Source organism: Hibiscus syriacus, unplaced genomic scaffold (assembly GCF_006381635.1).
Source record: "Hibiscus syriacus cultivar Baekdansim isolate YM2019G1 unplaced genomic scaffold, ASM638163v2 tig00000778_pilon, whole genome shotgun sequence".
NCBI classification, from domain to species: Eukaryota; Viridiplantae; Streptophyta; class Magnoliopsida; order Malvales; family Malvaceae; genus Hibiscus; species Hibiscus syriacus.
The window spans coordinates 323,753-578,902 of NW_024061825.1; the positions used below are offsets into that span (position 1 = coordinate 323,753).

Consider the following 255,150-nt stretch of genomic DNA (forward strand, 5'->3'; position numbering starts at 1 on the left):
TACTTATCTCACTTGTTATAAAAATATTATATTTATAATAAAAATAATAGAAAACAATTAAAAAAAGGAAATAATATTAGATTTATAATAAAAATAATATAAATTTTACTTATGTTACGACTAAAACTTAACAAATAAAGTTATGTATTATTTTTTAAAATTTAATAAAAATATTAAATTTATAATTAAAAATAAAAATTTTAATAAAAAATTATTTCTTTATCAAATAGTTCTCATTATAAACTTTTCTTACAAGATCAAATATAAAATGTTGATAATAAATTCTATCACGTATTATATGAACATATTTGTGTCAAATTATCGATTTATTATATCTAAATGATGGTTTAATTTAAAATATTGAACGATTGAGGATGAAAATTAAAACTAAATGATAAAATTAACAAATAAGAAGACATATTTTTATAAGTATATATCAATTATTATATATATATTTGATTTTGATTAGACTCAAAATCAATTCAACCTTAATTGACATGATCTAAAGGTTGACCTAAATCGAAAATCAACTGATCCGATATTGACCCGACTCAAAATCTAACCGATCCGATATTGTTTAGACCCGAATTTGACTTGATCAAAAAATCAACCGATCCGATATTGATCTGAACCGGAAAACAATCGATCCAATAATCACCCGACCCGAAAATTGACTCGACCGGATACTCGATCCGATTCACCGTACACTCAAACTAGATCCAAACTAGATCCGAACAAAATAAATCGAATTTAATCTAGACCTAAAATGATCCGACCTGAAATGATCCTACCGGAATGACCCGTTTTCTACCTCTACGGATACTTGAGGACATCGTCACCGAGCACAAGGAGAAACGGAAAGAATCAGATCATGAAAATGGGGAAGAAGTGGTTGATATTCTTTTAGATCTTCACGAGAACGGCGAACTCGAGTTTCCTCTATTTGTTGACAGCATCAAAGCAATCATCTTGGTTAGTTCTCTGGTTTTTCATTTGTTGCACAGTGCTTAACATCTATGAAAAGCTTGTACTATAACTCCATTGTTCACGTTCAGGACAGGACATGTTCAGTGCTGGGAGTGAAACATCGTCTGTAACGGGTCGAATGGACGATGGCTGAACTGCTGAAGAACCCCAGAATCATGGAGAAGGCAAAGAACGAGGTAAGATGGGTCTTTGATGGCAGAGGAAATGTGCATGAGGCAGGCATTCATGAACTGAAGTTCCTAAAAGCTGTTATCAAAGAATCGTTGAGGCTACATCCTACTGTGCCTCTGGTACCAAGAGAATGCCGAGAGGGCTGTCGGCTCGATGGTTGAGATATACCCGTCAAGTCTAAGGTCCTTGTTAATGCAGGAGCAATGGGAAAAGACCCCAAGCATTGGAATGATGCTGATATGTTTTATCCAGATAGGTTTCGTGAAAAGTCAATTGATTTCAAGGGAACGGATTTCAGATACATCCCATTCGGTGCAGAAAGGAGAATATGTCCAGGTATTTCATTTGCTCTTAGCAACATCGAGCTGCCAATCGCACAATTGTTGTTTCACTTTGATTGGAAGCTTCCCAATGGAATGAAACCCGAAGATTTGGACGAAAACATGATCGTTTGCAGTACCCATTGCTTATCGTCCTCGTAGAATAAGTTAACTTGATCAAATGTCAATGAATCATTGAGCTATATTGCTTGTAACTTGATCAAGGATCTTCAAGGTTTTGGAATAAAAACAGAGTTGCCGGCATTGCACGATTACCAGAATAAATCCAGAAGATTAACTTAGTCGATTCATACTGTTATAATGACATCAAGCATGTAGTAGATGATATTCAAACAGGATATATAAATATCCCCAACATCTTTACAATCACAATAGAGATAAAAGATGAAAAGAACCCAACAAACGTAACATAAAGAAGGAAGCTTGAAGAGAAACGTGATCAACAATCACAATTAAGAGTTACTTGGAACAAAGGAACCCTATCACAGCACTACCTCAAGTTGAGAGTTGGCTTCTTTTTCTTGTTCTGTTTCGCCAAAAGCAGAGAAAACTGAGCAAATCCAAACTTCATCCTCTTTCCCGAGAACTGCTTGTGACCGTTTCTTTTCTCGGTCTTATGAGAGTCGGTGATCAAATCGGTGTTTTGTTTGCCAAGCATTTGACCTAAAGACACCTTTCTTTTCATGGTACCTTTCTCTGCCAACATCTCATTCTCAAAGTCTTCAGGCAGAAGCAGCTTTCGGCTAAGTATTTGCCCTATTGATAGGGTTGGCTTCAAAACTGGGGTTGAATAGTTGCTAACCAGATTCAATCCATTCAAATCAAATAAACGAGAATCTTTTTGATTGTGAGATGGGTATGAATTCTTGAACTTGGTAGAGTTGTGTACAGAACGCCGTTTCTGACCCTCGGATCTCCACTTCCGGAGAGCCTCTTCAACTGCCAGCTTGCCCTTGTTTGCAGCCTCTACTCTGTTCAATGCTTCTTCCAAGGCCTTCTTACTAGTTTTGATTTCCTCAGTGGCCTCCTCTACTTTCTTCAAGATTTCCATTTTCGAAACATTTGCTTCATCAACTTGGAGCATAGCATCTACTGCTTTCTTTTAGAAAGTCCCTCGACATTTTGAGCCTTGGACATTAAGGCATTGTACTCTTCGAATGACATAGTAACCCCTTCTGCCTTCTGCATAGGAACACCCATCGAACTCTCCATGCGCGAAAGAGTTTTGATCTCTGCAAGAGCCACAACTTCTGCAGCTCTAGCAGCTTCCTTCATTTTCTTGGCAGCAAGTAGCCTCATCTCGGTCGTTTTGATTATTGTTTAGTCTGTTCAATCTCAGATACAGCTCTCGAAACCTCTGATCTTGCTGCTTGTCCTAATTTCTTGAATTGCTCAGCCTCGGAACTCAGTCTTTGGAGTTCCCTTGATATATCCAAAGGATTATCATCACAGCTTTTGATTTCAGCATCTTTCACTACTTGAAGTTTAAATCTCGTTTGACTTAGCTCTTCTTCAAGGGATGATATCTTTGAAGAATTCTGACTTAGCCTCTCTCTAGTCTTCTCAAGAGAAATTCTTTCCTTCTCTAATTTCTTGTTCAGTGAGTCCACCGAACCTCGAATGTCTGCAAGATCATCAGTTGTCCTGGAAAGGTTCAGTTTGGCCTGCTTCAACTCCATTAAGATTAAACCGGGAGCGGACTGTGGATGTAGGCTCAAACTTCCTCCCAAGTTTGGATGGCCAACTTGATGATTTTCTTTCTCGGCTTCTTCCATTCCATCCGTTATCTTCTCAAGGTTCTCATTTACTTCGGAAGCTTCTTTCTGCAGCTTTAATTTTAGTTCTTCAACGGTTAGTTTCGTTGTTTCGAGTTCTTTTAACACATCCAACGTTTCTCTTTCCTTAACAATGAGATCTTTTTCCAATTGCGCAGCTTGCTCCTCCAATTTCGCAATGTCAACCACTTCTAAGTCGTGCTGTGAAACATTAAGATCTTATCAGAAGACGATCGGTCACAAAAATTGCACAGACAAACGAATAATTTCAAAACACTCAACGACCATAAATCAGAACATCATAGCAAGACCACAAAGACAGACTGAAACGAGAGACTTCCTAGATGATTCGTACGGCGAAAGCTTATCATACAGTAAGAAGACACTACCCGAAGAAGCTTCAAAGCTAAAATAATATGAAAGCCACAAAGCTTGCCATATGTTAAATGTTTCAAAATCATCTTTACAAATGCCTGGATCGTGATAACCGATAAACAACACATGAAGCCTTGTAAACAATGATACATAGCACATTTCTAGTACAACATACATGATTCTCCCTCTAGAAGTATCAGCTTATAATTCACACTGGTTTACCTTCAAGCAAACACGCATACATACATATGTATACATAAGCAAATATATATACATGCATACATATACATACATGTATATAACTAAAAGTAAGAACTTCGTGAACCCACGTTGATTTTTCCCTTAAAAGCAAGAAAAAAACATATGAAACCCAGTAACATTTCCTTAAAAGGAACAAAATAATAATCACCAATATATATTAAGGGTAGAAATTAAACCCCAGTTTCAGAGACGAGCTTATGCTGAGAGGGTTTCCAGAAACCGATTCCACCGAATCGAGAAGCAGCCTCCTTCACGGACTCAAACGGCGCCGAAGTATCGATCTCAGCTCTAACACCGCCGCTCAAACCACCGTTTTGGTGACCGAATCACCAAAACCACAGCTCTCCACTTCCATTCCAGAAAACAAACGAAACCCAGAATCCTAAACAGAACAACAAACAAAACCTAAACTTAAATTCGCGAGGAGGCTAATAATGTCTGGTCGGGGATGCCACTGTCTGAAAAAACTCGTGAGTGAAAGACGGTCAAAGCGACATTTAAAAGGAGGAACGGCAAAATTTTTGAGTTTGTTCTCTTATGGACAGAAATACCCTTGTCTTTGGAGAAATTTTCTATACGTTCAGTGGAGTTGGGAGTAAAGGGTGCTTACCTCGACTCGCTGTTAAAAAATTACTACTCAATTTGACCGTTGCTCGTTAAATTTATTAAAAAAATTACCTTATTTTTAACTAAAAATAAAATTTATTAATACAATATGAGGATATTAGGGTTGGATTTTTTATATATTAAAATAATATTATTAATTAATAATATTTTTTATTTTTTATTTTTTTATTAATAAATTAATAATTATTATTTAGATTTTTTTTGAATGAAATAATTTTGAAGTAATTAGTAAAAATATATTTTAAAAAATTAACGAGCTGCTCGCGAATTTATCGAGTCGAGTTAGACTTTGCTCGACTCAGCTCGTTAAATTCTCGAGTCGAGTTCGAGTTTGATTTTGAGTTGAGCCAACTTAAATCGAGCGTTTACCAAATTTTGATCGAATCGAGTTCAAACTGTTCACTAACTGTTAAATTCGTTAATCACACTTAGTTTTTTTTTTTAATAATACAAGTCTCATTAAAAACCCCTAATCACACCTAGTTGGGAGGTAAATAAAAGGGAGATTTTGGTTTTAGGTGGGTACCCTTTACGGGGAATGGGAAAATATTTGAGGGATGAAAAGAAATTTAAAGCGCGTGGCGGCAAAAGGCGGAACACAGCGAGTGCTTCAACGGCAATAAATCTTAACGGACTTAAAAAGGACAAAAAGCCTTATTTTGAGCGTTGGACGAGGTTGAGATTTGTCTATTATTTTTCTTTTGGTAAAAAGGCATCATAGGTCTATACTTTTAAAAAAATCAATATGACCCTCATATTATTTTTCTCTCTCAATATAACCCTTCAACTCATAAAAATAAATCCAATATGGCTCTTTAACCAATGTTTTTCGGCATTGACCGTTATAGTGTTGATGTGATAGTTTATGGTGTCAATGTGACAGTCCATAGTGTTGATGTGACAGTCTAGTGTGACAGATTAACGTGGTAGAAGACATGGTAGATAGACTAAATTGGTAACTCGAACATTGAAGATGAACTGCCGCGTCAACATTGTGGATCTCCACGTCAGCACCTTGAACTGGCACGCCAGTACTATAACAGTCACCGACCAAAAACATTGGTCAAAGAACCACACTGTGTTTGTTTTCTGAGTTGAAAGGTCATAGTGAGAGAGAAAAATAATACGAGGACCACATTGGTTTTTTTTCAAAAATACAGGGACCTCTGATGTCATTTTGCCTTATCTTTTTAATTGCCTTTAAATTCTTATAAATGTATATAAGGGCTAATTCCGTTTAACATTTCGAATTATTATTTGATTGTAAGTTGATCCCTATACTGGCAACATTAGCTAGGAACAGTCGTATCCTCTTGAAGAATAGGAAGGAGCTCGACACGAGGTTCCAAAAATTCAAGCTTACCAATGTTGTTATCACCGCACTGTTTTGTTCTCCATGGATGTGTCGAACCTTTATCGTCCAATCAAGATCCCATAGGTCTGAAAGAGCTGCAACCAAGGTGCTGTCCGCTAATGCTCTCGACGACTTGTTGAAGATCTTAGAAGCCTCAAGGTTATCGGTCTCCAACTCAACGTGCCAAACACCTAAATTCCAAGCATGAGTCAAAGTATCATGGATAGCCCACAGTTCCGCAACCAGGACTGAGCATCCCAAGCTCCGAGTGAATCCGAAAATCCAATTCCCCTCCGAACAACGTTACAGTCCACCAGTGGAGGCCATGCTATCGTTCGGACAGACTGCTCCATCCAAGTTTGCTTTAATCCAGCCATTTTGGGGTCGTGTCCACTGCAACTGGTAGCCTATGAGACCTGACTCGGAACAACGACACTCACTTTTGCATTTACAAATTCATTAGCTAATCTTACACAAAGTAAAACAAAGTCATCTCTTTGTGCGAACTCAGGATCAAACAGCAAGCTGCGCCTATTTTTCCATAATTGCCAGCAAATTGTCAAGAATAGAACAACCCACTCAACATTTTCATATGAAATCCTGTCGGCAATATACGAGTTAAGGTTCTTCAATATCCAGGTCTCAAACGGACAACAAAGAAATTCAAATAATTTGTCAGCTCGAATCACCCTTTTCCAAACAATTTCTGCCATTCTACAACAACGCAAAACATGAATGTTATGATATATGAAGCTCGTTCAATCAACCGAAAATGTTGCCAAGAGGGGTGAATTGACTTTTTGAAGTTTAGGGAGTATTGAGTAAAAAGATAGGAAATTTTGCACAATAATTTATAGTGATTCAACTCTCTCAGTGAAATCTACATCCACTGCATAAACTCCTCACTTAGGATTTTCAAACAAATCCACTAATTTTTTTTTTCCAGGATAAAGATAGAACCTTTACAAACTCCCTAGTTTTTTACTTGGCCAAACTAAAACCAAAACCCTTTTACAAAGAATAAGAAATGTGTAAACAAGAATACTCTCTAGATTGGTGTATACAAAGATTTAGCTCACAAGAACAAAACCTAAGGATATACAATTAAGCTCAAAACATAAATATTTACAAGAGAAAGAAAAATAAAGATTGAAAAACCTTTCTCTTGTGTATGAATGCTTGGATAGGTGTTGGTCTCCTTCTTCAAGTGTCTTGAACTTGTTTTTATATGTTGGAATGAATTACTAGCTGTTTCTATCCGTTTGGGAATGTTTTGAACCGTTGGAAGACTTTCTGCATACAAAGTTTTGAAACTCTTCGAAAGAGCCGTTGGAAAAATATGATCGTTGGAGTCAAAGTATCGAAACTTTTTGGACCACTGTCATGGAAAGTTTCGAAACTCTTGTAGAAGTTTCGAAACTTCTGGTCAAAGCTTGTTTAAAAAGATAGTTTTTGACATTTCAAGAAATACAAGATTTTGAAAAACATTTTAAAATATTTGAAAGACATTTTTAATATAATTTGAACTTAAAAGACTCATTTTAAAGTTTTGATGAAGTTTAGAAACATTGAACATATATCTTTCAAATTTAGTTAGACTTTGAATTATTTTTGAAAACTTTGAATAAATTCAATTTAGTCCAACAAACATTTTGCCCATATCAAAATATAAGTTCTACAATGATCAATATCTTCCGACCCTCGATTACAAATATGTTTTAAATACATTCTACATCATATTTGAGCCGAAATTTAACTGGCAAGCTAATGGCTAAAACTAACGAAAGAACATGATTCATATGATACATATATTTTAAGAACTTAACAAGAACATTTTAGAGTATAATGATTTGTTTAAAATCTTGGTCATAGTTTGAGGACCGTCATATGGAATTAACCCGTATATAAATAACCAAAAGCATGTGCTGCTGGTTAACAAAATTTTCTTCCTTTAATTATACATTTATTATTTAATATATTTAAGGAGCGTTTCTTTTCTTCTTTTAAATAATTAACCCGTAGGTTGCCTTTTAGTCTGGCATTCAAGGAGTTGTTAAGTGCTCTTCTCTATTTGGTTGAAGCTTCTATATAGCTGGTCTCTGTGTGATCAAAATTTTTATTGTAGCATCAACATTCTATGTTTTCACTTCTTGGTGCCTGAATAAATATGTATGGACAGTTTGCTGTTTTGTTTATTGACACTCGGGAATTGATTCTGCTTCTCTTATCATATTTGATGCCTTATTGCTGAACTATAATATTTCTTTTACCTAATACAATAGTAATTTTGAAACTCTATCATCTTTGTTTGCAGTCGTGTCAGGTTGATCTGGTAAAGGATGGTGGTCATGTTTATTTCATTAGGTTTCTTAATAGTGTGGAAGCATACCCTGAGCAGCGTGCAATGGCTGCATTTGTTCTGGCTGTCATTGTGGATGGTCATAGACGTGGCCAGGAAGCTTGTATTGAAGTAGGGTTAATCCAGGTGTGCTTGAAGCATCTTCATGCTTTCACGCTAAATGAGGCACAAACTGAACCCTTATTGCTTCAATGGCTTTGCCTTTGTCTTGGAAAGCTGTGGGAGGACTTTGCTGAGGCTCAGGTGATAGGTCCTTTAACTGCCATTGTCCGGGACGGAAGGGTATCCACCAGCAGTCCTCTTACTACTGCTGGAATCATGCATGGGTCTCCATTGTCTGATGATTCATCTCATCATTCTGATTCTGGAATATTGAATGATTGTGTTAGTAATGGGGAAGTTCATACTTTAAGGCCAAAATCTTTGGACAATGCAATGTATTCACAGTGTGTACTGGCTATATGTTCTTTAGCTAAGGACCCATCTCCACGTGTAGCAAGTCTAGGGCGGCGGGTACTTTCCATTATTGGAATTGAACAAGTAACAAAATCTATGAAGCCTGCTGGTAACAGTGCCTGCCCTGGTGATTACACCACTTCCTCATCAACTCCTAGTGCTTCTGGATTGGCTCGTTCTTCTTCATGGTTGGACATCAGTGGAGGTAACTCTTTTATTCTCTGTTAGTTCCTCAACACATATCCTGATTATTCTCACATTTTCTTATCCCTGGTATTTGCTTGCTGTGATGCTTTCTTTTATACTATTTAGACGTTAAAACTACAAGATTTAATCTGGAGATGATATTGACAGGTCATCTACCTTTAACATTTAGAACACCTCCTGTTAGCCCTACTACCTGGCAGGAATTCGTAGAGTTTGCTCTTTAGGCTTCAGGCCTCACCTGATGAATTCTCCGGACTCAGGGATTGGCTGACCCGCTTCTAGGTTCTGTTTCTGGATCAGAGCGCAGTTTACTTCCTCAATCAACTATATATAATTTTAGTTGCGGCCACTTCTCCAAGCCTCTGCTTACTGCATCAGATGACAGTGAAGAACTATTGGCCAAAAGAGAGGAGCAGGAAAGAATTGCACTGGTGCATATTACTAAATGCCAGCACTCTTGTATGCCTTTTGACTCTCTTTTTTGGTTCTTTTTATCCTATACTTGTGCCAATTTTTACTATGGAACTAATAGGTTTTCTCATTTTTCCGACAGCCGTTAGCAAACTTAACAATAATAGTCAAATTGCTAGCAGGGATACAAGATTCGAAACAGGTACAAGAACGTCCTTGCTGCAACCTTTCTCTCCTATTGTGATTGCAGCAGATGAGAACGAACGGATAAGGCATGTTATTTATGCTTTTACAGATTCCTAAAGCAAGTTGATTTCAATCTTACATGATTTGAGTTAAGCGAGTGGAACGGTTTTTACACAGTTTAGACCTGTGGGCACGAGTTATAGTTACGTGCATTGATAATTTGCTTGTCTATGCCTGTTATCTAAATTCGAGAGCCTCTTGCTCAAGTACTTCTACATTGTAAGAACAATTTGTTTTTATCCCATGAGAATCAGAGCAAGTTTTATCTTCCATTCTGAAGCAAAGTCGATGGGTTAAGATTTTGGCATTTATCCTTGTATTAAGTAGATATGATACTTTGTCTCGTTTTGGAAGAATCATTTTATATAATTCTTTACTGCTTGAAAGGGTTATATATTTTAAATTGCTTTCTACATGTAGCTTTCGTTTTATTACTAAAAAAGGGACTGCTTCTGAAACGAGTTGAGTGAGTTTGTAGCTCCTTGTTATATGTTGTTTTTGTTGACACTTCCACATTTTATTTCTGTAAATCATGCTCCCATATTAATTGTACGGCTTTTCTTTTCAGGGTATGGGATTATGAGGAGGCCACCCTCCTCAATGGTTTCTGTCGAAACGATTTTTTCCTAAAAGGGTGAAAAAATATGAAATTTTGAAAACCACATTCATTCTTAATTATCTCTTTTAAATTTAAAAACAAATGTGATTTAAAAGACCCCTTGTTTCGAAAAATTTTGGATTTTCTTTACGATCAAAAAATACGGTTCAAAGAGTCGCCACCAATATTTGATTAGGGTGTGATTGGGCACCCAAAAATGTTTTGTCATTTTCAATAAAAATTAATTTTAATTAAAACAACAAATTGAGGTCTGCGTTACCAAAAAATGAGTTCGGGAGTCGGTTACGTGTGGGGAAGGATTAGCACCCCACAACGCCCTAAATCAGTACCTAGTCGATTAATTAACGTCTTTGCAATGAACTTTATAAATTCAAACTTAATTTGATTTTTGAACTCATAAAACGAAAATGTAAATTTAAAACATTCAAAAACACTCAAACAAATTAAATTAAAATTACCAAGTCGTTTTAGAAAGATAAAGAATGTTCGATTATTTACAAATATCGAGACCAGATCTTAAAGATATAACAACCTTTTCTCGATATATTTAAATAAACGAACATTTCTTTTTCTCTCATTCCCAAATTTTAGGTGACGAATCAATTTTTTGGTTTCACTTTCGGGATACACTTTTATTTTAAAATCATTAAAAGTGTACCTCAAATCAGTTATGACTGCCCACTTAAAACAATTTTAAATTAAAAATATATTACCCTTAATCCAATTATGAATATGTTGAGTTATGCAAGTGAGGCTATCATGCATATTATGCAAAATAATGTCATGTAAAAATTAATTAAATAATATCCTTTATTCAAATGAACACCTAAGTCTAAAATAAAGTATGGTGATATGGTATATACATGCATACAACGACATTGGCATACATTAGAATAAAACAATATATACAATAAAACATACTATTAGTAATTCGATTTCATATTCAAAATTACCATGAAGGATCAGAATAAAAATAAAATTAAACTAAGCATGCAAAGTAGGAATTAACCATTAAATTTAAAAAACATGCTAAGTGCCTAAATTGTCAAACAACCAAAATTACAAATTATATTTCAAAAATAAAACATAAAAACATTTCAGGACTAAAATGAAAAGCGCTCATAAATATGAAGACCAAATTAAGAAGGCGCAAAAGATTCGTTCAAGGACCAAAATGAAAGTTCCATAAATTACACAACCAATATAAAAACAGTGCAAAAATGGCCCTAACATGATTCTGGGCTAAGATATAAAACGCTTAAAATTAAGATACGAAATCAAAAACCCAATAAAATTCAATTTAAGGACCAAAAAGAAGCAGGCCGAAAACAGAATGACCTATCACGCAATTAACCCACTATCCTAGAACACAGAAGGTTCCATCCTGATGAAACACCGCCGTTTTGGACCTGGCTAAACGACGCCGTTTGGATGTTCTGATATATGGGATTTTAGGGTAACACTTCTAACTCTAAATCATTCTCATCCTCTCCTCCAAAGACCTCAATCTCTTTCTCACAAAACTCTATCTGACCCTCAACGCGAACCAAACAACCGTGGCCACCATGGTCGTTACTGCCTGGGATTCCGATGAAGAGCCAAACAGGTACGAACACCATCACTCAAATAACCTTGAACCCCGATACCCACTACCGACGAAGAGACCAACCACCGTATACAGACCTAAACTCCTCTCATTCGAAAGACTCGGCTACACTGTAACCTAACAACCAAATAAGCTATGACTAGCGTCACATCCGAACGAGCCCCAAAATAAGAAACAGGTAAAAACAAAATTAACTTATTTCTTTATCACTCTATTCATTTGGGAAAGAAGATGAACGTATGATTTTGCTTAGTATTTTAGAAAAAAAAACAGAGAAATGAACCTGCTTGTATACTGCTGGAATTCGTTGCTGTTATTGGATCGCTATCTTTCACTCTTTTGTTGATTTGTGATGTTTTTGTATTGAGAAAGAGTTAAAAATGGAACTACTATCTAATGTTTTTTTTATTCCAGAAGAGAGAAAGCTCTTTGTTTTACACTCTTTTTTTTTCTTTCAGTCGCAGGAGTGGAACCCCTGTTTACAATGCTTTTTTTTTTCTTGCTAATGGTTGATCTCCTTTGTTGAAAATTCCTCCTTGTGTTTTCCGTTTTTGCTCTCCCCATGACCACTCGGTTAATTCTCTTCTGCCCCTTCTTTGTCTCCTTTTTTCTGTTATCTGATCGTGTCCTCCCCCACGTTTTTTTTCTGGTTTTTAACTCCCCAGAACTGCTTTCATTTGAAAATGATATAGGCCCCAGACAAATTAAACATATACAGCTGCCCCCTCTTTGCTCATTGTCGTGTAACGAGAATAGGGGCAAAGATCAAAAGATGATCGAATTTGTCTGGTCATGAGAACTTAAAAAAAAAATAAACCACTCACTGTTACGTCAGGATAAATAAGACTTGAAAAATCTTCAAATGACGAGCCTGCTCCCTATTCCTTCAGGAAGTATAAGACTCGAACAATCTTCATAAAACGTGTCTGCTCTCTATTCATTCAGAGAGTATAATACTTGAACAATCTTAAAAAAAAAACAGGTCCGCTCTCTATTCCTTCAGAGAGTATAGAACTCAGAAAATCTTCAATAAACAGGTCCGCTCCCTATTCTTTCAGAGAGTATAGGACTCAATCTTTAACAAACGTGTCCACTCCCTATTCCTTCAGAGAGTATAGAACTCGAGCAATCTTCATAAAACGAGTCCGCTCTCTATTCCTTCAGAGAGTATAGAACTCGAACAATCTTCAACAAACGTGTCCGCTCTCTATTTCTTCAGAGAGTATAGAACTCGAACAATCTTCATGAAACGGGTCCGCTCTCTATTCCTTCAGAGAGTATAGAACTAGAACAATCTTTAACGAACTTGTCCGCTCCCTATTCCTTCAGAGAGTATAGGACTCAATCTTCAACAAACGAGTTTGCTTCACTACTCTTCCGTGAAGGCTTATAGATGATTGGCTTCACTACTCTTCCGTGAAGGCTTAAGTTTGAATTGTTTCAAAGGTCCAACCTGAAAATCAAACATTACCAATCATTAATGTATGTTTGAAAATATTATACTCAAAAATTTAGAATTTGATAAAATTTCTGAAAATCCATCTCCATCGCGAAAACTTGTCTGGAAACCATTGGATACGTGAATCTGCTTTGGCTCAGTTTTCGTATAAACATCATTCTTTTCAAAATCTCAAAACCAGTTATATTCATCTTGATGCTTCAATATCTTCAATCTTCAACTATCCCTGTAAAACCTGTAAATATTTAAGTCATCATGCAATTATGAATATCATGATCCTATTCATGCCTAAAATGTATGCAATTATGCAATTTAATGTATTTTCTTCTTCGAAAGAACTCTATCTCCTTTTGATCTCAATGGAACTCGGCTTCATCTTGGGCACAGAACGTTTGACCAGTTCACCCCAGCTAACAATCTCAATTCCATATTTCTCAGCTTAACAGGGCCTTGACTTCTTTCTTTCCTGAAAACCCACCAGTACCCATAACCAACTTCTTAATTAATGACAATCTCTTTAGGTCTTCTTCTCATGGCTGAGATCTTCTATGAATTTCAAGATTTCATTTTCCCGTAACCACACAAGCTTACATGTTAAAACCATCATCAGCTTCAGAATACCTACATTTTCCAAAACCTTTTGCACAATAATACAAAATGATCTCATGTACTTCAAGTTAAGTTATATGTTTTAACTTTTCAAAATAAGATGCTTGCAAAAGGAAAATTAACAAGGAAAGACATCTCTTTATTTATATAAATACAGAGAATTTTAGGCAACTAAATGGCAAACTTTTAACTGGAAACAGTAAAAGAACAAAAGAGTAGGTGTCTTCAAATATCAATAATGCAAATGCTTTTGAACTGGCACACCGTTAGAATGTCTCGAGTGTAGCTTCTGTCAAAAAGATCTCCAAAATTGTGATCCTTAAGAGTATGAAGCTACTTCTAAACTTCCAAATCGCTATCATTGGATGCCCTAAACCAATATTGAATCTCATGTGCATTCAATTTCTCTTGGTTATTTCAATCAAGACTCATTAATCTTTGGTCTCAATCTTGATTACCAACTGTCATTGTTACTATCCATATCAGGAGCTCTTTCCACTTCCAAAATTGATTCAGAACCTTCCACCATGCACGAATTCTGAATTTCAAACTCAACTCAAGTCGCCCTTTGCGGGTTTTCAACTTGAGACCTCATTTGGTTCCAAGACGCCCTTTTTGGGTTTTCATCTTGAACTCTCCTTTTATTTCTCTTTTTTTCATTTTTCTCTTTTTGTTTTTCTTTCATTTTTTCTTCATTTTTCTTTTATCTCATTTCTTCATTTCTTCTTTTTCTTCTTCTCATATTTATTATTATTTTTTCATTTTTCATTTTTTTCTTCTTTTTTTTCTCTTTTATTTCTTCTTCAAGCAAAATATCTCTTAACAGCGTCGGAATTCACTGGATATGATAATTCTGATCCGTCCATTTCAGTTAGGACTAGAGCTCCCCCAGAAAAGGCCTTCTTGACAACATAAGGTCCTTCCCAATTGGGCATCCATTTTCCTCTGAAATCCTTCTGAAAAGGCAAAATCCTTTTAAGCACCAAATCGCCCTCATGGAATTCTCGAAGGCGAACTTTCTTACCATGTGCCCGTATCATACGTTTTTGGTATATCTGACCATGACAAATAGCTTTCAATCTCTTTTCTTCAATCAAATTCAATTGGTCATACCTAGCCCGGACCCATTCTGCCTCATCGAGCTTTACTTCTGACAAAATCTGAAGTGAGGGAATTTCCACCTCAATGGGTAAGACAGCTTCCATCCCATATACCAGAGAAAATGGAGTTGCCCCAGTTGACGTTCGTACAGAAGTTCGATAGGCAAACAGAGCAAATGGAAACTTCTCATGCCAATCTTTATAGGTCTCAGTCATCTTCTCTATGAGCCTTTTGATGTTCTTATTAGCCGCCTCTACTGCCCCGTTCATCTTTGGGCGATAAGTGGTGGAATTAAGATGCTTTATTTTGAACTGTTTACAGACCGAGTCCATCATCTTATTGTTTAAATTCAACGCATTATCGGAGATAATCCTCTCTGGTAAACCATATCTACAAATGATCTCCTTCTTTAAGAATTTGCATATTGTAGACTGGGTAACATTTGCGTAAGAAGCTGCTTCTACCCACTTAGTGAAGTAATCTATGGCTACCAAAATGAAACGATGACCATTTGAAGCTTTGGGCGAAATTTATCCAATAACATCCATGCCCCACATTGAGAATGGCCACGGCGCTGTCATTACGTGCAACAGATGAGGAGGAGTATGTATCCTATCTCCATAAATCTGATATTTGTGACATTTTCGGGCATAATTGATACAATATGTTTCCATAGTTGACCAATAATACCCAAATCTCATAATCTGCCTAGCCATAGCATGCCCATTAGCATGGGTACCACATATTCCCTCATGCACTTCTTCAAGAATCAATTTGGCTTCTTTCGCGTCCACACATCATAACAAGACCTGATCCAGACTTTTCTTATATAGAGTCTCACCATCAAGCACATACCCTGATGCTATTCTTCTAATGGTTCTCTTATCATTCTCAGTAGCTTGTTCTGGATAACTCTGATACCTTATATATTGCAAGATATCATAATACCAGGGGTTTCCATCTTCTTCCTCTTCAATATTAAAACAATGGGCTAGATACTCATAAGCCTTCATTTCAATGGGCATCATATTTGAATACTCGCTCATCTTAAACGCTGCTGTCAGTGTGGCTAAGGCATCTGCCATTTGATTATCTTCTCTGGGGAGGTAATTGAAAGTTACTTCTTCAAATTCTTCAACAAGTTCCATAACTAACTTACGGTATTCTATAAGCTTGGGATCTTTTGTCTCCCATTCTCCTCTGAGCTAGTATATTACCAAAGATGAATCCCCATACACCTTGAGCATTTTTACTTTGCGTTCAACAGCAGCTCTAAGACCCAGAACACAAGCTTCATACTCGGCCATATTGTTAGTACAATCAAAATTAAGCCGACTGGTGAAAGGATAATGCTATCCCTCTGGTGAGACCAAAATCGCCCTGATTCCATGTCCCATGGCATTTGAAGCACCATCGAAGTTCAACGTCCAATATTTTCTAGTGGATGCAACTGCTTCTTCTACCGAAATAGCCATTAAATCTTCATCTGGGAAATCAAAGCTCAATGACTCATATTCTTCCGAAGCCTTGCTTGCAATGAATTCCACTATAGCACTTCCTTTAATTGCCGTCTGGTTTACATACTGGATGTCAAATTCGGACAATAGGATCTACCAACGAGCTAATCTTCTAGATAATGCAGGCACACCCATTAGATATTTCAAGGGATCAAGCTTAGATATAAGCCAAGTAGTATGATACAACATATATTGTCTAAGCCTTTGGGTAGCCCATACTAAAGCACAACACAACTTTTCAATGGGTGAGTATCTTTTCTCACATTCAGTGAACTTCTTACTGAGATAATAGATAGCCCTTTCTTTCTTCTCAGTTTGGTCACGTTGCCCCAGCACACACCCCATTGAATTTTCATAAACCGACAAATACAGAATCAATGGTTTGCCTGAGATAGGTGGCGCCAAGATTGGAGTGCTCGACAAATATCTTTTCACTGCTTCAAAAGCTTTTTGACAATCCTCACTCCATTCCCCTGAGTTATTCTTACGAAGAAGGCGGAATATGGAATCACACTTTTCCGTCAGCTGTGAAATAAACCGAGCTATATAATTCAATCTTCCCAAAAATCCTCTGACTTCTTTTTGTGTTCGTGGGGCTGGCAAGTCTTGAATAGCCTTTACTTTATCTGAGTCTATTTCAATTCCTTTTTGGCTTACTACGAATCCCAATAACTTCCCAGATATCACCCCAAAAGTACACTTATTTGGGTTGAGTTTTAGCTGGCATCTTCTTAGTCTTTTAAAAAGCTTTCTCAAATTCCCAATATGTTCTTCCTCTGTCTTAGCTTTGACAATCATATCATCGACATAAACTTCTATCTCTTTATGCATCATGTCATGAAATAACGTCACCATGGCCCTTTGATATGTTGCTCCGGCGTTCTTCAATCCAAACGGCATTACTTTATAACAAAACGTTCCCCACATGGTAACGAACATCATTTTTTTCATATCTTCAGGGTTCATCTTGATTTGATTGTAGCCAGAGAAACCATCCATAAAAGAGAACAAAGAATTTCCAACAGTATTATCCACTAGCGTGTCTATATGTGGCAAAGGAAAATTATCTTTTGGACTAGCTCGGTTGAGATCCCTGTAGTCGACACACATTCGAACTTTCCCATCTTTCTTCGGTACTGGGACAATATTCGCCACCCATTCAGGATATTTGGCCACTTTAAGAAACCCGGCATCAAATTGTTTCTTTACTTCCTCTTTAATCTTGAGCAGCATCTCGGGTCTCATTCTTCTCAGTTTTTGTTGTACCGGTTTATATTCAGGCTTTATTGGCAGTTTGTGAACAACCAGTTCTGTATCTAAACCCGGCATATCTTCGTATAACCAAGCAAACACATCCTTGTATTCTTGAAGCAATTCTATCAAATCATGTCGACCTCCAACTAACAGAGTGGTACCAATCTTTACTTCTCTCTTATCCTCATCTGTCCCCAAATTCAAAATCTCAGTAGGCTCTTTATGAGGCAGAATCTGTTTATCTTCATTCTCTACCATTTTCAGCAATTCAGAAGGTAGTTCACATCCTTCATCATCATCACAATCTTCGATTTCCCCTTGACATATAGGCTTCTCGAAATCAATCTCTGGGTCAGAGTCATTAACATTCATATTATTGATATCTGAGCTCCTGAAAAAATAATGAAAGAGAAGATATATATATACATATATACATATGGGAGGATCTTTTCCCATATAAAATAAATAGAAAGAAATAAATACATACATACATATATACAATAAAGAATGAATGAATGAAATGCATGGGAGAATGTTTGCCATTTGGAACTAACAAAATGCATCTTTTATTGAAAGCAAGAAAAAACAAATAGCTTAACCCTTTACATAAAATCACCTATTGCCCCAGGGTATGAACAACAGGGAGAAAGTTCCAGTGCATTACTCTGTAAAAGATTTGTAAACTACAGGCAGTTCTTCCGCGGTCCAATTGTTCAACACGAAGCCCGGCGGTGCAGGATAAATGCTCATAGCTCTCATTTCCTCAAACTCACTATCAGTTATAACATTAATGCCTAAATCTCCCAAGGCATTATCAACCATCACCTCAGTGTTCCTTGAATTCCCTTGAAACATATGTCCCCCAGATATGAAAATGCTGCTCAACGGTGGGAAGATCATGGGTTCCCAGCTAAGGTCTTCACCAGCCAATCTGGCCTTTCTCATTTCCTGACCCTTCTTAATTCCCCTCAGCTTATCCCTCGGATTTGGCTGATACCCCAAACCAAATCGATCTCTTTTAGTAACAGGGCATATTGGATTCACTGGTCCTTGTAACTGACTTCTTAACCCTTTCCCAACTTTTGCTCCTCTTCCAAGGGTTAACTTGAGTCCCATTTTGGTACAATTTGACAGTCTAGGCTTTGGTATCTTCCTGTCTTCAGCCACGAATGTAGCATTGACAAACTCCAACGATCTAAAAGAACACTCGACCGCTTACTCATCCACTTCAATGTACGGAGCAGTAATAGAAACAGAAGCAATAATGTCCTCTTCAGCATGAATACATACCAACCTTCCATCAATCACAAATTTCAGTCTTTGGTGCAATGTGGACGGAACTGCACCGGCTTGATGAATCCAAGGCCTTCCCAACAAACAATTGTATGTAGGCATAATGTCCATTACGAGAAATTCCACTTCATAAGTTGCTGGACCAATATTCAGAGGAACATCAATCTTGCCCAACACTTCTCTTTTAGTCCCATCGAAAGCTCGAACCACACTTTGACAGGTTCTCATAAGTGTACTATCTAATGGAAGCTTCTTTAGAGTCACTAAGGGCATCACATTCAAAGCTGAACCATTATCAACCAAGACCCGAGACAACACATACCCTTTACATTTAACTGTGATGTGCAAAGCCTTCTGACTACCAACCATCCCAGAAGGGATTTCTTCCTCAGAAAAAGATAAAAAATTATCAGCTTGTATATTGGAAACTAACTGGTCCAACTTTTCAATGGGCAACTCTTTCGGAATAAAAGTCTGGTTTAAAACCTTTAACAGAGCATTCATATGGGCCTCTGAACTCAAAAGTAATGATAAAACAGAAATACGGGCAGGCAACTTGTGTAACTGTTCAACAACACTGTACTCATTGTGTTTCAGAAATTTCAAAAATTCTACCGCTTCACTCTCGGTTACCGGTTCATTGATAACAGGCTTATCTTCTTCTATCTGCACATCAACCTTTTTCCCCTTATCAACTGCAACCTTCTTCTCAGACTCTTTAGGTGGATTAAGAGAATAACACCTACTGCTTCTAGTAAAGCGTCCCACCTCATCTACTTCCTCATTCTCTTTTGTTACATCTCCTATCTGGCAATCATATCTCCAAGGCACTTGTTTATTATCCCGATATGGGAATGGAGATGGAGGTGTAATAACCACTTTCGGGGCTATCTTCTCAGCAACTCGATTCTTGGGAGTAATAATTAGGGGACAACTGGCATTGTACACCCCTTTAGATGATCATTCTGAAGCGCAAACTTCCGCTTCATCTTCTTCAGCAATCTCTCTAAAGAACTCAATTTCTTTACTGTCCATCATGTCTTGTACCAAAGATAGGAAGTCAAGACATTGCTGAATACTGTGTCCTTCACTGTTATGATACTGACATACCTCTCCACTGTTAAACTGTTCAACCACCAAACTGGGCTTCAACAATCCTACCTTGACCATCTGGCACCATACCCAACTCATGGGTGATACCACCTCACTAACATTCCTTACAATTCTTTTTCCTCTCTCTTCAGTAATCGCGTTAACTCCTGCCCCTGCATGGCTTGGCAACGGATTCTGAGCTATATTCGGCTGCTCACTGTCACCAAAGTTGATGACATTCCTCGTTCTCAAAGCTTGGACAACCTTCTTAAAAGCAGTACAATTCTCAATGGAATGCCCAGGGTTCCCTGCATGGTACTCACACTAAGCATTAGCATCATACCATTTGGGAAAAGGAGGTTGCATTGGAGTCACGTGATACGGCGAAACCACATGCCGATCATACAAAATCTGAAACAATTCCTTATAAGTCATCGGGATAGGGTCAAATTGAGGCCTCTCTCTCCTCTGGTCCCTTGCTCCTTGTCTATTGTCATTTTGTGTTGATGACCCTACTCCTTGAGGACGGGAAACAGTGATGTTATTAGAATCGTACTGCCTCACATTACTAACTTCGTTTTCCTTTTTCCTCGTTGGTGGCCTCTTACTAGACTCTCCTCCCTCGAGCTTCCCACTCTTAACAGCCATTTCAATCATTTCTCCCGCCGTAACTACATCAGTAAAACTTCGATAAGGATTACCGATAAGATGCGAGAAAAAAAAACCTTTAAGGTGTTGACAAAAAAGCATATTTGTTTCCTCCTCTTCCAATGGCGGGTGGACTTGTACCGCTACATCTCTCCATCTTTGAGCATATTGTCTAAAACTCTCGTTAGACTTCTTTTTCCATTCCTTGCAACATCATCCTGTTGGGCCTAACATCTTTTACATGTTTGTATTGCTCAAGAAATGACTTAGCCAAGTCTTTCCACGATTTAATATTAGCTCTACTCAGCTGGTTATACCACCGGATTACCGAGCCAGTTAAGCTTTCCTAAAAGCAGTGTATCAACAATTGATCGTCCCTTATGTATCCGGTCATCTTCCTACAAAACATTGTGATATGTGCAGAGGGGCACCTGGTACCATCAAACTTCTCAAAGTCAGGAACTTTGAACTTTGGAGGTAAAACCAAATCCGGAACTAGACTTAATTCCTTTGCGTCGAATCCATAGACACTAGTATCTTCCTTCATGGCTCTGACTTCTCTTTCTAGCTGTTTCCATTTCTCTTCCAGTGGATCGTTTTGGTTTTTCTTGGCTTCTTCATTAAGGTCCGGAACTTGATGATATTGATGTTCTTCCTTATATGAACTAGATCCAGGCTGTACGTTAACAGAAGCACCGACTGGATTAATGTGCACCTTCCCGACATGAACAGGGGTCACTTGAACGTTCTGAGATTGTTCTGGGGTTAACCCTGGATGATGAATAGGGTCCTCAGTTACACCTTCTGGCATAGGGCTTTTCCCATGTTCTGGATTTCTTCCTTCTAACATACTCGCAAACTTGGCAAACATCTCATTTTGGGCATTCATCATATCTTCTTGCATTTTCTTGATACTATCTTGTAACTCCAACTGAGCCTTCTCAATTTGGGCAAGTTTGTCCTCCATAACTTTCTTCCTGGTTCTGTAGATATGCTTGGGATTTTCCAGTATTACTCTGTCACATAGTCATTTTGTTATCGTTGATATATGATTAATGAATATGAGATATATGATTATGAATGAATAAAATACGATGCAAAAATTTAAATGTATTAAAAATGCATATGCAAAACGCAGGGTGTTGATCCTGGAACGACTCCTTAGAAAAACTCTTTATATTAGAACGACGTTCAATTACAAAGTTGAAACATATCACAAATAAATCTGCACCATCTCTCCTATTTCCTGTACATGTGCAAGTAACTCCACGATCTTCTGGTGTATCGTCGTAATGCGGTCTCTAAACTTGAAATTTTCTCATTCAATTTCTCATTCTGAGCTTGACTCTTTTGTAACCGCTACTCTAAAGAATCCTTTTCTTTCGATAAAATCTTCACTTGGTGCCTGCTTTGCTTAAGAAGAGCTACTCTTTTGAGGCTCGCCACCTCTTGCCTCAATTCGACAGACTTACTCGAGCTAGAACCTGCCTGAGCTTTTACCATTCGCTGATAAGTTGACCGAAGATCGTCAAAGTCTAGCCGAAGTTGCTTTTCCACTTTTTCAATTCGATATGCTCTACTCTTCTGAATGTCGATCTCCAATCCCTTTTGATACACTTCATCTTCCAGTTTCTGCAAAGTTATTCTCCATTGTCTCCGTTCTGCTTCGAAATCGCGCTTGGCTAACTCTAATGGAGATGGCACCACTCTTAATTGTTCCTTCACCGGCTGAATATTTTCAAGATTCACTATCGGGATGTTGTCATTTACTCGACCGCTTCTCCATTGCTCGTACTCTTGAGATAACTCGAGATCATAGGTGAACAAATTCACGCGACGAGTTTGCTTCCAGGCCTCAGCAACCCCTTTAATTTTACCCTTATACTGATCTCCTTTAAATGCGAAATTCGACCCTACCAATTCCCATGTGGCTGGAATGAACTGCCTTGACCCATACTGTCTGGAAACTAGTAGCGGTGCATACCCAACAGAACCCCATATACCTGACAAAGGAACCCAATCTCGCTCTCCACATCGGTAAAGTATATCCGAAGAGGTATTCCACGAAGCTCGCCACAAAATATCTCCATCTCTGATATCCTTGAAGATGACCATCCATTTTTCTTCGGTGAAGCCCCCAGGCCATTCTTTAGAAAGAAAATCCTTTAAAGGCGAAAACCCCTCTAGAAATACTCGTCCTGGTGCTCTTTCAACATGTTTGAAATGACTCAGAATCCACACTAGCAGCAAAGGCGCACATCCTATAAAGCGTCATTCTCCCTCGCGCCTACAAGAACTCAAAGACCGGAACGTCTCAGCTAAAATGGTTGGAACAGGATCCACGTGCTTATCTAATCTTTCAAACAAGCCAACGACTGTTACGTCTACATATCCTAGCACCTTTAGAAAAATAACGAGCCCATAAATCCCTAAAGCAAACAAGTCAAGCTTCTTTATCTTATCAGGGTGATGATCAATTACTTCTTTCAAAGCAGCCCAAGAGATGCACTCACTGTCTCCTTTCTTCTTAATGTTTCTGATTACCCAGTCTTCACTCATTCCGGTCATCAATAGTAATTTCTTCTTAAACGAAGGAGTGACTGGCAGCTTGGTATATACTCTATCCATATGGGACCTCGAACAACGGACCAAAGCTTGATACTCCTCTATTGTTGGTGTTAGATCCACTCTACCAAATGTGAAACAGCTATAAGTCGGGTTCCAGAACTGTGCCAATGCTCTAAACAGATTTCGGTCAATAGGAACATCCAGAAGATAAGGAATATCGCCGTACAACTGATAAAACATTTCCTTATCGGCTACTGTCCATCTTCCACATATCTCCTTTAGCTCACTTAGATCATTCTGACACACGTTGATGTGAGTATAACCAAATAACTCTGACACATATCCAGGCATCACGCTGTCCCCATTGGTCAGTTGGGACTGTTCCGACCACCTCAAAACATTTGCATTGTCTTCAACCTCTTTCTGAGCCGTTCGTTCCATATTACTGGCCTTCTATATGGACATCGATCCCAAATCAACACCATGTAATGGATCGTGCAATGCAAAACAAAAAAGAAACAAGGCAAAGATAACAAAAGATCGGTTAGTAAACGTAAAGCAATTAAGTCGGGATAATAATTTATTCAAGAATCCTACCCACACATGCTGGCTACCCAATCATGCTTTATCAGATCCTACCCAACATGATATCTACCCCCATGCTTTGTTATTCACAAAAATAAATCCTAACCGCATGATATCTAATTCGCATGCTTGTTCAAAAAATAAACCTAACCGCATGATATCTAGTTCGCATGCATTTATTCGAAAAAACGAAAATAAATGACTCAAAAAAGCTTTTCCTTGTGTACTCTCCTCACGGGATTCTTAAGGTTTGGGTTTGGCTCAACCTAAGTTCAGGCTCTACGTTCACTATATGTCGGGTTAGGTTCTAAAGTAATAGGTTCTCGAATTGTCCTTGTCGGTGCCCCCTTGGGCTGCCAAACCCTCAATCCTGGCCCATCATAGGCTTTAGGGGATCGAGTTCAATTTCGAGGGAACACACCTCCTTATGTCCATGCGGAGGTGATTACCATCACGAGGACCATAAGGCGTGAGCTCCAGGAGCGATCCACTATCCCATGCGGAGGTAAAAACCACACGAAGGCATAGTCTCTCACTCCTACTTAATTAGGACAGAGCGGGGTTTTAGCTCATGTCATGAAAATGCAACTGTGCAATGTGTGAGGAAAAGCGAAAAAACACAATAAAAACACTCAAAATTTCCTAAATTCACACAATTAATTTTAAATCATTAGCAAACAAATTAGTTCAACTATTTAATTGTTAATCGAATTAAATTAAAAAAAAATCAAAATACAAACAAAACTTATTAAAAACCAAACAAGGGATAAAAAAAACCAAATTAAAACAAATTTATAACTTTCAATTGCAAAGACACTTAATTAATCGACTATCGGCCTGACTCTCTAAAAAAAAGTCCCCAGCAGAGTCGCCAAGCTGTCGAAACGATTTTTTCCTAAAATGGTGAAAAAGGTGATATTTTGAAAACCACATTAATTCTTAATTATCTCTTTTAAATTTAAAAACAAATGTGATTTAAAAGACCTCTCGTTTCGAAAAATTTTGGATTTCCTTTACGATAAAAAAATACGGTTCGAAGAGTCGCCACCAATCTTTGATTAGGGTGTGATTGGGCACCCAAAAATGTTTTGTCATTTTCAATAAAAATTAATTTTAATTAAAACAACAAATTAAGGTCCGCGTTACCAAAAAATGAGTTCGGGAGTCAGTTACATGTGGGGAAGGATTAGCACCCCCACAACGCCCTAAATTGGTACCTAGTCGATTAATTGACGTCTTTGCAATGAACTTTATAAATTCAAACTTAATTTTATTTTTGATCTCATAAAATGAAAATGTAAATTTAAAACATTCAAAAACACTCAAACAAATTAAATTAAAATTACCAAGTCGTTTTAGAAAGATAAAGAATGTTCGATTATTTACAAATATCGAGACCAGATCTTAAAGATATAACAACATTTTCTCGATATATTTAAATAAACGAACATTTCTTTTTCTCTCATTCCCAAATTTTAGATGACGAATCAATTTTTTGGTTTCACTTTCGAGACACACTTTTATTTTAAAATCATTAAAAGCGGACCTCAAATCAGTTATGGCTGCCCACTTAAAACAATTTTAAATTAAAAATAATATATTACCCTTAATCCAATTATGAATATGTCGAGTTATGCAAGTGAGGCTATCATGCATATTATACAAAATAATGTCATGTAAAAATTAATTAAATAATATCCTTTATTCAAATGAACACCTAAGTCTAAAATAAAGTATGGTGATATGGTATATACATGCATACAACGACATTGACATACATTAGAATAAAACAATATATACAATAAAACATACTATTAGTAATTCGATTTCATATTCAAAATTACCATGAAGGATCAGAGTAAAATAAAATTAAACTAAGCATGCAAAGTAGGAATTAGCCATTAAATTTAAAAAACATGCTAAGTGCCTAAATTGTCAAACAACCAAAATTACAAATTATATTTCAAAAATAAAACATAAAAACATTTCAGGACTAAAATGAAAAGTGCTCATAAATATGAAGACCAAATTAAGAAGGCGCAAAAGATTCGTTCAAGGACCAAAATGAAAGTTCCATAAATTACACAACCAATGTAAAAACAGTGCAAAAATGGCCCTAACATGATTCTGGGCTAAGATATAAAACGCTTAAAATTAAGATACAAAATCAAAAACCCAATAAAATTCAATTTAAGGACCAAAAAGAAGCAGGCCGAAAACGGAATGACCTATCACGCAATTAACCCACTATCCTAGAACACAGAAGGTTCCAGCCTGATGAAACACCGTCGTTTTGGACCTGGCTAAACGACGCCGTTTGGACGTTCTGATATATGGGATTTTAGGGTAACACTTCTAACCTTAAATCATTCTCATTCTCTCCCCCAAAGACCTCAATCGCTTTCTCACAAACTCTCTCTGACCCTTAACGCGAACCAAACAACCGTGGCCACCATGGCCGTTACTGCCTAGGATTCCGATGAAGAGCCACACAGGTACGAACCCCATCACTCAAACAACCTTGAACCCCGATACCCACTACCGACGAAGAGACCAACCACCGTATACAAACCTAAACTCCTCTCCTTCGAAAGACTCGGCTACACTATAACCTAACAACCAAATAAGTTACGACTAGCGTCACATCCGAACGAGCCCCGAAATAAGAAATAGGTAAAAACAAAATTAACTTATTTCTTTATCACTCTATTCATTTGGGAAAGAAGATGAACATATGATTTTGCTTAGTATTTTAGAAGAAAAAAAATAGAGAAATGAACCTGCTTGTATACTGCTGGAATTCGTTGCTGTTATTGGATCACTATCTTTCATTCTTTTGTTGATTTGTGATGTTTTTGTATTGAGAAAGAGTTAAAAATGAAACTACTATCTAATGTTTTTTTTTATTCCAGAAGAGAGAAAGCCCTTTGTTTTACACTTTTTTTTTTCAGTCGCAGGAGTGGAACCCCTGTTTACAATGCTTTTTTTTTTCTTGCTAATGGTTGATCTCCTTTGTTGAAAATTCCTCCTTGTGTTTTCTGTTTTTGCTCTTCCCATAACCACTCGGTTAATTCTCTTCTGCCCCTTCTTTGTCTCCTTTTTTCTGTTATCTGATCGTGTCCTCCCCCATGTTTCTTTCTGGTTTTTAACTCCCCAGAACTGCTTTCATTTGAAAATGATATAGGCCCCAGACAAATTAAACATCTTCGACAATCATGATTTTCCAGAAAAGGGAATTTCTAAACTGAGTCTTTTGAATGAGCTTGATGACAGCTTGTTGCTTGTTGCTTCAAGTAATATTCTTTTCCCCCTATTCTTCCATGTTTTTGTGGGTTTTTTTTAATAATAATGGTAATGATCCATGGCTGATCTCATGCAGGTGATGGAAACATCCGAGTTTGGAATGATTATACACTGAGGGGGAAACAGAAACTCGTTACTGCATTTTCTTCTATCCAAGGCCACAAACCTGTTGTGCGGAGTTTGAATGCGATTGTGGACTGGCAGCAGCAGTCTGGGTATCTTGTATGTATTTCTTTAGAATGTTTATCTCTGGCACATTCTCGTTTGGCATAGTTGGATGTCTAATATAGTATTCTCCGTTGCTCTGATGTCACATGACTAGTATTCATCCGGGGAGATATCATCCATCATGCTTTGGGACCTGGATAAGGAGCAGCTCGTTAAGTCAATACCATCATCCTCAGATTGCAATGTCTCAGCACTGGCAGCAACAGGTACCTTTTCAAAGTAGTAATCTTATAAAAGTTATGATGTACAAGTTTGAAAATTATACTGCATATCACTATTGAGTTGGCTAATAAGAGGCATGCTGTAGTTGAAAACGTGCTATGTTCGAACAGTCATTAATTTTAATTAGTTTGCCGTTGTCAGTGAAGAAATCAAAGTGGTGAGTGATTTTTCTCTTTCACTTTCGTTGATGCTTTAGCTCTTCTGTTTTATCTTGTAATCAGATTTGTTTTGACCATTAATTATATCTTTTGTCATTGTCCCTTTCTTCCCTTTTGGTAGTTCATCTCTTGTTGCATTTTCCCCCCACACCAACAGGCTTCTTCTCGAGTTCATGCCGGTTAATTTGCAGCCGGTTTTGTGGATGGTTCTGTCAGACTATATGACATCTGGACACCCGACATGTAAGCTCCGATCAATAAGCTTGATAAAACTGAACATACGGATGAAATTATTTTTTCTGTCGTTCCTGAAAATTTTTATTACTCGACCCTGTGCCTTTTTCGAGAAGAAATGCTCTCACGTCATTGGTATTTATCTGTCTGATCCTGAGTTTTCTTTCTGATGTTTAGGCTGGTTTGTACAACAAGGCCACGCACTCAGCAAATAGAAAGAGTTGTTGGTATTGGCTTTCAACCTGGACTTGATCAAGGAAAGGTAAGCAACTCGTAGGTCTTATTTATGGTAAAAATAGATGTTTCGATTCAATGTAAAAGTAGTAACCATCCTTGTTCCTCGATGAACGCCTAGCTCAGGGTATTGATCAAGGAAATACAGAAAATTAACGAACTTACACATGTTTTTGTCAGATTGTTAGTGCATCTCAGGCCGGTGATATTCAGTTCCTCAATATTAGAAATCAGAGAGATGCATACCTTACAATCGTTGCTCACCGAGGATCACTTACAGCTTTAGCCGTTCACAGACATGCTCCTATAATTGCCAGTGGCTCGGCGAAACAGCTAATCAAGGTCTTCAGTCTGGAAGGTGAGCCACTCGGCACCATTTGATACCAACATACATTCATGGCCCAGAAGATTGGTTCTGTGAGCTGCCTTACCTTCCATCCCTACCAAGTCTTACTCACTGCCGGTGCTGCTGATGCCTGTGTATCTATCTATGCCGATGACAACTCTCATACAAGATGAATGTTTGGATTCTTTCATGATCTCTCGAAATCCAGGAGGCTGCATGAAGCGAATTAAACCGTTTTTCATCGAAGTCGGAGATCCAATGTTAATGGTTGCAAAAGAAATATTCAAGTCCAGATTAGCATTCGATTGTTCGGGGATATTCTGTCGCCAGATTTATAATTCCACTGTGGATGTATATTCATTCTGGATATATATAGGTAGTGGGAGCATTGTAAATATCAGCATTTATTCCCCATTATTTCATCGGTTTCAATGTGTTAATATTTCACATCCTTATAATTTCAAGTACTGCAAGAAGATTAGTTATGGAAAGCCCTAAATTGCCTCTTAAAGCTATCACCCAGTGGAATATTTGCTTTGAAATTCTGCTATATATGCAAGTTCCAATATATTCAATTATTGATTCGATAGAATCGGAAGAAAGAATAGTAATATGACAACAATAATATTGAATCAGAAATCAAAACTAAAACACAAAATCCAAGGCACATCAATCTGAAGAAAGACAAACTCCAATGTCTTAGATACGGATTTACACCAGAGATTTCACATGCACATATATCCTACGCATGCAGCTGAACCCCAAACCACAATTTCTTTACTTCCTCCCACCAACCATGCTCTGTGTGTTGTTCCCCGACAGGTTAGGCGATGCACTACTGCTGGTTGTCATCTTATGCCTTCCATCCAGCACATTCAAGTCTTCAAACAATCGGTATGATGGGATAAAGGGCTTTTGTCCTGTAGCAGGAGCGGCATTCCTAGGACCGGTACTCATCCATGCATCTCCATTCATTGGTGCTCCTCCGTTTGTTACTCTTGCGATGCCATTTGCAGAAGAGTGGTGATTTTGGCCGCTGAAATAACCGGGAGTAGCAGCCCATGGTGGAGGGGGGTACCCATACTGAGGCTGAAAATATGGTCGATATTGAGGTTGTCCATATGGCTGGTTTTGAGTTGGGGATCGTGACGGAGGTTGATCATGAGTTTGCTGTCGTGCTTGGTGTGGAGACTGGGACTGGGATAGGGATTGTGGCTGGAATTGAGGTTGGGGTTGTGTTTTGAACTGTGTTCGGGCCTGAGACGGTGAACTCGACTGGTTTTGAGTTTGAAGAACTCCTTGGAACTGGGTCTGTGATTGGGATTGTGGGTCCGTTTGAGGTGATGCTTGTACATTCTGTTGGGAATGATATTGTGGCTGGAATTGAGGCTGGGCCCAAGGAACCACATAACCATTGTATGCCGCAGGTCCCTGACTGCCAGGATAGGTTTGGGAAGCATAAGGATATCCCAGGCTGTTAGGAGTAACAGGTCCTTGATGCAAATTTTGGTGAGATGAGGATGGCATAGGAGGGGAATGGGACATGGAAGCCGATGTCGTTGACAAGGTGAGGCTTAGAAGATCAATCAAATCCTGCTCTTTTGAAGACCAAACTCGTGCAGGTGGGTCTGGTAAAGCTAAAGCATTGCTCGGAATAGAGGTTGAGGCAGTCAACACAGAGGAAGTTGCCGCAGTGGCATTGCTGATTGGCACAATGGCTCCACTTGTTCCAGCAGATGCACTCTGAGAAGACGGGAACGTTGCTCTGGAATGCCTGCACTCAGAACAAACGAACCAGTCAAGAAATGGGCTAAATTGAACATATTTATGAGGTCTGATTATTTATAAGAAATTATCGGCATTCTATAAAAGCCACAAATAGTTAACAAGGATTGAGATATGGTCCGATATACGATAACTTATATATAACAAGGATGCTATTAATGCCGCGATTCTTTCTAGGAAGATTTTGCCCAACTACAAGCTGTATGCAACCACATGTAAAATAAGATGAATTAGGAGTTGGCGTATGGAACCTTCTAGCTAGCTGTGCAAAATCGTCTTCCTCTTCCTCTTCTTCATCAATATGGCTTCTTGTCAAAATAGGAACGGGTCCTGGTGGGCTGATATTAGGCGGACTGATATTAGGTGGGCTAATATTAGATGCCGGGCTCTTCACTTCATTTGATTTGTTGGAGCTACTTGCTTCAGTAGGCTTGGGACTTGCATCAGCAGCCTCAACTGGCAAGGGGGAACCTACAGCTATGGCGTCATGTTTTGCAAGTAAGCTTTGCATACTGTCATTCAATTCAAGACCTCGAGCTAAAAGTTCCTCATCCCTGCCACATAGCCGATAAGAACTTTAGATACACCGTACACGCACATAGGCCATGTACAAATGAAAGAATAGCTGATAAGAACTTTAGATACACCGTACACGCACATAGGCCATGTACAAATGAAAGAATAGCTGATAAGAACTTTAGATACACCGTACACGCACATAGGCCATGTACAAATGAAAGAACTTCCGATTTTAAGAATCCACACATAAACTCAGACATATAAATAAAACCAAACAGGTCAAATGCCAAAGGTAAGAAAAGGACCATAAAGATTATGATGATTTCTAAGAAAACAGGATCCGAACTTGTAAGTTTCAAGTCATTAATGTCATTTACAGAAAAGAACTTTGGAGATGACTAACCCAGTCGTTGTCAGCATTTGCATCAGCTTTTTTTGGTTGGAACGACATCGAGTGACAAGATCAACTATCACTTCATCTTTCACTGCCTGCCAATACAATAAAAAACGCAGTCATAAAAGATTTTGCTGTCAATTAAATTAAAGAAAAAAGGTTTTATTATTGTTATTCATACCGCACAATCACCGGGGTTAACAGCTTGCAGCATGTCAGTTAAGAGCTCCATGACATCTCTCATAGAGTCTAAGCTAGACAAACTACGATTATCAAAGAAAATTTCAGCCCCAAAAAGGAGACAAAAACACATGTAGACGAACACAAAAACTTTATGAACGGAACTTAAAAAGTGATTTTAGACCTTAAACTTTCAATCTCAGTAGCCATTGTTTCGTCAAGCCTTCTAGAAGAATTGCTTGGCATTCCATAACCAGGATTCATTGTTGGAACTGTAGCAGGTGGAGTAAAGATAGGAGCTGCATTTGATGAACGCTTGGGAAATTCTACTCCCGAACGCTGTCATTTGCACAGTTGCAAAATTTTAGAATCACTAGAATAGTCAAAGACAACGAGAGTAGTTGATCTTACAAGTGGAAATCCTCGGACATCATATCCTTGATGCCAGTCCACTGTGACAGAACTACTTAAGATGCTATCCTTACCCTTAGCTCATCATATGCCCAGTAGTACTGAGGATGTTTACCCCCTGGACCACCAAATGCCTCTTGCCAAGAGTCCAACAGTGTCAAAATTTTATCCCTCACTAGCATATCCGCCTGCAGAATTCAGGGAGCCAGGTTCATTAAAACCGACAAATAGACTCGAGGTTTTAAATAGAAAGAGATAACAGATGAAGCAGAAATAATACGAGAACACGATTGAAACAGATAGAGATCAGATGCTAAACCCAAGAATAAAAAAGTGAAAACATGGATAGAAAGGAAACACTACATTTCGGCAGAACCAATGACTTGGTAAAGAAATCTCCTCAAAAGCAAAATACCAAACAAACACTAACATTAACATTCATGACTAGCTAGCTCAACGATTTTCAGCATCCATCACTTGTTAGTTAGCATCAGTCATCCCGTCTTTCTACTACACAACTGGTGTCCTGAAAGGCTGAAACCTAACAGCAACCCGTACTTAAATTTCAATATGCATATATGGCCGCTAGTGTGTAGTATAACTAACGTCCGTTATAATTGAAGGGGTTTATGGCACAACTTCCGTTTTCCACCAACATATTCATACCACATATACAAATCGTCTAACAGCTATACTCGCAGTGCTTCTAGCTTTTTATCGTCGTGGCTTTTGCTCCACAGTTATCAATGATCCCTCGAAACACAATAGTTCTAAGCTAGTAGAATGTGCATTCTAGAGGAAATTACCTTCTTCCTCACAATTTTGACCATCTCCCCCAATACATTCCTCTCAGCAATCTGAAAATGGACGTAATCACCACAATTCTTCACCATTGTTTCCAGAAGCTACAAAGGGAAAACGGCACATGGTTAGCTCACAAAAGCACATCTATACATGAAATCTCCAATCAACGGAGACAGGAACTCGAGAAATTATTCTCCGACAAAATTACCGTCAAGGCTAGTAATTGAACTTTAGAACTCTTGTGCTGCAACCTTCTCTTCACAGCTTTTACAACATCCTTCGCTTGCCTGACAAGTTCACATCCAAAGCAAATTTTTACATCAATTTCCCAGTATTAAAAGGAAAACCCTGAAAATTAAGAGCAATTACTCGAATAGGTGATTTTAACAAAGACATCAAAGAGAAATTATATCACTTTGCTCTTCAATTATCTTCATGTAATTCAACCTGATGAAGTTCTTTTACATGAACCCCAAAAAGAATTCAATAAATTCCATCCACAAAAAGAAAGAAAATCAATCCACAATCCAATCATATCAACTACTCAAGCCAAAGGAAAACAAGAACAGCTGAGAAAGCCAATGAACAAATTCTTAAAACGTAAAAACATGCACGTAAAACTCAAGAAATTAAAGGTAACAAAAGAAAGAAAATCAAAGTCAACTCCTTTAAAAAACCAAGAATAACAAAACGAAAAAACAAATAAACATTAAAGATTTTTACCAATGATTAGAATTAACAGAGTCACAAATATCGATGTTCATAGTCCAATCAGGACCGATTAGAAGATCGCTCGTTGCCTTGTCTACAGCTACTGCGGCTGCTGATGATGAAACTGATGACATCATCATCATGTTTCCTTTTTCTCTCCGCTTTCCCTCTTTCCGTTCACAACAGCACAACAGCTTCTGCTTGTTTCCCGAGAAAATTCCACTCAAGGAACGACAACGAACAACGACAAAGAAAACCTCAAGCTTTCTGCTTCGAAAAAACTCACCACCTTTACCTTGTGCTTCGACAAAAAACAAACCCCCAGAGGAAATTAGAAAGGATAATTCTTCCTCTGCTTTCCTTTTTTAAAAAGATAAAAAGAAGTTTTAAGCAAAAAAAAATCATTTTTATACGGAAAATCGTTTCTTTGGGGGGATAATTTCAATTGAAAAGGGAGAAATAATGCCACTCGACCCGAGAATTTAAATCCTTCACTCGACTCGAAAAACATATCCCTTCCACACGATCTTTTTTTTTTTGTTAAGAAAATCTGAACTCAATCCGACCTAAAATAATATATTTATTAAAAATATTATTTTTATTCGATAAAAATAGGATTTAATTGAAAGAAAATAATATGCGAGGGGTCTTATTGTAATTATTCTTAAATATATAAGGTAAAATTATACTTTTTTTGGTTAGGTATTTTTTCACCCTAAACTCAAATCCGTTTTTTTTTTAAAAACCTGACCCGATCAGGTCAGGTCAGAACCTGTCGGATTCGGGTCTCATGCCCATTCCTATATAGGAGTGTTTTATGAGTTGAACAACTCGAACTCGACTTAGTAAAAACTCGATGAAAGCTCGACTCGAGTTAACTCGACTCGAGACCTTAACGAGTCGAGTCGAGCAAAAGTCGAGTCGAATAAAGTCTAACTTGACTCAATAAGTTCGCGAGCAACTCGTTAATTCTTTTGTATACAATTTTTAGCAATTATCTTAAAACTATTTCATTCAAAAAATTATTAATTTACTAATAGATAATAAAAAGAAGATAAATTATTAATCTATTAATTTTCTAATAAACAATATAAAATATAAAATTATTAATTTTATAATGTATTTTTAGATTGTTAATTTAGAATTTAAACTTTAAAATTATTTCATACACTCTTTTGATAATTTTTTTGTTAAATTTATTAATTTATATCTATATTAAGCTCTATATAGCATAAAGTTAAGAAAATAAGGTAAAAATTTTGATAAGCTTAACGAGCAATGAGTCGAACAATAAGTTCTTTTAACGAGCACTAGCCGAACAAAATTTTAATGAGATTAATGAACAACGAGTCGAGCCGAACAATTTTTTTGTCAAAATTTATTAGAATGAATATATAATACATATTTGAAATAAAAAAATAATTGATAAATTGAATTTCTTTGTCACCGAAAGCAAAATGGATTGAACTTGTGAGTTGCCTAAGGGCACACTTAATTCAAACTCATTTCAATTTCATGAGTCATACCGAGTTCTTTTGTTTCTCTCAAACTCATGGTGAAGGCCAATAAGGTAATTGCAGCAACTTTATTTAAATTATTTAAAAGAAAATAGAGGTGATTTATTTATTATAATTTTGTGAGATGGGACAAAAGTTTCATAGAAATTTACGGATAATACCAATTATTGTGAGTATGTGCCAATCATACATAAAACAATATGCTTTTTGGCTGTCATTTTCACCCAATTCCAATTCCCCTTTCATTTATTGCATTTTGTTAAAGTATTACAAAATATACAAAAATGGTCCTCGATTATATGATAATTTTTATTAAGTTCATCGATAATTAAAAGTTACAAAATGATCCTCCTAATATAGAATAGTGATTTATTAAGTCCTTCGACTATTAAAAATTAAAAATTACATCAGGCTATTCATTATGTTCCAAACTCATCATTTTTCGTTAAAAAATTGGTGATTGTTTAAGTTTGATGTTAACATGATAACTAAAATATGATAGTCATTTGAGATTCTTAGATCGTATTTTATTATATCATAATTAATAGGTTAATGTTCAACTCAGAATACCGTCAATTTTTAACATAAAAGGATGAGTTTGCAACATATGAATAGTCGAGAGACCATTTTGTAACTTTTAATAATCAAAGGATTTAATAAAATAATACCCTATAGTCAGATGACCATTTTTGTACTTTACTCTTAAATTTATTAAACTAATATAAAATAGGGCAAAGTATACAAATAATCCTCCGGCTATAGAGCATTACTTTATTAAGTCCCATAACTATTAAAAGTTACAAAATGGTCCCTTGACTATAAGACATTACTTTGTTGAGTCCTTCGACTATTAAAAGTTATGAAATGATCATCCAACTAGTCATATGTTCTAAACTCATTATTTTTTGTTAAAAATTGATGATAGTCTAAGTTGGACGTTAACCTGTTGACTGAGATATGATAGTCGTTTGAGATTTTGGGATCATATTTTATCATACCACAATCAAAAGATTAACGTCCAACTTAGATTACCGTCAATTTTTAATAGAAAATGATGTGTTTGAAACAAATGAATAATCATTTAATCATTTTGTATTTTTTAATAATTAATGGACCTTAACAAAATAATGTCTTATGATTGATGGACTATTTTATAACTTTTAATAGTCAGAGGACTATTTTATGTAGTTTACTCTGGAAAATAATCTAAATTATCGTTCGAGTATAATTAAGTGCACTCTAATATTCTTTACCCTTAGTTTTACTGGAAATTAAAATGATTGTAACATTGAATTTTGTATTTGTTGGAGGCGTAAATCTTTGACTCAAGCAACTGATATTAATTACACTTACAATATCTTTTTTAATTAATTTTGAGTGGTCATCATCCTACTTGATATATGCCCAATTAGGTATTTGTTTTTCTCTTTTAATATTTTTCAAATAAAATCAAAATAATTCGAATTAAAAAAAATCTATCATTATACCTGACATATTGAATTTCCTATAATATAGAAAATATAATTTTTTATTAATTTATTTCATCAAATATTTTTTTTTGTAAAAATACTATCCATAACACCTAATCGTCAACTATCAATAGTGTTTTTCATGTTAAAGTGATGGGAAAGTGATATAATCATGGATATTATATTGATTTTACATTATTACTTGTGTGTGTGGGGTTGTTAGGGGTGTTCATAATTTGTTCGGTTAATTCGGTCGATTAATTTTGAGTTCGGTTGATTATCTGTTAATTTTTTTTAAACTTTGATTTCAGTTAAGTCGGTTCGAAATTGGTTAATTAACTGAAATAACCGAAATTATTAAATATTTAATATATCATATATATTATTTTGCTTTAGGGTGTTTAAACTTCGGTTTTAACCGAATAAACCAAAAATATTAAATATTTATTTATAGTATATATTATTTATAAGTTTCAGTTAATTCGATTAACCAACTAATTAACCGAACTTAGTTTGGTTCGGTTAATTTTTTTTTTTTAAAAATCGATTTGATTAATGGTTAAAGTGAAAAAAACTGGTTAATAAAATTTGGATAATTCATTTCGATCGATTAACCTAATTAACCGTTTGAACACCACTAATGGTTGTTAGTGGTTTTACACTAGCCATGAAGTCATAAATAATTAAGTATATAATTAAGAAGTAATGAAAAATAGATCCAAGTTTAGTCTCATATAAAGTGCTCTTGAAAATAAATAAATAAATAAATAAATAAACTTCATTAATCTATAAAACTTTTCGGTGATCGAAATATTATAAATGGATAATTCAAGGAGTTAAAAATTATAAATGAATAATGCAAGCGACCAAACCTTAACCTTTTAATTCAATAAGCAAAAATGAATATTTATGGAATGAAAGTGTCTATTTCAATAATTTACCCTTAATTTTTATAAGATCTTGTAAGTAAAGATAATGATTTTAAGCTTTATTATTTGGATCCAATATCAGTTTAAATTTGTTTAATCATGGATTTTATTTTTTTAAAAATACGTATTTTGAAATTTATTGTTTGATATATGATAATAATTTTTGGTATAATAATTGATATTTAATTTTTATTAATCAACTAATCTAGATTAGGTAGTACAGAGAAAATGACGATATTCTCGAGTCTCGATCTAGTTTGTTTTATTTACAAACACCATTATTCATTTTTTATTAATAAAATTTTCAATCTTACAAATACTTTTATTAATCTAGGATAATTACAAGTTGTAGTATTACAATTATATTTTAAAATTAATGTATATTATAAAATTTTGATATACCAAATAATTATCTATAGATATTTATAATATGTAATATAAATAGGAATATATTTATAATATGTATCATAATATATTTAGTTGGTGATTATTTGGGCATCTTGTTGATCTATTTTTATTTAAAAATTTTAAATTAATTCTATCGTATTGATAAATATTCACAATCACTCCAAATATATCATATTTGAGTCGTAATGAAACCAGATAATGTGTCGTTATTGTCATTGTTCTATTATTATATTAATGTTTGTACCATTGGAAATAGTGTTTATTTGCACCTTTTATTTTTTTAATTATTTAGTTTATAATAGTAAATGATTTTAAGAAAAACTTATCTTAATATATGATTAATTAATTTCAAATTTAGTAGATTTTTTGCTCAAGAATATATTTTTAATTTATTTAATAAAATTAACTGTTATAGTAAGTTAAAAGAAGTATTTTTAAACTAATAACCGATTGGTCTATTAGGATGAGACATTATATTCCTTAAATAAGGTCAGGAGTTGGGAGGGTTGACTTTGCCTATGCAGTACTCAATCCGAATTAATTGATCGATAGATTATAAAAAACTATTTTTAAATTTATTTTTTTAAGGGTGTTCCTTGTTTAATTGTTGGTGCGAGAAAATGGAAGTTAAAGGCAAGTCGACACTACTAACAATCAGTTGGTTTAGTTGGATGAGGTATTAGGTCCCTTAAGTAAGGTCATAAGTTCGAATTCTGACGTTTACGAATAGAGCAAATTAGATTGAGAGGGTCACCCTCACCTCTATAGTCCCTGATCTAAATTAATCGATCTATATTTCGAATACCAATAATTAATTAAAAAAAAGCTAGTGGGCGCTAAAAATAAGACAATCATTCCTCGTGCGATAGAAAAGATGATTTCAGGTATTCCGCAGGATATGCAATCATTCTCCGTTCACCTCAAATTGCATAAGCACATTTCTTTTTCTCATTGATACATAATTTCAAGTTTGAATCCTCTTGATGTAGACCAGTCCGATTAAATGAATTATTAAACTCACCCCTTTCTGTTAAAAAATTGATGTATTCTGAGTTAAACGTTAATCTACTGATTGTGATATGATAAAATCTAATTCTGTAATCTCAAACGACTATCATATCTCATTCATCATGTTAATGTCCAACTTAGACAAACCGTCATTTTTTAACGGAAAAGGATGAGTTTGAAAAATAATGTATAGTTAAATGGTTATTTTGCAACTTTTAATAGTCGATGGACATAATAAACAACATTCTATAGTCAAATGATCATTTTGTAACTTTTAATAATCGAGAGATTTCATAAAGTAATACCCTATAATAAAGAGGTCATTTATATACTTTACCCTAATTTTTTTATGGTTAATCAAATTATAACATAATTATATTTGGTTTGAGGCTAAAAGTAAACAAATGGTCTCCTGATTATGGAGTATTGTTTTATTAAGTTTATTAACTATTAAAAGTTACAAAATGATCATTTGGCTATAGAATGTTGTTTTGTTAAGTCCATCAACTATTAAAAGTTATAAATTGATCACCCGACTATTCATTATGTTCCAAACTCGTATTTTTCCGTTAAAAAATTAATGATTGTCTAAGTTGGACTTTAGCATGATGACTAGGATATGATAGTCATTTGAGATTTCGAGATTAGATTTTATCATATCATAGTTAGTAGATTAACGTTTAACTCAGAATAACGTCAAATTTTTAACGAAAAATGACGAGTTTTGAATATAATGAATAGTTGGGTGACCATTTTGTAACTTTTAATAATCAAAGGATTTAATAAAGTAATGTCATATAGTCGGGGATTATTTATATACTTTACCCTTGGTATAAATGTATTATATGATCGAATATGGGTCAAAATAGAGAATTTCAATCAAAATACTTCATAATATTTTTAGAACTAAACCGGACCGAGTTGAACATCCCATTTATCTCTCCTATAAATACAAGCCTCCATCTCTGTATTTCAGAAATTTGTAAATCTAAGATCTCCATAGCCATAGGCATTACGTAAAAAAAAAAAAATGGGGACGGAAGGCATGGATGAAGCGAGCAACATGAAGGTGGTGTTGAAGCACTACGTATCCGGTTCAGCGCAAGAAACCGACATGCATCTCACTGCGGGAACCATGAAGCTTAAAGCCCCAGACGATTCCAATGCAGTCGTCGTCAAGAACCTCTTCCTCTCCTGTGATCACTACATGATCTTCAAAATGACGAAGCACGATCGATACGCCGATCCCTATCCTCTCGGTTCGGTAATTTCATTATTCCATCCTCATCATCCTTATCGATCGAGTCTTATCGTGTTTTGAGAATTGTTTCGAGAAATGAATAATGGTATGAATCATGATTGTTTCGATAATTAGAAACCATATCATTTATGTTTTTGATGATTAGAAATTGTTTCGATAATTTATTTGGAACGTACAGCCTATAACTGGATATGGCGTGGCTAAGATTTTGGATTCAGCACATCCCGACTTCGCAATTGATGAATTGGTCTGGGGAATAACGGGTTGGGAAGAGTACAGTCTGATTTCAGACACTACAAATCTGATCAAAATCGAACACCCCGATGTGCCTCTTTCATACTATACTGGAATTCTCGGTAACTATCGTTATTTTTCGAGTCGGATTGTTCGGGATCGAAATGTTTTCGACCACTCGAATTTCGTGTGTGTAACATGGTTGGCATGGCAGGTATGCCTGGGATGACAGCATATGTTGGTTTCTATGAACTTTGTGCTGCAAAGAAAGGAGACCATGTGTTTATTTCAGCTGCTTGTGGTGGAGTTGGTCAGCTGTTGGGGCAGTTCGCCAAGCTCCACGGTTGCCATGTCGTCGGAAGTGCCGCGAGCCCCGAGAAGGTATCCTTTCCGTGTTATCCGTATTTATATGTTACATCGACTCTTCGTTTCTAATAAAATGTCCAATTTTGACATTGAAAAGGTTGATCTATTGAAGAACAAATACGGATTTGACGAGGCTTTCAACTTCAAAGATGAGCCGGACTACAATGCTACGTTGAAAAGGTTACTCGCAACGACCGCAATTCCGTCGCTCCTACTCGAGTAAGAGTAACATAATCGAAATCTAACGATTACCCTTTATTCCTGATGCAGGTATTTTCCCGAAGGCATCGACATTTACTTCGACAACGTCGGCGGTAAGATGCTAGACGCCGTCCTACTGAACCTGAGGGCCAACGCTTGCGTAGTGATGTGCGGCATGATCACTCACTACCACTTGGAACAGCCCGAAGGCATCCACAATTTGCCATTGATGGTGAACAAAGAAGCCCGGATTCAAGGCTACCTTGCTGTGGATTACTACCATCTCTACCCCAAGTACCTTGAAACAATCCTGCCATTGATTAAAGCATCCAAAGTTGTGTACGTGGAAGACGTCGCAGATGGCCTGGAAAATGCGGCTAAAGCGCTCGTCCGGATGTTAAGTGGCCGTAACGTCGGCAAACAGGTGGTTGCAGTTAACTTCTTGTGATCGAAATTCGAATCCAAAACTAAATTAATGGTTTATTTACAGTTAACATGGAGAGAAAGATGCTCGATGCACAACTTGATATATATCATTGACGTGAGTAAAATTAAATTCGATCTTAAAATACATATTTTTAATTTCGAGTTATTTAAATTTATTTAAATTAGTGAATCATTTTCTGAATATCGAATTATTTAAGTTTATTCAAGTATTTTCTGAACGTAAATCTGATGTCTTTTTAATCGAAAGATGTCTAAAATTACATAAACTAACATTTGAATAATTCAATTATTTAAGTCAAATATGTTCTTTTAAATATTTTTTTGTCATTTCTATTTATTGTTTTTGGATGATCATTAGTTTATGGTTTACGTGATTTAAAGTTTTGGGATGATAGAGATTCGATGTTGAAGAAATGAAGGTGGGTGTACATTAGGGGTGTTCAAATTCGGGTCACAAAAATTTGACTCATGACTCGGTTCGTAAATGGTTAGTATTCGTAAGTTAGGTATTCATAAAATTTGGGTACCTGTATATTCGAGTCATGGATATCTGATTATTCTATTTTAACCTTTTAATTTATATTAATTTTAAAAAACAGATAGAAAAAACATAAAGTTTAGAAATTAAAAGTTTATAATACATAACATAAATATAAAGTTATAACTAAATTTAAAATAACTTAACATTAAAACAAATAATTTAAAAAATAATTTAAATGTTAAGGTCAATAACTTGAAGAAAAAAATATAGATTTAGAGGGTAAAATAATTTTAAAATTAGGAATAAAAATTCTAATGTAAAATAAAAATAGTAATAAAATTAAAAAAAGAAATCGGATCGACGAGTATCCGGTTAAGAGTAATTTTTTTTATTTGGGCCCGATCTTAAAATTCGTCAAAAATAACAGGTCGGCTACCCGATTGCAAAATCTGATATTTACCTCTAAAATACTCGATAATTTTATACTTAATAGACGGGTCAACTAGTCATGTAGTTCGAGTCGAGTATTTCTAGACACTAGACAAATTCAATAATGATTATTAATTAGTTGGATATGATATAAGAGGTGACAATGGTGATGATTTGAGTAAAGGAATATATAATTATTCAAGTATAGATTAATGTTCAATTAATTATTAATTTGAGATGATAGGCAAAAGAAATAAGAAATGAGAATAATAAGCAATAAAAAAGATGGTCATTGGAAAGCCTATTTTGGATATCCGAATCCGAATATAAAATTTACCACTCTGTTAAAAGATTTCGAAAATGAATGCCGAGTATTTCCCATCTAAAGAAGATATAATTTTGCAGAATGAATTTCACGGATCTAAAACCAAAATGAAAGATAAATGCATGTCAACGAAAAAGGAGAAAGAGACTAGTCAATGGGTTAAGCAAGCGGTCATCGGGTCAAGTAAGTATTTGACAGTTTAATTCAGTTTTGCATTACCTAAGTTAACAACGGTTAACGTCAAGTTACCATTTTATCACATATCGATAACGTTGGTGATTAATTTATAACTTTTAAAAGTTCAATAAAAAAAACCAAAACTTACTTAAATTTTTGTGATCATTAGTATCATTCGGGAATAATCCGTAATGTGAACGTATTTTCCAATTATGATAATTAAACGCGGGATAATATAATATGCTCAAGCCTCCGTATATGGACTCATCAATGATTCCATTCTAGAACATTCGAATTTGACTTCTTTTTCCCTTTTCTGTTCACATCACTATAAGATCATCACGTCTGTGCAAGCTTCTTCACATTGAATTCTGATTCCCCAATTTTCTCGAGTTTTTTGTTTGGTTTCAAGCAACAATGGCTGGTGAAGAATCGGTGAGGAACAAGCAGGTGGTTCTCAAGAACTATGTGGATGCCGGTTTACCCAAAGAATCGGACATGGAGATAAAAGAATCCACCATTCATTTGAAAGTACCAGAGGGTTCCAAAGATGCGATTTTAGTCAAGAATCTCTACTTGTCTTGTGATCCTTACATGAGAAATCGCTTGAAGAATATCCAGGGCTCGTATGTGGCGCCTTTCCAGATTGGCTCGGTGAGTTGGATTATTGCATCTTTAAAATAAAAAAATAAAAAAATATCCGCTTTTTTCAGCTTTTTAAAGAATTTTTCCAGATTGGGTCGATTTGAAGTTTTGTGATTACAAGTCCAAGTGTCGTAGATCATATGTTGGTGAAAATGTTCATATATTAAACTTCTAGGTTCTTTCGGATTATGTTCGTTGACTGTTAAATAAATCTTAATCTGGAACCATGGATGATGGATTAGAGGTGCAACAACAGTGAATTGTCTTAGACGTTCAAGATTCAAGAACGATTCTTAGAGATAATTGTGTTTAGATTTTCAGTGACCAAACCCTTAACAGCAGTCCTTAATGACTGAGCTCTCTCACATTCTCCAGATTCAAATGGAATGAGGGTCGGGCACGGGTATGTTGCATGTGTATATTCAAAATTTTCTCATAATTTTGGAGGATCATAGTAAATTATGATTGTGCTGAGTACAAATGCTGCAACTGAAACCGAGTTCCGAATCAATTTCGAATAATGGGAAGAAAAGAGAAGAAAAAGAACATGTGGGTTTCTGATTCTAATCGTATTTACTTTGCCTTTAAATGTTGACATCCTGCAGCCTTTAAGCGGTTATGGAGTTGCCAAAGTTTTGGATTCTACTCATTCGAGATACGCAAAGGGCGATCTCATTTGGGGGATTACTGGTTGGGAAGAGTATACACTCATAACAGCGGTCGATGCAGTGTTCAAAATTCAAAACACAGATGTTCCCCTTACCTACTATACAGGACTTCTTGGTAAGTTGATTTCTAATTTGTGAAGATGACATCAAATCTATACTAAAAGGAACGGCATTTACTAGATATATATGTAGTGGTTTGTTACTTGGACTTGAGTGTGAGTGTCGGATACGGGTTATGTGTCCGACTCAGTTATATTCATTTCCGTAATTTTCTCATGTGTTTGGAGGATCATATCGTTGTACCCATGTCCGACAATGTGTCTGGCAGGAGTACTTTAAACAAAACAAAGTCGGAACATTGATGTACCCACTCCATTAGCCTTGGAGAGTAAATCTCTACATAAACATAAGCAAGTAATCTGTCTGAAATCGATGAAGAAATTATGGATCATATTCGAAGCAAATAATGCTAATTTTTTCTTATCACTGAAAATTGTTAGTTATAATGTGCTGTGAGAGGGATAGAAACATCAAGGATACATATTCTCAAAGAACATAGTCATGAGAAACTGAACAAAGTGAAGCCACATAGTTTAGTTTCTTGCCACTTATTATCTGGGTAACATCCTATTAGTAATCCAGATTTAGTTATCGGCCCTGATATTATGTCACTACCAAGTGCGAGCAAAACCTGTAAGGTTGATAAGACGTGCAAAGTAAGGAGGACATCTATTGAGTTTAGGACTTCTTTTTAGCTCCATAATGTTTCTTTCCATCAAAGTGATCTTTATGTTGTCATTGTAGGTATGGCCGGTATGACTGCTTATGCTGGTTTTTACGAGATCTGCTCCCCTAAGAAGGGGGAGTATGTTTATGTATCAGCTGCATCTGGAGCAGTTGGTCAGCTTGTGGGGCAATTTGCAAAACTGTTAGGCTGCTATGTTGTCGGAAGTGCTGGTAGCAAAGAGAAAGTAAGTATTCGGTTTTGTCATTTCTACCTTCATCTTCCTTTTTTTCCTTTTTATTCTAAACATCTTCAAAATTTCTTTATCAAAGGTCGATTTGCTGAAGAATAAGTTCGGGTTTGATGCGGCATTCAACTACAAAGAAGAACCAGACTTGGATGCTGCTTTGAAAAGGTCAGTGGTACAATTCCCTAAGTACATCAGTAGTTGCTGACCAGGCTGGCTCAATTCTCGAATTACATGATACATTTTACCAACCAAAGTAACAACAGTTCCTCCAATGCTGTACCATTTTGGCAGATTCTTCCCAGAAGGCATTGATATCTACTTTGAAAATGTTGGGGGAAAGATGCTCGATGCTGTGCTGGCCAACATGAGGGTCCATGGTCGTATTGCTGCATGTGGAATGATCTCACAGTACAATAACGAGCAGCTCGATGCAGTGCACAACTTGATATATATCATACCGAAAGCAATTAGGATGCAAGGGTTTATCGTTACTCATTTCTATCACCTTTATCCCAAGTATCTAGAAATGGTGATACCATACATCAAAGAAGGGAAGATAACATATGTTGAAGACAAAGCCGATGGCCTGGAGAGCGCTCCAGCAGCTCTGGTTGGCCTCTTCACCGGTCGCAATGTGGGGAAACAGTTAGTTGTAGTCTCCCATGACTGACTTTACTGCAGAACTTTCAGAGGTAATCCGTGTATGTGTGGTGTTTCTTTACTATTGAATGGTAAACATAAATAACATGTTGGTCGTGTTAGACATGTCCAAGTGATCGTATTTTGATGTTTGTTCTCGTGTATAAACATTTTGATGTTTGCTCTCGTGTTTATACATTCGATGTTCGGATTATGATTACCTATCATGATGTTTAACTATAATGTTTTTTTGATTGAACAAAAGGATATTTGGAACAGTTTACCCTGAGAACAAATAGATTGAACCTGGAACCTAATATACACCACGATAAGCTCGATTGACAAAATATGCATATGTATTGAAGCTTGTAGGCAAAAACATAAAACTATGGAGTTGGAGTAACATTTTTCACACATAGCTAGAATCTTTTACTAGACTTTGACTATGCAATCTTCCCTAAACTTGATTATTATAGAAAATATTTAACTTCCTCACTAGAAAAAAAATATCCCACAACACAAGTATAAAAAAGCAAAATCGTCTTATCACACCGATAACTTGGAAACTTCTTAGAACTTATAGAGGAAAAGAATATCCACGAAGATATTTGGAATCTACACCCGACTCTCGCACCAGTGCTATACGTCCGGTTCGAGCAACCTAATACAAAGAAAGGAATGTAATGAATATGCATCCGATGCGAAAATATTCAGTGTCATTTTTCTTTTACTTTTATCATATATTCATGTTCGAATATGTTTGAGACAAATATACTTGGCGAAATAAATGATCTCCGTGTAAGTTGATGTATCTTTCTATGAAGTTTTTGCATGCACTGCGTTAATGATTATTAAAGAATAAGAAACGTTATGGTAAATTTCTTAATGAAAGACGAACCTCGCAAATACCATAGGGCTCCAACAATCTCTGCAGTGCCACCATCTTGTCTAGATCTCCAGTGAGCTGGAATATGCATTGAAAAACAATGTCATGAAGAAGATCGGCAGTCGGAAAGTACTGTTACTAGAATGCAAAATCATCCCGGCCTACCGGCTACCACGCAAACATCAGACTTCACAGTTCACATGCAATAGGTGCTTATATTACTTGCATTCGTGAATAGGATCAGATAAAACGCTTCATGTGGGTATGTTATAACTTTTCTAAGTTTTTATGCATATTTAGAGAATACCCTAGAATACAGATGTCCAGTGCGGATACTTTTGGGGAAAATGACAATGGATCTAAAGAAGCATGGTCCATCGCACATCCATCCAGCTATCTTACCATCTTCTCATTCCAAAGACAAGCAAGAAAAGAAGGAAGATAGTGGACACGGGTGGAACATTTCTGTGTAACCAGTGTACTAATTTTGCGTTCTATCGTATGCATATTACACATGAGAATGTTAGCACAGAAACTGGTAATTTGTCCATCCATAAAATCACCTCATATAAGATAAAAGAAGCTAAAGCTGAGAATCTAAAACGAGTATGTGTTCAATCGGGGCATCCTCGTGTTTGAATATATATCAAGGGATTTCAGATACAAAGACATCTAGGCATCCAAATAACTATACCTCGAGAGTGACAGTGTGGTCAGAAACATCAACAGCCTTGGCCCTAAAAATGTTGGCAATGTCAAGGACGTCTCTTCTAGCAGCAGCATTAACAGCAATCTTTATCAACATTAATTCTCGTTCAGCAAAGGGCAAGGGTGTAAGATCCCGTACCTAAGAAGTGAATTCACTGTCAGCCATTATGTTCAGTTACGATATCATAAGAAAGAAACCTTCAATTATGAGACCAGCAAAGAGATTTACACAATGGATAATGTTGTGTTCATCAAATATCAACATCAAAAGATCAAAAAATGTGAAGTACTGTATCTTGGCATATGCAGTTCAAAGAAATGATCAATAACTTACATGGATTTCGGCAATTCCAATGGAATCACCTTAAATGAACTTCTTTTCTACGTGTACAAAGTCAAATATGAGAATTTAGGATCATGAGAATCATGGAGTTACAGGCTAACATTACGCAAGTTGTCTGGGGAAGTTACTTGGCAATAAATAAAAAATATAGGCACATATGTTTCCTGGATTCGGGTGTAAGAAATTCATAGTTTTATAGCTGCTGCTCCAGCAAATTTTGAGAAATGCACCCTTCCAAATAATCTCACCTCGTGCATATCTACTAGCTTGTAGAGTTGCTGCACTAATTTGCTAATTGATTCATCAGTACCAGGAACGACAGTTGTAATGCGAGACAGCCCCTCAACTTCTGCATGTCCAACAGCCAAACTCTGAGGAGAATAAAAATGATTCAGTAGATGACAAACCCCTAAAATCAAAGCAGGAGAGATACCAGAAACATTTACAGACACTCACCTGAAGATTATAACCTCTTCGAGCAAAAACACCCGTAACAAGGTTTAGAACTCCCGGAGAGTCACTAACAAGCATGGATAAAGTATGCGATTGATGTCCACTCGTCTGAGACATTAGCACAAATGGAAGTGGTTTTAGGTTAAAAATACATGAGATACCATAAAGATACATTTTAAATAAGAACAAGAATTTTGACTCTAGAAGAAATGTTAGGTCAGCACCAATAAGCTGGGAACTTGAAGAACTTAAAACCAAAAATCCAAAACTAGTATTAGCTTATATCTGCTTCTCTTTGTTTTACTAAATTCAGAAGCCTTAAAGCTCTTAGAGATTATTTTCTTAATTGACAACATCAACCTTATTGTTGATTTTCCTATTGGAATAAAATGATTGAACTAAGCTCTGAGCGACTTATTTGTTTAAAGTTAAGGTTCCCTGAAAACACAAGTATTTTGAAATTAAGCAGCAGTGAAACTACATATATCATCATTTAAAGGATCACAGTAAGTAATGCCATCTGCATTAACTTGGAAGATATAAGAAAGTTCAAAGAGACAGCTCATCCTATGCATGAAGGACAAGACAGTACAATTTTCATGCTTGGAAAGAAATGAACCATATTTTCTTCATGGATTATATTGAGTCCCAAAAAGTCTTCGCTAAAGTATAACATGATTATACATGTAGAGAAAGTAAAAAAAAAAAAAACCAAGAAGTTGAGTGCAAGTAATTTACAAAGTCACTTCCTACTACACTAGCAAATTTATCCAGTATAGTACCTTTTGGAACATAGAATCAACTGTGTTCTAAAACGAGAAATAAAATTTCAGAGTCAAGCTACACAATTCCTATGAATCATTTAGCTTCTGGTTCTCATGTATACTTTAACAGCTAACAGAACATAAGAATCGCAAGAATGGATATGTGAGTGGAAAAGAGAGACTCCAGACTAACAGCCAGCAATAGGCATTCTTACATCGTCATTAATGAGAACACCCCAATGAGCATCAAGAACCTGATTGAGTGTAAAGCCATCAGGTGATTCCACTGGATAAACATCACCCTGCATAAATAGAGAAAAACTCAAACTATAGATTTTGGAGCATGTGCAATGAAGACATATAAGAATAGAAATGCTTACCCCTCCAGAAACATCAGCCTCACTAACTACTGGTCTACCTTTGGCCCCTGCAAGAGGGTTAACAGGTGCTGTTTCTTCAAGATCAGGATATGAAGCTGCTGAAAATCGCCAAAATGGAGCAGATGCACCCATTTTTTCCCTTCTAAGAGCAATCTAATAGGAGATAGGGGATGAGCATACAGAATAATAGCGTTGGACAGATAAATGAAATGTGTTGATGGAAGACTAGTAAAGTACCAACTAGAAAATTTCATCTAGTTTATAGGAAAGCTAATCACCTTTCCTGTTCTAGCAATTTCTTTGATCCCAAACTTGCTTAAATTTCTTTGAACAGCAACCATCTTTCCAGGATCTCCTGTTACCTGGGTTTACCGCATGACATGTAACTTATGATTTACCATTGCAAGAATATAATTCAATCCCTATCCTACCTTTTCCAATAAAAAATAAAAACAATGCTCCATCCTGTAAGTAGCTTTGAGGAATACTCACTTCAAGTGTATATAACAAGGACCACCTATCCAAACTAGGTGAAGCATAAGAGTTATTTTCTTACATTTTCAGTTTTCACTATTTAGACATGTCAAACAATTAGCAATTTAGTTCATGCACCATATAGGAAATTGTTATATTCTTAAAAACTCAAGCTTCTTGTTTACACCATCATAAAATTTCTGTCTCTCTAGTCATCTATATATTTCTATATAAGGGTCCCAGACATAATACAGACATGAGGAGGGAGAGAGTGTTTCTTGCTTCATTTTTAGAACTGGTATTAGGATTTTTTTATCTACTTCAATATCAATAACCAAAATGGAATTGAGGGAGGGATACGAAACCTTAGTATGACTAACTTGCACGGTGGATCATTATCCAAAATTTGAAAGAAATGCTTTGATTCTTTTAATCTATTGAACAAATTAACGGCCAAAATTCTGAAGCAACAACAAGATAATCTAGTCACACTCAAGAGTTATATAAGCTCTTCCATTCATTACCTCAATGGTTAGTGTGTGTTCTGAGATATCCACAATCTTTGCCCTGAAGATATCCACTAACCACATAATCTGATTAGCAAGAAAATGCAAGTCAGTCAAAGGGAGAAAATTTATCAAGAAACAGACTATAGAAGGAACTCATAAGTCATAACATTCTAAAACTCATACAAGGAATTACCTCAGCTCTGAGCTTCGGATCCGCATTCACTTTTAATAACATCAGCTCACGTTCAACCTGAGGCTCATTAGAGAGATCTTCAACCTGTCCATTGGATTAAAAGACATACTAAAAATTAAATCTTTGCACTATAATTGGTAGGAACGAAAGAGGAAGGAAAGAAAAAAACACTTTCTTCCTACCCTTCCCTTCATTTGATCATTGCCTAATAAAGAAAAAAAAAACTGAAAAAGATTATATATTATACCTTCCAAACATTCACAAGCTTCTGTAACTGCTCCACAACTTGCTGAAGCACCCTATCAGTACCAGAGACAACTATGGTGAAAAGCGCCTTATCTTTGTTCAACCCAACAGCAAGGGACTCAATGTTATACCCTCTCCTAGCAAAAACCCCAGCGATCCTATTGATCATCCCACTCTCATCTCCAACAAACACCGAAATCGTATGCCGCCTCACCCTTGATTCACCATACAAGGCAATAAGAAAAAAAGACCGGAACCAGCAAACTCTATAGTAAGCAAATGAGACCGAAATCAAAAAACCAAAACGAAAAAACAAAGAGTGGATCAAACAACGTACTTTGAACGAGCGGGAGGTGAAGGGACAGGTCCGTTGGCAATGAAAGTGCTGTTCGAGATCTTATCGTCGAGGCACCTAGGAGAAAGCACGAGTTTCTTGGGGACATGGATGATTGGTTTCGCTATCCTCCGAGGAAAAGAAACGGGTTTCCGAGTTGATTCTGACTCGGGCTTTGAGCAGTAGATTTGTAGGTGAGCAGTAGAGAGAGCCGCCATGGAAGCAAAAAAAGCAAAAGATAACAAAGCTAATTAGTATTAGAATATGGAGATATAGATGGTACGGATTTTGTTCGGTTTGTCAAACGGCACCGTTTGGTGTTTTCCTTTCCTGTTTAGAATATAAACAACTGTCATAAGGCAACCGACAGTTAAACCGATTGCCGACTAGACCTGTACCCAGTAGCCCGATTTGTTTGGGCCGGACTTTGGATCCGTATCCATTTGAAGCTCAATTTAAATTTTCATTTTAATAAATAAAAATAATTTTTTATTTAAACTTAATTAATAAAAAGGGTTAAGTAAGCAAAAGGTCCCTGACTAGAGGGTACGACTTTATTAACTCCCTCAATTATTAAAAATTACGAAATGATTCTTTAACTATAAAGTATTGTTGTGTTGAGTTATGATCGGCAAAACCCTCGTCATGAGTCAAACTCTAGTGGCAGGACTGGTGGGAGAGGATGTAGTCGTCCTCGCGTTCAGTGCCAACTCTGTGGCAAAAATGGTCATCTGATGGTTGACTGCTGGTACCAATTTGATCAAACCTTCTATGGGAAGGCCTCTGATCATGATCATTCTAAAGATGAATCTTGTATATCAGCTACTCCAGCCTTGAGATGGGATCTAGTAACGATGAAAGTTACCCGTGTTGTGCTAAAGGTCGAGCTGAAGTTCAGATGTGTTATTAGTCTTCACCTCAAGCACATGGTGTTACTGCCACTAGAGAGCATTGGGTGGTTGATTTTAGCGTCACTCATCACGTGACTCCAGATGCAATCAACATTGCTAAGAAAACGAGTTTTCTGGTCCAGGTAACTTCGTTGTGGGTAATGGTGTTTCTTTAAATGTTAATGGTATTAGTAGTTCAGTGTTTTGCTCGTCCTCTCGAGCTTTGATGTTGAATGACTTATTACATGTCCCTAAGATAACGAAAAATCTGCTTTCAATCTCTAAGCTTGCTAGGGACAATGGTGTTTATTTTGAGTTCCATACGTCAAATTGCTGCGTTCGAGATGAGAAGTCTGGTGTTTTGTTGCGAGGAAACAAGAAAGATAGACTGTACTCGTTTGAGGTGGATACATCAGCATGTAGATGTCCTTTAGCTGAAGCAAATTTAGTGTGTACTTCGAATTATCGTTTGTATGATCTTTGGCATAGACGCCTAAGGTATCTTGCACATGAAATCCTAGAGCAAGTATGAAAAATAGTCAATGTAAATATTGAAAAAGATCTGAATAAACTTTTTGTTGCTTGTCAAATAGGTAAAAGCCATAAGCTCCCTTTTAGCGATTCTGATTTTGTTTATAACTTGCCCTTTCAACTGATATGTATATATATTGTGGGGACCCTCCCATGTTATTTCAAATGGATGTCGTTACTATGTGAGTTTTGTCGATGCTTGCACACACCACACATGGCTATATTTACTTAAGGATAAATAGCAAGCGGTTCATGTTTTTCATCTTTTTCAGCAGTATGTTTTGACACAATTTGATGCACGAATCATGGTTGTTCAGAGTGACTTAGGAGAAGAATTCAGGAGCTTGTCCAGCGTGTTACAGAAGGCTGGTATTTCGTATCGTCTGACTTTCCCTCACACGTTCGAACAGAACGGCATTGTGAAAAGAAAACATAGACACGTTATAAAGCTTGTGCTTGTGCTCCTTGCTCAAGCGTCAATTCCAGTTAAGTTTTAGGCGATGCTGCTGTTATGGCCGTGCATCTTATCAATAGGTTGCCGATAAAAGTTCTGTAAGGTGCTTCTCCATTTGAAAAGCTGTTTAAAAAGACACCTGATTACAGTCTGCTTAAGGTGTTCGGGTGCCAATGTTTTCCTCATTTGAGACTGTTCAACAGATATAAGCTGGAGTTTCGTTCCCAACCTTGCACATATTTGGGAGTTAGCGCACGACATATAGGCCACTTGTGTCTTGCACCAAATGGAAGCATATGTGTCAAGACATGTTATATTTGATGAGTGGCAGTTTCCTTTTGCAGGTCAAGGTACTGCCAAGCAACAATCTGCTGCTCCAGTCCCATGCAGGCCACTTGAGGTGCTAGTTGATGTAACAATCTCAATGATCGTTGTGCTCTTACTCAAGAGACTTCTGATGCCCAACATAGTACTGCTCAAGAAGATGGTACTGATAACACTCCAGCAAGTAGTCACAACTGCTTTGCTGATACAGAGAACTTTGAGGGGCCAGTTGATAATACTTTTGAACAATCGGAGTCACAAGCCAGTGGTGCCATAAATGATGCAGAACCTAGTACGTTACTTGTTGTTCAAGCAGAAGAACCAGTGGGCACTAGCTTTCTAGATGATGTTATCCCATCCAACGTTCATGAGGCATTTCAGTCATCAAAGTGGACAGAAGCAGTCAATGCTGAGTTCTCTATGTTGCAACAAAACAACACGTGGGTGTTAGTTGATCTGCCCAAGGATATGAGTGTCGTTGGCTACAAATGGCTATTAAAGCTTAAAAAATCCTGATGGTACTATTCAACGCTACAAAGCTAGGCTAGTAACAAAAGGCTACTCACAAGTGCATGGGCATGACTTCAAAGATACCTTTAGTCCTGTTGTCAAGTTCTCCACTGTGTATGTCATTCTCACCATTGCTTTCACGAGATGGACTTTTTTATGTCAATAACACGTTCTTAATTGGCGAGTTAAGTAAAGATGTCTACATGCAGCAGCCACCTGGGTTCGAACGGTGTTCTTCTAGTGGAACTCAGCTCGTGTGTAAGCTGCAGAAGGCGATGTATGGGCTGTGTCAAGCTCCTAGCAACTGGAATGAGAAGCTTAAGAGCTGTCTTCTGAAGCTGGGGTTTATGGAGTCCCGAGCTGACGTGTCGTCGTTTGTACTCGAAAGAAGTGGTTGTTACACTTACATCTTAGTACACGTCGATGACATAATAATTATAAGACATTCGGATGAAGAATTTGAAGCGGTTGTGCAAATGCTCAATGATAAGTTCTCACTCAAAGACTTTAGAGCCCTCACTGTTGGTAAGATGGCCAAATATATACTTTTGTATATATATATCTTACACATTGAGGACTCAGGTGGATAAAGGGTTAGTTGTGTGTTATGAATTTACCCTCATCTTAGAAAGTTCTAGACTCGTTTCACTTATCTAAGAGAATGATTGTTCATCATCACTATATACTAGTTCCAGATATGTTCACTAGTGGTTAAGCAACTAATCTCACTATTGCTCTTTTGGAAAGTTTGTTTTTGAGTTTCAGAAGAATTCTTTCGCATTAGTGGGGGAATGTTGGTAATGCTCAATCCCACATAGTATTGGAAATACTATTGAGAATGGATATTTATGGTTTGGATTTACCACTTCCTTGTTGAGTGAAAGAGAACAAGGGGGACTCTCGCGCACCGCCGTCGTCCGTCTCGGCTCGGCTCGTGGTCGTGGACTATTTTTTGAGTCAGGTTCATCTAGACGTTTCAGCTGTTACAACATAAGAGATTTATCCTGAAATTTTATGGACGATTTTAACTCTATTTCTAGCCTATAAATAGAGGTCTATATTCAGCTTCTCAACTTACTCTCAACATTCAGAATTTACTCTCCAAGTATTTTCTAAATATTCTCTCAACTTATTCTCAACATTCAGAATTCACTCTCCAAGTGTTTTCTAAATATTCTCTTTGTGTTCTTTCCGATAAGAAGATCAATATCACCGGCAGTCCACTCCGATTTCGGGTGTACGGAATTTAGAGCGACCGTGTTAACCTCGGGGGACGGTCCGCCTACTGCAGCAATTACACACATCGAGGTAAATTCGTTTCTAAGGCAGTGGTTATATCACGACACGGTTTACGAATTTGTTCTTTTTAATTACTGTTTATATTTTCAGTCAGTGCTAACGGTATAGTTTTGCAGTTCATATATCCAACACTCACATACTTTCTTGACAGTGAAGTGAAGAGGAATGGGGATATTTTGGCTCTTAGCCAAAGGAAATATATACTAGAGTTAGAACAAACATGATAAAGGCCACGGCCACTTGCACACCAATGATATCTGCCTCAAAGGTTCAACATCTGTCAATGTGTCTACAATACAAGCGTAATTACAATGAGCGTGAACTCGGTGTATCACGCGAGGTCGAAACAAGTTGACTTAGACATTCACTTTGTTAGAGAGAAGGTTGCAGCATGTCAACTTCGGGTGAGGTATGTTCCAGCGAGTTTCCAAGTGGCTACAAAGCAATTAGCTAAAGCAGCTTTTGAATTGTTCAAAGACAAAGTTCGAGTATTGCCATGTTAAGAGAGGAGAGATGAAGTTGGGAGTACGATACGTGGCGAATCATGGTTATAGTCATTTAGCGAAACTAAAGTTGTTAAGAGAAATTATGTTGTAAGCGGGTAATGTAGTGTATAAAAAGGGCTGTAAATCTCAGTATTCAAGACACGACTTTCCTTATTTCTGTAGAAAACTCTATCCAAAATTGAGTTGATCTTTAAAGTCGAGTTAAAATTAAAATTGATTAAATTAAACCAGAAAATTGAATTATATATACTAGATCGATTTTTATCAATTTTTTTCATCTATATCTGAATTCTATTAAGACCTGTTAAAGGATTTAGATATAAGAAAATCAAGTCCTTCAAACCCATGTGGTATGTTACATAGGATATTTATTGGTCAATGACGGTAATTTAACTCGAATTTAACAAGTTCTGACCCCATACGATTGGGTCAAAAAAATTTAAAAATAAATCATATTCGAGTAGGGTTGAATTTTTGAAGGGGTGAGGTTGGGTCGGGTGGATGGTGAAAAGACTCCAATCTGACCCGACCCGAGGATAATATAATTTTTTTTAAATATTTATTTTTTAATTAAATCCTTAATTTATATCGGGTCGAGTCGAATCATATTTATACTCTAAAAATCAGGTCGAGTCAGAGTCGAGTGGAGGATATATTATTTTCGGGTCCGATCGAGTTCAGGTGGAGGGTGCATATTTTCGGGTCGGATCGAATTGACCAAAGACCCGACCCTAACCTGACGTGTTGTCATCCGTAGTCAATATACTAATTAACACATTTAAATTGACAATTTAAAAAAAAATCGACCGAATTAAGATTTTTGCCATTAAATTCAAACTAAACCGGAAAAAGTGCCCAAATAATGATGTGGGAATTTTTAATTCCGTCACCACATTAATTCCTGATATAGGGTGTTTTCTACATGATTTTGGGATCTCTCGGCGTCTTCAGAGGTGGATTAGATTTTTCGGCGTCTTTGGGTGAATTCAATTGTGAAAATCCCGGCGTCTTTAGCATTTAAAAAAAAGTTCACCTTAACAGAAATTAATTACTTGTTAGGCATTGTTTAAGAATATTTTACAGATCTAGCATATTTTAAATACTTTCTATAAAATTATTCATGCATTAAATTACACAATACAATTATGTCTACCAATTACTACTTGACATTTTTTGATGCGTTTTTGACCCTTTAAAAATCCTATACGTATAGTATATTGTTGAAAACATTTTTGATATTTCGATATAACAAATTAAGTTAAATGAATTTTAAGATTTTACAAATGATTTTACAATTTTATATTCGATTCAATTAACCGAATATCAAATTATTACTCCAAGTTTTTCAAGATCAATTTTAATCCTTACTAAATGTGTAAAATTGTGATTTGTACTTAAACTATTTTTGAAACAATTTTCACAAAGTATTTTGAACCAAAAACAAGCCTTAAATCAATTATTCAAAGGCATGCACCGATGCATCAGTACATGCATCGATGCATCAATGAATTAATTGAACATCGAATGCATTCCATGCACCGATGCACTCTCCATGCATCGATGCACTCTGAATATTTTCAAAACATCGAATGCATTTGATGCATCGATGCACAAGTCATGCATAGATGCATCAGGCTATTTTTCAAACATCGAATGCATTTCATGCATCGATGCACACTTGGTGCACCGATGCATCAAGTGTTCCAACGGTCAAAATATTTGAATTTTACACGAATGCACCGATGCATACTTGATCATGCATCGATGCATGAGACGCTCCACCTAGAAAAATTAATTGTTTTCACACTTAAACGGCTCTATTATCCCCACTAATTATCACCAACGTTCAGAATTGATTCAAGGGGTATTTAAACAAGTTCTGGAGCCATTGATCAAAAACAAGAAACATCAAGCAACTAGAATCAAGAGAGAATCAAAGAGAAAGCATCAAACCTCAAGTTTGAGCATTTCAAGCCTATTTTCATTCAATATTCATTTTGCTTTCAAGAATACTTTTTGTGCTCAATTGTATTCATCTTTGAGTGTTCTTTTCTTTGTTCTAGAATTGTGCAAACATCTTACCTTGTGAGGTTTTCTTGTAAGTTTGCAAATTTGTAATCTTCTCTTTGAGAAAAGAGTGTTCTCAAGAGTTGGGGTATACTCTTGAGGGAATTGTAAGGTTATCTCTTTGGCCTCAAAAGAAAGAACAAATTAGTGAATTTGTTGGAAAATCCTTAGTGTGGATAGCTAAGGTAGTGGACGTAGACTTTTGTTTGAGAAAGTCGAACCACTGTAAATCGCTGTGCAATTACTTTCAATTTTCTGCAAAAGCTTCCACAAAATTTTTTATTGCCAATTCACCCCCCTCTTGGCCAATTCCGTCATTCGATTAACTCAACATATATTCTAGGATTTTGAAAAATAATTTTGCAAAAAGGCGCGACACATTCACCGCATAGGATTTTGAAAAATAAATATTAATTATAAAACTTTTATAAATATTTTTCAAAATCCTATGCGGTACATTTACCGCGTCTTTCTGCAAAATTATTTTTAAAATGATGATGATCTGTAATATTTTATAAAATTATTTATATTTTAAATTATTTACCCTCAAAGTTTCCTAGAATATACTATATATATAGGATTTTGAAAGGATCAAAAACGCATCAGAAAGTGTCAAGTGGTAATTGGTAGATATAATTGTATTATGTAATTTAATGTATGAATAATTTTATAGAAAGTATTTAAAAATATGCTAGATCCATAAAATATTCTTAAACAGTGACTAACAAGTAATTAATTTTTGTTAAGGTGATATTTGTGTAAAATAGCCAATTTTTTTCCTGGAATCACATTAAAGACGCCTAGAAATCCATCTAACAATGAACACCCCTGAAGACGTCGAGAGATCCCAAAACTCTATAAAAAACATCCTATATCAAAAAATTAATCGGGTGAGTACATTACTTTGGAAATTAAAAATTCCTTTGCCAACTAAACCTTGAATTACTTTGGAAACTTGTAGCAACAACATTTATTCATCCCTCTTTTGTGTTGATTTGACTTATTAAAGAATTCTAAAATTGTTTTGGATAGCTTAGTAATAAATTAAGAGGGATGGGCTAAAGGCTTGGAAGGTAAAGGGGTATGAATTCCACATGTTACCTTGAATGTGGATGGTAGGAATTCATGGCCCCGTCCCTTGTCATCTTCTTCCCACCATCCCCTACTTTTCCACTTGGCACATGTTGTATCATGACCTAGTACTATCCCCTACTTTTCCACATGGCACATGTTGTATCATGACCTAGTACTATCAGATTATCTGTTCGAGCTCGACTCGATCAACTTATTTTGATTAAGTTAAATCTTCAACGAAACTAACTCGGGTCATTATCAATATCAAATTTTAACTCGGATCATTATCAATATAAATATCAACGATATTTAAAAATATCAAAATTCGAATCTTTAATCCTAATTTTCCTCCTTATACAAGGTCAAATAATATCATTATGGTTGAAGAGACCATTGAAAACTATGTCCAATTTGAGGTGGGGGTAAAAGCAAAACCTTATTTTATAACTACTATCTTAGTAGAGAGATGGCAAATGAGGTAGTGCGGTATATGTTTTTGGCCGTCTTAATCTCAACCTAAAATTTAACGTAAGACATAATTTAATCTAATTCGATCATAATCTAATATAATAGAAATTTAATTTATTAAATTATTTTAATGATTAAAGATATTATTATTTTCTTAAAGACATTCAATTAAATAATTATATTTATAGAAAATATATACGTTATCGACGATAAAAAAGAATTATGAACAACACCTACTATTATATTTTTTGGTTCCCTCGCCCATATAGGATTGTAAAAAAAATTATTTTCTGATATAAGACATCCACCGTATTATATCTTGAAATAGGATTTCTTATTGGTCTGAAGACGTCGTGCACTCTTGGGGTCTTCTCCATTTGCCTGAAGACGCCATAAAGTCGTAGGGTCTTTTTCATTTTCCTGAAGACGCCATACAATCATGGATTCTTTATATTTAACTCAAAGACGAGTGGAACACCTTACGTCTTTAGGTTAGTACTGTTCAATTCACCCTAGATAAAGAAATAATCCCCGAAATAAATTATATTGAGAATTAAAAAATCCTACTTACATTATCTCAGCCATTTTACTTATATTTTTTCTCTTAATTTTATAAGAAGAAAAGCCATTAAAGCAATGAAGAAACGTTACCCACAAGAACACAAAAACTTGATGCAAAAGTAATGTAGAAAAAGAAAACAAAGAATGCATTGTTTATGATTTAGTCCTTACATTATACTTATTTTTACAAAAAAAAATATTTTGACACTTAAACTTCTGTTTTATCTTAATTTTTAGTCTTAATATAAAAATAAGTGTCTAAATTATATTAAAAATTGATTTTTAATGCCCGATGTTTTCTCTGTTACACTCTTAGATTGCTAATGTTAAAAAACTCGTTAAATCATACATGTCAAATTCAGATTTTTAAAAAGATACTTTTAAATATATTTTATTTTTAATAAAATTAAAAAATATAAATATGACACATGTCAATTAACTATTTTTAACAGTTGATACCTAAAAGTATAACGAAGAAAATATTGAGTATCTAATTTTAACAAAATATTCTTTAGATGCCAAGAAATAATTTTGGGTATAATTTAGGTACTTGTTTTTTTATTAAGCCTAATTTTCAAGGCATATTTTCATGGACGCCATTTTCGGTGGTTTTCAGTTGAAACATATATGGAACACAGAATGAAGAGGAAAAGGCAAAGGTTTGTTGTCTAAAACAATAAAAAACCAAACTTTCCCTCCTTTTTCTCATTCTCCATTGTTTCCATGCGGTTCCTTCGGATCTCAAATCATCTTCTGTCCCCTCACCATCTCTTCCTTCACTTGTTCATCGTCATAATATCATTTCCCCCTTCCTCTGTTTCCATTATCGAGAGCCCCTGAGCTTAAATTTCCTTTTTCTTTCTCATTTTGGCTCTCGATCTTACTCGGAGCTAAAAGAGAAGAATCTTTTGCACTTTCGGTTTTCTCTGATTAGCATGTAACACACCATTCCCCTCGTTGTTTTCCCATATTTCTCTCTTGATTTCCGGGTTACCCTTTCCTTGTACCGCAATAAAAAAAGAAGAAGAAGAAGAAGCAAAGATGACGATGGAAAATTTAGCATCACAGCTGAAGCGGGGTATCTCCCGGCAATTCTCGACGGGGTCATTGAAACGGACTCTGAGCCGTCAATTCACGCGCCAGGCGTCGCTCGATCCGCAGAGGAACAACCGAAGGTTCAGCTTCGGCCGGCAATCGTCGTTGGATCCCATCCGGAGGAAAAGCATCGGGGATGAGATGTCGGTGCCGGATAACCTCGACTCGACCATGCAGCTTCTGTTCATGGCGTGTCGAGGGGATGTTAAAGGAGTGGAGGATTTGTTGAATGAAGGGATTGATGTTAATAGCATCGATCTCGATGGACGTACTGCTTTGCATATCGCTGCTTGTGAAGGCCATGTTGAGGTTGTTAAGCTTCTTCTTCAAAGGAAGGCTAATATCGATGCCCGTGATCGTTGGGGTAGCACGGTATACTTCTTCTTTAATACATCATACATACATACATACATAATCATTTTGAAGGAAAAGTCTATATGGCCAGGCAGCTGCTGATGCAAAGTACTATGGCAATGTAGAAGTGTATGAGATTTTGAAGGCCCGAGGAGCCAAAGTTCCTGTAAGACAACAAATCATCTTCTCTTTTCTCCTATATATTTATCATTTTTGTTTGTGACCAATGATTGATGTATTTAATCCTGTTTGAAGATTGTTATTTACACATCTGTCTTGATATTAGAAAACCAGGAAGACACCGATGACTGTTACTAACCCTCAAGAGGTGCCGGAGTACGAGCTCAACCCACTGGAGCTTCAAATTCGGAAGTCCGACGGTATAGCAAAGGTATGGTTCAATCCGAAAGACAAGTCAGTTGATTTGCAGTGAATGATTAGCATTTCATGTTATATGATGCTTGAATGTTGACATTTCATAAATCACTTGCCAGGGATTATATCAAGTGGCAAAATGGAATGGCACCAGGGTTTCTGTAAAGATATTGGATAAGGAAAGCTACACAGACCCTGAGAGCATGTAAGAACTTACCTTGTTTCCTTTTAGATATGTGCTTGACTCATGTGAACGACAACATCCGATTTGTTGCAGAGCCTAATACGGAAATACATTTGTATCTCTTCTCTTAACAGAAATGCTTTCAAGTATGAGCTAACTTTACTAGAAAAGGTTCGACATCCGAATGTGATTCAATTCGTCGGAGCTGTTACGCAAAATGTTCCCATGATGATTGTTTTAGATTATCATCCAAATGTAAGAATGTGTTTTTGAATTGTTGATCTGTTCATTTTATCAGTATTACTATTTATGCATGCTTCTATGTTCAATTATAACAGAGTAGTTTCAGCAGCAAAATTCGGATTATATATTAGCGCTTCTGATATTTCGGATTCATTGTACATAGTTTCATTCAGTTTGGTTCTACAACAAAGAGTAGTTTAGCAGCAAAATTTGTTTTTTTTTCCCTAGAGAAAGACACCAATTTAACATTACTAAGGTCGTGATCCTCGTTTCAGGGTGACTTGGGAAGCTACCTTCAAAAGAAAGGGCGTCTATCACTATCCAAAGTCTTAAGATTTTCTCTTGACATTGCCAGGTTTAGTTCATATTTCAAGAATATATTGCCATAGTATCTCTTTTTAAGCACCGTTAGTCCTATTTTTCACCTATGCAAGGCTCATACGATAACGTTCCGGTTATGCTTCTTGTTCTTCTATCCTACATTATCTTATGCTAGTCATTAATGTCTCTTCCTTCACTTTATGACCTTATGTTTTCTTGATATCAGGGGAATGAATTACCTTCATGAATGTAAACCAGATCCCATCATCCACTGCAATTTACAGCCAAGTAAGGGAACCACTATAGAAGTTAATATAATGTCTGTGGAATCGCGAGTGAAATTTTTAATCTAGTTGTGATGAACTGTCCTTTAATATTTGAAATTTAAGGTGCCAGAAATATTTTGCTGGATAGTGGTGGTAAGTTGAAGATAGCCGGTTTTGGTTTGCTGATATTGTCGAAATTATCAGCTGACAAGGCGAAATTAGCACGTCCAGACGAACAACTCGATCCATCAAGTATGTGACCAAAAAACTTCAGCATTTTTCAAGGCTTTCAATACAAGTAAATACATGTAATCTTTCAGATAACGGTTGAACCGCTAACGATTTGGTATTCTTACTGTAGATATATATGGCACCTGAGATTCAAAAAATATGATATTTGATCGAAGTGTCGATGCATATTCTTTCGGTGTTATGCTATATGAGGTACATGGTCTCTCAAAAGTTCCCCCATTGTGATTATTTCATCAGTAGTACTATCTATGTGTGGAAAGAGTTAATGCCTGTCCTGTTTTGTTCCTATATGAGTTTAGATGACTGAAGGAGGAGTGCCTTTTCATCCTAAGCCTGCCGAAGAGGCGGTGAACTTGATGTGTTTCGAACAACAGAGACCGCCACTCAAGACCAAATCGAAAAGTTATCCGCCAGAATTAAGAGAGTAAGCCTAGGATTCGAGATTAAGAATAGGATTATATACTTGCTAACACTCTAAGCTTGACTTCCATTACTGTATGAACAGGCTTATTTCAGAATGCTGGTATCCAGAACCTCTTGTAAGACCGACTTTTTCGGAAATCATCGTTCGATTAGACAAGATAGTTACCAGTTGCGCAAAACAAGGGTGGTGGAAAGAGACATTCAAGCTTCCTTGGTAAGCTTCCGTCACCGAATTTTCCGTTAACGGGTAGTTTGTATGTTACGCATGAATGAAATTTTATCGGAGTACCTTGGCATATCATGAACTCAAATTCTCCCTAGGCTTTATTTTTTTCATTTCAAAATACCATTACAATCTATGCTCCTCTGACTCTGATAAATGACATAAATCCGAATCCTCTGAAGACCTCCACTGCTCTTACAGTTCCCAGTCCCAACCACCGGAGTGAGACAACTGAGAACATTGTGTTTTACCTGTGATTCTTTGCAGGAAATAAGGGGAAGGTTTAGTTAATTCGGAAGAGAAAGAAACCGAATGAAGATTCCGAGTTCGAGCTCGAGTGTTTGGAAGGTTCATCTTCAAGAATGCATGTTATAGTAATACTTTGAGTTGAACAAAGTACAAAATCATGTTGGCATTTGAGAGAAGAAAGAAAAATGATGAACTCGCCGATCCCTTTCTTTGATGTGTAAAATAGCTTACAAATGGGAAAGAACATAGTATAAATCCAAAGAACTAATGTATTTTTTATTAACGAGAACCTCCTTCTACTATAATTTACTATGTCGGATACGCTTTTATGTTATAAATGAAAGATGCAACTTCGAAGTAAAGATAAATATGAACGGACACATAATTTTATGGTAGAAGTGAACCTATAAAATTTTAGAAAAATAAACTTATAGTTAATAATAAATATTTAAATTATATGATAATTTAAAACTTTTAGAAAGATGATCATCCCGACTCATTGGTCCATAGTGCACCATAGGCACAAGGCTCAATAATGGGAACATTAAGCAACCCTTGATGGACATTGTAGAAGACTGCACTCCCAGAACAAGACATAGTGAAGGACCCTGCTCCATAAACGCCTTGTTGTTTAGCTATAACCAGGGGTATATTGAATATAAGATAATTAGCGGCATTTGTTTCCAAAATGTTATTATAAAGTTTGGTCTTTTGCGGTATTTTATATTAAAAAATATCGTTAATTATTCTGGTATTTAATTTAACTTAATGGCACTTCTTATATTTCTCTTATTAACACTAGAAATTTCTTTAACGACGTTTAGAATCACCACTATAAGATTAAAAAAACGTCACTATAAGATTAAAAAACGTCACCATAGAACTTAAAAGACGCCGCTAAAAATTGACTCTTGCTTATTATATAAAATAACGAGTGAGACATGGAGTCCTCTTTCACTGTATATGACTGCTTTAGATGTGTGGACTACACTATATATACATCTTATCTTTTGAAGGTGACAGCAAAGGATGGATCTTGGGGTGAGCGGGTGTGGGCAAATTTAAAATTAGTATATGTTTTAAATTTTTCATATATTTTATTAAAAAATTATTTTTATCTCCTTAAATTTTATGATTTAAGTTCACTATCGTAAAATTTTATAAATTTAAGTTTACTCTCTTAATATAAATTCTGGGTCGTCTTAGATGAAGGCACAATAAGAATTATACTATCAATGGATGTAAAGACAAAATTGTACCAACCAAATTGACATGTGATCGATGTAAGGACACTAGCATGTGGACTCAGATAAGGTATGGTTAACATCTTTCATATGCTTGGTCACCAATAATTTAATTGATATACGCCAATATAATACTTCATTAAATCACATATAGTTAAATTCATATTTGAGTTTTAAAATTTTAAGTTAAATTATAATTCAATATTCGATTAGATAACTAGATTGAATTAGATTCATTTTAATTCGATTTAACCCAATTTATCACGGAAGCTACTTGGTTCGTACAACTTAATCGATATTAATTTTTCAACTATTGATCTTTCACTCTATGTTTGCTTTAGATTTGTGAACTAGACTATACATACATTTAATTAATATTTGAATGAGTTAAAAGTTTATTTTTTATAAAAGAAATATTTTAATCATTGTATTATGCTTAAAAGTTTATTTATTCCTTCTATAAAAAGAAATATTTTAGTTCTTGTGCATTTAAAAAGTTAACATTTGATCCAAAACACTAAAGTAGTTGTTAATTGACTTAAATATTTTAGTTTTATTTACTTAGGGATGTAAATAAACAGAGTGTTCGGTGAATTATCGTGAATTGTACGTATATGTTCGTTTATATTCGTTTGTTAAGTTAAATAAACGAGTATAAACAAAATTCTTATATTCATTTAATAAATGAACGAATACGAACATAGGTGTGTTCGGTTTGTTTATGTTCATGAACAGACTCGTTTATGAGCTCGTCTATAATCCATTTATGAGCTCATTTATAAGCTCATATGAGATTGTTTGTTGACCCGTTTATTTATGTTCATGAACAAGTTTATTTACCCAGTTTTTCTTTTAAAATTTTTACACTTTAAATATAGGTGATGGTAGTGACTAAATTGAACACATGATAAAAATCGGAATTTAAACAGTGAATTTTAAAGAGTTTAAGCACTAATGGTATAATTTTATCATTTTTCTTTAGTTTAAAAGGGTAAAATTAAAAATTGAAAATATAAACGATCACTGAACAAACATGTTCGTGAACACTAAATGAACACGTTTATGAACATATAAACGAATATGTTCGTGAACATATAGATGAGCATGTTCACGAACATTAAGCGAACATGTTCGTGAACAATAAATAAACGAACACGATACTAAAAATTTAAACAAATATGAACCGAACATGAACACCTTTAAAAATAAACAAATGATTACGCAGTGAATCAAATAAGATATAACTCGAATCGATAAGCTTGACAGTAGCTTGTTAACTTATCGAAGTGTTTCTTTGCTGTCGTTCCGCAATCGAATCCTCCCTTGGTGACTCAATTGACGATTACGCAGTGAATCTGAGATGCTAAACTCGTAATTAATTCGGAAGGTTTTAAAGTAGGGATTATTCCACTCCCTCGTGAATTCTTCGACCTAGACAAACAAAAACACAACAGATTAGCTTCAAGATATGGAACAAATTCATTAAAATCACATGTTGTTTTTGGTCCGACATATAAAACCTGGTGTTGTGATAGTTTTCTTAGAGCTGCAATATCTTTGTTCCTAGCAAGCTCTCTGGCATGGCTCAGCAGGGAAACATATTCATCGTACATGCCATTCTGAATCAAGAGATAACCGTGAAGGATCAAAATGCAATTTCATCATTGAATTGACTTATAATTTTATAATTTCTAGAGGGATTTAACTGTAATTACATTATTTTCTATGTCCCGTTAAATATAACTCTTTTGGTTTTTAAAATTATCATATTCAAAATGTCATATTAGAAAATTCAATAAACAACAACACTTATATTTCTCCCAATGTGACTCTTTGACCAAAATTTTTCGTTGTTGACCGTTACGGTGCTGACTTGACAGTTCACAGTACTGATGAAATAGTCCACGGTATTAACGTGACAGTCAATCTGCCATATTTGAATTATCAATTTAGCTCATTTATCATGTTATCCGTCACGTTATCAACCGCCGTGGACCGTCACATTAGCATCGTGAACTGTCACATCAGCACCTTAACGGTCAACGATGAAAAACGTTGGTTAAAGGGTCACATTAGGCTTATTTTCTGAGTTGGAATGTCACATTGAGAGAGAAAATAATACGAGGGCCACATTGAATTTTTTTAAGTATAAGGACCTCTTATGCATTTTTTTCCTATATTTTTAATATATACTCTAATAAATCATAACTCAAATAAGCCCCTAATCTTTAATTTATACCTAAATAACATTTAACATAAATCAACTTAGAACTCGTCTGAACAAATACCGCCTTAAAATGAACTGATAAAGCTCAGGGTCTTTCATAATATTTTGGACTAAAATATAAGGGATCAATGATTCAACTAGCTTTTAGTCCCTAAACTTGATAACTTTTCCAATTTGGTCATTAACTTCTTTTACCATATTAATCATTGAAATTGAATTTAGAGATGGAAGTAACAAATTAGGGTAAAATATTTGGTACCATCTTAACAGATGTTTGCCTCAGTTTCAAAATGCGACGTTGGGGTGCCTCCTTTCGCTTTGCCGTCTCCGGTCGCCGAGCACGGTAAACCGACGCCTTGTCTTTCATAGGCTTAAGTTGTTTCTCTAAGCGTTTGATCTTTGATTTCACTTCTTGTTCCTCCTCTCTTAGTTCAATTGATATTTTCTTCACAATCTATGGACATTACAATATATATAGATCAATTGAATATTTAAACTTTAAACATTAATCAATGCGATCCTTGTACGAAAATTTGAACGTACGTCAAAGAGTTACTTAAATCTGACATTATCTGTATCCGAAATATCACAAAGCATACATGAAAACATGGAATTTGAAGAAGGGAATTACTTTGATTTGCTCCTCTATAGCACTTTTGACACTAAAGGGGTTGAAAATGTTGGCTTTTTCTGCAGAATGAGCCAAAGCTTTCTTCTTCCCGTCTTCAATTTGTTGAAGCTTTTCAAGCATCCCGGTATACCCTGGTTTTTCTATTTTTCCCCAACAGAAATTCATAATCTGCCATAGCTTAAAATTAACAAGAATTAGGGAAATTAATCTGCTTAATGGAATGAAATGAATACTTATTAAAAAAGATTGAAGAAATTGTTATTATAATTAGCCTACAAATGCTTCTACAGGTGAGTTGGTTAGACCAAGATCATTGACTCTGTGCTGCCTTCTAGCCATCTCTTTTATCATCTTCCTTTCTATACCCAAATTAATACTTCCATGTGAAATCCAGCTTTGAAAGCCCTGCAAACACCACTACACTACTTAATGATTACAAGAAGAGAAGGGTTGTTATCAAATTAGGAAACTTAAATATTATTTTACGATCGGATGAATGATTCTGTAGTAACCTTAAATTCTAAACCTTAAACTCTAGATTCAAAAAGAAGGTTGAAGTGGATTTTAGAGAGCAGCTTACTTGAGTATGATTTGGGGATCCTATGCGTTCATGTGGAACAATGGCTGAATGAAGCTTATCCAAAACAAGTTGCAGATCATCCGATATCCGCTTTTGCAATTCAAATTGAAGAACAATGATTCTTTCTTGACGCCTTAGATGATCAAGTTGTGAGTGTGTCTATCCATTTCAACTGTCCACAGATTCCACCACAATAGGGGGAAAAACATTACTATTAAACATAGGGATAGATCGAAGGAATACCGGAGTCAATCGTACCTTTTGAATCTAATTTTTAATATATTTTTCGTATAAAAATCATATGTATGTCTATGGTTAAACGTGAATGTTATTTTAATGAATAAATCACATAAACGTACCTTCAGAAGTGAGAATTGCAGGTCCATTTGATTTAACTTTTGATTCAAGTTATCAATCAGCTTCTCGGCTTCTGCAATTTTGAATGCTTCATCAGGGTCTTTATATGGCCAAAACTTGACCAAGTAGAACTGGTGAACCCTTTTTTCAGGCTTATTTTTGGTTTCCTGATTAAGGGCATGATCAATTCCAGTCGGTTTTTCGTGTTCTTCGTCTCCAAGAACCGGATTTCGTATCATCAAAACGGACTTTGGTATCTAAACTATTAAGTACCAAAATGAGAAAACAAGTATAGTTCAAGATTCAAATCATGAATAACTTAAAACAAAACTCGAAAATTCGAACGCATAGGGATAGTCACCTTGGATATGGTGGATGTAGCCTTTGAAACACAAGAGAAGTGAATGATAATTACAAATATAGTGGAGAATTGGTATGAAGTTTTAAGGGTTTGAATAATTAATTAAAAGTGGAAAGGCCTTGCACCCCACGCCAAGTCATTAGTCAACTCTTTTCCCACCACCTTGTTAACACATCATTCTCCATTATACTGTCAATTACTAATGATATTTATGAGTCAACTCAAATCTAAATCATAGAAGTAAGATTCTTGAGTATTATTTAGTCCTCGTTTGAGTTTGTGGAATCTAAATCATAAAACTTTTGTTCAAACTTTTGTTCATATTCATTTTTTTCTATTATAATCTAAAGTGATTACAACCTGAGACCTCTAGAGATAACAATCATCTCTTTCACCGCTAGCGAATATAAAATTTTTAATAAAAAATCCAGATAACAAAGATTTAATGTCATCTGTACATCCATAGCTCGTATTTTAACCGACTGATTTAGGTCTCAACCCACCTAAACGAACCAAAGACAATCAGTTAAAATAGGTTAAATCGATTTGAATCAACATTTACTTGCCTGTAATTGTGACAAGGGGTAATCAATACCTGCAGTTGCAGTAGGGAACAATAACACATACAAACTTAGAACAGTAAAGGGAACATTGCTCTTGGAATGCAAGTATTAGACAATTCAACAGAACAGAACAGCTTTCAATGTTTCATTCAAATGTCTAAAATCCTCAAACCCTATGAACAAATCGATAACAAAAAGCAAGGATTTGTAGATTTAACAATTGCTTTCTTGATGCAGTTGCAAATACTAAGCCCCATCTGCTAATGTCCTCTTTGATGTGCTTATGTAAAGTACTGCATAAATATAATGAAATTCACTATCACTGTCAGCAAAGATGTATAAATAACCAAAAGATTTAAGGATATCCTAGAATAATTACCGTTATTCCCTCTAATAAAAGCGTCACCGTATTTGTTTTTCAGCTGTCCATTGACGTATTCTTCAGTTTGCTCCATGGCTATGTTCATATACCCGTCTAGGCAAGCTAGAATGCCTGCAAGTGAGGGAGGGATATTAAGGGCATAAAAATCCAGGAAAGATAAAGGAAATTTTTTGAATTCGGAACAGAAAAACTATCTGCTATTTTTTCTTTTATTTTTCATTTTTTCTATTGAAATACTCATGTTAGGTGCATATCAAAACCTGCGCATGGGGATATGACCCTTCGGTGATCTCCCGAAGACAACACATGTCCATATCCAACACAATCAAGTCTGAGTAGCATAATCACCAGCATGACAAATAGCGTAAAACCATGATGTTTATAGGAAAGTAACTAGTACTCGTTTCCATTTCAGAGAGTTTGAGCTAAGCTCTACACATGCTTGAAAGACAGAACTTCATGACCAAAACTCGTGTAGGGGATATGGCTGTTCGAAGATCTCCCAAACCCACATTGGACACACCCATATCCAAGACACTCAAGTCGGAGTAACATACACCATCGGCGTGAGAAAAGGTGTAAAGCCATGATGTTTGTAGGAAGGTAAAACGGTACTCGTTTCCCTTTTAGAGAGTTTGAGCTAAGCTTTACACTGCTTGAAAGACAGAACTTTATGACCAAAACTCGTGCAGGGGATATGACCGTTCGAAGATCTCCCAAACCCACATTGGACACACACCCATATCCGACACACTCAAGTCAGAGTAACATAGACGATCGGCATGAGAAAAGGTGTAAAGCCATGATGTTTATACGAAGGTAAAACGTTACTCGTTTCCATCTCCGAGAGCTTGAGCTAAGCTATACACATGCAAGAAGAGAACTTCATGACCAAAACTCCTGCAGGGGATATGACTGTTCGAAGATCTCCCAAACCCACATTGGACACGCACCCATATCTGACACACTCAAGTCGGAGTAACATAGACCATTGGCGTGAGAAAAGGTGTAAAGATATGATGTTTGTAGGAAGGTAAAACGGTACTCGTTTCCCTTTCAAAGTGTTTGAGCTAAGCTCTACACATGCTTGAAAGACAACTTCATGACCAAAACTCGTGCAGGGGATATGACTGTTCGAAGATCTCCCAAACCCAAATTGGACACACACCCATATCCGACACACTCAAGTCAGAGTAGCATAGACCATCGGCATGAGAAAAGGTGTAAAGCCATGATGTTTATACGAAGGTAAAACATTACTCGTTTCCCTCTCCGAGAGCTTGAGCTAAGCTATACACATGCAGGAAAGAGAGAACTTCATGACCAAAACTCTTGCAGGGGATATGATCGTTCAAAGATCTCCAAACCCACATTGGACACACACCCATATCCAACACACTCAAGTCGGAGTAACATAGACTATCGGCATGAGAAAGGTGTAAAGCCATGATGTTTATACGAAGGTAAAACCGTACTTGTTTCCCTTTCAGAGTGTATGAGGTAAGCTCTACACATGCTTGAAAGACAGAACTTCATGACCAAAACTCGGGCAGGAGATATGACCGTTCGAAGATCTTCCAAACCCACATTGGACAAGCACCCATATCCAACACACTCAAGTCGGAGTAACATAGACCATCGGCGTGAGAAAAGGTGTAAAGATATGATGTTTGTAGGAAGGTAAAACGGTACTTGTTTCCCTTTCAAAGAGTTTGAGCTAAGCTCTACACATGCTTGAAAGACAACTTCATGACCAAAACTCGTGCAGGGGATATGACCGTTCGAAGATCTCCCAAACCCACATTGGACACACACCCATATCAAACACACTCAAGTCAGAGTAACATAGACCATCGGCATGAGAAAAGGTGTAAAGCCATGATGTTTATACGAAGGTAAAACATTACTCGTTTCCCTCTCTGAGAGCTTGAGCTAAGCTATACACATGCTGGAAAGAGAACTTCATGGCCAAAACTCCTGCAGGGGATATGATCGTTCAAAGATCTCCAAACCCACATTGGACACACACCCATATCCAACACACTCAAGTCGGAGTAACATAGACCATCGGCATGAGAAAAGGTGTAAAGCCATGATGTTTATACGAAGGTTAAACCGTACTCGTTTCCCTTTCAGAGAGTATGAGGTAAGCTCTACACATGCTTGAAAGACAGAACTTCATGACCAAAACTCGGGCAGGAGATATGACAGTTCGAAGATCTCCCAAACCCACATTGGACACACACCCATATCCGACACACTCAAGTTAGAGTAACATAGACCATCGGCATGAGAAAAGGTGTAAAGTCATGATGTTTATACAAAGGTAAAACAGTACTCGTTTCCCTTTCCGAGAGCTTGAGCTAAGCTCTACACATGCATGAAAGAGAGAACTTAATGAAATAAACAAACCCAAACAAGATGTCAATGCAAATCTATCTCCAATAACAAACAATTTCCAAGATGTTCCATCTTTAACTTAACCCAGCACATTAACAACAATAATCAAGCATAAAAACCGAAAATCAAATGGACAAACAAAACTTACAGAAAAAAAAAGGAACAAAAGCATATATAGATGAAACAATCACAAGGCGAAAGAGCGGATGCTGAGACCAACCTCTATAATCAACACCGGAATTCAGTTTCACGACGACCGGCCGACCACGAATCGACTTAAGGAAATCAGCAGGTGTTTTTGTAGTTGTTGACCCTTTCTCCCCTGTTGTACTCATCTTCGTTACTGGAAGTAGAGAAAGCGATTACTAGAATATAACCCTACAAAAAATAAGACAGTTGTATTCAATTCAACCAAGCGTGCTTAAGAATCCAGTGTAAAGAGCATACCTTTTCCAGTTATTTGATCAGTTCGATAGAAAAATCGTTGCAAAGGGAATTGATGAATAGTATAATTTGCTTTTCCAAATTGGGGGGATCTGCGAATGGTTACGCGAGCGGGTCGTTTTAAATTACGAACCCTAGCGTATTCACTAAAATACATTTATACCCTTTAACTTTTTCATCTTTTCAATTATCACCTTACCGATTTTTGGGATATGAGAATAAATATGTTAAAGTATACGGGAATCTATTCAGCAATGGTAAAAGAAAATAGGGTAAATCACGCGTTTGGTATTTAAACTATCAGTTTTAATCTGTTTTAATATATAATTTTTTTAATTTTTTTCAAAATCACACTTAATGTTTAAATTTTACTTCATATTAGTACACCTTCGTTAACTATTTAACGCACTTAGTAGCTAAATCATCGATTTTGATCCGTTTTAATTCATGAACTTTCATTTTTATTTAAAATTTAATGTTAATTTTTAACGGTATTAAAATGAAACAAAAATTAAATATTAGCATGATTTTAAAAAATTAAAGTTTAAATACTTAAACGTCTCAAAACTGATAATTTAATTACTAAATGCATTATTTACAAAATAAAATATTATTCTTTCATATTTAATCAATTACATTAATAGAATGTGTACACATTATTATAACTAAATTTTATTTCAAAAAATATTATTTTATGATCATTTTATATTATTTAAAAATATCAAATTATTCGTTCAACTAAAAGATCTATTACACGAAGTGAACAACCTTTAATATTAAATAATTAAAATTTATCTTTGAATAAAATATTATCTTGGCATACGCCATTTCTCTATTTGCCCTAAATAGAAGGATCCTCTCAGCCACAAAGAAACAGACATATCCCTATAACATTGATTTGATGGGACCTGCCCTTCAATGCCCTGTCCCCACTCCTCCATCAAAACATTGTGTGTGGGCATCTAATATTCAAGACACCTTCACAAAAACACATGTTCTACTTTCAACATCAACTGAAATCCACTGGTTTATTTACATCATATCATAATATTCACATTTTTACTGACAAATGAACTACAACGACGACAATGAGGTTTCGTCTGAGGAGCCGTCGTGTTGTGTTACGTTGAGTCCGGGGAAAACCGGTAGCAGGGTGGGATTTGGAAATGGTCGAGCCAAGCTGTATATCGTTTTCTCATTCACCTTTGCAACTTCCTTGCATACTTGATCGAGGATCGAGAGGAAATCCCTTACAACCATGAAGATCCGGAATGGATGAGCTTCTTCCTTGGTTGAGTTGCCGTGGAAATACTCGGTTATCTCCTTCACCATAGAGAGGGCCACTCTATCTTGTTCTTGGATCCTGAAAATCTCTTCCTCGGCTTTCTTGAGGAATCGATCATCGATTCCGAGAATTTGCGGCTACTGTCTTTCAAAGCAATCTCTTCGTTTAGTTTTATAACTTCTCGGATTTTAGAGATACCAGTAGCAAGTTTTGCAACATCGATGCTGAGAATGTCAGAGTCCATAGCCGCAGCCTTCTTCACGTTGGTTCGCTTCCCGCTTAGACCAGAAACAACTTGCAGGCCTAAACTCGACATCATCCTGAAAATCAGACTGCTGTGTTTTCTCAGCTTTCAGATTCTGATTGGCACCGGAAAGGCGAGAACCCTCGGGTCGGATAATTTCCTGAACAACAAAATGCAGAAGCGTGGTTTTTCCATCGGTGCCCTTTACATCAACGAGCTTTAAGAGTGTGTCGAGCTTGAACGCTTGGGCATCGCCTCGGTTGGTGCCGACATTCATGCGGTTCCCGATTTTGAGAACTGCCTCCAAAAGCTTCAGAAACATTTTGCTGTTTCGTAGCTTTCCGCAAGTGGCCTGCAGAATTTCAACGAAACAGTAAACCGAAATATTAAAATCCTTCGATTCAGAACAGATACAGTATGCATCAACCATGAATACCATATGCATACAGACTGGGAACTGAGATTTACCTCTAAAGTTTCGAAAGACCGTTTCAGATACTCAATTTCTGAGTCAAAATTAGCAATGTAAAGCATCGCACCAACCCTTTTGAAGGCGAAAGGTATGTCGACCACTGCCTTGAGGAATTTCTCCGCCGGACCTAGCTTAAAAGGGGACTCATCAGTGAAGTCCTTCAGCTTACGCTCTTCTTCGTTGGTTGGAGCCATTTTCAATAAACTTTCCAGCAGCTCGGTCCCGAGAGTGTCTGAATTACCTGTTCAGAGAGAAGAAATTCAAAGTAGTTTAGACATAGATTTGAAGGCGAGGGTGGACTATTTACAGCAAAACCCCTAAAGCAAGTACGAAACAGATTCGAATACACAGTTATTCACACCCCATAGCAAATTATAAGAGAATGAGAGAGCCGGATGGACTGAATTGAAGCCTGATTCTACTCCCTCCCCATTTACATGGTACAAGGTAAGTTTTTTCCTTCAACTGTTGTAGTTAGCAAAGCATTTACCATGATGGAATATTATTACGTAGGTTTCTTAAAACATAGCAGGAAATTTGTTTGTCGAAGTAAAATTTTATAAAGGTATCAAAGATCAATTCGAATTGTAAAATCTTTATATGGAACTATTAGAAGGCGCAGAATTTATAGGTTACATTGTTAGTAAGATGTATGTTTTTCAAAAGAAAAATAAACTATATTTTACAAATTAAATATTTAAGTTTTATAATATTTTTTAGGAAATCAAAAGGGACACTCATCATAAAATTTTTTAAAAGAACTTACGAAGAAAACGAGAACATTTGTAAACTAAGTACAACATCCGGGAGACGTCCAAATCCATATGATGGTTATATTCTCAAGGTAGGTAGTTATGATTACAATATTTTTTACGCTTTGAATATGTAAATATAATTTACTTGTTTATAACCAAATTTTTAAAATTTCAAAGTATTTTTATTTTATAATATTCATGATTTATTTTGATCTTGCAATAACCTGATATTTGTGCCACAAGAGAAAATATCCTATGTGCAAACAAATGAGATCCAATTGACATGTATAGGGTTATTATATAGGAAATGATACCTCAATTTCTACTCTAATGGTGGCAGGAATGGTCTCATACATTTAGACAATTCATTCATTTTGGAATTATGCAAGAGTCAAGTCTGCAATTATGACTACAGGTAAGTATTAAATTATGAATAAAATATTTACTTTTCAAACGATATTGTTTTAAAATTTTCAAAATTTTAGTATCGGTACTCACCCAGTTTCGATACTACTTATAACAATAGTATCGATATTCCTAGGATTTATATTGATACCTTATTTTCCCATATTGGTTATTTATTTACTTCGAATGGCTCAATAGATATGCATGTAAATTTATGGTAAAGATGTAAATTATTGTGCATATTCAATCTATATACTTTTGTAAATTTATATATTATAATTTGTGATTTTATTTTACGTGATATTATGATAGAATACATTTAGAAGATAAGGATGAAGGAGATTTGATGAGACTATGAGCTGGACAAATAAACTTGTTGCAAGTCATTGAATCCGGTTTAGTTTATGATATAAACCGAGATAAATTCAGAAGATATCTTCTAAGACGACCAGCAGAAATAATAATGTTATCAAGAATTGGTGGACTGGATCTAGGGGAACAAATATCTGGAAACAATCTAAATTTACCAGTTTCAGTACGATCTTAGCAAACAATACTTCCTACACGTTTGACAGGGTGATTGCAAATGTTGGTCCTAAGAATGAATGTACTTACAGAGCTGCTATTGAGCGAGGGAGTATATGCCCTTCACACGTTGAGATTTTTGTTGAGTCTTTTATACTGAAATTCAACAACATCGAAGAAAAACAACATTTCAAATTAACGATAAAAAGCTCGATCATAGAAAGCAAAATGGTGGCGAATGCAAGGTAGGTATGGACTGAACAAGAAAATAGTGAGCCACACACCGTCTACAGTCTCATTCTCATGATAGGTGTTTAACCTTCGGTTAGTATAATTATACTTGAATTAGAATTTTGATTATTTGTTAACATTTTATCCTCTTTCAAATTAATTTTCTTCCTTTTATTTAATAATAAAATAGTATCTGAGATAGACTTGTATAAGAAACAAGTGGAGGCGTTTGAACAAATCCAAAAACATCGAACAGTCCAAGAAAATTAATTTAGAGTTATTGATGTTATTGGACTTGTTCAAACGCCTCCACTTGTTTTTTATACAAGTCTACTCCGGGTACCATATTTGTATTAAAAAAAAGAAAGAAAATTAATTTAAAGGATGATAAAATGTTAACAAATAATCAAAATTCTAATTCAAGTATATTCATACTAACCGAAAGTTTGACCTCTCATGAGAATAACTGCAGACGATTATTTTCTTGTTCAGTCCATATAAACATTGCATTCGCCACCATTTTGCTTTCTATAATCGAGCTCTTTATTGTTAATTTGAAATGTTGTTTGTCTTCGATGTTGTTGAATTTCAACATAGAAGGCTCAACAAAAATCTCAACATGTGAATGAGATATACTCTCTCGCTTAATAGCAGCTCTGTCGATACATTAACTTTTAGGACCAACATTTGTAACCACTCTGTCAAACGTGTAGGAAGTATTGTTTGCTAAGATCATACTGAAACTTGGTAAGTTTATATTGTTTCCAGCTATTTGTTCCCCTGGATCCAGTCCAACAATTCTTGATAACATCATTATTTCTGCTGGTCGGCTTAGAAGATATCTTCTGAATTCATCTCTGTTTATGTCATAAACTAAACCGGACTCAATGGCTTGCAACGAGTTTGTTCGTCCAACTCCTAATCCCATCAAACCTCTTCCATCAATATCTTTTAAATGTATTGCTATCATAATATTACGTAAAGTAAAATCACAAGTGATAATATATAAATTTACAAACGTATGTAGATTGAATATGCACAATAATTTGCATATTTAACATAAACATATATTTACATACATATTTATTAAGTCATTCAAATTAAAAAAATAGCCTATAGAGACAAATAAGAGTATCAATATAGATCCTAGGAATATTGGTACTACTGTTATAACTAGTATCGAAACTGGATGGTACCAAAATTGTATACTAAAATTTAAAAATTTTAAAACAATATCGTTTGAAAAATACATATTTTATTCATAATTTAATTTAACATTTACCTGTAGTCATTATTGCAGACTTGATTCTTGCAGGATTCCCAGAGGAATGAATTGTCTAAATGTATGAGACCATTCTCGCCACCATTGAAGTAGAAATTGAGAGAACATTTCCTATGCAATAACCCCCATACATATCAATTGAATCACATTTGTTTCTACGTATGGTATTTTATCCTGGAGCACATATATCATCATATTGCAAGATCAAAATTAAAATAAATCATGAATACTATAAAATAAAAATACCTTAAAATTTTAAAAAAATATTAATAACCGTTAAATATAAACATGTAAATTGTATTTACATATAGGGATGGCAAAAAAACTCGAACCCGACGGGGAAAACCGAAAATCAAATTAAACGGGGACGGGGACGGAAAAAAATCGTTTATGCTAAACGGGGACGGATTTGGTAATCCCCGCCCCGATTACCTAGCCCGATATCCGGCCCGATAAATATTAAAAATAATAATTATATATATATATATTAATAAATTTAATTTAAATTAATATATATATATAATATTTATATATTTAATTTAAATATATATATACCCGACCTGATACCCGTTTAAATAACCATTTATGCTAAACGAGATATCTGTTTCCCCGCGATTTTTTCCCGATTACCCGATGGGGATCCCGTTTAAATCCCAGCGGTTTTTTAAGCGGAGTCGGGTACGGGTTTTTTTAACAGGGACGGGGACGGGGAACCAATACCCGGCCCGTTGCCATCCCTATTTACATATCCATAATGTAAAAAATATTATAATTATAACTACATACCTTGAGAATATAACCATCATATGGATTTGGACATCTCTCGTATGTTATACTTACTGTACAATGTTCTTATTTTCTTCGTAAATGCTCCTCAAAAATTTTATGATGGGTTTCCTTTTTGATTTCTTGAAAAATATTATAAAATTTAAATATTTAATTTGTAAAATATAGTATATTTATCTTTTCAAAAACATACCTCTCACGAACAATATAACCTATAAGTTCTGCGCCTTTGATAGTTCCATATAAAGATTTTGGAATCCGAATTGATCCTGGATATCTTTATCAAGTTTTACTTCAACAAACAAATTTCCTGCTATCCTTCCTCGTAAACTTTTGGCCATTGAACATTTTGCGCGTTTTCAAACAATTATTTGTGTATCCATATCTGCAAGTGTTCTTCGTTCTTCTTGATAATAACTACAAGATAGAGATCGGTATATCATGTCAGTAATTTAATCAATTAAAATTTTATTAATAAAATTTGACAAACGATAATTAACTTACTTGAAACACAAAAACTTAATGAATTTCTCTGTCTACAGGGAAGAATGTACCGATTCCCTGTATCGATAAAAGTAATATTAGTAATTTTGATAAACACTTTTTATTGAAAAAATGAAATTAATGTTACCTTAACTCTCGATCCATCTCCTAACAAAATATGTGTGACAAATCGGCCACCAGAATCACAAGACCCAACTGTAATGACCCAAGGTGCTAAAGTAACTATTGGATTTTCATCACCATAATTCCCAGCTGATGTGCAAACCACAATATTTTCTTCAATTGTTGAGAAGGCTCCAAGATTGATCATGTCTTCAAGATAAGACTTTCTTTAGTCATTCGTTTTGCTAGAGAAATAGATATCACATCCACCTTATCACTGATTGCTTGTTCGATCGCTTCAAGGATCTTTGCTTTTGTTGTTTGTTTGTATACTTCACCTTCTTCCTCCACTTCGCTACTATGAATCTTGTAGGAAGCAATTCTTGCGTTTGGATTTGCACCTGAGAACGAGTTATTTGGAATTCCATCAAAATCTTTAAGAAATTCTAATTTCACACGGGAGCCGACAGCAACTGAAGCACATTTAGTCCCATGACGATCTAGATCTTCAGCAGAACTGAAATTGATAAAATCCATCAAGGCGACCAATTTTCTGCATTCAATCATAATAGGATTATGGTTTTAGTCCTAATTAACTGATGAAATAAACTATTTAAAATTCTTTATAGTTAACAAAAATATATGAATTAGGTTTAAATAAAGAAGTAAAAGATTTTACCTGAACTTTTATTTTGCCTCCTCTCCATTTGTCGTCAAGGATTATATCAGGAATATTTTCATCGTGAAACGATTCGTGACTGACTTTTACACCCGAGTCAATGATTCCAATTTCTGGTATGCTTTTATTTGAAATGTATAAATAATCAATCATTTATCAATGAACTTATCCGCCATTATTTTAGCAAGGTGTATTATTGATCTAAGTCAGCCCGTTGGGACAAACCTGCCAGAATAAGTTGCAACCATAGCAGGGTGTAGTTCCTTTATAATTCCTGAGCGGAGATTGTATTCATCTGCATGGCTTAGACACTGAAAAGAGCATTGAAGTTAACAGGGAAAGTGTTTTGAAATGCAAGTTGCAGTAATACATAAAATAGAAAGGCACTATTTGTATTATTGACAGAAAATCGGACTATCAAACAAATGTAGCTTACATCACCACCGGGGTCGTCAAATTTAGCCTGATAAAATAACTGCTGAATGCGAACCATCTACTGATCAGTCATAGATTTAACAGCCATTTTGGGACTAAAATCAGGACCCATTTCTCCTAAAGAGTGAGCAAAACAACCACGATGTCTAACAGAGACGGAAGACGTTTTTCAAGTCAGTTGCCTACTAGGAAGTTACACAATGCAAGCTCAAGGTGCCCCAATCACACTAGAAAAGCACGCTCATGCTATTACTTTATCATCCGGTTTTCCAGAAACCCCAACTACGTAGGAATCTCAATGCAAGATATAGTCAACATCTTAACAATCAATACAGAAGGATCTTAGAATTAATAGAGTTCTGTAACCTAATTGATAGCATCTGACCTCATCCAGCTGTTATACAGCTTTTACCATCCTAGATTCCAATCAAATGACCAAACCAACAAGCAGACAGAGAAACCAAAGATCAGAACAAAAGTGGAAGGGGCAGAGAAAATTTTCAAGAGATAGATGACGTTCCAACAGTTATCAAGCAAATCAACTCCCAAAAAACATTACACCAAGTTCTCAATGATTTCCCAATAATTAATTCGACTATCTTCTGCATTCCAACCCACATACTTTTACTTAGTAAGGCCTATGAACTAGTTATAGAAAAAAGGAGGCTCAGACATAGAGAGGCATTGTATGAAAGAAAACATGTAGCTTTATCCTGGACATAAGAGATGGACAAAAAAAATATGCAGCAAGTAAATAAGTACAATTTTAATCTGATGTCAGTTTTTATATATTGAGCAGCACCTCCTCTTCTTCGGATTTGGAAGACAATCCTTCTGACTTTTGTTGCCGAATTTCAAAATCTCTTATGAGCTTCATAGATTCAGGTGATGTCATAAATGAAGAACTCTCCATCTTCCATGTAGTTTTCTCATAACCAAGGCCAGTCCATTTCACTAGCCACTCATAAGTGCAATCTAAATCTTTGTTACCAGACTTTGTAGGAAACAATAACTCTCTTCTACAAGGAGACGAATTGGAATAGTCCATTCTGATTTCCACCTGATCCCTGAAAAAATGATCAACCCTCACACGTTGCACAAGGAAGGGGAAAACATACATCAATATTTTTCTTTCCACTAAACTTGGATATGCATCTCGTTCTCCATTTGTAACCGTTACAGTTAAAGATGAAAAACTACTAAGAACCTGATTTCTATTATATTCTGTAACAAGTGTTGGAGCCTCAGACAGCAGCTTTTTTTCAGGAATCCAGCGGTTGTGAAGATGAGCTAGACCTCGGTACTAGAGGGAGAGAGAGAAAAGATGAGCGAGAAAGATAGAGACGTAGAGAGAAAAGTTGAAAGGCAAGTTAGTTTCCGATGAGATTTGGACGGTGTTCGTGGACAATCTTAGTAGGAGAGTGTCTCGACGTGCGTTAAGGGAATTGTTCTTATTCCATGCTCCGGTTGAGAGAGTTTTCATTCCCAAAGAAACAAGAAATCCAAAATACAGATTTTCCACTTTTGCTTTTGTCCAGTTTAAGAGTGAGGCAGGTCTGAAAAGGGCAGTAGATAAATTAAATGGGGTATTGATAGATGGGAGGAAGATTTCAGTTGGAGCTGCAAGATATAAGGAAGCTCATTCAAGGATAGTAGGGGAGAATAGCTAATCGAAGAAGGTTTAAGTCCGAATAATGCAGAAACTTCAAATTCAAAAGAGGCTTTTGAGTTGTTAACTAGGGCTGTTTTTTATGTTTTTATATTTCCTACTAAGTGACTTGTAGGTTGTTGTAACTCCTATGTACTTTTCATGATTCTAATATATTTCTAAGGCACCCTTTTCCTCCTTCCTCCGATTAAGGAGCTGCCTATGAGCTCCATTAATCATGAAGGGGGTTTTCAATGAGGCCTCCTATTCTTATAAAAAAAATACACAGTTATCTTCACTGGATTTCCATCGACGACCCGAACCTCATCAAAATAAGTAGAGACAGAACAGGCAATAGACAGCAACTGAGAAATGAGAACCCTGTCTCAACTATGGGATAGAGAATTATATCTTATACCAATGCTACATCAGTAAATCATTAGAGTCTGTGTTAGTATCGAACTTGAAATTTCCCGGTAGAGGCACAAGTAAATCATTTCAAGCCGGGAGATCCGGTGCATTGTAATGTAACCCTAGACTCTAAGGAGCTATGTTTCCATCATTTTACCAGTTAATCGTATTTGCCATGTATATGGATTGATTACCTTCCATAAGAGCTTCACATACTTCCTCAATGGTCACATTTAGTGCCCTCAACAAAATTGCAATGTTCTGAGATTTCTTCGGATCGAGCATGCGGTTTCCCTGATTAGGAGTCAGCAAACTCTGCCGGCGACCGATGTCTTTGGCGGGCAAATTTGAGTTATTCACCGTGAACAGCGTCTCGATCATTTCCTCATTCAGTCTGCAAGCACCATTATAGCATTCTACTGCTTAAACAACATTTAAAAAAGCAATGAACAGATACTAAATAGGGATGTGAATGTCTCACTGAAATGAGCTTGATTTTATCTGATCCCACATCATGGCTCGATCCGAACACGCTCGAACTTTATCCCAATGCAAAGGCTTCAACTTCGGTTTCGGAGTCTCGGCGGCATTCCTCTCTAAGCCTTCATTATTCTGCAACACTACTGGCCTGGAGGGTGCAACAAGGACCGGCGGTCCACCTGTTTTAGTCTCCGGAACATAGTTCGCCACGGTGGGAACCTCCCAAAAACGCGCGGTGGAAGCGGTGGAGGTCGAGGTGGAGGTGGCGGTGGAAGCTTTTTAAGCACAACCCTTGATGGAGATTCCTTGTTCTGACCTGAAAAACTCGAACCTCGATCAGGAGAATACCTTTCCGAAGATGACGAAGATAATCTCGAAGATGAAGGCGAATTTGAAGATGGATTCGTTACTTTCACTGTATAGATGGGGACGACAGTATCTGGAGATCTTTGGCTCAAAGGACTTGAGTTCAAGAATGAATCTGATGGTGAGCATGAGTTATAATAAGGGTACGAAGCAGTTCTCGAGTTGAAGCTTCGACTGTAATAGATTTCGCCATGAAAGTCCCTCCTCGAGCTCGACTCGGTTCTTACTTGTGGAGGACTCTCTTTTCCATGTGAAGATCCTCTCGGTGAAAAGAACTCGTCTTCTTCGACTTCAACGTTGGTTTGAAAGCTACCCATTAGAGGAACTTGGATGAACTGTTCACCACTTTGAAAAGTTTGGACCTTTGGCAATGCGGCAATGGATTCAGATCAGGAGAGCCGAGCTTTTGATAAGGAGAAGACGAGACTCCTAGCTTGATACCCACATTGCTAGAAAGGGTTGTCGTTGCTTTAGCAGCGTCTACTCTAGTGTTAACAAGGGTACCCAAATAAAGGAACTCCGAAATACGATTCGTCGAGACGTACCGCGGCGGTTGTTGCGGCGGTGGAGGTGGTGTTTTCTGTGAGGCATCGGAAGGGGGAATGTTCGGAGGGAATAACCGGAGGGAGTCTGAACGGGAAGCTTTGTCTTCGGAGGAAATGTTTTGGTGGCTGCGGTGGCGGAGGAAGAGGGTGAGGGCCGCGAGAGAGAGGATGATGGTGGCGGCGAGGAGGGATGCGGAGAGGGAGATGAGGAGGAGGTGACGGCGGTGAGAGGAGGGGGAAGGAGAGTGGGGTATGAGCAGGGAGGAAATGTTGGCGGGAAAAGCAAGGAGGGTCGACGGCAGAGACGGAGGCGGTGGAGGAGAAGGGAAGGAAAGACAAAATGGAGCTTGAGGGGTGGAAGGCGGAGTAGTGGAGAAAGGATACTTCGGATTTTGTTTTTTGACGAGGCTGAGGCTGAGGCTGAGGTTGCGGCGAGGGAAATGGTGGTGAAGCAGCAGGAGGATAAGTTGGTGGGAGGGAAGTATGCGGAAGAAAGGCTGGTGGAGGAGACAACGTCGGTGGTGGTCGTGATCCAAAAAAACGGTCGTCGACACGGCTGAGAGAAACAGGAAAAGAAGTGGAAGAAGGTGGATCACGGCGGTAGCTACCATCACCATTTTTTAACGTGAACCACACTAAAAAAACACCTCCTTTGAAAAGAATAAGAAGCTTGCTTGTTCCAACAATGGAGATTTCAGTTTATTACAGAGAAAGACAAGTGAAGAAGAAAAACCAAACCGGAGACAAAATCGGAGGCTCCAACAAGAGCATGTTCCAACTCTAAAAACACAGAGAGAGGAAGAAGAAGAAGAAGAATGGTAGTTTAGTTTAGAGCTTTTAGACCTATAAACAGACACTGTTTTCACCACTTTTTCCGGACACTCAACTGCTACTGAAAAATGATGAAACTTTAAACAAAAAAAACCCAATCTTTGAACTATAAGAGAGAAAAAAACATCAATGTTTAAATTTTCTAATTATAAAATTTTAATTTCATCATAATATTATAGTTTTTTTTATTAATATGAATAAGTACAACACAATGTATATTCAAAATAATTTTTATAGAACTCGATGTCCTTAAACACATTTTGTAAAGAGAAAAAAACGTCAGTGACCGAAAATATCTTATAATATACGATTTTAATCAAATTTTTTTTGATTTGCCAAAATGACCAACAAAATCGCAACGCGATTTAGAAAAACGCAACGTTGAAAAGAAAATCGCAACGCGATCTTCCAAGAATCGCAAAACGGTCACGACCACGTATTGCATTTGTCTCTCTAAAAAGATAATATCCGCGCGGACGTGTCGAAGACACGTATTACCACGACCCGAGACGAGACGGCGGCGGCAGCGGCGCCCGAGAGTGCCCCTTGTTCTCTTTCACTCAACAAGGAAATGGGAAATCCAAGCCTTAAATACACTTCCCAATAGTATTTCCAATACTATGTGGGATTGAGCATTACTCAACACTTCAAAGAAAATATAGCAATTTTTGTAGCATTTTCCCACTTAATCCATATCTAAAAATATTAAAACATTTTATCAAGAGAATTAAAAGAGTTGTAGATATCTACATTTCAATTCAAACTTATACATATAGTTTTAATATGATAAAATGTTTTAATATTTTTAGATATGGATTAAGCGGGAAACATGCTACAAAAATTGTTATATTTTCATTGAAGTGTTGAGTAATGCTCAATCTCACATAGTATTGGAAACACTATTGGGAAGTGTATTTAAGGCTTGGATTTCCCATTTCCTTGTTGAGTGAAAGAGAACAAGGGGGACTCTCGCACGCCGCCGCCGCCGTCTCGGGTCGGGTCAGGTCGTGGTCGTGGTCGTGGTCATGGTTGTGGTAATACGTGTCTTCGACACGTACGCGCGGATACTATCTTTTTAGAGAAAATTCTTAAGAAAGAAACAAATGCAACAGCTCTACTGCCGACAGTTTTGCGATCGCGTTGCGATTCTTGGAATATCGCGTTGCGATTTTCTTTTGACCGTTGCGATTTTCTAAATCGCGTTGCGATTCTCTTAATCGCGTTGCGATTCTCTTAATCGCCTTTGAAACACAAGAGAAGTGAATTCTCTTAATCGCCTTTAATAATAGGATGAAATAGGAAAAAAAAACTATTTCTAATGATTTTACCAAAACATTAATATGGTGACTAAAGTGGAAAGGATGTAATAAATTGGTGAGTTACTGATAGAAATTACCCTTTTTCTGGGATAGGTTAACACTGTTTTGCCTGTGAAACTCTGATCGCTGATGCAACGAAAAGCAATCTACACAACAATGCCGGAAACGCTCCCGTACTGCGTTTAGTATACGGTTAAAATAAGGTGTTATCGGTTTTATTATTAAATAAAATCGGTAAAAAATAATCGAAAATATTATTATTTGATCGATTATATTACTTATATAGGTAAACGTTTTTAGGTAGCGTTTTATCAAAAATATTATTTTTTGACCGAATTTTTTTATCGCATTTACCTATATAGGTAATTAAAATCGATCAAAATAATGATGTTTTCGATTATTTTTTACTGGTTTTATTATTTAAAATAATAACAACCAACAATGCTTTCACACATTTTCTTTAACTTTTTTAATGTTACAATATTAATAAATTTTCTATGTATTACATAATTTAGCATCACTTTTAATACTTATACTTTTAAATGTTACAATTTTTAATTAAATAATGGTATGGAAATTATTAATTCAAAGCATCATAACAGTTATTGTATTATACCTAAGTTATGAGTTTAATATTTTCTCTCTAATTTAATTATATAATCTTATATTTTTAAATGTTACATAATTTAATATTTTTAGGCTTCGAGTTCTAACATCAGGAATATTATGAGTATGAGTATTTAATATCAAATAACCGAAAGTTATCTTTAAACAAATATTACCTTATACGTATAACATATTAATAAAAAAATATAATTATATTAATATTTTTTATTATTTTGAGCGATGATGGTGTTAGCTTGCGGGGGGGCTCCTTTTGCTTATTCTTTTGACTTAATGTTTTCTAAATTTAAAAAACATGATTATATGTGTAAATTTTTAGCTTTCTTTTACTTATCCAATAAAATAAGGAAATTAAGATATATTAACATATAATTATTATATTATCTATTTTTTTACATAAAAATTTAGGTATAACATATATATATAGCTAAGATTTGTGAGTCGACATTAAGGAAGTTGTCACCACCAATATGTTGTCTCATCTCATGTTAGGCAGACATTAACATATGCCTATATTCTTTCCTGGATTGTCTTGTTTTAGCCACAGTGCATGCAAACGATTGAAATTTAAAATCATAATAATATATTATATTTGCATATTTAAAATATCACAATTAAATTTATTTTAAAATTTTATAATAATTCAATCAAGGATTTGGGGAATTGAGAAAGTTTTCAAAGGGGTCGAAACCATCGCTAAACAACTTGTGTATTTACCATTTGCAATGTCCTAATATATAATATATCAGGGTAAATTATTTATTTAGTACCTAAACTATAAGATTTAATATGTTTTAGTATCTAAACTTTTGATTTCTTTTAAAATCATACCTAACGTTTAGTTTTTGTTTCATTTTAATACCCGTTAAAAATTTAACGTTAAATTTTGAAGAATAATTGAAAGTTTAAGTGCTAAAATGGACCAAAACTGATAGTTTAAGTACTAAATGTGTTAAGTTTGTAACGACAGGTACTAAAATGAAAAAAAAATTAAATGTTAGATATGATTTTAAAAAACTGAAATCTTGGGTATTTAAACAGACCAAAATAATAATTTAGGTACTAAACTCATAATTTACCCTATATATATATATCATGAACTTTTATTAAACGTGTAGTCTAACGTATATTAAGAAATCTTGGCACAATATCAAAATTAGCCCCAATATTTATTAAAATAATTATTTTAGCTTACATTTTTTATTTTTACCATTTTGACTTCTAATGTTTCATTTGAGGGTAAAAAGAGCCTTAATGTTTGTTCGAATAGTAATTTTGGCTCTTATTCTTTTTTTATTAAGTATTTTGGTCCCAAATATTTTATTTAGAGTAAAAAGATCCCTATTTTGGGCATAACCCGTTTGTTAATTAACATTTTCTACATCCAGATAAGCTTTTTGTCCCTGAATGAGACGTTAGGGCAAAAATGTTTTAAAAAAGAATAATGGTCAAAATGATTATCATAGTAAACATTGAGGGGGTAATTCAGATATTATACCATAAATCTGGAACAATACTATTAGAAAAGCAGAGCTTTACAATACAAGTACATGAAATCAAAAGCAGAGCTTTACAATACTCTTAGAAAATCTGGAAAATTTGGCAGTAATATTTCTTTAAACTTGAACTTTCCCGTTCCCTTGATACGCCGATCTTCCGCCATTAACGACCCCTTGATGACCTTCGACGAAAGCGTAGTACCTCAACACGAAACCAAGCCCCAACACGATCCATTCCAAGCAGAAAACCACCACGCAAAGCCCGCCGGTCAACTTCAATATCAAGACCCCATCGTCCTCCTTCACGTAGGATTTCAGGTACCCCAAGAAATCAGTGGTTCGGGTCAAGATGAGAACCGAAACGGATCCTTGGAATATCGACGTCAGCACCATGACCACCATGTGAGCGGCGTAACGCCTGTTGGATCCGGAGACAGCGACGGAGCAGCCGGTGATGGCGCCGGCGATGGTGATGGCGTGGAGGAGGATGAGGAAGAAGCCGCTCAAGGAAGGGAATAAGCGGAGGGAGAGTGTGAGGAAGATGCAGCTGGAAGCTGTTCCCAAGAGGAAATAGTTGCTTATAAGGAAGATTTTGTGAGTTCGGGTGTGGGATTGAGTTACCAAGTTTTCGATCGAGAAACCCATCGATGAGAGCTTGGATTCAGACTCTTTGAATTTGACTCGAACTCGATTTTGAAGGTTTTGTTGAGGAAGAAAGGAAGGAGACGAAGAGTAGTATTTAAAGTGTCTGGGGTTTAACGTTCGAATTGCATAGTGTGGTTTAGAACTAAGAAAACTTAAAGGTGAAACCTTTGCTAACGGCTAGATTTTGCTCAAATGCCAGCTTAGAAAGTTGTATGAACAAATATAAACAACGAGACAATATAGGATATTGTCTTTTTAAAGGACAAAATTATTACAACTTGAAAATGTATACGTCCCCATCATATATGTTTTGATTCAACTCAAATGATCGTTTCAAGGTCGAATATGGACACTTGTTTTAAAATTCAAATTCAATAGATCAAATTCGAATTTAAAAGATCAACTTGGGATGCACGGTTGTGTTGAAAAAACTAGACTTGTGGCCCACGAAGTCCCCGGCCCTTTATATTGAGAGACTTACGTATCAAGAAAAGGGCAGCAGTCTCCTCCTCCTAGTCGGTCTCGGTTTCTTTAGAAATTGCTCTACAAAAGCAAGCTCATCCACACCACATTCGTCCTGACCTTGCATTCTTCACTCTAAGGTTATTCTGAGATTGACTAATGGAGAGAGAGCTTGTGGATTTGTTTGAGGCTGCCAGTAAAGCCGCTGATTTGGCCGCCTCCAATGCCAACGGCCCGAAGTCTCGAGATGCATCGACGCCTTGAACCTGCTCAAGGCTTTTCCCGTCACCTATGACCTTCTTCTTTCTACTCAGGTTTGTTATTTTTCCCATCACGTTCTGTTTATTCTTACTGTTTCATTTTACAAAGGTTGGGAAAAGGCTTCGACTACTCACGAAGCATCCTAGGGAGAGGATCAATACCGTGGCTTCCAAGTTGCTTGAGATGTGGAAAAAACTTGTTCTTGAAGAAATTGCCGTGAGAAAGAAAAATGGCACCTTCCCCATTCACAAAACGTCTAAAGCCATTCCCACTAAGCCCATCAAGCTCGAGGAAAAGAAAGCAACTACAATGGCTGACAAGAACAAGATTAATATTGAGCAGATATCAAATGCAAAGAGTGGTCCGAAGCTGAATCCATTGATCAAAACTTACGATCCTTATCGTAACCAAATCCGGATGATATTTTTAGAGGCGTTTTCTAAAGTTGCTGGTGAGACCGATGATGAAGAGGTGTTGGATCGAGTGAATGGTTGTGATCCCATCCAGGCAGCGATAAGCGTAGAAACTGCAATGTTTATGAAGTTGGGTAAAACATATGGCACACAGCAGCACAAGTACAGTGAAATAATGTCCAACATGACGGATCCAAATAATCCAGAGCTAAGGAGGAAGGTTCTTCTGGGAGAAATTATGCCAGGAAAGCTCATTAGTATGACCCCTGTGTTTCGGTCCTTGTGGTAAACGGACGACCACTTACTATCAAGGGCAGACAAGAAGAAGAAGAAGAAGAAGAAGTGCAGATAAACCTATCCTATGCAACAACCATTGCAAATTCTGTTTTCATTCATTTCTGCATATGATGCACATATGTAACCATTGACTATATCTAGCTCATTTTCATTATATATATATATATATACACACACAGAGGATGACATATATACGGCCATATTTAACGTTCATTGAATTAAGAAGACTGGTCCAAGGATAATCCAGAGGAATCCAAACAAGCAGAAAAATACCAACAAAACAAAAGAAAAGCAGAACACATGGGAGACTGTTCATTGAATTAAGCACAAAATCTTTATCTATTGGCTTAAGGGAAGATATGGTGAGAGAGTTCCGATAGAGAAGTTTTTTTAATGGCAAAAGAGCATAAAAGGTCCCCGTACTTTTAAAAAATTTAATGTAACTCTCGTATTTTTTCCCTTAATGCGGTCCTTCAACTCAAAAAATAAGTTCAATGTGACCATTTGACTAACGTTTTTTTATCGTTGAACAATGTTGACATGGCAGTTCACGATGTTTTTGTGGCGGTCCATAGTATTGACGTGACAACCTACAATGATTAATAATGTGATGGATAACATGATAAATGAATTAAATTGATAACTCAAACATGATAGATGGACTGTCATGTCATCATCGAAAACCGTCATATTAATATCGTGAACTGCAAGACTAGCACCGTAACGAACAACAATAAAAAATATTGGTTAAAAGATCATATTAAATTTATTTTTTAAATTAAAAGATAATATTAAAAAAAATAATACGATAATTACAATTTGTTTTAAGTAGGAAGAAAATGCTTTTTCTTTTTCTAAAATAAAAAAAATAGGTTCAAGAGCGGTAAAAATGGCCATCAACAACTACAATGAAAATGATCATTTTTGGAAGGTAGAAGCTAACAGCATCTTTTTGAGGAAAAAAATGAATTCAGAGCATCTCATGTCCTATAAAAACAGTGTTATTGAATCCTTTTGATTATTTTAACAATTAATCAGTGATCATCATCATCATCATCATCATCAGTGTGTTAACATATTTGTTACCCAAAGTTCAAGACTTCACTAACATTATTTTCAAACATTTCCACATGTCTCTTGATTCAGAATCACCATCATCTCCTTCCTCCAGCAGGGACTGGTTCTTCCCTTCACCTTCCTTCATCCACTCTCCACAATCTCCAAATTACCCCCGCAAGTTCTCCACTATCCCAAGACACCCCCGCCATTCTCCTCCCAATTGGAAGCCCCCCAGAAAGTCAACGTTCCCCGCAGTTTCTTCCTCCGACATCGCCTCCTATAGCTACCCAAGTACGGTAGTCTTCGTCGCAGAGTTGACTTTACTCAGAGGAGCGAGAAAACGCCGAAACAGCAAGGAGACGACCCCGTTTTGGAACAGAAACGGGACGTTTCCAAGGCCGTTTCCGGTGAGAAAACGGCTGTTGGTGAAATTGGTATTCGGGTTTTGGGTCAACGGGTCAAAATCCGGTGGCAGATGACCTTCTCCTTAGCTGTATGTATGCCTTTTGCTTTCTTTCCCCCCCCCCCCCACTTTGTCTCTCCAAAGCTCTTACTTCCTAATTTGATAGTTTTTGTTTACTTTGTTTTGCAGATTTTGATCACAGCGTTTGGTTCTTTAGTACACAAGAATTTCTCTTTACACAATCAAGTCATTGACTTGCAGGTGCATTCAAGATTTATGCTGCATTTCCCTATAAAGCTGATCATATTTTATGCTTACTTTAATGATCGTGCTTTTAAGTTGCTTAATTAACTGGAATTATTTTAGTTCAAGAACTTGCTTGATTGGCCAAAAAAGTTTGTTTGCTTTTTTTCCTTTTTCAGCTGCTGACTTCTTACTGCTTTAGTTTCTATGAAAATAATGATTCATTTTGTAAACTCTTTTTAAGCGAAATTATGTTTGATTATTATTTTCATTATCTGCATTTTGTTTCTGCTTTCCTATATATATATATATATATATATATATATGATAATAGTTACTTAATACTCTCTCTAAATATATATATATTTTTTGCTTGCAGGACCAAATTTCATCTATGAATCTTAAATTCCAAGCTTGCAATATGTTGGACCCTTTAGATACTATTTCTATATCGCAAGAAAGTGATCATCTTTCCAGTAAAGGATTAAAGATTCTAGCTCTGACTATCTCGATTGCACTGTTATCTGTGCCTATCTTTCTTTTCAAGTACGTTGACTATATCTCTAAGTTGAGATCCTCAGATAATTCTTCTGAAAAAGTTTCTCTTAATAAGCAACTTGAATATCGAGTGGATGTCATTTTATCAGTACATCCGTATGCAAAGCCACTTGCTTATTGATTGCAACTCTACTGCTTATTTGTCTCGGAGGGTTGGCACTTTTCGGTGTCACTGATGATAGCCTAGCAGATTGCCTTTGGTTATCTTGGACTTATGTTGCTGATTCAGGTAACCATGCCAACTCTGAAGGTATGGGTCCCAGATTAGTTTCTGTTTCGATAAGCTTCGGCGGGATGCTTATATTTGCAATGATGCTTGGGCTTGTTTCTGATGCAATTTCCGAGAAGCTCGATTCATTGAGAAAAGGAAGAAGCGAGGTTGTTGAGCAAAACCACACTCTAGTTCTTGGGTGGAGTGATAAATTGGTAAACTTTTAAATGATTTTCATGTTCTCTCTTTCCATATTCTTGTTCTAGGTCATGCATACATTTGAATTTGTGTTTGCTTATACTGTATGCACGATCCGCGGCTTACTGCCTGATTTAATGTTTGGTATGAAATTATATATCTGAACTCAGAAGCAGAATGTGTGATAGGTTTTTATGCTGTTGTTCCCTACATTGTTGCTTGTTTTGTTGTCAATGCAGGGTTCATTGCTCAATCAACTAGCCATAGCTAACGAGAGTTTAGGTGGTGGTACTGTGGTAGTAATGGGTGAACGGGACAAGGAGGAGATGGAGCTCGATATTGCCAAAATGGAGTTTGATTTCAGAGGGACATCTGTGATTTGCAGAAGTGGAAGCCCTCTAATTCTGGCCGACCTGAAAAAAGTATGGGTTTATATGTCAAAATAAGTTACCCTCTGCTAAAATACTCACTATCAGATTTAACAGAATCAACCTTGTTTAAAGATATCTAAAAATATAAATCTGAATCAACTAATGTAGTTGATGGAACATCGGTGTAAGTTTAGTTTGTGCTCAATGAGCATTGCTACACTTTGATTTATTTTCATCAATGCATTTGTGCTACATAATCTCGAATATGTCTTTTCTGCTGGTTGAAGTTATTTAATGTTAAAAACATTTGTACATGCTAGGGCCATAGTTGTCATGCTAACATGCCTATTCTTTCAGGTTTCTGTTTCCAAGGCCCGTGCAATCGTTGTCCTTGCTGAAGATGGAAATGCTGATCAGGTCTCTACAGATGTTAATCTGATGCATCTCTGATGTTGTTGTCTAGATGATGTTTGCTGATTCTTGTTCATGGTGTAATGCAGAGTGATGCTCGTGCTTTGAGAACAGTCTTAAGTTTGACCGGAGTAAAGGAAGGCCTAAGAGGACATATTGTTGTGGAACTAAGTGATCTTGACAATGAGGTTTTGGTTAAACTTGTTGGTGGAGAACTTGTTGAAACTGTTGTAGCTCATGATGTTATCGGACGCTTGATGATTCAATGTGCAAGGCAGCCGGGACTTGCACAGGTGGGCTTCTCGAACTTGTGGTGTGACATTCCTTGTTGATATTTTTGGACTAAATTTCTCTGGTTATTATGTTATTTAGTGACCCTATCAGTTACCTCTAGTAATTGTAGAGTGATAATGACAGATATGGGAAGATATCCTTGGCTTCGAAAATTGTGAATTCTACATAAAAAGATGGCCGCAATTGGATGGTATGCAATTTGAGGATGTACTGATTAGTTTCCCGGATGCTATTCCTTGTGGAGTCAAAGTTGCTTCTCGAGGGGGTAAAATAATCCTGAATCCCGAGGACTCGTATATTCTGCAAGAAGGAGATGAAGTTCTTGTTATAGCAGAAGATGATGACACCTATGCTCCAAGCACATTGCCTACGGTGATTTCATTTTCCTTGGTGCAAAATTGTTCTTGCTAGCATTATCCATTTTCATCTTGTTCCTGCACACTTTATAAAGTGCAAAGATAATGAAGGAAACTGGATGGTACCAAAATTGTATACTAAAATTTAAAAATTTTAAAACAATATCGTTTGAAAAATACATATTTTATTCATAATTTAATTTAACATTTACCTGTAGTCATTATTGCAGACTTGATTCTTGCAGGATTCCCAGAGGAATGAATTGTCTAAATGTATGAGACCATTCTCGCCACCATTGAAGTAGAAATTGAGAGAACATTTCCTATGCAATAACCCCCATACATATCAATTGAATCACATTTGTTTCTACGTATGGTATTTTATCCTGGAGCACATATATCATCATATTGCAAGATCAAAATTAAAATAAATCATGAATACTATAAAATAAAAATACCTTAAAATTTTAAAAAAATATTAATAACCGTTAAATATAAACATGTAAATTGTATTTACATATAGGGATGGCAAAAAAACTCGAACCCGACGGGGAAAACCGAAAATCAAATTAAACGGGGACGGGGACGGAAAAAAATCGTTTATGCTAAACGGGGACGGATTTGGTAATCCCCGCCCCGATTACCTAGCCCGATATCCGGCCCGATAAATATTAAAAATAATAATTATATATATATATAATATTAATAAATTTAATTTAAATTAATATATATATATAATATTTATATATTTAATTTAAATATATATATACCCGACCTGATACCCGTTTAAATAACCATTTATGCTAAACGAGATATCTGTTTCCCCGCGATTTTTTCCCGATTACCCGATGGGGATCCCGTTTAAATCCCAGCGGTTTTTTAAGCGGAGTCGGGTACGGGTTTTTTTAACAGGGACGGGGACGGGGAACCAATACCCGGCCCGTTGCCATCCCTATTTACATATCCATAATGTAAAAAATATTATAATTATAACTACATACCTTGAGAATATAACCATCATATGGATTTGGACATCTCTCGTATGTTATACTTACTGTACAATGTTCTTATTTTCTTCGTAAATGCTCCTCAAAAATTTTATGATGGGTTTCCTTTTTGATTTCTTGAAAAATATTATAAAATTTAAATATTTAATTTGTAAAATATAGTATATTTATCTTTTCAAAAACATACCTCTCACGAACAATATAACCTATAAGTTCTGCGCCTTTGATAGTTCCATATAAAGATTTTGGAATCCGAATTGATCCTGGATATCTTTATCAAGTTTTACTTCAACAAACAAATTTCCTGCTATCCTTCCTCGTAAACTTTTGGCCATTGAACATTTTGCGCGTTTTCAAACAATTATTTGTGTATCCATATCTGCAAGTGTTCTTCGTTCTTCTTGATAATAACTACAAGATAGAGATCGGTATATCATGTCAGTAATTTAATCAATTAAAATTTTATTAATAAAATTTGACAAACGATAATTAACTTACTTGAAACACAAAACTTAATGAATTTCTCTGTCTACAGGGAAGAATGTACCGATTCCCTGTATCGATAAAAGTAATATTAGTAATTTTGATAAACACTTTTTATTGAAAAAATGAAATTAATGTTACCTTAACTCTCGATCCATCTCCTAACAAAATATGTGTGACAAATCGGCCACCAGAATCACAAGACCCAACTGTAATGACCCAAGGTGCTAAAGTAACTATTGGATTTTCATCACCATAATTCCCAGCTGATGTGCAAACCACAATATTTTCTTCAATTGTTGAGAAGGCTCCAAGATTGATCATGTCTTCAAGATAAGACTTTCTTTAGTCATTCGTTTTGCTAGAGAAATAGATATCACATCCACCTTATCACTGATTGCTTGTTCGATCGCTTCAAGGATCTTTGCTTTTGTTGTTTGTTTGTATACTTCACCTTCTTCCTCCACTTCGCTACTATGAATCTTGTAGGAAGCAATTCTTGCGTTTGGATTTGCACCTGAGAACGAGTTATTTGGAATTCCATCAAAATCTTTAAGAAATTCTAATTTCACACGGGAGCCGACAGCAACTGAAGCACATTTAGTCCCATGACGATCTAGATCTTCAGCAGAACTGAAATTGATAAAATCCATCAAGGCGACCAATTTTCTGCATTCAATCATAATAGGATTATGGTTTTAGTCCTAATTAACTGATGAAATAAACTATTTAAAATTCTTTATAGTTAACAAAAATATATGAATTAGGTTTAAATAAAGAAGTAAAAGATTTTACCTGAACTTTTATTTTGCCTCCTCTCCATTTGTCGTCAAGGATTATATCAGGAATATTTTCATCGTGAAACGATTCGTGACTGACTTTTACACCCGAGTCAATGATTCCAATTTCTGGTATGCTTTTATTTGAAATGTATAAATAATCAATCATTTATCAATGAACTTATCCGCCATTATTTTAGCAAGGTGTATTATTGATCTAAGTCAGCCCGTTGGGACAAACCTGCCAGAATAAGTTGCAACCATAGCAGGGTGTAGTTCCTTTATAATTCCTGAGCGGAGATTGTATTCATCTGCATGGCTTAGACACTGAAAAGAGCATTGAAGTTAACAGGGAAAGTGTTTTGAAATGCAAGTTGCAGTAATACATAAAATAGAAAGGCACTATTTGTATTATTGACAGAAAATCGGACTATCAAACAAATGTAGCTTACATCACCACCGGGGTCGTCAAATTTAGCCTGATAAAATAACTGCTGAATGCGAACCATCTACTGATCAGTCATAGATTTAACAGCCATTTTGGGACTAAAATCAGGACCCATTTCTCCTAAAGAGTGAGCAAAACAACCACGATGTCTAACAGAGACGGAAGACGTTTTTCAAGTCAGTTGCCTACTAGGAAGTTACACAATGCAAGCTCAAGGTGCCCCAATCACACTAGAAAAGCACGCTCATGCTATTACTTTATCATCCGGTTTTCCAGAAACCCCAACTACGTAGGAATCTCAATGCAAGATATAGTCAACATCTTAACAATCAATACAGAAGGATCTTAGAATTAATAGAGTTCTGTAACCTAATTGATAGCATCTGACCTCATCCAGCTGTTATACAGCTTTTACCATCCTAGATTCCAATCAAATGACCAAACCAACAAGCAGACAGAGAAACCAAAGATCAGAACAAAAGTGGAAGGGGCAGAGAAAATTTTCAAGAGATAGATGACGTTCCAACAGTTATCAAGCAAATCAACTCCCAAAAAACATTACACCAAGTTCTCAATGATTTCCCAATAATTAATTCGACTATCTTCTGCATTCCAACCCACATACTTTTACTTAGTAAGGCCTATGAACTAGTTATAGAAAAAAGGAGGCTCAGACATAGAGAGGCATTGTATGAAAGAAAACATGTAGCTTTATCCTGGACATAAGAGATGGACAAAAAAAATATGCAGCAAGTAAATAAGTACAATTTTAATCTGATGTCAGTTTTTATATATTGAGCAGCACCTCCTCTTCTTCGGATTTGGAAGACAATCCTTCTGACTTTTGTTGCCGAATTTCAAAATCTCTTATGAGCTTCATAGATTCAGGTGATGTCATAAATGAAGAACTCTCCATCTTCCATGTAGTTTTCTCATAACCAAGGCCAGTCCATTTCACTAGCCACTCATAAGTGCAATCTAAATCTTTGTTACCAGACTTTGTAGGAAACAATAACTCTCTTCTACAAGGAGACGAATTGGAATAGTCCATTCTGATTTCCACCTGATCCCTGAAAAAATGATCAACCCTCACACGTTGCACAAGGAAGGGGAAAACATACATCAATATTTTTCTTTCCACTAAACTTGGATATGCATCTCGTTCTCCATTTGTAACCGTTACAGTTAAAGATGAAAAACTACTAAGAACCTGATTTCTATTATATTCTGTAACAAGTGTTGGAGCCTCAGACAGCAGCTTTTTTTCAGGAATCCAGCGGTTGTGAAGATGAGCTAGACCTCGGTACTAGAGGGAGAGAGAGAAAAGATGAGCGAGAAAGATAGAGACGTAGAGAGAGAAAAGTTGAAAGGCAAGTTAGTTTCCGATGAGATTTGGACGGTGTTCGTGGACAATCTTAGTAGGAGAGTGTCTCGACGTGCGTTAAGGGAATTGTTCTTATTCCATGCTCCGGTTGAGAGAGTTTTCATTCCCAAAGAAACAAGAAATCCAAAATACAGATTTTCCACTTTTGCTTTTGTCCAGTTTAAGAGTGAGGCAGGTCTGAAAAGGGCAGTAGATAAATTAAATGGGGTATTGATAGATGGGAGGAAGATTTCAGTTGGAGCTGCAAGATATAAGGAAGCTCATTCAAGGATAGTAGGGGAGAATAGCTAATCGAAGAAGGTTTAAGTCCGAATAATGCAGAAACTTCAAATTCAAAAGAGGCTTTTGAGTTGTTAACTAGGGCTGTTTTTTATGTTTTTATATTTCCTACTAAGTGACTTGTAGGTTGTTGTAACTCCTATGTACTTTTCATGATTCTAATATTTCTAAGGCACCCTTTTCCTCCTTCCTCCGATTAAGGAGCTGCCTATGAGCTCCATTAATCATGAAGGGGTTTTCAATGAGGCCTCCTATTCTTATAAAAAAAATACACAGTTATCTTCACTGGATTTCCATCGACGACCCGAACCTCATCAAAATAAGTAGAGACAGAACAGGCAATAGACAGCAACTGAGAAATGAGAACCCTGTCTCAACTATGGGATAGAGAATTATATCTTATACCAATGCTACATCAGTAAATCATTAGAGTCTGTGTTAGTATCGAACTTGAAATTTCCCGGTAGAGGCACAAGTAAATCATTTCAAGCCGGGAGATCCGGTGCATTGTAATGTAACCCTAGACTCTAAGGAGCTATGTTTCCATCATTTTACCAGTTAATCGTATTTGCCATGTATATGGATTGATTACCTTCCATAAGAGCTTCACATACTTCCTCAATGGTCACATTTAGTGCCCTCAACAAAATTGCAATGTTCTGAGATTTCTTCGGATCGAGCATGCGGTTTCCCTGATTAGGAGTCAGCAAACTCTGCCGGCGACCGATGTCTTTGGCGGGCAAATTTGAGTTATTCACCGTGAACAGCGTCTCGATCATTTCCTCATTCAGTCTGCAAGCACCATTATAGCATTCTACTGCTTAAACAACATTTAAAAAAGCAATGAACAGATACTAAATAGGGATGTGAATGTCTCACTGAAATGAGCTTGATTTTATCTGATCCCACATCATGGCTCGATCCGAACACGCTCGAACTTTATCCCAATGCAAAGGCTTCAACTTCGGTTTCGGAGTCTCGGCGGCATTCCTCTCTAAGCCTTCATTATTCTGCAACACTACTGGCCTGGAGGGTGCAACAAGGACCGGCGGTCCACCTGTTTTAGTCTCCGGAACATAGTTCGCCACGGTGGGAACCTCCCAAAAACGCGCGGTGGAAGCGGTGGAGGTCGAGGTGGAGGTGGCGGTGGAAGCTTTTTAAGCACAACCCTTGATGGAGATTCCTTGTTCTGACCTGAAAAACTCGAACCTCGATCAGGAGAATACCTTTCGAAGATGACGAAGATAATCTCGAAGATGAAGGCGAATTTGAAGATGGATTCGTTACTTTCACTGTATAGATGGGGACGACAGTATCTGGAGATCTTTGGCTCAAAGGACTTGAGTTCAAGAATGAATCTGATGGTGAGCATGAGTTATAATAAGGGTACGAAGCAGTTCTCGAGTTGAAGCTTCGACTGTAATAGATTTCGCCATGAAAGTCCCTCCTCGAGCTCGACTCGGTTCTTACTTGTGGAGGACTCTCTTTTCCATGTGAAGATCCTCTCGGTGAAAAGAACTCGTCTTCTTCGACTTCAACGTTGGTTTGAAAGCTACCCATTAGAGGAACTTGGATGAACTGTTCACCACTTTGAAAAGTTTGGACCTTTGGCAATGCGGCAATGGATTCAGATCAGGAGAGCCGAGCTTTTGATAAGGAGAAGACGAGACTCCTAGCTTGATACCCACATTGCTAGAAAGGGTTGTCGTTGCTTTAGCAGCGTCTACTCTAGTGTTAACAAGGGTACCCAAATAAAGGAACTCCGAAATACGATTCGTCGAGACGTACCGCGGCGGTTGTTGCGGCGGTGGAGGTGGTGTTTTCTGTGAGGCATCGGAAGGGGGAATGTTCGGAGGGAATAACCGGAGGGAGTCTGAACGGGAAGCTTTGTCTTCGGAGGAAATGTTTTGGTGGCTGCGGTGGCGGAGGAAGAGGGTGAGGGCCGCGAGAGAGAGGATGATGGTGGCGGCGAGGAGGGATGCGGAGAGGGAGATGAGGAGGAGGTGACGGCGGTGAGAGGAGGAGTAAGGAGAGTGGGGTATGAGCAGGGAGGAAATGTTGGCGGGAAAAGCAAGGAGGGTCGACGGCAGAGACGGAGGCGGTGGAGGAGAAGGGAAGGAAAGACAAAATGGAGCTTGAGGGGTGGAAGGCGGAGTAGTGGAGAAAGGATACTTCGGATTTTGTTTTTTGACGAGGCTGAGGCTGAGGCTGAGGTTGCGGCGAGGGAAATGGTGGTGAAGCAGCAGGAGGATAAGTTGGTGGGAGGGAAGTATGCGGAAGAAAGGCTGGTGGAGGAGACAACGTCGGTGGTGGTCGTGATCCAAAAAAACGGTCGTCGACACGGCTGAGAGAAACAGGAAAAGAAGTGGAAGAAGGTGGATCACGGCGGTAGCTACCATCACCATTTTTTAACGTGAACCACACTAAAAAAACACCTCCTTTGAAAAGAATAAGAAGCTTGCTTGTTCCAACAATGGAGATTTCAGTTTATTACAGAGAAAGACAAGTGAAGAAGAAAAACCAAACCGGAGACAAAATCGGAGGCTCCAACAAGAGCATGTTCCAACTCTAAAAACACAGAGAGAGGAAGAAGAAGAAGAAGAATGGTAGTTTAGTTTAGAGCTTTTAGACCTATAAACAGACACTGTTTTCACCACTTTTCCGGACACTCAACTGCTACTGAAAAATGATGAAACTTTAAACAAAAAAAACCCAATCTTTGAACTATAAGAGAGAAAAAAACATCAATGTTTAAATTTTCTAATTATAAAATTTTAATTTCATCATAATATTATAGTTTTTTTTATTAATATGAATAAGTACAACACAATGTATATTCAAAATAATTTTTATAGAACTCGATGTCCTTAAACACATTTTGTAAAGAGAAAAAAACGTCAGTGACCGAAATATCTTATAATATACGATTTTAATCAAATTTTTTTGATTTGCCAAAATGACCAACAAAATCGCAACGCGATTTAGAAAAACGCAACGTTGAAAAGAAAATCGCAACGCGATCTTCCAAGAATCGCAAAACGTCACGACCACGTATTGCATTTGTCTCTCTAAAAAGATAATATCCGCGCGGACGTGTCGAAGACACGTATTACCACGACCCGAGACGAGACGGCGGCGGCAGCGGCGCCCGAGAGTGCCCCTTGTTCTCTTTCACTCAACAAGGAAATGGGAAATCCAAGCCTTAAATACACTTCCCAATAGTATTTCCAATACTATGTGGGATTGAGCATTACTCAACACTTCAAAGAAAATATAGCAATTTTTGTAGCATTTTCCCACTTAATCCATATCTAAAAATATTAAAATTTTATCAAGAGAATTAAAAGAGTTGTAGATATCTACATTTCAATTCAAACTTATACATATAGTTTTAATATGATAAAATGTTTTAATATTTTTAGATATGGATTAAGCGGGAAACATGCTACAAAAATTGTTATATTTTCATTGAAGTGTTGAGTAATGCTCAATCTCACATAGTATTGGAAACACTATTGGGAAGTGTATTTAAGGCTTGGATTTCCCATTTCCTTGTTGAGTGAAAGAGAACAAGGGGGACTCTCGCACGCCGCCGCCGCCGTCTCGGGTCGGGTCAGGTCGTGGTCGTGGTCGTGGTCATGGTTGTGGTAATACGTGTCTTCGACACGTACGCGCGGATACTATCTTTTTAGAGAAAATTCTTAAGAAAGAAACAAATGCAACAGCTCTACTGCCGACAGTTTTGCGATCGCGTTGCGATTCTTGGAATATCGCGTTGCGATTTTCTTTTGACCGTTGCGATTTTCTAAATCGCGTTGCGATTCTCTTAATCGCGTTGCGATTCTCTTAATCGCCTTTGAAACACAAGAGAAGTGAATTCTCTTAATCGCCTTTAATAATAGGATGAAATAGGAAAAAAAAACTATTTCTAATGATTTTACCAAAACATTAATATGGTGACTAAAGTGGAAAGGATGTAATAAATTGGTGAGTTACTGATAGAAATTACCCTTTTTCTGGGATAGGTTAACACTGTTTTGCCTGTGAAACTCTGATCGCTGATGCAACGAAAAGCAATCTACACAACAATGCCGGAAACGCTCCCGTACTGCGTTTTAGTATACGGTTAAAATAAGGTGTTATCGGTTTTATTATTAAATAAAATCGGTAAAAAATAATCGAAAATATTATTATTTTGATCGATTATAATTACTTATATAGGTAAACGTTTTTAGGTAGCGTTTTATCAAAAATATTATTTTTTGACCGAATTTTTTTATCGCATTTACCTATATAGGTAATTAAAATCGATCAAAATAATGATGTTTTCGATTATTTTTTACTGGTTTTATTATTTAAAATAATAACAACCAACAATGCTTTCACACATTTTCTTTAACTTTTTTAATGTTACAATATTAATAAATTTTCTATGTATTACATAATTTAGCATCACTTTTAATACTTATACTTTTAAATGTTACAATTTTTAATTAAATGACAATATTTAATTCAAAGTATCATAATAGTTATTGTATTATACCTAAGTTATGAGTTTAATATTTTCTCTCTAATTTAATTATATAATCTTATATTTTTAAATGTTACATAATTTAATATTTTTAGGCTTCGAGTTCTAACATCAGGAATATTATGAGTATGAGTATTTAATATCAAATAACCGAAAGTTATCTTTAAACAAATATTACCTTATACGTATAACATATTAATAAAAAAATATAATTATATTAATATTTTTTATTATTTTGAGCGATGATGGTGTTAGCTTGCGGGGGGGGCTCCTTTTGCTTATTCTTTTGACTTAATGTTTTCTAAATTTAAAAACATGATTATATGTGTAAATTTTTAGCTTTCTTTTACTTATCCAATAAAATAAGGAAATTAAGATATATTAACATATAATTATTATATTATCTATTTTTTTACATAAAAATTTAGGTATAACATATATATATAGCTAAGATTTGTGAGTCGACATTAAGGAAGTTGTCACCACCAATATGTTGTCTCATCTCATGTTAGGCAGACATTAACATATGCCTATATTCTTTCCTGGATTGTCTTGTTTTAGCCACAGTGCATGCAAACGATTGAAATTTAAAATCATAATAATATATTATATTTGCATATTTAAAATATCACAATTAAATTTATTTTAAAATTTTATAATAATTCAATCAAGGATTTGGGGAATTGAGAAAGTTTTCAAAGGGGTCGAAACCATCGCTAAACAACTTGTGTATTTACCATTTGCAATGTCCTAATATATAATATATCAGGGTAAATTATTTATTTAGTACCTAAACTATAAGATTTAATATGTTTTAGTATCTAAACTTTTGATTTCTTTTAAAATCATACCTAACGTTTAGTTTTTGTTTCATTTTAATACCCGTTAAAAATTTAACGTTAAATTTTGAAGAATAATTGAAAGTTTAAGTGCTAAAATGGACCAAAACTGATAGTTTAAGTACTAAATGTGTTAAGTTTGTAACGACAGGTACTAAAATGAAAAAAAAATTAAATGTTAGATATGATTTTAAAAAACTGAAATCTTGGGTATTTAAACAGACCAAAATAATAATTTAGGTACTAAACTCATAATTTACCCTATATATATATATCATGAACTTTTATTAAACGTGTAGTCTAACGTATATTAAGAAATCTTGGCACAATATCAAATTAGCCCCAATATTTATTAAAATAATATTTTAGCTTACATTTTTTATTTTTACCATTTTGACTTCTAATGTTTCATTTGAGGGTAAAAAGAGCCTTAATGTTTGTTCGAATAGTAATTTTGGCTCTTATTCTTTTTTTATTAAGTATTTTGGTCCCAAATATTTTATTTAGAGTAAAAAGATCCCTATTTTGGGCATAACCCGTTTGTTAATTAACATTTTCTACATCCAGATAAGCTTTTTGTCCCTGAATGAGACGTTAGGGCAAAAATGTTTTAAAAAAGAATAATGGTCAAAATGATTATCATAGTAAACATTGAGGGGGTAATTCAGATATTATACCATAAATCTGGAACAATACTATTAGAAAAGCAGAGCTTTACAATACAAGTACATGAAATCAAAAGCAGAGCTTTACAATACTCTTAGAAAATCTGGAAAATTTGGCAGTAATATTTCTTTAAACTTGAACTTTCCCGTTCCCTTGATACGCCGATCTTCCGCCATTAACGACCCCTTGATGACCTTCGACGAAAGCGTAGTACCTCAACACGAAACCAAGCCCCAACACGATCCATTCCAAGCAGAAAACCACCACGCAAAGCCCGCCGGTCAACTTCAATATCAAGACCCCATCGTCCTCCTTCACGTAGGATTTCAGGTACCCCAAGAAATCAGTGGTTCGGGTCAAGATGAGAACCGAAACGGATCCTTGGAATATCGACGTCAGCACCATGACCACCATGTGAGCGGCGTAACGCCTGTTGGATCCGGAGACAGCGACGGAGCAGCCGGTGATGGCGCCGGCGATGGTGATGGCGTGGAGGAGGATGAGGAAGAAGCCGCTCAAGGAAGGGAATAAGCGGAGGGAGAGTGTGAGGAAGATGCAGCTGGAAGCTGTTCCCAAGAGGAAATAGTTGCTTATAAGGAAGATTTTGTGAGTTCGGGTGTGGGATTGAGTTACCAAGTTTTCGATCGAGAAACCCATCGATGAGAGCTTGGATTCAGACTCTTTTGAATTTGACTCGAACTCGATTTTGAAGGTTTTGTTGAGGAAGAAAGGAAGGAGACGAAGAGTAGTATTTAAAGTGTCTGGGGTTTAACGTTCGAATTGCATAGTGTGGTTTAGAACTAAGAAAACTTAAAGGTGAAACCTTTGCTAACGGCTAGATTTTGCTCAAATGCCAGCTTAGAAAGTTGTATGAACAAATATAAACAACGAGACAATATAGGATATTGTCTTTTTAAAGGACAAAATTATTACAACTTGAAAATGTATACGTCCCCATCATATATGTTTTGATTCAACTCAAATGATCGTTTCAAGGTCGAATATGGACACTTGTTTTAAAATTCAAATTCAATAGATCAAATTCGAATTTAAAAGATCAACTTGGGATGCACGGTTGTGTTGAAAAAACTAGACTTGTGGCCCACGAAGTCCCCGGCCCTTTATATTGAGAGACTTACGTATCAAGAAAAGGGCAGCAGTCTCCTCCTCCTAGTCGGTCTCGGTTTCTTTAGAAATTGCTCTACAAAAGCAAGCTCATCCACACCACATTCGTCCTGACCTTGCATTCTTCACTCTAAGGTTATTCTGAGATTGACTAATGGAGAGAGAGCTTGTGGATTTGTTTGAGGCTGCCAGTAAAGCCGCTGATTTGGCCGCCTCCAATGCCAACGGCCCGAAGTCTCGAGATGCATCGACGCCTTGAACCTGCTCAAGGCTTTTCCCGTCACCTATGACCTTCTTCTTTCTACTCAGGTTTGTTATTTTTCCCATCACGTTCTGTTTATTCTTACTGTTTCATTTTACAAAGGTTGGGAAAAGGCTTCGACTACTCACGAAGCATCCTAGGGAGAGGATCAATACCGTGGCTTCCAAGTTGCTTGAGATGTGGAAAAAACTTGTTCTTGAAGAAATTGCCGTGAGAAAGAAAAATGGCACCTTCCCCATTCACAAAACGTCTAAAGCCATTCCCACTAAGCCCATCAAGCTCGAGGAAAAGAAAGCAACTACAATGGCTGACAAGAACAAGATTAATATTGAGCAGATATCAAATGCAAAGAGTGGTCCGAAGCTGAATCCATTGATCAAAACTTACGATCCTTATCGTAACCAAATCCGGATGATATTTTTAGAGGCGTTTTCTAAAGTTGCTGGTGAGACCGATGATGAAGAGGTGTTGGATCGAGTGAATGGTTGTGATCCCATCCAGGCAGCGATAAGCGTAGAAACTGCAATGTTTATGAAGTTGGGTAAAACATATGGCACACAGCAGCACAAGTACAGTGAAATAATGTCCAACATGACGGATCCAAATAATCCAGAGCTAAGGAGGAAGGTTCTTCTGGGAGAAATTATGCCAGGAAAGCTCATTAGTATGACCCCTGTGTTTCGGTCCTTGTGGTAAACGGACGACCACTTACTATCAAGGGCAGACAAGAAGAAGAAGAAGAAGAAGAAGTGCAGATAAACCTATCCTATGCAACAACCATTGCAAATTCTGTTTTCATTCATTTCTGCATATGATGCACATATGTAACCATTGACTATATCTAGCTCATTTTCATTATATATATATATATATACACACACAGAGGATGACATATATACGGCCATATTTAACGTTCATTGAATTAAGAAGAACTGGTCCAAGGATAATCCAGAGGAATCCAAACAAGCAGAAAAATACCAACAAAACAAAAGAAAAGCAGAACACATGGGAGACTGTTCATTGAATTAAGCACAAAATCTTTATCTATTGGCTTAAGGGAAGATATGGTGAGAGAGTTCCGATAGAGAAGTTTTTTTAATGGCAAAAGAGCATAAAAGGTCCCCGTACTTTTAAAAAATTTAATGTAACTCTCGTATTTTTTCCCTTAATGCGGTCCTTCAACTCAAAAAATAAGTTCAATGTGACCATTTGACTAACGTTTTTTTATCGTTGAACAATGTTGACATGGCAGTTCACGATGTTTTTGTGGCGGTCCATAGTATTGACGTGACAACCTACAATGATTAATAATGTGATGGATAACATGATAAATGAATTAAATTGATAACTCAAACATGATAGATGGACTGTCATGTCATCATCGAAAACCGTCATATTAATATCGTGAACTGCAAGACTAGCACCGTAACGAACAACAATAAAAAATATTGGTTAAAAGATCATATTAAATTTATTTTTTAAATTAAAAGATAATATTAAAAAAAATAATACGATAATTACAATTTGTTTTAAGTAGGAAGAAAATGCTTTTTCTTTTTCTAAAATAAAAAAAATAGGTTCAAGAGCGGTAAAAATGGCCATCAACAACTACAATGAAAATGATCATTTTTGGAAGGTAGAAGCTAACAGCATCTTTTTGAGGAAAAAAATGAATTCAGAGCATCTCATGTCCTATAAAAACAGTGTTATTGAATCCTTTTGATTATTTTAACAATTAATCAGTGATCATCATCATCATCATCATCATCAGTGTGTTAACATATTTGTTACCCAAAGTTCAAGACTTCACTAACATTATTTTCAAACATTTCCACATGTCTCTTGATTCAGAATCACCATCATCTCCTTCCTCCAGCAGGGACTGGTTCTTCCCTTCACCTTCCTTCATCCACTCTCCACAATCTCCAAATTACCCCCGCAAGTTCTCCACTATCCCAAGACACCCCCGCCATTCTCCTCCCAATTGGAAGCCCCCCAGAAAGTCAACGTTCCCCGCAGTTTCTTCCTCCGACATCGCCTCCTATAGCTACCCCAAGTACGGTAGTCTTCGTCGCAGAGTTGACTTTACTCAGAGGAGCGAGAAAACGCCGAAACAGCAAGGAGACGACCCCGTTTTGGAACAGAAACGGGACGTTTCCAAGGCCGTTTCCGGTGAGAAAACGGCTGTTGGTGAAATTGGTATTCGGGTTTTGGGTCAACGGGTCAAAATCCGGTGGCAGATGACCTTCTCCTTAGCTGTATGTATGCCTTTTGCTTTCTTTCCCCCCCCCCCCCACTTTGTCTCTCCAAAGCTCTTACTTCCTAATTTGATAGTTTTTGTTTACTTTGTTTTGCAGATTTTGATCACAGCGTTTGGTTCTTTAGTACACAAGAATTTCTCTTTACACAATCAAGTCATTGACTTGCAGGTGCATTCAAGATTTATGCTGCATTTCCCTATAAAGCTGATCATATTTTATGCTTACTTTAATGATCGTGCTTTTAAGTTGCTTAATTAACTGGAATTATTTTAGTTCAAGAACTTGCTTGATTGGCCAAAAAAGTTTGTTTGCTTTTTTTCCTTTTTCAGCTGCTGACTTCTTACTGCTTTAGTTTCTATGAAAATAATGATTCATTTTGTAAACTCTTTTTAAGCGAAATTATGTTTGATTATTATTTTCATTATCTGCATTTTGTTTCTGCTTTCCTATATATATATATATATATATATATGATAATAGTTACTTAATACTCTCTCTAAATATATATATTTTTTGCTTGCAGGACCAAATTTCATCTATGAATCTTAAATTCCAAGCTTGCAATATGTTGGACCCTTTAGATACTATTTCTATATCGCAAGAAAGTGATCATCTTTCCAGTAAAGGATTAAAGATTCTAGCTCTGACTATCTCGATTGCACTGTTATCTGTGCCTATCTTTCTTTTCAAGTACGTTGACTATATCTCTAAGTTGAGATCCTCAGATAATTCTTCTGAAAAAGTTTCTCTTAATAAGCAACTTGAATATCGAGTGGATGTCATTTTATCAGTACATCCGTATGCAAAGCCACTTGCTTTATTGATTGCAACTCTACTGCTTATTTGTCTCGGAGGGTTGGCACTTTTCGGTGTCACTGATGATAGCCTAGCAGATTGCCTTTGGTTATCTTGGACTTATGTTGCTGATTCAGGTAACCATGCCAACTCTGAAGGTATGGGTCCCAGATTAGTTTCTGTTTCGATAAGCTTCGGCGGGATGCTTATATTTGCAATGATGCTTGGGCTTGTTTCTGATGCAATTTCCGAGAAGCTCGATTCATTGAGAAAAGGAAGAAGCGAGGTTGTTGAGCAAAACCACACTCTAGTTCTTGGGTGGAGTGATAAATTGGTAAACTTTTAAATGATTTTCATGTTCTCTCTTTCCATATTCTTGTTCTAGGTCATGCATACATTTGAATTTGTGTTTGCTTATACTGTATGCACGATCCGCGGCTTACTGCCTGATTTAATGTTTGGTATGAAATTATATATCTGAACTCAGAAGCAGAATGTGTGATAGGTTTTTATGCTGTTGTTCCCTACATTGTTGCTTGTTTTGTTGTCAATGCAGGGTTCATTGCTCAATCAACTAGCCATAGCTAACGAGAGTTTAGGTGGTGGTACTGTGGTAGTAATGGGTGAACGGGACAAGGAGGAGATGGAGCTCGATATTGCCAAAATGGAGTTTGATTTCAGAGGGACATCTGTGATTTGCAGAAGTGGAAGCCCTCTAATTCTGGCCGACCTGAAAAAGTATGGGTTTATATGTCAAAATAAGTTACCCTCTGCTAAAATACTCACTATCAGATTTAACAGAATCAACCTTGTTTAAAGATATCTAAAAATATAAATCTGAATCAACTAATGTAGTTGATGGAACATCGGTGTAAGTTTAGTTTGTGCTCAATGAGCATTGCTACACTTTGATTTATTTTCATCAATGCATTTGTGCTACATAATCTCGAATATGTCTTTTCTGCTGGTTGAAGTTATTTAATGTTAAAAACATTTGTACATGCTAGGGCCATAGTTGTCATGCTAACATGCCTATTCTTTCAGGTTTCTGTTTCCAAGGCCCGTGCAATCGTTGTCCTTGCTGAAGATGGAAATGCTGATCAGGTCTCTACAGATGTGTTAATCTGATGCATCTCTGATGTTGTTGTCTAGATGATGTTTGCTGATTCTTGTTCATGGTGTAATGCAGAGTGATGCTCGTGCTTTGAGAACAGTCTTAAGTTTGACCGGAGTAAAGGAAGGCCTAAGAGGACATATTGTTGTGGAACTAAGTGATCTTGACAATGAGGTTTTGGTTAAACTTGTTGGTGGAGAACTTGTTGAAACTGTTGTAGCTCATGATGTTATCGGACGCTTGATGATTCAATGTGCAAGGCAGCCGGGACTTGCACAGGTGGGCTTCTCGAACTTGTGGTGTGACATTCCTTGTTGATATTTTTGGACTAAATTTCTCTGGTTATTATGTTATTTAGTGACCCTATCAGTTACCTCTAGTAATTGTAGAGTGATAATGACAGATATGGGAAGATATCCTTGGCTTCGAAAATTGTGAATTCTACATAAAAAGATGGCCGCAATTGGATGGTATGCAATTTGAGGATGTACTGATTAGTTTCCCGGATGCTATTCCTTGTGGAGTCAAAGTTGCTTCTCGAGGGGGTAAAATAATCCTGAATCCCGAGGACTCGTATATTCTGCAAGAAGGAGATGAAGTTCTTGTTATAGCAGAAGATGATGACACCTATGCTCCAAGCACATTGCCTACGGTGATTTCATTTTCCTTGGTGCAAAATTGTTCTTGCTAGCATTATCCATTTTCATCTTGTTCCTGCACACTTTATAAAGTGCAAAGATAATGAAGGAAACTGCAGGTTTTCGATAGATTTATTCTCCGCCTTTTATCTATAGTAAGACTTTGAGTTAGATCCTTCTTCTATTTGCCATTTATTTTGCTGCCATCATTATGTTCTGCAGTCAACACTGTCAATGATGGCACAGGAAACTAGTAAAGAACTTGGACCAAAAACTGGAGAGAATTGCTTATTGATTTTTTTCTTCTCTCAGTCTAATCTAAAAACCCGATTAAGTAATTTAGGAACCGAAAGGGGCTGGACGACATTTATGTTGTGATTCATGAAAAAAGGAGCTGATATGGTTTGTAACCACAGGGTGATGGAGATGATGAAATTTAATGAGTGGGGCATACCATAGTTAAAACAACTTACGAAAGTAAAATCAATTTGGTCATTCAGGTCAATGGAGCATCATTCATGCACATTGCTCGACCAGCAAGAAAGCCCCAGAAGATTCTACTTTGTGGATGGAGGAGAGACGTTGATGATATGATTGTGGTACGTTCTTTCTAATCGAAGCTCCTAATCCCGTTTCTCTTCGGTTGAATGCTGCAGGTACAGAGAGAGAGTTTACCCAGAGACTTTATTGTCCCAAAGTTGATGGAAAAAATACTTCTTTGTGGTTGGCGACGGGATATGGAAGACATGATCATGGTAATGTTATGAGGAACCAAGGATGATGCTCCCACGGTGCAAATTGTCATTCGATATCAGCTGTTAATTCCAACAAATCTTCACAAACTGCAAGACTTGTCCCATGTTTTTACTTTTGATGCACCAAATAGAACACATTTCGTTCTTTGTGATATTATACTATAATGGATGTATGCTCGTCAATGTTTGTTTAGGTTTTGGATGCCTTCCTAGCTCCTGGATCAGAGCTCTGGATGTTCAATGAGGTAGTTGAAAGTGAGAGGGAAAGGAAGCTTGATGAAGGTGGTCTGGACCTCAGTAGATTGGTTAACATACAACTGGTTCATCGTGAAGGTAACGCCGTTATACGGCGTCACCTAGAAAGTCTTCCGTTGGAATCGTTTGATTCAGTAAGTATCTTTATCAATGGTATATTTATGATGATAAATTAAAGTAATTTTCAGTTAATAATTATGGTAAATGTTAGAAGGCATGGCATTGGCGGCCACCTTGCAGAATTCCCATGACAGTATGTTTTTAGATGAATGTCGGAAAATGAACATTCGAAGATGATTAGGACTTTCTATATATGCCATTTAACGTATTGTAGGTCATTTACACCCTTACTTGTCTAAACTTCTCAACATGTTTTTATGGTCTGCACAGATCCTAATTCTGGCCGACGAATCCGTGGAAGATTCGGCCATTCAAGCTGATTCCAGATCTCTTGCCACATTACTACTGATTCGCGATATTCAGGTGCTTCAGTTTTGATCTTTAAGTCCATACTTTTTTCTACTTACATGGTACAAAAAGCTTACCTTTGTGTTATTACGGCATGATTCGAGTTCTTCAGCGAGCCTTGACAGCATATTACATGCCTATTCTTCAGATGTCGACTTCCGGCCTGTCTTTCTCGAAATAATTCCAGATTTTATGTTTTTCGCAGGCTAAGCGTCTTCCATACAGAGAAGCAATGGTTACCCGAGGTCAAAGAGGAAGTTTCTCCCGAGGTTCTTGGATTGGAGAGATGCAACAAGCTTCAGATAGATCAGTAATAATTAGTGAAATACTAGACCCGAGGACTAAAAATTTGTTGTCCATGTCAAAGATTAGTGATTACGTCTTATCGAACGAGCTAGTCAGTATGGCATTGGCCATGGTTGCAGAGGATCGGCAAATAAACGATGTTCTCGAAGAGCTTTTCGCAGAGGAGGTACTCTCTCTTTCCCATAACCTTTACATTCCTCCGAATAGGGTGAGGATTATCGTCAGAGGTTCGTATCTCTAAACATATGTCGGACACGGGACGAAAACGGTGAAAGGGTCACCTAGGCTATATTTTAAGTCATTCAGGTCCTTTTTCCCAGTTTATTTGCTCTTAGAACCAGCTCATTGTGCATCTTCTCATTCATTATATAATATTGTTGATCGTTCCTGTAAGTTTGGGTGTTTTTCCTTTAGGGAAATGAGCTGCATATTAGACTAGCAGAGCTCTACCTACACGAAGGTGAAGAATTGAGTTTCTACGAAATACTCTTACGAGCTCGACAAAGGAGAGAGATCGTTATCGGTTACCGTTTGGTGAACGCCGAGAGGGCCGTTATAAACCCGCCGGCTAAAAATGAGCGAAGAAGATGGTCAGTGAAGGATGTGTTTATGGTAATTACAGAGAAGGAATGAGACTGTTTCTTCTATATATTTTGATACCTCAGGAGTTCATCCATACAAACGTAAGTTTCGATTGAAGTTGTTGAAGACATGTTTTTCCACATTAAAACTCGGAAGCTCATGTATTACAAGATGAACGATTGAAACTCGATCATCGTTATTACATCGGAAATCAAATGGAAAAAATTGTATATCGTTTACATCGGAAACCAAATGCAAAAAAATTTGTATATGAATAATTGAAGGATTATTTATTTCGTTTTTACAATTCTGCTATATTATTGTATATGAGTATCAAATTTACAACCACCATTTTGAGGCCAAGTTTTCCAACCAGCAAGATTTTTTTCTCGCCATCCAAACAGCGACTAGAAGCTGTCCACGTGTCAGAACATAACCCTCACACCAACCACACGCAGTCATTCGTCACAACCATTTTGTTTCTCTTAAAACCCTTTCTCCTACTCAGCCAACAATCCCTTCCCCATTTCACCTCCTATTTCTCCCTTTAGCTCTCTATATTCGTTTTGCGAATTTGGGTTCGTTTTCCGATGGCTTCTTCCGCTGCTCAAATCCACGTTCTCGGCGGTATGGGTTTCGCCTCTCCGCGAAAACCCAACCACCATTCACAGAGGACCGCTTTCTTCGGTCAACGGCTGGGTAAACCGTCTCCGTTGAACGCCGCCTTTTTAAGGCTGCAGAAATCCAACGGCAAAGTTGGACGGTACAACATTGGGCCGGTTAGAGTTTTGAACGAGAAAGTAGTCGGAATAGATCTCGGGACTACTAATTCGGCTGTGGCCGCCATGGAAGGGGGGAAACCCACGATCGTTACGAATGCGGAAGGGCAGAGAACGACGCCGTCTGTGGTGGCGTATACCAAGAATGGAGATAGGTTGGTTGGGCAGATTGCGAAGCGACAGGCCGTCGTTAACCCCGAGAATACTTTCTTCTCGGTGAAGAGGTTTATCGGAAGGAAGATGTCGGAGGTGGATGAGGAATCGAAACAGGTTTCTTACAGGGTTGTAAGAGACGATAATGGCAATGTTAAGCTTGATTGTCCCGCCATTGGTAAGCAATTTGCCGCCGAGGAAATTTCAGCTCAGGTATATTATAGCTATGTTTATCAAGTCCCTTTGACTTGAAATTTTGATAATTTGACAACTTTTTGGAACATAAATTATGGAATTTCGAATTTGTATGTAAGAAATTTAGAATCTTTACACGGCTAATGTGTAATTGATTTTGGATTATAGGTTTTGAGAAAGCTTGTTGATGATGCTTCGAAGTTTTTGAATGATAAAGTGACCAAAGCTGTTGTTACTGTCCCTGCTTACTTCAATGATTCCCAACGGACAGCAACGAAGGATGCTGGCCGAATTGCTGGGTTAGAAGTTCTTCGGATTATCAATGAGCCTACTGCTGCCTCTTTGGCATATGGTTTTGAGAAGAAGAACAATGAAACCATCCTTGTGTTTGATCTTGGAGGTGGTACATTGACGTTTCAGGTACTGTAGCAGGTCAAGAAACTGTTTATCTGCATGTATATGACTTTCTATCTTGCTTTCTTAGAATGTTTAGTTGGGGAAGATTTATTTGTGAGTATCGATTATGCATGTGTCTAATATGTCTATAGTCAATCTCTGGAGGTCATATCCATACTCATGTCAAACATGGGTGTTGGAGGCGGGTAATTCAAAAATATGAAGAGTTGGAGCAATGTGGTGGGTATGCCAACGTTTGTTTAATTGTTTATTTGTTAATATGTTTACAGTGCTTGAGGTTGGTGATGGTGTGTTTGAGGTGCTCTCTACATCTGGGGACACTCATTTGGGTGGTGACGACTTTGATAAGGTAATTATACTCGGACTAATGAACATTCTTCTTTCATTTAGTTGTATTTTTCAGTGCTGAATGCTGAAGTATTCTTATATTTTGCGTGCAGAGAATTGTTGACTGGCTTTCTGACAGCTTCAAGAGAGATGAAGGCATTGATCTTTTGAAAGACAAGCAAGCTCTTCAACGGTTAACCGAGACAGCTGAGAAGGCTAAAATGGAGTTATCATCTTTGACTCAAGCAAACATAAGGCAATTCTCTCCCCGTATTTTCTTCGTCGACATATTTGTTCGTGCATTTTTAGGTGTTCATTAATGCAACCTTTTTCGTTGTTCCAGTTTACCTTTCATAACCGCAACTGCAGATGGGCCTAAACACATTGAGACCACCCTTACAAGGGTTAAGTTTGAGGAATTGTGCTCAGACCTTCTTGACAGGTAGTTTTTATCCATTCAATCTCTTTATTTACGAGTTGTGGGGGGAGGGGGGGTACGTCTGTAATGTTCCAAATTTTTGGGCTTAATCACTAATGATCTTAAGTTCAATATAATGTATTCTATAGGCTCAAGACACCGGTGGAAAATTCCCTGAGGGACGCAAAACTCTCCTTTAAGGATATAGATGAGGTGATTCTTGTTGGCGGATCGACACGAATCCCAGCTGTTCAGGAACTTGTGAGGAAGTTGACCGGCAAGGAACCTAACGTGACTGTTAATCCAGATGAAGTTGTTGCCTTGGGGGCTGCAGTTCAGGTTGGGTTATTCATTGCTTTAAGTTTGTTGCCGTTTCTATAGTAATTGTTCCTTTGCAGTTGAATGCTGCATGGAGTTGTTTACTTGCTTATCAAATCTTATGATTGTTTAAATTATATTTTTAATGTTTTCCGTTGTCTCTTTGTGTCCGTCGTAGGCCGGTGTTTTATCTGGGGATGTCAGTGATATTGTGCTTTTGGATGTGACCCCGTTGTCACTTGGTCTAGAAACTCTTGGTGGTGTTATGACCAAAATCATCCCAAGAAACACCACACTTCCAACCTCAAAATCAGAGGTGTTTTCCACAGCTGCCGACGGCCAGACGAGTGTTGAGATCAGTGTACTCCAAGGTGAAAGAGAGTTTGTTCGGGATAACAAATCTCTCGGCAGTTTCCGACTTGATGGTATCCCACCGGCACCACGTGGTGTTCCACAGATTGAAGTCAAATTCGACATTGATGCCAATGGCATCCTCTCAGTCACTGCTATTGATAAAGGAACCGGGAAGAAGCAGGACATCACTATTACCGGTGCTAGTACTTTGCCGAATGATGAGGCATGCTCATTTAAATTTGGGATGTATTTCTATTGTTTCTCCCATGTATTCGGATGCAAGTAGTGATAGTAAACCTTTGCTCGAATCTTTTGTCGAAATACGCAGGTTAATAGAATGGTAAAGGAAGCCGAGAAGTTTGCGAAGGAAGATAAGGAGAGAAGGGACGCCATCGACACAAAGAACCAAGCCGATTCTGTGGTCTACCAGACCGAGAAGCAGCTGAAGGAGCTTGGAGACAAGGTCCCGGGTCCGGTGAAAGAGAAAGTAGAGACAAAGTTGCAAGAACTGAGGGATGCAATATCACAGGACTCAACACAAGGTATGAAGGATGCCATGGCTGCACTCAACCAAGAAGTGATGCAACTTGGTCAGTCACTTTACAACCAACCCGGTGCCGGTGCCGGTGCCGGACCTGCACCCGGTGGCGAAAGTGGAGCTTCAGATTCATCAAACAAGGGGCCTGATGAGGATGTAATCGATGCAGATTTCACTGACAGCAAGTGAAAAGGAAAAAAAGATCAATTAATTGTTGGAAAAAAGTTGAAAGAGGAAAACGTTGGGATTGCTCTTGTTCTTGTTTTTTGGTGAAGTGTGTGACACAACGATTCTGGATTAAAGCAACACAAATTATAATTTTGAATATATGTTTACACATCCATCTCAATTGTTAGGATTTGATACAATAAATTAATTTAATAATTTAAATATTTTCTCATAATGTCGAAGATACTTAGATGAATGAATTAAATAAATGAAGAGATTTATAATTTCAAATCGCCAAAGCCTTCTGCTTTTTTTCGAAACCCTAAACTTGAAATTGGAAGATCGACTGCTCTCTTCATCTGCATTACTCTCTTGTGTTTCGAATTGAATAGCTAATCAAAATCTGTGATCCGCGAAGATGGGAGAACGAAAAGTGCTCAACAAGTATTACCCGCCGGACTTTGATCCGTCGAAGCTTCCGAGGGCCCGGCGACCAAAGAATCTACAGATGAAGGTGCGGATGATGCTTCCGATGAGCATCCGTTGTAGTACATGTGTGAATTACATCTACAAAGGCACGAAGTTCAATTCTCGCAAAGAAGATGTTATCGGCGGGGTAAGTTGAAGCATTCTTCTGACTCTTAAAAATTCAGATTATGTTGTTGAATGGGTGCAACAAGAAATTTTGAACCTTGGCGTGCTGAGGATGAGGTGAGAGCTCATTGCTATAGTTCTTTTAACATCATTGGATATGCAGTAATGACCTGTATAATGATATCTTCCATCTTTCCTTTTGTTAGGAAGCAGAGAAAGAGAGACAGAAAAGAGAATCAGAAGAAATGGGGGATGCCATGAAATCTTTGGAGAACAGAACCTTGGATTCGAAAAGGGAGATGGACATCCTTGCTGCACTTGATGAAATGAAGTCTATGAAGGTAGCTAAACACTTGAACCGACTTTTGTTTAATATGCAAGAGATACCTGCAAGATTACTATTATAAAACTAATGCAAGTATTTACTTTGTTTTGATTATGTCTGTGTATCTTATATTGCAGTCCAGACATGAGACCGTGAGCGTAGAGGCAATGCTGGAGACCTTGCAGCGCACTGCTTCAGAAAAGGTAAAAATACTTCTATTTATTTCTTTCTAGCTAAAGCGGTTATTTTGCAGAAAGTCTCACGAGTGCTTCATTTGTATTCTATTTGGATAGTCTTGTTGAGTTATGCTTAAACTGCAATTTCTCTTAAATCTTTATGAATGTTTGCATTATATACCTTCAATACTTGTTGAGAGAGGGACATGACTGTGCATACAAACAGAACATTAGCATGATAAGTGATTAGCAAATTGCTTAGTATGCTTAGATTTTCTTTTCCTCCTGATTCTGACTACAAGGTAATAATGTGCTAACAGGAGAAGAAAATAGAAGAAGAAGATGAAGCCCTTATAAAATCGATTTTCCAGGTTATTGGATTATTGCTTTTCTTAACACCCGTCTTCGTTCTTGGTTGTCATGTTTCTAACTTGGTGTAAACTTTAATGCAGAGGCCAAAGGAAATGGTTCGAAGGATTTCAGATGACGTTTTCAACGATGATGAGGATTTGACCCATTTATCCAGTGGCAATGGTGAAACCTCAAATGATAGCTCAAAGGTACTATATGGTGCAACTTAAGTTAGTAAAAACATCATGTACACAGAGTTGAAACATTTTCTAAATGCATACTAGTAAACCGATATTTCAGATATTTTTTATTGGTTAAAGAATGCATAAACACGCATTGAAATTGAAGCATGTTTGTAGAACTGGTATTTGTGGTGTTTATTTTTTCTTTTGCATTTAAATTGTAGCCTGATCATACTTCTGAGATAATTGTGCTTTGGTTTGTATGGTATGCAGAGGAGGAAGGTGTCTGAGGAAGCTTCAAGTAACCCAACAGATGCTTTGACAAAAGCTGATCTTCCTGAGGATTCCAGCAGTAAAGGATTTGTAGCATTATTACATTGTATACCATTTTAAAATAATCTATGAACATATATCATAATCCTTATGATATTTGATAATGAACAGGTTCTAGTGTTTCGGGGAGTCGTCGAGCTCCTTTCAAGCCATCAATGATCATTGTGAAGAAACCGGCAAAGGAAGAGAAGAAAGAAGAAACGAGCACAGGTCTCCTATCTCTTTGTGACTACGGAAGTGATGGCGATTAGTGTTTCGTTTCGATTTTTAGTGAATCTCGTGTAATATAAAAAAATTATTTTCTAAATAAAAGTACCTTTTAAATCTCATTATGTCCTGTATTAGTTTTTGACATCCAAACTCCAAAGTACAATGCATTGAACATTCGAGTAATCATTGTGCCAAATTAAATCCACATGAAAACTGTTATACTCGAATTCATTTAGTGAATTATGATTCAGGTGGGAGTGTGTGCCCATACAAGTGAAGCTCTACATGCTTTTGTAACAGGTGCATTTGTAAGTTCAGGCTGGTGCAGTGGTGCAGATTGCATCTGTTAATCCTTTGTTCGCTTTCAGGTTCCCGTCTAGTCCTTAACGCTAATGGGCCTCGATCTCGTCTTAGAGCAGTATCTGCCTCTTTCTTCACCGTCGCTTGCCGGATTCCAACTAGACGCTTTCAATACAATAAAGCTTCGGATCACTCATTCACCATCTTCAGATGCAGATTCTAAAGTACCTGCAAGGTGGATAATGGGCCAAGGTAAAAGAGGCTCTCGCTCAGGGCCCACAAATTTTAAAAATATTAGTATAATATTTTCTCTTATTTTTTATAATAAATTTAAATAAAATGAAAAATAAAACAATGGAACCCATAAGTTTATTAAAGTGTCAATTATCATCACTGAATTTCATTAATTTTGGTCTTTTTAAATTCAATATTTGGTATTTCCAAACTATTCATCTTCCCGTGAAACTCTAATTCAATATTTATTTCCCAAAATTCAAAACAAATTCAATTGAATCTCTGGGTCTTTCCAAATTTCCACCATCAATTCACCAAATTTCTTTCCCGATTTTCCATATCAATGAAAATTTTATTAACCTTATTTGTTTCTCTTTAAAATTCTAGGTAGATCATGTTTTCAAATTATTTATTTTGATTTTTATATATTTATAAATTCTATATAAGATCGTTCTTTTGTTTTTCAAATGCTATGTTATGTGTTGAGAAAAATATGTTGAAAAACATTAATGTTGACACTATTATCAATGGTTTTGCATCAAGAAATGCTCGAAGACAATGTTTTTTTTATAAGTATTTGTACGCTTCAATATATTTTTTGACATTTTTATATTGTAATAAATTATTATTTGTTTAATTTAAATAAAAAATTCTAATAAAAAATTATATTATACATTTCTTAAATTTTTTTTAAAATTAAGAGCCATTTTGTTTTTCGTCCCGAGCAAAAAAATAACCAGGATCGATCGTGTCTAAAGTCACATGATTATCATTTATTAGTGCAAGATTTACTATCAATTTCTTTAATGACTATATGTCGAATAATAACCCTAAAAAACCAGTTTTAATTATGTTCTAAACATTAGTAGTTGATATACTAAGTTTATGGGTTAGTATTGCTTTTCTAAAATCTTTTTCCGTCATTAATTATAGAAACATATTACAAATGTATGAAAGCATGTTTGACTAATTTAGTTAAGTTTTCATAAATCTAAAAGTATTATTTAAAAAATAATAAAAATGATGTATTTAATTAAATGATAAACTGCATAATGAATCACTTTTATTTAAGTTTTGTACACTTTTCCTCAATAAATTCAAAAAAAAAAACATAATGTTTGGTTACTTTCATTTTTGTTTAACTAAGATGTGACTGCTAATGGTCAATTGCCGTTAGACCTTTAATATATTCTTAACGTGACACAATAAATTTATGAAATTAAAAAGGATAAATTGCACAAATAATTGCTAATGTTTGTGTAATTATTATTGCTCGCCTAGCTTCCAATAATTTACGAGATTTTATGTAATAGTCAAGTCTCTATCATTCGGACCACGAAATTAAATGAATTTTTATTACAATATTAAATTATAGAAGAAAAAAATTAATCGGGTATTCTTGCATGAAAAATTATAATAAATAATTATACGATAATTTATCCAAAGGCTCAAGAGATTAGCTATTTATACATAAAACGACCAAAGATATTTTAATTTTCATTTAAATTTACGAAAAAAGTACAAACTCAAAAAATATATACTCCCCAAATATAATTACTTGAACTTGAATTTAATCTTAATTTTAGTGAGAAATTTAATTTAACATAAAAAATAGCATTTCCTTATTACAATTGAAATCACTTGATGAATTCTAAATTAACAATTCATATGCAATATTTTAAAATTAAATAAAATTTTATTAATTTTATTACGATATAAAAAATCATCTCATAATAATTTTTTTGATAAAAAAATTAGATTAATCGACAAATGAAACAAATACTAATAACTATACAAAAAAATCCTTATCATATTGGTCCATAGATGGATACATATGAATTTAATTGTGAACGTGACAATAAATATCCCAATCGATAGAAAATGTAAGTATCAAAATTTGAGTAAATATGACTCTTTAATTTAAAAAAATGAAGTCGGTCAATAGACCGGATACCCGTGATTAATTAAAAAAATATTCTACAATTATAACATACTTTATTATTATTTTGATTTTAATTTATATAATTATTTAAATGAAAACGTATGTAAAATCTGATCACAACAAGTAAATATATATGGAACGATGCAGTAAATTTTTATTACAATATATGTAAAATCTGATAAAAAAAATAAATAACTTTCAATAATTTGTGAGATTTTACAATATGATCAAAGTTTTATCAATAGGGCCACGGTTGATAAAATAATGGAACGTGCAATAAATGAACAGCTCAATAATGTCGCGGCAATTACTTTTTCTCAAGTGTGGTCCAATTCATTTATTGCACGTTCCATTATTTTATCAGTCGTGGCCCTATTGATAAAACCTTGATCATATTGTAAAATCTCACAAATTATTGAAAGTTATTTATTTTTTTATCAGATTTTACATATATTGTAATAAAAATTTACTGCATCGTTCCATATATATTTACTTGTTGTGATCAGATTTTACATACATTTTCATTTAAATAATTATATAAATTAAAATCAAAATAATAATAAAGTATGTTATAATTTTAGAATATTTTTTAATTAATTCTGATTGTTCTAACAACAATAGTTGTGGTTAATCCACTTAAAGAATCATCTTTCAAAGATAGACTTAGGAAGATCAGTTACATGAGAGAATGTCAAGTTACAATGGATTGGGCCTTGTAGACTGTAACTGACATGAATCCTAGAGTAAAAATCCATTTCGGTGATCAATGCAACTGAAACAAAGCTAGCTCGAGGCAATTTTCTCATTATTATTTTTAATCTTTATTTACGCTTCCATTTATTTTATCTTGATCATTATTTTTTTACTTTCATTTTCTTCATCTCATTCACGACAACCCCATTTATTTTTATTTATTTTTGTTGCAGTTTCCTGGATTGAAATCGGTACGAAATTGCATAAAAAATTACTAAGTCCCTGTGTATCAATCCTCTTTACTATATTACTTATTTATTTTATTTGAAGAGAATTATTTTATTTTGACGAGTAAAACGACGATTGTCAAAATTAGCGCCGTTTTCAGAGATTTCGACAAGTTACTGATATTGTTTTATTTTAATCTATAACTAGGTCATCGAGCTAAATGACATTAAACAAAGCGTTTTCGTGGGAGATAAACCATTTTTAATTTCATTTCTTTTATTTTTCTTGAATTTTAATTTTTCTTCTGTTAATTTCTATTTTAATTTTTCAGGTGACCCGGTAAATTTATTCAGGCTTAATCAAAGCCAAGAAGTGTTTTCATTTGAATCATGCATTTTATTCAGACCTCCAAGCAGTAGCAAATCAATAAAAAGGTGGAACAAACTGTTTCATTAAATGACGCACATTAGCAAAGCCATATAGGGCGCGACGCACGTTAGCAACCCCCAATTTCATCACTTTTCTATCACCCATTTCAATACAATTTCCCCCCAATTTAAAACATATCCCCAATAAGTTTGACCAACCAACATTTTTCTTATTTTTTTAAATACCTCTGGGGCGCACCTTATCACCTTCCATAAATCCTAAACCCATTCAACTTGTTTCCCTTTTTATTTTTCTTTATTCCACACGTGACTTAACACTTTCACCTTTTTTTCTTCTTATTTTCCTTCCCTCACTCGATTCTTCGTTTCCACCCTTTCTTTTCTTTTTATTTCTTTCCCCATAGCTACTGTCGATTGCTAACATCGTCGCCCCCACCGATGTCGATTCACCACTCTAGAATTTGTGCAAGTTCTAAGCGATTTTGAACCGACCCCTTCTCGTCCTCCTCATTGTAGTGGGCATCGAAAGCAAGCACACATGCCTCCACCTCTCGAACTCGTTCATGCCTCATTGCTAACATGCTCTCATTGCTCGTCGTTCACTACTTAGATCGTCGCTTGCATAATGCTGATTTTTGCTTTTCACTGTGCCACCGCCGCTCATTCTATTTTCATCTCTGCTCTTTGTCTTTCGTCGATTAATCACAAACACCATCACCCACTGTCAAATCAGAAAATTTGAGGTAAATACACGAGCTTATTTTTGTTACCCATTACTAATGATATTTCCCTTTGGCTATGCAGGAAACTTTGGCATCAATCCGCGCTTCGATAATTTCTCTTTGAGCGGTCGAACACAATCGAACAACCCATTTGCCATCATTGTTGATAAGCACATGGAGTATTTTTACCCCTTGCCTTGCACTTTATATTTTATTTCCCTATTGGTTCAATACGATTAAGTGAGAAGAGTAAAGACTTCATTGAATTTCATCTTACTTGTCTTGTGAAGTTGTTTCATTGCATGGTTGGTTGAACTTGGTTGAAAATTTTCATTTGTTGGTTATTTTTAGCATGTTATGATTGCTTAACTCCATGTGATTATTTTGAGTATGAACATTCTTGATAGTTAAATTGCATGAGTAGGAATTTAATTTGACTACATCGTGACATTGTTTGACTTTGTCAATTGAATTTCACCTAACTTGACTAATGAACACACTTTGGTAAGATTTGAGCCTTGAGCATGTTTCTTAATTTTAATGCTCGTCTTCTTGTTTGAGTGTATCGAACTAAATTTGAAAATCTAGAACTTATGGCATGATACATTTTGAGACTACACAAGAAATTTGGTGCTTTGATATGGTTTGGGCATTAGGATTCACCCTATTTTTACCCGAGAATAATGTTGGGATTGTCGGTGCACCCCATGGCGCAGCGGAAACAAAACGCGACGGTCTCACCAATGATCCAAGTACGTAAAATCCGAAACCGGGATGAAGGAATGTGATTAGTTACATTAGGTTCCTTGTAAATCAGCAAAGACAACAACAACTATCGATGATCACGAACGGTTCGAATCCTAGAACGTCTCGGCTTCTACTTAGTTCACCCGATTGAGACCAAAATTTAACTTTTTCCAAAAACGGTTTTGAGAAAACGTCTGAAGATGATGTACGGCTGCTAGACCTCACTTATCTTTAAATATCCGAGTTACCCTAACATATTAGGGTTTTGTTATTTCAAATTAATTAAAATCTTATTTAATTAATTCAAATTAAATATTTATTAAAGACTTATAATTTGAATTACACTCTTTAATGTTTATTTAAACTCTTATTTAATTATTTCGAATTAAATATCCATTAAAAGAGTTGTAATCAGAACTACATTATTTTAATGTTTACTTACCATATTCAGGATAATTAAAATCATATGTATATCAGATATACATATATTAACTCTAGATATATATTTTATTAACATACAACAAATTGTAAATCTTTGATAATTTGAACCATGGGGTTTGACCCTGTAAATTCTTGTAGTGTTAGTAGTAATTATTAGAATAATTCTAATATTACAAACAATGAGTAACATCTAGCAATATATCATTGTCACCTAAGTTACAAGAAATTATGATTCGACTTATCATCTTCGTGATTAACTCTTTTAGTATTACATCCATTTGTCCTTTATATTTAGAATAGGCACAAGTCTTGGAATAGTCACACTTGTATAGTCCATCTATTGTTTCTTGATATCTAGAGTAGACTATAATTAACGAATAATTTGTAATATCTCATATCAACTTATTCGAGCACTCATTCAATCAAGTGGCCTGTGATATATTTACTATTGTGTAGGAAGAACAAATCATATCTTAATCATACATACCCCACTACATATATCGAGATATATTCAATAATAGTCTTTATAGTGCAACCGATTACGAAACATGTTTAATTGTATCAAAACATATAACAATATATGTTGAGATAGTAATGATCTCAAGTCTAAGGATCATACATGTAGTCATCACCATGAGAAATATTGTGATCGTCACATAATAATCCAAGACATATGCTCATATTGGGTTAATTCAATACATTGTTCTCTAACAATATAATCATGTATCAATTCTGACATCTCTATGTCAATGAAAACTCAGTTATCAATCAATAACATGTTAGTCTTAAGCATATTATTGTCCATTCCCATAATAATACTTGACTAAGGATATTTTAATAATAATAATTACATTATTATATGGACTTTATTATCTTTCAGTTTATATTAAACATATATATATATAACTGAAAATAATAATGGCAATGCCTTTATCAAATAAAATTGGTAAATAAAATGTATCATTACAATCATTATATAATTAGTATTTGCGCATACTCTAACAATCTCCCACTAGCACTAAGACCAATCACTCGCATATCTAACACTGATTGGCTCAGTGTGACGATTATGCTTCTGCTGTGTCAGAGGATTCGTTAAGGGATCAGTAATGTTGTCATCCGTGTGTACTATGTATATTTCCATATATCATCGATCTATGATCTTTTGAATGAGATGGAAGTTCCTAAGAATATGTTTGGATAATTGATGAGATCTTGGTTCTTTTACTTATGCAATGGCTCCATTGTTATCACAACAAAGTTCTACATCATCTGACATGCTAGGAACAACCCTAGTTCGAATATGAACTTCTTGATCTAAACAACCTCTTTTGCTACTTCACTGGTTGCAATATACTCAGTCTCTGTTGTAGAATCAACTACTGTGTCTTGCTTTGAACTTATCTAGCTCACAACATATATGTTAAGACAAAACACAAAATCTGATTGCGATCATGAGTCATCCTTGTCAGTTTGGAAGATGGCGTCAATATAACCTTTTACACTAAACTCTTTTTCGTCTCCATAGACAAGAAAAATATCCTTAGTTCTTCTTAAATACGTCAGGATATTTTTAACTGCAACCCAGCGTTTTCACCATGATTCGCCTGATGCCAACTCATCATGCTCAAAGCATACGATACATCTGGTCGAGTACATATCTTGACATACATGATAGAACCAATAGTCGAAGCATATAGAATCTTACTCATTTGTTCTCTTTCTTGTGGTGTCGAATGAGATATTTTTTCGAAAGAGAAATACCATGTCTCATAGGCAAGAATCCTTTCTTGAATTCTTCCATACTGAACATTTTCATCACTTTGTCTATATATGTACTTTGCCTCAGACCTAGAAGTCATCTAGATCTTAACTCCTAGGATATACGTTGTCTCACCCAAATCTTTCATAGAAAAGTAACTACCTAACGAAGTCTTAATAGACTGTAAAGTAGGTATATCATTTCCTATGATGAGTATGTCGCCTACATACAAGATTAGGAAAGAAACAATGCTCCCACTAGCCTTCTTATAAACACAAGGTTCGTCTTCGTTTCTGATAAAACCAAACTCTTTGATTGCATCATTGAAACGAAGATTGCAACTTTGAGAAGCTTGCTTTAGTTCATAAATAGACCTTTGTTGCTTGCAAACCTTTCCAACATTTCCTGGAGCGACTAAACCTTTTGGTTATGTCATATACACATCCTCTTCGAGTTTTCCATTAAGGAAAGATGTTTTGACGTCCATTTGACATATTTCATAATAATGGAATGCATCTATTGTAAGCAAAATCCGGATGGATTTAAACATAGAAACAGAGGAAAAGGTTTCTTCATAGTATATACCATGAACTTGTCGAACATGCAATATCAACATTTTATTTCAATGAAAAAAAAATTCACTATGTAATGCCCGTAACCCAAACACTATTTACCATTTTTATGTTGAAAAAAGTGTAGATTTTCACTGCAATATCAACATGCAATTGATATATATGTGTGTGGGTATGCAAATCATATTTGTAACACCCCAATTTAGGGGCTAAATTTAAGAAATTATAAAGTAGTGGATTTAATTTGGTATTTTGAAAGAAACAGTGGGTTAAATTGTAAAGTTTTAAAGTTGGCAGACCGTTTTATAAAGTGTAGGAAATTCAGTGGCTAAACCCATGATTTAACCAATTTTTATATATGTTGAATTATAAATTTCTTCTCATGTGCGCAGGTTTTCATATTTTTTCCAGTTTTGTCTTCTCCAACTACCCTCCTTCCAACTCCGATCTACTCGCCGCCCGACCTCCAAACGACGAGCAGAAACCACCATCGTGTTCGTTGTCAACTGAGGAACAAAATCCCTCAAACCTTTCGTCGTGAATCGTCGTCGTTCGTCGTTAATTTCAGTCGGAAGTATCGTCGGTAATAACTCGATTTTTGTTGGTTTTTCATCGATTCACGATGATCGGGTCATCCGTTTATGACACCTCCAGCACCATCGTGTTCGTTGCATCGTTCCGAGTCTGCCGGTGTCATCCTTGGTCTCCGTCGACGGCGGCGCGTGAGAAGGTGAAGCGGTCAAAGTTTTCGATTTGTTGAAATCGAGCTCTCCGCCGTTCAAAATTATGAACCGAGCTTTGTAAGTATCTCGAAATCGCTCAAAATAATTTTTAGAAATTTTTCCGGGATTTTATCACTGTTCACGCGCCGCCACTGTGCGTGGGGGAAGGAAAAATGACCAGTTTGACCGGTTTTGTAACCCATTTGACCGGTTTGACCGGTCATAACCCGACCCGACCCGTTTACCTGACCAGTTGACCCGACCCGACCCATTGACTCGACCCGTTGACCCGTTGACCGTTGACCGGCGTTGACCACTGTTAACCAAAACTTTGACCGGGCATTAAACGACCTTTGACTTCGACCGAGTATACCTATCCTGACATTTTTCGACGTTCCAAATCCGATTCCGCTGTCCGTTTTTTGAAATTCGAACCCGAAGACCTCGACGTCCTGAATCCGAAGTCCGTTTCGCCAAATTCGAACCCGGTAAGCCGTCTTTCACTGATTTATCACCCGATTCGATCCGTTTATCGTAATTAAGCTCTGTTTCTGATCTAATTTATGTTGATATGTATCTGAGGAATTATTGGAAGTTGAATTGAAAATCAAAGGCATTCGAATGGAATTTTTATGGTCGATCAGTATTGCACGAAAATCGAGGTAATACTTTACTACCTCTTTATGCTTTATGAAACATGTGAATATTGGTAAATGCATGATTAAGATAATGTTGGTCTCATTTGTGTAGTTAATTAGTTTCTACACTTGATCTGAATACAGTAAAAGGGTTCAGTAATTGATTATGGTTCAGATGATTTTTATAAGAAATTGAGGGATTGTTAGAATTAAATTACAAGTTCTGTGCTTAGTGATAAAGAAATCAACATGGGTTTGTAACTTATAGTTTATTTCATCAAAGGTTAAATGTTAAAGGTACTTGGATGGGAAATTATGATAATACTCCGGTAGGTTAAGAAATTACGAAAATGCCCTTGAGAGATAAAATAGTCTGAATTGACCCTGAATGAGAAAGTACTTTGAGGATTTGTACTTAACTCGATTAAGTACGAATTTAATTGTTAAGATCCTGTCTTTGTACAGAAAAATTTATGATATTCCGTTTGTAAAATCTGAGAAGACACTTGACCCGAAAAATATTCAAATAATGAGTAAATACTTGAAGAGTAATTTATCGGGGGTATTCTGCTGTTAGAATTATTCGAAAGGACTGAAGTAAATGATAAGATTGAATTAAATAATAAGATCGGATGGCAGGAAAAGATTGAAATACCGTAGATCTGTAAAATGACCAAAATACCCCTGTAATGGAAATGACCCAAGAATATCACCAAGCTCAGGAATGATTGGATATCCTCGAGCTCTGAAATGAATGGAATAAAACTGAACACCAAAATTACCAAAATACCCTCATGACCTATACCAAGTAAATGCATTGGATTAATTAAGGAATCCAAATAAGCATAGGTATTGGCCTACCTTTAAAAGTAATCGAACACAATTTAAGTGAGTAGATCAACCCTAAAGCTATATCAATACCTGAATGGCATAGATATTACTGGAATGCGTGTTCGTCTTCTTAAGTTTGACTCGATGATAAATTTTGGAAGTATTCAACTTAGTTCAACTCTGGATCACATTCAGTACTAAGAATTGGACGTTTGCTCGACAAATCAACCACAAAGACCAAATTGAATGGAACAGAAGTGCATCATGTGTCTGAAAATCAGGAACGCTTGAATTACTCTGGAAAATCCCGAAGTATCTGGAATGGACTTGAATGCTAAATAAATTAAGTAACCATAAGGACTGAGGATTGAATAAGTGAGTTGGATAAATCTGGAAATGTTAATGAACATATATGATGTAATGTTCTTATGGATTATGAATTACAAAATCAAGTACGTCAGTATTTCATGATATGGTGAAAGCGTGAACATGAAATAAAGACATTGGAAGATTTATTCAACGTTAATTTCGAAAATGATATATGAACAAGAATTTGTGGTATTAAAGAGTAAATACCCTGGAAGGAAAATGAATTAACCAGTCGACATAGATTATTAAGGTTCTGAATCTTCGTTCTCAAGTTGTTCGATTATCCAATCAATTGACATGGATGCAAAGGATTCTGAATACCCTTCTGATTACTTACATCTTCTGAAAATTGTCCGAATAAGATATGATCCTCATAATTCACATTCTGAATAACTGATGATTCTGTCAGTTAATGAACTCTTCCAATAGTGATTCTAAATTCCAATATCCTATCGGTATACTGAAGATTCATGTTTCTCTACCTGTTAAGATTATCCAATACCTTTGAATAATATCTGTAAACTCCGGTGTGTTCCCTAATCATATAAATATTTTATCTGATTTCTGACTTTAATTCTGTTCTGATACATTACCTGAATTCTGTTCTGATTTCTGATCTGGATTCTGTTCTGATATCTGATCTGAATTCTGTTTTGATTTCTGATATCTCCATTTACCGACGGAGAAATGTTTTATCTGGGGGGTTTATTGTTGGAGGAAGATTATCTGCAGGCTCCTCGGCTTTGTGCTCAGGGTCTAAATGGCATGTGCGGTTGAGTGTATGGTTCTGGGGAATCTACACATTTATGATGTGAACGGATGGGGGTATATATATATGTTTTATAAAAAAGATCTGAAAAATTACATGGTTTTTGGGAACACACTAGAAAACCTATTCTGATCTCCTGAACCTAGACATCCGAAATATTTCCATCTGAAATGAATACTATTTGTTTTACATGCGATATCAATGGACCTCAGCTCAAAATAAAGATCTGTAAATATCTGAACCAATAAGGAAAATATGTTTATATGTATCTGCACCTTTTTCAGCATCATCTGGTAGTTTTGTATTACTGAGCTTTTCGAAGCTCACTCTATTACTCACCTTTTTAGGTTAAAAGAATTGTACCAGTGCATCTATCGACTTCAGTAAGGGAGTTCGTCCGGCGTTGTTGCAGAGTATGGTACATGTGATTAGGGGGCATGTAATTGTATTTTGATTTATATACGTGTTTGGAAATCTGTTTTATTTTTAAATAGTGAAAACTGATTTTATAAGTTTACATGTTCTGATAAAAGTTTTAAATTTTCCGCTATTTTTACAGTGGGTCGCTCCGGTGGCCCTAATGTGACTTCCCAGATCGGATCGGGATACCCTTATCGGTCTGTGGGGTTACATATTAAAGCTTATGCAAAGTATGTTCCACAACTACATAGAAAAAGGAAATGAATGGAGAAATAGATAAGATTATGATAAGAGTTCGATGATTTTAAGAAAACGTATAATAAAATCCCTAATCCTAAATGTTATATGGTTCTCTAACAATGAAAAAAAAATACTTCAATAATAGTAAATAAAATAATGAATTTGAGGGAGAAAAAGGCAAAAAGAAAAAAAAAGAAAACAAATAAGGAAGATTACAGAGAAAAAGGTGAAGAATGAACTTGAAGGAGAAATAATGAAATTACTTGAAGAGGGAGTAGAAAAGCACGAAGAAACTAGATTTGGTGATCGAAGGATTTAATATTCCATTGTTTAAAAATGTCAATATTTTCTGATTGTGAACAGAGAGCACCGTCGCTATTTTTTCAACCAAAAAATATTTAAAAAAAGTATATCGAAACCAAAGGAAAGAAAAATATAGAAGAGATATATTCAAAGTTGATTGAGTTGTTGCTCTCAAAGAGGAAGAGGCGTTGTTGTGATGCGGTGGTGGTTTGGACGATAATTTTTTCTTTGAGTGAAAAATGCTTTGAAGAAGAAGAATGAAAAATGACGTACGAGATTTTATTTCGTAAGTCATTTTACACAAAATGATTTGGACCATAACGTTTTCCGTAAAATATTTTACATCAAACAAGCAGACCCTTATTTTAGTTATTATATTTTTATTGCTTTGTTCATAACATCACAACTATGATTCTTTTACTTATTGTTATAGTAATTCTTTGAGTAATACTAGTCTATGTGAATACGATACTCGATGCATTAATTTGCATCCACTTTATTACTTGATACAATAGTTTATGATTGCATTGATTGCAATTATATTATTCGAAGCATCACTTCACGGTATGTCTCAGTTGTTTTTTAGAGAGCTTGTAATTCATAGACCTTATGTGTAATTGAGTCGTAACTGTTTTGTTAAACTCATATGTTATTTTTTAGATGCTATTTTGGGAGCTCTCCAATTGTAAACTTAAATGTTTGTGTTTCTTTTATTTATGGATGAGCACTTATGTTTTGAAATGCTTTCAAAAACATAAAGAAAGGTAGGGATAGTCACTTCTATGGTTCCGTGTAATATTCAAATCCTTTGAATTTTGGATCGGTTTGGATTTGGGGTTACAAAAGCATTTTCGAATGAACCCGAGATCAAGGCATTGTCATCGATAGAGATAAATTCACCAAATTTTCTTGCTATACATCGGAATGTTTTTTTTTTTGGGCTTAATGCAAATTTCAAGATTCCTTTGCAAGACAACCATGTTTTTTTTATAATCCGATGTTTTTGTTGTGTTGAGCGGTATCTCTCATGCTTTATCTAGTGATTTTAAAAGATACTAAGATCGCGTTACGTGCGTAGGGTAAGCCTATCAACTTAGATTTTCTTATCGTTCTTCAGCGAAAATTATAAAGTTTTTTTTCCCTAAAAAAATAATAATAAGATAACAAACCGTGCTTCCATATGAAGGAAACACGAATTTATTTAGTTTAATTTAATAAGTACGCAAGACACACAAATGACAAACCTACAAGCTTATTAGCACATGCTTCTACTGAGGAAACATGAATTTATTTTGTTTAATTTAACAAGTACGCAAGCCAACACGAGCCTTGAAGTTCCTCTCTTGTTCCTCGGTTCAAGAGGTAACTGGTTCTTGTTTGACGTTGAAGTCTGTGTTGTAGTAATTAGAACCTTTGTAAGTGTTACCTTTGACTTCTGTTGTCACAACTTCCCCATTATAAAGAGTGTCCTTTTGAGTGAACGTGAAGGGCACATCGCACTTGCCTTTGGTCATCACCATATTCACCGTCACCTTCGTCATTGGAGGCACAGTAACTTTGTGTATCACTTCCAAGACAGTGGTGGTGGTTGTTGTCTCTCCCCATACGAATCCCGATTCAGCACTAGCTGTTATATCAATGTTCCCGTTCGCGATGATCGGAATTCCGAATTCGAAGGAGGCTTTTGCTTCAAGTCTTAGGGAAACATGACCTTCCCAAGTACTAGTCTTGATGTCTGTATACTGAAGCTTCACGTCCATCGTGTTGGATTCTTTTGTATGGTTACTAGCGGTATTCTTGGCCACGACTTCGGCTTTTTCGTCATAAATCCGAGAATTTTCTGTGAGGTACGTGATATTTTCGATCTTCCTCGACAACACAGGCTCTTCCACCTTGAGGTAGGTCTCTTTGGTAACAGAAGGGATGGCTGCATTAAGACAGTTTGTCTTTCCCTCGATTGTGAGGCGCCTGCAGAACATATTGTTTCCCAAGTTGAGAAGAGCAATTGTCTTGCTATCAACTTTGAAGGGACGAAACAGAGTGTCCTTATCGTTACCGACCGTGTCATTGGAATCGACCCAAATCCAGTTCGGGCTACGCCTCCAATATTTTTTCGAATTAATCGGCTTGATGCGGATGGTTCCGTTCGGAGTATAGGAAATCTCCATTGCTGCAGATACATCACCAATATCCTCACCCGAAAACTGTAAATACGGGTGACCTTCGAACTCAATAAGGCGCAGGTACTGATCATTGTTTGCTTTAAATGCCACGAACTTAGGAAGGATCACCAACCAGTCCCAATCAATAACTCTGAAGATATCATTGCCATCGGCGTCAACTTCAGTGCTGTTGGCCAACACGCCTGCACTAACATCCGATGAAGGCTTCAAGCGTAGGCATAAGTAGCATCCGGATTGAACATGAACAAATCGATACGTTTTCTTAACGGCGTCTTCCTCCATCGGCTTGAACAACGTGCACCACTCCTTGGATTGGTCTTCTTCCTTCTTCTCCGCGGTTACGGTGATCCAGTACTGCTCGTCCGGCTTCCCGGAGATGGAATCGTCTTGCGTTCGCTCCAAGTAATTGTTGGTAGCACAGCTCCTTATGTGCACAAGTCCACCTTTAGCCGATTCCACTTCGAATTTTGCATCCGGGCTAACAACCAGAGGTTCTGAAAACTCAGCGTACCCGCTGTAAAGATCATCCTCTTTTTTGAAGCTAAGGTATGCTTTGGCAGCCGGGGATTTGAGCACGATAAACCTTGGCAATACCATTTTCGCTAGCAATTTAAGTAAGTATTTTGCTCTTATGCTATGTGGTTACTCAAAGGCTCACGAGCTCAGCTATTTATACGCAAAACAACCAATGATAATTTATTTTATGCTTTCTTTAAATTTTCTAATAAATGTCTCTAAACAATCTATTATTGTTCAACTACCTTCCAATATTTTACGAGATTCTATGTAATATTCAAGTCTTTATCCTTAGGACCACAAAATTAAATAAATTTTTATTACAATATTAAAATGATAGAAGCAAACAACAAATATAATTTCATATATTTACATGAAAAATCATAATTACCCATTACACATTAATATTTTTGGGAAACCGGTTTATTTCTCAGGCGATCGTAGTTTCACATTTGATCTGAAATGTCAAGATCAAATGTCACACCCCAAAACTTTTAGTTTTATGTTTAATATTTAGTTAAATATTAACTAAGGGACGTAATTGCTAAATTATGGAAAATTTGGGGCCAATTGCAAACTTAAAATCAATTCAAGGACCTAAACTTGATTTTAACCAACCTACCTTAAGCTTTTAAAAATAAAAGGAAAAGACATGGGTTTGGTAGGGTTTAAAACTTATGTCTTATTGGAGTAGTTACTCATGCCCTACCGTTTAGGTTAGGGCTCTGTTTAGATATATTTTATTAAAATTTTCTCTTAAAGTTACTCAGCATGGATTTTAATTTCCCAAATCAATTCCCCCATTAGAATCGAGCATTTCCCAAAACCGATCAAACTTTAAATCCTCGTCACCCGTTGAAGCCTTGATCGACTATCGTCCGGTCAGTGGTGTCGTGAACAGTCGGTTCCACCGTGTTCGTCGTTCAGTCGCGACCAATACCCAGCCCTCCCCTTGCCGTAGAACCCCGCAGTTCACCGCAAATATCACGTTAAAGCCCGTTGAATTCTTTACTTGTAGTAAATTGAACTTGAATTCTTGCCAATTTTGAAAACACTTTTACTTTCTAACTTTTAAGCTTATAAAATTACAAGTCAAACACATAACAAATCTATCAAGATAAGATGTTAGGTCTTTAAATAAAATCCAAGAGTTAAATTTTGACATTATAAATAGAACAAATTGGATTAAAGAATATCTCATAATAATTTTATTTAATAAAAGCTCTGAATTAATCAACCAGTGAATCAAATATCAATAATTATATTAAAAAATAAATAAATAACTTCAGTGATCGAAAATACCTTATAATATACGATTTTAACCAATTTTTTTTGGATTTGCGAAAATAACCAACAAATTCGCAACGCGAACACCAATTTCGCAACACAGTTTCCAAATTCGCAACTCAGTTTCGGAAATCGTAACACGATTTTCCAAATTCGCAACGCGATTTTCAAATTCGCAACGCTAATTACCGATATAGGTAAACATAACTATCGCAACGCGATTTTCAAATTAGCAACGCTAATTACCGATATAGATAAACACAACTATCGCAACGCGAATTCGTCAATTTCGCAACTTAATTACCGATATAGGTAAACACGGTAGAAAAAATCCGGTCAAAATTCGAATTCGCCAATTTGAAAACTGAGTTGCGAATTTGGGACATCCTAGTTGCTAAGTCCACGTATAAATCACTCAGCTAAACCTACGCTGTAAATGAATTGAACAAACACAAACGAGGGTATGTTCATGTTCGTTCGTTTGTTCATTTAACTTTAACCAAACAAACGAACTGTCGAAATGATTTTTTCTTTAAGAGGCAAGATTTTACATTTCACAACACGAATTTGCCAATTTCGCAACACAGTTTTCAAATTGGCGAATTCGAATTTTTGATCGGATTTTTTCTACCGTCTTTACCTATATCGGTAATTAAGTTGCGAAATTCGCATTGCAAAAATGAAATTCGTATTGCAAAATCGAAATTCGTATTGCGAATTTGGAAAATCGCGTTGCGATGGTTGTGTTTACCTATATCGGTAATTAGCGTTGCGAATTGGAAAATCGCGTTGCGAAAAAGAAATTCGCGTTGCGATTTTCGAAACTGAGTTGCGAATTTGTGAAATTCGCGTTGCGAATTTGGAAACTGTGTTGCGAATTTGGAGTTCGCGTTGCGAAGTTGTTGGTTATTTTCTCAAATCCAAAAAAAATTGATTAAAATCGTATATTATAAGGCATTTTCGCTCACTGAAATTATTTTCTAAAAAAAAATCATAATTATATTGGTCCATAGATGGATAGATATGAATTGTGAATGTTACAAGAAATACCCCAATTGATCGAAAATATAAGTATATCAAATTTGAGTAAATATGACTCTTTTATTTAAAAGAATAAGTATGTTAGTATATCAAAACAGTATAGAATATGAAATAATAATAAAATTACATTTATGTAAATACATTTTTAAAAAGTACATATATACGCTAATTATAATCAGAATAAAATAATACAATATAATATCACACTGAAAATTAAATCATATTTTATTATGATTTTACTTCTTTTATTTATATAATTATCTGAAGGACAACATGTGTAAAATCTGATCACGAAAAATAAATAAATTTCCATAATTGGTAAAAATTTACAATACGATCAAGGTTTTATCAATAGGGCCACGGCTGAGAAAACAACGGAACGTGCAAAAAATGAAGTGGACCATTTTATAGAGGCATATAATTTTGGTTCGCTTCCCAATAAAATTTCTATTACCGACAAGAGAAATGAATTGGACCACAAGCGAGAAAAAGTAGTTTTGGACTATAAATATATCTAAATTGGACCACAAGGCCGAAAGAACGTCCAATTATTGAATTGGACCACAAGTGATCGTGGATATCTAATTTAAGAAAGGTGGTTGGAGCAATGTTTAATATAAGGAATACAAACAAGATGGGTTAAATATAGGGGGCAAATCCGGGTACTCGGATTTTTGAGTACCTGATTACCGGATACCTGTAACATACGGTTCGGTGATTTTTGACCCGGATGTTGCGGGTACCCGATAATGGGTACCCGTTTTTTTTCATTTTCAAATTATTAATTTTAAAAAAAATATACACAAATTTAAATATTCGAAATTTTGAATTACATACTCCAACATCCGAACATAAAATTTAAAAGTTCGAAATGCAAAATCTAATAATACATAATATAAACAATCCATTATATTTTATATATAAATAAATAAATCTAACCGGGTACCCGGAAAAACTCAATTTTGTGATCCGGGCCCGACCCGAAAATGTCGGGCTGGGTACCCGACCCGGTCGAGTAAATTTTTTTTTATATAGAAAATTACCCTTTTTTAAGTTCGGGTCGGCGGGTCGGGTATTTTTGTACACCCTTAGTTAAATACCTTGGGTTTAGGGTTAAAGGATAAGTTAAATGCTCAAAAGGTCATTGAACTCCTCAACTTTTACGGAAAGAACTCAAAATTTTCCATAAACTTTGTTTTTGATCCTCAAAAACATAAAATAAAATTTACTTCTCAAAATTTGGGTTATGAATCTTATGATAAGTTACGTGTGGGAAAACATGAGTTTCTTCGTGACGCTCAAAATCGACATCTAATCAGCTCACGCCCATCACTTAGAGCAGAACATCAACGTCCCTCATGCCTCGAAATAGAAAATAGGACAAATATGAGTCACTACCAGCACATTAGCAATAATAGTTGTCTGAAACATCTCGTGAACGCTCTGCGATTTATCTCTTTCCTTGTCCTGTCGTTTGCCAAGAAAATCGGCCATATTATTCTGCTATTGTCATCCTCCTATTATAAGAGTTTTATTTTTTCTATTGATTTCTTAAATTTCGTCTTGATTAATCTAAATTGATCCGAATCACATACTTAACTTTGGTGAATGAGTCTTCTAACGAGGATTTTCTACATATATAAAAACTCGAATTCTAAAATTGTTTAAGCAATATTAAACTACTTATCTTGATTAATCTAAATTGATCCAAATCACATACTTAATTTTGGTGAATGAATCTTCTAATGAGGATTTTCTATATATACAAAAACTCGAATTCGAAAATTGTTTAAGCAATATTAAACTACTTATCACTTGAACTAACTCCAATTAATATAAATATTAATTGAAAATCGACAAGCGAACCACAACTGTAGATAAAATTATTGAAAGACTATCGACAATCGTAAATTAGAGTCGAGTGTCGTGAGACAATTATCTCCAAACGTAAATTGTGAATTCAAATCTAATACGATGGTCTAAAGTAGAGAAGATCAATAACATACTAAATAAGTTTCATTTTGATTAGTCAATGCGATGTCAAATTCAACATTAAGAAAATTAAACCACGACCAAATGACCAATAAAAAAAAACCATACAAAAGATAAAGAAAAACATGGTATAAAAACATAAAAATACGTGACATAAAAATAAATTTATTAAAACCTAAAATATAAAAAAAATAAAGAAGATCAACAGGCGACAATCAACCTAAGCCTCTCTTTTAACCAACTTTTTGTTGGATGTCTTTGATTTCGAATGATTCTCGACTAATTTATCCTTTCAAGAAAATGTGCACAAATTTATGAATCTATTTTTAAACCTGATTTTAATAAATAGAAAAACATAAAGTCGCACCTGTATGACTTTTGCTGTGATAACACTAATCAATTTATGTTAACTTGTATGATCGATGGCTGATAAAAGTGTGACAATTAAATATTATATATTTGATTAATCTATATATCATGCATTATAGATAACTTGATAACTTGTATGATCGATGGCTGATAACTTTGCATCCCAAAGCACAGTCTCAGGTTCGGCGAAACTAGAAACCATCTTTTTGCTGAATGCAAAGTTTCTTCTTCAATCTTGAAATCCATTCTTCTACTGTCAGGCATCAGAAAACCTCCTTTAACTTGGTCCAACCTTATGGTTTGGGTGACGGCGAAATGGAAGGGTAAATCTTTAATTACTGTCATTCTTAAACTGTCGTGGAGTGCATTCAATTACACCATTTGGGAGGAAAGGAATCGAAGGATTTTTAGAGGCATTAGCATATTAGAGGATGATATAATTCTATCTATTAAGCAGACTATAGGTTTCCAGTTAAGCAATAGAACTATCAATAGATTAGATAATACTAATTTATTTCTTTGTAATCAATGGAGTATAGTTTGATTTTGTTGTATAGGTTCCCCTTGTTCTATTCCTTTCATTAGATTGTCCTGCTTCTTTTGGATAATAAAACTTACTTATCTAAAAAAAATGCAAAATAAAGAAGCTGATTGGCTAACACCCACATAAACTTTTTTTAAAATTTATTCTCATAGTAGTAATTTTTTGGGGTAAACCCCATAATAAAAGTACATGAGATTCATTAATACATAATAAGAAAACACACATAACACACATTAGGTTCCATGTAAGGAGCAGTAATTTATTTAATTCAGTAGATGCCCCGAGGTATTAGGCGTCAACCGGCTCTTGTCTGGTCTGAAATTCGAGGTTGTAGTAATTAGAGATGGTGTAAGTGGCATCTTCCACTTCAGCTGTGAAAGTGTTCCCGTTGATAAGAGTGTCCGTTTGTGTGAAGCTGAAGGGAACATCACACGTACCCTTTGTTACAATCAAGCTGACCACCACCTTAGTCATGGGAGGCACAACAACTATGTGTACAACATCCTTTACGGCGGTGGTTATCAAGGTCTCATCCAACTCATTTTGTTCTTGTAATTGATTGAATGATTCGACCTTCCCGCCATCGAAGATGATAGGAAAGCTGTCGACGGCGAAGTTGGATGCGAAAGATTAGTCTTTCGTATATTAGACTTGACGTCTTTATAACTAAGCGTCAAATCTACGGTTAAATTCGGGTTACGGTTGATGGCAGAAATCTCAACCAAAACGACGGTTTCACTGTTGTAGACACGGGATTTATCGATGTTGTATTTGATATCAGAGATGTCCCTCTTGGTGACAGGCTCTTCCACCACCATTAGGCGAGCAACCAAGCTGGTAAATACAGAGTTTGCATTAAAGCCGTGCCTCAAAGTGTCTGTGTAGCGCCTGCAGAACTGATCGTTGGTCAGGTTTAGAAGACCGATTGATTTGTTGTTAACTTTGAAGGGTCGAAACAAGGTGGCTCGGTTGTTGTCGGCGTCCCCTACATGACTTACGTTACGTATATTGAAGGGGTAAAAAAAGAGATTATACAGGTGTCAACACACCTTTTCGTCCTACTAGAATTCAAACTCCTAAAGATAGGATAAAATTTTGTTAGGATTCAAAAAATAGGATAGAGTTCTACTATTATTTAAATTCTTAAAGATAGGATCTACAAGCACTATAAATAGCCATTGTAACTCACCATTTGAGGACACGATTTACACACAAAACACAGAGGAAAGCACGGAAAATACAAAGGCAAAGTTGTTGTAAACAATTCGAAAAGGAAATAAAAGGTAGCATCTTTTTTTTACATTGGTTCGTTCATTTCTCGCATGTGCACGTTATTTTTCTTGAGATTTGGTTCGAATAACCCAAAACGTGGGTTGCGCCGATGACTAAAAAAGAGTGGGATTTCGAAGTTTCGAACCTAGATCAACCCCCGAGGCGTGTTCATTTTTTTAAAATATTTAATTCTCCCCCGTAAATCATTTTTTTCCTACTTTATTATTCTTGTTATATATGCATATTATTTTCTATTAATTTTATTATATATGTATATATGTTTTTTTATTAGTGTTATATATATATATATATATATATATATATATATATATATATATTTCCTATTTTGCATGTATATATACGTATATTACTTTTGATTTTCTTTTTTTATTATTATTATTTTACTTATATATATATATATATATATATATATATGTTTTTACTTTTTATATATTTACTCATTTATTTATCTATTTTATATTTATCCTATATTTTATGTTTTTATATTCTTTTACTTGTTTTATTTATTTATTTGCATTATCATTTTATTTTTATTTAGTTGTTTGTTGTGCATATATTAGTGTTATTGTTTTTTTATTTTATATATTCTATTCATTTTATATTTACTTTATTTCTTACTTAATCTCCTTATTTTATTTGTTTTACTTTATTTATTATTTATTCATCTCTTCTAACCCATATTTTGACTTTAAAGGGTATATTTGTAAATCCGTCAAAGGTAAGTAATTTTGGATTATTATTTTATCTTTTAATTTAACTTGTTATTTTTCTTAATTAAGACAACTGGAAATTACGTAGTACCGAAAGGGCGGTTCAAGGGTGCTAATCCTTCCTTGACCGTAACCGACTCCCGAGCCCGACATATTTCTGGTAAGACGCAGATCAGGTAAGAAATAGGGTATCCGATCAACCCATTTATCTTTAAATAAATGATCGGTGGCGACTCCAATCCATTTTCCTAAGTCGAAGCCCAATTCCGGGGCCCAACCGAAAGACGGTTGCGACAGCTTGGCGACTCCGCTGGGGACACAGGTAAGTGAGTCAGGCTAAGATAATTTCCAGTTGTCTTTTCAACGAAAAGGGTAAGTTTAAATTTTAAGGTAACATTTCGATCCTTATTGCTTACTTTTGATTATATTTTTTCGCGTAAATAGTTGTACTAACCGTTTTCTCAATGATTTCAGCCCTTAAAGTATTTTTTCATCTAAGGCTCTAAACCCGAGCTCCAAACCCGTTTTAAGTGGGGGTGAAAGCGACGCATTCATGTGAATTTATTCACCGCATATGCCTAGCAAGTAGCCTTCGGGATTCATATACCTTATGTCTTCGTGTGAATTTATTCTCCGCATAGACATAAGGGAATGTGTCCTCTCGAGTTTAACTTAGTCCACATGAGCCTGTGATGGGTTTAGGACTAAGGGTCTGGCAAGCCCAAGGGGGCACCAACAAGGAGAACTCGGGTACCATTTTTAGCACCTAAACCTTGAGACTTTGAAGAATTAGAGCCTACCCCAAAACCTCATTTCAAACCTTAGGATGCCAGAATTATTTCATGCTTTACTTTCTGTTCAAAGCATGCGAACTAGATAAATATGCGGTTAGGACTTGTTCAAAATCAACTTGCGGGATAGAGATCATGTTCGGGTAGGAATAATAAGCATGTGAGGTAGATATCATGTGGGGTAGGACTTTCATTTTTATGATCGTTTTTGATTATTTTTCACCTCACTAACTCTTTTCATCTTTATTTTATTTTATTTTTTTATCATTTGCATCATTCGAAAGAGGTGTTGATCCACCAAAAACGTGTTTGTTAAAACTCGAATAATCTGAATCCATGGACAAAGGTGTTGTAATACAAGAGATGAAAATACAGAGGATAGTCTACAAGGCGACTATGTGTCACATTCAATCCAGAAGACGTGGTGCCCACAATTGAAGAGTATATCACTCTGCTGCATTATAAAAGACCCAAAATGAACCGGGTCTACATCAAGCACAATGAAAGCTTATCTTTGAAGAACTGACTGGCAGAGGTTGCAGGGGCAAGATGAAGGTTATGTATCACGGAAGTCCCTTTGAACACAACAATGGCAAAATGATAGCTGAAATTGAAGACTATTGCCGGCGAATTCAAGAAACATATTAATGAACTTCACATAGTTCCTATCAATTAAGGGCTCCAATGACGAATTCGTTGGGAACAGGCTCAACAAAAGTTAATGCTCGAGATGCGATCATTCGAGACTTCTTGGACCAGTATAAAAAAACAACTCAACATTTTCACGGTTCATCCAGAGAGGCCGGAGCGGTTCGATAGGTTATTCAACCAGTGAAAGACGAAAGCAGAAGACTAGTCAACATGTCAGAAGCTGTCAGGATATTTTTTTCTCTTAAAAGATAAAACATTTTTGTCCCCAATAAGGATTATTCATAATAACAGTCACATTTCTTGGATCAATGCATCGAACATTTCATGCATTCTTGCATTCTTGCATCTTCATCTACATTTTTAAGCATTTTTATAAACATGAAATTAAATCACGGAGGATTCGATGAAGTGGTATTAACCACATTACACCACATGGAAGCCAGATTTTAACAATTAAAGAAAAACTGAAATCAGTACAGGGGGAGCTGGATCAGCTGATTGTAGGACTAAGCCTGCCAGGATGATCTGAGAAAAGAGTACCCATCTCCTAAGGGCTACGATGTTGAAGTTGTTGCCACATAAGGATTCCCAAACATTCTTCTGAAAACTGTAAGGCGCTTGCCGAAGAAGGGGGCATGGCATATACCATTTGCACTTAGAGGATTATTTTGTTTGAACACATCTTTTAAACGATTGAATTCATGTTACTTTCTAAGGTGGAGCAATTGAACAAATTTTAATCTTTAGTTCTATGAATATTAAATGAATTGAGGATTCTTTTAATTCTTCAAGAATTATAGATTTTTGACATATGACAAGATTAGACCTTTCTTACCCTGTCTCAAACCCTAGAATAAAACACCTTGATTCTTTACCCAAAATAACTCATTGTCATTATCAAAAAACCAAATTTTGACATTACCTCCATTTGAAATTCTTGAACATTACCTTTATTTTTTGATACACCCACACCTTTCTTTGAGTCAATAAGATCACACAACTGTCTTTTTAGACTCAAAATTAACCTTTTTTACCATTAAAACCCAAGGCATTGAGTTGTTCATTTGAACATGAGCATTCTTCCAAGATACAGTTTGGGGCATCTCGCCAGGAGCCTGAACATTGAGACATGTTGGGAGCAAGGAGCAGAAAAAATAATTCATTCGAAATAATTCTATCATGCATTAATTGCACTGTTTTCATGTGAATAGAATTAATCCTGAAAATCTATCCCCCTGGGGACACCTCTTCTGTGAAGACTTACATGTATGAAATGATGAACGGCTTTCTTTCTTTATCCCTTCACAACAGGAGAAAATATATATCCCTTGCGTCCCCTTTTGAGCCTATAGTATTTTTTTTTCTTCTGATTCAACCCTAACCAAGGATCACCCTCCACACTGGGGGGCAAAGTGGAGAAAATCTGCTCACATGAGTGAAGACATTGATTCAGATGAGATACCGAAAGGTGAACCAAATGCCAAGTGCGATGATTCAATCAGAACAAAAAGGGCAAAAAGAAAAAAAAAGAAGCAAAAAAGGAAAAAACAAGAACAAAAAAGAAAGAACAAAAATAAAAAAGGGAACAAAAAGTACATGCAAAATTCCCTAAAGACAAATGGTGTATCAAGCTTCAATGAGATTGATCAAGCACAATCATTCCCGAATCACTGAATCCCTTCACTCAAAGATCATAGAGCATCAAGAGAAAGAGACATTTTGAGCAAGACAAGATTGATGGCATCAGAATGAATTGATCCTTGGTTCAATACCCTGAAACACTTATTTGGGCCTATTTATCCTTTTCTTTCTTAACCACGAACCCTGGCCTACATTATGTGCCTTAAAAGTCCCTTCTAATCATACATGGATTTCTAAACAGAAGAGACTATCTTCAGATTTCATCCCGCCCATCAGGATTAATCTTTGTTTGCAAAAAAACAATGTAATTAATGTATGGTAGAGAAAAATAACAAAGGGGGGTTCAAGACATAAATCTTGAATAACGTCTTGAAACCAAAGGAGGATTCGAGTTGAAAACCTGAAAAGGCGGCTCGAATATAAAAATTGTGCAACTGAAGCGATCACACAAATTCCTTGATAAGGCATCGCACAATCCGAGTGTGACAACGAAGGTTGGGAGTCAGAGAACACTTCCAGTAGAGAAGCATGCAAGCTACCCCATCAATCCTTTGAGCATCAAATACCAAACCTTTGAGCATCAAATGCCAAACCTTTGACCAAACACAATGACCTGAGACTTTTTATCCTTTCCTTACTTGACCATCTATCAAAGATAGCTTTGATCTTGACACTTGTCAAATAACTATAATTTATTGAAGGATTAACATTATAATTAATTCTTTGATATCCAATGAACTCTAGTTTATGATTTGTCTCAATTGTAAAACCGTGAAAGGGGCAATATTTTTAAAACTTGGGATTAAACATTTTTTGAAACTCTTTTAATTGATATTAAAAGAGAAAGAAAAACATTTTTTTCAAACAAGACAGTCTCTCTAGAGTGGATCTTGGTAAATGACATGTGACTCTTAGACACAAAACTCATGCTCAGAATCAATGCTGAAGCAAGAAATGAGGAACATTTGGGGCATCTTTGAAGATTCAACATGAAATATTGGAGCATTTTTTTAGGCATCTTTAGGGATTCAACATCCTAATGCGAATTATCAGGCCTTTTTCAAGAGATAAAATATAACCAATTCATGTTATATGCATCTTATGCATACATTTTAGAGCATCATTTTTTCCCACATACATAATTTTTGCAGATTTTAAAGTCAAGTTTCGACTTCAAGACGAAGGATACTCGAATCAAAAGCACCTTTAAAGATTTATGTTGGTTGCTTAACTCAGCAGCAAGAAGCTACACTTCAACCAATTTGACATATTGAAAGATCGACAGATCTTAGAATCAACTTCAGACGAGTTCGAGAGATAATTCAGAATCGATCCAGTTCGTATTTTCAAGTTGGATTTCAACTTCACGACGAAGGATATCCAATTCCTGGCTCAACTTCACGACGAAGGGGCCACCCACGATTTCAACTTCACGACGAAGGGAATCGTGCTCATCATTGTCTCTCTTGAGACAGTTTCCCTTGAAACAAACTTTGTCTCTCTTGAGATAGTTTCCCTTGAAACAAAATTTTTTCTCCCTTGAGACAGTTTCTCTTGAAACATAAACATTGAAAACATTTCCCTTGAAATGAGTTTTGTCTCTCTTGAGACAGTTTCCCTTGAAACAAAATATTTGAATATGTTTTCTTTGAAACAAATACCATTTCCCTTGAGACAGTTTCTTTTGGAACTAAGTTTGTCTCTCTTGAGACAGTTTCTCTTGAGACAGTTTTCGTCTATCTTGAGACAGTTTCCCTTGAAACAAAATCTTTGAATTTATTTCCTCTAAAACAAATTTTGTCTCCCTTGAGACAGTTACTCTTGAAACACAAAATCTTCAAATTTATTTCCCTTAAAACATAATTTTGTTTCCCTTGAGACCGTTTCTCATGAAACAACAGATATCTTTGAGATCGTTTCCCTTGAAACGAATTCTATCTCTTTCAAGACAACTTCTTTTGAAGCATCATCTGAACCGTTACACTCAGCTCAGGCACATACTTGAGATGGTCGAGAAGTATTTCTCAAATCAAAAATAGAATGTGCACATCAGATTTGAACATTTGAAGAATTCAAGATCAGGGATCAAAATTTGAAGATTCAAGAATCAAGATTCCAGACATGCAACTGGAGATCGAGATTTCTCTCTAGAGCCCCAAGATAACATATGTTGCATATGCATTTTAGGCACACCTAAGAGCATTGCATCCATAGCATCACATATATGCATAACTTTTTCAGGTTTTAGCTAGAGTCAATTTCAACTTCGCGGCGAAGGATATTGCGCTCAAAGCGACACAATTTGCTCGAGAGTGGATTTCAACTTCACGACGAAGGATATCTAGCTCGAAGCTAAACTTCACAATAAAGGGGTCTCCACGGTTTCAACTTCACGGCGAAGGGAATTGTGTCCACCCGCAACATACAATACTTGGATTTCAACTTCACGACGAAGGATATTCAAGTCAAGGCTCAACTTCACAACGAAGGGGCCATCCGCGATTTCAACTCCACGACGGAGGATATCGTGGCACTCGAGACAACACAAGTTCAACTTCACAACGAAGGGACGGCTGGTTGTCAACAAACAACTTCTCAATTTCAGAGCCAATTTCAACTTCACAACGAAGGATATTGGACTCCAGACAACGCAAGTTCAACTTCACGACGAAGGGACCGCTGGTTGTCAATAAACAATTTTCCCAATTTCAGAGCCAATTTCAACTTCACAGCGAAGGATATTGGATTCCAGACAACGCAAGTTCAACTTCACGACGAAGGGACCGCTGGTTGTCAACAACAACTTCCCAATCTCAGAGCCAATTTCAACTTCACAACGAAGGATATTGGACTCCAGACAATGCAAGTTCAACTTCACGACGAAGGGACCGCTGCTTGTCAACAACAACTTTCCAATCTCAGAGCCAATTTCAACTTCACAACGAAGGATATTGGACTCCAGACAACGCAAGTTCAACTTCACGACGAAGGGAGCGCTGCTTGTCAACAAAATTTCATTCAGAGCCAATTTCAACTTCACAGTGAAGGATATTGGACTCCAGACAATGCAAGTTCAACTTCACGACGAAGGGACCGCTGCTTGTCAACAACAACTTTCCAATCTCAGAGCCAATTTCAACTTCACAATGAAGGATATTGGACTCCAGACAACGCAAGTTCAACTTCACGACGAAGGGACCGCTGCTTGTCAACAAAATTTCATTCAGAGCCAATTTCAACTTCACAGCGAAGGATATTGGACTCCAGACAACGCAAGTTCAACTTCACGACGAAGGGACCGCTGCTTGTCAGCAAAATTTCATTCAGAGCCAATTTCAACTTCACAGCGAAGGATATTGGACTCCAGACAATGCAAGTTCAACTTCACGACGAAGGGACCGCTGTTTGTCAACAACAACTTCCCAATCCCAGAGCCAATTTCAACTTCACAACGAAAGATATTGGACTCCAGACAACGCAAGTTCAACTTCACGACGAAGGGACCGCTGCTTGTCAACAAAATTTCATTCAGATTCAATTTCAACTTCACAACGAAGGATATTGGACTCGAGACAACACAAGTTCAACTTCACAACGAAGGGACGGCTGGTTGTCAACAAACAATTTCCCGGTTCCAGAGCCAATTTCAACTTCACGACGGAGGATATTGGACTTGGAACAATGCTACTTACTTGGATTTCAACTTCACGACGAAGGATATCCAACTCAAAGAAAGATTATCTGCCATCAAAATTGTCGAGTTCGACTCCATTCAGCTCGATGACACATCAATCACACTACTTTCCGGTTGCAGTCGAGGTTTTCAAGTCGAGAAGAGGACCTGGGTTAGCCGTGCCTTAGTGACAAGCAACCATTTTCAAACAGCATAGCTTAAGTCAAGAAAAAGCTATCTGTCAATGAAGATTTCTGAGTTCGATTCCGATCCAAGGTCTTTAAACGAGAAGAAGACCGCAGGGTAACGGGAAGCCACGTGTTGATTCAAATTCCGAACTACGGCTTTAATTTCATATCATTTCAAGATGAACTCGACTTCACGATGGAGGAGTCATCCGTAACTCAATTCGACAGGGAGTTTTGAAACATCAGAGTCAATTTTCAACTCCACCGAACGAAAAGTGTGTCTTTTAATCTTTGCCCTATCCCCGTTACACGACTATGGGCAAAGAGGGGCAGCTGTCAACACACCTTTTCGTCCTACTAGAATTCAAACTCCTAAAGATAGGATAGAATTTTGTTAGGATTCAAAAAATAGGATAGAGTTCTACTATTATTTAAATTCTTAAAGATAGGATCTACAAGCACTATAAATAGCCATTGTAACTCACCATTTGAGGACACGATTTACACACAAAACACAGAGGAAAGCACGGAAAATACAAAGGAAAAGTTGTTGTAAACAATTCGAAAAGGAAATAAAAGGTAGCATCTTTTTTTTACATTGGTTCGTTCATTTCTCGCATGTGCACGTTATTTTTCTTGAGATTTGGTTCGAATAACCCAAAACGTGGGTTGCGCCGATGACTAAAAAAGAGTGGGATTTCGAAGTTTCGAACCTAGATCAACCCCCGAGGCGTGTTCATTTTTTAAAATATTTAATTCTCCCCCGTAAATCATTTTTTTCCTACTTTATTATTCTTGTTATATATGCATATTATTTTCTATTAATTTTATTATATATGTATATATGTTTTTTTATTAGTGTTATATATATATATATATATATTTATATATTCCTATTTTGCATGTATATATACGTATATTACTTTTGATTTTCTTTTTTTATTATTATTATTTTACTTATATATATATATTTTTACTTTTTATATATTTACTCATTTATTTATCTATTTTTATATTTATCCTATATTTATGTTTTTATATTCTTTTACTTGTTTTATTTATTTATTTGCATTATCATTTTATTTTTATTTAGTTGTTTGTTGTGCATATATTAGTGTTATTGTTTTTTTATTTTATATATTCTATTCATTTTATATTTACTTTATTTCTTACTTAATCTCCTTATTTTATTTGTTTTACTTTATTATTATTTATTCATCTCTTCTAACCCATATTTTGACTTTTAAAGGGTATATTTGTAAATCCGTCAAAGGTAAGTAATTTTGGATTATTATTTTCTTTAATTTAACTTGTTATTTTTCTTAATTAAGACAACTGGAAATTACGTAGTACCGAAAGGGCGGTTCAAGGGTGCTAATCCTTCCTTGACCGTAACCGACTCCCGAGCCCGACATATTTCTGGTAAGACGCAGATCAGGTAAGAAATAGGGTATCCGATCAACCCATTTATCTTTAAATAAATGATCGGTGGCGACTCCAATCCATTTTCCTAAGTCGAAGCCCAATTCCGGGGCCCAACCGAAAGACGGTTGCGACAACAGGAAATAAATTATACCCCAGCTTTAATGCTGCTAGCTGGTAACTTGTATGACCGGGGGTGAGGACGATGAGTTATTGGTCTCACCACCGGTGACCGTATGCGATTTGATATATGAGCGGGCGACATCCAGCATCACCTCTACCTCTTTCTTGTACTACACGTAAAGAAGGTAAAGATATTAAAATGAAACATGATTATGATCAGCGAAGAGCATCATTCGAGTGTTCAACTAGAGCTATACCAACCTCGTTGCCCGACTTAATTTTCGACTGCATCACACCCATTTCTTAAAATGTGCACCTGCGAAAAATGTCATATCGGCCTAAATTGGAAATCAAGCAAAGGAAGTACAAATCTCTTCGTTTCTGGTTCTTCCTTCGTATATAGTCAAAAAAGCGTTGTAAAGAGATGAAAGCCAACAGAAAACTTACCCACTTTTGTATCTAACACAGATGAATCTTCACCATTGTTCTCCACACACCGCCGGCAATGTACCAGATACACCGGATAGACGATATATTCTCTAATAAATCTAGAAGTTCAGAGACAAATGTATGACAGATACGTAAATAGTTCTTTCTTTAAGTTAGAACAGCCACCGAAACTATAATTTCGTTTGCAAGTTATAATGATTGATTCTAGCTGTAGCAGTATAGAATAGATGAATTATGTATCACTCTATTGAAACTATAATGATTTCAATAGAGTGATTATTTTAATTCCAAATTTAATTCAAATCATAAAATTATCACTGAATTTTGTATCTTTTCCTTTGCTTTCGTTCGACAATTATTGTAACAGTTTATATTCACTTTCAAAGTACAAGTCTAAAAAATAACTAAAAACACGAATAAAATTGAAATATACATATTAGTGAGTGGATGAGAAATACATTTACCTGCTTTGGATTGTTCCATTGAATTAAACTCATTAGGGTGAGAACTTTGAAATTGATAAGAAAAACATAAAAACCGAATAATATTTAAATTAAATCTTACAATCGGGTGGCGACACATGTCATGATATTTGACATTAGTGTCATGTGGCATGATCTAATTCGAAGATTAAATTTATTTTAGTTTATTAAAATTAGGACCAAATTGATAGAATATATAAGTAACAGTTACCAAATGTCTAATTATACCAATTTTATTAACCGCCACGTCAGCAGTTCTGTTAAATGTTAACGACAATTGACCTGATTGAATGTATTTAAATTGTTCAGTGACCTGATTGATAAAAATTCAAAAATAGTGATCAAAATGAAAAGAAGCTATAGTTAGGTGATCCTTGCTATAGTTTACCCAAAAAAGATTATTGAAAAATAATATAATTAATTTCTTGTTTTAAATAATTAACTTTAAAATTTTAACTAATTTATAATTATACGTTGAGTCGTTTAAAATTTTAAAAAAATCTATAAATTAAGTTAATGAATTTCATCGTTAGCGGTTCTAATTGTCAAACATTATAGAATTTTCGTTAATTATATAGATAATTGTATTGAAAAAAAACGAACAATACAAATATGTGAAATTATGAATAGTTATAGGTTAATGTTTGGGCCTTTTGCTTGGATTAGAAAATCCAACGCAATCAGCGTATTGTAGAATTCTAAGCAAGTCAAAATATGGTGGCAATAATGGAACATTAAACTGACCTTTGCCACATAGGGAAAGGTAGTTGACACTCTTAGTAAAATGGAAATGGCTGTAAAGGAAGAAAATTTGTAATTTTCTGCTATTTAATCAAACAATTTCAAAATTCCAATGTAAATTCTTTTTTTTTTTTGAGAGAGGGAAGGTTTGATTCTAATTTTTTATTTTCTAATTGGATTTATTATATAAAAATATTTTTAATTGAATTAATATGTTACATATTAAATTAAATATTTAATCAACTAGTGTTTGATGCAGTGATAAAGCACGTCACACTATTAGGAGAGATTTATGTTCGAACCTTAGGGATAATATTATTGAGAGATATAGTCATGAACCTCAAACAAAAATAGTATATCGGGTACAAAAATATCAAAAAAATCAAATTTAAATATCAATATATCCAATCTTGTAAGTAACTAATCCGAATTGTATATTGTAGAAACTCGTCATGAAAGTGACTTTCTCAATTTAATTTACTTCATTTATAATTTCAGGATTCGAACTCCTAATCGTATTTAAAAAAAATCTAACAATATTACTAGACTAACTAATAGTTGATTTTATTGACATTTATTAATTGTTCAAAAATTTTTTGCTCTTGAGCTTTTATCTTGAGAAAATCGCCTCAGTGACCAAAAATGCCTTATAATATACGATTTTAACCAACTTTTTTTGGATTTGCCAAAATGACCAACAAAATCGCAACGCGAAATAAAAATCGCAACGCGATCCCCAGAATCGCAAATCAGTTTCCAAAATCGCAACACGATTCTTGAAAATCGCAATGCGATAGTACAAATTCGCATTGCGATTTTCCAGAATCGCAACGCGAATATGAAAATCGCAACGCGAACACATAAATCGCAACGCGTATCCGTAAATCGCAACGTGTATCCGTAAATCGCAACGCGTATCCGTAAATCGCAATGCGTATCCGTATATCGCAACGCGTATCCGTAAATCGCAACGATAATACATAAAATCGCAACGCGTATCCGTAAATCGCAACGCGATATTTAAAGCGCCATTATAATCGCTACGCGTATTTTATTTTCAAATTACAAAAACGAATATTAAGACAAAATCCCGTAATCGCAACTCATAACCTAAAACCTAAAATCACAACTCAGTCCCATCTCCATCTCTCACTCTCTACGGCGAAATCCGTCCCCATCTCCGAAGATTTCCGTCCCCATCTCCGGCGAAATCCCTCACAACCATTCACGGTCAGAAATCCCTCACAATATTCAGAAATGGAAAATCAACCTCGATGGTTAGTTTTTTTAATTATTTTTATTTTGAAATTTTTGCATTATTGTAGGTTTTTCATATTGAAACTGATGATAAGTTTACTGGTCATTTCAATAATAGATTAACCATTTCACTTAGATTTCATTTCGCGTTACGATTCTCTCGTTGCGATTTCATTTCGCGTTGCTATTCTCTCGTTGCGATTTTCAAGTTAGTATTTGTCTTTGTCTTTGTTCTGTCTTTTGGTTGAAGTAATGCAATCCATTCAAGTTTCAATTTGCAGAAGAGTCGCAACGAGATAAATGAAAATCGCAACGAGAGAATGACTGTCGCAACGAGAGAAATGAAAATCGCAACGAGAGAATCGCAACGCGAAATGAAAATCGCAACGAGAGAATCGCAACGCGAAACCAAAATCGCATTGCGATTTTCATTTCGCGTTGCGATTCTCTCGTTGCGATTTTCATTTCGCGTTGCGATTCTCTCGTTGCGATTTTCATTTATCTCGTTGCGACAGTCATTCTCTCGTTGCGATTTTCATTTCAACCAAAAGACAAAACAGTGTTGCAAATTTTAGTTTCAAGAATAAACTACTACTTTTTATGTTTATTGTTTTTGGTATATCTTCACAGTGTAGTTTTTGGTATATCTAACTTGGTATGTTTATTGTTTTTGTAGAAATTTTTTTCGGCTTCATTGACATTAAGGAATAAAGTTAGCCTAGCCACTACAATTGCTTCGAAGCTTTCACCTGCTCAAAGACAATTGTTTGAGGAAACCTGCTTCGGGCCATGGCTGAGAGTACAGCATCCGGGTGGAGATGCTAATTTGACCCATTTGTGGCTTCAGACCATGACATCAAATCTACCCGACAGTATACAACGTGGTGAGGAAGAGATATGGTTTCATTTTCCACCAGCGTATACTTGTTTTGGGCGGAAGGAGTTATGCTTAATCACTGGTCTACGATTCGGACACGATGATGTAGGCCGGTACACTCGTCATATCGCCCGCCCATCATGGTTATCCCGGGTTTTTCCGGATGAGTCAATGGAGAAGCCGAACCTACACGTCGACGACCTGAAGAAATTGTTTAATAAGAAAGCTGGTTTCACTCGGATGGATGACGTCGATGTTGTCAGAGTATGCCTTCTACTACTTATGTATGCCGGCTTTTTAGGCAGAGAGGCCAGACAACCTATTCCTCGGGAGCTAATAATATTGGTAGAGGACCTGAATGCATGGAATCTGTTTCCGTGGGGTTCGTATATATGGAAAGCTACCTGGACTAAGTTGTCTACTGCCTTTGATGACCGCAAAAGTTTGCGTGGCGATGGGTCGAAATACACTTTGTCAGGCTTTGTTTGGGCCTTTAAGGTAAGAATTTCTATATAATGTTTCTAAAATTATAATTAATTATTTAACAATTACTAATTTTGTTATTATATTGTTTGTAGATTTGGATATTCGAGGCTTTCCCCAGCATGCGTACATATGCAATAAAAACGTCAAATGATATTCCCAGGGCTATTTCCTGGAAGAGGAAAACTCTGTTGGATTGGGAAGACTTAATACCATATGCGACAATAAATAATGTAAGTTAACACAAATACTTTCATATAATATATAAACAAGTTATTAATAGTAGACGTTTAACTTTGTTTGAGTTTTTATATTTTAGGAGGCCAACATTCCATTACAAAGACTGACACCCACGGAGGAAGAGCTTGCCACTGATTGGTGGCAAGCTAGTCAGAGTTTTTTTGATGGCACGGATGATGAGCAGCATCCACTTCCTCCAATTCGAGAGCCATCACCTCACCTAGAGCCATCACCTGATCGACCCGACTATACACCTCTAGAACGAGAGCCATCACCTATCCCGTCACATCATCGAGCCTCTTCTCCACCATCACCTCATGATAGGCGACCAGCAAAGATGCCACGACTCCTATCTCCCTGTTCTCCACCTCCACCTCCACGGGATGAGTCAAGGGAGTTACGTGATGAGGTCAATGCCTTGCGTGAGGAGATCGGTACTCTACGCGATAACGATGGTGCATGGCGTGTGGAGGTGTCAACTTTACGTGGTGAGGTTGCCGCTCTACGTGAGATGATAGTATCGTTGCAGAATGAGGTTCATACTCTACGCAACGAGGTAAGTTTAAGATTTTCCATATTTAACTTAATGATAAATTTACTCGTAATTTCACTTAGATTAGCCATTTCACTTAGATTGCTTAGTAAATTTATTCGGTTGCTGCCAATTCTGCTAAACTGTGTATTCTTTAACACTGTGAAATAGTATTTGTCTTTGTTTTGTCTTTTGGTTGAAAGTAAATTTGTTCGGTTGCTGCCAATTCTGCTAAACTGTGTATTCTTTAACACTGTGAAATAGTATTTGTCTTTGTTTTGTCTTTTGGTTGAAAGTAAATTTGTTCGGTTGCTGCCAATTCTGCTAAACTGTGTATTCTTTAACACTGTGAAATAGTATTTGTCTTTGTTTTGTCTTTTGGTTGAAAGTAAATTTGTTCGGTTGCTGCCAATTCTGCTAAACTGTGTATTCTTTAACACTGTGAAATTGTATTTGTCTTTGTTTTGTCTTTTGGTTGAAGTAATGCAATCCATTCAAGTTTCAATTTGCAGTAGAAATAGTTTACTTTCGCAACACGAAACTTAAAATCGCAACGCGAAACCAAATCGCAACGCGAAATGAAAATCGCAACAAAAGAATCGCAACGCGAAACCAAAATCGCAACGACAAAATCGCAACGCGAAACCAAAATCGCATTGCGATTTTCATTTCGCGTTGCGATTCTTTCGTTGCGATTTTCATTTCGCATTGCGATTCTGTCGTTGCAATTTTAATTTCGCGCTGCGATTTTGGTTTCGCGTTGCGATTTTGGTTTCTCGTTGCGATTATCATTTCGCGTTGCGATTTTAAGTTTCGTGTTGCGAAAGTAAACTATTTCTTCTTCTGCAAATTGAAACTGAATGGATTGCATTACTTCAACCAATAGACAAAACAAAGACAAATACTAACTTCAGGGTATTAGTTTGAAACATATTTTCTTTGTTATCTGATGCATTTTGTGAACTATGATAGAATAATGACTTGGGTGAATACAATGCAAGTTTGAAACATATTTGTCTTTGTTTTCACTGTTTAAATATCATGTCTGTTTATTTACTGATTTTTGTATTTAATTATTTAGCGGCCCGATAGAGTGGATGCTTTACGTCGGGTTATGCTTGCACGACGGAGTTCACGCATCAGACAGCGTGCACGTGCTATTAAGTCTCCGTACACCCCAATAGTGCGAAGACACCGCAAGAAGAAGCCCGACTCGCCTGTCATCCCTCAAGAGTCCACTCCTATCGTTGAAGAGGCCCCCCCTATCATTCCTCGAGAGTCCCCTCCCACCGTTCAAGAGGCCACTGTCATCATTGAAGAGGTCCCTCCCACCATTCAAGAGCCCGATTCACATGGCGTCATATGTAGGCTTCTTGAGAAACCCTCTGACGTGCCGGACAAGATGGATTCAAGTTGGCTCTCGTATGAGTTACCGGCCAGTACCATACCGGTATCTGAAGAGGAGAGGGAACAACTACCGGACACAATTCTGGATAACACCCTTTGGGCTAAGACCGCAGTTGATTTTTATCTACATGAGCGGAGCCAGGGGTGTTTCACTGACATATGCAAGCTCACCGATGATATCTATTTGTTGCTTGATCGGTCTTGGTGGGGCGTATTATTAGGGGTCGAAGACAATGGCTATTTCGATGGGGGGGTAAGTCTTATATTTTTCATATATTTCAATTTGATTAATTTTTTTTTTAAATTTATGTAAGTCACTAATATATGTCTTTTTTTGTAAAACAGCATATCGATGCGTGGCTGACACGTCTTCTAATAATAAGAAAACTTAAGAAAATAAAAATATACGATATACAATTATGCCGACGTCTTTTAACGCCGTTCACTTGAAGAATGCATGAGATGAATCATTTGATTTGGGCAATGGACAAGCTAAACTTTATCCTGCATGGTGGGAGGTCGATAAGGTTAGTATTTATTTTAGATTGAGTTTAAAGGTTTTATGAAATAAGTGCGCAAATGAATGAATTATTACTTATGATTGCAGGTGTTTATCCCTGTTTTGGAACGTAAACATTGGATTCTCGTCGAGCTTCAGCTCCCATCCCTTAAGACAATAGTGTATGACAGCATGATAAATTACATATCATTGGCTGATTTAAGAGATGTTATTAAGGGATGGAGCTCTCATTTGGCTAAATTCTTGGATGCGATCAATTATTGGACTCGTTCTGGAAACAAGAAGCCAAAGAAGCTCAATATTACAGTTATTAGAGACGAGACCGCGCCACAACAAACGAGCGGAGCCAGAGGAGATTGTGGTCCTCTCGTATGCTTGGCGTTGGAGCGTTTGACGACGGGAAGCACCAAGTATCTACCTCCCACCGATAGAGATAGAGCTGCAGTAGGCTTGTGGTTTCGGCATTATATGGCTAAATTGATATATACGAGACGCTGCCTACCTGCATCCGCGTTATAAAAATGTCCATAAACAATTGGTAAGTTTATAGACTTTTGGTTTGAAAATGTTTGGTTAAGTACCTAGAATTCAATAATTTGCTGTTTGTAGGTTTTAGATGTGTAGAAAGTGTTGTTTGAGCAAATGTTTGGTTTCTGCAGGTTAATCTCAGAAGTGAACTGCGTGAAAATGATGTATGGCTGCAAAAGTTGATTCAATAGTTTAATTGATTGTTTTTTGATTGTTTAATTGATTTGTAAAAGTTGATTCAATAGTAGATGATCAGAAATAAGAATTATTGCTTATTTTTTGATTGTTTAATTGATTTGTAAAAGATGATTTGTAAAAGTTGATTTGTAATTGATGCGAACATAATTCTTATTTGTGCTTGTTTAATTGATTGAAATGTAATGGTTGATTTGTTGATTTCAATCTGCATTATGTTGAAGGCAAAAATGACTATCGCAATGCGAAATGAAAATCGCAATGCGAAATGAAAATCGCAACGAGAGAATCGCAATGCGAAATGAAAATCGCAATTCGGAAATGAAAATCGAAACGAGAGAATCGCAATGCGATTTTAATTTCGCATTGCGATTCTCTCGTTGCGATTTTCATTTCGCATTGCGATTTTCATTTCGCATTGCGATTCTCTCGTTGCGATTTTCATTTCGCATTGCGATTTTCATTTCCGCATTGCGATTCTCTCGTTGCGATTTTCATTTCGCATTGCGATTTTCATTTCCGCATTGCGATTTTCATGTTGGGATTTTCATTTCGCATTGCGATTCTCTCGTTGCGATTGTAATTTCCGTGTTGCGATAGTCAAATGCATGCCTAATAAGTGATAACAACTGAATAACAAGAGTTGGTTAAGTCAAAATGGTTGGCCTGAGTCATTAATTCAACTGAAAATGTTAAAAGTTCACACATAAAATCCACATAATACAACGTTTGCATTTAAAAATCAGCTAAGTTAACAGTCCCAAAAGGTGAAGCCAATTGTGATTGGGATTTTAAAGATGATTGCCTTTTGCTTGACACCATATGAGCTTTGGATTTTGATGAGGATCCATATTTTGGTAGAGGAAAAGATGATTTTGATGGCACTGGTGATCCACATGTCAACCTTGTATGACCACTTTCCTTGCACCGACTACATGTCGATCTCTTCTTCTCTTCACCCTTAGACGGTATACGATCGTGACTTTTTGGTCGGCAGGTAGCCTTCTGTCCATGGCTGGTGGCAAAACTGTTTGTAAGTCATCTGGTATGTCCCACTCAGCAGGATGTGGAATAGGGTAGACAATCTCGGCATAAGTCTGTCGATAAACTTCTGTAGTGTAGCAATCCATAGCGTATGCGCTTGAATCATCTTGGTTTAAATGAAGAGCAACTTTTATAACATGGCCACACGGATAACCAGATGTTTGCCATTTCATACAACTACGTCTTTGCATTTAGATCGACTAGCCCATTTAAGTATTATCCAGTACTTGAAACAAAGTGTTTGAACATGGTTCAACTCTCCATGACGTTGACTTCACAACACGTTTCGTTATATTTTTTTCAGTCCATGGTGTAACACGATGTTCCAATGTTCCTGTAAATTTAAATAAACAATACTTAGTAAAATATATAAATATGATAAGTTACGAATTCAAAGAAATATACCTGCATGGTTTCTTTTCTGTAGTACCACTGTTGAATAGAGGCTCGAAAAACTCCATTAACATAGTAATGGGTAATTTCGGGAATGACGACTTAGAGCGTTGATTGATTCTGCACTATTAGACGTCATGAAACCATATCTTGCTCCAAGTTGATGTACTCTTGACCATCTTTCAAACCCGACATCTTCTAGTGTTTGAGCACACTGAGGCAAAACACGTCTTAAACAATTTATGCTTATTGAAATCCACTTCCCGATAAGCTTTTACAGCCTTCCAGTATGTCCATTTGTGCTTTTTTATACCAGCAGACCTTGATTTTAGATTTCTATACAAATGAACACCACAAAGTCCATGAAAAGCATCTGGGAAACACCTTCTAACAGCGTTGTCAATTGAGTTTGCCCTATCGGATATGATTGTCAGATTGCTAATAGGACCTATGCAATCCCTAAGATGCCCCATAAACCATGTCCATGAATCAGAGGTTTCAGATTTGCCAACCCCGTAAGCTATTGGCAATATCCCATTGTTAGCATCCATGGCTACTGCTAATAAGTTTACTCCAAGGTATCGACCTTTCAAATGTGCTCCGTCAACTATAATAACTAGGCGCATGCAAGTAATAAACGAACGAATCTACAAAATAATACACAAGAAATATAATCATTTAAATGTGAAATGCATGTAACTAACAAAATGAGTCAACAAAATATATTGATTTACTAACCGTAGCACCAATGGCGATAAACAGCAACTCGAAGCGTCCATCTCTATCTGTTTTGATATGAGTTACCGACCCAGGATTTTTCAGCTTTAAATTGTGACAATAAGTCGGCAGTTGGGCAAACGATGCTTCTGGCGACCCCCTCAATAATTCCAAGGCATAACATTTGGCTCTCCAAGCTTGAGAATATGATATACTAATCTTGAACCGAGCATTCATGTCAGTCATAATTTCATGTCCCCGATATACCCTGCCATTCAAAAACATTAACTCAGCCAGAAAACCACCCAACACCTTTTTGTTTGCCTGTCTATGGTGAGGAAAAACTTGGGTTCTTGAACATGTATGTTTATCAATAAAAGTCCTAACTTGAAACATTTCGCAATCTTTTATTCTCTTTGCAATCATACGCCACGTACAGTTTTTGTCAATCATACACCTTGTTTCGAAACGATCTTTGCTTGATTTGTTAACTTTTAGTTGATAGCCATCTTCCACACATTTCGTATACAAAGCTATCTTCAAGTCTTCCTTTGTATCAAAACAATCATCTTTCTTGATACGAATACTTTTGTGTAACAATCAACTGCTTTCTTTACCAACTCTTCTTCCGGTATCTGAAGTAATTCTGGCATATTCCAGTTATACGCCCGTGGCATTTTCTTTTCTTCGGGGACTTTTTCTTCTTTTTTCTTCAGGATTATATGAATTACAGAATGGATGTTCAACATGTTCATTCACAGTCGTAACTTCCTCCTCATTATCATCAACAATACATTCTTCGGCAACGGCTGTTTCATCATCAAATTCGGGTATTGACCAATATCAAATCATTACACGCAGGGTCTGTTTCTTCTTCTGAAACATCATCAAAATCCGTGTATTGACCAATATCAAAGTCCGGATATTGACCAAGACCAAATTTCGAATACTGACTAGTACTCACAATTTTTTCTGTTGGCTCATCATCGTCTAACTGGTCAATACGAAAACCGGAATTTGGTGCTGAAAGTTGATTGGGATTTGGATTAGAGAAAGGTTGTGGGTTTTGAGAAAAACTTAGTTGATTACTACCGCTACTGACCCAACAATACTACTTCTAGGTTCAACAACATACAATGTAACATCATCTGTGAAACACTAATGTAAGCAATGAATCGTTCAACATCTTCATTGTCGGTTAACAAATAACTTTACCATTTCTCTGATAAGATAGCCTAAATCCACTTAGGGGCTCTAAATTCAATTTATTTGAAACACGTAGCATTAGAGTTTCATAAGTTAACTTTTGTAAAGACAATTTTAGTTGAAGATTCATGGGTAAAGGCATATATGTAAAACACCATGAACATTATCCCATGACCTCCAAAACACAAATCTATCCAAACATGATCAACATTAGATGATTTCATGGTTGTAAATTAATTTACTAAACAGACGAGCTGCGAAACTAAAACCTGTTGCCGGATTGGGAAGGATGTCGTTGGATATAGGAACGGATGTCGCCGGAGAGAGTGATAGATGGAGATGGAATGAGTTGCGATTTAGGGATTTAGTTTATGATTTGCTGCTGTTTCGTAGTTATATACCCAAAATTTCAGTGTTGTGATTTACAGATTCTCGTTGCGATTTACGGATTATCGTTGCGATTTACAGATTCTCGTTGCGATTTACGGATTATCGTTGCGATTTACGGATACGCGTTGCGATATACGGATACTCATTGCGATTTACGGATACGCGTTGCGATTTACGGATACACGTTGCGATTTACGGATACGCGTTGCGATTTATGTGTTCGCGTTGCGATTTTCATATTCGCGTTGCGATTCTGGAAAATCGCAATGCGAATTTTTACTATCGCATTGCGATTTTCAAGAATCGCGTTGCGATTTTGGAAACTGATTTGCGATTCTGGGGATCGCGTTGCGATTTTTATTTCGCGTTGCGATTTTGTTGGTCATTTTGGCAAATCCAAAAAAAGTTGGTTAAAATCGTATATTATAAGGCATTTTTTGTCACTGAGGCGATTTTCTCTTTTATCTTTCTGTTAAATTGATCTAAATATGATGAAATAATAACCATATCATTTTTCTTTCTTACTATAGAAAAACTAAAAAAATCTCAAAAATAGTTATTCTATTGAAATATTGACATAAATTATTTTTCATAATTTTAATATTTTTAGATGACATGACAGAAAATGAAAAAAAAATAATTTATACCAGCTTAATTATATGCTACTATTATATCATATTTATATTAATTTAACTAAAAAAATAAAAGTTCGAGATCGAAAGAAACACAATAAAAATTTTAAGAGTTAAAATAACTAAACTAATAAACTTAGAAAATAAAAAATAATTTTAAATTAAAATAGAAGTTTTATATTAATAAATAATTAGAATTGAATTAACTCAAAGGATTAATATAAAAATAAGTGCCTAAATTATACTCAAAATTAATTTTTGGTGCTTAAAGAATTTTTCGTTAAAAATAAGTGCATAATATTTTTTCCATTACACTTTTAGATACCTATCGTTAAATGACACATGTCACTCACACACAGAACCAATAACTATTGAGGGGTGTTAATTGACAGCCCAAAGTTTTCCAATTTTCTTTTTCTTTATATGTAAATTATATAAATATAATATAAAATTAAGAAAACGACATGTATTTTAAAAAAGTTTAGTTTTGACACCGTATGTATTAAGGTTGTTCATTCGTTTAATTTAGTCCTTGATCGAACTAAATTTTTATTAATCGAACTAATCGATTTTTCTTTAACCGTTAACCGAATCAAATTGAATAAATTTCGATTAATTCGATCAATGACCGAATTAATCTAATTAAAAATTTAACGAATATAGTGTGATTAAAAAATAATTGAATCTTAATTCTTAATAGATTTGAGCTTAAAATATTTATTTAATATATATAATATTTAATATTTTTGGTTGATTTGATTAATTCAGTTAATTAACTGATTTTGAATTGAATTAACCGTTAAATATTGAAAAAATTTGTTCCCCAACTAAATTAATTTAATGGTGGGCTGTTTAACCGAATTAATTCAATTTGGTCGATAAATTCGATTAAAATCAAAAAATGAACACCCCTAGTATGTATGTATATTTTCTTTTGATTAATGTTTTAATAGCTTTGTAATAGTCTTATGTTGCTTCAGCTATATTTTACATTAATTTATAGAATTTTAATGTTATGCATTAATTTATATGACTTTATTTAGATACCATAATTTAAAATTATGACACCACATTATGAAATTTCTTTCTCCACCCTTGGTGTCACGTTCATATTTTTGTTAAAAATATTTTTTAAATAATATTTTTATTTAAAAAATAAAAAATATAAAAACATGACATGTGTCACTTAACGGTTATTTTTAACGGTAAACATCTAAAAGTATAACGGAAAAACATTAGACACCTATTCTTAACAAAAAAAAAATCTTTAGACATCAAAAATCAATTTTAAATAAAATTTAGATACTTATTTTTGTATTAAATATAATTCAAATAATGAAATTGTTCATCTAGGTCCAATCAGCATGATAAATTCAAGCTAATAAAACATCTAGACTTTTGAATCACTCAAATTGCTTATACGCAACTCTAAACAAAATCATGGTAAAATTATAAATGAAGGGATGGTGGTTACCTAATCTACATCACTTCATTGTTAGTCTAATTTAGTGTGTAATAATTTCATTTCAATGCACAAAATGTTTCTTTTATTGTTATTATTTCATCAGCAACCACTTTGACAAGTAGAATTCTGTATGTTTTCTCGTTGTCATTTATAATTTTTCTACCTCTTTATTTTACCAATCTATACATTATATCTTCTCATAATGGTCATAGTTCAAACTTTATTTATTTATTTGCTCTTAGCTTGCAAGATGCCATGCATGAACATAATCACATACAGAATTAAAATTAGATTTAGAATTTGTCAAAAAAATGGAGTTAATTGCATCACCCTAATTTCAAATTGGTCGATAAACTTTTAAACACTTCAATTTCATCCTTAAAATATGACTATCATTCTAAATTATACGCATATATAATCACATCTCTTGTTGATAAATTCATTAGGCCAAGTTATATGTTTAAGAAAAAAAAATTAGGTTAAACTATGGGTGAAATGGATTACATATTTGAATGGATTTAGGGATGAAATTGGAAGATAAAAATGTTTAGGGACCAATTTAGAATGAGTTTCATAGTTTGGGATGAAATTGGAATATTTAAAAATTTAAGGACTAATTTAAAATGAGAAACATAGTTTGAGGATGAATTTGAAATTTTTAAAAATTTAAAAACTAATTTAAAAAGAAAATCATAATTTAAGGATATATGATACAATTAACTGGAAAAAAAAATGAGAGGCCGTAACGTACATATCTCATTTAAGAAAGGAAAGGGAAAATGCTTAAAGAACATATGTATCAACCCAATTACTGGTTGGAATATCACGAAGATATGCTTAAAGAATTTAAATCTTATATTATAAATGGAGAAAACCATATTAGAAAAATTATCTTATAATGAATTTTTGCGATAGTCAATCAAAATTAGTCGACTAATAAATCAATATAAGTGGCTATACCAAAAAATATATAAAAACCAAGGAAAAATGATTGCGTAAAAAGAATAAAAGAGTTAACTGCATTATGTGTCCCTAAATTATGACTCTCATATTGAATAAATTAAATATTTGAACATTCCATAAAGTATGACTCTCAGTCTAAATTAATCTCAAATATTTTAACATTCTAAAATCATCCCCAAACTATGAATCTAATTCTGAATTGGTCCCAAAACTTTTGAACATTCCAATGATGTCCCTCAAAATCATTCAAATATTTTGGGATGAAACTGAAACATTCAAAAGTTTGAGAACCAATTAGAATAAGGGTTATAGTTGGAGTATGATTTTGGATTGTTTAAAATTTTGGGACCAATTTAGAATGAAATTCATAATTTAGGGATGAAATTGACATATTTAAAGTTTGAGGATCAATTTAAAATGAGAGTCATAATTTAAGGATGTATAGTAAAATTAACTTATATAAAATATATATTCTAATTGGCCCATAGAAAAGTAGTTTTGTGTGGATACTTTTATTGTTGTTAAATTAGAAAATTCCAATCATAATTCCAATCATAAACATGGACAAGTGGATTATTATATCCCTAATTTTGTCCACTTTTTCCTTTTCCCTTCTTTACAACAAAGATTTAATGGGAAAGGTAAGGGGATGTCTATGATTGGTATGAATGATTTTGAAAAGTAATGTTAAAAGTGAGATAACTTTTTATAATGTAAACTACATATTTAGTACATCAACTCAATTTTGGCCCGTTTTAGTACTTAAAATTTTAATTTTTTTAAAAATAATACCTAACGTTTAGTTTTTATTTCATTTAAGTACCCGCCATTAAAAACTTAACACGTTTAGTACCTAAACTATCAGTTTTGGTCCGTTTTAGTACATAAACATTAAAAAAATCAAAATTTAATGTTAAATTTTGAACGAGTGCACCAAAATGAAACAAAAACTAAACTTTAGGTATAATTTAGAAAAAAATTGAAAGTTTAGGTACTAAAATTGACCTGTAGATGCTCAATTGAGTTTATATGCATATCACTATGATTAATTATTAGTTATTATTATTGAGTGTATATGTTGTCATTAGTTAGGTATATTATTAGTTACATGTGTTTGATTGCATATGGGCTACATATTTAATTATATATATTAGTGATACATGCGATCATATATATTAGTATTATGGATATTTATTCATTATAACATATATGTATATACATATAAATAAATAAATGAACAAATACTAATCAAATGTTTTATTTTTGCAGGGCCCTAATTACAAAGCAACACCTCACTTGACCCAAATAAAGGCCAAAATTGGAGCAGACCCGAACCAAGTGCAGGCCCAAATGATATAATCCACTCGTGAAAACCCTAAATTCATTAGGGTTTTCTGATGAAAGACTCAGCGTCGTCGGAAGCTTCCACTGTTGGATCTGATGAGTTCCAACGACCAAAACACGAAGGCCATTAGGGTTTAAGGTACTCCTTTGGGGAGGCTCTAAGGCCCCAAGGTATTCTTTGGGTAGGGTTTAAGGACCCCAGGTGTTCCCTTAGGTTGGAACCTACGCCCAATGGGCCTAGGGTAAGTCTTTACGAATGCAGTTCTGGGGAACTACATATCGATGTACGGGTAGAGGGTATTATGTGCTTTTTAAAATATGTTTACTGAAATGGACTGCTACTGTTTTCAAACTATCTATGCACATTTTTCTGATTTTACTAGAACACACTAGACCTCCAAACTTAATCTTCTAAAACTGACTCTCTCTGAAATGTTCCTTCTAAACTTTAAACTTCTTATCTATCACTTGAAGAAATAAGTTAGTGAGACCTCAACTCTTTATTATAACTTGTATATGCTTGGATAACTAAGAAAATATCATGCTTCCATATATCGGCTTGTCCTTTAGCTTCATCTGGTAGTTTTGTATTACCGAGCTTCCCAAAGATCACTCTGTTGCTCACCATTTAGGTTAAATAATAGTTCATGTGCAATATCGACATCAGTGTGGGAGTTATTTCGGTGTCGTTTGCGAAGTAGGGTACATTTGTAATTATGGTGCATGTAGCTCTCATTTTGGATGTATGTATGAGTCTGTAACCTGTTTTGAAATTGTGTATGATTATATTCTAAATTTAATTTGTGAACATTTTCTAAACTAATACAATATATTTATAAATTGTTTTATTATTTGAAATGATTTAACAAATTTCTTTTATTTTCTAGATTTTTATCGTGTGTAGCTCTGGTGGCCCTAATGTGACACATTGGATCGGATCGGGTTACCCGTATTGATTTGGGGGTGTTACAATTCAAGTTGATGTTTAAAATTTTATACTCACGAGTTTTTGATCCGAATGAACCTCCATTTAGAGTTTTTAAATTAAGTCAAACTCAACAATATTTGAGCTCGACTCGTTTACATCGCTAATGACAATAATATTCCATCTTACTATTATTATGATGTCCCCATTTTATAATGAGAAAAAGGGAAATATCTCTTATGATGTAATGAGAATCTGTCTTAGACGATAGAATGTTATAGTGAAGGATACCAAATTCATGTAATGATTAAAGACACCTTACCCTACACACGCTTTTCTTTTGCCATCCCTACCCATGTTTCACTTCACTGTTTTTAATTGATGAACACGTTTTCACCAATTTTGATGAACAAAAAATTCGACCTTTTCATTTTAAAGGACACTTTTTTTTTTAAAGAAAATAAATAAATCAAAACGGTAAATCCCTGAATTGTTGTTTTATATTTGGGTAAACTATACCATTGACCACCTACCTATTGCCCCTTTTCACTTTGACCACCATTTTGAAATTTTATCAATCATGTCATCCAATTAATTAGATGCATTCAATCAAGCCACTAGCTGTTAACATTTAACAGAAGCAATTAACCAAAATGGTATAATTACACATTTGGTCCTCAATATTTACGCATTACATCAATTTAGTCCTAATTTTAATTTAATTCAATAAACTTAATTATCTAATAATATGGCATAAACCAAATCACAAATTAAGGGTCTAGCTCAGTGGCATTTGAGCATTTAGCTTCCCTCCATTCTCCACTTCACAGGTTTACTCCCCCTTCCTCAATTCTTTGTAATTAAATTTATGGAATGTGTAAATATTGAAGACTAAATTGATAGAACGTATAAATATTGGATTTATTGAATTAAATTAAAAGTAAGACTAAATTGAAAAAATGTGTGAATATTAAGGAGAAAATGTGTAATTATAATATTTTAGTTAACTACCAAATCACCTCTTACATTAAATATTAACAACTAGTTGCTTGATTGAATGCATTTAAATAGTTGGGTGACCTGATTGATAAAATTTCAAAAATAATGGTCAAAATGAAAAAGAGACAATAATTAGGTGGTCAATGATATAATTTATAGGGTAAATTAGACGGATTATCACTATACTTTTTTATATTTCTTATTGCACTCATTATACTTTAAAACCGGTCAATTTCATCACTAAACTTAATATAATCGACAAATTTTGTCACTCAGCCGTTCCCCCCCTAACGACTGTTTCCCCCACTACCGCCTCAAGCCCACCTGCACGATGATAAAGCAACGGTTAAGGGACATTACCACCTGGGTTTTGATCGGAACTAGGCAAGGAACTCAGTGGTGAAGGCGGTGAGATGCAACGATGACGGAATTGGTTGAAAATCGTAGAAATCAGGAGCGGCGTCATAACACGTTAGTGGGGGAAACGGCCGAGTGACCAAATTTATCAATTATATTAAGTTTAGTGATGAAATAGATGGCTTCAAAGTACAGTGAGTGAAATAGAAAATAGAGCAAATTACAATGATGATCCGTGTAATTTACCCTAGTTTACCCTTTATATTTAGAGAAAATAACCTCAGTGACCAAAAATCCTAGATAATATACGATTTTGACCAACTTTTTTTGGATTTGCGAAAATGACCAACAAAATCGCAATGTGATCTCTAATTCGCATTGCGATCTCCACTATCGCAAATTCGCGTTGCATTTCGCGTTGCGATAGTCTACAGTTGTCGTTGCGATTTTCCAAATTCGTTGCGAAAATTCGTTGTGATAGTTAAAAAAAAAGATTTTGTTTCTTAAGAATTTTTTCTAAAAAGATAGTATCCGTGCGGACGTGTCGAAGACACGTATTACCACGACCACGACCACGACCCGAGACGAGAAGAGATGGACGGCGGCGGCGGCGGCGCGCGAGAGTCCCCCTTGTTCTCTATCACTCAACAAGGAAGTGGGAAAGCCAAGCCTTAAATATCATTCCAATAGTGTTTCCAATACTATGTGGGATTGAGCATTACCAACACTTGTTTCCAATACAATGTGATTATTCAGGAAACAATTAACAATCATGCACCTTAAAACAACTGAATCAGCAACCAATTGCATTTGTATTATACGATTAAATATGTCATAATTAAAAGTCAATCTACAATCAATCGCGATTATTGCAATTTTAAGCAAAACATTCAAAAATAATATCACTATTTAAGGCTCAATCCCACATAGTATTGGGAATCAGTGTTTGACTCATGACATATTTTTTATTTCCTTTATTTAAAAGAAATAAAATCCATAAATTAAAAAAACCAAAATTTCCTATTTTTCCATAAAATACCCCAAATTTCATAGAACTTCAAAAACATCCCTAATCCCAAAATCATGTCTCTAGTCATCACCAGCCACCGCCGTCATCACCAATTACTTTAGCCGTCGTCGAACGACCACCCACTCGTCCTCTTCATCATCGAACAACCCTACTGCCACAAATAAGCCCAACCATAAACACCCCGCCCCTTCTACAAATGATATCCCTTCTACGAAACACCCCACCATGAGCACCCTTCTACGAAAACAATTGTTTGCAATCATACCTCCTCTGCCAACGAAGATTAAGAGATTTAAGCAATTGCTAGGGATTTAAGCAATTGTTCTACGAATCATATCCCTTCAACAAATTTAATATTAGGGTTAGAGATTCGGTTATTGGGAATTTTGGGATTTAAGGGTTTGAGGCAACGACAAGGGCGATCAATGAGGGGTGGGTGGTCGTTCGGAGATGTACATAGTAGTTGGAGATGATCGACAACGGTAATGGGGTTTGAAATTAAGGATTTTAGGGGTTTGATTTCTTTTGAAATTTTAGAGAACTTTGAGTTTTTCTTTAAGATTTCTAAAAATTTTGGGTTTTTAAAGAAAATATACGTTAAGTTTTTTTAAATAATTTTTTTAAAAATATCAAAACGTGACACTTTTCATTTAACATAATATTTTAATGACCTTTACGATTGAGGCTCATAAAGTGATAGTGTTTGTAACGTTAGACACGTAGATGAATAAAAAAACACTTATTACAGAAAAACGACATAATTCAGACACTTATTTTATAATAATTAAGCCTTATAAAAAGTATAGAGCGTAAATAGAAAATGAAATATATTAAACAAACATTATCAAATTATACACACTAAAGCATATGTCACCAATATTAAGAATCGAAGGGCTTTAACGTGGGAATTCCTTAGGAACACCAAACTATCATCATCATAAAATAGGCGACAAAAGATCACCTTGTAGTAGATCTCTCTTCGACCTAAAGACATCAGAAAGCACACTATTAATTCGAACATAAAAGGTTATCGAAGAAACACAACTCATAATAAAACTAATTCAAGTATCATTGAATTCAAGCTTTAACATGACGACATTTAGACAACCATTCCAACCGATCATATGTTGTTTCATAACAAGTTTTACAACTACACTCTTATTACGATCAATATCAAATAGTTGGGAATTATCTTTGGACATATACGACTTTATACTTATCATAGATTAATCAAAAAGAAAAACATAATGCAATAACATTGTTACCAACAATCGGCTAAAAATGACGGGCAAAGGCTAGTCGGGAAATTGTCTATACCTAAAACTATATTAGGTCGATTTTCTAAATTGGATGAAATTTTCTTAAATTAAATCAAGTGACAGATGAAAAAAAATATTATATTTGAATGAATTAAAAATTCGGTCTAGCTCAACTTATGATCATCCTAATGATGTGTAAAAAGTTTTTGCCAAAAGTTTATAGGATCAATCATACTCATCATTGACTCTACGATTATTTAGATTTCATAACGATCCAACGGTTTGTCTCTGGTCCACACCCTCATCCACAGCCATGAGGACCACCTGACACTATCATTTTCTCTATTTTTATTAGAGAAAATAACCTCAGTGACCAAAAATCCTAGATAATATACGATTTTGACCAACTTTTTTTGGATTTACGAAAATGAACAACAAAATCGCAATGCGATCTCCATTATCGCAAATTCGCGTTGCATTTTGCGTTGCGATAGTTAAAAATCGCGTTGCGATTTTTCATTTCGCGTTGCGATAGTCTACAGTTGTTGTTGCGATTTTCTAAATTCCTTGCGAAAATTCGTTGTGATAGTTAAAAAAAAAGATTTTGTTTCTTAAGAATTTTCTCTAAAAAGATAGTATCCGCGCGGACGTGTCGAAGACACGTATTACCATTACCATTACCATTACCACGACCCCGACCCGACCCGAGACGAGACGGGACGGCGGTGGTGGCGGCGCGCGAGGGTTCCCCTTGTTCTCTATCACTCAACAAGGAAGTGGAAAAGTCAAGCCTTAAATACCATTTCCAATAGTATTTCCAATACTATGTGGGATTGAGCATTACCAACACTTGTTTCCAATACAATGTGATTATTCAGAAAACAATTAACAATCATGCACCTTAAAACAACTGAATCAGCAACCAATTGTATTAGTATTATACGATTAAATATGTCATAATTAAAAGTCAATCTACAATCAATCGCGATTATTGCAATTTTAAGCAAAACATTCAAAAATAATATCACTATTTAAGGCTCAATCCCACATAGTATTGGGAACAAGTGTTGGTAATGCTCAAATCTCACATAGTATTGGAAACACTATTGGGAATGGTATTTAAGGCTTGGCTTTCCCACTTCCTTGTTGAGTGATAGAAAACAAGAGGGACTCTCGCGCGCCGCCGCCGTCCGTCTCGGGTCGTGGTCGTGGTCGTACGTGTCTTCGACACGTCCGCGCGGATACTATCTTTTTAGAGAAAATTCTTAAGAAACAAAATCTTTTTTTTTAACTATCACAACGAATTTTCGTTAGAAAATCGCAACGACAACTGTAGACTATCGCAACGCAAAATGGAAAATCGCAACGCGATTTTCAACAAATGCAACACGAATTTGCGATAGTGGAGATCGCAATGCGAATTAGAGATCGCATTGCGATTTTGTTGGTCATTTTCGCAAATCCAAAAATGGTTGGTCAAAATCGTATATTATCTGAGATTTTTGATCACTGAGGTTATTTTCTAGAGAGAAGTAGATGCCACCCCCACTGCAATAAATGGCAGGTGATGAACCCGCTCCTGCTCACAGGAAAGGGACCGTTGCATTTGATGCCTTTAGACATGGAAATATCCGTGTAATTAAAAACATTATGAAAAATATAAATGATAAATTAACGTTATGGAAAATTAAAAGCATTGGATCCATCATTATTATCACCAACCTTTTTAATTAGAATTTACTTTTTTTGACAATTAATTAGAAATTACTTTTCCATACCATATCAATTGGTATTGAATATTTTAAGCTCAATGGATTCTTAAGGTTAATTAATTTAATTCATGAGCAATCGCATTTAATTCGGTTGATTCAACTATTTATTTTATTCATCATATTTCCTTAAGTCGTGAGTTTTAAATTCACTAGGAGTATTTTTATTCTTTTTTCCTAGATTTTTTATTTCTCTCACCTCTAAGTAGGATTAGGGTTAGATTTATAATTTGTCGAAAAAGGTTAATTAATTTATGGGTGAATTACTTTCTTCATCACTCAACTTTCTTCTCACTCATGTTTTATTGAAGTTTAAAAATGTTCAATTTAATCATTCAACTTTCAAATTACTCCTATATTGGTCATTCTATTGTTAAACAATTAACGACGTTATGACGTGATAACTTACACCAAACAACGACATTTGAATCCCTATATATATATATAAACCAAAATGAAGCCAGTTCGTCAAACTGTCACCTTTTGACATCGATTCTGCCAAAAAAATAATATTGTTTGACTCATTTTGTCTTCATCTACAAGTATTTCAGTCTAGTTTTTCATAGAAACTCGACAAAAGCTGTAAAAGTTTTTCCCCAAACTTATGATTTTCTCCTTCATCAGTCTTAGCATTCAACTATGAAGTCATCAGAGTTTCGAGATATATTATTCACTTCACCAACATTCATCTTTTCACTGTTGGGATTCTCCACCAAACTACTAGAGCGTCGAAGGCAAAAATAGAATTCATGATCGAAAATGGATTATAGAGTTTATGATTTGATTATGATTTAAGGTTTAAGGATTGATTGATATTTAGGGTCTATGTTTTAGTAAAGGTTTATGGATTTAAAGTGAAAGGTATATTCGAACTCATGGGATTGAAATAGGCTAATATGAAAATTTTGGGTCTAACGGTCATCGAAAATAACAACCTGGTGCGATGATCAGTAAAAAATTAATAAAAATATCAAGTTAGCAAACAATTAGATAGATAGTTTGGGTGACTACAATAATAGTAATTCAAAAGTTTAGTGCTTAAATTAAAAATTAAACTTTAATGACCAAAATAACAATAAGAAATAAGTTGAATGATGATTTATACTCCATCCGTCCTAGAATTTGTGTCTTATATTGACCATGGATATAATTTTAGGAGATATATTTGACCAAGAGAAATGACAGAATTATCCCTAAAAGGTGATTGATGAATTTGACAGATTTATTTTGATAAGTTTTAAAGAGTGAGACATATAAAAAAAAATATATAAGTGTTGTTATTTGTTGACTTTTTCAATATATTATTTTGAATGACACGATTTTAAAAACTAAAATAGACACATTTAACGAGACGGGGAAAGTATAATTTACCTTTCATGTATTACTACAACTACGCATTTATCATTGATAATTTTTTTTTTACAAATTCTAAATGTATCTGAATCCTAATTCTACTTAAAGAGGAGGAGAAGATGAGATTCTAGAAAAAGAAAAAGAAGTAACATAAAGGAATACGAGGGAATAAAATGAGTAACTTAATCAACCAACCAATTATGCTTACTCATCGTTAATAATTAAATTTGTAAAATATATAATTTCATAAAAAAAAGTAAAATAAAATATGATAAAAAGAGGAAAAGTAAATGAAAATATGGTAAAGAAGAGCAAAATAGTGCCTACGTCTATGTCTAACTATATTTAAAAGCACTCATTTAGTTGGTTGCAACATTTTAGTCATGAACTTGACCTATAAATTCTTTACTATTCCACCTATAATGATTTATTGAATATTTTTTTAAAAAATATATTATTATATAAGATATTTTACTAACTCGTATAATAGATAGGGATGACAATAGGTCGGATTAAGGTTGAGGTTTTTTATCAATCCAACTCAATTCGAAATTATGTATCCTTTAATCGATCCCTACTCGACTCGAAAATTATATATTCTCTATCTGACTCAATCCGACTCAAAAAATATATATCCTCAACCGACTATGACCCGACCCGAATTTTTAGAGTATAAATCTGATCCGACCCGATCTAAACTCGATTTTCTTTTAAAGAATCCGATCCTATCGGATTAGAACTCATCGAATGCAGGTTAAATTGTCATACCTAATCATAGGTGTGATAAAATCTAATAATGATAATAATAAAGGAGGGGGAGAGTACCAAACTTAACAGTTATGGTTGCTGTCCCCTCCCTGTAGTCTTCCAAATGAAGCAAAGCCTTAAAAAGTAGTTGAAGAAGTTGGCACATTGAGTGAGAAAGTGGCCATCCTCCTCCTTAATTATTCTTAACATAATCATCATTCCATCAACACCAACTCCATCCCTTTCATCATTTCATTTCTTCTTCTTTTTTCAATTTCAAGAACTATAATTTTTAAATCCATATCAAAAGCTGAAGTTGACAAAAGAAAAAAAAAAGTAGTATCATTTCAATTCTACAAAAAAGAAAAGAGAAGATTTTTATGTTGAAAACAAAACATAATGTGTTCCTTACATGTTGTGTAATTAAAAACATCAACCATCTTGTGTAGGGAAGGAGGAGGAGGAGGCTAGAAAAGAAGAGGCAGTCTTCTTTTCTCTCCTACCCTTTTTATTACTCAGCTGCAGAATTTGGAAGCTCTCCCTTTTAAGATACTTTCATGTTTTGATCTTTTCTTATTATATGTGTGTGTGTGTGTGTACTTAGTTTGAGTTTCATCAGCTTTCATGGTTGAGGAAGTGAATCCTATGTCTGCAGGAAAAATTTCTTTGCCTTAAAATGTTATATATATGACAAGTACTATACCGTATTTGTTTTAAATCTTGTGTCATGTGTACACAGATCTGACGGATCGGTATCTCCGACGACGTACACTATTAGGCCTGCGGATTTTCGTTTACTCTGTTTCTTCCCATATGTTTAGGCATACATAGTATTGTTGGCAGAATGGGAAAGAAAGGAGGATGGTTTTCTGCAATTAAAAGAGTTTTTGTATCACATTCCAAGGAGAAACTAAATAATGTAAGTTGGTGTTTACTACTTCCGTCGAAGTTTTCGGCTATAGATTTATCGGGTTCGAGACTGATATTTCGGATTACAGTCGTTTCAGGAATCGGATAAAAAAGATGGTAAAGGAAAGAAGAAGAAAATTCATGGGAAGTACCAGCATGGAGAGACCAATTCCTTCATTCCACTCTTCAGAGAGCCGAGCAGTATCGAGAAAATTCTTGGGGAGGCTGAAAGAGATCATAAAATAATCTTCCGGCCTCCGACGCCTCCGGACCAGCAGAGAACGCCGCCTTTTGTGCTTCCTAGAGTTGCTTCTCCTCGGTTTCGTTCTCAGAGGATTGCATCCCCGAGGGCTGTTTCTCAGAGGATTGCTTCCCCTCCTCGAGCCTTTTCTCATAGGGCGGCTTCTCCACTTCCGCTTCCGCCTGGGCGAGCTGCCTCTCCGAGAGCTGCTTCTCCGAGGATTGTTCGCCCACAACAGGAACCAACTTTAAGGAGCCATCACGCTTCAGCTACAAAGATTCAAGCAGCCTTTAGAGGTTACTTGGTAAGGTCCTTTACTCGATTCCGAGTAGGAACTTGCATAGGCAACTGGTTCGACATTACAAACAATGCGAATTTCGGCCTTTGTACAGAATAACAGTATATCGGTGCATATGTTGTCACTTTCTCCTCCACTTTTCCGCCTTTGCATCGATATGTTTCGGACCGATAATCAATATCTGAACTTGGGTATATTGAAACTTGTTACGCAGGCAAGGAGAAATTTTAGAGCTTTGAAAGGCCTAGTGAGGCTTCAAGGAGTTGTGAGAGGCCACAATGTGAAACGTCAAACTATAACTGCCATGAAGTATATGCAGCTTTTGGTTCGAGTTCAGTCTCAGATTCAGTCACGCCGGATCCAGATGTTAGAAAACCAAGCACGACGACAAACTCTGTTTAAGAACGACAATGAAACAGAGAGCGCCTATGGCAAATGGACCTTCAACCAGGCAGTAAGTTTTCATTCGAAAAGTAGCTAATGCTTGTCAAGCCTAGAGATGCATCTGCCAATGAAAACTCTGGATCATAAGGCCTTAGGGAGCCTGGTGAAACTTTTCGATAGTGTATTCGGTTTGTTTCGTATATATTTGCTTGATATATTGCTATTAAAATGAGTAAGTTAAGTTGAATGTTGGATCAGTCTGAGGCAGGTAACGAGAATTGGGATGATAGCGTGCTATCAAAGGAAGAAATAGAGGAAAGAATGCAGAGAAGGGTGGAGGCAGTAATCAAGAGAGAAAGGGCCATGGCCTATGCATATTCCCATCAGGTACTCTTTATTTTTGCCACTTCGGTCCGGTTTCTACTGTATTGTGTTGCATAATTTCATATCCGATAGAAATCGAACCGACGAAGTACTGATCTTTGTGGGATCATTTTAAGTGAGACCTGGCTTCAACATTGATCATATTATGCATTTTTCTGTCTTGCTTCCGATTTTAAGACCACCTCTGCATTGCAGCTATGGAAAGATACAACGAAATCACCGTACACAGGTTTATCGGACATTCGGCCATGGTGGTGGAACTGGTTAGAACGTCAAGTATCACCTGCCTATGGACCCGAAAACCAAGCCATGAAGACCTTCCAACTTACACCATCAAGGCCAAACTCCGAATTGAAGCCTAGTCCAAGGCTCCATTCTAGCAGCAAGCAACAGGTACAACAGTTCACATTTGACAATATCATAGACATCCCTACACCGAAATCCACAAGGTCCACCATTCTCCCAGCAACAAGGCCTATGCAAACTCCACCACCTCCAAGTAGACTCCCACTCACCCCACAAGCCACCAGCTCGGGGTTGTCGAACTCAAAACGTTCAAGGTCGAGAGGTAGTATCGGGGTGGATTCGCCAATGAACTTCCCAGCCAAAGACGACAACAGCCTTACAAGCTGCCCACCATTTTCAGTTCCAAGCTACATGGCTCCGACGGTATCGGCGAAAGCCAAGGTGAGAGCCAATAGTAATTCGAAAGAGAGGTTTATGGCGACACCGGGGAGTGAGTCGAACAGGAGGCTTTCGTTCCCGTTAACACAAGGGATCGGATCATTCAAATGGGGCAAAGGGTCATTGTTTTCAGGAAAGGATTCGAGGTCGCAAACGGGCTTAGACAAGCGTCAATCACTTCAATCGTTGGGCAATTTGAGCGTGGATTCAACTGTTTCAATGCCTGCTACTGTTGGAAGAAAGCCGTTTAATAGATTTGTGTGATTCATTGAACCTTTTCATTATTTCTTCGAATGTTGTCGTTTTTTAATTGAGTGAATGGTGATGTGATACACAATTTCTGATGTAAAATAAAAACAGAAACTTGAGGAAAACAGTGTTTTGAATGTTTTTTATAAGATTTTTTATTCGAATCTTAATTTGATTCCTCAGTGACACACCATTTCTCTCATAAGAGAATTCAGCAAACCATAAACACCGAGCTCAAGAAACAAGATTCGAATTCCTTAGAATATCGGTATAACGATCTGAGTTTTTGAGTTAACGTTCGAGTTAATTGTCAGCTGTTATGGAAACGAGTTCATACTCCACCACCGATGCGAATGAGCACTGAGTCGTATCCGACAACGTCACGAGATCAACGATGACTTCGACTGTAGATTTAGAGATGGCACTGTGGAGGAGAGATGAAACCGATCATCTCGTGTGACAAACACATTCGACCGATTTATTATAAATCGATAACATTAGTGATCAAATCGTCAATTTTGAAATATCAATGAGAAAAGAGAAACTTACAAATATGAGTTATCATTTATGTAGTTTACCTTTAAATTAAAGAGTAACCTACCCATTTAATACCTAAATTATCAGTTTTGATCCGTTTTAGTATCTAAACTTTTAATTTCAAAATTATACCCAACTTTCATTTTTTGTTTCAATTTAGTACTCCACCGTTAAAAACTTAACGCGTACCGTAGTACCTATACTATTGGTTTTAGTCCGTTTTAGTACCTAAATTTTCAAAAAAAATAATCAAAATTTAACATTAAATTTTGAATAGTTGTACTAAAATAAAACAAAAACTAAATTTTAGGTATGGTTTTGAAAAATTAAAAGTTTATGTATTAAAACAAACAAAAACTGATAGTTTAGATACTAAACATTTATTTTACCCTAAATTAAATTGGATAAGTCTCATGGTAGTAGGGATCGCAAACGAATGGGGCAGGCGTAAATACCTCTTCTCCATCCTCATACCCATCTCATATTTTTGTATCCACCACCTACGAGTAAAATTTTTAAATCAACATCCGTCCACGCGGATACATTCTCAAAGCCATCCCCACACTTACCACCCAACTAAATACCCACCACCACCCATCCCCTACCTATCTCTACCCATCTATCCCCGCCTAACAATAACCTCAATTTTAAAAATTGAGAATTTCAGATAGGAGAAACAAATGTCTTTAATTCTAAATATGTTTATACCCTAATATTTCATTAAATTACAAGTCATGTCCTATAAAATTTTAAGATTTATAGAACTGTTTATGAAATTATACCTAACTTCATAATGGTCCAAATTTTATATGGTGGGTAATTAGTGGGCGGACGGATGTAAGGCAAGTGGATGCGGTGTGACATCAAGCAACCACCAATCCAATCACGAAATCTCTTCGATAACCACATCTCCTCCAGCACACACATAATGAATTTCTAGTTAAAACTATCAAACGTCTTCTACAAATCAACTTTTAAAGCACATCTCGGAGAGAGAGTCTTCCTCGAGTAACCTGCCACCAACTCTTGCACAAGCAATGTGTTACCAACAACGTTTCTTCCTTTAACAAAGGTTAACTGACTAGAAGCAATCATATCTGAAAATAAAACATCGAGTATATCTTCCCAAATCCTCATAATCGACCTATACACCACTGAACAACAGGAAATAGGGCAGAACTCTTGAATTTTACAAGATTCATAATATTCAAAATAAGGACAACCATCATGGAATTAAAAGTTGGCCCTTTTATCAACGTTTTTTGTCATTTGATCTTTATGGTGTTGATGTGGCCTTTGATCAACGTTTTTCGTCATATGATCGTAATGGTGTTGACGTGACAATCTACGGTACTGATATGACAGTCCATTTGCCATGTTTGAGTTACCAATTTTTTTCTTAGGATGAGAAAGTTGTAACACCCTAAAATACGGGTTAGGAGTTTCGGGTTTATTCGTTTGTGATTATGAATGATTTTACCTTAGTATATGAACCTTTGGACACAAGTGGATTTGATTTGGGCTTGGGATGAGCCCAACTAACTATTAAAGGGGATGCTTTTAATCATGGACCAAGGGAGGAAGGACTAGGTGAGCAATTATTCCAAATTTTCAAACAAATGTTGAATCTCATTTAGTTGGGATGATATCATGTCTGTTAGCCCTTTTCTTTTTCCTCACATTTTCTTGTATTCTTCCCCTCTTCCTTACAACCTTGTTATCCTTCAATAAATCAAGAAAGGTTGAACCTTTAATAAAACCAAGCATCCCCTATGAATTCTAAGGTAAGAATCATGAACTACAACTCTTAAACTTCAAATTAAGCTCTCTTTCGCAAGGTTTGGGTAAGTTAACCAAACACGAATTTTAGTGGTGGTTTACTGAATCCTAAGTTTTGGTTCGTTTTATGAGTGTTAAGTTATAAAAAAACGTTTCTAGTTTCTTCCTAAGGTTCAAAATGAGTTAACAACTCATTATGCTTGATTTGATTAGTGCAAGAGCAAAGGGGGAGCTCAAAAGCTAGAGGCAAGGAAAAGCCAGTCCTTGAGTGATTTGAGGACGTTTTTCAGTCACTTAGCTTCACGGTAACACGATTCTAACTTGTCTATACAACATGGAGTCCATTAAATGTGCATATATGGTATTATTTAGTTCAAGAAGCATGCTATAGTAATTTCCATGGCAATATTCGTATTAGTGTGTTGCAAGCATGAAAGTTAGTACCTTTTGACCTCTAAGACACTAAATAAGACGTTAAGCATGTTTTCTAGCCTTAGGAGAAATTGTTGGGTTGATTTTTGGGTGTTTTCTGAGCTTAAGTAAGTCATTCCTAGAAAAAGGATTGATCCCTCATGAAAAAGAATCGATCCTTCGACCAAAAGGATCGATCCCAAACTTTCTGTTGTGCCTAGGATCGATCCCTTTTCAAAATGATTGATCCCTCAGGGAAAAAAAATCGATCCCTCAGGGAAAAGTATTGATCCCTTCGTTGTTTTGTCGATGGAAAGGGGTATAATTTCATTCAATAGATGTCTAAAGTGTTATGAAATGTTGTCTTGGCCTCAGTATGTTAAATAAGTTCAGATTGGTTCGTTGATTGATTTATCCAATTACTTAAACCCTAAATCCAAAAACTAATGATAATTATCAAGCTCGACTAATAGTGCTACGAAATAAAGTGATATAAAACTAGCAATGTTTGATACTCGAGAAAACGACGATGACACTTGAGTCACTTAACAACATGAGCGTTACGTGTGTAAAATATCCATATATATCCAATATAATGCTTGGGCACTTAAAATGCTAGTTGGATGTCGTGTCAGTAGGTGTTTCCGTGTGTAGGTCAGTAGGTGCCAACCGAGGAGCTCTTCGCCAGACTCGACTTCTTCAAAGTACTTTTCGAGAGTTTTAGAGGGCATGCAATGTCATAGACCCTTATTTGTATCTTGAGTCGTAAACTATGTATTTTAAATTAATGATATATTTTGGAGACATATGTCGGGAGCTCCCCCGTATTAAACACTTTTATTTCGTATTTGTCAGGTAATTAAATTTTATGGATGACACCTTCATGAAACGTTTCTTGTAATAAAAAAAGGTTAGTCACTCACGTGGTTCCTTGTAACATCGAAATTTGATGACCTTCGAGTCGAATTTGATTAGGATGTTACAAAAATGTTGTCGTTTTAAGCATTGATAACCACACCAAAACGATATCGTTTTGTCCATGTCATCACATCGTTTGAATTTTAACGACCCAATGATATAATTAAGGCTAAAGTACACATTTAATACATAAACTATTAATTTTAGTCAATCTTAGTACTTAAACTTTTAATTTTTTAAAATCATACCTAACATTTAGTTTTTTTATTTCATTTTAGTACCTGGGCGTTAAAAATTAATGTGTTTAGTACATAAACTATCAGTTTTTGTCCGTTTTAGTACATAAATTTTCAATTTTTTAAAAATTTAATGTTAATTTTTGAATAAGGGTATTAAAATGAAACAAAAACTAAACTTTAGATATGATTTTATTTTTTTTGAAAATTTAGATACTAAAATAGATCAAAACTAATAGTTTAAGTACTAAATATGTAATTTACCCTATAATTAAAGTTGAAACCAAAAGTTAGTGCTATAAAAAAAGCTATTGAAAGTGGAGTAGTATAAACCTAAAATTTAGTGGTATTTAATACAATTTACCCGCCAAACGAGATCCACCTAGAGCTGGCAATTTAATTTGTATCCAACGAGTTTCGATCCAACCTGATCTGATAGGGTCGGATTTTCTTTTTTATATATATAAAAAATTTAGATTCAGTTCAGGTCGAATTGAATTTTTTAAAGGGTGAGGTCATATAGGAAAAAAAGTGAAAAAATTTCGACCCGACCCAAATATAATAGTGTAATTTCCTTTAAAAAATCATTATTTATTTAATTAAATCCTTATTTTTTATCGGATGAAGTTATATTTATACTTTAAAGATTTAAATAGAATGATGGTGAATATATTTTTTTAGGTCGGATGAAGATTATAAATTTTTTTATTAGATTCAAATAAAGAATACATATTTTCGGATCGGGTTGAATTAATAAATAAAAAAAACCCTCCCATTGTCATCCCTAATGCCTACCCACTTCAGGCTTTAATCAAGTCAAAGCTAATAAGAGTCGATGACTCAGTTTCATCCCCTAACTTAACCCCTCCCCCATTCAACTAAACCCTAATTCCATCTCCATTTACTCCTCGCCTTCTTCTTCACAATTACAGTAAGAATGGAAAGGTTTCATCGAACAGATTGCATCGAGCTCTTATCGCAAATCAAGCATCAAGAGAAGCTGCTTAATCTCAAAAGAAGGTTCTTCCCCCTTTTCTATTTTCTTAAAATTTGCACGCCCCTTACTCTTCGATTTCTTCTAAAAAAATATACTTTTTTGTATAATTATTCGAAATTAAGAAAAATAGTTAGTGATTTGTATATGAATTGTACTGATGGTCTTTTTATTTATTTATTTTGTTTGAATCCAGTGAGAGATCGTTTTTTTTTTCTCATTGCATTCTTTTATATGTGTGTGAGAAAGGGAATTGTGTTGTTTCTTGTTCATTAGGAAAGCAAATTTGTGTCAATCGGGTGCTTGTTTTGCAGTGATGGTCTTGGAATGCAGTTAGTATTTGTTATGGAAACAAAGCTTTTGGTGCATTATGGTGGTTTATGTTTGTATCGGAACTCGGAAAAGGGTTGCTTATTGAGTTTTTTTTTTTTTTTTTGCAGGTGGTTGATGGGACTTTCGACTTCCAAGTCGAAAAAGAAGCATTTCAAGGAACCCAAATTTTTTAAGTTCAAGTACGTGGGGAGCTTTACTTGTTGTATTGTTATTGTTTTTCTTTGCTGTAATGGTTAATTTTTAATTCGTTTGTATTTGTTTCCGTCTTGCAGGACTTTGCCTGAATCTTTTCTGAGGGAGGATGATGTGAGTTAATGCAACATTGTATGATCATGGTTAGGGGTGGCAACGGGGCGGTTCGGATCCCCATCCCTGTGGGTGAAGATTTCGGTTATTACCCATCCCGTCAGTTCGGATCCCCACGGTTTTCGGTTTTTCCCCACCCGATTGCCACCCCTAATAACGGTGGATGTCGCTTGTTTACTTTCTATAATTTGCTACCTTAAATATGTGTTCTTCGGTTAACAAATGTTGTTATTATGTATTTTGGCAGATGTTCTATGAGACTATTAAAGCTCATGTTGAAAAAGCCTTAGGAGTAAGCAATTTCAAAATAGGAAATCATGTAATTGAAGAGAGCGCCGAATCATTTGATGCATCAAAGATAAATGAAATCCTTTTCTCATGTCTCGATGCTTTGACTAATGATGGGCTTCAACAAATTGTTATGATACTTTCAGGTGGCTCAGGGAAGTTTGAGAAAACTCGGTGCAAAATGAGAAAAGTTATTAGAGAATGTTTGCCAAGGTTTTCGAGCAGTGAAGATCATGATCACAAGAAGAAGACCGATATTATGCAATTCTATAAAATTCTTAATGACCCTCGATATTTTCGGAGCAGTACTATGAAATCAATGACTCTAACATCTAAGTTTCTTCATGCTGCTGCAATCCATGTGTTGGATGGGCTAGAGGATTTACCTTTGCAGACCTTGGTTGCAATGGACAAGAAGCTTCGATGTGTCAAATCAATGCCCGAGTTAAAGACTAGTGAACGCGGTCAGAAACGTAAACGTCTAGTTCAAAAAGTGAATAAAACAGCTAGAAAGATGCTTATGGATCTTGATGAAGTGGGGAAACTACAAGAGCCCTTAGCTAAAGCATTGGTGGTAGCAGACTTGTCACTAAAGCTAACTACGGGTTGTCAAAATACCTCCACAACAGGCTTTCACCAATTCACGCCAGAAATAGTAAGCTTGCAGAATGATATTGTGAGGGCTATTTGGACTCTTAAAACGAAGGCTAGATTCCCTGAGCTGAAAGCCTTAAAGCTTTTGTTGGATCCAAATGTTGAAATAGCAACTCGTTCTTTAAGAGGAGCAATTACAAATATGTTAACAGAATTCCTCTTTGAATGCAGTGATATGGATACGATTCCCAAGTCTTTAACAGAAGCTCTTTCTGTTATTAACAAGGATTCCCGATCTTCACCACAAGGACGCTTAGTAAAAGATGATATCGAAGAAGAGGCTGAATGTATACTCACTGTGAGTGCTGAGATGAAACAAGTTTTTTGGGACTTGCTTCCTGATCATGAGTTAGATGAGGAATTTGCCGATGCATATGGAGAAGAATTAGAAGAAAGTGACGATGATAGTTGCATTGAGGATACTGACAATTATGGCAATGATGGGCAAATGGCGAATGGGGACTTGGAGAGTTGCATGTCCTATTCTGTCCCTCCAATTGACAGAGATGAGGTTATACAGGATGTGAAAATGGAGCAGGAAATTGCCTCAGGTCATGAAAAAAGTAGTGAAGATATAAACCAACTAAAGAACGTTTTCAAACCGCTTGCATCAAATAACAGAAATTGTCGTTCAGTTGAGAGAGATGAGGTTGAACAGAACATTGAAGTGGATCCAGAAAACACATCGACCATTTCATCTAACTTTCAATCGAGGAATGAAACATTTGCTGAAAACAAAACAAACACTCGTAGAAATCGATATCTTGCAATCCAAGAAGCATGTGATGAAGCAAGTTTGGTTGCCCACAATCTAATTGGTCGGTTACTGGAAAAGTTTGCTAAGGAGCAGGACATGGATTTAGATTGGAGTGATAACTTATATCTCGGAGGTGACTCTTCACCTCAACAACATACACAAGGTATCAAACTTCTTCTCTTTCCCCTCTGTCAAGCTTTATAAACCATGTATATTATAGCCAATTTTTTCCGAAAACTGTTGCTGACACAAGCATAAAAGGCTAACGAGCAGCTCTTGTAGCTGCATTGACATCAAATGCTATGTTAAAATTTACAGTACTGATGAAGGATTGTGATATGAATAACTTTGAGACTAATGTAGGATGCATTTAGTGCAAAATGTAGTTCCGATGTGTTAGATTATCTGGTGATGAGTGGATAATGAACATTAAAGCAAATGGATTTGCTTAATTGCTCTGCCTATGTGATAATGAATTAAATTTTCTTTTGTTTCCACTATTTGCACAGAAAAGAAGCAGAAATTATCCAAGGAAGATGTCGGAGATCATCTTATCGAAACGCTCAAGGAGCTTATGCTTTATGTTCCAAAGAGGTATATTTCTTATTCATGCTTATTCTGGTATATGACTTTGATGTTTTGACTTTTCAATTTTATCAACTAAACCTTTGTTCTTGAGATGTAAACTGTCATTTATTTGCTGCAGACCGCAGTGACATCAAAATTAGATTGTTGATGGGGGCACATTTTTATCACCCTTTTATTTGCCGGAAAGATTATATCGGCATTTGCCACCGATTTTGTACTGCATCAGTTTTTATTTATTAAACTCGACCTATTCAAATTCCCACTTCAACCTTCAATTATTAGAGTTTTGGCCTGGCTTCACCGATTCATTGTGCAGAAAAGTAACTGCTTGTAAGTGGTAAAGTTCAATCATCTTTGCTTGCCGATCTGGTTACCATCTGAGCGATGTGCCATATCTTATCTGAATTTTGTAAACTTGAGAGCTATATATTACCTCACATTCATTCAGAATTCGGAAACATTTGATTTTTCCCCACATGTACCAGTTGTGAGTTACTAAAGGAAAGAATTGAGGTAGTGTAGCATTGCAATTCATTTGATTTGTTTCTACAGCTTGACGCAACAGTTGGTTACCCTCAAAGTTCTGTTGCCAGGTACTATATACATGTTATGTTTATATTATTTTCTTGTATTATAGTCATATTTAAGGCATTATATATTTATAAATCACGAGATGCTAATAGTAAGTGTTATATGGATTTAGGGACACTGATCGATAGATGTTGAATGCATAAACAATTTTATACATTAGGATAATCATACTTTGTATTTATGTATTAGACACAGATATCGGATACAATATCCGATACGGATACTTCATGAAATGTAAAAACTCTGTTAACATTGACTATGACTAGGATCCTATTTCTATTGCTCCCTCCTAACATATGCAGTCCTATACTACTAACTATAATCTATGCTCATGTCTTCTTCACCCTTCTTCCTTGAACTGAAGCTGTAACAATGGTGTAAGATCGAAAAACAGAAGCTTCGACCTGAGCAGGCATTAACTAGATAGGCTTCATTTGCATTTTTTACTCTATAGAACCTGAATCGAATTCGAGAAATTACTACAAAGGCCGATGGTTAATTGCTGATGAGCATTGGCATATCTGTTACAAGTCTCAAGACAAAAAAAAAAAACAGTTGCTACTGATAGAACTGCCCATAGCACAAAGTACATCTTGAAGTTGAAACTTGACTCTTTGTGATCCGGCATACTAACATTTCCAGGCACTCGTATAAATCCGAGTCACTAACCAGCATTACCCATTCCTCTTCATCATCCAAATAGTTGAGCCGGAACGACCCATTTTGAATTTTGAACCTTTGTGCAACTTGTTCACATAGTTGGAAGCACCCTACAGACGGCTCGAACTTAAATTGAACAGTATCCTCTTTGTAAGTAGCTTTTACGGTAATTTTCGAGCTGCTATCAACACAAATTGTCTTCAATTCAGAATTCTTTGCCTCCATAGATTTTATAGAGCCTGGTGAACTTCCATGTAACATCGAACCAAATCCAGTCAAAGAGTATGTCATGTTTGAAGAAGCAGGTTGATCGTTATGTTCGACAATCTCATCATCACCTTGCTTTTGGCTATCCATCTCGTCAGGACCAGACGAGGAGTTCGAGCTCGAAGACATGATGTGGCAGTCAGGAATCTCTACTTTCTGATTCCCCTTCTTGTCTCCTTGAAGGAAAAACAAACCCATAGTTGCATTTTCAGGACAAGTCCAAGATACAATGCCGACGGTAGATGCCGGAAATGATCCTGCATCTAGAGCTACCGACCTAGATTCCTCACTATAATCAACTGAAGGGTTACTGTTTTCTTTACTTATTGACAGATACTTGGAATGAGCTAACTCCTAGCAGCCTCTCCCTCTCCTCTGTGTCTACCAAAGGAACACCCGTTTTCATCCAACTTAAATGACTGCAAATATAACTCACATCCCAAGTTGATTCAGCAATTATAGTTCCTAAAATTAGTAATAGAAAGCTCAAGAAGAACAAATCCCTGACCTCAGATGAATAAAAAAATGATGATGACAACCTAAATTTCAGTCTCCAAAGCCGCCGTAAATCACTACAAGAAAAATCCATATATTCCGGTCAACATTACTCACAAAACCCACCTCAGATTCATCCATTTATAGAAAAATATATCAACATTTATAAATAAAAACCCATAAAAGATGTACAAATATCAAGGAGATGAAATGGAAATTTAGGTGAAATGAATCGGATATCAAATTCAAAACCAAGTGAAATCTCAGTCAAAAATTTAAGCTGCCTTACTAAAAATACCATGTAACGAAGCAAGATAAGAAATTGCTGGAATTAGTAAACTATTTTCCTTGTGTTATATTCAAGTGAAATTCAAGTTAAACTAAATGAACTAAAAATGAAGTTTCAAAGACTTAATTAGAGGAAAAAGAAGCCGTTTCTTCAAACCGACCTATAAAGTCCGAAGCTTCTTAAAGTTCCGGGAAAATACACAGAAATCTTCTGCCCCTTTCTATGCCCCTCTTTGTGTCCCACCAATCATATTTTTACACGTTTATTTCTTCTAAAAAGAAAAAAACTTTCTTCAACGATCTATTCTACTGTTGTTTTTGAAACAAAGCAATAGACATGTTATCTCTGTTGCTGTCAATTATCAAGATTCAAAAGTGGGAGAATGCATATTTTGTATCTGCGTCCACAAGAAATCAATAACCTTCTCATCTACACACACACAAGGGAACGGGCCAATGGCAATTGCACAAGGAATGTTCTTCCAAAAACTCCTAAGCATTGTCTTTATCATGGGATGCAACAGAAATAAGCAAGGCTAAATTTGGCTTATCATGGGATGAAGAACTTCGAGAAGTGGAACTAACCATCCCTAAAGGGGAAGGTTGGATCAGTGGAACATGTCTTCATTCCTATCAAGGCTTTTGGTGCTCACCAGCTTCAGTTTGTGGACTAGAACCTGTAATTTCTTTCCAGACACATTTCCAAGCATTTGATTATGATGATTTCATTGTCACTTTCATTTTATGCTATATTCAATGTGTGGATTAGGGAAGAAGAAGAAGCATAAATACACATGTAAAAATATGACTGGTGGGACACAAAGAGGGGCATAGAAAGGGGCAGAATATTTCTGTTCCTCTAGTAAATATCCGATATGGTGAAAAGAAGTTAGACAACATTAGCTATTAGTTATAGAAAAACATCATTTAGAATAACATTCAAAATATATTTTAAACATTTATAAATAAAATATAACGGTAAACAATATACGATAACCTAATGAGTAAAAGTGAACTCAAAATGCTCCAAAAGAAGAATAGAAGTCATTGGGGAGTTATTTTTAACATTATGTCGAATTTTATAAATACTATACTTATAATATATTTTTAACCACTGTAACGATCGAAACATCTAAATAATAATACCCATAACTTTAAACATCTGAAGTAATTGAAAAATTTAGACACCCAATAAAAATATATAATTTAATTTAAGTATTTTTTATATATTAACAAATTACAAAGATTAAAATGCAATTGAGGAAATCTTGACTGTGACTTTGATTGGTCCATGACTCAAAGCGTACCAGGTGGATGACACGTGCATCACAAGATTTCCCATATTTTTCGCTTATACTCATTCATTCATTTATTCATTTCTCTAGGTCTTTCACCGTCCCTTCTTCTCTGAGTTTTCTGCTGACGCCCGCAGTTCAACGTGGGAACCCTCACCAGATTCTAGTCGGATCTCCGATCTATATCATCGGGATCTTCATCGGACCAAAAGCTCTATCTTTAGCCGAAAGGTTCTTTTCTTTTCCGATTCAAATGTATAATTTTATGTAGATATGCATTTTGCCTTGATCTGATAACTCTCGATAGTTTTGCATTTCGGAAAGTGGGTAACTAAGTTAAAAATTTATAAATCAGTGGAATTTTTGTTTGCTTTTGTTCAATCTGGATGTAAAGATTAGATATTATGATATGAAATGTTGGTTGTGTTGCTCTTCTTTGCTGCTGTTACTTAAGGGATTAGGTCTAATTTGAACCAATTTCAAAGAAAGAAAAGGGGTTTTAAGTAATTGAGATGATTAGGCTATGTGGCATGAAGAGAAGTTGGAATTCCATTTCAGTCTGGAGAATCTTTCGACTTTGTAAAATTATCAGGTTGCAAAGAAAGGGTATTTGCAATTGAAAGCAGTTACCGCGGTTGGGCACTTTTTAGAATGATTAATAGACATAAACAGTAAAACAAGATAACGAAACTTCAGATTTCATATGTTAAATAGTCTAAAAGGTTTTAATTATACTCGTAAACAATTAATAATGTTATGGAATAAATGATTTATGTTGTGAAAGGTTTAAATTTGCAAGAATGGGGGAACTTGAGCTAAATAACCACCTTGTTGGGTTTTAAATAGAGATCCCATTGATGTATTCATCATTTTCTGCATTTCATTTAATGTCAGTCTCTGTAGCTTTTACCATTTTCCCAAGAGCGTTTTGGCATATAATAATAGCAGTGTTCAATGAGCATTGCTAATTTTCTGAACAGATTATGCTTTACATGCAAGTACACATCTATGTGTGAGTGCATCTATGTATGTATAGTCATTATGATAATAATGTCATATTGTTAAACAGAAGTATCAACTTTGGCTTCTGTTTATACCTGTGGGATATAATGTCACTTTTAATTTTTGAAGTTCATGACTTTCTATTCTCGCATCATGATGAGATATGGTTGTTAAATAAAGTTCCTCACTTTATTTTGTCACCTTTTGTTTGATCTTAGAAATGTATAATAACATGGGAGCCCAGCCTGGGGTGCCAATGCAGCCTACAAATCCTCAACCAACTCCTTTTGGTAATCCATTTTATGGTGCTGGTTCTGGTCTTATCCGAGGTGGTCTAGGTGCATATGGAGAGAAAATTTTGGGATCAAGTTCCGAGTACGTGCAAAGCAACGTAAGTGGCATACTGGTGCAGTTGTCATTACATTTGCTTAAATAATGTTTTACTTTTACTTACTGCATCATAGACATAGTAGTGTTTTTTTGAAGTTCCCATACACATATCTAGACATGGTTTTTCCTCTTTTTTTTTTTTTTTTTTGGGGGGATATGTTCATCCTACAAGGACCCTCTAAATATGTTGAAACCTTGAAAAGAATTGAACATATTGGTATCTGTCTCACACTGACCATGAATAACATATCTGTCTGTTGTGAGGCTGTGATTACTTTTATGGGTGCCCTTGATTTGTCTCTGTTAAGTTTTCAATGAACTTTAAAAAAACAAAAGAAGATATCTGCTTTTTAAATGGAAAATTGAAACCAAAGAAAATTTCTTGAACTTCTAAGTTTCATGGTTCAATTGAATTACCTTGTTTTTATATTTAAAAGGATTTTCAATTTTTTGTTTTTTTTAATCTACTTGAATTCAAGGGAGAATATTATGCAAGTATTGAAGTAATCAAAACCAAATTCAATTTGGTTTGAGGATTAGTTATTTAGGATTTTCAGTAAACACTAAACACCAATCATACCAAATGTTTCTTACTATTACCCGAGCTGAAATTGATCTAAGTACTGTCAAAGATTGAAGCAAACTAACATTATGTCTCAGTTAAATTTCTTCAGTTCTTTTTACTCTGTTCATTTTTTGGCACAATCCCAAATCCTAACTATGGAGCATTGATCCATCCGAGGAATAACCCTCAGAAGTTATTACTTATGACGAATTATGTGGAAACAATTGTACATGCCATGTTAATGCTTTTAATAAGCATTGGTTAACTAAGTAATAAAGACTTAAAAATGTTTTCTTAAATGGCAGAGAAAGTTGAAATATATCCTATTACGATAAAAGTGATTAAGGTCCTTCAGTTTAAAATGTTAGTAAGATTAGGAAGGGATGCATTATGCATATCTTAAATTTTCTCTGAAATTTTGAATTTTGTTTGGGCCTTGTGATTTTTCACTATTTACATCTTGAAATGAGCAGATAAGTAAATACTTTTCTGATCCTCAATACTACTTTCAAGTGAATGACCAGTATGTGAGAAACAAATTGAAGGTTGTTTTACTGCCATTCCTGCACAGGGTAAGCATATGCTTCCATTTGTGATATTTTCCTTTTTCTTTATTCAATTCACCTCAGACTGTCACTTTTCCATCAGGGCCATTGGACAAGAATAACTGAGCCAGTAGGCGGCAGACTTTCCTACAAACCCCCGATTTTTGACATAAATGCACCAGATTTATACATCCCATTTATGGCATTTGGTACCTACGTTGTTCTTGCTGGATTATCACTGGGTCTTCAAGGGAAGTAAGTGATTTTTTCCCTCAGTCTAATAGCTTCTTCAATTTCTACCCTCACTCGAAAAAAAAATTTGCAGTGTTCAGTTCAATGGTTTTAATCTTTGTTTTGTTGCTCCAATTTTTCATTTTTCTTCAAGTTTCCATGTCCAACATGAATGTGTGTGACACATGCGGATATGGTTATGGAGACATGACCCTTCAGGGACCATCTATATATATATATATGTAAAAATTTAGAAAAAAAACTAAAAATATCTGTGTCAGACACATACTATATGACACTTTCACCTGAATCAGAGTAACATAGGTTTTAATCCATAAACCTTATTCCGGACAGTTTTTTCTTATTTGTTGCAATCTTTGATTATAGTACCTCCAATCACTTACTAACAATACCTTGGCAAACTTTAAGGGGCTTTATTTCTTTTTGTTTCCTGTTTGGCCAAATACTGTGCTAACCAGAGAGGCTTTCCTATTGTGTAGCCAATAGTTAAACCCATGTGTATGGAAGCTAACATTTTTTTTATTCTATAATGGAAAACTCCTTTGACATGAAGGCAAGTTAAGGATTTCTGCATTCAGACACCATAGAATGAATCCTTAGATAGCCTTAAAATTACGAAGGAAAATGCAACAGTCGTCATTATTCTTGTACGCCAATCATCAGTTAACATTTTTCTTAATTTTATCTTTTGTAATTGCTACCTGCAGTAACATAGGCTTCAACGGTTATGCTGTTTATTCCTGTAGTTAGTGTTGTGATTCATAATGTGATGAACTTGGTTTCGACGACCCCTTTTTGTTTTCTTCGTATATGGTGCTTGCTTGGCTAGTCTTTTTCCTTTTCTCTTTCCCTCGAATGATTTGTATTCTCTTCTTTTCCACCAGGTTCAGCCCTGAAGCACTCAACTGGCTGTTTGCCAAGGGATTGTTCGGCTGGTTTCTGCAAGTCATGCTGCTGAAAGTAACGCTGCTTTCATTAGGCAGCGGTGAGGCACCTTTACTCGACTTTATGGCATACGCCGGATACACATTCACGGGAATGTGTCTGGCCATTCTTGGAAGGATCATATGGAGATACTCGTACTACTTTCTGATGCCATGGACGTGCTTATGCATGGGAGTCTTCTTGGTGAAGACGATGAAGAGAGTCCTCTTCGCCGAGGTTAGAAGTTATGATTCTAGCAAGCATCACTACCTCTTGCTGTTTATCGCCCTGGCTCAGTTCCCGCTTTTCACATGGCTGGGCAACATCAGTGTCAACTGGCTCTTCTAAAACCCTTGTCTAAACTGTGTGCCTTTTGACTGTGATTTTAGGCCATTTTTACCATAGGGAATCCCTTCTCTCTGTTTAGATTCTTTTGTCTCTCTAATTCATAAAAGCCAATGTCCATGTTCATTGAGAAATCTAAAATTAGTTTTGTTTTAACTATTTCTGTGTTTCAGATAAAAAATTAGAATTTCAATGGAGTTTAATTGATGAAAAAGCTTAAAATTTACTGCCAGCTTATCATATGTTTTCGTCATTCAACTTTAAAAAAATTATGTTTTCGTCACTGAATTTTGTATCATTTCAGTTGATGATAATTTAGGGGTGTATTCGGTTCGGTTCGGTTTTTTACCAAAAATTGAACCGAACAGAAATAAACAAATTTTCAAAATTTAAACCGAAACCGAAATCGAATGGTTAAAAAATCGAAAAAACCGAAATTGGTTTTTTCGGTTCAGTTCGGGTTTTTCAGTTCGGTTCAGTTTGGTTTTTCGGTTTTTCAATGAAAAAATCACTTGAAACTATAATTTTTTTTTAAAAAAATTGTCTATTTGGTTCAATATGGAACAAATGAGTTCCATATGGAAAACCCAAACCGAACCAAATCAAAATAATTTAGACTTAACCGAACCGAAAACCGAACTGTATAATGCCAAACCGAGTCGAACCGAACCGTTTTACTCGGTTCGTGTCGATTTTTCGTTTTTCTCGATTTCGTTGCTCAGCCCTAGATGATATGATTGTTTATAATAACATATTGGGTACGAATAGTCCTTTTTATTTTCAATTTGATTAATTTTGATCATCGGTTCAAAAATTATGTGTGTTTGGTTCCTTATATCGTTGATATGTTTGATTTTATTATCTAATGTTCTCAAATTTTTTGATCTAATAACAATTTAGGTCATTGTAAATTTAAATATTAAATAAATTAAATATTGTTTTCTGAATTTTGAGTCACCTAATAAGTTATTTTTTTATAAAAAATTTAATAGTAAATTATTATTGGTCATGCTAATATTTAGTTTTAGCTCCCTTGAATCTCTTAGAGACTTTTAGCATAAAGGAATCGGAAATTACTTGAGTAATATCAAATTATTTATTTTTTGAACTAATCATTTTGTTTTTTTTTTGCATAAAAGGCTCAAAATTTACTTTATGTAATATCAAATTACTTATCATTTGAAGTAATATTTGTGGATGATTTTTAGTTAATTTAGTTCGAAATAAGTTTAGGCTGTTAATTAATTAATTGGGTTTTAACATATGTTAATTTAGATTACGTGTTTACATTTACAAAGCATGATGTAGCCATGCATCGTGGAGCCTATAAAAAGGCATTCTTGGTCACCCTTTCCTTTCGACTTTCCCACAACATACACTAACGAAAAGCCTCGACAAATTCTCTCATCGGCAATGGCGTCGGCCACCGCAACCACCACATTGCTCAGCCCTTCTCCTCCTTTAACTTCTCCCTTCAAATCTTCAACGCCCATTTCCAAATCCATCATTCCCTTTTCAACAATCCCTCGAAAGCTAACGTCTTCTCGTTCTATCATCAATTCCAACTCTCTTTTACAGTCAAACTCCACCACCACCGCTGCCGTCACCCCAACTACATCCCCTCTCCGTGATTATTTTCCCATTATTCCTCCGACGAGCCTCAAAAGGGCGCCGATATCCTCGTGAAAGCCCTCGAGCGTGAAGGGGTCAAACACGTGTTTGCTTACCCTGGTGGAGCTTCAGTGGAGATCCACCAGGCTTTAACCCGATCCAAGTTAATCCGAAACATCCTTCCACGACACGAACAAGGAGGAATCTTCGCCGCGGAGGGTTACGGGCGCTCCTTCGGCCGTCCCGGCATTTGTATCACAACTTCCGGCCCCGGGGCAACTAACTTAGTGACTGGCCTTGCCTATGCATGCAATGCTAGAGTTTAGGGATAAAATTGGTCCTCAAACTATGACTATGACTATCATTTTAAGTTAGTCCTCAAACTTTTAACATTTCATTTTCATCTCAAAACTATGATCTTTATTCTAAATTGGTCCTCAAACTTTTTGAGCATATCAATTTAATCCTAAATTATTGTTGAAATGAATTACATATTTGGATGGATTTTGGGATAAAATTGACATGCAAAAGTTTAGGGATCAATTCAAAATGATATTTATAGTTTGGGGATGAAATCGGAATGTTCAAAAGTTTAAGGACTAATTTAGGATAGAGTGATAATTTTGGGATGAAATTTGAATCTTTAAAAGTTTAAAGAATAATTTGAAATGAGTGTCATAATTTGAGGACATATAATATAAAAAAAATAGTTGTCCCTTGTTCCCATATGTAATGGGGTAAGGGGGAGGTAAGATAATAGGCTGCCCCCAACACTAGGTTGAGAACAACTTCCGTAGGAGACCTCCAAATTATGAAATGCCCTTCATGGGACTCGATCCCACGACCTCAAGGTTAAGAACCTTGTGCTCTACCAACTGAGCTGGATGATCATTTCTTACATATAATATAAACAACTCTATAAAAAAAATTAAAATTTTACATCTCTATATAGAAGTGACGGTCCTTTTAGATGATGCTCTAAAAGAGAATGTATTATTGAAGGAGTTGTGACTTACAAATTCCATATAAAGAAAGACGTCTTCTTCTCATAATGCTTCACATGAAATTAGAAGGAGGGGTGGTTGGTGGCGGATGATGAATAAATACGAGAATTATAAGATAATAATTGTTTAAATATAATTTTTAATTATTTGATATTATTCGTTCACACCTATAATATTTTTGGTGTTTGAATTTAGGATTTAAAAAAAACAATAATTCTTTTATCACCGAGATCGTTTGGTTCGTACTATAATTTAGAAAATTTATTGTGAGGTATTTTTCAGTTTTTTATAGTATTTTTAAATAAAGTTAAAATTACATTTGAGGAAACTAAAATTTGATCTACCTGTATTTGTGAATTGACAAATTAAAAACTTTTGAAAATTTGAAATGAAGATAAATTCATACCGATTTACTTGAAATTTTAAAAATTTTGACAAAATTTTTAAAATTTTTTGGTCTAAAAGAATGGTATTCCAATGTTTTCAATTTTTAAGTCTAATTTAGGTCATTATAAGTTTAAATATTAGATAAATTAGATATTGTCTTATGAATTTTAAATATAAATATCTAATAAGTCATTATATTTTCCTTAAAAAAATTAATATTTTGACCCTGCTAATATCTAATATTGACTCCGTCTTGAATATGAATTAATACTTTTAGTCAAAAGCTAACATAAGAAGTATAAACTTGTACGGATTAGGTGTGTGACATAAAAAGTATAATCTTGTACGGATGGAATATAAACAAGATCTATACTATAAGCAAGGTTGCTCATGGACGGTTAAAAGATTTTTCTAACTGTAACCTAACCATTAAGAAACGATTAATTGCTAACGGTTAACCGTTGTTAACGGTTATGTTACAAGTTAATTGTTATTAACGGAAATGTTAATTTCGACATCTAATTTCTGGTAGAAATTTTTTTTTTAGGTAACGACCCAATATTAACATTTTCAATAGAAGAAATAATATTTTAAGTAAAACTTTACTGAAAATATTAAAAAATTATTAATATTTCCGATATCACATTTTCTTAATAATATATCACAGTCGTAACTTAGACATCCCCTCTGCCCAAGCTATAACCCAATCTAATATATTGATTTGAATTTTATCCAAACTCTTTCGTATATATAAATGATTAACCAAATTCATTTTGCGCACAGTTATTATTTTTTTAACGGGTAAATTACATTGTTACTCACTAAACTTTATTCTCTCTCTTATTTTACTAACTTTAATTTTCTAATTTACTCACTAAACTTTCTTATTGTTCCTATTTTGATCGCTCTAAATTATTTTTGTATGATGTGATTTTTTTATTATTTAATATAAAATAATTTAAAATATAAAATAAAAATAGAAGGTGATTGGATACAACCTGCCGTAGATGACGACCGTTCGATCTCAAATTGAAACTTCATTTATTAGAACTTTGCTCCGAAATTCACGAATTGGAAATCGAAAGTGAGGAAGCTACAACATTTCAATCTCGATTCACAAGTTTTGGGATATTTTTCGATGAAACAACCATCAAATTCAAACTCATGGAATCGATGCGAATCAACCCATGAAATTCGGGATCGAATGGCCACATTCTATTTTATTTTATATTTTAAATTATTTTTATATTAAAAATAATAAAAATGTCACATCATATAAAAATAAAAAAAAACAATTCAGAGGGATCAAAACAAGAACAATCCGTAATTTCAGAGTAAATTAGAAAAAATTAAAAATACAATTAGTAAATTAGGAAAGATAGTAAAATTCAGCAAGAAATTGTGTATTTTACCTTTTTTTCAATATATACACATTAAAATTTTCTATTTATCACTCTTTTATACATAAACAACTTAATATGTTTTATCCGAATCCATGAAGCTCGAACTATTAAGTGAATCGAGTTCAAGTATCTTAATACTTCATTCGAGTTGTTCAAGCTCCTAATCAAGCATTCTACTTTTAATCAAAATAATCGATTCGAACTCAAACTCAAGCATAAATATTCAAACTTAAAGTTGAACATGAATTCGAGTTTACTTTTCAATAAGTAAACATAATCGAATAAGCGCGAGTAGTTGGATCTATATTCCGACTCAAGCTTGAGCTTGACTCCACCCTCCAACTCAACTGTAGCCTCATTTTCACCGAAAAATATGAAGAATAAAATATAAAAATACATATAACTAACTTGCATAGCAAGCTAAGCTATGCCGTAGATCGGAATATGCAATAAGTGAACAATAGTTAATGTGCTACAATTGTTTTATCCCAGTTGTCCTATGTATACACATACATGTACAAGTTATGTATGCTATTGCTATGCTATCATTTACTTTATAAATGGAGTTCTATTCTATCATGTTAATCATTCAACAAACCATATCGAGATGGATATCTCGATTTCGATTTTATATTTAATTTCTTTTTATCTTGAATTCACTGTTAGTCGTCTACGGTTGTACTAGCAACTCGAAAAAAAAGTGCAGTAACGTAGCTAGCATGATCAAAATCATAATAAACCTGGCCTTTGAATGGCAAGCAGAAGAAATATAGTGGGAACCTACTAAATGCACCGTTCCGGTCCTTTCGTCCATAACTTGTATGCACTGTTAGTCCTCTTGGACTTATTTATTTTTCACTTATTTTTTTCTCCTTTCTTTTGACTTGTTATTATTTTTTCGATTCATTTAATATTTTTTTTTCTAACATTTTTGTTTCTTCTTTTAGAAGAATTTCAACCGATCAAAGGTAAGCAACTCGAATCGAATTTTTAAATTTTAATTTTTCGCAATTAAAGACAACTGGAAATTAATTGGTACCGAAAGAACGGTTCAAGGGTGCTAATCCTTCCTTGACCGTAATCGACTCCCGAACCCGACACGTTTCTGGTACAACGCAGATCAGGTAAGATGGTGTCCGACCCACCTAAATTCGTTTTAAAGTGGTCGGTGGCGACTCCAACCCAATTATTTCAAGTCGAAGCCCATGCCGGGGCACAACCGAAAGACGGTTGCGACATTAATCATTCAACAAACCATAAATATAAAAATACATACATGTACAAGTTAATGTATACACATTAAATATAAAAATCATTCAACAAACCATAAATATGAAGAATAAAATATAAAAATACATATAACTAACTTGCATAGCAAGCTAAGCTATGCCATAGATCGGAATATGCAATAAGTGAACAATAGTTAATGTGCTACAATTGTTTTATCCCAGTTGTCCTATGTATACACATACATGTACAAGTTATGTATGCTATTGCTATGCTATCATTTACTTTATAAATGGAGTTCTATTCTATCATGTTAATTGTAGACACTCATTTTCACCCGAATTTGAGTTTTTTATTTTTATTTATTATAGGCATATATACGATAATATAGTATAATTTTTGAAAGTGTTTTTGAAAAATATAACATATAGTTTACAAAAAATGGTTTCTGAAAATATATATATAATATAGTTTTTTTAAAAAACGTTTCTAAAAACTTATATACAATATATAAGTTTTAAAAACATTTTGAAAATTATATAACATATATTTTTGAAATCATTTTGAAAATATAATGTATAGTTTAAAATAAAAACATTTTTGAAAATTTTATATAATATATAGTTTTAAAAATATTTTGGAAAACTCATATAATATTTTTAAAATCATTTTTGAAAACTATATGGTATATAGTTTTGAAAACATTTTTAAATATAATATATAGTTTAAAAAATATTTTTTGGGATATATATATTATATAGTCTATATTATTATTAGTATTATTTCTTTTCATTTTATTCACTTTATTCATTTAATTTCATTTATTCTGTTTATGGTCCAGGTCCAAAGATTGGGTCTATGAGAAGTCCACTGTTCGGGTCCAATATGTTTGGGGCCCGAACCAGCCCAAACCCTACAAGTTAGGGTTTACTCGGTCAAGCATTGCGCCGCACGAGGGAGGAACAAGTCACGCACAGCCAGGCGAGAAAACCGGCCAAAATCCGGTCACGAAGCAACCAGCCCCGGCTAAATCGGGACTGACCCATCCCGTTTTAGCCGGTCAACCCACAACGGCCACCAGCCCCGTATTTCGGAACAGGAAAACGGCCGATGAAGGCCTATAAATACCAAATGGACAGAACCCACGACGGGGGGGGAGGTCCAAAATACATCATCAACAGCACACACAGAACCCATCAGGGATCGAACCAGTACCAAACCACAAGCAAACCAAAATCAAGTCCCACAAAAACCGAGGATCAAGACCCACGACGAACACAGTAAACATCAACCATCACACTACGAACCGAGAACCCACAACTACAGAGAGATATCAACAGTACCCAACATCGGACAGAAAACAAAGCAAATATCAAATATATAAACTCAAAGGCCGAAGCCCCAGCAGAAAATCTAAGCAAGTAAAAGAACTGAGGCAAAGCAAAGCAAAGCAAATCGAAGAACCACCAGGAAGGCAACGATTTCTCGCCCCAAAGGGTAAGGATCGAGGCCTTCAAGGCTAGATCTACTCCGATCTAGCGTCGTTTTCACTGTTTCGAGGCCAGATTCTACATCGGGGGGTCGAGAGGAGGCTATCAGTTGTGTTTGGGTTAGTTCCGGTCACCGGCACCTCCGTACGCCGCCGCTTGTAGTCGCGGCTCCGCCACCTTTTCCTCTCTCCGACGAGGGAGGGGGAGAGAGTTCTGAACTCTCCCTTTTTTCTTTTCTTTCTAGAATGAAGAAGAAAATGAAGAGAGTAAAGGAAGTGGGCCTCGTTTGGATTTAAGTGCTAGAACCAAAACGGTGCCGTTTTGGCACCAGATGAAACGGCGCCGTTTTACGAGGGGCCATTGTGCAATTATGGGATTGTTAAATTCTCTCCGCCATCCCTAATGGTTTGAATCGCATTTCAATCTAGTCACCATTTGTAATTTTGACCCTGAATTTGCAATTCAATTAATTTGGTCACTGTTTTTTTTATTTGTGATTTGGCTCCTAACTTTTTACTCTTTTTTTTGCAGTCCATTTTAATACCAATTTAGCCCGTCAATTCCATTTTTTTTATTTTTATTTTTATTTTTTTGGTCCCCCTAAGTCTCATTTTATTTTATCGCTATTATTATTAGTATTTTCCTTCATTTTCTTATTATTTATTACTTTTAAACTTTACCATTTCTTTCCCTTCTACTAATTTTAATTTTATCTATCATATTTTTCTATCCTCTTGGACTTATTTATTTTTCACTTATTTTTTTCCCCTTTCTTTTGACTTGTTATTATTTTTTCGATTCATTTAATATTTTTTTCTAACATTTTTGTTTCTTCTTTTAGAAGAATTTCAACCGATCAAAGGTAAGCAACTCGAATCGAATTTTTAAATTTTAATTTTTCGCAATTAAGACAACTGGAAATTAATTGGTACCGAAAGGACGGTTCAAGGGTGTTAATCCTTCCTTGACCGTAATCGACTCCCGAACCCGACACGTTTCTGGTACAACGCAGATCAGGTAAGATGGTGTCCGACCCACCTAAATTCGTTTTAAAGTGGTCGGTGGCGGCTCCAACCCAATTATTTCAAGTCGAAGCCCATGCCGAGGCACAACCGAAAGACGGTTGCGACAGCTTGGCGACTCCGCTGGGGACAGGTAAGTGAGTCAGGCCGAAATTAATTTTCGGTTGTCTTTTTATGCGAAAATGGTAAATTTAAATTTATTTATTCGATTCCAGTTATTTACCTTTGATTATTTTTCAAATAAATAGTTGTACTAACATTTTTTTAACGATTTCAGATTTTTCAAAGTTTTCATCTCAGGCTCTATACCCGAGTTTCAAACCCTATTTAAGTGGGGGTGAAAGTGACGCCTTCGTGTGAATTTATTCACCGTGCGGGCCTAGCAAGTAGCCTTCGGGATTCATATACCTTATGTCTTCGTGTGGATTTATTCACCGTGCGGGCATAAGGGAATGTGTCCTCTCGAGTTTAACTTAGTTCACACAAGCCTGTGATGGGCCTAGGACTAAGGGTCTGGTAAGCCCAAGGGGGCACCAGCAAGGAGAACTCGAGTACATTTTTTTTAGAACCTAAACCGGGAGAGTACAGGGAATTAGAGCCCACCCCAAAACCTCATTTCAAACCCTAGGATGCCGGAATTATTTCCTTCTTTACTTTCTGTTCAAAGCATGCGAACTAGACAAATATGCGGTTAGGATTTGTTTGAAATTAGCATGCGGGATAGAGATCATGTCTGGGTCGGAATACTAAGCATGTTCGGGTAGATATCATGTGGGGTAGGACTTTTCATTTTCATCTTTTTTTTATTATTATCCTTATCTCACTAACTTTTTTTTCTCCTTTCATTTTTGTTCTTTTGCATTTTTTTTATCATTCACATCATTAAAACGAGGTGTTGATCCACCAAAAATGTGTTTGGTAAACATGAATAATTTGTATTAATGGACAAAGGGGTTATAATACAAAGAGATAAAAAGCTCAGAAGTCCAGCCGTGGTCAAAGAATACTCAGAGGCAAAGGTTGCAGGGGCAAGACGAGAAAAATGTTGCTGGCCCAGAAACTCCTTTTGAAAACTACGATAACAAGTGGCGGAACCCCAGCTAAGCTGCAGACCATTATTGATGAATTCCAAAAACAAGTCGACAAACTTCGGAGGGAAGGCTCCAAAGACACTTTCGTTTGGAACGAGCTCGGCATAGAGTGAAGGCCGAAGATGCAGTCATTCGAGATCTTTTTTGGGGCAAGCAACTCGTCGCCCGCACAAGTTTAGCCAAAGGAGCTGGAACGGTTTGACAGGATATTCAACCGGTGAAGAAGCGGAAGACGAATCAACTTGCCAGAGGCTGTGTGGGATCTATACCATCAAAAAGTTTTTGTCTCTTCAGACGTAACATTTTTGTCCCCAATAAGGATTATTCAGAATAATAGGCACATTTTTCGGATCAATGCCTCGGACATTTCATGCTTCATGCATTTAAACATTTTGCATTTTGTTCATTTCTTTATATTCACATTAACTATCTTCACATGATTCATCAAAAAATGAGAACACTTCGACCCTATGACATATAAGGAGCTTTACCAACATTTGTTCGACGCACATGTGGTGTCACCATATCCAGAGAAATCCATGAAGCCCTGTACCCCAGGTAGTATGATGAGAACGCTCATTGCGAAAATCATAGCGGGGTCCCAGGGTGCGCTATCGAGAATTACTCCACCATCAAGAGAATCATACAGAAAATACGTAACAAGAATCGGATCGACTTCAACAACTTAGGGGCATCCAAGTGAGGCATATCATTTCATCATTTTGAGCCATTCTGTTTGGATTTGTTTTTTCATTCTTTTCTCAAGTTTTTGCAAGGACTTTTAAATAAATTTATGTTGCTTTAATGATGGCGAGCAATAAATCACATTTGCAAACTTGCAATTCTTTGAATATCATTTGAATTAAGAAACTCTGTTAATGGTTCAAAGTTACGGATCTTTGACAAAGTAACATGATTTTTTTTTTTAAAAAGGACTTTGACCTTATCTAGAATATACCCTCAAACACCATACCCTGCTCTTGTAATTAACCAATATACCCTTTTCCTTTCATAAGGTACGGACAACATGGGGCATCATTTGCATATACTATGTTTTTTATTTAAGACGTTCAATGACGATGATGATCTTTACAAATGAAAGAGTCGAGTAGGTGAATCCAGTTTAGGTCAGTTGCTTGAAAATTGAACTCTAAAGATGAGATTCCTTGACTTTCAAAAAAACCTAGGCTATAACAGGTTCTTCTTGACAATCTTAGGAAATTAAATCCGTAAAACTGAGCTATTCCACTAAGGCAATTGGTTATAGAGGAAACTTGAAAGCCCTGGCCTTATGAGTAGATTACGTTCAAACCATGACATTGCTCGGACACTTGGCAATTCGGTGTTTGCTCCATTGCTCTTGTCAGGCTGAAGACTCTGTGATGAGATGAACCCTTCAGTTAACTTGATAACTGTGATTATAATATTAAGCTGTCCCTCTAAAGCAATTGGTTAAACACCCCAGCTTTATGGATTCAGCTAGTCAGATAACGCCAAATTAAATCAAATTTATCTAAGCAAGAAATTTTCGGTAAAATGGACGAAGGGAGTTAAGGAACACCTGTTATAGTCAACTACACACAAGCACTCAAGAATTTCATTTTTAGACCGATGTTTTTGCACTGCCTTTGTTAGAGGAGCCTACAAAGCTTGAACAAATATAAGATTTCAGAGGACTGAAATAAAAGGTCTAGTAAGTGATCATGCTAGTTGTGTCATTTTGTCCGCACCCAATTGAAGTGCCAAAGCATGTTGCGATATTTAAAAAAAAATGACATTTTTTTTACCAAAACCTTAGAAAGGAGGCCAAGCTAAAGCCAACCCATCCATTTGAACACTGATCAAAGAGCTGTAACTCTGAAAACGTTAAAAGAGCTATTGATTCCTTTGATATTCTTTGAACTCACGTTTATAATTTGATTCAATTGCGAATAATATTTTACAGCATTTTTATCGTTTTCTCTCCTGAAACAAGAAAAATGAGAAAAACATTTTCAAACAGAACAATCTCATATATGAAATGTCTGTAAAGCCCAAGCTCGAGAAGCAAATGGGGCACGATCGATTCCATGGACCAGATTGGCAGATAAAGCACGAAGAGATAACACATAATTCATTCATGTTGCATGCATCTTAGACATAATTAGGTGCATCACATTCCTCATTTTGGCATACATGATTTTTGCAGCTTTTAGAGTCAAGGATACTTGATTCGTAAGCGCCTTTAAAGAACGATGGTGGTTGCTTAGCTCGGCAGCAAGAAGCTACACTTCGACCAACTCGACAGATTGAAAATTTTCTCTCGAACTCACAATTTGCTCGAGAGTAAATTACAAATTCTCAATTTCAGAGCCAATTTCAACTTCACAACGAAGGATATTGGACTCCAGACAACGTAAGTTCAACTTCACGACGAAGGGACCGCTGGTTGTCAACAAACAACTTCTCAATTTCAGAGCCAATTTCGACTTCACAACGAAGGATATTGGACTCCAGACAACGTAAGTTCAACTTCACGACGAAGGGACCGCTGGTTGTCAATAAACAACTTCTCAATTTCAGAGCCAATTTCAACTTCACAACGAAGGATATTGGACTCCAGACAACGTAAGTTCAACTTCACGACGAAGGGACCGCTGGTTGTCAACAAACAATTTCTCAATTTCAGAGCCAATTTCAACTTCACAACGAAGGATATTGGACTCGAGACAACGCAAGTTCAACTTCACGACGAAGGGACCGCTGGTTGTCAACAAACAATTTCTCAATTTCAGAGCCAATTTCAACTTCACAACGAAGGATATTGGACTCCAGACAACGCAAGTTCAACTTCACGACGAAGGGACCGCTGGTTGTCAACAAAAAATTTCTCAATTTCAGAGCCAATTTCAACTTCACAACGAAGGATATTGGACTCGAGACAACGCAAGTTCAACTTCACGACGAAGGGACCGCTGGTTGTCAACAAATAATTTCTCAATTTCAGAACCAATTTCAACTTCACAACGAAGGATATTGGACTCCAGACAACGCAAGTTCAACTTCACGACGAAGGGACCGCTGGTTGTCAACAAACAATTTCTCAATTTCAGAGCCAATTTCAACTTCACAACGAAGGATATTGGACTCGAGACAACGCAAGTTCAACTTCACGACGAAGGGACGACTGGTTGTCAACAAACAATTTCCCAGTTCCAAAGCCAATTTCAACTTCACGACGGAGGATGTTGGACTTGAAACAATACAACTTACTTGGATTTCAACTTCACGACGAAGGATATCCAATTTCTTTGCTCAGCTTAACGACGAAGGGTCACCCGCGGTTTCAACTTCATGACGAAGGGAATCGTGCACACAAGCAACATCAATCTCTAGATTGGATTTCAACTTCACGACGAGGGATATCCAACTCAAAGAAGGAGTATATGCCAACCAAAGACCTTTGAGTTCGACTAGGCTCAGCTCCAAAGCACATCATTTGCAGCATAGCTTAAGTCGAGGAAAGCTATCTGTCAGCGAAGACCTTTCGGGTTCGGTTTCATTCAGCTCGAGGGCCTATCAACCACATGATAAAGTCAATGAACTACTTTCCAGTCGAATTTCCAACCAGAGTCTTTAAATCGAGGAAAAGACCGAGGCGCACTACAACGAGAAGCCACATTCCGATTCAAATCTCGAACTGCAGCTTCAATTCTATATCATTTCAAGGTGGACTCGACTTCACGACGAAGGAGCCATCTGCAATCCAATTCGACAGGGAGTTATTCTTCAACTCTACCGAGCGAAAATTTGTGTCTTTTTATCTTTGTCCTATTCTTCGTTCCACGAAAAAGGACAAAGAGGGGCAGCTGTAGACACTCATTTTCACCCGAATTTGAGTTTTTTATTTTTATTTATTATAGGCATATATACGATAATATAGTATAATTTTTGAAAGTGTTTTTGAAAAATATAACATATAGTTTACAAAAAATGGTTTCTGAAAATATATATATAATATAGTTTTTTTTAAAAACGTTTCTAAAAACTTATATACAATATATAAGTTTTAAAAACATTTTGAAAATTATATAACATATATTTTTGAAATCATTTTGAAAATATAATGTATAGTTTAAAATAAAAACATTTTTGAAAAATTTTATATAATATATAGTTTTAAAAATATTTTGGAAAACTCATATAATATTTTTAAAATCATTTTTGAAAACTATATGGTATATAGTTTTGAAAACATTTTTAAATATAATATATAGTTTAAAAAATATTTTTTGGGATATATATATTATATAGTCTATATTATTATTAGTATTATTTCTTTTCATTTTATTCACTTTATTCATTTAATTTCATTTATTCTGTTTATGGTCCAGGTCCAAAGATTGGGTCTATGAGAAGTTCACTGTTCGGGTCCAATATGTTTGGGGCCTGAACCAGCCCAAACCCTACAAGTTAGGGTTTACTCGGTCAAGCATTGCGCCGCACGAGGGAGGAACAAGTCACGCACAGCCAGGCGAGAAAACCGGCCAAAATCCGGTCACGAAGCAACCAGCCCCGGCTAAATCGGGACTGACCCATCCCGTTTTAGCCGGTCAACCCACAACGGCCACCAGCCCCGTATTTCGGAACAGGAAAACGGCCGATGAAGGCCTATAAATACCAAATGGACAGAACCCACGACGGGGGGGAGGTCCAAAATACATCATCAACAGCACACACAGAACCCATCAGGGATCGAACCAGTACCAAACCACAAGCAAACCAAAATCAAGTCCCACAAAAAACCGAGGATCAAGACCCACGACGAACACAGTAAACATCAACCATCACACTACGAACCGAGAACCCACAACTACAGAGAGATATCAACAGTACCCAACATCGGACAGAAAACAAAGCAAATATCAAATATATAAACTCAAAGGCCGAAGCCCCAGCAGAAAATCTAAGCAAGTAAAAGAACTGAGGCAAAGCAAAGCAAAGCAAATCGAAGAACCACCAGGAAGGCGACGATTTCTCGCCCCAAAGGGTAAGGATCGAGGCCTTCAAGGCTAGATCTACTCCGATCTAGCGTCGTTTTCACTGTTTCGAGGCCAGATTCTACATCGGGGGGTCGAGAGGAGGCTATCAGTTGTGTTTGGGTTAGTTCCGGTCACCGGCGCCTCCGTACGCCGCCGCTTGTAGTCGCGGCTTCGCCACCTTTTCCTCTCTCCGACGAGGGAGGGGGAGAGAGTTCTGAACTCTCCCTTTTTCTTTTCTTTCTGGAATGAAGAAGAAAATGAAGAGAGTAAAGGAAGTGGGCCTCGTTTGGATTTAAGTGCTAGAACCAAAACGGTGCCGTTTTGGCACCAGATGAAACGGCGCCGTTTTACGAGGGGCCATTGTGCAATTATGGGATTGTTAAATTCTCTCCGCCGTCCCTAATGGTTTGAATCGCATTTCAATCTAGTCACCATTTGTAATTTTGACCCTGAATATGCAATTCAATTAATTTGGTCACTGTTTTTTTTATTTGTGATTTGGCTCCTAACTTTTTACTCTTTTTTTTGCAGTCCATTTTAATACCAATTTAGCCCGTCAATTCCATTTTATTTATTTATTTTTATTTTTTTTGGTCCCCCTAAGTCTCATTTTATTTTATCGCTATTATTATTATTAGTATTTTCCTTCATTTTCTTATTATTTATTACTTTTAAACTTTACCATTTCTTTCCCTTTTACTAATTTTAATTTTATCTATCATATTTTTCTATCCTCTTGGACTTATTTATTTTTCACTTATTTTTTTCTCCTTTCTTTTGACTTGTTATTATTTTTTCGATTCATTTAATATTTTTTTTCTAACATTTTTGTTTCTTCTTTTAGAAGAATTTCAACCGATCAAAGGTAAGCAACTCGAATCGAATTTTTAAATTTTAATTTTTCGCAATTAAAGACAACTGGAAATTAATTGGTACCGAAAGAACGGTTCAAGGGTGCTAATCCTTCCTTGACCGTAATCGACTCCCGAACCCGACACGTTTCTGGTACAACGCAGATCAGGTAAGATGGTGTCCGACCCACCTAAATTCGTTTTAAAGTGGTCGGTGGCGACTCCAACCCAATTATTTCAAGTCGAAGCCCATGCCGGGGCACAACCGAAAGACGGTTGCGACATTAATCATTCAACAAACCATAAATATAAAAATACATACATGTACAAGTTAATGTATACACATTAAATATAAAAATCATTCAACAAACCATAAATATGAAGAATAAAATATAAAAATACATATAACTAACTTGCATAGCAAGCTAAGCTATGCCATAGATCGGAATATGCAATAAGTGAACAATAGTTAATGTGCTACAATTGTTTTATCCCAGTTGTCCTATGTATACACATACATGTACAAGTTATGTATGCTATTGCTATGCTATCATTTACTTTATAAATGGAGTTCTATTCTATCATGTTAATCATTCAACAAACCATATCGAGATGGATATCCCGATTTCGATTTTATATTTATTTTCTTTTAATCTTGAATTCACTGTTAGTCGTCTACGGTTGTACTAGCAACTCGAAAAAAAAGTGCAGTAACGTAGCTAGCATGATCAAAATCATAATAAACCTGGCCTTTGAATGGCAAGCAGAAGAAATATAGTGGGAACCTACTAAATGCACCGTTCCGGTCCTTTCGTCCATAACTTGTATGCTTGAGGAGCCTGAAAACAACCGTAAAAAATATGTCACGGAACTGGAAGACGGAAGAACCCTAGATCTCTCTCGCAGATCAGGTAGCTCTTTCTAGCTAGAAATAGTACTTTCATAGTTGACAACCATAAAAAACAATACATATAATAGTTATATTCAACCGAAAGTTGAAAATAGAAGTAAATTCGGAAAATTCATTTTCTTAACGATGAACAAGTTACATGTAGGCACTATGTGATGAAGAAACTAATGGTGTATGCTTAAAGAAAAGGGAAACTAACTATAGAAAACTAGTAATACTCAAGAATCGAACACAATCAAGAAAAGGAAAGCAGAAACATATCTTATACAACAAACAACACAATAACAATAGCTCGAGATTTACGCCTATTTAGCACAAAACTTATTAACCATACAAGAGAAGAAAAGTAAATGGATACTCACAATTGTACTCGGTCCATCCAATGGCCTGATTTTCCAAATCATACACAACAAGCTTGTTTGAAAGCACCAAATCTGTAGGAAACACAACAATGTTGAGAGGAAGATTACAAATTACTCTCATTTCAGCAAATTTTGGTTGCAACTTAAGATCTAATAAAACCTAAATAATTAAAAGCATGGTTTAGAAGGCATACCTCCCAAGAGGGTCATATTCTTCTGATCCCTGGATTGCAATCCACTGTTCTGCCATCCAATGCACCACAATCCACTCTGCACAAAAATTCACGTAAATATCAATTTATGCAAACTCTACATATTTCTAACGCTGGAAGAACCTATAAGACACATTAGATTTAATCACATGTCATAAACAATCATAGTTCTGCATCTACACACAAAAACATCACAGTTCTCAAAATGAAACCTATTTAGAATTCATTGAACCTAATCGAATATTTACATGCTGAGCCAAAGACAAGGCAAATGTGACACAAGGGGCCCTTAAGTAATAGCGAAAGCAATGATAAACAACTTAAGTTCCCTAAATTAAAATTATACCAAGGAAGAGAAACATCAAGTTTTCTTTAAAGACTTTCTCACACAAGCATAAAGCATAGACCGAACTGCATTGAGATAAAAAAAATTACTTCAAAGAATATATAGAGATGAGAACAATTAACAATATAAATGATTTTAAACTTTGTGGTTAAACATACTTACATAGGGGAACAGGTACTCATGTGGATTCACCTTCAGAGTAACTAAATTTGCAAAATGGAAAGTGACATTTGGAAATGCGTCATCAAGACTGCAAGAAAATAAATATATGCAAATAAAAATGTTGCTTGGCAAACTATGAATTAATATCAAAATAGGTGTAGCATAGAAAAAACAATATAGCAATCATCTCAAGTTAATCTAGCCAATGGGAGCGGAGAACTATTGGGACAAAAGACTGCACTCAGAACAACCGGGGAGAAAAAGAATCAAGAACTACACTAGCATCATTGAGAACTATATAGCTACAACAACAAAATAAATGATTAGACAATGAAACATGCACTAATGGGGTACAATTTACTTGATCAGGGAAATATATTAGAAACACCTAAAAAGAAGGTCCGAAGCTAGCATAATTGAATCAAACAGAAACAAATATTAAGGAAAAAAACTTAACTCTTAACTGAAACACAAGGAAAAAGAGAATGCAAATGGGAAAATATGATAAAACGTTATCCCAAAAAAAGATTGAGATGCCACTTCCACATAAAATTTAGTTCAATAAATGAATTTAAGTATGAAAAATGAAAAATATCCAAACTTAAGCATGATAAACATTTTCAAAGAAGTAATAAGAGGGGATGTACATAGGTGCTCAAAGGCCACATACACATAATTGCTATTTCCTATGTTTCATACCTCTTGGAGTATTGAAAACATGTATATTCATCATGAACAGTTTGAAGCTTCAACTGAGGCTGCTGAGAAAGTATCTAACAAGAGATTTGAAAAAATGAAACAGTTTAGCAGACTGAAGTGAAACTCAGTCAGGTATAAAACAATTTTATATCACATACCTCATTAACTAACGGTTCATAAATCATTTCTGGGAGATATGCTAAGGTTGTTTCACTGTCTATTATTGTCCCTTTTCGGTCTGCTGAATCGAACATATCTGCTGTAAAATTTAGGAAATCACGACCAACTTGAATTGCCGTCATATTGGCATTGTAATGTGGCCTGAAATTTCAAATGACAAGACTGAGTTCAATGTGAAAAAGAAGATGAACTCAAAAGATTGACTATCAAAACATGAAAATAGGTTGATTAATAAATAATAACATATCATAGAGAAGCTAACCAGTCAGTACCCATGTGTTACTGAGCTAAACAATGCTTTAAGGCATAAAGGGATTTCTTGGCATGGAGACAGTAGTAAATGAACAATTTCATGAGGCATTTAACAAGAAAGCATTTCGAGAATTTGATCACTTCAATTATGTTATGAGCAATCTGTTTATTGAGTACCTTTTCACCTCATATTTTGAACTTCTCGAAAACCATTCGTCTAATTTTTTTCTCTTGCAATCAACTCATTACATAAGAAACCAAAACACCATCCAGCTGCTACAAAATTTTCATCTTCGCTAACTCACAAATCAAATTCTGTAATGACAATTTCGGTCCATATCCCTCATGAACTTTCTATTGTTAGCATGAGTGGAATAGAGAAAAGATAAGAACAATGCTTTTTTTTTTAATTTCTCTCATGCCAGTGATTCTTCATTACTACCCAGTGGAGCTTACCATGGACCATAACATCAGGTAAATTAACCATGTTAAACCTACATAACAACGACGTGAAGTAAATCCTATAATGACTTCACTGAAAATTGAGCAGATGGAGCTCCACAGTTAAACCACCAGAATTTGAGTATGAAAGCTACCCTTAAGTCTTCAGCTAGCCCTTCTAAGTTGGCACAATAGAAAAAGATAATTCATGGGCCACAATAAAAAATAACTAACAGTACGCTATCTCATTAAGTCCATTCAAACAAATGATTTCCCGTGAACTTCAAAACTAATGCAATTTTATGACACATAGGGTAAACTAAACCAAATCAATGGACGATAAAATATCAGCAAGTGGAAACTTTGATGCTAAAAAACAAGCAATGATATTCACCCAAGATGTCACATACTGATTTGGTACCAAAGGAGTCATGTTAACTTTTGGCCGCACAACATGCCCAATAGCAAAGATACCGCCTCCATTAACCCCATCCAAGCAGTGAGCAAACATATTTTTAACTTTTCCAGATGCAGCAAGCTGGGAAATCATTGATGAATTAGCTTTTCCAAAACCAAGAATTCCATCAAGTGCTTCTTCATTAGATGAACCTAGATTCCCTGATTGTGTAGCACCACACCTATGAAAAAAGAATACTAGAATAACCATAAATACCACCAAAAAAACCACATGTAACACAAATATGAATTAGAGAATAGTAGAAGAAGGATTAACAACTCACCCAAAAATAACACTTCCATTTGCAGATGAGGTCTCCAGATCACCAGACACTCGATCATATAGCACGGTATCATTTACAAAGTATCCAGCAGTCGAACTGCCATCTCCATATATCTCAAGATATGGACAAGATATGGACAAGACATATTAGCTATACAACCGGCCAATGGACCACCATTTATAGCATAACAAAAATCTTGATCACATGAAACCAACTTGCCAGAGGAAGAATCCTCGATATTGTACAAAGTAAGATCTATCTGTCACCATAGAATATAAATAAACAACAAAAAATTCAAATGTAATAAAAGATGCCAAGACATCAAGATAATGTGTGTGGAAGATACTTGTTACCCTAATAACAAATTTGGCTATATAAGCAAAGTGAATATATTAGACAAATTGAACATCAAAAGCAATTCATTGTTTCTACTGTTACTTTTTAGGTTTGAATGCAAAATCAGATAACTAATTTCCAACAATGGGTTTTAACCATTTGTTCATTTTTAATGATTTACTATAATTTTACTTCCAGCTGTTACTTTTTAGTCCATAAATAAGGGGTTTCTTTCTCCCCTTTTTAAGAAACAAAAATTTAAAATGGGCACAATTAGAGGTGTTCAAAATTCGGTTTTAACCGAATTAATCGACCGAACCGAATTAATTCGGTTAATTCGGTCGGCCACCGAATTAGTTCGGTCGGAGAAGGTTTTTTTGGATATTCGGTTAACGGTTAATTCGGTTCGAAATCGGTTAATTAACCGAAATAAAATTTTAAATTTTAAATATATTATATATAACATATGGCTCAACCCAAACCATTTAAAACTCAATTAATAATTTAAGATCCAATAACCTTTAAACCTAAATTAATATTAATTAATTAAAAAATTTATATAAAATTTTTATTTTATAATTATATATTATTTAAATTAATTGTAAATTATTTTTCTGAATTAAAAAATATTAAATATATTATATAACATATGGACTTAGCCCAAACTATTTAAAACCCAATTAATAATTTAATATCCAATAACTTTTAAACATAAATCAATATTAATTAATTAAAAAGTTTATATAAAATTTTTATTTTATAATTATATATTATTTAAATTAATTATAAACTATTTTTTTGAATTATAAAATATTTAATTTTTATATAAATTAAAAAAATTTCAGTTAATTCGAAAATTAACCGAAATTTATTCGGTTCGATTAATATTTTCGAAAAAAAGTTCAGTTCGATTAACGGTTAAAGAAAAAAAAGTTCGATTAGTTCGATTAATGGTAATTCAGTCGGTTCGGCCACCAAATTAACCGAATGAACAGCCCTAGTCACAATATAATCAGTAAAAGTCACAACCAAAAAAAGCTAAAGAATCCAACGAGGCCTTGGCTTAATGTTCATCGTCTTTCTCTCCAGATTCATTCTGGTGAGTTAGTATGAATTGAGTTAGTTATTCAGTTCAATGCTTGTAATGATTGATTTCAATTGCAACTTTCAATAAAGAAAGACTAAAAAGGGATGAATTACACCAAGAGAGCTTCTTTTGGGGCATTCTTCGCATTGAATACAATTAACCCACATTATATCACTTCCAGTATCTACTTGCAGATAGTAATGCTTTGAAGGTGTTCCTATCCCTATTCTAGCGTAATAAAGCCTACAAAAAACCAAAATCAAAACGAAAAAAAAAAGATCACAAACTTTTCTTTTTCTCAATCGAATTTCTAATAGCAAATTCAATGATTAAAAGAAGAGGGAAGATGGAACAGTTACCCAAGACCGTCGGGTCGACCGGAACCGCCCAAGGGAAGATCAACGCCGGTGAGAATCCGAAGTTGACGAAGGCTATCGTGGACTTTTAAGTCAACGATTGAGCGTTGACTGCCGGCGAATTTGTACTTGACATGAATAACGCCGGAACTGAGAGCTCCGGTTATGGAAGAAGAAGCTACGAAGAAGCAAATTAGAAGCAGAAGAAGCGAATAGTGAGAGCTTATCACACGAAGAATCATACTTCAAAAAGCTTCAATTGAAAATCGAAATCACTGGTTTTTCTTCTCTCTCTAGATCGATCGATTTTTTTTTTCTTTTATTTTAATCCAAAGCTTTCTTTTAGGGTAAAATACATCACAGGTCGTTTCGTTATTAGGAAGATTACAAATGGGGCACTTTCAAAAAAATTACACAAGTGTTTCTTAATTTATTGATTTGTTACAAGCAAATCACTCAATTATACTAATAAGACAAAAAGATATTTGAGGTCCCTGTACTTTTTAAAAAAACAAATATGATCCCCGTATTATTTTCTCTCTCAATGTGGTCCTTTGGCTAACAATTTTCATTATTACCGTTACGGTACTAATGTGGCAATTCACAGTGCTACATTGATAACATGACAGATGTGCTAAATTGATAATTCAAACATGGAAAATGGACTGTCACCTCATTACCATAACGATCAAATGACGAAAAACGTTGGTCAAAAGATCATATTGGGTTTGTTTCTAAGTTGGAGGGCCACATTTAGAGATAAAAATAATATGAGGGCTACATTGATTTTTTAAAAGTATAGGACCTATAATATCTTTTTGCCTACTTATAACTAAAAAGTATGGTTGAGCAAAATAAATAAATAAATAATCTATCTAAATTATAGTGTTTTGGACGATTTATGATTCATAAATTTAAAAAGATTATTTTAACTAAATTAAATTTTTTATTTAATTCATAATTAATTTTAATTGTTTATAAGATAAAAAATATATTTTATACTTAAAAATAGTGAAATCATCTAAAATGCTATATACCAATTATTAATGAACTTCTATTCACATAAAAATATTTTTTAAAATATTTATGAAAAAAACTTTAAAATTTACTTGAAAATTATAAAATAAAAATATTTTATCAAAATAAAATATAAAATACCAAAACTTGAAGTTAATATAGAAAACATAAAAACTATGGTTAATCCAATAAAAATCTATTGATTATTAAAAAAATTAAAACTTAAACCGAACTGAACCGCATACACTCTACTAAAGAGTTTAACTTTAGTCACGCAATAAAGTGATTTGTTTGAAGCAATCAAATAATTGGGTGATTTATTTGTAATTTTTTGAGATTCAATAACTCGATTATAATCTTACTATTATTAGTTAAGTGACTTAGTTATAACTTCTTAAAAATTTATTGACTTATTTATAATTTTTTAATAATTCAGTGACATGTGGTGAAATTTAACCTTTTCCATATTGGATGTAAAATGGGAATTTGCTTTAGAGGAAGAAAAAGAAAACAAAAAAGCAGTGAAGACTAGGAGGAGCTTTGACGACATTGCATTTTTGGAATATAAGAGGGGCCCAAAAATTGATTCATTATGATTTATAATCCAATCAAATTATTTAGTTTATTATTTAATTAAATGATAATGATAAAATATATAGTAAATTACGTATTTAGTACTTATATTATCAATTTTGGTCCTATTTAGTACTTAAACTTTCATTTTTTTAAAATCATATCTAGTATTTAGTTTTCATTTCATTTGGGTACTCACTATTTAAAACTTAATGTGTTTAGTACCTAAACTATTAGCTTTGGTCTATTTTAGTACCTAAACTTTCATTTTTTTTTCAAAACTTAACGTTAAGTTTTGAAATGGGTACTAAAATAATTTAATGTTAGTTATATTTGATCTCATAATATTTGATCAAAAGTCTATATTAATCTTAGTTATTAGGGGTGAGCGTTCGATTTAGTCGAGTAAAAACATTTCGAGTTATTCGAGTTGACAAAATTAGCTGACCCTTATTCCCATATGTAATGGGGTAAGGAGGAGGTAGGATAGTAGGCTGCCCCCAACGTCAGGTTGAGAGCAGCTTCTGTGGGAGACCTCCAAATTATAAATTGCCCACCGTGGGACTCGATCCCACGACCTCAAGGTTAAGAACCTTGTGCTCTACCAACTGAGCTGACAAGTCATATTTTATAGCTCGGAGTTGACATGAAATTTTTTCAAGCCAAATTTATAAAATTCGAGTCGAGTTGAGTAGAGTCAAATTTTCGAGTTTCTATCTAAATTTACTTGTAAATAGTTACAATATTATGAAATTATTTTGATTCCAATTTAAATGTTATCTTATAAACATATACAATACATATATATTTTTTCATATTTTTTTCATATGTGATTTACATATATCTAACAAAGTCGAGGGACTCGACGCAAATTTCGACTCAAACTTGAAAATCAATCTACTAATTACTAAAAAATTTGAGTTATATTTTACAACTTGATTTGAACTTAAATTTTTTTGAATTGAGTCAAATCAAAAGAATTGATTTTCGAGTCGAATCGAGTTTTGTCCGCTCCTATTAGTTTCATATCAAATGAGATTGTTGTTAAAAGTTTATCCTTAATTCTCGTTAAGGTACTACTAAATATATTTTGGATAAACTATGCATTTAGGACCTAAACTATCAATTTTGATTCATTTTAGTACCTAAACTTTTAAATTTTTCAAAATCATACATAATGTTATTTTTTTATTTGATTTCCATTAAAACTTTAACGCGTTTATTACTAAACTATCAGTTTTTATTCGTTTTAGTACTTAAACTTTCAAAAAAAAATTCAGAACTTAACATTAAATTTTGAATAGGAATACTAAAATGAAACAAAACTAAACTTTAGGTATGAATTTGAAAACAATTAAAATTTAAATACTAAAACAGATCAAAATTGATAATTTATGTACTAAAAGTATAGTTTGCCCATATATTTAACTAATCGAATCAACTCATAATAATAATCATTGGTTTAAGTACAATGAATTTCGATTTAAGGATTTGAAAGATTGTACATAATTTAATTATTATATAACGTTTAGTTTACGTTTTATCATTTAAGATTGTAGGATTTAAGGAGTTTAGAGTCACACAGATTATCCACCCGATCCGATCGGAACCTAGTGACTATATTATAGTCACATATGGGTTATCCGTTCGGCCCGATCGGAAACTAATGATAATATTCGAATCCGAATTTGAGTAACATTCGGAGTAATAGATTAAGTAATGAAATATAACATGCCATCAATGTCTACTAGAAATAATGACTGATAGCAAGATATCAAGTTCTAAACATATAGTAATACAATGTGAACAAATATGGCAGCCTGCTTCACTTTAAGCAGGTAAACCTCGTAATCAGAAAACACGAAGACATAATTTAACCATATGATACAATCTTGTTCGGTAATAACGAATCCCGGAAGACACGTATCCATCCGTATAACACGAAGAAAAACGAACCAACTGACCAAATCGAATCGGAAAAGTACAGGAAGGGCTCATCTTGTACAACTTCTGAAAGAACCTGATCTTAGCTGGAGCAGCAAGAAAAATTCCGGGTTTGCTTCGATGCATCGGTTTCTGTTTTAGTAAGGCTTACCCGATTGACGGTTAATTCAGCTTTATAAGTATCTGAGTTCAGTACCTTCCTGCTGACGTTGTTGTAAATCTCTCGTATGACAAGCTCGAATGCCTTCTTGACATTCGTTGAATCTAGAGCAGATGTCTCCATGAAGAACAGATCTTCTTCTTCAGCTAGGGTCTTGCCTTCTTCGACGCTCACATCTCGGATGGTTTCGAGATCGCTTTTGTTGCCAACCAACATCCTTGCCACCGTCGTATCACAATGAGCTGCACAAAAGATTTTAAGTGAGCACAATCCTTGCCGTATATCGTGGTCATGCAGTAAGGCTTTAGGAGCTCAAACCATAACGTTCAATTTGGTATGGAAGTTGGTTTGATTTCAGTTCGACTAATAATCGAACATATTCTTTTCAGGTTGTACTGATTTTGGTTTAGTGTCGGCTCGGTTAATGACTCAGTTCCTACTGAGTTCCATTCGGTTTAGGTTCGGCTAATATTCGAATCTGTTTCTAATAGAATGCATCTACCACATTATTTTCAAAACCAAACCACCGTTCCCTACCAGAAAACCAAACCCTAAACAGCCAAGTTTTCTCTATTTTTATTTGGTTAAATTTAAGGATAGTCCCTCCACTTATCATTTTGCAAGGATCCTCGAAACTGGTCCTTCGAATTTTTGAATTGCTCATTTTCAGTCCCATGCATTACTTTCTCTGCTAACTCCATTTAAAAATTAGGAACAATCAAAAGTTTAAACATCAAACCTTTACATTGGTTATCAAATTGGACCCTATTCTTTCCTTTTGCTTTAATTAGCCCTCAACCTTTTATTTTGCCAAAGTAGACAAATTCGAACAAAGTTAAGAAAAACATTATCCAAAAGACTGAAAATGAGCAGTTTGAAAAGTAAAAGACCCATTTTGAGCAAATAAAAATAGAGAGACTAAATCCGCACAAATCAATAAATGCAAGGACTATCCATAGAATTTAACCTATATCATTTCAGCATCAGATCCAATACTCCAAACCACAAGAATCAATGGAATCAGCACCATCAAAATAGAATCCTTAAACAAAGACGAAAAAGCCTTACAAATTTCCATGGATCTTTACATAAAACTCCTTTCTTGAACTAAATTCACGAAATCAAATACGAAAACCGAATCCAACTCAAGATTATCAACAATCACTGACTGAATCTTAATTCGATTAAGACCTTACATTTCGAAGGTCGTGAGTTCGAGCGTGTTAAAACATACAATTGACTTTGATTTAGTTAAGGATAATGTAGGCATTGCGTCAATTTAAAAGATTACCAATAGCTGAGAACAACCATTCGAAAATCGAATCCAACTCAAGACTATCAACAGCTGACTGCTTATCCTAGTTCGATTAAGACCTTACATCGGTGAGGTCGAGTGTGCTTATGATTGCAATTGACTTCGATTTAGCTAAGGATAGTGTAAGCATTGCATCAATTTAAAAGATTATCAACAGCCAAGAACAAGCATACGAAAATCAAATCCAACTCAAGATTATCAACAGCTGACTAACTGAGTCTTAGTTCGATTAAGGTCGCGAGTTGGAACATGTTTGTAACACCCCAATTTAGGGGCTAAATTTAAGAAAATATAAATTGGTGGATTTAATTTGGTATTTTGAAAGAAACAGGGGATTAAATTGTAAAGTTCTAAAGTTGGCAAACCGTTTTCAGAAGTGCAGAAAGTTCAGTGGCTAAACCCATGATTTAACCATTTTTTTATTATGTTGAATTATAAATCTGATTCTCGTGCGCAGGCAGCAGAAATTTTTCAGATTTCCCTTCTCTAGCAACCCAACTTCCAACTCCGATCTACTCGCCGTCCGACCTCCAAACGACGAGCCGAAACAACCATCGTGTTCGTTGTGAACCGAGGAACAAAACCCCTCAAACCTTTCGTCGTGAATCATCGCCGTTCGTCGTGAATTTCAGTCGGAAGTATCGTCGGTAATAACTCGGTTTTAGTTGGTTTTTCATCGATTCACGACGATCGGGTCATCCGTTTACGACACCTCCCGCACCATCGTGTTCCTTGTGCCGTTCCGAGTCCACCGGTGTTCTCCTTTTTCTCCGGCGGCGGCGGCGCGTTGGGAGGTGAACCGGTCAAACTTCCCGATTTGTTGAAATCGAGCTCTCCGCCGTTCAAAATTGTGAACCGAGCTTTGTAAGTATCTCGAAATCGCTCAAAATAATTTTTAGAAATTTTTCCGGGATTTTATCACTGTTCACGCGCCTCCACGCGCCGCCACTGCGCGTGGGGAAGGGAAAAGTGACCGGTTTGACCGGTTTTGGAACTGTTTTGACCGGTTTGACCGGTCACAACCCGACCCAACCCGTTTACCCGACCCGACCCGTTTACCCGACCCGTTGACCCGACTCGACTCGTTGACCCGACCCGTTGACCCGTTGACCGTTGACCCGTTGACCGTTGACTACTGTTGACCAAAACTTTGACTGGCTTTGACCGGGCATTAAACGACCTTTGACTTTGACCGAGTATACATATCCTGACATTTTTCGACGTTCCAAATCCGATTCCGCAGTCCGTTTCTTGAAATTCGGACCCGAAGGCCTCGAAATTGCCGGTCAAACCCGTTGACTTTGATTTTGACCGAATATTCCAAATTTCCGAAAAGTCATATTTTATGCTTTCGACGTCCTGAATCCGAATCCGAAGTCCGTTTCGTCAAATTCGAACCCGGTAAGCCGTCTTTCACTGATTTATCACCCAATTCGATCCGTTTATCGTAATTAAGCTTCGTTTCTGATATAATTTATGTTGATATGTATCTGAGGAATTATTGGAAGTTGAATTGAAGATCAAAGGCGTTCGAATGGAATTTTTATGGTCGATCGGTATTGCACGGAAATCGAGGTAATACTTTACTACCTCTTTATGCTTTATGAAACATGTTGATATTGGTAAATGCATGGATAAGATAATGTTGGTCACTTTTGTGGAGTTGAATAATTTATACACTCGATATGAATGTGGTAGAAATTCAGTAACTGAATATGGATCGAATGACTAATATAAGAGATTGAAAGATTGTTAGAATTAAATTACAAGTTGTGATTAGTGATAAAGAAATTGGCCATGGATTTGTAAATTATATTTTATATCATCAAAGGTTAAATGTTAAAGGTACTTGGATGAGAAATTATGAGAATACTCCGGTAGGGTAAAATTCTGAAAATACCCTTATATTGTAAGATGACAAGAATTGTCCTTGGAAGTTGGTTAATAACTCTGAAAAGATATATTGATTCGGTAAAATTTCATATGTGCATAAGAAATGCTAGTTTTGCTTAGGAAATACGGATAACCGGTTTTTAAACCCGAGGGTTTGTGCAAGATACTAGAAGTCGGTTAAAGAATCATTTTAAGATCAAAGAATGTTCGGGAAAGCAATTAATATAGGATCTCCAAATTATATTATTTTTGTTAAGAGTTAATACCGAAATTATCTGGTTAAGAAATTACGAAAATGCCCTTGAGAGGTAAAATAGTCCAAGTTGACTCTGAATGAGAGAGTAACCTGAGAATTTGTTTTTAAATCGATAAATTACTGATTTGGTTGTTGAGATCCTACCTTTGTATGGAAAATTTTCTGAAAATTCGTTAGTAACATTTGAAAAGACATTTAACCTGGAAATTACCGAATTGAGTAAATACCTGAAGAATGATTTATCGAATGTGCTATTTGGTCAGAATTGTTTGAAAGGACTGAAGTAAGTGATAAGATTAAATTAAATAATAAGATCAGACGTAAGGAAATGATGGAAATACATTGGATCTGTAAAATGACCAAAATACCCCTGGAATGGAAATGACTCAAGAATGTCACCAAGCTCATGAATGAATGGATATACTCAAAGCTTTGTAATGAATATAAAAACGTTGAGAACCAAATGCCCTTATGACCTAGAATAAGTAAATGTCTTGGATTAATTAAGAATCCAAATAAACATGGATGTTGTGCTACCAGTAAAGTTATGGAACGCAACTTAAGTGATCAACCAACGCTAGTGCTATATCATTACCTGAATGATATAATTACCACTTGAATGTTTGTTCGTCTTCTCAAATTTGGATCGATGATAATTCTGGAAGTACTTGGTTCAGCTCAACTTTAGAGTGCATACAGTACTAATAAGTGGGTATTCGTGAGATAAATCAACCACGAATACCAGAATGACTTTATTATATGACTAAATTGAATTGAAAGGAAGTGCAACATGTATTTGAGATTCAGAAATGTCTGAACTATTCTGGAAAACTCTAAAGTAATCGGGATAAACTTGCTTACTAAATGAACTAAGTAACCTCAATGACCGAGGATTAAATAGGTGATTGGATGAGTTTGGAAACATTGTATGAATTGTCCTTATGGGTTATGAACATGAATCAAGTACGTCCATATTTTCTGATATCGTTGAAACATGGAAATGTAATAAAGACCGTTGGAAGATCTATTCAGCGATAATTATGAGGATGATCTATTGATATGCATTTTGGTATTAAAGAGTGAATGCATTGGAAGGATAATGAATTGATTTGTTGACATGCATCAGTCTGTGAGTTGTGTAACTTGAGTTGTTTGATAATACTATCGATAGTCATAGATCGTAAATGACTTGAATCTTCGATTACATATTTGATCTAAAATCAATTCGGTCATGTTTGAAAACGCAAGTAACGCAGAAGGAAAAGATTCTGAATACCTCATTTGGTACAATTGGGCTGAAATCCTATGAATTCAAAGTATATTCCTGAATACCCTGATTGTTTGGGTAATGGAATCACTCGCAGTAAATCTGAATTTAGAATTATTATGTAAAAAGGTTCCTGAACGTTTTCCTGATGCACATGGAAACTTAGTGGAATTCTAAAGTATCAATCAGAAATGTCTGATTATATCGGTTAGAAATCGATTCTCTTCAATGAGATCTTATTCCTGGAATCTGATCAAATTGCACAAGTTCGTGTTATCTATATTGATAACTACAAAATGCGTCTGAAAAATATATGGATTCTCTAGTGTGTTCCTTATATTTTGAAAATAATTGTTTTATTGTTTAACACGTGGTACACTGAAATCTATGGTTTCTGTTTTATGGATGCACCGACTTAACGGTGATGGCTTATGGATTTGTATCATTGTATAAACTGTATCTTGGAGATACAGATTTGTAAAGTACAGCTCTGATCAAGCTGGAAAATTTTTATGGACCTAATGTGACACTTAGGTAGGCTCTGCGGCCCTGAGATCATTCTCGGGTAGGCCCTGCGGCCCTAAGATGTGTTCTTAGGTAGGCCCCACGGCCCCGAAATCTATCTTGGGTAGGCTCTCAGGCCCTAAGATGTTCCCTTAGGTTAATTCTTTGTAAGATGGTTTTAAAATACGAGTTTAAAAAGCTCCACTACAATATGGTTTATGGGATTTTACTGAACTATCATTTGATTAGTGTACCTATTATGATTTATCGTATTGATGAAACACACTAGACATCCTATTTGACCTCATGAAAACGTGATTGTATGAAAGGTTTCTTATGAACTGAGATTCATGGCTTCTACTCGATGAACTTCTAAGGGAACCCCAAATTATTCTACAAGCTGGTATACATATGATTCAATAAGGAAATTATATGGCTTTCTATTTATCTACATGTCATGTAGCATCATCTGGTAGTTCTGTATTACTGAGCTTTCCAAAGCTCATTCTATTACTCACCTTTTCAGGTTAAAACAATTGTACTAATGCATCTATCGACTTCAGTAAGGGAGTTCTTCCGGCGTGGTTGCAGAGTATGGTATTTGTGATTAGGGGGCATGTAATTGTATTTTGATTTATATACGAGTTTGGAAATCTGTTTTATTTTTAAATAGTGATAAATGATTTTATAAGTTTACATGTTCTGATAAAAAGTTTTAAAATTTCCGCTATTTTTACGGTGGGTCGCTCCGGTGACCCTAATGTGACTTCCCGAATCGGATCGGGCTACCCGCATCGGTCTGGGGGGTTACAATGTTTAAGCGCATAATTGATTTCGATTTAGTTAATGATAGTGTAAGCATTATATCAACCTAAAATAATATCAACAGCTAAGAACAACCACTGACATAAACCCTCTAATTCAGCAGCAAAAAAACCACAACTCTCAAAATTCCACATATATTCACTCAAATTCAACACAAAAACCATAAACAAAGAAAAGGGTAGTTAAAAAGCTTACTCTTGAGTTCATCAAGCCAACGAGCGACACTATCGAATGTTGTTCTACGGCTGATGTCATAAACAATGAGAGCACCGACAGCGCCTCTGTAATAAGCCGAGGTGACGGCACGGAACCTTTCTTGACCGGCGGTGTCCCAAATCTGAGCCTTGACTTCTTTTCCGTCGATTCCCATGCTCTGGGTCTGAAACTCGACGCCGATGGTGGCCTTGGAATGCGGGTTGAATTCATTTCGAGCGTAGCGCGAAAGGAGGTTGGATTTGCCGACGGCTGAGTCTCCGATTATGACTATCTTGAAAAGGTACTCTTCGCCACCGTCTTCGTCGGAGTCCGACATGATTCGGTTGTTTGTGCGGTGGGAGGCTTTCTGGTGATTAGGACAAAAGGCAAAGGAAAGAGATATAAGACAGGGGAATGGGATGTGGGGAAGGCTTTGTCTGAACCCAAGCTGGCAAAGAGGTACTGCGCGTGAACTTATTTATTATTGATTTTCTTGGGATCATTATTTGGGTAAACTACGTCTAATAATATCAAACTCTAGGTATTATATCGTTTTATACTATTAGACTTTTAATTTTATCAATTACAACATTGAACTTTGATTTAGTTTTAATTATACCACTGAACCGTTGAATCCTTAATGACATGATGACGTGATTGACGGTTATTGAGGTGGGTGACTACTGTCGACCTAAACACCTCATCAAAATGATATCGTCTTGATCTTATTGTTAACGATTTAATGACCCAATGACATAATTGAAATAAAAATCAAAGTTCAATGCTATAATTGATAAAATTAAAAAACTTTAATGGTATAAACAATATAATACCTAAAGTTTGATGAATTTTGATATAATTTACCCTTATTATTATAAGGATAAATTAATTTTTTATCATTTATTTATTTATATCTTATTATTTTGATCATCAAATTACTTTTTAAAAATCATAACTTACCTTTATATTTATTTTGATCATTCATCATTAAAAAAATAACATTAATATTTATAATTATTAATTTTTATATGTGATCGAATAAAATTAATTAAAGAATTACATTGTGTCGATGGTAATAAAAGATAAAATGACTGAAAATTAATAATGATAATAATAATAAGGGTAAAGTACACAAATGGTCTATCGATTGTAGGGTGTTATTTTGTTGAGTCCCTTAACTATTAAAAGTTATAAAATGATCATCCAACTAGAGGTTGATGTTTGATTGAGTCCCCCAACAATTAAATGTTACAAAATGATAAATTAACTATTCATATGTTTCAAACTCATCATTTTCCGTTAAAAATATAATCTTTTGAGTTGGACGTTAACATGCTGACTAATATATGATAAAACTTCATCCCAAAATCTCAAACGAATATACAACTCAAATGGTTCTAAGATCAAATTTTATCATATTCTAGCCAGCAAGTTAATATCAAGCTTAGACAAATGTTATTTTTAATGTAAAAAGATGAGTTTGTAACGTATGAATAGTCGTCGAGTGACTATTTTATAACTTTTAATAGTTGAGAGACTCAACAAAGCATCATCCTATAATGAAAAGATAATTTTATATGTTTTAATAGTTAAGGAACTCAATAAAAAACGCCTATAATCCAAACCATTTGTATACTTTACCCTAATAATAATAAATGTTTTGTCAACAATATCATTAATTTTTAGGTTAAACTATATGTCTAGTACATCAATTATCATTTTTATTTTATTTTGATCACTCAACATTATATTTTGATTTATTTTGGTCATCTACCGTTAAAAAGTTAACAGAACTGTTGAGTGAAATTTTAAATTTTTTTAATGATGACATGACATTACTTTATGGTAACACGTCAACGTCACCGTTAAGAAACCGTTAATTTTCTTAATGATCGAAGTTGGTTATGAGTCCGGTTTAAAACAAGAAAATAAAGGTGAATGATCGACTACAACACGAGAAGATTAGTTAATTCGTGAAGATGATTAATGTATTTACAAAACAATATACAATAGAGTCTCACCATCTTAACAATCAAAGTACCTGATTTTGCAATAGGAATGGATTGGTGGAAGTTTCGCCAAATTTGTATGTAAATGTCAAGGGTGTAAAATACAACAACTGCAACTCCAGATGGGCGGATTCCGGCAATGTAGCTGAATTCCCGACAAAGCCTACACCGTCGAGTTTTTAGTCGGTATTACAAGATGTCCGTCACACAACTTCGGGTTCAACCGGCGCATCTATGGCATTTCCGGCTTCCAAAACCTTCTGCGTTGCTTTGATACACCTGAAGAAAGACCAGTCATTCAAACGGTCCGCGTCTTTCGGTCGATATTGTAACATGATAACAACAATCAAATAAGCACGAAAGAGTTCATCGCTCAGACCTCCACGGGAGATGATCAAAGAACATATTAGGCGCGACCACGATATCTTTTTGATCTTCTCGGTTTACGATGACCGCCTTATACTTCTGATTGTCGTCTTGAACTCCCCAGCTTTTCCAGAGTGGGATGCTTAAGTTTGGTGGTTGAGGTAGTATATGAATAAGAAGACCCAGTAAAAACATCTAGGTCGGATCATTGGCTGATTCGTTTTCGGATGTAGAGGCAGTTTTCATGAACTGAGATATCGGATCGTCATCTGATTGGTTCGGATCTTCAGGAAAAGGATAAACCATCTCGCTATTGCTGTTGCCGATGCCGACACGGTTTTATCTACTGTCGGCCCGTGATAGAGGGAAGCCTCTTGACTTTGATCCTCGCTCACTGCACAAGTACTCAATCATTTAGTAAAATTTCTACTCACTGCATAGTTTACGCAGCGAACTCGACATCTATATCACTAGGACTCGAGTACAAGTGTTAGATACGTGCATGTCTATAACACGGACATGATCAAATACTTCACCTGTTCTTGTTTCAGAAGAACATTTGGTTGGATCCGATTCGATCTTAATTCCATTAGTTTTCCTTGCATAAAGAAATTGGCGTGCAAGTCTGAGAATCAAGGTTGAATCAGTTTGTGTATTTTCTGATAAAGCTGTTATAGCAGCAGCACGAAGCCGTAGGATCGATCCAACTGGAAGGCGGGTAGAAAATTCACAGTCGTGTATAATGCTGCAGAAAGCTTAAACACTTGCAATGAAAAAAAGCACAAATTTACAGAATGCCTTTAAACATTCAGCAACATGATTGCATTCAGAATTCACTTACTTTAGAGATTATTAAGATCAGATTAATTTTTAGGGTAATGTACATAAACAGTCCCTTGACTATATGATACTGTTTTCTTAAGTCCATCGACCATTACAAGTTATAAAATGGTCCTTCGAATATAGAGAGTTGCTTTGTTGAGTCCCTTAACTATTAAAAGTTATAAAATGGTCAATTAATTATTCATTATGTTCTAAACTCGTCATTTTCCGTCAAAAAATTGATGACGGGCTGAGCTGTACGTTAACCTACTGACTGAGATATGATAAAATCTGATGTCATAATCTCAAATGACTAAAATATCTCAATCATCATGTTAACGTCCAACTCAGGTGACCATTAATTTTTTAACGAAAAAGGACGAATTTAGAATATAATGAATAGTCGAGTGATCATTTTGTAACATTTAATAATTGGTGGACTCAACAAAGCAACAACCTATAGTCAATGGACTCAATAAAATAATATCCTATAGTTAGGGGACCATTTGTACTTTACCCTAATTTTTTATATTTAATTCAATCAATTAAAAAAACCATTCCATGTTTACCATAAATATATCTGTACTATTTAATTGAAAAGTAATTTCTTGGATTTTTAGAAGGTGAAAACATAAAAAATGGGGGACAAAACATTAACATTTGTCATTGAAAGCTCATGTACTTTTAAATTTTGAGTAGCTAAACCTCATTACTTTCTTGCTGAAATGGCCTTAATATTTGGGCAGACCTTCATTCTGCAAATTTAATGCCTCCCCTACCAAATAATAATAAATACAAATATATATCTCGACTCGATCTGGGATAGAATAACAAACGATTTGTATAACATCTTTATTTAAAATCATTCTTGAGTAGGGATAAGTAAATAGTTATTTCAGTGATTAAGATGAGTTTTGATAATAAAGTTCGTTTGATTTTGATAAATTAATCGATCATTGATATAAAACCAAATCAATCGGATGCTCACCCCTAATATCGAGTTCGATATCTAAACAATTCATATTCCTTTCTCTTATGAACATATACACATAACAAAGTGAATTACATGAAAAGGGAAAGATTATATTTACTGTTATTGAGTACAGCCTTGAAGCCTAATATTGAACTAAACATTACAAGTTCTTCCAAAGTTCCCTTTTTTATATAATTTTTTTTGCCTAAAAGTCATAACCCGCGATAAGGAAAATGATTACAGATGTTGAGATTTCGATGTTAGACTTGCTAAACCCGGGTTCGACACTGGCTAAACTCGGGTTTAACACGAGCTAGACCCGGGTTCAACACAGTTGTCTTAGTTTAAGAGGCTCAAGGTGCTGGTAGACTTGGTGGCTTGCAATGTAGGAAGAGAGTGGACATACTTGCAGTTGGGGCAAGCAGGGGAAGATTTGGAGAGAATGACAAGAAGATGGCAATTCAAGCATGGCAAAGCCACCATGTTAGTGGTGCTCGAAGAATGTTGTTGGTGCTTGTAGTCGGAGTCTTCGACCGACACCGAACCACCGTTGAAATGTTCCGAGACATCGGAGTTCGTCGGCGAAATGTTGAGCTCGAGGTTGAGTTTCTGATCTTTTGGCCAACTCCATGTCTTTTTCAAGGTTTTCCTGTTCATGTAGTACATTCTACCTGACTGCAAAGAACCATCAAAATAATATACAACGTTACATCAACTCTTCATTTTTCTTAAAAAAAACCCCGAATCGAGTAACATTATATACATATATGTGCATGTGTGTACATGGAGGAATACGAACCAAAAATGAAAGATTTCATGAGAAAAAAAGAACATACTTCAAGATCAAGGCATTGTTCCCAGTCCAATGGCAGAGGGTCTTTAACTTGAAGATCAACGCTGGTTTGATACGGCGAACCGACATCGAGGAACTGATCCGGGAAAAGCTTCCTCTTCTTCGAAGGAAAATCAAACCCATCCTGATCAGATGATGAACTGAAATTGCATGTTTTTTCAGCTGGAACACATTGGTTGGAGGCCAAGGACAACTCTGTGAGTTCCATAACACAATGACAAGCTTCTAAAACTCTTTGGGGAAAATCATCAAACAGGTAAGAGGCAATGGAAGAAGGGGAAGAATGAATACTTAAGGGAGGGGGGTTTCATAAATTGGGTTGATCAAGCACCATTAAAAGGAGGACAACCCAAACATTAAAAGTGGCAAGTAGATATCACTTTAATGCACCCCAAAATCTTGCTTCGCTTGTTATTAAACATTTTCAACTGAACTAAACATGACACCTTCAAAATCCAACCCCCTCTTTAAATTGTTGAAAGTTCTCCATAAATTCCTCCAACTCCCTCTTTTCTCCGACTTAAATTTGCATGATATATAAGAATTTAAAATTAGGGTAAAGTACACAAATAGTCCCCCGATTATATGATATTGTTTCATTAAATCCATCGACTATTGAAAGTTATAAAATTAACACCCGACTATTTATTATATTCAAAACTCGTCTTTTCCATTAAAAAATTGACAATATTCTAAGCTGAACGTCAACTGCTAATTGTGATGTGATAAAATTTGATCATAGAATCTTAAACGACTATCATATCGCAATCATCATATTAACGTTCAGCTTAAAAATTTGACAATTTTTAACGATAATGGTCGAGTTTGAAACATAATGAATATTCGGGTGATCATTTTGTAAATTTTAATAGTCAGGTGATCATTTTTGTAAATTTTAATACTCGAGGGACTTAACAGAACAACATTCTACAGTAAGGACTATTTTATAACTTTTAACAGTCGAGAGATGTAATAAAATAGTACTCTATAGTCGAGAGACCATTTATGTACTTTACCCTTAAAATAAATAGTTGAATATTAGGGTTTATGACTTAAAATATTTTAATATGATTGAAAAGTTTATGATATGATTCGTATGATAAATAAATAAATAAATCGAGAAATAAAATAAATATTTATAATGTCTGGAATAGAGTTTCGTGATACGAGCTTTATTGTACATGCCATCCATACATAACTATACTTCTTGTATTAATTTTTTTATTAAAATCATTGTAAAATCTATTTATTTATAAAACACTTATTTAAATTTAGATGATACAAACTAAACTGATATTGTCTTACGATCATTTCAGACTATAAAAAGAATTAGACAATAAATATATTAATAAAGACAAGACAAGGGTCAACAAAATAGGAGGAGAGTCTGGACTATACGACTTTTATATTTTCTATTGATATAGTAAATTTCTCTATTTGTCTGAGATTCTTTTATCAAAAAAAAATTCATATAAATTTATATAGTTTTGGTCAGTTTTAGTACCTAAACTTTTAATTTTTTTCAAAACTTAACGTTAAAGTTTGAACGGGATACTAAAGTGAAATAAAAACTAAACTTTGGGTATGATTTTAAAAATATTAAGAGTTTAGATACTAAAACGGACCAATGCTAAACGCGTAATTTACCCCGGTTATTCTAATCCATCTTCTAACTCTTGAAAAGTTATATTTATTGACAACATAGAGACCACATCGGACTTCAATTGTGAACTTGTGACCAGTTTTATTTTTATATTTTATCTTCTTAAACACAACTTAAAAGCCGAAGAATATATCGAAAATCATACTCGAAAACGTTTTAAATACTCTTTTTTCAGTTTAGGATTAAGAAGGGTTTTAACGAGGTTCATAATATGAGAGTTAATCTTATTATTAATTACTATGCTGAAAAAAAACATATAGCTAAAAGTACACATGAAGAAATTGTAGCACATGAAATAGGTCCACCTAGTTAGTTAATATGATGGTGCCAATGGGTAAAAATAAGGGCACCTATAGCATTGTACATGGCATTAGATACCCTGAAACAGTGATTAATTATAACCAATTTAGAAGTTCAAAGGTACTATACCCTAAACCATAAATACATCCATTGCAGTTCACCTAATTTCATATGTCTACCTTTTTTAAATCTCAAAGTTCAAATTAAATTTTTGGATAAAATAAGCGTTTAATACATAAATTATCAGTTTTGATCTGTTTTAGTGCCTAAACTTTCAATTTTTGCAAAATCATACATTACATTTAGTTTTTGTTTCGTTTTAGTACCTCGCCATTAAAAATTTAACGGGTGATTTGCACGTGACACCTTTTTCATGGGTAAATTGCATCATTCATCACTTAACTATCTTCTCACTCTTATTTTAGTCACTAAAGTTTAATTTATTTAATTTAATTACTTAACATTCAAATTACTACTAATTTAATCACTCTTACTTTCAAATTAAAATTTTTTCATTTTTAATTATATATTAAAAATAATAATAATAAATGTCATGTTACAAAAATTATTAATAAAATAAATTAGAGTGATTAAAATAAGAGTAATTTGAAAGTTGAGTAGTTAAATTGAAATTTTTTAAACTTTAGTACTAAAATAAGAGTGAGAAGATAGTTGAGTGACGAGTGATTAAAACTGATTTTTCAAGTCGAATCGAGTTTTATTCATCTCTACGCGAGCATGGATTAGGGAGTCCACTTACATGGGTAGTGAATCGGTTGAACAAGTTATTACAAAGAAGTGCAGCAAATTTTGTGTTTGTTGCTGGTCGATGCATTAATTCATTACATTAATTGATCCAAACCCTAAATGTTTTGCAGTAAATGAGGAGAACCAGAGAGCAGGCTCCATCATCTGCATGTGTACAATTTAGGGTTTCAACTACTTTGCCATGCATTTATCAAAAATGCTTCCCGAACTTTAAGTTTCATAATTACCTTTCCTTCCTTGCAATTCTTCTCTACCAACTGTGAAACTATGGGCAGACAGAAATCCGGTCCTGTCGATTTTAAATTATATTCGATTAAAAAGAATATCATTTATCACAAGATCATTATCTTCTCCTTAAAAGATACACGGATAAGGAATGTAACGTCACCGTTTCTAAACATAAGGTTAATTATACGATGTTGGAGTTAGTGTTTTGAACACACTTCGAATATTTGTAGTTACGAATCCAGAAAAATATTATTGTCTGAGCCAATAAAAATATTAGTTTGTCTAAATAAAAATTAAAAATACGACAAAATTATTTCATTAATCATATTAATATTGTTGCATTTTCAATGAATTTTTTTAATATTAAGAAATTAATTTTATATAACAGTAAGACATCCCATGACTCCACCCATTATTAATCTAAAGAAATCAGTTAAATGAACATTGTGGGCTTGGGCTTCCAATTAGATCCCTCAAATGGATAAGTACCCTAGCTTGAGCCCAAAATTCTCCAATGGTTACCCATATCAATATTAAATATTAGATTAAATAGAATAAATATTTTAACAACTAATAATATAGCTTAGCTGACCCTATTCCCATATGTAATGGGATAAGGGGGAGGTAGGATAGTAGGCTGCCCCCAACGCCAGGTTGAGAGCAACTTCTGTGGGAGACCTCCGGCAGTCAGAATTATGAATTGCCCCCCGTGGGACTCAATCCCACGACCACAAGGTTAAGAGTCTTGCGCTCTAACCAAATGAGCTGGACGGGCAATTCAATAATATTATCATACCAAAAATGGATTTTTAAAAATATAATATATATATATATATATACACACACACACAAACCTAAATATACTTGATTACATCCCTGTTTTATAAACAAAATTTTATTTATGTTTCTCAAACTCACACGTTCAAGTTATATTTTCCTTTTTATTGAGATGAGGTGATTAAAAGGTAGCATCTATTAAGAATTTTCTTAATCAATCGATAATGGACACATATACATGCTACAAACATAACCTACTCAAACTTAAAACCTCTAAGGAAAATAACACTCTCACTAACTATTGAAGTAGTTTAATAAGTTTTTAAACTATATTTCTTAAATACCTATAAAATATGAGGAATGACTATTAGTATTGGGACACTAATTAAATGCTTGCCCTTAGAGAAGATACATGTAGGACAAACATTTTTAGTGAGCGGGTAACAACAATGATCCCCTTCAAATTGGAACGATTGCTTCAAATTCAAGTTAGGGATACAATTAGACTTTAACCCGACATTCGATTCGAGTTTGATTAAGTTTCGTTTTTAATCTTTAGTTCGAATGAATTTCTTGAACTAGTTTGATTCGATTTGTTTATTTTATGAAAACCGAGTTTAATTTTTTATGTTAAACATGATTATCGAATTCAAATTCGAACAAATTTAATTTATTTTAAATTTTTTGTGAACTCAAATTCAATCCGAACAATCTTTCATTTATTACTTTATGAACTAAGTTTGTTGAATTATTATCGGCAGACGAGCAGATGGATGAAGGCTCTTAAAAAGTATTATTAGGAGTTGAAAATTGGCAAAGTATGAGGTCCCATTGAACTTTACGTGTATAGTTTTGCCATTTGGCTTTTATTTATTTATTTATTTATTTTTCTATATCACAATCGTACCTCAGCCAAAGTTAATTCAATGCTAAAACTGGATAATTGGGGGAAGTTTCCTTGTCGTTCCCATGCTCTGATGAAGAGGCCGCTCGCATTTTATTTCCCATCTTTCTTTATAAAAATGCAGTATTGTCCGAGTTTCAACCGAGTCGGTTTCAGTCAGTTTTACAGGTCGGAATAACTTTTTACAGCTCTAATGGCCAATTCCAAAGAGAATAAGTCACTTTTTTCCATGGAGAAAGAGGAGCCGCCTAACATTTGAGTTACTTAGCTGTCCTTTCTCTTAGAAAATTTCATGCTCTACGACTGCTAACTATATATTATATGGTTAAAAATTTGCATCATTAAGTACTAAAATTGAATCCCACATCGATTAGGTGAAATTGTAGCATCCAGTGCTGAAGCGGTGAAATCGTATTTCGATCCTCGTCGAAAATGAAAATTTCGATTTAGCCCTTGCAACACAATTTAGGAACGGACAAATTATGCATTTAGTACTAAACTATCAGTTTTAATCCGTTTAATAACTAATTTATAATGAGAATCATAATTTGGAGATGAGATTATAATGTTTAAAATTTTAAGGATCAATTTTAAATGAGGATCATAGTAAACGAATTAAGCAACTTCAATGATAAGGGATGGTTGTTATCTCTGGAGTTCCGGGTTCAAGTACAACATTTGTATGAGTGTTTAATCGTTTATTATCAAATGGTTAAAAGCGTTTCGAACAGATACTATAAATATACGGATCTACGATTCGAATTATCAACTATCTCTAACTAGAGATGTAACTATCAGCTTGGAATATTCATCGGCGACATTCCAACAACCTTATCCTCTTACTCTTTTAATCAAATCCCTACTTTTACATTATCTTTTTGCTTGTGAAGGAAGGCGTATAATTAATTAATTAGATTTAGGTGAATAATTGAAACACAAAGGCATGGAATTAATATCATGAGTATGATCGTTGTAATGTTGAAGTTAAACCTACATTTTATTCCTACTCTTAATCTTACTTAGAAACGTAATATCTTATTCTACTATATCAACGAATAATTTGTTATAGTTACATAGTTTTAAGATATATAAAATATGTGTTATAATGGAAATAGACAAGTGGAATATAAAAATAATTAATAAAAATCAGAAATTATAAGTAAATTTAATTTGATGAATGTTGATCTTCAACGGGAGAGATGACTATTGTAAGTGTCAATATTGATAATTTCTTTTGATTTGAATGAAGAATGGTAAGTTGTGTTCTAGATAGGGATAGATCGAGTGAGCGGGTGGGGACAGTGGTCCTATGAAAATTTAAAATTATAATATATTTTAAATTTTTTCTATGTATTTTCTATTGAAAATTTGTTTTCGCCCTTTGAAATTTTATAAGTTCAAGTTTGCCCTCTTAGAATTTTATACGTTCAAGTTCACCTCCTAAAATATTTTTTTTCATCCGTCCTTGATCCAAGAGTTTCTTTCTTCTTTTTGAAAGCACTACTACAACTCTCCTAGGATACCCACCATATAGGCCCGTCCAATGACAAGTGTAGAATGTGATCCGTCACATGGTTCCAAAAATTTAGGAGTCCCACACATGAATGTCATTTAGGCTCGTCCATGTATAATATTTATGGCCCGACGATATTTACGTTTGAAGAGAAAATAAACTTTCCTTTTGATTCTCGAGAAAATGATAGGGAAAGTTACAAACAGAAATTTTGACAATATCTTTAATTATTTTTCATGATGAATTTTGGTAAAAGAAACCTTGTAGATCCCTCCTAATTTTAAAATTGACAAATAAATCTTTATTATAAAATATTTTAAGGGTCTCATTTTTAGAAATAGTACAGGATCACCACATCATTTGAGTCGGGTATGTCACCATGCTTGACTCTCCCCATGGACATTATCACTTGAAGCTTTTCATCTAAATCAAAAGAATGAACTATCATCGATATCTACAATCATCACCTCTTCTATCGAACATCAACATTGATAAAAAGATTGATTTATAAGAAAATATGGAAATTATTACTTGTAATTGAAAAAAAATCAACACATAAACTACCAAGGAACGAAAATGTGCACAAGAAAAATTCCAATGGAAAATGACAAAGACGTGGGTAACATTTTTCTCAACGAATCTTCATAATTTGCAAAGCACCAGCTAAGGTTGAGTGATTGTTAAGTGGCATAACATTAAACAATTTATTAAGCAAAATTGGATGAATCAAAGTTATTATTATTAATTAGGGTTAACCAGCCATACATACAGCTAGTAGTGAGGAATCACACGAAACATCGATAATGATACATAACTACTTAATTTTTTATTTATATTTTTCGTATTTATATATGACACAACATAAAATTATACGTAATTTGTTGACAAAATGACATCATCTATCATTGTAAATTGAAAAAAAAAACCTTTAGTAGTTTCGTCGGTAAAATAGTATGCAGAAGTTTCCTCAATATTCCGTTAACGACTCGTGGATATATTATACAGGGTAAACTACGTGAGATACTATCAAATTTTAGGTGATGTATCGTTTATACAATTTTTAATTTTTTTCAATTATCGTATTGAATTTTAATTTTTGTTTCAAATATATCATTGAGCCATTAAATCGTTAACACCCAAATCAAAACGACATCGTTTTAGTGAGGATTTTACATCGACAACCGTTAATCACGTCGGTAGTCGTTAGCCACGTTATTGTGTTGTTAATGATTTAACGATTAAGCTGTATAATTAGGGATGGGCATGACTCGGGTCGGATTTTTGGTCCACCTGACTCGATCCGAAAATTATAAATCTTCCGTCGACTGGAAATAATATATTTATTTCAAAAATATTACTTTTATTCAATAAAAAATAGGAAATTAATTGAAAGAAAATAATATATAGGGGTATTATTATAACTATCCCTAAATATATAAGGTAAAAATGCAATTTTTTCGGGTCATATTTTTTCACCCTGAGCCCGAAACCAACCCGACCCAAACATAACCTTAAAAAAAATCTGACCTGATCCGAACCTGAAGTTTTTTTTAAAATCCGATCCTATAGGGTCGGGTCGAAACCCATGAGGTTCGGGTCTCATGCCCATCCCTAGATATAATTGAAATGGAAATAGAAGTTTAGTGTTATAATTGATAAAATTAAAAGTACAGTGATATCTAATGTAGTTTATCCGATTATATAGGGAGTGATTAGTGGTGGTTTGAAAAGTAAACGGAATTTCGTCGGTACTATGCTCTTCCCAAGTGATGCAATTTCATTTTCATATCTTTCGTCTTCAAGTTGTTGGCATTAGCTTCATTTTCGGATAAAAAATGTGACTACGTGGCTCTAGCTGCTTAGTATTCCAATTATTAGAAGACATTAGTTAGAATATCAAGAAAGTTCTTCATCTTTACCGTTTATATATATATATATATATATATATATATATATATATATATATATATATGCCGAATCTAATTACATTGTGTAAAACTCCTTGGTCGTTGGATGAGAGAATAAAAGTTGGAATTAATTCATTGTATTTTTTCAGTGAAGATCTTCTAATTCACTACTGTTAATATCAGTATTTGATTTCTCCTCATCCAACTATCTTAAAAAGGTGTCTTTTTTTTTAATTTTACACTATGTAATTGGCTTAGATTTAAATAAATAAATGACTTAGATTTAATTAAAATTTATAACACATAAATAAATATTTCTTTAACACGTAGAAAAACAATATTATTTTTTCTTTTTATGTTTAGAGATTAGGATTTAGGGTTAAAATTTAAACTCGAGGGTTTAGGGTTTGAGATTTAAGATTTATAGTTTAGGGTTTAGGATTTTGAGGTTGAGATAAAAAAAGATATTGTTTTATGGTGAGTTAAAATATATTTTTATGGGTTTTAATTTTTTAATTAAATCTAAAACATTTATTTATTAAAATCTAATGACTATAAATTAGTGTAAAACTTATTAGTTTTAAATCTAAGGCAGCAACAAACGCAAATTTTTATGTTAGGGGTGAAATTGAACATTTAAAATTTTTGAGGGGCGGACTTGAACTTATTAAATTTCAGGAAATGAAAATATATTTCAATAAAAATCTATAGAAAAAATATAAAATTGAATATCATGAGGGTTAAATTATTAAACTTGAAAAATGGGTTTAAGATTTTTCTTTCAAATTTAGATAAAAATGGTTGAAAAATAGTTGATTTGCTATTAAAAGTTACAAAATGATCATTTGATTATAGCAAGTTGTTTTGTTGAGTCTCTTGACTATTAAAAATTACAAAATAGTCACTCAATTATTCATTGTGTTTCAAACTCGTCCTTTTTTATTAAAAAATTAACGATCTTCTGAGCTGAACTTTAACATGTTGATTGAGATATGATAGTCATTTGAGATTATGGGATCATATTTTATCATATTTCAATCAGCAGGTTAGGATATATCTCAGACTACCATCAAAATTTTAATAAAAAAGAACGAGTTTGGAACATAATGAATAGTTAGGTGATTATTTTGTAACTTTTAACAGTCGAGGGACTCAACAAAGAAACTCCCTACAGTCGATGGACCATTTGATAACTTTTAATAGCCAAGGTGTAACACCCCAACCCGTACCCGACCCGAATACGAGTTCGAGATGTCACATTTATTTTTTTTAAAACAATATTCTTACAAAATAACAAAACATTTGAATTCATATTAAGAAAATAAAAATAAATACTATTAAATTTTGTTTCATTATAAAAATTTAAGTCAAAAACGTATTTATGAACAATACTTTACGGTATGAACAATACCAAGAACAATACCATTTACATATACACATTTAAAACATTACAAAACTCAATCATATGATTTTACAAACCATTTAGAACATATCATATTCAAATACTATTAACTTCTTTTCTGATCTGATCTTTGGAAAGGAAAAACTGACCTGTCTTGCATAACTTTTATCAATCTTCCTCTTCTCGGAACCTACGTGTGAAACAATCACACGCTAAGTCGTTAACTTAGTGAAGAATATAAAACATATAATAAACCATAGAACATTTCAGATAACAAAAAACATACATGCATATATATATATATATATATATATATATATATATATATATATATATATACACAATCACTATCATCATTTATGTTCCTATCATATTCATTTACTATTATCATTCATATTTCTTATCTCTTGTTCATATAATCTCTTATGTTCTTATCATATATCTTATATCTCATTCTTATAATAGATGCAATAACTTATAACACACATATATCATTTCATACAGTTCATATTACACATCATATATATATATATATATTATGTACATTATATCCAGGATTATCTCTTTATTAGCCCATGTAAATTATTGAGAACTTAAGGTATTCGAGTACATTGAGGTTGTGCACTTATGTTGTCACCACAACTCGCATAAGTCCCACTGAATGGCATATGAACTTTGTCCCGAATGACCTATGTATTTGTCCTGAAGGACCTATGTATTTGTCCCGAAGGACCGCGTAGACTCTCGACTCTTGGTATGCCAACTATACCTATAGCTCTCGTATCATATACCATGGGCATTATTCTTATGTTTCATATGTTCATGTACTCATGTCATTTCTCTTGTGATCATATATACCTTTTCTTCTGTCACATACCACATGTATGTGTAAACATCTGTGTCATTTCATATAACATGTATCACATAGGTTCATATCCTGTAACATATATCACATGTGCATGTAATCACATAGATCATATCATTTATCATGGGTTCATGTAAACATGTATATCATACTTATTCACATATGTTCATATATACATCACATAGCACATAGAATAACATATAAATTTATACATGTATTCATGTTTATACTTTCATCTAGTCCGTATATCAATATCATATATAATAACATATGACACATATACCCACTTTCATGTAATCATGCACACATAAACATCATATCAATTCCAAATCAAATAACATTTTAGGAGTCACTTCTTACCATAGTAACTCCGTCACTGGCTCATCGCAAGCCAATGGTTGTTCAAAAACCTAAGTACAAATTAAATTGTACTCACCTTAGCCTTGCTTTGATTCGATCCTAATTATTTGATTGTTCCGGAACTTGTTTAGGCTCAATATCTACATGAACATAATTTTTGAGACAATTATCAGAAGCCTAAACCTTATAACTTGATGTTAATAACTTAAGCTAGTTTAATGAATCAAAATTTCATTTTTCCTTTAGGGATGTATCGATGCACTATGGGTGCATCGGTACACAAAATAGCTTCGAAATTCCCATGCATCGATGCCTACCTGTGTGCATCGATACACACTGAATAATTTTTGGAAATTTACCCTTGATGCATCGGTACATGTTGAATGTGTATCGATGCACACTAGTCCAAAATTCCCATTTATGCACGAAAATTACTTCCTTCTAACTTAATTGTGTCATATTTCAACCCCTTTCATATCCTTAACTCACATACACATGCTTAAACTCATATATATCAATTTATCTCATCTTTAACCTCAAAATTCCATCTTTCATATGGAAATCAATAATCATACCAAATTTTCAAGATGCTCTAAATCCAATTCTATCACTTCATATCTCTTAATTAAGTTGATGACAAGTTAAATTTAGTTTCAAATTCAACTTATCAACTCTTTTCCAAAAATTCACTTAAAACCCATTTTCTTTAATCTTTCATAACTTCTTCATCTTTTGATTTTAAGACAAATTAAGCTTTCTTTAAGCTTAATTATCATCTAAGGATCAAAACTCATGCTTAAAATCAACAAACAATCAAGAAATCAGAAAACTTACCTTTGCTTGTATGCTTCACGTTGAAGACGAAGAAAGAAGATGAAGAGAAGTTTTGGAGAAAATATCTTCTTCATCTTATCCTTATATCCTTATTAATCCCATTTTTAATTAATTTCTAAGTCAAATGACCATTTTGCCCTTCACTTCATTTAATAATTACTAATAACTTCCAGGAAATATCTCCACATAAATCATTGAACTATTCAACTATTTTATTTTAATTACCAACTTCTGAAATTTTACAATTTAGTCACTAACCCGTAGTTTAGGATGTTACACAAGGGACTAAATAAAATAATATCTTATAGTCGGGGGACCATTTGTGTACTTTACCCTTACTTTTTATAATTTTGTTTGTTTATTATGTAAATAAAATTTAATTATAATCATACAAATGGAATATATATATTATTTAGGTTATGAAACATGGAAGCCCTATTGGCATGAAAGTCAACTTTCCAAGGCACCCTCCAACTATTTAGTTGTTGCATTAATTAGCTGTAATGAATAAATTACTATAATTGAACACAAAATTTAGTTTTGGTCGGTTAATACAATTATTATTATTATTATTCTAATATCTTATCGTGTAAAATTAACTCATGCATTAAATCTTAATAATTAATTTAATTAATTTTTATTTGAATTTTAACTTCTACCATTACTTTATAAAAAAGAATCTTTCCCTTATAGAGCCTCAATGCCGTGTAAAGAATAACCATTGAAAAGTCTATTTTGGAGTGTGAGAAAGTGGATTTTAGTTGTTGAGGCCAGATTTAGAGGAATATATATAGGGAAATGATATAATTATACAATGTAAAACTTTTTTAATTGTATATTTTTTAGAATTATTGTATGAGAAAAATTAAATGTTGAGATTAACAGTAGAAAATGAGAAAATATTTATTAGGAAAACAAAGAGTTAATTTAAACATTTGATTTCTCTCAATCCAACGACCCTAAAAATATGTAAAACAAAAAAGAGTTTTATACAGTATAACTGGATCCTAACTCATATATATATATATATATATAGAGAGAGAGAGAGAGAGAGAGAATCTACTTACACCCAGTATAAAACTAAAAGTTTTATACCTTTTTAAGACGTTTAATTGAAGGAGATTAAAGGCTGTGATTAACTCGTTTTTTTTCCGTGGATATCTTCTCATTTCCTACTGTTAATTTCAACATTTGATTTTTTTTTTCATCCAAAGATCCTAAAAAGTGTAAAACTTTTTAGTTTTACACTATGTATTTGGATCCTAACCCATACATTGTTATATATATATATATATATATATATATATATATATATATATATATATATATAACATTGTACGTCAGTACAAGATAAGAATCATTTTTAGTTATTGACAACTTATACATAATCTACAAATGAGATTAGTTGAGCCGATAACTTTTAAGGAATAACACTTTCGTTTATTATTAAATGACCATCCAACTCAGTTGGTAGAGCACAAGGTTCTTAACCTTGAGGTCGTGGGATCGAGTCCCACGGAGGGCATTTCATAATTTGGAGGTCTCTTACGGAAGCTGCTCTCAACCTGGTATTGGGGACAACCTACTATCTTACCTCCGCCTTACCCCATACATATGAGAAAAAGGGACAACCATTTTTTTACTTTCTTTTATTATTAATAACATTGTAATAGGAAAAGAAATCTAAATACTATATATGAAAAAAAGAAAGGGATGGTTGGGGAAATGTCATTTTCAATCCTTATAATGTGGGAATCATAGAGTAACTAAGGGGCAAAACAAAAGGAAATATTATTTTTAAATTTAGTAACTATTCATGTTGAAGTCACCAAAGGACCACTTCCAATTTATCATTAAATTAGTAGTTTACACGTTACTCAACTCTAATATATTCTTCAAAATAGATGGGAATGGTCACAAAATTTATAAAATTTTATATAATTTTAATATTTTAAATTAATAATATAATTTCGTATCTTTTAAAATTTTGTGATTTTGTATTTCTTAAAGTTTTAATATAATATTCTAAAAGTTTACATCTCTAATATAAAATCTTAAAGACAAAAATGTATCAAAGGTCTCTGTATTTTGGAAAAAAATAATGTGACCCTCCTATTATTTTTTCTCTCAATATGATCCTCCTACTCATAAAACAAACTCAATGTGGCCTTTTGACCAATGTTTTTTTGTTAACCGTTACAATATTGGGCTTGCCAGTTCACGGTGCTGACATTGCGGTCCATGATGCTGACGTGACAGTCCATTTGTCATATTTGGCTTACCAATTTAACTCATTTTTATGTCATTTGTCAAGTTAATCTGCCACCCTGAACAACATATCAGTGCCCTGAACTGCTACATCAACACCATAACAGTAACAACATTAGGTTTATTTTATGAGTTAGAGGGCCACGTTGAGAGAAAAAATAGTACGAGGGCTACATTGATTTCCCCCCCAAAAGTATAAGGACTTCTAATGTCTTTTTGCCAATTTTATATCTATCATTGCGTGTAGCTGAACATATTTAAGTGTATAATGTATTTTAGTTTAATTAAAATAATATCACTGATAATAATTTTCGACAAATCAATTAATATTGATCCCACAATTTGTCACATGCATGCCATAATGACATTTGTATTCTATTAAGATTTTGTCTTTCATTCAATCTTTCCCTTCGCTTCATCGCTTCACATTGTTTACTTATTTTTCATTAAGATTATGTTTCTTGGGAAATTCGTAAACTAAGAAAAAATATATTTACAAATAATACATCCAATCATATTATAAAACAATACAATACACAATCAAATTTAAAAAATAAAATAAATAAATCTAAACTTACAATAAAATAAATTCAGATAAACTTATATAAAATAAGATGAGTATCGACTCATAATTTGCATGAGTAGAGGCTTGAATCGATACTCATCCCATTATAATATTATAACTTTCATGTGTTACGTGATCAGGGATAGAACTATAAATTTATTATGGTCAAAATATCTTTTATTTCTTAAATATATAATATTTTTAATTGAAAGAGACCCGGTAAAATTTATTTTATTTATTTTTAAAAAATATAAAATTTTCCAGTTTTAATTAACATTAAGAAAATTAATTTAACATACAATTTTTCTAATTCTTTTCTAATTATTAAAAAACGTACTATTTAACTAGAAATTTGATCTAGACCTACATGGTTAACCATAATAACTTTTTACAGTGACATATCTGTCACTGTCGTCGGTAATAAGATAGTTAAGCGTCGCTAGAACTACAGTAATTTGTCTCTTCTATTGATATTTTTCGGTCACTTCTTTAAATGTGTTGATTTAATTAATTGCAATGAGCAACGTGAAAGAGATTCGTTTAGTCTTTCAGTCTTCCTTGTTTAATTACCGACATTAATGGTGATTATTTTAAAATCATTAGCAATAAAAAATATCTTCAAACTATTGAAGATTGGATCTACTTGATGTTTGAAAATATTTGCATAAAAGATATTACAATAATTAGTCAACAATAGAGATGGACCGATGAACGCGAGTAGATAGTCGTCCATTTAAAAATTTTAATTTTAGATTTTTTATGTAATTTCTATTGATAATCTATTTTCGATTTCTAAAATTTTATAACTTCTTCTCTAAAATTGTATATGTTCGTCTCCCTCCTTAATAGGGTTATTAATAAAAAAAATAGGATAAACTATAAGTTTAGTATTTCAACTATTATTTTTATTATTTATTGATTACTTAATTATTTTTGTTTAAAAATCATAAATAATGTTATGTTTTGATTTTATTTATAAATATTATTAATATAAATAACATTTATTAAAAAGTTGTTTTTACAATTTATTGAAACTATAATATTACAAAATGCATTTATTATCGAATAACAAGATTTTTAATAATAGTAATATCATAAAATAATATTTTATTAGAAGACATCAAATGATCGTAGTAATAAAAATATTATTTTTCTTAAATGATTCGAGTTTGAATAACTACGTTTGTATGATGTTCAAGATAGTATTATAATATATATATATTTTTTATTAATTTGTAGTAAGTACAAGGCAGTAGTATATGTTCAAATATAAACTCTCAACCTTTTGACATTAAATGCTCGCATCCCTGACATCTATGGTGCTCAAACTCGAGTCCTCAAAGAATAACAACAATTTCTTTACCACGAAAGTTATGGTACGTGTGTATTATAATCATCCAACTATTAAAACATATGATATTTTTATTATAAAAAAAAGGAATTCAATTCAATTCATTTATTTTATTTTTGTTTATTGTAATTAAAATCTCCACCAAAAGCTGTGGTGTCAACTTGATGCAATCTCACATGCCACTGCCCCATCATAATTGAGAAATCACATGGATTTTTTTTTTTTAAATGTAATATACTAAAAATCAAATTAAAAAGATAAAAATGTATGAGAGATCCATGTACTTTTCATAAAATTAGTATGGTCATCATATTTTTTTTAATGTGACCCTCTAACTCAGAAAATAAACGCAATGTGGCCCTTTAACCAATATTTTTCGTTGTTAACCATTACGGTGTTGATTTGGTAGTCCATTGTACTGACGTGGAGATTCGCGGTGGTTGATAATGTGGTAGATGACATGACAGATGAGTTAAATTGATTACTCAAACATGGCAAATGTACTGTCACGTCAACACTGTGGATCGCCATGTTAGCACCGTGAACTGTCATGCCAGCACCGTAACGGTCAAAAACGAAAAACATTGGTCAAATGGGCCACGTTGAATTTATTTGGAGTGACACATTGAGAGAAAAAATAATACGAATGTCACATTAATTGTTTTTCAATAGTACAGGGAACTATGATGTCTCTTTGTCAATTAAAAAAATAAAATAATTTACTGATAATCAATTGATCTAATAAGATGAGATATTAAATGACCTTTAACAAAGTTAAATTGTTAAATATTGACGTTGTGAATGAAATTAACAAGGTTAAATGTGTCTTTCTCAATATAAATTTTCGTAATACTCTTCTTAATATTTTGAGGTGATTATAAGATAACAAATTTTTTAAATTATTGATAATGTATACACATTCTGCAGACGCAACTGTTTGAACTCAAAATTTCTATAATAAATAACACTCACTTTTTACGATTAAGGTGGCTTAACGAATTCACTTTTATAATATTGATTCAGATTAATTATCAATAATATATATATATATATATTAATTGATTTTTTTTAAATCTACCCATTAATGAATTGAAGGTGGGTTGGACGTGCATTTTAAAAAAATAGAAAATCCAGTCAAAAAATTGATAGATAATAGCATAACAACTGGCATAAACAATAATTTTCGTAATATACTTTTTAAAAAATATAATCACATTAGATAAAAATATATAATTAACTATACAAATACATAAATAAATGTTAATAATTTTTAGCATTACACGTTGAAGACTGGGAAGGGAACATTAGTAGTAGTCGTTAGGTTATGGTTTGGATTTAAATAATTTTATATTTCAATTTGACTTTATATTTATATTTAATTAATAAAATATGTTTTTATTAAAATTAAATTGTATATTTTAGAATTATATTAAGTAATTAAATAAATTTATGAATCAAACAAAATCTAAGTAATTTATTTTATTATTCATGTCTGCTCCTAGCGAAGATAGAATTAGCCGTTGGATGAAGAAAGAGTTGATATGACCATATTCTTGTTTTAGTAACTAAATTTTAAATAGTTTCAATTTGATCACTCAATTGTGATACTATATTTTTATCACTTCAGGATTAGTTATTTAATGGTGTTATGGTAGAACATCTATCTTATAAAAATTACAAAAAAAATCCAAAACTTTCTTTGAAATTTATTAAAATACCATTAAAATCTTCCTTTATAATTTTTTAACCTAGGTTTTCGATTTCATTTGTTTTTTCGACGTATATCAAATGATGAGAATTTTAAATTGAAATCATTTTCCTTTAGATTTTGAGTTAAAGTTTTACGAATTTTAAAGATACATTGAGAAAATATAAACTAATAGAATGATAAAAAAACAATGAGATGAGTTTGTTGATGTTTGAAGTAGTCGGAGAAGACGTTACAGAATGAATGAAGGATGGTATCCATGACAACATGAGATGTCGATGAAACTCTAATAATTTTAAGTTATTGGGAAGACAATAAATAGAAAAAATGAGATGAATTACACGTCGGCAAAACGCAACTCGTGTTAACAAATAAATATTAAATCATCATGTTATTTTCTATTTAACGCTCGAGTGATAAAAATATAATAATTCAAAAATTGGGAAATGATGGGACCCAAATAAATTATGAAAATTAAATGGTGAAAACTTCACTTTACCCAAATAAAAAAGCACAACCAGAAGCCACCTCTTCTTTTGTTTTCTTCTAAAATTGTTTCATGAAATTAAAATAAATGAACGGAAATTTTTATTTTTTAAGAAAAATATCAAAAATATCGTACATATTTATCACTATATTATTTCATATTTATATAATAATATATTAATATAATTGAAATTAATTGAATTTATCCCTTGTGAAACATCACACCATCAACGACTAATTTTTCCATTATATATAGTCTTCATTTCATGCAATCTTCTCAACTCAGTAGACACCACCGAAACGAAATTCCTTCTTCCCCCTTTTTCTTTTCTTCCAAACAGGTAAACTACGAGAAAATCTTGGTACATTGGCTGGCGGTGGTGCTCTTTGGTCGTCATCTATGATGGTTCGGGGGGACAACCCGGCGAGGGGCCGATTTTGGCCCCAAATGCTAATGGCTGTTGCCATTGTTGTTTTTGCTAGTAATGTAGGTTCAGCGTCTGCTGATCCTTATATTTATTCTTCGCCTCCTCCTCCTTATGAGTACAAATCACCATCACCACCTTCTCCTTCTCCACCGCCGCCTTATGTGTATAAATCTCCACCACCACCACCACCATCGCCTTCTCCACCACCTCCTTATGAGTACAAGTCCCCTCCACCACCACCAAAACACGAAGAGAAGCCATATTATTATAAGTCCCCACCACCACCATCACCTTCTCCCCCACCTCCTTACGAGTACAAGTCTCCTCCACCACCAAAGCACGAGGAGAAACCGTACTATTATAAATCTCCACCACCACCATCACCTTCTCCTCCACCTCCATACGTCTACAAATCTCCACCACCTCCACCGAAACACAAGGAGCAACCCCCATACTACTACAAGTCTCCACCACCACCTTCACCATCCCACCACCTCCATACGTCTATAAATCTCCGCCACCACCACCTAAACACGAGGAGCAGCCCCCCTACTACTACAAGTCTCCTCCACCACCTTCACCATCCCCGCCACCTCCATACGTCTATAAGTCTCCACCACCACCACCTAAACACGAGGAGCAGCCTCCGTACTACTACAAGTCCCCACCACCACCTTCACCATCCCCGCCACCTCCATACGTCTATAAATCTCCACCACCACCACCGAAACATGTAGAGCAGCCTCCATACTACTACAAGTCTCCTCCACCACCTTCACCATCCCCACCACCTCCATACGTCTACAAGTCTCCACCACCACCACCTAAACACGAGGAACAGCCCCCGTATTACTACAAGTCCCCACCACCACCTTCACCATCCCCACCACCTCCATATATCTATAAATCTCCACCACCACCACCGAAACATGAAGAGCAGCCTCCATATTACTACAGTCTCCTCCACCACCTTCACCATCCCCACCACCTCCATACGTCTACAAGTCCCCTCCTCCTCCACCGAAACATGAGGAGCAGCCCCCATACTACTACAAATCTCCACCACCACCTTCACCATCCCCATCACCTCCATATGTCTACAAGTCTCCACCACCACCACCGAAACACGAGGAGCAGCCCCCATACTATTACAAGTCTCCACCACCGCCTTCACCATCGCCACCACCTCCATATGTATACAAGTCTCCACCACCGCCACCAAAGCACGAAGAGCAACCTCCATACTACTACAAGTCTCCACCACCACCGGTGAAATCTCCTCCTTATTACTACAATTCTCCACCACCACCAACTCCTTATTACCCACACCCTCAACCTCACCCCCACCCGCACCCCCATCCCCTCATTGTCAAGGTGATCGGAAAAGTTTACTGCTACAGATGCTATGACTGGACCTATCCAGTGAAGTCACACAACAAGAAACATCTCAAAGGTACAATTCAAACTTAATTTAATGCATTATTAAATTAATTCATCTTACATTTCCATGTTTATTAGCTTATTTTTATTTTATTCTTTTACTTTCAATTTTTCATGGAACTATCTTTGTCATGTGCTGTAGAGGATAAGATATGATGTTTTGGAATATTTTAATTCAATTTGATGCAAACATAATAATTAAACGGATCACAGACTATATTATTTACAGATAAATTAAAGTATAGATTAAAAAATTAATCATACACAAATCTAGACCATGTTCCATAAAATAGATATAAAATATAAAAACAGCTATTTCTGTTTTTACTGTCTGTCGATGTAATATTTATATAGCTTAGTTGATAGCATATACTACATTATCATGTGGGCTTATATAAAATAATCTAGGAGGAATATTTTAGATAAATATTTTATTCAAATCATAAATATTTTTAATATATTTAAATTAATTTCATGGAAAGCAAAATTAGTTATTGGAGTTGATGACTAAAAATAAAAAAAGCATGTTTTGATTGACTTTTAAGCAAAAAAAAATGAATTAATTTTTCAATTATTGCACATGGAGCAGGTGCTGTCGTGGAAGTGACATGCAAAGCTGGAGAAAAGGAAATCACTGTCTACGACAAGACCAGAATCAATGGCAAATACAGCGTTGCTGTTCCTGGGTTTGACTATGCCAAATATGGAGCCGACGCTTGCACGGCCAAGCTCCATGCCCCACCCAAGGGTTCACCATGCAACATAGCCACGAGCCTACACAAGGGCGACAAGGGTGCCGAGCTCAAGGTCTATTCAAAGGACAAGTACGAGGTTGTGCTCAAGGCTAAGCCGTTTGCTTATGCTCCCAAGAAACCATACAAGGGATGTGAGAAGCCGAAACCGAAGCATCCGACTCCGTACTACTATAAATCTCCACTGCCACCGTCACCTCTTTACGTCTACAAGTCACCACCTCCACCGGCTCCTACTTATGTATACAAGTCTTCACCACCACCAAGTCCCACCTATGTTTACAAGTCACCACCTCCTCCGCCGTATTACTACAAGTCTCCACCACCACCGAAGCATGTTGTGAACCCCCCGTACTACTACAAGTCTCCACCACCACCGAGTCCCATTTACGTTTACAAGTCACCACCACCACCGACGCCCACCTATGTTTACAAGTCACCACCTCCACCACCATACTACTACAAATCTCCACCACCACCGAAGCATGTAGAGATTCCCCCGTACTACTACAAATCCCCACCACCACCAAGCCCCACATACATTTACAAGTCACCACCACCACCAACACCTACCTATGTTTACAAGTCACCACCTCCACCACCATACTACTACAAATCTCCACCACCACCGAAGCATGTAGAGAATCCCCCGTACTACTACAAGTCCCCACCACCACCAAGCCCCACATACGTTTACAAGTCACCACCACCACCAACACCCACCTATGTTTACAAGTCACCACCTCCTCCCCCGTACTACTACAAGTCTCCACCACCACCGAAGCATGTAGAGAATCCCCCATACTACTACAAGTCCCCACCACCACCAAAACACGTCGAAAAACCACCATACTACTACAACTCTCCACCACCACCAAGCCCCACCTATGTTTACAAGTCACCACCACCTCCTCCGTACTACTACAAATCTCCACCACCACCAGTCCACTCTCCACCACCACCATACTATTACAAGTCCCCACCTCCACCACCAAAACACGAAGAACAACCTCCATACTACTACAAATCTCCTCCCCCACCATCGCCATCTCCTCCTCCACCATATTACTACAAATCCCCGCCACCACCAGTACACTCTCCACCTTCACCATACTACTACAAGTCCCCACCGCCATCACCACCAAAACACGAAGAGCAACCACCGTACTACTACAAATCACCTCCACCACCATCACTGTCTCCTCCTCCACCATACTATTACAAATCACCTCCACCACCAGTCCATTCTCCACCTCCACCATACTACTACAAGTCCCCACCACCACCGCCAAAACACAAAGAGCAACCCCCATACTACTACAAATCTCCTCCACCACCATTGTCATCTCCTCCTCCACCATATTATTACAAGTCTCCACCACCACCAGCCCACTCTCCACCTCCACCTTACTACTACAAATCACCCCCACCTCCATCGCGGTTTCCTCCATCACCATATTACTACAAATCCCCACCACCTCCATCTCCTTCACCACCCCCACCATACTACTACAAATCACCCCCACCACCGGTTTATTCTCCACCACCACCATACTACTACAAGTCTCCCCCACCTCCAGTAGAAGTTCCAGCACCAACTTACCATTACAAGTCCCCACCACCACCATCTCCTTTACCACCACCATCTCCTTTACCACCACCATACTACTACAAGTCACCCCCACCTCCAGTGAAGGCCCCAGCACCTGCATACCACTACAATTCCCCTCCTCCACCATCACCATCTCCTCCTCTCCCATACCACTACAAATCTCCCCCACCACCATCTCCCTCACCCCCTCCCCCATACTACTACCACTCACCTCCTCCACCAGTGAAATCACCTCCACCTCCGGTCTACATTTACGCTTCTCCACCACCACCAATCCCCTACTAGATCTGAAAAGATCAACAGCTCACCGTTCATGTAAGTAACATTTTAATTAAACCAAATAGTTAATCTTAAACCATTTCATATCCTAATACATTTACAACGTTAAAATTTCAGGTTCTAGTTTCACAGAAAGAATAAAGGCAGGTTCCGAGGAGTGGGGTTTTCGACACCAAACCAGTTCCTTTTCGAGTCCATGGAATAAGGGTCTAAGCACTGCATTTGAGAGATACAATTTTGATAACTCAGGCCTACAGATAACTTCCACTTCTTTGGTAGCACTGTTCCACCTGCTCTTAATTTATTGTAGTGGTGTAAGAAGAAAGTGAGGGTGTTTTGTTCTTTTAATTTTTTGGTTTTTCTATTTATTGTGGGCATGTGTATTTGCTATTTGGTGGATAATTTGATGTTCTATGTGCACTATGAGTGTTGTTGACAATAAAGGAATATATTTACGTCCCAATGCCAATGCTTTGCAGCAACAGCCTTTCACTCATCATATTAGCTGTTTACACGATCAATTCAGTCATAAAACGACATTTCTTTTAACATAATATAAATACTTTTTTATAATTATTGATATTTAATTTATTAATAATTTAATTTAGATCAAATATTATAATAAAAACATAATAACATTTTTTACTAAATTTAAATATCAATTTTGGTACCTAAATTACGTGTTTAGTACTTAAATTATCAATTTTGGTTTGTTTTAGTATCTAAATTTTTAATTTTTAAAATTATACATAACGTTTAGCTTTTGTTTAGTTTTAGTACCTCGTCGTTAAAAACTTAACGGGTGAATTGCACGTGGCACCTTTTTATGTGTAAATTGCATCATTCATCACTAAACTATCTTATCTCTCCTATTTTTTTAATTGAAGTTTAATTTTTTTATAATTTAATTACTTAACTTTCAAAATAATCCTAATTTAATCACTCCAACTTTCAAATTTATTTTTATCTATTTTTAATTATATACTAATAAACTAACAATAAAAAAATGTCATGTTAAAAAAAATATTAATACAATAAATTAGAATGATTAAAATATGAGCAATTTGAAAGTTGAGTAGTTAAATTGAAAATTTTTAAACATTGGTACCAAAATAAAAGTGAGAAGATAGTTGGGCATGAATGATGTAATTTACCCATAAAAATATAGCTCCGTTAAGTTTTTAACGGAATGTACTAAAACGAAATAAAAACTAAATGTTAGATATATTTTAATTTTTTTAAAACATTTAGATACTAAAACGAATCAAAATCGATAATTTAAATATTAAACGCATAGAATACCCTAAAAAAGAAATGGCAAAAGTGAAGTAGATGAAAAAGCTAGCTGCCAAGAAGTTTCATAATCATGATTATCATCACTTGTCAATAATTTGTCGTGGAATTAAGTCAATTGACAATTCAAAAGTTGAAATATGAAAACGATAAATTAATTCAAGAGGCAGCTCTCCCCCCACATGCAAAATTATTCCCTTTTCCCTATTCTGGCTGCATCTTTCTAGGGTTTATAATTGAGTGATGCCATATCTGGATTTTTATTTATTTATGTCTAAAAAATAAATTATTATAATCAATTTTCGATCTTGATTCAAGGGATCGATTATAATATTAAATTGACTAACAATTTATTTTTTATGTTTAAAAAAGTACTATAATATTTTTGGGAGAAGAATAAGTAATTTATGTAATCTTTTGACTTGGCCTATGAGTTACAACTGAATCAAAGTAATCTCGTTGACTCCAGTAATAGTTTACGGATAAAAATTTATTTAATAAATTATTTTAAAAACATTTACTAAATATTAGATCAGAATAAACTCATATCACAATTTAGAGAGGCTACAAGCAAAAAAAAAAAAAAAATTAACCTCGCACGGTATGAAATCAAGACTACTACTCCAATAGCCAAACCGGTTATACATCTAGATAACATGAAAATAAAACACAAACAGAGTGAGTTACAAAGCTCAGTGTGCCCTCTAGTACAAATAATAATTCAGATATTTTAGTCAAGATATAAAAATAATAAAATAGTCAAATAACAGTAAAACCAAATATTTATTATCAGAATATCATACAAAGTTCCTCACGACTTTACCTCTCGTCATAAACGAACATAACGAAAAACATTACCTACTGAAAGGAACCTGAGATCTCTAAAGTGGATCCAATGCAGAAAACATAAATCAAGATGGGGACGTTACCTTTCGAAGAAAAACCTGAATTCACCTCCAAGAAGAAACTCATCAAAAATCATAAACATGACGGAAATGTTACCCTACGTAAAATATTCCATGCAGAAACAGGACATAAATGTTGCCCATATCTTTTAGTTCGACACCATTTTCATTTCTATTCATGATTCGAATCATGATTGTTTTAACATCATACATGTTCAAGTAGCACTCAAGCAAATTGTCGCCCAAAAGAACAAATCCTTTGATATCTTTTGCTTTGTTAATTATAAATATTGGATTAGAATAGGACATCCTTTGTTCTTTTGTTTTGTCTCTAAAAACATGGCAAGACAAGTGGGATCATTTCAGCAGCCATAGCAGTACCATTATGGAATTTAAACTCTCCACATCTCATATATATATATATATAACATATAAATAAAGCCAAAATTCTTGGAAGAAATTAAAAGAAAAAGAATAAAACCTTTTTGTTAATCAATAATTAAATGGGTAAATTACACCACAATGCATTCAATTATTAATAAGATTACAAATGAGTCATTAAATTCTGAAATTTATCAATTAGTCATTCAATTAATCGATCATTAATTAAATTAAAAATAATTTAAAATTATATAATTCTTCAATTATAAATGTGAAAATAAAAATAAAAATTTATTTTTATAATGTATAAAGACATATTCCTATTTTTTTCTGAAATGAATAACTATATATAAAATCTGTGTAAATCATATCACAATCATGAGCTTGTTGTTGTGGTTTGGCACGTGCATATCTCATACCAGGGTTTTAGGTTCAAATCCTTTCGTTTCATTTGTTATTTTTCCCTTTATTTGCTGTTTGATTTTCTTTCAACCTGGTGAAACGTGTTACCATCAGTTAGAAAATAAATATATAAATTATAGAAAAATATTTAATCTAATGGTGACACATTTCACCATCAAATTGGTGGATTAAATTTATTGAATTAAATTTTTAGGATCAAATTGATAAAATGTATAAGTATTGAGGATGAAATGTATATTTACACCAATTTTGTTAACTACCACGTCAACATTTTCGTCTAAAGTTAACAGTTAGTAGCTTGATTGATACCATTTAGATAGTTAGATGATCTGATTGATAAAATAGAAAGATTGGTGACAAAAATAAAAGGACTACATAGTTTGGTGGTCAATGTTATAGTTTACCATGTTGTTATTAGGTCTAAATTGATGGTACTATTAGTAGCTGCCACCTTTTGATTTTAGGGAAAAAAACTATCTTCACCAGGGTATATAAAAGTATTGCACGAACAATAAAGAAACACAAATTTTGAGTTTATCGATTTAAAATTCGTCCATAATTAGATGATTATATATGCAATTTATCATTAATATTACAAACTTATTTATATTAAGCAATTTTTATAGTAAAATAAGGGTAAATTACACAAATGATCTTTCAACTATACGGTGATGTTTCGTTGAGTTTCTCGACTATTAAAAGTTAGAAAATGGTGCTCCAATTATATGACGTTGCTTTGTTGAGTCTCTCGACTA

The 255,150-nt window shown here is 35.1% G+C and overlaps 19 protein-coding genes, 3 long non-coding RNA genes and 10 pseudogenes across 26 annotated transcripts; 18 read left to right on the top strand and 14 right to left on the bottom strand.

Annotated features, from left to right (window-relative positions):
* Window positions 1–1,858: 1,858 nt before the first annotated feature.
* Window positions 1,859–4,347, bottom strand: LOC120113793 (annotated as a pseudogene).
* Window positions 4,348–8,295: 3,948 nt separating this feature from the next.
* On the top strand, window positions 8,296–9,152 carry LOC120218511 (regulatory-associated protein of TOR 1-like). Its single transcript, XM_039215425.1, has 2 exons — window positions 8,296–8,911; window positions 9,061–9,152. Exons 1-2 carry the CDS (start codon window positions 8,296–8,298, stop codon window positions 9,135–9,137), a joined length of 693 nt encoding a protein of 230 aa, XP_039071356.1. The 3' UTR covers window positions 9,138–9,152.
* Window positions 9,153–27,124: 17,972 nt separating this feature from the next.
* LOC120113811 lies at window positions 27,125–27,651 on the top strand. Its single transcript, XR_005515343.1, has 3 exons — window positions 27,125–27,214; window positions 27,301–27,446; window positions 27,547–27,651. It is a non-coding gene; the product is annotated as an uncharacterized LOC120113811 (long non-coding RNA).
* A 345-nt stretch (window positions 27,652–27,996) lies between these two features.
* LOC120113785 (regulatory-associated protein of TOR 1-like) lies at window positions 27,997–29,004 on the top strand. Its single transcript, XM_039134840.1, has 3 exons — window positions 27,997–28,075; window positions 28,244–28,328; window positions 28,481–29,004. Coding segments are annotated over exons 1-3 (288 nt in total). The 5' UTR covers window positions 27,997–28,073; the 3' UTR covers window positions 28,682–29,004.
* Window positions 29,005–29,262: 258 nt separating this feature from the next.
* On the bottom strand, window positions 29,263–33,794 carry LOC120113730 (TOM1-like protein 6). Of its 2 annotated transcripts, XM_039134790.1 has the most exons (10): window positions 33,463–33,790; window positions 32,948–33,026; window positions 32,742–32,840; window positions 32,010–32,123; window positions 31,709–31,863; window positions 31,526–31,607; window positions 31,354–31,439; window positions 30,683–30,985; window positions 29,911–30,420; window positions 29,263–29,874 (listed from the first exon to the last, which is right to left on the bottom strand). In XM_039134790.1, exons 1-10 carry the CDS (start codon window positions 33,591–33,593, stop codon window positions 29,424–29,426), a joined length of 2,010 nt encoding a protein of 669 aa, XP_038990721.1. In that variant the 5' UTR covers window positions 33,594–33,790; the 3' UTR covers window positions 29,263–29,423. The 2 variants fall into 2 exon arrangements, with proteins under 2 accessions (XP_038990721.1, XP_038990716.1); XM_039134785.1 differs by having other exon boundaries at window positions 29,263–30,420; window positions 33,463–33,794.
* Window positions 33,795–39,773: 5,979 nt separating this feature from the next.
* Window positions 39,774–41,306, top strand: LOC120113802 (2-alkenal reductase (NADP(+)-dependent)-like). The gene is made up of 5 exons (XM_039134856.1): window positions 39,774–40,045; window positions 40,221–40,398; window positions 40,491–40,657; window positions 40,740–40,822; window positions 40,913–41,306. Exons 1-5 carry the CDS (start codon window positions 39,812–39,814, stop codon window positions 41,289–41,291), a joined length of 1,041 nt encoding a protein of 346 aa, XP_038990787.1. The 5' UTR covers window positions 39,774–39,811; the 3' UTR covers window positions 41,292–41,306.
* Window positions 41,307–43,059: 1,753 nt separating this feature from the next.
* Window positions 43,060–45,754, top strand: LOC120113829 (2-alkenal reductase (NADP(+)-dependent)-like). Its single transcript, XM_039134881.1, has 5 exons — window positions 43,060–43,356; window positions 43,953–44,130; window positions 44,820–44,986; window positions 45,072–45,154; window positions 45,281–45,754. Exons 1-5 carry the CDS (start codon window positions 43,120–43,122, stop codon window positions 45,657–45,659), a joined length of 1,044 nt encoding a protein of 347 aa, XP_038990812.1. The 5' UTR covers window positions 43,060–43,119; the 3' UTR covers window positions 45,660–45,754.
* A 316-nt stretch (window positions 45,755–46,070) lies between these two features.
* LOC120113819 (acetolactate synthase small subunit 2, chloroplastic-like) lies at window positions 46,071–51,177 on the bottom strand. Its single transcript, XM_039134871.1, has 12 exons — window positions 50,922–51,177; window positions 50,586–50,799; window positions 50,339–50,422; window positions 50,161–50,229; window positions 49,441–49,524; window positions 49,163–49,315; window positions 48,998–49,084; window positions 48,022–48,126; window positions 47,814–47,936; window positions 47,209–47,361; window positions 46,527–46,592; window positions 46,071–46,289 (listed from the first exon to the last, which is right to left on the bottom strand). The coding sequence occupies exons 1-12, from the start codon at window positions 51,134–51,136 to the stop codon at window positions 46,206–46,208; spliced, it is 1,437 nt and encodes a 478-aa protein (XP_038990802.1). The 5' UTR covers window positions 51,137–51,177; the 3' UTR covers window positions 46,071–46,205.
* A 9,128-nt stretch (window positions 51,178–60,305) lies between these two features.
* Window positions 60,306–63,333, top strand: LOC120113838 (annotated as a pseudogene).
* Window positions 63,334–66,109: 2,776 nt separating this feature from the next.
* Window positions 66,110–68,460, bottom strand: LOC120218524 (proton pump-interactor BIP103-like). The gene is made up of 6 exons (XM_039215448.1): window positions 68,270–68,460; window positions 67,966–68,094; window positions 67,690–67,857; window positions 67,318–67,512; window positions 66,352–66,450; window positions 66,110–66,262 (listed from the first exon to the last, which is right to left on the bottom strand). The coding sequence occupies exons 2-6, from the start codon at window positions 68,038–68,040 to the stop codon at window positions 66,110–66,112; spliced, it is 690 nt and encodes a 229-aa protein (XP_039071379.1). The 5' UTR covers window positions 68,041–68,094; window positions 68,270–68,460.
* Window positions 68,461–68,664: 204 nt separating this feature from the next.
* Window positions 68,665–82,976, top strand: LOC120113876. Its single transcript, XR_005515347.1, has 3 exons — window positions 68,665–68,676; window positions 79,190–79,195; window positions 82,850–82,976. It is a non-coding gene; the product is annotated as an uncharacterized LOC120113876 (long non-coding RNA).
* LOC120113855 (sm-like protein LSM36B) lies at window positions 69,619–72,885 on the bottom strand. 2 transcript variants are annotated; one of them, XM_039134910.1, is made up of 4 exons: window positions 72,780–72,885; window positions 72,553–72,675; window positions 69,930–70,043; window positions 69,619–69,843 (listed from the first exon to the last, which is right to left on the bottom strand). In XM_039134910.1, the coding sequence occupies exons 2-4, from the start codon at window positions 72,665–72,667 to the stop codon at window positions 69,797–69,799; spliced, it is 276 nt and encodes a 91-aa protein (XP_038990841.1). In that variant the 5' UTR covers window positions 72,668–72,675; window positions 72,780–72,885; the 3' UTR covers window positions 69,619–69,796. The 2 variants fall into 2 exon arrangements, with proteins under 2 accessions (XP_038990841.1, XP_038990849.1); XM_039134918.1 differs by having other exon boundaries at window positions 72,553–72,710; window positions 72,780–72,849.
* LOC120113846 lies at window positions 73,786–84,862 on the bottom strand (annotated as a pseudogene).
* A 3,315-nt stretch (window positions 84,863–88,177) lies between these two features.
* On the bottom strand, window positions 88,178–88,889 carry LOC120219302. The gene has a single exon (XM_039216123.1). The coding sequence runs from the start codon at window positions 88,847–88,849 to the stop codon at window positions 88,322–88,324; it is 528 nt and encodes a 175-aa protein (XP_039072054.1). The 5' UTR covers window positions 88,850–88,889; the 3' UTR covers window positions 88,178–88,321.
* A 471-nt stretch (window positions 88,890–89,360) lies between these two features.
* Window positions 89,361–90,334, top strand: LOC120113397 (annotated as a pseudogene).
* Window positions 90,335–91,397: 1,063 nt separating this feature from the next.
* On the top strand, window positions 91,398–94,456 carry LOC120113883 (annotated as a pseudogene).
* Window positions 94,457–99,222: 4,766 nt separating this feature from the next.
* On the bottom strand, window positions 99,223–101,374 carry LOC120113890 (annotated as a pseudogene).
* Window positions 101,375–104,787: 3,413 nt separating this feature from the next.
* Window positions 104,788–105,527, bottom strand: LOC120219310. Its single transcript, XM_039216132.1, has one exon. The coding sequence runs from the start codon at window positions 105,457–105,459 to the stop codon at window positions 104,932–104,934; it is 528 nt and encodes a 175-aa protein (XP_039072063.1). The 5' UTR covers window positions 105,460–105,527; the 3' UTR covers window positions 104,788–104,931.
* Window positions 105,528–105,971: 444 nt separating this feature from the next.
* LOC120113411 lies at window positions 105,972–106,945 on the top strand (annotated as a pseudogene).
* A 1,064-nt stretch (window positions 106,946–108,009) lies between these two features.
* LOC120113900 (ion channel CASTOR-like) lies at window positions 108,010–113,623 on the top strand. Its single transcript, XM_039134961.1, has 13 exons — window positions 108,010–108,447; window positions 108,547–108,618; window positions 108,974–109,579; window positions 109,802–109,982; window positions 110,288–110,349; window positions 110,435–110,638; window positions 110,763–111,011; window positions 111,498–111,596; window positions 111,654–111,752; window positions 111,947–112,141; window positions 112,398–112,490; window positions 112,681–112,947; window positions 113,196–113,623. The coding sequence occupies exons 1-13, from the start codon at window positions 108,025–108,027 to the stop codon at window positions 113,412–113,414; spliced, it is 2,769 nt and encodes a 922-aa protein (XP_038990892.1). The 5' UTR covers window positions 108,010–108,024; the 3' UTR covers window positions 113,415–113,623.
* Window positions 113,624–113,862: 239 nt separating this feature from the next.
* Window positions 113,863–117,093, top strand: LOC120113908 (annotated as a pseudogene).
* Window positions 117,094–117,382: 289 nt separating this feature from the next.
* Window positions 117,383–119,246, top strand: LOC120219321 (annotated as a pseudogene).
* Window positions 119,247–132,878: 13,632 nt separating this feature from the next.
* Window positions 132,879–134,303, bottom strand: LOC120218534. The gene has a single exon (XM_039215460.1). It carries the CDS (start codon window positions 134,301–134,303, stop codon window positions 132,879–132,881), a length of 1,425 nt encoding a protein of 474 aa, XP_039071391.1.
* A 40,272-nt stretch (window positions 134,304–174,575) lies between these two features.
* LOC120113920 (protein IQ-DOMAIN 14-like) lies at window positions 174,576–177,571 on the top strand. The gene is made up of 5 exons (XM_039134981.1): window positions 174,576–175,171; window positions 175,251–175,706; window positions 175,915–176,154; window positions 176,343–176,471; window positions 176,664–177,571. Exons 1-5 carry the CDS (start codon window positions 175,097–175,099, stop codon window positions 177,414–177,416), a joined length of 1,653 nt encoding a protein of 550 aa, XP_038990912.1. The 5' UTR covers window positions 174,576–175,096; the 3' UTR covers window positions 177,417–177,571.
* A 4,552-nt stretch (window positions 177,572–182,123) lies between these two features.
* LOC120113931 lies at window positions 182,124–185,739 on the top strand. 2 transcript variants are annotated; one of them, XM_039134990.1, is made up of 6 exons: window positions 182,124–182,302; window positions 182,717–182,788; window positions 182,882–182,915; window positions 183,163–184,777; window positions 185,124–185,208; window positions 185,321–185,739. In XM_039134990.1, exons 1-6 carry the CDS (start codon window positions 182,220–182,222, stop codon window positions 185,328–185,330), a joined length of 1,899 nt encoding a protein of 632 aa, XP_038990921.1. In that variant the 5' UTR covers window positions 182,124–182,219; the 3' UTR covers window positions 185,331–185,739. The 2 variants fall into 2 exon arrangements, with proteins under 2 accessions (XP_038990921.1, XP_038990929.1); XM_039134998.1 differs by lacking the exon at window positions 182,124–182,302 and having other exon boundaries at window positions 182,715–182,788; window positions 182,882–182,944.
* A 297-nt stretch (window positions 185,740–186,036) lies between these two features.
* On the bottom strand, window positions 186,037–187,033 carry LOC120219329 (protein NLP8-like). The gene is made up of 2 exons (XM_039216150.1): window positions 186,771–187,033; window positions 186,037–186,707 (listed from the first exon to the last, which is right to left on the bottom strand). The coding sequence occupies exons 1-2, from the start codon at window positions 186,916–186,918 to the stop codon at window positions 186,352–186,354; spliced, it is 504 nt and encodes a 167-aa protein (XP_039072081.1). The 5' UTR covers window positions 186,919–187,033; the 3' UTR covers window positions 186,037–186,351.
* A 1,852-nt stretch (window positions 187,034–188,885) lies between these two features.
* Window positions 188,886–192,982, top strand: LOC120113945 (protein YIF1B-like). Its single transcript, XM_039135005.1, has 5 exons — window positions 188,886–189,029; window positions 190,019–190,191; window positions 191,229–191,327; window positions 191,404–191,555; window positions 192,437–192,982. The coding sequence occupies exons 2-5, from the start codon at window positions 190,021–190,023 to the stop codon at window positions 192,822–192,824; spliced, it is 810 nt and encodes a 269-aa protein (XP_038990936.1). The 5' UTR covers window positions 188,886–189,029; window positions 190,019–190,020; the 3' UTR covers window positions 192,825–192,982.
* A 15,606-nt stretch (window positions 192,983–208,588) lies between these two features.
* Window positions 208,589–214,558, bottom strand: LOC120113965 (annotated as a pseudogene).
* Window positions 209,780–224,402, bottom strand: LOC120113978 (ras-related protein RABA5e-like). 2 transcript variants are annotated; one of them, XR_005515353.1, is made up of 3 exons: window positions 223,961–224,402; window positions 217,464–217,947; window positions 209,780–209,791 (listed from the first exon to the last, which is right to left on the bottom strand). XR_005515353.1 is itself a non-coding variant. In XM_039135030.1 (2 exons), exons 1-2 carry the CDS (start codon window positions 224,295–224,297, stop codon window positions 217,628–217,630), a joined length of 657 nt encoding a protein of 218 aa, XP_038990961.1. In that variant the 5' UTR covers window positions 224,298–224,402; the 3' UTR covers window positions 217,317–217,627. The 2 variants fall into 2 exon arrangements, 1 of the variants encoding a protein (XP_038990961.1); XM_039135030.1 differs by lacking the exon at window positions 209,780–209,791 and having other exon boundaries at window positions 217,317–217,947.
* Window positions 217,308–235,424, top strand: LOC120114011. The gene is made up of 3 exons (XR_005515355.1): window positions 217,308–217,439; window positions 226,571–226,573; window positions 235,393–235,424. It is a non-coding gene; the product is annotated as an uncharacterized LOC120114011 (long non-coding RNA).
* Window positions 228,223–229,272, bottom strand: LOC120113990. The gene is made up of 2 exons (XM_039135035.1): window positions 228,967–229,272; window positions 228,223–228,805 (listed from the first exon to the last, which is right to left on the bottom strand). The coding sequence occupies exons 1-2, from the start codon at window positions 229,189–229,191 to the stop codon at window positions 228,470–228,472; spliced, it is 561 nt and encodes a 186-aa protein (XP_038990966.1). The 5' UTR covers window positions 229,192–229,272; the 3' UTR covers window positions 228,223–228,469.
* An 11,758-nt stretch (window positions 235,425–247,182) lies between the features above and the next one.
* LOC120114001 (extensin-2-like) lies at window positions 247,183–251,524 on the top strand. Its single transcript, XM_039135038.1, has 5 exons — window positions 247,183–247,658; window positions 247,853–248,208; window positions 248,457–248,763; window positions 249,340–251,429; window positions 251,511–251,524. Exons 1-4 carry the CDS (start codon window positions 247,283–247,285, stop codon window positions 251,397–251,399), a joined length of 3,099 nt encoding a protein of 1,032 aa, XP_038990969.1. The 5' UTR covers window positions 247,183–247,282; the 3' UTR covers window positions 251,400–251,429; window positions 251,511–251,524.
* The last annotated feature ends 3,626 nt before the right edge of the window (window positions 251,525–255,150 follow it).

Excerpts from the sequence above, each read along its gene's own strand:
- LOC120218511 (XM_039215425.1), top strand. The coding sequence starts at position 8,296 with ATGGCTGCATTTGTTCTGGCTGTCATTGTGGATGGTCATAGACGTGGC. Across the intron at positions 8,912-9,060 it reads ATGGTTGGACATCAGTGGAG|GTCATCTACCTTTAACATTT; the intron begins GTAACTCTTTTA and ends TGATATTGACAG.
- LOC120219329 (XM_039216150.1), bottom strand. The coding sequence starts at position 186,918 with ATGGGTTTGTTTTTCCTTCAAGGAGACAAGAAGGGGAATCAGAAAGTA. Across the intron at positions 186,708-186,770 it reads TGATGATGAGATTGTCGAAC|ATGGAAGTTCACCAGGCTCT; the intron begins ATAACGATCAAC and ends GTTCGATGTTAC.
- LOC120113945 (XM_039135005.1), top strand. The coding sequence starts at position 190,021 with ATGTATAATAACATGGGAGCCCAGCCTGGGGTGCCAATGCAGCCTACA. Across the intron at positions 190,192-191,228 it reads CCGAGTACGTGCAAAGCAAC|ATAAGTAAATACTTTTCTGA; the intron begins GTAAGTGGCATA and ends TGAAATGAGCAG. Across the intron at positions 191,328-191,403 it reads TACTGCCATTCCTGCACAGG|GGCCATTGGACAAGAATAAC; the intron begins GTAAGCATATGC and ends CTTTTCCATCAG.
- LOC120113931 (XM_039134990.1), top strand. The coding sequence starts at position 182,220 with ATGGAAAGGTTTCATCGAACAGATTGCATCGAGCTCTTATCGCAAATC. Across the intron at positions 182,789-182,881 it reads CCCAAATTTTTTAAGTTCAA|GACTTTGCCTGAATCTTTTC; the intron begins GTACGTGGGGAG and ends TCCGTCTTGCAG. Across the intron at positions 184,778-185,123 it reads ACCTCAACAACATACACAAG|AAAAGAAGCAGAAATTATCC; the intron begins GTATCAAACTTC and ends CTATTTGCACAG.
- LOC120113855 (XM_039134910.1), bottom strand. The coding sequence starts at position 72,667 with ATGAGTACAACAGGGGAGAAAGGGTCAACAACTACAAAAACACCTGCT. Across the intron at positions 70,044-72,552 it reads TTCCGGTGTTGATTATAGAG|GCATTCTAGCTTGCCTAGAC; the intron begins GTTGGTCTCAGC and ends CCTCACTTGCAG. Across the intron at positions 69,844-69,929 it reads TTTTATTAGAGGGAATAACG|TACTTTACATAAGCACATCA; the intron begins GTAATTATTCTA and ends ATATTTATGCAG.
- LOC120113785 (XM_039134840.1), top strand. Across the intron at positions 28,329-28,480 it reads CTGGACTTGATCAAGGAAAG|ATTGTTAGTGCATCTCAGGC; the intron begins GTAAGCAACTCG and ends TGTTTTTGTCAG.
- LOC120113978 (XM_039135030.1), bottom strand. The coding sequence starts at position 224,297 with ATGTCGGACTCCGACGAAGACGGTGGCGAAGAGTACCTTTTCAAGATA. Across the intron at positions 217,948-223,960 it reads TTGGCTTGATGAACTCAAGA|CTCATTGTGATACGACGGTG; the intron begins GTAAGCTTTTTA and ends TCTTTTGTGCAG.
- LOC120113900 (XM_039134961.1), top strand. The coding sequence starts at position 108,025 with ATGTCTCTTGATTCAGAATCACCATCATCTCCTTCCTCCAGCAGGGAC. Across the intron at positions 110,350-110,434 it reads AAGATGGAAATGCTGATCAG|AGTGATGCTCGTGCTTTGAG; the intron begins GTCTCTACAGAT and ends GGTGTAATGCAG. Across the intron at positions 110,639-110,762 it reads GGCAGCCGGGACTTGCACAG|ATATGGGAAGATATCCTTGG; the intron begins GTGGGCTTCTCG and ends TGATAATGACAG.
- LOC120113730 (XM_039134785.1), bottom strand. The coding sequence starts at position 33,593 with ATGATGATGATGTCATCAGTTTCATCATCAGCAGCCGCAGTAGCTGTA. Across the intron at positions 31,440-31,525 it reads TTAACCCCGGTGATTGTGCG|GCAGTGAAAGATGAAGTGAT; the intron begins GTATGAATAACA and ends TTGTATTGGCAG. Across the intron at positions 30,986-31,353 it reads CAAATGCTGACAACGACTGG|GGATGAGGAACTTTTAGCTC; the intron begins GTTAGTCATCTC and ends GCTATGTGGCAG.
- LOC120113829 (XM_039134881.1), top strand. The coding sequence starts at position 43,120 with ATGGCTGGTGAAGAATCGGTGAGGAACAAGCAGGTGGTTCTCAAGAAC. Across the intron at positions 43,357-43,952 it reads CGCCTTTCCAGATTGGCTCG|CCTTTAAGCGGTTATGGAGT; the intron begins GTGAGTTGGATT and ends GACATCCTGCAG. Across the intron at positions 44,987-45,071 it reads GTGCTGGTAGCAAAGAGAAA|GTCGATTTGCTGAAGAATAA; the intron begins GTAAGTATTCGG and ends TCTTTATCAAAG.
- LOC120218524 (XM_039215448.1), bottom strand. The coding sequence starts at position 68,040 with ATGATAAAAGAGATGGCTAGAAGGCAGCACAGAGTCAATGATCTTGGT. Across the intron at positions 67,513-67,689 it reads CTATAGAGGAGCAAATCAAA|ATTGTGAAGAAAATATCAAT; the intron begins GTAATTCCCTTC and ends TAATGTCCATAG. Across the intron at positions 66,451-67,317 it reads GGCAAACATCTGTTAAGATG|AATGGCATGTACGATGAATA; the intron begins GTACCAAATATT and ends CTCTTGATTCAG.
- LOC120113802 (XM_039134856.1), top strand. The coding sequence starts at position 39,812 with ATGGGGACGGAAGGCATGGATGAAGCGAGCAACATGAAGGTGGTGTTG. Across the intron at positions 40,399-40,490 it reads ATACTATACTGGAATTCTCG|GTATGCCTGGGATGACAGCA; the intron begins GTAACTATCGTT and ends TTGGCATGGCAG. Across the intron at positions 40,658-40,739 it reads GTGCCGCGAGCCCCGAGAAG|GTTGATCTATTGAAGAACAA; the intron begins GTATCCTTTCCG and ends GACATTGAAAAG.
- LOC120113920 (XM_039134981.1), top strand. The coding sequence starts at position 175,097 with ATGGGAAAGAAAGGAGGATGGTTTTCTGCAATTAAAAGAGTTTTTGTA. Across the intron at positions 175,707-175,914 it reads CAGCCTTTAGAGGTTACTTG|GCAAGGAGAAATTTTAGAGC; the intron begins GTAAGGTCCTTT and ends CTTGTTACGCAG. Across the intron at positions 176,472-176,663 it reads CCTATGCATATTCCCATCAG|CTATGGAAAGATACAACGAA; the intron begins GTACTCTTTATT and ends TCTGCATTGCAG.
- LOC120114001 (XM_039135038.1), top strand. The coding sequence starts at position 247,283 with ATGATGGTTCGGGGGGACAACCCGGCGAGGGGCCGATTTTGGCCCCAA. Across the intron at positions 247,659-247,852 it reads ACCACCAAAGCACGAGGAGA|AGCCCCCCTACTACTACAAG; the intron begins AACCGTACTATT and ends AACACGAGGAGC. Across the intron at positions 248,764-249,339 it reads CAACAAGAAACATCTCAAAG|GTGCTGTCGTGGAAGTGACA; the intron begins GTACAATTCAAA and ends CACATGGAGCAG.
- LOC120113819 (XM_039134871.1), bottom strand. The coding sequence starts at position 51,136 with ATGGCGGCTCTCTCTACTGCTCACCTACAAATCTACTGCTCAAAGCCC. Across the intron at positions 50,800-50,921 it reads TCACCTCCCGCTCGTTCAAA|GGTGAGGCGGCATACGATTT; the intron begins GTACGTTGTTTG and ends TGGTGAATCAAG. Across the intron at positions 49,085-49,162 it reads AGGCTGATGTTTCTGGAGGG|GGTGATGTTTATCCAGTGGA; the intron begins GTAAGCATTTCT and ends CTATTTATGCAG.
- LOC120219310 (XM_039216132.1), bottom strand. The coding sequence starts at position 105,459 with ATGGGTTTCTCGATCGAAAACTTGGTAACTCAATCCCACACCCGAACT.
- LOC120113990 (XM_039135035.1), bottom strand. The coding sequence starts at position 229,191 with ATGGAACTCACAGAGTTGTCCTTGGCCTCCAACCAATGTGTTCCAGCT. Across the intron at positions 228,806-228,966 it reads AACAATGCCTTGATCTTGAA|TCAGGTAGAATGTACTACAT; the intron begins GTATGTTCTTTT and ends GGTTCTTTGCAG.
- LOC120219302 (XM_039216123.1), bottom strand. The coding sequence starts at position 88,849 with ATGGGTTTCTCGATCGAAAACTTGGTAACTCAATCCCACACCCGAACT.
- LOC120218534 (XM_039215460.1), bottom strand. The coding sequence starts at position 134,303 with ATGGTATTGCCAAGGTTTATCGTGCTCAAATCCCCGGCTGCCAAAGCA.